At 49.6% G+C, this 267,061-nt stretch overlaps 6 protein-coding genes across 19 annotated transcripts; 3 read left to right on the forward strand and 3 right to left on the reverse strand.

Annotated features, from left to right (window-relative positions):
• The first annotated feature begins 5,328 nt into the window (after window positions 1–5,328).
• On the forward strand, window positions 5,329–9,442 carry LOC105494722 (LSM10, U7 small nuclear RNA associated). Its single transcript, XM_011763450.3, has 2 exons — window positions 5,329–5,486; window positions 8,717–9,442. The coding sequence occupies exon 2, from the start codon at window positions 8,741–8,743 to the stop codon at window positions 9,110–9,112; it is 372 nt and encodes a 123-aa protein (XP_011761752.1). The 5' UTR covers window positions 5,329–5,486; window positions 8,717–8,740; the 3' UTR covers window positions 9,113–9,442.
• A 7,452-nt stretch (window positions 9,443–16,894) lies between these two features.
• Window positions 16,895–65,688, forward strand: LOC105494721 (serine/threonine kinase 40). Of its 2 annotated transcripts, XM_011763448.2 has the most exons (12): window positions 16,920–17,094; window positions 36,502–36,651; window positions 43,166–43,285; window positions 45,937–46,022; window positions 46,377–46,520; window positions 50,045–50,272; window positions 51,045–51,097; window positions 56,573–56,688; window positions 61,018–61,162; window positions 61,301–61,420; window positions 61,832–61,916; window positions 63,340–65,688. In XM_011763448.2, exons 3-12 carry the CDS (start codon window positions 43,174–43,176, stop codon window positions 63,556–63,558), a joined length of 1,308 nt encoding a protein of 435 aa, XP_011761750.1. In that variant the 5' UTR covers window positions 16,920–17,094; window positions 36,502–36,651; window positions 43,166–43,173; the 3' UTR covers window positions 63,559–65,688. The 2 variants fall into 2 exon arrangements, with proteins under 2 accessions (XP_011761749.1, XP_011761750.1); XM_011763447.2 differs by lacking the exon at window positions 36,502–36,651 and having other exon boundaries at window positions 16,895–17,094.
• A 2,516-nt stretch (window positions 65,689–68,204) lies between these two features.
• On the reverse strand, window positions 68,205–96,946 carry LOC105494719 (SH3 domain containing 21). Of its 5 annotated transcripts, XM_071096065.1 has the most exons (19): window positions 96,837–96,946; window positions 96,505–96,662; window positions 96,355–96,418; window positions 95,975–96,093; window positions 95,657–95,747; window positions 95,447–95,502; window positions 95,309–95,354; window positions 95,065–95,165; window positions 94,799–94,885; window positions 93,662–93,704; window positions 83,743–83,836; window positions 83,596–83,648; window positions 83,377–83,471; window positions 82,374–83,240; window positions 81,961–82,337; window positions 81,810–81,873; window positions 81,015–81,732; window positions 71,236–71,398; window positions 68,205–68,499 (listed from the first exon to the last, which is right to left on the reverse strand). In XM_071096065.1, the coding sequence occupies exons 1-17, from the start codon at window positions 96,838–96,840 to the stop codon at window positions 81,661–81,663; spliced, it is 2,391 nt and encodes a 796-aa protein (XP_070952166.1). In that variant the 5' UTR covers window positions 96,841–96,946; the 3' UTR covers window positions 68,205–68,499; window positions 71,236–71,398; window positions 81,015–81,660. The 5 variants fall into 5 exon arrangements, with proteins under 5 accessions (XP_070952166.1, XP_011761743.2, XP_070952167.1 ...); XM_011763441.3 differs by having other exon boundaries at window positions 81,961–83,240; window positions 96,837–96,943; XM_071096066.1 differs by lacking the exons at window positions 95,447–95,502; window positions 95,657–95,747 and having other exon boundaries at window positions 81,961–83,240; window positions 96,837–96,944.
• On the forward strand, window positions 79,170–80,768 carry LOC105494718 (eva-1 homolog B). Its single transcript, XM_011763440.3, has 3 exons — window positions 79,170–79,333; window positions 79,725–79,821; window positions 80,067–80,768. The coding sequence occupies exons 2-3, from the start codon at window positions 79,755–79,757 to the stop codon at window positions 80,501–80,503; spliced, it is 504 nt and encodes a 167-aa protein (XP_011761742.1). The 5' UTR covers window positions 79,170–79,333; window positions 79,725–79,754; the 3' UTR covers window positions 80,504–80,768.
• A 959-nt stretch (window positions 96,947–97,905) lies between the features above and the next one.
• LOC105495218 (thyroid hormone receptor associated protein 3) lies at window positions 97,906–204,204 on the reverse strand. Of its 4 annotated transcripts, none has more exons than XM_071096062.1 (12): window positions 203,735–204,204; window positions 147,915–148,017; window positions 120,375–120,542; window positions 115,783–116,685; window positions 113,295–113,999; window positions 111,494–111,666; window positions 110,697–110,808; window positions 109,495–109,579; window positions 106,706–106,893; window positions 102,159–102,357; window positions 101,547–101,690; window positions 97,906–99,459 (listed from the first exon to the last, which is right to left on the reverse strand). In XM_071096062.1, the coding sequence occupies exons 3-12, from the start codon at window positions 120,509–120,511 to the stop codon at window positions 99,238–99,240; spliced, it is 2,868 nt and encodes a 955-aa protein (XP_070952163.1). In that variant the 5' UTR covers window positions 120,512–120,542; window positions 147,915–148,017; window positions 203,735–204,204; the 3' UTR covers window positions 97,906–99,237. The 4 variants fall into 4 exon arrangements, with proteins under 4 accessions (XP_070952163.1, XP_070952165.1, XP_070952162.1 ...); XM_071096064.1 differs by lacking the exon at window positions 203,735–204,204 and adding an exon at window positions 186,543–186,689 and having other exon boundaries at window positions 101,547–101,687; XM_071096061.1 differs by lacking the exon at window positions 203,735–204,204 and adding an exon at window positions 186,543–186,689.
• A 29,685-nt stretch (window positions 204,205–233,889) lies between these two features.
• Window positions 233,890–261,149, reverse strand: LOC105494715 (MAP7 domain containing 1). 6 transcript variants are annotated; one of them, XM_011763436.3, is made up of 18 exons: window positions 260,855–261,149; window positions 243,756–244,100; window positions 243,490–243,558; window positions 242,476–242,639; window positions 241,274–241,388; window positions 239,745–239,855; window positions 238,433–238,555; window positions 238,173–238,336; window positions 237,913–238,058; window positions 236,555–236,883; window positions 236,140–236,317; window positions 235,913–236,051; window positions 235,711–235,815; window positions 235,425–235,478; window positions 235,183–235,225; window positions 234,987–235,077; window positions 234,676–234,869; window positions 233,890–234,495 (listed from the first exon to the last, which is right to left on the reverse strand). In XM_011763436.3, the coding sequence occupies exons 1-18, from the start codon at window positions 260,898–260,900 to the stop codon at window positions 234,485–234,487; spliced, it is 2,427 nt and encodes an 808-aa protein (XP_011761738.2). In that variant the 5' UTR covers window positions 260,901–261,149; the 3' UTR covers window positions 233,890–234,484. The 6 variants fall into 6 exon arrangements, with proteins under 6 accessions (XP_011761738.2, XP_070952176.1, XP_070952178.1 ...); XM_071096075.1 differs by having other exon boundaries at window positions 235,183–235,228; window positions 236,140–236,290; window positions 260,855–261,115; XM_071096077.1 differs by having other exon boundaries at window positions 236,140–236,290; window positions 260,855–261,112.
• Window positions 261,150–267,061: the final 5,912 nt, after the last annotated feature.

The following is a 267,061-nucleotide window of genomic DNA, read 5'->3' on the forward strand; positions in this document are numbered from 1 at the left end:
CAGTAACATACATTATATATATAAAATATAGGCCAGGTACAGTGGCTCATGCCTGTAATCCTAGCACTTTGGGAGGCCAAGGCAGGTGGATCACCTGAAGTCAAGAGTTCGACACCAGCCTGGCCAACATGGTAAAACCCTGTCTCTACTAAAAATACAAAAATTAGCCAGGCATAGTGGTACGCATCTGCAATCCCTGCTACTTAGGGAGCTGAGGCAGAAGAATCGCTTGAACCTGTGAGATGGAGGTTGTAGTGAGCCAAGATCGCACCACTGCACTAGCCTGGGCGACAGAGCAAGACTGTCTCAAAAAAAAAAAATTATATATATAATATAAATTTATGTTAGTTTATATATATTATATATATATATAAAAACATAAACTCACTAACGTAAGTTTAAGACTTACGTAAGTAGCAGTATTATCACCAACGAGGTTTATCTGAGGCACAGTTCTCACTCACTGAAACATCCCAATACCCAGCCATGAAAACTCTCAATATAGTCGGCACTGGCAACTTTTGACAGTCTCTATGGAGACTGAATATTTAAAAGAAGAGAAGCAAATCCAGTCTCAGCTGGAAAAGTGATCCTACTTGAGGAAAGGCTGGCATAAGGGCCTTTTGAGAAGTTTGACTGTGGAAAGTAAGAAAACAGGAGATTGCATGGAGGAGAAAGACAATTTTATTTTTAGAATAAGAGTAGCCCAACAGTGATTGCTGATAAAAAGGGAAGCCTCCTAGGGGAGATGGAAATCAATCAATGAGAGAGCGAAGGAATGAAAGAAGCCTTTTTTTTTTTTTTTTTTTTTGAGACAGGGTATTTGTCACCCAGGCTGGAGTGCAGTGTGCAGTGGCACAATCATAGCTCACTGCAGCCTCAACCTCCTGGGCTCAAGAGATCCTCCAGCCACAGCCTCCCAAGTAGCTGTGATGGCAGCAGCAGAGGCCCATCTGGAGCAGCCAGCTTGAACCACTTCATGCCAGCTGCAGCAGTGGAGGTGCAGCCGGGGCTGCGTGCTCTGTGGAGTCAGCAGGGGCCAGAAACAGGTGATACCAGCAGGAGCCCCACACCCTACCAAGTTGGCAAGGCATGGAGCCCTCACTCCTGGGCACAGCTGCAGCCGCCCAGCCATGGTTCCAGAGTCGGGCATCCCTGTGCTCTTGAGGGCCCAGAAAGCCCCTGCCCCTGCAGGCTCAGAAGTGCCTGCTCCCACTCCCGGGCCTCTCCCCACTCCTGGCGCCCACTCCAGTGCAGAGCAAAGTTGTGGCTAAGCCCCACCACTGTTGTGACCCAGCTTGGTGTGCGTGCACTTGGGGTGACACTGACACACCAATCCCTGCTGCCTCAGCACCCCCCCGCCAGGCTTTGGGCACCAATAAGCTTGGGATGGAGGCCAAGGGACTGAGGGTGGCTTGGTGCAGGCCTGCAGGCACCTCAGCCCAGGAAACCTGGGCACCAGCAGACGGCATGTTAATAGTGCCAGGAGGCAGTCAGGTTCCTAGGCAGAAGGGGCAGATCCCCATTGAAACCCCACCTTCAAGCCAGGGGTGGCCTGAAGCCTGAAGGTGGGGCTGTTCCAGGTGGAGTCCAGGACAGGAGTAAGAACTTCATTGATGCCTTCCAGCCAATTGGATGGTACTTTTTCCAGGCCCACCCATGGCCACCCATGGGCCAACCAGCATGCACTTCCTCCATTCTGAGCACATGAAAACCCCAGACTCAGCCAGCCTCAGACACTCCACAGGACCTGCCTGCAGAAAGGAGCTACCCACTTCAGGCCTCCCTAGAGCTGTTCTGTCACTCAGTAAAGCTCTCTCCCGCTTGCTTACCCTCCAGTTATCCACATAATCTCATTCTTCCTGGATGCGAAACAAGAACTTGGGACCCGCCAAACAGCGGGAGTGAAAGGAGCTGTAACATATTCCTGGCCAGCTCAGCTGAGCTGCGGGTGGTAACACACTCCCAGACTGCAGGAGTGAAGAGTGGGGACCCTTCTGGGGAACCACCCTCCACCAGCGGGTAGCTGTGCCACATGACAGGAAGCAGTGGCGGGGCCCAGCCAGCCCAGGAGCCACGGGCCAGAGCCGGGCCGCACAGGGCGGTAGGACTGAAAAAGCTGTAACACACATGGACTGAAACACGCCCCCGCCCCCAACATGCCCCGCCCCTGCTCCTCGGGAGGTGAAAAGCAGCAGCCCTTTTTGGGACCCAGACTTCGGGGTTCCCCAAACCAGGGCTGTGACACACTGTAACACCCTCTCTGGGGCTCTGTGGTTCCTGGTGTCTCTGAGCTTTCGGCCACCACTGTGTTCCCTTTGTCCAGATGCTGGTGCCCAGAGCAGAAGCCACTTGCGGTATGTCTGGTCCAGCTGCAGCCTTGCACAGAGCCAAAGCCTGTGCCGGCGCCTGGAGCTGCCCGTGCCGGGGCTTGGAGCTGCCCACCCGCTGCAGCAGCCAGCATATCTGGCTGTGTGTAGCGGTCGGACCCTGTGCTCACTCACACACCCCTCACTGCTCCACACCTGGCACGCCTTTGGCAGGCGTGGTATCCGGGCCCGTAGTGCGAGCTGAGCTCAGCCTCCAGACTGAGCGGGCAGAACGAGCCCAGCAGGCACAAGCAAAAGTCAAGCACAGGCGCTGCTAGCCACAGAGGTTTCCGCATGGCAAAGTGACACCCTAAGGTTCTTGTGACAGCTGGGACTATAGGCGCACCCACTACACCCAGCTAATTTCTTAAAACATTTTTGGCCAGGCTCGGTGGCTCATGCCTGTAACCCCAGCACTTTGGGAGGCTGAGGAGGGCAGATCACCTGAGGTCGGGAGTTCAAGACCAGCCTGATCAACATGGAGAAACCCGGTCTCTACTAAAAATACAAAAATCAGCCAGGTGTGGTGGCACATACCTGTAATCCCAGCTACTTGGGAGGCTGAGGCAGAAGAATCACTTGAACCCGGGAGATGGAGGTTGTGGTGAGCTGAGATCGGGCCATTGCACTCCAGCCTGGGCAACAAAAGTGAAACTCCGTCTCAAAAAAAAAAAAAATTTAGAGATGGGGTCTCACTATGTTGCCAAGGCTGGTCTCAAACTCCTGAGCTTGAACAGTCCTCTTGCCTTGGTCTCCCAAAGTGTTGGGATTACAGATGTGAGCCACCCTGCCCAGTCAAGAAGCCTAACTTACTGAGCTGCTTCTCTGTGCCAGGTGCTTTCACACATTAATGAAAGTCACTCAAATCTCCCAGTTCTCTGAGAAAAACCTTATTTTTTGTTTTCATAATAAGGAAATTGAGGCTGAGGAAGAAAGTGATTTTTCCAAGGCTATACAGAATGACTTTTCAAAAATGTAAATCAGGGGCTGAGAGTGGTGGCTCAAGCCTGTAATCCCAGCACTTTGGGAGGCTGAGACGGGCGGATCACGAGGTCAGGAGATCGAGACCATCCCGGCTAACACGGTGAAACCCCGTCTCTACTAAAAAATACAAAAAAACTAGCCGGGCGAGGTGGCGGGCACCTGTAGTCCCAGCTACTTGGGAGGCTGAGGCAGGAGAATGGCGTAAACCCGGGAGGCGGAGCTTGCAGTGAGCTGAGATCCGGCCACTGCACTCCAGCCTGGGCGACAGAGCGAGACTCTGTCTCCAAAAAAAAAAAAAAAATGTAAATCAGGTAGGGCACAGTGGCTTGTGCCTGTAGTCCCAGCTATTCTTGAGGCTTGGGCAGGAGGATCACTTGAGCCCAGGAAGTTGAGGCTGCAGTGAGCTATGATCACATCACTGCACTCCAGCCTGGGTGACACGGTGAGACCCTGTCTCTACAAGTAAATCAAATCACGTTGCTCCCTTTCAATAGCCTATCATAGCACTTCTACTACTAGTTGAGAAGACGGAAGCACAGAGAAGATAGCTAACTTGCCCAGTCACAGCCAGGAGCAGATTTGAACCTAGGCACTGTATCCGGAGGCTGCACTCCTAACCATGAAATCTAAACTCCTTACCTTGGCTCACAAAGTCCTATATGCTCTGGCTCCTGCTTCCTCTCTGGTCTCTTGTTATACCACTCTCCCCAGCTTCCCTGGCCTTTCCTGTGTTCCTAAATTGTCAAGGTCATTTCCCCCAGGTTCTTTGCATGAATTGTGAAAAGAAAAAAATTGACTTTTAATTGGTGATTTGGCTTTTATTTGCTAAATTTGTTAAATTTGGGTTCATTTGCAACTCTAGAATTGGGCAACACCTCATTCTATAAAACGGAATGAGTGTTCAAATAAGCTGAGCAGAGGAGATTAGTTTTACAGACAGAAAAGGGCTGAGGAAAGCAGAAACAGAAAACAAAAAGCAGATTGGTTGTTTCAAAGTTACTTTCCTTGTAACTTTGAAGGCTAAAGCAGAGGGGACTTCCTTATCCTGCCAGCTAAAACTGGATGGTTTGGAGATTTAAGTATCTCTCACTCTTCTGATTTATCTGAATATCAGATAAGCAACTTAGTTTCCACTTGGTGATGTGGAACTTTAGCATGAGTGACTCCATTTTGGTTTTGTCTGTTGGGCTTGGTGCAGGAGCCCTGTCCAAACCAATGGCTGCCTTTTTTTTTTTTTTTTTTCTTTGAGACGGAGTCTTGCTCTGTTGCCCAGGCTAGAATGAAGTGGTACAATCTGAGCTCACTGCAGCCTCCACTTCCTGGGTTCAGGCAATTCTTCTGCCTCAGCCTCCCGAGTAGGTGGGACCAGAGGTGTACACTACCACAGTGGGCTAATTTTTTCTATTTTTTGTAGAGACAGGGTCTCCCTATGTTGCCCAGACCAGTCTCGAACTCCTGGGCTCCAATGATCCTCCCGCTTTGTCCTTCCAAAGCGCTGGGATTACAGGTGTGGGCCTCCGCGCCCAGCCCTGCCTCCTATAAATTTTATTTAACAAACTGTTCCCTCTAATTGCAATGCTCCGCCCATAGTTTTCACAAGCTTGGCGTCATGTCACTAATCCCAACTCAAATGTCACCTTCTCAGGACACCCCTGACAATCCAATAAAAGACCACCTAGTCACTACCACGTCACACTTTCAATCTTCTAAAGAACTTTTTCCCTATTTTTCTTGTTTGTTTTCCTAAGACTCTCTCCCCTGCAGCGCCATCAGCTCGGGGAGCCACTTGATCTTGGTCACTGCTCTATGCCGGAGCCTAGGAAGGAGCTTGGCCCAGGGTGCCCGTTCAAGAACGCGTGCGGAGTGAATGAACGACTAGTGAAGGAGACTTCAATGACGCAGGCCGGCATTTGCTGAGCGCGAGCCCCGCGCCGCGAAGCATTCTGGGAATCGTAGTTTCTCCGTGCCGCGATGACTCGCAGAGCACAGACGCACTCTGCGCCCGGAGGACAGAGCGGCCCGGTCGCCGGCGTGGTTTCTCCGTCCTGCTGCAGCCGGCGGGAGGCAGCCCGTCCAGGCGCCCGCTAGCTTCGGCGGCGACCCAGACGGGGAAAGCGGAAGGAATGTCGCGTGGTGGGTCCGGGTCGGCGGTGCAGGGAGCCGCGGGGCGGAATGCGGGGTATGCCAGGACCTCCGGAAGGAGGTGCCGGAGCCCAGGAAGCGTTTTCTTCCCCATTTACCGAGTATAGCTCATTTCCCCAGACCCGCTCCCGCTGCTCTGAGTAAGGGGTGCTCATCCCGTTTTACCGGTAGCTTAGCTAGCTTGGAGAAGCTAAGTGGTTTGCTAAGTGGTCTCCCTCCTAGAAGGTGGCAGAGCCTGTCCTAGAACCCGGGCCTGACTCGAGGTCTAGTGATTGCTCTTTGCAGTCGCAGCAGCAACCCCATACCTTTGCTTGATCGCAGATTCGTCAGGCTGCAGCCGGGTGGCTGGTCGTTAGGCCCTGCCCAAGGACTTAGCTCCCAGCCCCGCTCATCACTGGCCTAGTCTAGCTTGCCACGCTCAGTGCCACACTGCACAGCCCTGGACGGGATGCTGAGTGAGGTCGTAAAGAGAGAGCGTTGCACCCCCGTTAACTCAGGGTCTGAAAATAAGGGATAGGTAAGACCTAGTGCACTAATACAATATCGGGGTACGTTGAAATCAAAGGAGAGTACCTTCAGTGGAGTGTGATTCTGGTAGCTTTGTTTCGCCTGTAGTTTAATAAATGTGGAAACAGGTTCAGAGACATTAACTTTTCTAGGTTTACATAATTAGGGGTGGAGTGGGGATTCCAGCCTGGGTTTCTCTACCTTCAAAACCTATGTACCTTATATACTACCGGTTGGGTTTTCCCCCCCCCCAATTCATTATCTAGATTTATTTTCTTTCTTTTTTTTTCTGAGAGTCTCGCTCTGTCACCCAGGCTGGAGTGCAGTGGCACAATCTTGGCTCACTGTAACCTCTGCCTCCTGGGTTCAAGCGATTCTCCTGCTTCAGCCTCCCAAGTAACAGATTACAGGTGCTCCCATGCCCAGGTAATTTTTGTATTTTTAGTGGATACTGGGTTTCACCATGTTGGCCAGGTGGGTCTTGAACTCCTGACCTCAGGTGATCTACTCCCCTTGGCCTCCCAAAATCCTGGGATTACAGGCGTCAGCCCCTGCGCCCAGCCTCATTACCTAAATTTCTACTTACCTAACAGCTGCATGGTATAGACCAATAGTTCCCAGAGTGTGGGCCCCTGACCAGCAGCATCAGCATCACCTGGGAATATGTTCGAAATGACTCTTTCTGGCCTCACCTCAGACCTCCTGAGTCAAACTGGGAGTGGGGCCCAGCAAGCTGAGATAACAAGCCCCTCAGATGATTCTGATACACACTGTATGTATCAGATGATTCTGATAATGTATGAGAACTACTGGTGTCAAGCACTGAGTCTCAAACCTTCACGTGTATCTAATTCACATACGGGGTCATGTTGAAATGCAGAGTCTGTTTCCAGTCAGTGTGGAAGAATGGCAGTGAGCCACTCAGTGAAGGAGTGGATTATCTCAGAACAGGCCTGGGGAGAGACCTGAGATTATGCATTTCTAACCAGTACCCCTCAGCACTTTGGAGTTACCTGGGGAGCTTTTTTTCTTCTTTCTTTTTTTTCTTTTTTTTTTTTTGAGATGGAGTCACTCCGTCGCCCAGGCTGGAGTGCAGTGACGTGATCTCGGCTCACTGCAAGCTCTGCCTCCCAGGTCCACGCCATTCTCCTGCCTTAGTCTCCCCAGTAGCTGGGACTACAGGTGCCGCCACCATGCCCGGCTAATTTTTTTGTATTTTTAGTAGAGATAGGGTTTCACCATGTTAGCCAGGATGGTCTCCATCTGACCTCATGATCCGCCCACCTCAGCCTCCCAAAGTGCTGGGATTACAGGCGTGAGCCACTGCGCCCGGCTGGAAACTTTTACAAAATAGGAAATCTGGGCCCACCCCTCTAACCAAATGAATCAGAATCTGGGGTGGGGAAGGTCGAGTTAAAAACTCGCCAGATGATTCTAATGTACACCTGGTGTGAGGTTTGGAGCCAGGCAGCTATGGATTTTTTTTTTTTTTTTTTTTTGAGACAGAGTCTCTCTCATGCAGGCTGGAGTGCGGTGGCATGATCTTGGCTCACTGCAGCCTCCACCTCCCGGATTCAAGCGATTCTCCTGCCTCAGCCTCCGGAGCAGCTGGCATTATAGGTGCACACTACCATGCCCGGCTGATTTTTGTATTTTTAGTAGAGACAGGGTTTTACCATGTTGGCCAGGCTGGTCTTGAATTCCTGGCCTCGGGCGATCCACCCGATTCAGCCTCACAAAATGCTGGGATTACAGGTGGGAGCTACCATGCCTGGCCTACGGCTACGGATTTGAATTCCAGCAATTCCACTTATTTACTGTGACCTTGGTCAAGTTACCTCTCCTAGCCGTATTTTTTGTTTTTAAAAGTTATTGATTTATTTAAATTAATGTATTATTAGGAATGATACTGACTTTTGTTGTTGGTCCTAATAATTTATCTTGAATTCTCAATGTAGATAATCATATAATTGACAAACAAGGACAGTGATCTTCCTTTATAATTATTGTTTCTCTAAATTCTTTCCCTTCCCTTCTTTCTGTAATCGTTTTTTTGAACGTTGCATTGCCATTACCTACGTTTTACTGTTGATTAGAAGCCATAAAAGGCATCCTTTTCTTGTCCCTGGCTCAATAGAAATGCTCATCATTTTCTTTATTTTTTGAGACAGAGTCTTGCTCTTGTTGTCCAGGCTGGAGTGCAATGGCGCGATCTTGGCTCATTGCAATCTGCCTCCCGGCTTCAAGCAATTCTCCTGCCTCAGCCTCCTGAGTAACTGAGATTACAGGCGTGTGCCACCACGCCCAGCTAATTTTTTGTATTTTTAGTAGAAATGGTGTTTCACCGTATTAGCCAGGCTGGTCTCAAACTGAGTGGATCTCGCTATGTTGCCCAAGCAGGTCAGCAGAACTCTTGGGCTCAAGTGAAGCTCCTCCCTCAGTCTCCTGAGTAGCTGGTACTACAGGTGTATCCCAGTGTGCCTGGCCATCCTAGCCATATTTTTCTCATTCATAAAATAAGCATAAGTAATCCTTGGCTTGCAAGTTGGTGTGAGGATTCCATGAGACATGTGCGGGAAGTATCTGTGTCCACAGATACAAAAATTGCAGAGGTGGTCTGTGCTGGGAATTTTGTTTGAGAACCTGGTGGAGGTGAGTTGGCAACTGTACCCCCTACCCTGCTATAGCTGCCATCTGTGTGCTCCTGTCAACAGCAAGCAGGCAGCTGGTGTGGAAGAATGGCACTGAGCCATTCAGTGAAGGAGCGGACCATCTCTGAGAACAGCCTGATCATCCTACTGCAGGGCCTCCAGGGCCGGGTAACCACTGTGGACCTGCGGGATGAGAGCGTGGCCCATGGACGCATAGACAATGTCGACGCTTTCATGAACATCCGCCTGGCCAAAGTCACCTACACGGACCGTTGGGGGCATCAGGTCAAGCTGGATGACCTCTTTGTGACAGGCCGCAATGTCCGCTACGTCCACATCCCAGATGACGTGAACATCACCTCGACCATTGAGCAACAGCTACAGATTATCCATCGGGTGCGGAACTTTGGTGGCAAGGGCCAAGGCCGGTGGGAATTTCCCTCCAAAAACTATAAGTGAGGCCCTCAGCAAGCCCTGGCCCCAACTCGGCTTCCTCCAGTGTTCTCTGGAGCCAGCTCCCTGCCCTCACACCCTGTCTAGAACCCGAGAAGAGAGCAGGGCCAGGCCAGAAGCTGGTGTCCAACAGACACCATCTGTCAAAGCTGCGTTTCACAGGGTTCCACCTCCCAGACTCCCTCTGGGACCCAGAATCCTATCTGTCTGTGGCCTTGGGGTAGGTGACAATCCCCCTTTTTGATGATCTGAATCTCTGACTTATTGATCATGGAACCTGTCAAGTAGTTTTCAACTCTCCCAGTGAGGATAATTAAACATGCTCAGTCTAAGCCACCTCTAACTGTCTCCATTCCTCTTGCAGTTGTGTTCATTTTCTTGTGAAACCCAACTTGAATACAAACAGGTCCATGCCCCAGGCCTTCCCTTCTGTGTGCTGGGCTCCCAGACCGTCCTGTGTAGTCAGGGGCAGACTCAAGCTTGGCTGCACATTGGAATCACCTGTCCCACCCTCAGAGATTCATATTTCGTTGGTATGGGGTATGGTCTGAGGGCTGGGAGTTTTTTAATTTCCCAGGCAATTCTAATATGTAGCAATTTGAGAATGGTAGGAGAGTACTTCAGTCTGGGCAGGTGGAAAATGGCTTTTCTACTCAGTCCCTGTTGAAGAGGCTGTTAGTCTCATTGCTGTTTCTTGAAGCAGAGAGATTGGAGTAACCTGGGCCCTCCCCTGGGGTGTGAGAGCTCTGCTAATAGCAGGAATTCCATCTCTGATCTGAGAATTATTGGGTTCTCAGGGTTAGAACCCAAGTCCTTGTAGTAGCTGTCTTGTCATTCTAGGCCTGCCACAGGCAAACAACTGTCTTAGTGAAAGTGGCTCACTTGTGGTCAGGAGTTCGAGACCGGCCTGGCCAACATAGTGAAACCCCGTCTCTACTAAAAATAAAAAAATAAAAAAAAATTAGCCGGGCGTGGTGGTGCACACCTGTAATCCCAGCTCCTCAGGAGGCTGAGGTGGGAGAATCGCTCGAATTGAACCAGGAGGTGGAGGTTGCAGTGAGCCAAGATCACGCCACTGCACTCCAGCCTGGGCAACAGAGGGAGACTCTGTCTCAAAAAAAAAAAAAAGAAAAGAAAGAAAATGGCTTTGTCCTGTGGAACCAGAGAGTTTGAACTCATCAGATATCCACAGCACACCTGCCATGTGCCAAGGCCTTCTGCTAAGCACACATCATCTTTTTGTTTTGTTTTGTTTTCAATAGAGATGAGGTCTCACTATGTTGCCCATGCTGGTCTTGAATTCCTGGACTCAAGCCATCTCCTGCCTCAGCCTCCCTGAGTGGTAGGATTACAGGCGTGAGCCCCCAGGTCTGGCCAAGCACACATTGTCAAGTGAGATTTGAACCTTTTTATATAGGAGCTTATACCCTAGTGGGGGAGGTGGTCAAAGAAAACAAAGATGAGGCTGAACAGAGTGGTTCACACCTGTAATCCCAGCATTTTGGGAGGCTGAGGCTGATGGATCACTTGAGGCCAGGAGTTCCTGACCAGCCTGGCCAACATGGTGAAACCCCATCTCTACTAAAAATAGAAAAATTAGCCGGGCATGGTGGCGTGTGCCTGTAATCCCAGCTACCTGGGAGGCTGAGGCACGAGAATTGCTTGAACCCAAGAGGCAGAGGTTGCAGTGAGCCAAGATCATGCCATGTCACTCCAGCCTGGGCGACAGAGCAAGACTGTCTCAAAAAAAAAGAAAAAAAAAAAGAAAACAAAGATGAAATCCAGCTTGAGAACTGCTGTGGCAGAGTTTTGAATAAAGCAGGGCCCCTGACCTTAAGATGCTGTCATTCTTGAGAGAGATTTGAGAGGAATGTTCATGGGGACATTAGCAGCCCGAGGGCACTGCATTCACATTCTGGTTCCGTCTGTCAGGTGTTGTCTGCAGACCACCTCATCAGGACCAACTGGGATATGTGTAGGAAATGCACTTTCCTGGCTCCTCCTTACCCAGACTTGAACCGGAGTCTAGCACCCAGGAATCTGCATTCACATCCACCCATCCACCGTGATTCTTTTGCATACTGTATTTATTTTATTGCCTACAGGTCTAGAAGCCCCTTAAGTCTGCCCTTTGCCTTTAGGGAGAACTTCTGAGTTTTCCAGCCGCTCTGACAACTGGAGTTAAAAGGACTGACCCCACAAAGTGACTGCTGGAAAGAGAAACCAGAGGGCAGGTGTAGAGGGAAGGCCTTCACTGTGGGAACATCACCATACCCTCGCAAGTGGGGAGAGAGATGAGGAACTGGTGGGAGTCCCACAGCAGCTTCGCTTGCAGACCTCTCCCACACGTGTGCCTGTGTGTGAGAAAACGAAGAGGTCTTAGCTGGGGGTTCAGCTTAGGGATGCAGTAAAAGTCGAGCTCTGAGTCTGTGATGACACACCGGGGGCTTCTCCGTCCTCAGCAGAGCAGCAAGGGAAGCAGTAAGGCTAGTGTGGGTGCTGAGAAGAGAGGCCCAAGACATGTTCGTTAAGTGTCGTGTGTCAGACCCCAGTGGCCCTCTGTCATTTCTAGGCAAGGTCTTGGGAAGACATATGAGAATGAGGGGAACCAGGCCCTGCAGAGACACATTTTTGCCAAGCCCCTGGGTTAGAGCACAGCGGAGTCTTCAATCCCCAAAGATGGGTCTTTTGTAATCTGGTCTTGGCTTGCTGGAAAAGGCTGTTAGGGGCCCAGGAAGGGGCTCACCAGCCTGTGGGAAGCCAGGAACTCCCCAACTGCCACTGGTCAGCCATTCCACAGGTCATTCTTGAGCAGCAGCTATGTACCAGGCACAGTGGTAGCAACTGGTGAATATCGAAATGAACAAGGGTGTTGCCTCAGGAAGTGAACATTGTAGTGAAGGAAACAGATAAACTAAAAAAGTAAAAATATTTGCAGGTGCCCTGAAGGAAATAAACAGGGCCTTTTGAGAGACAATAACAGGTAGTTTTATTTTGGAAAATGTAGTCTGAGGAAGTGAAATCTTTTTTTTTAAGACATGGGGTCTTGCTCTGTTGCCCAGGCAAGAGAGCAGTGGTGCGGTCATGGCTCACTGCAGCTTTGAACTCCTGGGCTCAGGCCTCAGCCTTCCAGGTGGCTGGAACTGCAGGTACATGCCACCACACTGTCTTAATTTCATAACTTTGTTTTTCCCTAAGAGACGGTATCACTATGTTGTCCAGGCTGGTCTCAAACGTCTGGCTTCAAGCAATCCTCCTGCCTTGGCCCCAGTCACTGGAATTAAGGGCTTGAGCCACCCCATCCAGCAGGAAAGTAGTTAAACTGAGAAGGAGGCTGTCATTTAAAAAGCCAGGACAGGGCAGAGGAAACTGCCTGTGCAAAGGTCCTGGGGTGGGAAAGCTTGGGGATTTGGGACAATAATAATAACATTGTGGCTATTGAGGGAGAGAGAGGCAGATGAGAGTGGAGAAATGGGAGGGGGTGGGGCACATGACACAAGGCATGTGGACAGAGTGTAGTTGGTTCCAGTTTCTGGTGTGTACGAAACAGAACTTGAATTTTCTTTAACTCCCTTGAATTCCTGTATTTTGCCCCACTCAGTCAGAGTGGCAGAAAGTTAATTGCAGTCAATTCACTGTTCCCCCATTTTCCTTGGCATTATGTTGGAATTCTAGGCTCTTCCTTTCAAGGTGCCAAAGCATGGGAAGCGTAGTCTGATTTGGTCATCCAGTCACACTGGCATCCACTGAGATGTTCTCATTTGGTTGTGATCTTTTGTCATCAGCCCATGAAGGATGCTGTTCAGTTGCTCCCCACGCCCCCCATCAAAAGACCCCCTCCAAGTGTAACCCATACCCCTCTCAGGTGTGCAGAGTTTTGTTTTGTTTTTCTGCTTTCCCCAGGCCATGTTCGGCCGAGGACATTCTTGGGTCTTAGGTGAGTGAGGTCCTGTTTGTCCAAAATGCAGCACACAGCCATTTCTCCAGAGGGTTTTGTGACTTCCCTGGTGCCCCACCCCGGAAAAGGAGCACAGCTCCTCTCTGCTTCTCAAGCCCTTGGGCCCAGGTGATATTCCCAGTTAGAAGACTGAGAAGAAGCTTCTCTCTTCTCAGGGACCCCCCTCCTCAATCTCAGACTCCCAGATCCCCCTGGTATACAGTTTTCTAAATTTGTATCTGCACAACAATTCTGTCCATTCCTCCCTGAAAGCTAAGCTTTTGGAATTCAGAAGCTAAAAATGGGCTTAGCATTCTGTTGTATCCTTTGTTTCCTGAAGTAACGAATACAGAGTAACCTATCTGTGTGAGAGAAGGAGGGGAGAACACCAAGGAAAAGATGAAAAACAATGCAAAGTGTTACTCTCCCACCAGATTCTGGATAGTGTGGAGGCAGAGGGAAAAAGACTAAAAAAGCCTTTGAAGGTGGAAAGGTTGGGAACTGCTGCTACTGAACCAGTCCAACTCTGTCATTTTACAGCTGAGGAAACTGAGGCCCAGAGAGGGAAAGGGTCTCTCCCCAGATCCCATGGCTAAGTTAGAGGCAGAGTGCCAAGATAGGCACCATAATGGTCATGAAAAATAGCTACTGGCCAGGTGCAGTGGCTCACACCTATAATCCCAGCACTTTGGGAGGCTGATGGTGGGAGGATCACTTGAGCCCAGGAGTTCAAGACCAGCCCTGGCAACATAGTGAGACCCTGTCTCTATAAAAAAAATTTTAAAAATTAGCAAGACATGGTAGCCCACACCTGTAAGTCCCAGCTACTCGAGAGGCTGAGGTGGGAGGATCTTTTGAGCCTGGGAGTTTGAGGATGCAGTGAGCTGTGATTGTGCCACTGCACTCCAGCCTGGATGACAGAGCAAGACCCTGTCTCTAAAATAAAATATATAAAAAACAGCTACTCTTTGTCGAATTGTACTACTTGCCCCGTGCTGGGTGCTCTCATGCTCCACGAGGGCAGAGCTATTGTCTGGTTATGCCCAATCTCCAGCATCTAGCTCAGTGCTCTGCACATAGTGGGCACTCCATCAATCTTGTGGAATGAAAGTAATCCTTCTTTTTTTTTTTTTTGAGATGGGCTTTTGCTCTTGTTGCCCGGGCTGGAGTGCAAAGGTGTGATCTCAGCTCACTGCAACCTCTGCCTGCCAGGTTCAAGTGATTCTCCCCACTCAGCCTCTCAACTAGCTGGGATTACAGGCACCCACCACCACCACGCCCAGCTAATTTTTGTATTTTTAGTAGAGATGGGGTTTTGCCATGTTAGCCAGGCTGGTCTCAAACTTCTGACCTCAGACAATCTACCCACCTTGGCCTCCCAACGTGCTGGGATTACAGGCTTGAGCCACTGTGCCCGGCCCTGAAAGTAATCTTATTGTATCATTATAAAAAACCCATATATTAATAGCACCATTTTACAGATGAGCAAACAGGCTCAAAGAAGTTACGTGATCTGCTCAAGGTGAACAACAGAATGGGGATTTGAACTCAGGTCTGTATGATTCCAACTCCATGATCTTAACTACCGTGCTATTCCGTTTCCCAGCACTCTTGGCATCATACTGATGATAGAGTATGATAAGGGGTGCCTTTGTTCATCACAGTGGTGGTACCTAGCCACAGAGTGTAGGTCTGACACTCCAAATTTGCCAGACTTAGGCCTTGCGATTTGGTGACAAAGAGAAGCCAGAGCCAACCAGTAAGGGAGACTGGGGTTCAGAAGCCTGAGGAAGCCCCTAGGGGTTGAAGGCCTCTTTCCCTCTTTCTGTGATAGGCAGATCTGCCTATATCTCGTCAAGCAACGATCTCATGCTGTTGTGACAGGCGACACTTTGTTATGGCAGCACCGTCTGCCAGTAAGCCCAGAGTTGGAGAGCCAGCAAGAGTATGTCAGCGTGAGTGTGAGAGTGTGTGTGTGTGTGTGTCCCAGCGTTCTCCTCATGCTGGTGTCCTGATGACAGTTTCTCATTTCCTCTGGCTGACACCTTTGGTTTCTATTCATTACTTCTTCTCCTCCCAGCTTTCCGTTTCTCTTCCTCTCCTTTGTTAAAATCCTGTATTTTCAATCAGCTGAGAGTCTCCTGGGGGTAGGGATGGTGGTGTCAGCACAGAGTGATTCATCTAGCTGATAATTAGAGCTCTGGAAAACCCAAAACTCATTTTTGTCAGAGTCAGAGCTTCCGGAATCCCTAGGCTTTTTGTTTTGTCAGAGAGAGGAGCTTGGTGGGCTGGGGCCTTCTTTATGCCTGTCTTTTGGTCACCCACCTCATTGAAGCCCTTTAACTGAGATGAGTATGAGCATTCGCTGGGTCTTGCAAAAAGCTGTTTCCATAACTCCAAGTCCTCACAGTGATCCCCCAAGCGTTATCCCTATTTGGACAGAAGGGGAAGATTGGGCAACTTGCACATAGTCGCCCAGTTTGTAAGTGATGCAGCAGGGATTCAAAGCCAAGCTTTTTGGAATCCATCAGACTTGATTCAAATCCTAGCCCTGCCATTATTAGCTGTGTGTGTTTGGGCACATTAATTTCGTTTTCTGAGCACTGGCTTCCTCAGCTGTAAACAGCCACCTACCTGATACTAATGTCTCAAGTGCTCCATGCAGAGCGTGGCATAATGGTGGGAGCAGTCCTGATTACTCTTGTTATTCAGCCCCATCAGCAGCTCATTGGGCATCAGGCATTCAGAGACAAAGGACACAGATAGAGGCAGCCAGACTTCACTCATACCAGCTCTCGTGTCCTGGCACTGCCTAGGTGGAGATGACAAATGCACACACACACAAGTGGCCACACACCCTAGGAAAACCCAGCGATGCACACAAGCTTAGACACGTGTGCCCACACATGGATATAGAGTGACCCAGGGGACAAATGGAAAGACAGCCAAGAGTTACACATCATAAGCAGCAAACACCCTGACTCACACCTCTGGGACAAGGGAGTGGGGCTATGGCCGCTGGTACTGCTGACACTGAGCCCTTTTAGCTGCTTCTGCATGCCAAGGGAGGGAAGCCAGGCTCTTAGAGGGCCCCAGTGAGTCACTTGCCTGATGCAATCCCTTTAAAGGGCTCATCTGCTGGTGCAAGAAGCTGATTCATGGAGGGCGTGGTTGCTGGAGGAGGAGGAGAAAGGGACCGAAACTGCAGCAGGAGGAACTAAGGTTAGATAGCTGTAGTCGCTAATAGGAACGCTTCACTGTCAACCTCCTTGGTCAAAGCTTCAGGGATCTCCAGGTTGAAGCTGGCCATCCTCTGGGTTTCTACAAAGGCGAGAGACCTAGAGGGAAATGACTTATGAGCGCTGCGACAGGAATTTCTGTCTTTTATTGAGCCTAACTGCAGCGCTTTCCTCACAGTTCCACAAACCGGGAAATGGGGATCAAGGATGAGTCACTTTTCTGATAAATACACTACAATTGGCCCATCTTCCAACCGCCGGGGACTTTAACCTCCGCAGGGCGAGTGTAGGGCCCGCGAGGTTCTGTGGGGTCGGGCGGGGCGGTGCCTCCGTCCCAGCCTCGCTGCAGACGTAGATCAGCAGTAAGTACCGCCCCATTAGAGCCTCGGCCTCCAATCGTGTAACAGGTTTCGCCCAGACCCCATCCTGAACCAATCCTCAATCGGACTCTGGCCTGTTGCCTGAAGTCTTCCGCCCATCGTCAAGATGGCCCCCCAATCCGAAAGCCGCGGAGCTGGAGGCGCAGGCGGGGGGCGGGGCCCGAGACGCAGGGGGGGCGGGGCCCGGGGGGGCGGGGCCGCGGCTAAGGCTGGGGAAGAGGGGGCGGTGCGTCACTTCCGTTGTCAGGTGGCGGCGCCGCAGCCATGGAGGGAGGCGGCGGCGGCGGCGGCGGCTCGGGTGGCTTCGCTGGAAGGCGGCGGTGAGCGACTCGCACGCCCCCAGCCCGGCCCCGGCCCCCCGGGACGGAGAGCCGAGCAGCCCCGGCTCTGGGCTACGGACTATGGGCGAACAGCTCTGACCACCCGGCGAAGGTGAGGGCAGGGGTCCAGGAGCTGGGAGCCGGGTGGGGGTTGCGAGTAGGCGGGGCGGGCCCCGGCGGCCGCGGCGGTGACAGCCTGAAGCCATCGGGTGCAGCAGAAATGGCCCCGGCGAATGCCTCCTCCTCGACTGGGGGCTCTGCCCTTCCCCGGCGGCAGGGGCGAGGGCTGCCTCGCGCCGGGTACCGGGAGGCCGCGGGAGCTTCAGTCCCCGCCGCAGCCCTGGGAAGTGGGCACTGCCAGCTTTGCCCAGAGTCACCCAGCCAGTGAATGAAGCAACCGGTGTGTGAACCCAGCCAGATTTTCCCAAAAAGAACCTTCTGCCTCTCCGTGCTTCCCTCCTAATCCCAAGAGTGAGCTGATAGTTAGAACGAGTCCCAAGGGAGGGCCAGCCAGGGCTTCCTCCAAGAGCCCTCACTCTTTGGCACGGGCGCTACCGCTACTGGGGAATTTTTATATCCCGGGCGGCGTTCAGGTACGAGTCACAGCTACCTGCTTGCCAAGGCCACGTTTGGCCGGCCTTTTCCAAGGAGAGCTTGCTGTGGTCAGTGTTTCACCTGCCGAGCCGGTCAGGCCCGCCCATTCCCACGCCACTTGGCCCCGCCTTCCAGCCAGTAAGTAGGGACATTCGGATTCCCGATGCCGAGTTTTCTGCCCACCCCAGTCCCCAGGTTTGAAGCCCTTTTGTTAGCGGAAGGAAGAGATGACAGCCTCCCTCTGTGTGGCAGGATAGACTTTGCTCTGTTTTAAGTCACTGGAGGAAACCGGTTGGCTTTGCTTTGATTTTGAGAACCAGTGGGGAAGAGGGTAGGCATACTGGGCTGGGCGCCTTTCCTTCTGAGTAGTTTTGCGTGAGATAAGGAAGAGCAGAATGTGTAATTGTAGGGCCAAAAGAATCTTGTTTGTAAACAGTGCCTGTGAGCTCGTTTAGTGCTTCCTGATGGCTCTGCTGTGCAAGTTGTTGGTTGGGTTACTCTAGACAGTCCTCATTCATTCATTCATTCATTCATTTCTCACATGACCACAACAAGAGTCCTTGCTTACAGGCAAGTGCTAGACAGTATAGTGGTTAACAGTAGGCTTTGGAGCCAGACTTCGTGAGTTCAAATTCTGGCTCAGCAACTTTCCAGCTGTGTGTCCCTGGGCACATTGCTTAGCCTCCCTGTGCCTCAGTGTCTTCATCTATAAAACAGGGATGATAACATAGACATTATGAAGAGTAAAAAGTTAACACGTAAAACATACAACCGTGTTTGCCACGTAATAAGGATTCAATAAATGTTACCTATTTTTATTTCAAGGAGCATACAGTCTAGTTAAGGGAAATTGACCCATAAACAAATGGTTGAAATGTGGTCTAAAGAAGCTAGTAGTGGCCGGGCGCCGTGGCTCATGCCTGTAATCCTAACACTTTGGGAAGCCAAGGCGGGTGGATCACCTGAGGTCAGAAGTTTGAGACCAGCCTGGCTAACATGGTGAAACTCCATCTCTACTAAAAATAGAAAAATTAGCCAGGCGTGGTGGGACAGCCCTGTAATCCCAGCTACTTGGGAGGCTGGGGCAAGAGAATTGCTTGAACCCGGGAAGCAGAGGTTACAGTGAGCCGAGATTGAGCCACTGCACTCCAGCCTGGGTGACAGAGTGAGACTCTGTCTCAAAAGAAGCAGCAGCAGCAGCAGCTAATAGCAGCAGCAGCAGAGTGCTGTGGGAGCCCAGTGGAGAAAGGGAGAAAGGTGCGAGCTCAGCCTTGGGGGTGCGGTGGGGTCCGGAGTGTGCCATGGGAAGCTTGGCAGAAGTGATGCTGGAGCTGAGTCTAAAAGGAGAGGAGGAGAGGCTTAGCTAGTTGACAATGAATACTTAGAGAGCGAGACAGACAAATAAACTCATAGTTTATTCCAGAAATCTCAGCTTGTTCGATCTAGTGGTATGGAAGTTGATACGGTACAAGTGAAGCAGTATAGGTGGATGAAAGAATGCCATATTAACAATTTGAGATATCATGCCCAGGGCAGCCAGGAGCAAGTGAAAAAGTCTGAGGCAGGGGAATGACATGATTGGTTACATATTTTAGAAAGATTTCACTGGAGTCCCAGTAGAGGAGGGAAGGAGGAGGACAGGAGGGACTGAAGGGCTGGAGAACTCTTCAGAGACAAACCTAGGCTTCTGAGAGAGGAGAGTTGGTGCTGGGGCGATGGATCTTTGCTGAGGAAGCACCATGTGCAACCAGTGCCAGATGGCAAGCTCCCTGCATTGGCCTGGGCTTCTCTGCCTGGCGCAGAAGTGCCTGGCACATGTGCCCCTCTCTTCCTGGGATTGCAGGTTGCTTGAGCATCTGGGGAGATAAGACTGCCCTCTCAAAGGCCAGTTGTAAAGGGTGCTGTGTTTGCTAACTTGTGCTTTTAATTTGACCTTTGGGGAAGGCAGTAGATTGTAGTAGTTAAGAGCTTATTTGAGGCCGGGCTTAATGGCTCACACCTGTAATCCCAGCACTTTAGGAGGCCGAGGTGGGCAGGTCACGTGAGGTCAGGAGTTTGAGACCAGTCTAACGTGGAGAAACCCTTTGTCTACTAAAAATACAGAATTAGCCGGGCGTGGTGGCACATGCTTGTAATCCCAGCTACTTGGGAGGCTGAGACAGGAGAATCGCTTGAACCCAGGAGGCGGAGGTTGCGGTGAGCCAAAATTGCGCCATTGCACTCCAGCCTGGGCAACAAGAGCAAAACTCTTATCTCAAGAAAAAAAAAAAAGAAAAAGAAAAAGCTTATTTGTCTCTGCCATCAGACAGATCTGTGTTCTACTCCTATCCATGCTGGTCACTAGGGGTTACTTACTCTCTCCATCCCAGCTTTCTCATCTGTAAAATGGGGACAATAAGAGTACCTTCCTAATAGGGCAGTTGTGAGGAGTAAGATGTTACAGGATGAGTACTTAGCAGACACTGAGTAGTAAATGTTAGGTTTTATTACAGGCTACAGGAAAGAACTTTCATGAATTAGTTGCAGCAATTCATGGCAACTAGAACTGTGTCCCACTGAGCTGTCAGAAGTGTCCTGAGGGATCACAAGATCACAGAATTTTATTTTATTCTTTCTGAAAAGAAAATCTAAGGGGAGTTTACCCATTCTGTATGGGAGCCATGCAGATGATTCAGCTTGGCTCTTTAAAAGAACTATTTTTAAATATAGAAGTAGGACTGCTGAGAAAAAAATAGTACTTTAAAGTATACATGGGTTGGCCAGGCGTGGTGGCTAATGCTTGTAATCCCTGCACTTTGGGAGGCTGAGACAGGCAGATCACTTGAGCCTAGGAGTTCAAGACCAGCCTGGGCAACGTGGCGAAACCCCTCTCTACAAAAAATACAAAAATTAGCTGGGCATGGTCATACGCACCTGTAGTGCCAGCTACTAGGGAGGCTGAGGTGGAAGAATCTCTTGAGCACAGGAGATCGAGGCTGCAGTGAGCCGAGATTGCACCACTGCATTCCAGTTCAGGTGAACAGTGAGACCGTGTCTCAAAAAAAAAAAAGTATACATGGGAGAAAATGTATTTAGAATTTCTTCTCTGTGTGTCCCTGCTAGCAACCCGAGTCTGGTACCTGATTAAGCAACATCGAGAGGCATCACACACGCTCATGAGTGTGGTAACTCAAAATATAGAGCCCTGATTCCACATACATGAGCTCCCATGTGTGGCTGAGGCTGTGCTGGGTCCTGGGGGCAGGAGGAGGATGGAGAGGCTGGCCCTACCATGGAGGAGGTTGTGGTCTAGCAGGACGGGCAGGCTCCTAACCAATTAACATGTGCACAGTTTGGCAAGTCTCTCACAGAAGTCTGCAGCATGTGGGGGACCCCAGTGGAAGAAGTGATTGAGCTCTAGGATGAGGAGGAGACTGGGGAGAACTTCAGAGAGCCCTTAGAACTTGGACTGGGACTGGGCACAGCAGCTCACGCCTATAATCCCAACACTTTGGGAGGCCGAGGCAGGAGGATCTCTTGAGCCCAGGAATTGAAGACCAGCCTGGCCAACATAGTGGGACCCTATCTCTACAAAAATTAAAAAAGAAAAAATTAGTTAAGTGTGGTGGCATGTACCTGTAGTTCCAGCTACTTGGAAGGCTGAAGTGGGAGGATCATTTGAGCCTGGGAGTTCCCGACTCCCAGTAAGCTGTAATCACACCCCTGCACTCCAGCCTGGACAACAGAGTGAGACCCTGTCTCAAAAAAAGAACTTAAATTGGATCTTGAAGAATGAATAGAGTTTTCTGGGGGTCTATTAAGCCCTCCAGGCACGGGGAGCAGCCTGGCACAAGCATGGATATGTGGTAATTCATGTGTCAATTTAGGAACCACAGGAGTTCTAGCCCAGAGTGTGAAGGGACAGACTGCAGGATGTGCCTGAGAGGTAGGCAGACACTAGGGCTCAGATGCTTGAATTTTGTATTCTGTTGGTGATGGATGCCTTGCATTAAGTGGAGGAAACATACCATTAGACCTGCATCTGCTTTGGAGGATGGAGTGGGTCGAGGGGAGGTTGGAGTCCCCATAGGAGGCTGTTGCAGTAATCCCAGCAAGGACTGAGAGGGGCTTGGATCAGGGCAGAGGCAATGGGGTTGAGAAGAAGAGCAGAGATGAGCTGTTTGGGGGGAAATCAACTGGACTCTGGGAGTGTTTGGAAGTGATGCCAGAGGGAGGAGGAATGGTGACAGTGACCTTGAGGTCCTTGGTTTTGGTGACAGAGTGAATGATAGTGCAGAGATAGGGATGGCTCAAGGAGAAGATAATGGCCAGTGAAATCTGCCAGCTTCATTCTGTAAACCCTGGGCGCACCCTCTTGGGAGAGGATCAGTTGGAACGTCTTGTAGAACCCTGTCTGAACTTGGGCCAGGCTTCCCTTTGCTTTCACCTGAGTCACCACCAGGGAGAAGGGCAGCTTTCCGTCCTTCACCTTTCCTCTGCCCAGATTTAACCAGGGAGGTGAACCTCTTTACGTTCCACATCTGTAAAATGATAAATCTTCAGCTTTCCAATGGCCCTGCGAGCAACCCTTCCCTCTGGCAGTATCCACCTCAATTCAACATACCACGGGGTCCTGAACAGCAGAGACCCTCGGGGAGAGAGGCTTTCTCTGTGTCCCCTGGAGAGCTTATCTAGAGAGAGGTCTGGAAATTGAGGTTGCTGCCTGATGCTGGCTCAGCAGATTCAGCCCCTCAGGAAGGATTGGTATCTGCCAGAGGCCACCCAGGACTTGCTCAGAACCTTCAGGGAAGGGAGAGAAAGCTGCCCAGTGTCCTTGACCCTTGAAGTTCTAAGGGAGCCAGAAGCTGTCCCTCAGCTGGATTGGACTATAGCAAGGGGTGTGCTGGTGGGCGGGCCTTCAAACAGGCCCTTTGGAATTTGGGAGTTTTTTTTTACATGATTTGTCCTTGGGTTTGTTGTGTAAAGAAAGTAAATGAGAAAATGATCTGAAACAAGAGCATTTCTTTCTCCTCCACCTGCTCAGGTGAGACTCTGGCCTTGAAGGTAGCCAAGGGCCCACAGCACCCCCAGCGTATCCTCCCAGGCTCTGTAATCAAGATCCAAGAGGGGAAAGGATGGAATTGCTTGCTGTAATTTACTTACCGTCTTAGAGATAGTTCCACTTCGGCACATGCAGGTCTGGGTCGTTTGTGGCTATGATGTGTCCCACTGTGAGTGTAATTTATTCAACAAGCTCTCTGCTAACAAACACTTGGGTTGTTTTCTGTATTCTACTCTCTAAACACTTCTGCTGAAGTGACTTTCTTCATACATATGATTTTGCCCACCTTAGGTATCATCTGCAGGATAAATTTCTAGAAGTGAATTGCTGCCTCAAAGACTATCTTTATTATTATTATTTTTAAGTAATTTCTAGGCCTCCTTTTAATAAATTGGGGCAGCCTTATTTTTCCCCCAGCAAGTGAATCTATTCTTTTGGGATGAGGTCCTACTGCCTGAGGGGAACGCAGGTGTTCCCTCTCCCTAAAGAGGCTACAACCCAGGCCGGCCACGGTGGCTCACACCTGTAATCCCAGCACTTTGGGAAGCCAAGGCGGGCAGATCACAAGGTCAGGAGATTGAGACCATCCTGGCTAACACGGTGAAACCCTGTCTCTACTAAAAATACAAAAAATTAGCCGAGTGTGGTGGCAGGCATCCATAGTCCCAGCTACTCCGGAGGCTGAGGCAGGAGAATGGCATGAACCCGGGAGGTGAAGCTTGCAGTGAGCCAAGATCGCGCCACTGCACTCCAGCCTGGGCGACAGAGCAAGACTCCGTCTCAAAAAAAAAAAAAAAAAAGAGGCCACAACCCACCAATCGTGTTCATTCTGTCCTGGCCATGACAGTCAGTCTTGGGTGTGAGTTCAGGCTCCCCAAAACTTAGCAGTCTACAGGCCTGATGGTTTCAAAGGAACTCTAGTTGTTGGAAAGCAGCAAAGGTAGAAGAACTGAGAAGGGGTCTTGGCATGCAGAATAAAGCTGTCCCCTCTAAATATGTTTACACACTGCCACCTACTTGGCAAAAGACATAGAGGATCTTCAGCCTTTAGGAAGTCTGGATGCAAGGGTCCAGAAGGCAGAGAGAGTGGACTGGTCATTGTAGTGGGAATTGGCAAGAACAGGACTGATGTGCTTGTCATTTCTCTCTGGGGCAGAGCTGATGTGAGGTGTGTTGAGGGGACAACAGTGCCTCTAGGGAGAAGCTCAGTTCAGCGCCTTGGGGACCTTGGACCTGGTGTAGCCCAGCATTCCATGGGGCTTTTGGAATCCCGTTGCTGGCATCTGCCAACTCTGGGGAGCAAGAGTCCTGCTACTTTTTGCAATAAGTATGGCGCTCTCAGCATTACTGAGTTTGGGGTAAGTTTCATAGTGTGTGTTCTTTTCTGACTCCTGGAGTGGGCCCTTCTGAGAAAACAGGAAGGAAACCAGCAGAAAAACAAGGAGGCCCAGCCAGGTGCAGTGGCTCACGCCTGTAATCTCAACACTTTGGGAGGCTGAGGCAGGCAGATCACGAGGTCAGGAGATCAAGACCATCCTGGCCAACATGGTGAAACCCCATCTCTACTAAAATACAAAAAATTAGCTGGGCGTGGTGGTGTGTGGCTGTGGACCCAGCCACTCAGGAGGCTGAGGCAGGAGAATTGCTTGAACCCAGGAGGCGGAGGTTGCAGTGAGCCAAGATCACGCCACTGCACTCCAGCCTGCTGACAGAGCAAGATTCCGTCTCAAAAAAAAAAAAGAAAAAAAGGAGCCCCACCACCTCGCAGGTCCTTTGCAATACTGCAATACATTATTGAATCGAAGGAGGTAAGGGTTGTCTCTTATTTTACAGAGAACACCCAGGCTCAGAGAGGGGGTAAACAGCCTGTCCGCTATTACACAGCCAGTAAGGGCAGAGCTGGGATTTCCAGCTCAATTTGTGTGACTCTAGAGCCCATGTCCCCTTCCTCCATCCTGGCCGGGCTCTGGCCCCGGGGAGTCCAGCCTACATAGAATCTTGGACTCATAGAGCCAGCCCCAAAGTTGAACCAGTCCGTTTTTTGCCTGAAGAATGGAAACTGCCACTGCCTTGAGACAAGTCCCTCCCCGACCTGCCCTATGGGTAGTGGGCAAGGAGACTTACAACCATGTCACCCAGCAGTTAAGGGCCTAGGCTCAAATCAGATGTGGCTTCAGATATTGAAGTGAGTGACCTTGAACAAGACACTTCCTGTCTCCAACCCCAGCTTCCTCCTCTGTAAAATGGGCATAACAATTCTTGCACTTAAGGTAGTCATGAGACACAAGGCTTTATGGCCTGTAGCACGTTCAGCCTAGTGCATGATAGGCAGACAGGACCCAGGGGCCAGCTCTAGCAAGGCCCAGGTGAGTTCTTGGCAGTGAGCCTGTGAGTGTCCCAAAAGAGGCGTCCTGAGCCAGCTTTCAGCCCTTATGGATGCCAGGTCGCAAGCAGAAAGTTCCTTACAGGTATGTTTGCAGACTATCTGGAGAGCTGCAGGGGTGTTCGTTTTGTCCTTCTGCCTCTCACTCTTTTGCTGCACCATTGCATTGGCACACAAGCTCACACATCCAGGGCACTTATGCTTACACCTCTTCCCAGGCCATACTCTCTCAAGTCCGCCTTCTCTGAGGCCCAGCCTTGCCTGATTCCACTACTACTATTTTTTTTTTTTTTTTTTGAGACGGAGTCTCACTGTGTTGCCTAGGCTGGAGTGCAATGGCATAGTCTTGGCTCACTGCAACCTCCGCCTCCCAGGTTCAAACCATTCTCCTGCCTCAGCCTCCTGAGTAGCTGGGACTACAGGCGCGCGCCACCACACCCGGCTAATTTTTCTATTTTTAGTAAAGACGGGGCTTCAGGATGTTGGCCAGGCTGGTCTTGAACTCCTGACCTCATGATCTGCCACCTCGGCCTCCCAAAGTGCTGGGATTACAGGCGTGAGCCACCACACCTGGCTCCACTACTACTATTAATAATTCTAATGGGTTCAGAAAATCTTTAGATTTTAAAAAATTATTGTTGTTTTAGTAGTTTATGGTACAATAGTTAAACAATACGGGAGAATATATAATAAAGCTCTCCCTCCCCTCTTTGGGCCCTTAGTTCTATTGACTGGAGGTGTCCACTTAAATTTCTTCTAGGCTGAGCGCGGTGGCTCATGCCTGTAATCCCAGCATTTGGGAGGCCGAGGCTAGTGGATCATGAGGTCAGGAGTTCAAGACGAGCCTGGCCAAGATAGTGAAACCCTGTCTTTACTAAAAATACAAAAATTAGCTGGGTGTGGTGGCGAGCATCTATAATCCCAGCTACTCGAGAGTCTGAGGCAGAGAATTGAACCAGGGAGATGACGGTTTGCAGTGAGATTGTACCATTGCACTCCATCTAAAAAAAAAAATTTCTTCTAGAAGTTTCCTATGCATATTCAAAGGTGTGTATAATCTTTTTTAACCTAAGTAGGATTATGTTATACATATATTCCTGCAGTGTGCTTATTTTGGTAACATAGACATCTTTACGGGCAGGCGTGGAGCTAGTTGGAAAGGCTGTATAGTATTCCATTGTCTAGATGAACATAATTAACCAGTCCTCTCTGGATGGCCATTTAGATAGTTTCCTGCCTTGGGGGCATGTGTGTGTGTGTTGATTTTTATGGTTTTGGTTTTTGCTACTACACGTGTCTCTATAGGGACCCTTGTTGAGCACATTATCTTTGTGAACTTGTGTGAGTATATCTGCAGGATCCATCCCCAGAACTGGCATTGCTGGGCCCAAGACAGGTACATTTTCTTTTTCTTTGTTGGCTGTGGTTTCACACCTGTTTTCTGCATACCTTCTGGGCTTGTGCAGAGCCTGGGAGGCCTGAGGTGGACCAGACCCTTCTTGAGACCTACATATAAGCAGACACATAATGAACACGCCCTCAATGCATGGACATAGTCTTGCAGTGGTGGCTCCTGGCCCTCGTGATGTGCCGCGTCCAGCTCTTGGTGATTCAGAGCAGGTGAGGCAAACAGAGGGGCACTCTGAAGGGACCGCCTGCTGTTGGCCTTTCTAATCATAGCAGGCAGCCTGTTGTCCCTCTGAGCAGCCATAGCCCTCAGCATTCAGTCAGACTTCAGAAAGTGAACTTTATTGTTCGCTGTCAAAGTTGTGAATTTTTTTTTTTTTAAGACGGAGTATTGTTCTTGTTGCCCAGGCTGGAGTGCAATGGCACGATCTCGGCGCACTGCAACCTCCGCCTCCCAGGTTCAAATGATTCTCCTGCCTCAGCCTCCCTACTCGCTGGAATTATAGGCACCCGCCACCACGCCCAGCTAATTTTTGTTATTTTCAGTAGAGACAGGGTTTTGTCATGTTGGCCGGACTGGTCTCAAACTCCTGACCTCAGGTGATCCACCTGCCTTAGCCTCCCAAAGTGCTGGAATTACAGGCGTGAGCCACCGCGCTTGGCCTAAAGTTGTGAAATTTAATTTAATTTTTAACAGAGGCAGTTAAGGAAAGGCAATTTGCTGGCCCCAGTCCAGATTGCCTTTCTCACAGGATAATTGTGGTGATTTTTGCTGTTGAAAACAGTATGAAGAGAATCGCAGGCACCTAGGCCTGGCCTGGCTGGGCTTTCCTGTCTGTCACTCTGGAAATCTGGGATAGAAGGAAGGAAATGTAACATTTCTTTTTTCTTTTTTTTTTTGAGACAGAGTCTCACTCTTGTCACCCAGGCTGGAGTGCAGTGGCACGATCTTGGCTCACTGCAGCCTCTACCTCATGGGTTCAAGTGATTCTCAAGTGATTGTCCTGCCTCAGCCTCCTGAGTAGCTGGGATTACAGGCATCTACCACCACACCCAGCTGATTTTTGTATTTTTAGTAGAAATGGGGTTTCACTGTGTTGGCCAGGCTGGTCTCAAACTCCTGACCTCAGGTGATCAACCTGCCTCGGCCTCCCAAAGTGTTGGGATCACAGACGTGAGCCATCGCACCCGGCCAGGAAACGTAACCTTTCTAAGTTAAGCATCTCGTGCCTCCTATGTGCTGGGCTGTGGCAATCCTGAAGGGAACCGTTTTTGGGAGTAGCGCTGTCCCCGTCCTCTAGATGAGAAGACTGCAGAGCAGAGAAGCATGTGTCCAGGTCACACAGTGAACAGAATGGTGGCTTTTAGACTCAACCACTGGTTGTTTGCTGCTTTCTCCTTGCCTGATTTGGGCTATTGTGGGTGGTAAGAACTTGAACTCCACATGGGACCCCATGGCAGGCCTTATTCCAGGGCTGAGTCACTGCACAAAGCAATAACTGATAGTTGGAGCTGAGGGGCCTCTTAGTCGTATGCCCATGCCAGGATCTCCCTTGTTGCAATCTCCTCTTCTAGTCCAAGTGAGCCAGAGCAGGCCAGTATGACAGGGAAGACCTGCCAGTGACTCAGTCTGCCTTCACTGCGCATGGCAGAAGGCACCCTGCGGAGCCAAGGGGCCACCGCAAACATCCCCTAAGCCAGTGTGCTTGGCTGCTTTCCCAGGCTACTTCTCGGGATGGAGATGCCAGGCCAATACGGCCCAGAGAAAGAGCTTGTAAGTCTGTCCCTTCCTCCTCCGACACCCACACACAGTGACGGATTATTTGTTGTCACATCAGCTGCTTCCGGAGGCCCTTGGGAGGGGAGAGCCAGTGGCAGGTCTGGCAGTGCTGCCCCGGATTCTGCTCTGGTGGCTCTCATCATGACTGCTGGTGAAGCCCTTTGCTCCCAGGAGCAGCCGGCCTGGTTCAGGGCCATGGGGACGGGTCTCTAACTCCATTTATCTTTCCCCCAGGAGAGCCTGCAGAGAAAGCTTCTCTGTGTGCACAGTCCTGAGACTTTTCTTCCAGAATTTCTCTGGGATGCATCCCCTTGGCCAGGGGCCTTTAGCTTCTAGACTTCCTTTGCAGCCTCCAAAGGAGGTCACAGAAAAGCCCAGTGGGGACTTCCTTGGGGCAATGGGATGAGGAGGGATCTCACTGATTACGCAGTCTCCTTATATGGGGCTAACTCATGAACCTTGCCTCCTGGAGGAGACTAGAGCTAGGTCACCAAGCTGCAGACCCTGGACTTTCAGGCCCTGCCTGGCCGCCAGGCCTGCTGTGCTCTGCACATTGGACTCCTGCTGAGGAAAGGCAGCGGTGGCAGAGGATGTGCTGGGGGAGCAGGCTGGGCGCAGGGCCCTCTTGCTGACCGCCCCTCCCACTTCCCACTGGGCTGAGTCACTTCCTCTCTGGCTGCCGCAGGTACTCTCCCACAGGCTGGGAGCAGAGCAGGCCTCAGCGGGTGGGGTCACCCCATACAAAGAGAGCTCTGGTTAGAAGCAGCCAGTTCACTTATAACCCCCAAGGCAATAAAGTGCAGCATTTGGAGATGTGATATTGTGCATTAGATGATGGTATTATGTATTCTTGACAAATTGGAGCTATACATGTCCTGCGTTTTAAAAATGAACAAAATCATCGCTCTCTTTTGGAACAGTGAAGATGACAGCACATGCATGAATCTTTGTCATCAGGGAGTCCTGGCTGAAATCGAGGGATTACTAATCCTCCTCTCTATCCGCCTCCCCAGCCTGTCAGCATCTGTCCTGAGCACAAAGCAAATGGCTTCCAGTGGGTTCCTAAGGAGATTGTTCACAGCCACCAAGCTCCCAGGGAGAGGGTGCGTGCCTCCTTCGGGGCTGGCTGTCATTCAGACTCAGCGGAAAAGCCCTCACCAGAGCCTCGACCTGGGCCACAGTCTTTAGGCTTTGCTTTTTCAATAACGGAAGGGGAGAATCCACATCAGAAAGTGGTGCCAGTTAAAGAGAGAATCTGGGAAACACTGGGAATGGTTTCTGGCAAGCGGTGCCCATCAAATGATAATGAAAAAAAGACATACCTGCAGAGACTTGCCACAGGGAAGCGTCCTCAGCACGGAGCAGGGAGCACCTACCCTTCACCCAGCAAAGACCTGGTGATACCGCCAGCAACAGCATCATTCAGCTGTCCTGTGAAGGGGGGCGTACTACCATCTATGTTTTACAGATGAGGAAACTGAGGCCCCAAAAGGGTAGGCGACTAGTGTAGAGTCACAAGAGAAGTGAGTGTCAGAAGTTGAAATTTGAGCCCAGACCTCCATGACCCCCAAATCCATCTTGTTATCCCAATTGGCATTTGCGTCACTGGTCCATGGCTTGAAACCCTTGGTTCTCTGAGCTATGAATTCCTCTGGGTTTCCTGGACTGCCTTTGTGGATGGAGAGCAGGTCTGTAGGTGTCCCTGGTAGAAGCATCTAAACGTGAGTATTAAGTGCACCAGGGGTGGTGCCCAGAGTGCTTGTGTCAGGGAAGGGTGGGGGATGCTGCCTCTTGGCTCATGGAGGGATATCTCAGTAACCCAGCCTCTGACTCAGCCCTTTTCTCCAGAGAGGCCCCACTCAGCAGCCCCTGAAATGCTTCCTTCCGAGGGAAGCATGGCTTATCTCCCTCCCTGCTCACTGCAGCTTTCTGGCTTGATGGCACCTTGGTTGCAGGAGAATGATTGTTTAGAAGTAAGTCTAGAGAGTACTGTCCTCTCTATGTTTGGCATGCCTGGAACTATGCAGACATTGGGTGGAGAAGGAACAATTGAGGAATCAGTGTAGTCAGGGAAAAAGAATATGGGATACAGCATTGAAAAAGCTGTTTTTATATCCCAACTCTTCCAACAGCTAGCCAGGTGACTTCAGGCAGGTCTCAGAGTTCTGAGTGTCAACTTCTTTTTTCTTTTCTTTTCTTTTTTTTTTTTTTTTTTTTTTTTTTTTTGAGACGGAGTCTCGCTCTGCCGCCCAGGCTGGAGTGCAGTGGCCGGATCTCAGCTCACTGCAAGCTCCGCCTCCCGGGTTCACGCCATTCTCCTGCCTCAGCCTCCCGAGTAGCTGGGACTACAGGTGCCGCCACCTCGCCCGGCTAGTTTTTTGTATTTTTTTTAAAGTAGAGACGGGGTTTCACCTGTCAGCCAGGATGGTCTCGATCTCCTGACCTCGTGATCCGCCCGTCTTGGCCTCCCAAAGTGCTGGGATTACAGGCTTGAGCCACCGCGCCCGGCCTTCTTTTTTTTTTTTTTTTTTTTGAGACAAGGTCTCACTCTGTCCCCCAGGCTAGAGTGGTACTGTCATGGCTCGCTGCAGCCTTGAACTCCTGAGCTCAACAATCCTCCAAACTAAGCGACCTAAAACTCCCAAGTAGCCGGGACTACGAGCTGTGTCCGGCCTTGAACTCCTGGGCTCAAGTGATTCTCCCACCTCAGCCTCCCAGAATGCTGGGGTAACAGGCATGAGCCACCACGCCCGAGCTCAATTTCTTTTTCTAGAAAATGTTGTGTTTTGTGTGTGTGTTGTGGGGACATGATCAGTTATCATTATGTACCAGCCCTCCACATCCATGGGTTCTGCATCTGTGGGTTCAACCAACTGTAGATCGAAAATGTTCAGGAACAAAAATGGATGGTTGTGTCTGGACTAAACATGTACAGACATTTTCTTTCTTTCTTTCTTTCTATTTTTTGAGGTGGAGTCTTGCTCTGTCACCCAGGCTGGAGTGCAGTGGCACAATCTCGAGTCACTGCAACCTTGGCCTCCAGGTTCCAGCAATTCTCCTGCCTCAGCCTCCCAAATAGCTGGGATTACAGGCAAACAGTGCCACGCCCGGCTAATTTTTTTTGTATTTTTAGTAGAGATGGGGTTTCACCATGTTGGCCAGGCTGGTCTCAAACTCCTGACCTCAGGTGATTTGCCCGCCTTGGCCTCCTAAAGTGCTGGGATTACAGGTTTGTTTTTTTTTTTTGAGACGGAGTCTCGCTCTGTCGCCCAGGCTGGAGTGCAGTGGCCGGATCTCAGCTCACTGCAAGCTCCGCCTCCCGGATTTACACCATTCTCCTGCCTCAGCCTCCCAAGTAGCTGGGACTACAGGCGCCCGCCACCTCGCCCAGCTAGTTTTTTGTTTTTTTTAGTAGAGATGGGGTTTCACCGTGTTAGCCAGGATGGTCTCGATCTCCTGACCTCGTGATCCACCCATCTCGGCCTCCCAAAGTGCTGGGATTACAGGGATTACAGGTTTGAGCCACCGCACCCAGTCCTTTTTTTTTGGTGACAGGGTCTTGCTCTGTCACCTAGGCCAGAGTACAATGGCATGATCACATGATCTGTGATTACACAGGCATGACCCATGGCACCCAGCCAGACTGTTTTTTTCTTGTCATTATTTCTTTTTTTTTGTTTTTTTAGATGGAATCTCGCTCTGTTGCCCAGGCTGGAGTGCAGTGGTGCGATCTCAACTCACTGCAAGCTCCGCCTCCCAGGTTCATGCCATTCTCCTGCCTCAGCCTCCCGTGTAGCTGGGACTATAGGCGCCCGCCACCATGCCTGGCTAATTTTTTGTATTTTTAGTAGAAATGGGATTTCACCGTGTTAGCCAGGATGGTCTCAATCTCCTGACCTCATGATCCACCTGCCTTGGTCTCCCAAAGTGCTGGGATTACAGGCGTAAGCCACCACACCTGGCCCTTCTTGTCATTATTTCTTAATACAGTATAATAACTACACAGCATTTCCATTGCATTAAGTATTATAAATCTAGAGATTATTTAAAGTATATGGGCCTGGGCGTGGTGGCTCTCGCCTGTAATCCCAGCATTTTGGGAGGCCGAGGTGGACAGATCACTTGAGGTCCAGGAGTTTGAGACCAGCCTGGTCAATATGGTGAAACCCCATCTCTACTAAAAATACAAAAATTAACTGGGCATGGTGGCATGCACCTGTAATCCCTGCTACTCAGGAGCCTGGGGCATGAGAATCACTTGAACCGAGGAAGCGGAGGTTGCAGTGAGCCAACATCGTGCCACTGCACTCCAGCCTGGGTGACAGAGCGAGACTCCATCAAAAAAAAAAAAAAAAGTGGCCGGGCGCGGTGGCTCAAGCCTGTAATCCCAGCACTTTGGGAGGCCGAGACGGGCGGATCACGAGGTCAGGAGTTCGAGACCATCCTGGCTAACACGGTGAAACCCCGTCTCTACTAAAAAATACAAAAAACTAGCCGGGCGAGGTGGCGGGCGCTTGTAGTCCCAGCTACTCGGGAGGCTGAGGCAGGAGAATGGCGTAAAAACCCGGGAGGCAGAGCTTGCAGTGAGCTGAGATCCGGCCACTGCACTCCAGCCTGGGCGACACAGCGAGACTCCATCTCAAAAAAAAAAAAAAAAAAAAGTGTAGCATGGGAGTATATGCACAGGTTATATGCAAATACAACGTTATATTAGGGACTTAAGCATCCTTGGATTTTGGTATCTGTCAGAGGTCCTGGAACCAATCCCCCATGGATACTGAGGGATGATTATATTCGCAAGTGCTTTGGAAACTATAAAACCATGTGTAAAAATTAGTTATGTTGGTTAATCTGAGAGTGTGAGCTGCCCTTGCAGGTTCTAAGTCTGAAATTCACCACCCAGAGAGGCGCACAGTAATCTACAAGAGACCTGGCAGCCACCTAGTGTGGACAGGTGGTCTGTAGAGCATGGGTGGTGACCTCAGTTGGATCACACATTCAGATTTCACATCACTCACCTCGAGTGTCATCATTTCACCCCAGGTGTAGTCAGATAAATGCATAGTTAGGCCAGAAGTTCTCTTCAGAGAAGCGAAAGTGGTTGAAATTTTTCTGACCAACAGAAGGACCTTCACACCACAAACCTGGAGGGGCATGGAGGACCTGTCACCAGTGTGAAGGGACAGGCCAGGCTGTCACTCACACACTCCCCACATCTTGTCACAGGAAAGCAGATCGTTTGGCTGGATTTGGGGGATTCTCCCACACAGGGCCTGGTCCATCCCTTCATCAGTGAGGGCTTCTGCACAGCCGCAGGCATGTTGTGAATAGGTTTGATTCTTCAGTAGGGGTTGCTCTCCAGCAGCAAATGCTGTCTAAGCGTAACCCCTGGTGACCAGCCAGCTTAGACCCCATTCTGCCTCATGCGTTTCTGACGTGGCACTTTTCCCGGACAGACTATCGAGTGCAGCCCCAGTTACCTACAGCTGCGGCACCCTGTCTCCAGCTGTGAGTTGGCAGATACTGGCTAGTATGACCATCTGTACTTTCTTCAGCGTCCCATTCCAGCCACTGACCTCTCCTTGGACATAGTTTTCCTGTGAATCACACTTTGTACCTCTTTATTCAACTGCTTCTGTCTCCTGCCCCAACAGGGACCATGGTGCCTTATAGATGCCCAGCAAACAGCCCCACACTGTGTTCTCTTCCAGCTTTGCCCGGGCAGTGGGCTGGGTGCAGGGAGGCAGCGGTGGATGGGAGTTGCTCCCTCGGGGGAGCCCACAGCCTGAGATGGGGGAGTCAGACAGATATACCAATGTGCAGCGTAGTGGGAGGGGATGGAGGTGTGCTCAGGTGCTCTGGGGGTTGGAGGAGAAGCAGCCAGCTTTGGCAGGAGGCCTTCTGTGAAGACTTTGTGCAGCAGGTGACATTTCAGTGAGGACCGAGGGACAAGGATGTGCCAATCAGGGAGAGCGGGGCGGGGCAGGGGTGTTCATGGCATACTCGGGATTGTGTCATTTGGTGTGGCTGGATTTAGGGTGCATGTAAGGGCAGTGAGGCTGGAGAGGTAGTCTAGGTCTGGTTAGGCTCACTGAGGAATTGGGGTTCTTCCTGAAGAGCATGGAGCCTTTGGAGGACCTCCACAGTGGGCAGAGAGACAGCAGCCTCCTGCGATCTGATTGCCCAGCCCCACTCACACAGGTGGCTGAGGTGGGCTCTTCCCATGGAGTTCATCCTTCCTGATCAGCCTGCAGAGAGCAGGGCCCCACCATCCTGTACTTGGTGCGGAGAAACCCTGTAAAGATGCACTGCAGAAAGACACCACCAGGTGGCAGGCCCGGAGATTGCATGGAGGCCCTCCCCCCACCCACCATTTCCTTCATATAGCACAGTATTGAAGAGAGGGGGCCGTACAAGACTGAATTCCTGTTCATGCCAGGCTGGCTCTGCCCAACATATATGAGACTGCACGTTCTGCCACTGTTGGCTGTGTACCCACAAGCCACAGGTCCCTCTGAACCTGTGAATCAGGTCTTGGGAGCTATTTGAGCAGGTTGGACTTTCTCCTCTGCATCCGGGGACCTGAGAGTAAGTTACAGACTTCATGACCGTTCACCCCGAAACACCTGAGTATGTATCACCTAAGAACAAGGACATTCTGGCCGGGCGCGGTGGCTCACGCCTGTAATCCCAGCACTTTGGGAGGCCGAGATCACAAGGTCAGGAGATCGAGACCATCCTGGCTAACACGGTGAAACCCCATCTCTACTAAAAAATACAAAAAACTAGCCGGGCGTGGTGGCGGGTGCCTGTAGTCCCAGCTACTCGGGAGGCTGAGGCAGGAGAATGGCGTGAACCCGAGAGGAGGAGTTTGCAGTGAGCTGAGATCCAGCCACTGCACTCCAGCCTGGGTGACAGAGCAAGACTCCGTCTCAAAAAAAAAAAAAAAAAAAAAAACAACAAGGACATTCTCCCGTAGAACCACAATGCAATTTGCAAGTTCCGGAAATTTAGCTGATACAATACTATTATCTAGTAAACAGTGTATATTCAGATTTTACCAGTTGCCCAGTCATGTCCTTTATACCTTTTTTCTCCAGGATCACCCATTGTATTTCTTTGTTGTATGTCTTTAGTCTCCTTTAATCTAGAATCATTCTTCAGCTTTTCTTTTTTTTTTTTTTTTTTTTTTTTTTTTTTTAGTAGAGACGGGGTTTCACCGTGTTAGCCAGGATGGTCTCGATCTCCTGACCTCGTGATCCACCCGTCTCGGCCTCCCAAAGTGCTGGGATTACAGGCTTGAGCCACCGCGCCTGGCCCCTTCAGCTTTTCTTTAACTATCTGACGTGGATGTTTTTGAAACATACAGGCCTATTGTGAATGTCCTTCAGTTTGGGTTTGTTTCATGATTAGATTCAAATTATACATTTTTGGAAAAAAAAAAAAAAAACAGCATGAGTAGATTGGGGGCGGTGGCTCACGTCTGTAATCCGAGCACTTTGGGAGGCCAAGGTGGGAGGATCACTTTAGTCCAGGAGTTTAAGACCAGCCTATGCAACATAGCAAGACCTCCTCTCTACAAAAAATTTAAAAAATTAGCCAGGTATGGTGACGTGTGCCTGTAGTCTCAGCTACCCAGGAGGCTGAGGTGAGAGAATCACTTGGGCCTGGGAGGTGGAAGCTGCACTCCGGTCTGGGTGACAGAGCAAGACCCTGTCTTCGAAAAAAAAAAAAATAGCATGAGTAGGACATGTTGATTAAGGGCATCATGTCAGGAGGCATGTGATGCCAGTTTGTTCTGTTATTGGTGATAGTGACTTTGACCACTTGATTAAGATTGCAGCTTGCCTTTTAAAAAACGTAGGTATTGGCCGGGCGCGGTGGCTCACGCCTGTAATCCCAGCACTTTGGGAGGCCGAGACGGGCGGATCACAAGGTCAGGAGATCGAGACCATCCTGGCTAACACGGCGAAACCCCGTCTCTACTAAAAACACAAAAAATTAGCCGGGCGAGGTGGCGGCGCCTGTGGTCCCAGCTACTCAGGAGGCTGAGGCAGGAGAATGGCGGGAACCCGGGAGGCGGAGCTTGCAGTGAGCTGAGATCGCGCCACTGCACTCCAGCCTGGGCGACAGAGCGAGACTCCGTCTCAAAAAAAAATAAAAAAAAGTAGGTATATTTACACACAGTGATTTCACGTCTTTTAACTGTACTGTTCAATTGTTTTGACCAATGCACACACTCAGAAGCTATGTCCTTCGGCAGTAAAAGTTTTACAGCGCAATATATGTGCTCTGCCCTTCTCCTGCAATCCAGCTCCAGGAGATCTTAAGCTGGAGGCACCAGGTCTGAATTCCAGACTCCTCTCCACCACCCACACTTCACCTCCAACTGGAGCATGACCACAGACCCCTTCAGGGAGGCTGGCGGCCTCTTCATCCTGGACAGTCCCTTACTGTGTGCCAAGTAGGTAATTGCCAACATGTGTGCACTCCTATGTGGCCGCCTGTGGGGATGCTTCTCTGTGTGTCGGGGGGGACCCTCCATGCCTTGGCCAGGCTTCAGCTGCTTTGTAGTCGGGTAGACATGAGGACAGACTGAGCTGGGGAGATCAGTGGTGACGTTTCATCCACTCAGTGCCATCTTTGTTTGTATCCCACATCCCTTTGGAGATTGGTGTGTCCACCAGGTTGAACCATGGGGTAGAGCTACCCCTGCCAGCTCTCCTGGACCTGGTCACACTATACCACTGGACTCTGGGCATCTTCAGCCTTGGAACCTTTATGTAGTTCTGATGGCCTGACTTTCACTGCCTTGCTGGGAGACCTGGGCTCACATAGCCCAGTAGCTTTAGGGTGAGATGACTTTAGCCCCAAATTGACAGAGTAAGATCAGGTACCCCCTACTCAGGCCATGCGGTGGGAGCTGTCCCACAGGTGAGGCATTCTCACCCTGAGGCCCATGCTTGCTCCCCAGGCTTGGCAAAGCAATGGAACCCCTTGCTTTCAGAATCGGGCACAGCTACAGCCTGCGGACGGTGGGGTGCCAGCTGGGCTCTCTTGCTCTATCCTGGCCTCCTCCCCTCACGCTCATTGTTGCCTCACTGAGCTTCTTGTTGAGTTCAGGTTCTAAGGGGACTGGTGCTGACTTGTGAGGATAGAATGTAGAAGAGTTGGCCAGGCATGGTGGCTCATGTCTGTAATCCCAGCACTTTGGGAGGCCAAAGCAGGCAGATTACCTAAGGTCAGGAGTTCGAGACCAGCCTGGCCAACATGGTGAAACCCTGTCTCTACTAAAAATAAAAAATAAATTAGCTGGGTGTGGTGGTAGGTGCCTGTAATCCCAGGTACTTGGGAGGCTGAAGCAGAAGAATCACTTGAGCCCGGGAGGCAGAGGTTGCAGTGAGCAGAGATGGCACCATTGCACTCCAGCCTGGGCGACAGAGCAAGACTCTGTCTCAAAAAAGAAAAAAAAGAAGAATGTAGAAGAGTTAACAGATCCAAAGCTCCAGAGACTGCTAAGCAAGGACGGTTGAGTTCCTGGGACACTGAGTAGTGGGCCCTGCACCCCAGCCTGTGAACCAGGTGTCTGGGGGGACCTGGGCTCCCAGTCTTCCTGAGACCAGAGTAGCCAGGGCATCATCATCACAGATCTCACCGTGAAGCCAGGGTCCCTCTGAGCAGGCCCCCTAGAAGAGTGTTTGTGGACTACTTGCAGGCGTGTCTCTGGAGGGACGCACAGCTGTATGATTGGAGGATGGGGCAGGGAAAGGAGGGTCTGTCCCTGGGAGCTGTGTCTTTGCTCACCCTACTAGTAAGCCTGCAGCAGCTTCCGGTTTTCTGGGCCTGCCTCTTCATGACGCTTCCTTTGCTTCAGTCAACTGTGGGTAGCATGAAGGGGTGGCAGGAAGGGAGGCAGCCTTGCTCCCTCTTCCCCCGCGAGCGTCTTTTTCGTCTCCCTGCCCGTCTGCTGCCATCCTTCTGTCAGCCTGTGTCTTGGAGCAGTTCCCGTGCCGTTTGCTTGAGTCGAATCCTGATGGGGGGAGGGATGGGTCAGGCTGAGCCCACTCATTGTCTGTGCTGCAGCTGCTCCCTACAAACTGTTGTCTAGACCATGCCTGTGCGTAGGCGCGTAGGCAGCGTCTACACAGATGTGACACGCCTCCATGATGCTCTCCAGAGACCTGGGAAAGAAAGAGGAGGCTTACTGTTCCCAGGAAGACAGGGAACAGGGTCAGAAGGGTGGTGATGCCAACTTACTACTGGAGGCAGTGGGGAGCGCAGGACAGGCCCAGGGCCACTGACCCTGCCAATGACTGTCACCAACTGGAGGGAGGGTATCCATTCACTCATGGAGTATCTGCTAGGCCGGGCAGTGGGCTGCAGTGGTTTTATATATATGTTTATTCATTTGTTTTTCCTTGTGAAATTTTTAGTTGTGGTGGAATTTTTCTGGTGGAGGGGGGCAGACATTAAGCATATAAACACAAATAACTACATAATTACAAAATTTGGAAAGTACTATGGAGGAAAATTACAGACCACCGTGAGTGAGACTAACTGGGACCCACTGGTCATGAGGCTATCAAGGAAGACTTCTCTGAGGAAGTGATACTTACATTGAGAAGGATGCGTGGGAGTTAGCCAAGCAAAGAGCAGGAACAGCGCCAGACACATTACTGCCCAGCTTTTAAAGATGTCTCTAGAAGCAGTGTTACCCTTTTCTGCTTTTGTATGAACGACATTGCATCTGCTTCCAGCATGAGCCTCTTTGGCAGAAGGCCCAGCCAAGCCTAACTGTGGCTTCTGCTCCATCTGGGGACTGTTGGGGCTCAGTGAGTTACACAATCCTAGTTATTCTCAAAATTAAGTCATGGCTGTGCTCCCCAGTGGCACAGCTCTGAAAACAAATTGGGATGATGGGAGGTGAGCCTGGTAGATTAGACCTGCAGTGCATTGGATCATCCCTCCTACTTTCCGGTTCACCACATAGAGTCAGTCTCCTAGAGTTTAGAATAAGGGCCAAAACAGGCCGGGTACAGTGCTCACACCTGTAATCCCAACACTTTGGGAGGCGGAGGTGGGTGTATCACCTGAGATTGGGAGTTGGAGACCAGCCCGACCAACATGGAGAAACCCCGTCTCTACTAAAAATACAAAATTAGCCGGGTGTGGTGGCACATGCCTGTAATCCCAGCTACTCAGGAGGCTGAGGCAGGAGAATCGCTTGAACCTGGGAGGCGGAGGTTGTGGTGAGCCAAGATCACGCCATTGCACTCTGGCCTGGGCAACAAGAGCAAGACTCCGTCTCAAAAAAAAAAAAAAGGGCCAAAACAATAGCATGTGAGGATTCCGTGTTATTGGTGAAGACACACCTGTTCTTAGAGTAGGAGACGGCTTCCAGGAGTATCAGCAAAAACAAACTAAAGGAAAAGACTGAAATATTTAACTACATAAAAAATCAACCTTATTTTTAATTTTAATTAAAAAAAATTTTTAAATGTTATACTAATTTTATTGAGACGGGTCTTGCAACATTGCCCAGGCTGGTCTCGAACTCCTGGGCTCAAGCAATCCTCCCGCCTCGGCCTCCCAAAGTGCTGGGATTACAGACATGAGCCACTGCACCCAGCCCTTAACCTTTTCTCTTTTTTTTAATTAAAAAAAAAGGTTAAAGATGAAAAAGCTATATATTAGTTACATCCTTACATAGAAAGAGCTTCTAAAAATCAGTAACACTAATACACACATAGCAGTAAAAAATAGAAAAAGAATATAAAGGAAATTCATAAAAGAAATAATAAACACAGCCAGTAAGCATATGAAACAAATTCAATCTCAGAAATAATGAAAGAATTACGGATTTTAAAATGCTATGCTTTTTGTTGCCCACCAAATGGGCTATTTATAAGAGTAAGGAAATAACTGAGTCCTGGTACAAGTTCTGGAACTCACTCTCCCACACTGCTGATGGGACTGTAAATTGGCAGAGCCATCCTGGAAGCCTGGCAACATATGTCAAATACTGTTAAAAACATGCCCCCCTTGTATTAGCCTAATGGGGATTTTTTAAAAATGTGCCCCACTTGACTCTGCAGTTCTGCTTCTTGGAATTTATCCAGAGGGAGACAGATAAGTATGACAAGATGTATACTTGTTTTTTTTTTTTTTTGAAATGGAGTCTTGCTCTGTTTTCCAAGCTGGAGTACAGTGGCGCAATCTCAGCTCACTGCAAGCTCTGCCTCCCGGGTTCATGCTGTTCTCCTGCCTCAGCCTCACGAGTACCTGGGACTACAGGCACATGCCACCACACCCGGCAAATTTTTTGTATTTTTGGCAGAGACGGGGTTTCACCGTGTTAACCAGGTTGGTCTTGATCTCCTAACCTCATGATCTGCCCTTGGCCTCCCAAAGTGCTGGGATTACAGGCATGAGCCACTGCGCCCGGCCAACAAGATGTATACTTGTATGTGCGTGACTATTCTTTTTTTTTTTTTTTTTGAAACGGAGTCTCACTATCGCCCAGGCTGGAGTGCAGTGGTATGATCTGGGCCCACTGCAAGCTCCGCCTCCCAGATTCACACCGTTCTCCTGCCTCAGCCTCCTGAGTAGCTGGGACTACAGGTGCCCGCCACCACACTCAGCTAATTTTTTTTTTTGGATTTTTGTAGAGACAGGGTTTCACCGTGTTAGCCAGGATGGTCTTGATCTCCTGACCTTGTGATCCGCCCGCCTCGGCCTCCCAAAGTGCCGGGATTACAGGTGCGAGCCACCGCGCCTGGCTAATTCTTTTTAAGTGGAAAGAACCTAGATGTCCATAAATAGGGAATGGTCAGAGAAATCACTGTATATTGTACCAAGGAGCCTGTGTAGCTGTCTCAAGTGATGTTGCAAAAGAATATTGTGATGCAGGGATGTTAATGGGTTTTTTTTTGTTTTTTACAGCTTTACTGAGATGTATTTCACATACTATGAAATTTATCCTTAATGGTTTTTGTTTGTTTGTTTTGAGATGGAGTCTTGCTGTGTCCCCTAGGCTGGAGTGCAATGGCGCCATCTCAGCTCATGCAACCTCTGCCTCCCTGGTTCCAGCGATTCTCCTGCCTCAGACTCCCGAGACAGGCGCCCACCACCATGCCCAGCTAATTTTTTTTTTTTGAGACAGAGTCTCGCTCTGTTGCCCAGGCTGGAGTGCAGTGGCGTGATCTCAGCTCACTGCAACCTCCGCCTCCCGGGTTCAAGCGATTCTCATGCCTCAGCCACCAAGTAGCTGGGATTACAGGTGTGCACCACCAGGACCAGCTAATTTATGTATTTTTAGTAGAGACGGGGTTTCACCATGTTGGCCAGGCTGGCCTTGAACCCCTGACTTCAAGTGATCCACCCACCTTGGCCTCCCTAAGTGCTGGGATTACAAGCATGGAGTCACTGCGCCTGGCCTCCCTTAATGTATTTTAGGTGGGAAAAAAGGAAACTTATAAAATAGCATCACAGTGTGGTCCACGTGTTTGTGATGATAAAACTTTCTGTAAGTACACACACAGTCACACACAGGAAAAACATGCTTCAATGTCAACACAGCAGTTACATCTGGGAGGTGAGGTCATGGGTACCCTATTTTCTTATTTTTGCGTATGTGTATTTTCTAACGTTTCTACAGAGAACATCAGTTACTTTTATATGAAGAAAAAGACAGGAACAGGCTGGGATTCTGTGTTTTTGAGTCCATTATGGAAGGGTAAAGGCTACACTCCTAAGGTGGATGTCAGGCCTCTATCCTAGGCCACCTCTCACCACTCCCTGCCTCACGTTGGATGTTCAGCAGCGCAAACTACCTGGATTTGGTTGCTTGCGTGCCATTTCTTACCTGGGCATGTTTGCTCACTGAGGCCCTCCTACCACAAATGTCCTGGCCCACTCCTGTATCCTTAGGGAAGTTTTTCTGGAGCCCCCCGCCCACGCTGGGCATCCTGTGACCCCTGACCTTCCCCACGTGGAACTCGTCTGTACACATCTGTTTCCTTGTCCCCCTCGGACGCTGCTTTGCCAAGGTGTTTGACTTTGGAGAGCTGGAAGAAACAACTCTTCTTTTGTGTTTTCATCTGTTTTTTTTTTTTTTTTAATCTGTGTCCAGAGGTGTCTTTTAGTCTCTGGCCCCAATGTCCGCCTTTCATTTTTACACAGGAGGATCTCGGGATTATCAAGCAAATCAGAGTGCTCAGTGATCTTCAGTAGTGTTCTCTAACTGACTCTTAAATACACAATGAATTGTCTTTTCCTGAAAAGTAATTCAGGAAAAGTTTGAGTTTATGAGGGAAGAGAAAGTAAACCCTGCCACTGACAGCTTTGGGGAGTTCTTTCATCTGAGAGGACCAGAGAGTCAAGGAAAGATGGGAAGAGGGGTTCTCAGGGCCGTAGTCATCAAACTCCATGGGCATAAGAAGCCCCCAGGCCTCATGTGTAATAAACATCCCATTCCTGGGGCCTACTGTCCAGATATGGGCCAGGAATGGGCACCTCGGGTCATTAGGCTGTAGGTATTTGGAGGGCACATCTCACTTTGGGAATAGTTGCTCAGGGTTGGTGTTCAGCTGGATGGGACTGGCTCTCCTCTGTGTCTCTGTGGTGGTCTCTTGGGGCTCTGTTTGGCATTAGCATCTGCACAAAGCACAGTTTTCTCCTCTCTGAATTTAACTGGACACTTGGTGCTGGTGTGTTGGCTCCCCACCTCTGTACCCTGTATATGCTACCTTAAAGGATGTCCACCTTTAGCATCTAATCAATCCAAGTAAAGGAGCTGTGGTTCTTTGTCACTGGGAGCCTTGGATGCTCCTCTGGGAGCGGGAGGAGGTGGCGGCTGCAGCGGAACAGCAGCAGCGGCAACTGTGTGACGCATCCCAAGTCAAAGACCTGCAGGCTGGGTTAGCATAAGGAAACTCGCTGACTTACTCAGTGAGAAGGGGTCTTTCTCTCTTGTCTAGAGCTGAGAATGAAGCGGAGAGCATCAGACAGAGGAGCTGGGGAAACGTCGGCCAGGGCCAAGGCTCTAGGAAGTGGGATTTCTGGAAATAATGCAAAGAGAGCTGGACCATTCATCCTTGGTAAGCCTCTGACCTTTGGGAAAAATGGGTGGGCTGGGAGGCAGGGGCAGGGTACATTGGCTCACATGATCTGACCTGCAGACATCAGAGTGGGGTGGCCCACCCTCAGCAGTGTGTGGTCCTGCCCTGCCCCAGGCCTGGTCCCTAGACTCACTACTTGAAGTGGAGTATATTTATATCAGTGGAAGACCCAAGCCTTAGGTCACTCTATACTAGGGGCTGTCAGTGTTTTAGCCACACCAGCCTTACATCAGTCTTAGCTAATAGCTAGGCTCCGTGTCTTCCCCCAGAGAATCCTATGTGTGCCCCTAGAATGTTGATGTGCCCACAGGAAGCACACCCATTAGAAGTCATTAGCTGCATTAGAACCCAAGCTCTGGCCAGGTGGCAAGAGCTCACTATGTAATCCCAGCATTTTGGGAGGCCGAGGTGAGAGGATAACTTGTGGCCAAGAGTTCAAGACTCCGCAAGTTTGGGCTTGGGCAACATAGTGAGATCCCGTCTCTACAAGAAAAATATAAAAATTAATTGGGCATGGTGGCACATGCCTGTAGTCCTAGCTACTTGGGAGGCTGAGGCAGGAGGATTACTTGAGCCCAGGAGTTTGAGGTTACAGTGAGCCGTGATCACACCACTGCATTCCAGCCTAGGAAACAGTGTGAGACTCTGTCTCTAAAAAATAAAATAAAATGAAAACCCAAGATCATCCGAGGCACTGCTTTATGCCATTCTTGGATGGCATAATTTCACAAAGCATTTTGTATAGCCCCCCAAATTTCTTTAAATTGGCACAGAAATCCTGGCACAGGTGTTGGCAGTTGGCCAGAGGAGCAGCAGAGCATTTCTGCATGATGCATAAGGACCAGCAGTCCAAATTGCTTATAGTCAGAGTTGTGGCCAGAGACTGGGAGTGAGTTTTACTTTGGGAGAGCAGTTTGGACTTACAGGCACAGGATAGTTCCAGCTCCCGTCATTCAGTACATACTTAATGGTGCATGCCTGCTACGTGCCAGGCCTGTGCTGTTTGCCAGGCATGCAGCAGTGAATAAGACAGACAAGTTCCTTCCCTCACAGAGAAACAAACAACTCACCAGTCATCACCGGTGGTGCAAGTGCCTTGAAGAAGTTCCACGATGATGTGAGATGAGAAGGGCCTGTGGGTAGGGCAGGCAAGAGAGTCCTGTCTATGTGGAAGCTCCATGTGAGCTGACACCTGAGGAGGACGAGCAGCATCTGTGAGAAGAACATTGCAGGCAGAAGAAACAGCACTGCAGAGGCCCAGCAGCAGGAAAGGGCTTACCACGTTGGGAACTAGGAACCCAACATTAGGAGCTGGAGTATGGCATGGGACAGGGAATCCTCGCTTAGAAAGGTGGGAAGGAACCGAATCATGCAAGGCCTTGGAGGCCAAAGAGTTTGGGTGGTATGTTAAGAGCAGTGGGTCTATGAACATGTCACTGGTAAAAAGGAAAACAAAGAGCAGCAGACTTTGTTAAGAGTTTTTCACGCAGCAGTGGCACTGTGACATCAGATTTCCACTCTGAAAGCTCAGGCAAGGCGCTGTCAAGGGACAATAAGCACTGTGCATCTCCAGAAGTACAGAAGGTCCCCAAAGCTGGCACTTGAACAGGGGCCAGATGGCTGTATCAGAATCACCAGGGAACCTGTTGCAGCTATAGTTTCCTGGATCGTCACCCTGCAGTTGCTCTTCAGAGGATCCAGGATCTCTTGGGTTTGTTGGTTTTTTTGAGACAGGGCTTTGTTCTGTTGCCCTGACTGGAGTGCAGTGGCACAAACATAGTTCACTGCAGCCTCAACCTCCTGGGCTCAAGCGATCCTCCTACCTCAGCCTTCCAAGTAGCTGGGTCTACAGGTATGCTCCACTGTGCTCAGCCAATATTTTATTTTTTGTTGAGAAGAAGTCTCACTATGTTGCCCAGGCTGGTCTCGAACTCCTGGGCTCAAGCAGTCCTCCCACCTCAGCCTCCCAAAGTGTTGAGATTACAGGTGTGAGCCACCGCACCCAACCTGGATCTCTTGTTTTTTTTTCTTTTTTTTTTTTGAGACGAATTCTTGCTCTGTCGCCCAGGCTGGAGTGCAGTGGCGCGATCTCCGCTCACTGCAAGCTCCGCCACCTCCTGGGTTCACGCCATTCTCCTGCCTCAGCCTCCCAAGAAGCTGGGACTACAGGCGCCCGCCACCACGCCCGGCTAATTTATTGTGTTTTTAGTAGAGACAGGGTTTCACCGTGTTCGCCAGGATGGTCTCGATCTCCTGACTTCGTGATCCACCCGCCTCGGCTTCCCAAAGTGCTGGGATTACAGGCTTGAGCCACTGCACCTGGCCGGATCTCTTGTTTTTCATAGATGCTCCCAGAGACTCCAGCATGCACCCAGGGTTGAAAACCTCTCTTTGGGAAATGTGCCTGCAAACGCTGGATGTGCTCCAGGCAGAGCACACATACCCCTCTATTTTTGGAGGGGAGACCTTGAAAACTCTACCAGGAGACCTTGGGGGGGGGGATCAGTTCAGTGCACGTGAGGTATGGTGCCCTCCTGAATAGAAGGTCTAGTAAGAAAGACCACATGGTGACCTGGCATTGTGACAGCCAGGGCTTCTGAAAAGGAGACCAGCAGCTCTCTGTGCCGTAGGTCCTCGTCTGGGCAACTCACCAGTGCCAAGCATTGTGCAGTGTTTGGCAAGGAAAGATGGCACGGATGACTTCTATCAGCTGAAGGTAAGTGAGACATGAGGGTGAGGGTGCCTCAGAACCAGGGCCTGTCATGCCAACCCACTCCTCCCTCCTCCACCTTCACACCTGCGTCATTGTGAACAAGAGTAGTGCCATTTCTTCCCGAGAAGCAGTCAAGTTCACAGTCTCCCTCGGAACAACTTCTGATTTAAAGAGTTTTGTCTGTGCATAAATTACATCGCCATCATATTAAGAAAAACTATTTCACTTGGTGTGTCTGTGTGTGCGCTGTGCGCAAATGTCATGTGGTAGAAAGCCCCCTGCTTCCCCCATTCTGGTTGTTCTGCTGTGTCAAGTGAGGTGTTCTGGTTTTGGTTTTATTTTTGTGCTTTCCTAAAGATCCTGACCCTGGAGGAGAGGGGGGACCAAGGCATAGAGAGCCAGGAGGAGCGGCAGGGCAAGATGCTGCTGCACACCGAGTACTCGCTGCTCTCTCTCCTGCACACGCAGGACGGCGTGGTGCACCACCACGGCCTCTTCCAGGTGAGCGGCCTGCCCCCCCCACCCTTCGCACCCACCTCTGGCCGGCTCCAGGGGCTGCCACTTGCTTGGGCCACAGCCATACGAGCAGCTCACATGACCCTCGGGTGTCCCTGCCATGCTGCGTACATCAGGACTTCCAGGGTGGGGGGCTGGGCTGGGCTGGGCTGGGCTGGAAGTCAGGCTGGACCACACTGGCTGTGCTCCTGTGGGGATGGTTACAGCCTAGCCAGGAATGCATACAGTTTGCATCTTACAGCAGCCAGGCTCTCTTTGAAGAGCCGCTTTTCTGAGAAAAGGGGAAAGCAGGAAGTCACTTAAAGACACTCGGGCCCAGGCCGGGTGCGGTGGCTCACGCCTGTAATCCCAGCACTTTGGGAGGCCAAGGTGGGTGGATCACAAGGTCAGGAGATCAAGACCATGCTGACCAACAAGATGAAATCCCATCTCGGCCGGGCGCGGTGGCTCAAGCCTGTAATCCCAGCACTCTGGGAGGCCGAGGCGGGCGGATCACGAGGTCAGGAGATCGAGACCATCCTGGCTAACACGGTGAAACCCCGTCTCTACTAAAAAATACAAAAAACTAGCCGGGCGTGGTGGCGGGTGCCTGTAGTCCCAGCTACTTGGGAGGCTGAGGCAGGAGAATGGCGTGAACCTGGGAGGCGGAGCTTGCAGTGAGCTGAGATCCGGCCATTGCACTCCAGCCTGGGCGGCAGAGCGAGACTCCGTCTCAAAAAAAAAAAAAAAAGAAATCCCATCTCTACTAAAAATAGAAAAATTAGCTGGGCGTGGTGGCATGTGCCTGTAGTCCCAGCTACTAGGGAGGCTGAGGCAGGAGAATCGCTTGAGCCCGGGAGGTGGAGGTTGCAGTGAGCTGAGATTGCACCACTGAGCTCCAGCCTGGGCAACTGAGTGAGACTCCATCTCAGAAGGGCCCTCTTGTCCTTTTTTTTTTTTTTTTTTTTTTTAAATGGAGTCTCGCTCTGTTGCCAGGCTGGAGTTCAGTGGGGCGATCTTGACCCACTGCTACCTCCGCCTCCCAGGCTCAAGCGATTCTCTTGCCTCAGCCTCCCAAATAGCTGGGACTACAGGCATATGCCCAGCTAACTTTTGTATTTTTAGTAGAGAAGGGGTTTCACCATGTTGTCCAGGCTGGTCTCAAACTCCTGACCTCAGGTGATCCACCCACCTCGGCCTCCCAAAGTGCTGGGATTACAGGCGTGAGCCACCGTGCCCAGCTCTGGGCCCTTTTTAGCTGCATCGTCAGAAATTGGCCAGGCTAGGGTGGGAGGGAAGACGACAAGTAGGAACCAGCATTTGGGGCCGTCTGTAGATCTCCACAGTTGTTTTGGAGCCACCTGTTCTTCCGCCTGCTCAGGCATTTCAGTTTGTCCAGCAAACGTGCCTGTGCTCCTGTGCTCAGATGTTCCAGGTCCCTTAGGAAAGGTGTTGATTAACAGTGTGTACCTGACAGGAACCATTCTTGGGGCAGCACTGAAGTTGTGTCTCCAGAAATGAAGAGTTGGGTTCAGAATGACCCGAAGCCTCCTTACAGGCCTGGGAACAGCCTCGTTCCTCAGCTGAGCGTCCACTGAGCCCTCAGCCATTTGCTGGCCAGGACCAGCTCTTGCTAAGACAGACCTGCTGTTCCAGAGGCAGCACAGGGCCAGAGACAGCACTCAGGCTTTGATGCTGACAGTCCTGGATTCAGCTAGTATGACCTTGGGCAAGTCACTTCAGGTCTCTAGGCCTGAGATTCCTCATCTGTAAAATGGGGATAGTGATAACAGTACCTACCTCCAGTGGTGGTTGGGACGATGAATGAGAGTGTGTCAAGCACCGAGCTGCTGCTGGAACTCTGTCATCATCATTGCTGTTCAGGCAATAAAAACTCCTTGTCAGCTTGAGTTCCTGAAATAGAACAAATGGAACGCACTTCCCACCCCGCATGTATACACCCCACCAAGGTCTTTGTTCTTAGATTTGCAATTAGAGGTGACTCAGAGTATTATTAGGCAACTCCAGAAATTAAGAGTATCCCCGTAAACATGAAATCAAATTGAGAGTGATTGTGGTTTCTTGGTATTTTGTCTCTGATATCTTCAGAAGCTTGGCCTTAGTTCATGTCATTTTGGATGAGAGAACCTGGCTGATCAAAAGTGTTTCTAGTATACCGTCTGTGTGCCAGACACTGTGCTAGGGCCTCTGAGAAAAGCAAATATGAGGTGTGGTCCTGCTCTTAAGAAGAAATGTGGAGACTGGGCGCAGTGGCTCACACCTGTAATCCCAGCACTTTGGGAGGCTGAGGCAGGCGGATCACAAGGTCAGGAGATCGAGACCATCCTGGCTAACATGGTGAAACCCCGTCTCTACTGAAAATACAAAAAAATTAGCCAGGCATGGTGGCGGGCCCCTGTAGTCCCAGCTACTTGGGAGGCTGAGGCAGGAGAATGGCGTGAACCCGGGAGGCAGAGCTTGCGGTAAGCTGAGATTATGTCACTGCACTCCAGCCTGGGTGACAGAGTTAGACGTTGTCTCACAAAAAAAAAAAAAAAGAAAAAAAAGAAAAAGAAGAAGAAATGTAGATATTTAGTCCTCCAGGAGTTCCCCAGAGGGGACAGGTCAGTCTACCCCGCATGACACCAAGGACTTCCTCAAGATGGTCAGATGAAGTCCGCAAGTTGTACCTGTTTTTTGTCTTACTCGAAATACCTTTCAGCAAGGAAAATGGGTCTAGAGCTTGCTAGCATTGTGTCCATCTCGCAGCCACAACATTGGTGGCAGTACCCACTTACTGAGCCCTGGCAGTGCAGGACCTAAGCACAGGACATGGATTGTCTTATTTACTTCTCTCGGGCTGTGAGGGAGGGATTACCAGCTCCCTTTTACCGATTAGGAACTAGAGACCTGGAGAGGGTAAGCAAACTGCCCAGGTCCCACAGGTAAAACAAGGTGGCTGGGGCCTGAACCCAGCAGTCTGAGGTCAGAGTCACTTAGCCACCACTATGTGACTGTCAGGAGCACTGCATCCATGAGGAAAACAGGTGTCCTGGACACACAGAACCTGTGTGGCCTCTGGAGCCTGCCAAGATTGACCTCTTTCTAACTTCTACCATCTTAGACATCGAGAGGGGTTCTGTTGGTAATTACTGGAACCTGGGTGCCGTGGAGGGAGGATGCCCATTTTTTTTTTTTTGCTTAAGCACTGGGCCGAGAGGGCCCTTGGGCTTTAAATGCCCAGACCTGATCTGAATCCTTTGCATTATGATCAAAGCATTAAGCTTTCACCTGAGATGTTTTAGCTTCAGCCTCTTGCTGGTCCTGGCATTTGGCACACAAGAGGCTTCACAGTGCTGAGCCACCCCATGGTCTGGGCTGCCCAGGCCTCAGTCCTCTATGGCCTGCACATGCAGGCTAATTCCAGGCTCCCTCACTGGTTTGAGTGTCCAACTCCAGAGAGTCCCAAGCCCTGGCCTTGGCCCTGTCGAGTTCACAGCCAACCCCTGTGCTGCCCCCTTGCCTCCCAGGACCGCACCTGTGAAATCGTTGAGGACACAGAATCCAGCCGGATGGTTAAGAAGATGAAGAAGCGCATCTGCCTCGTCCTGGACTGCCTCTGTGCTCACGACTTCAGCGACAAGACCGCTGACCTCATCAACCTGCAGCACTACGTCATCAAGGAGAAGAGGCTCAGCGAGCGGGAGACTGTGGTCATCTTCTACGACGTGGTCCGCGTGGTGGAGGCCCTGCACCAGGTGAGGCCACACTCTGCTGCCACACCTTCTGGCCACAGAAAGCCACCTTTCTTGCTGCTGCTGAGCAGAAGGCAGCTCTGTCCTGGACACCCGGGTGTGCTTTGCAGCTGGGAGTGTCCAAAAGAAGAGTGGCCGAATGGCAGGTGCACAGGGGGAGGCACAGTGCCACCCTGCAGGCCACCTTCCTGGTGAGGGCTGACCTGCAGCCCAGCAGAGCCCGTGTGGTAATTCCCCATCAGTTAAGAGGCCTGGTGTCCCCCATGTAGTGATGACAGTGAGATACCCACCCAAGCAACTACAGCACGTCTGAGCTTTTTGTAGGATTAGAGGTGTCAGACATGCCGGGACAAAGGGTAGGAGAGCCTGAGCCTCTTCCCGGTGCACCGCTAATGTGGGCCGAGCCTGTGGTACTTAGTCACAAAACGATGACAGCTCCTCCCCGACCCCCAGATCCATCCTGTCTATGGAATATCTAATGGAGGTGAAAAGATGAGTGACTTTCCCCACCAGCCGCTGCCCAGAGGGGAGAAAGAGCTGAAGAAGCCGCCGCAGATGGGGAGACACTGACTAGGTGCACACTCGTTCCCCATTCAGATGCATGGGTCATGTGAACTTAGAACTGTCCTGATCTGCCTGTGGTTGGAGCCTAAAGAGACACATCGTAGAATTTTTCCCACCTTCTCTAACACCGGGAGAGCCCCCATCTTACAGGATGGGCCCTGACCCCACCTCTCACATTGATAATATAAACCATACGCCTGTTGTTTTGCAGAAGAACATCGTGCACAGAGACCTGAAGCTGGGGAACATGGTGCTCAACAAGAGGTAAGATCCCTGTCTCTTCGTCCACGCTGTTACCCTAGGCCTGGGGCAGGCTACACATTGCAACTCTCTGGTGCCCTGCAGTGTCCTCATGGAGATTCCGACTCAAAACAACCCACTTCCTCCAGGAATCCCAGGAGTCTGGGGTGGGATGAACATGGGAATTGGGGGCTTGCTGAGACTGGGAGTTTTGAGCCACAGAAAGGGAGCTCTGGGAAGAACTTTAGATCTCCTCCCTGGTCCATTTATTTGTCATGCCTGGCTCCTAGTGGATACTCAGAAAATTACTATAAAAATGGACTAAATGGTCAGGCACAGTGGTTCCTGCCTGTAATCCCAGCATTTTGGGAGACTGAGGCAGGAGGATCACTTGAACCCAGGAGTTTGAGACCAGCCTGGGCAACATAGTGAAGACCCCCATCTCTACAAAAATATATCCTTTTTGAATGGACAAATGGGGTGAAGGAATGAGCAAAATGAGGCCTTGCTGTAGGTCAGTTTCCTCAGGAAACAGACTCTGAGGTTTACGTGCAGGAGGTTTACTGTGGAGTGCTCTCAGGGTGACGGGGTGGAATTAGGCAGAGGGAGAAGCTGAACCTCAGTGAAGTCCCAGCAGGGCCTCAGCCTGAAAAACTCGAGAGTGGGATGGCCCTGCAGATGGCCCGCGCATGGCCTTTGTGCCCCGCCAGCAGTCACTGAATGTCTGCTGTCCATAGGGAGGGGCACTCCCTTAGGCAAGGCAGCTGCTTTTGGCTAAGAGAGCCTCCCGGAGAGGGATGCAGCTGTGAGTAGTTACCTGTAAAATGTGACCAACTCTCTCAGCAGCAGGAAGAGCATGCCTTAGACTTGGAGGGGATCAGGCGGCCCACCCCAACATTGTTGGTGAACCAGCAGCAGAGGGAGACCAATTTGGCCCTGGTTTCAGGTTGTCATCCCACCTCAGCAGAGGGTCCTGGGCCTCTTTGGAGTGATCTGGGACAGTGCTACCACTGTCTCACCATGTTGGAGGGACCACCAACCATGTAGGGACCCAGGACCGGCAGGAAGTGGGCCCACCCTGTGGACTACCACCATCCTGGAAATGTGGGGCTGAGAAGGGCGCATCTCCCCCACCCCGCCCCGCCCCCACCCATTCTTCCTGAGCCTCCCTCCCTCACCTCTCAATTCGGCGTTGAGCAGGTTGGAGGGCTTACAAAGGCAGCCCGAATCTCACAGCAGAATTGTTGTGGGTGATTCATTCCATGATGTGGCTGTACCAGCCCAGCCCAGGAGGGGCCCGAGGCCCACTGTCCTCTAAAGGGGCCAAAGCCACAGTGGTCAGAGGAAAAGAAGCTGCCTGAAAGCTGGCCTCTGGGGAGGGGGCATTACCTTGTGCCCCATCTCAGCTGATGGCGAGTTACTGCTGGGGACTCCAGACCCACAGCTCCAGCCTGAGAGGCCATCGGGACGTTGCTGTGCATCTCAGCAGCTAAGCCTTCTCCATGCTTCGACTAGCACCACCTGGTGCTGGGGCTGCAGACAGAAACTCTCAGTGCCACCACTACCCTCTGGAGCCCACCATCTGATGGGGTACTGACCAGAAGATGGTATCATGTGTGGAGGAGCAGCATGCAGAGGGCAAGGGGCATGTGGAGGGACAGTGGCTGCTGCCTGAGTCGATTCGCGAAGGATGAGTTGGGATTTGCCAGACTGAGAAAGTGAAGGGATGAGAACCTTGCCCTGCTATGCTCTGCAGGGGGAAGGGAGGGAAACAGGAAATTCCAGGGCTGCTTAAACCCTGGACTGGCTGAGTGAGTGAGTTGGGGAGGACGGAAGCAGCACGGACATGGGGGTCAGACCTGGCTCACTTCCCAGTGCCAGCTCTTCGTCATCTTGGAGACCGTGAGAGTGTGTTCGTTTGGTTACTTATTGATTGAATTCATTTATTGAGGTACCAAGCACTTCTCTGAGCTTCCATTTCCTCATCTGTGAAAGTGAAGGTCATCCTGGCTTCCTGGGAAGATTGGCCTGAGATGCAAATAAGTGGATGTGAGGCTACCTAATATGATGGGCTTTGGCGCATCACAAGCACACCCCAGTGCTAATCCAGCCAGGACTGGAGAGCCTGTGGCTGAGAGACAGGAGAACAGGACCCGTGGGCTCACGTCTCTGGAAATGAGGCCTGCTGCATGTTGAGCGGCCAACGAGGACACCCCTGGTGAGGGCCCAGCGGTCCCCCAGCCATAGCTCTGCACCATGAAAGGAGGTGGTAGGGAGTTCCGACTAAACCAGCCCTGGACTGTGGAGAGCCAGTTGTCGTACAGTTGGGAAATTGGGTCCTGCCCCTTCCCCTGGCCCTCTCTGGGGCGTTGGGCCAGTCCCATCTTGCTGTGGACTACAGGCTCACTGTTCACAAAGAGGGCATAATTTTTGGGCACCTAAATCCATCTGGCCACAGAGCCCATGTCCCCTCCAGCTGGACTAGAGAGCTCCCAGGCCTTCCACAGCAGCCATTCATTGGCTCTAAATGAGCATCGTGGAGTTGTCATGGGAACGTGCCGGGCTCATGCCTGCTAACCACATCAGCACTCCTGGCCCCTCTGTGTCGCTGGGGGATTTACTTCCAACTCTCACTTCTGCAGGCCCCCTTGGTCCTGGGAGTGTAGTCAAGGGGTCGCACCACCCTGCAGACACCGGCGTGGCTGTAGCAGCTCTGCTGTGAGTGTGCGTGCGTGCTCCTCAGGGTGCAGAATGCCGATGCCTCACTCACACCCAGAACCAGACAGAGGTTCTGGCTGCCTTGCACTTGAGTCATGGGCGCTCCAGAGCGGCAGGGTGGTGTGGTGCAGAGAGACCCACTGCTCTGTGTGTATCCTCTGCCACATCCTCTGCTCTGGGGCCCCACACTCACCTCGTTCCGTTGAGAGTTGACCTGAAGGAGCTCCAGCCCACTCCAGCCCCTTCCCGCCCGTCATGCCAGGCTCTGCCTCCACTGGAGCAGCAGGCGGGCCAGCTGGAGGCCTTCTCAGCAGAGCAGAGAGCTCCCAAGGAGCAGACAGGGGAGGTGCTGGCAAGGCAGCTGCAAGGACAAGTTCATCCCGCTTTGGATTTTAAAAGGATCGAAATCCAAAATCCTCTTCTAGGGTTATGCGAGGTGCTGTGGGGTCTTTCTGCTTCCTCCTTTCTTTTTGGTAGGCAGGCAACACCAAGTTCCTAGAAAAGGAGAACACTGTGGCAGCCCAAAGGGCCATAGCTAAAGCGTGACTCACTCAGAGCCAATCCTACTGACACACGTCCCCTCCCTCTGTCCCACTCTGCCCTTGCCCCCTCCTGTCAGGACCAGACTAGGACGTGTGGGACTCCCAGGGAGCTGTGCACCTCCTGCTTGGGTGGTGGCGGCGGGGCAGGGGAGCATTGCCAAACCTCAGGAGGCCTTGGAGCTGCCCGTGCCGCTTCCTGTGGAGAGACTCCAGTGCTTCTGCCACTCAGCCCTGCAGAGCGCCAGCTGTGCCTGCTCGTGCCCGGGCAGAGGGCGGGAAAGTCCCACCAGCAGTGTTGAGTTGAAGGCTCAGCCACACTGGCACGTGCTGTCCCAGGCCTGTTGTCACACCATGGCACCTCTCCCCTGCCGCCTCCAAGACAGAATCTTTCCCACCAGGTGTGCCAACCACCAGCTGCTACTATTTGCCAGGCACTGGACTAAGTGCTGTCTGTGAGATTGTCTTATCTTGCTGAATCCTAACCCAGTTCTGGAGTTTGGTGCTAGGATTTCACTGTTGTACACATGAGGAAATGGAGGTTTAGCAAGAGATTCACACAGCAAGGATGTGGCAGAGCCAGGACTAGGAACCTGACTCCCAAACCCACCGTACTGTCTCCTGAGCTGTCCTCCTCCCAGCGTCTTGAGCCTCAGAGACCCACAGGATACATTTGCAGCTTCCGCAGCCATCTCTGACCAGGAGTGCCTCTGCTCTGTGGGAACCTTCTGGACAAGAGGCCTGAGCAGTCCTATATTCAGGGCAGCGGCACTGGAGCTTCAGAGCTAGAGCAGTCCACTCCTTGACGTGCACGTGACCCTGCACAGTGACCCTTCACCTGTGCACTCAGGCTCTAGCCGCCCGTGGGTCACCAGTCAGATTCCTATGGCAGCTGACAGGGCAGGCCTGTGTAGGCGCTGGAGTCAGCGTTTCCATGAGGAATCCAGAGGACAGACTGGCCTTTGTTTTGCATCAAGGCCTTTGCCAGCAGAATTCCCCAAGATTGCTGAGGGCTCTCAGAACCTCCTGGACGCAGCTCCTGGGGAAATCCACCGGCAGCCACGCATGCGCTGTGCCTCTGAGAGCTCTGAGAGTTGATGGTAGTGAGAGGCAGCGCAAGGCCCCCATGGAGCTTTCCTTCCTCCTGTCCTCCCAGCTTTTCCCCCTAGCTTTTCCACCCAGCCAGCCGACACAGCAGCAGGGCAGTTGGGCAGAGAGGCACCCTTCCTCGTTGCCTGCCCTGGGCCAGGAAGCCTTTCCCAGGCCTCTTAGACAGGGCCTGCCCCCGCTCCCAGCCTACGGTGTGGTGCAAGGTCCTCTCAGGGCACTTCCTTTTGTCCACATGTGAGTTTTCTCCAAAGGATCAGAGCCCAAAGCTGCTCTGCCCCATGCCTTTCAGAGGGAGAGTCTGTGATCTAGCCAGGGCAGAATCACAATCACAAGCACAAGGTAAGGGATGAGTCAGTTTTGATGGAACAGAAGGAAAAGTCATTCAGGGCCTGGGGCCCTGCCCAGGGACACATCTGGGCATGAGGAAGCTGTCAGTTGTGTGCGCAGCTCTGGGACCTCGCAGACCTGGGCTTGGATCCTGCTGTTCTGCTCACCAGCTGCATGACCTTGGCCAAGTCCTTTCACTTCCCTGTGCCTCTGTTGTATCATCTGAAACCGGACAGTGAGAAAATCCCCCTCACTGGCCACTGTCAGTTTCTTCCTCTGCCGTGGTTGTGGGGCCAAGTGAGACAGTGACCTGACAGACTCCGTGGTGTGGGGGCGGCTGGGGCCACCCTGGGGTCACCTCCCAAGGTGGAGTCACTCATCTCTGCCGGCCTTCCTTTTCCTCATGTGTGAATGAGGAAATTGAACTAAATCTCTGGTCACTCCCAGTCTAGAATATGACACGAGGCTGTTTTTGGGAAATCTCTGAAAGTTGTTCTAAGCCCTATTTTGTACCCCGAGATTCATCCAGGGCAGTAGGTCCGGGGATGGCCTGTGCAACACTCAGGACCTGGGAGAGAAGCCAATCCCTGCTGGGACAGCTCGGCTGGTGGGCAGAAAAGTCTGGGGCCTGATTCCTCTGCTCCCTGGAGAGGGGGTTGGGGCAGCTGTTTCGCCCTCTGGCGAGAAGCCCACCTCCTGCTGTTCAGGATCAGGGACTGGCCCAGTGAGGTGTGCCCTGCCTATGTGTCTTGTGCCCGTTGCTATAGACACTGAGGTTTGTTCACTCTCTGTCTCCCATTCCTAGGACACATCGGATAACCATCACCAACTTCTGCCTCGGGAAGCATCTGGTGAGCGAGGGGGACCTTCTGAAGGACCAGAGGGGCAGCCCTGCCTACATCAGTCCTGACGTGCTCAGTGGTATGTGTGTGTGCCAGGCAGTGGGCCTCCAAGCTCAGTACAGCCAGGCTCTGTGACAATCCACTCAGCAAATCTGTGGGCAGGCCCTGGGCAAGGTGCTGGCGCTTCACTGGGGGCCCAGACCAGTACTGTCGCTCCCCATACAAAATGTTTGGTCTGTTGGAGGTGGAAGACGTAACGATAACACGAATGCATGTTTAATTCCTCTGAGATTAGTGCTAGGGAGGAACGGGATTGCTGTGAGCGTGGATGAAGGGTGCTTGGAGGACTTTCCCCACAAGGTGACAGTTGAGCTATGATCTTAAGGGGAACTAGGAATTCCCTGGGTGTGTGTGACTGGGCTGAGGCGGAGGGTCCCAGAGGCAGCACGGCACATTGGAGCAATTTCAAGCTGCTCAGAAGTGAGCCTGGTTCAAGGGGAAGCCAGAGAGGTGCGCGGGGGCCAGATCAGGCAAGGTCTGGCGTAGGCCTCGTTAAGAGACGTCATCCCTTACTTCAAGTGCGAGTGGAAGCCATTGAACAGTTCTCAACTGCGCGTGCCACTGTGAGTTTGCGTTTCAGAGCCCTCACTCCCTGTCTTTGTTCACTCATTCTGTTACTATTTGCTGAGGGCCACCCAGGCCCAAAGCTCTGTTCTAGACACTTTGGAGACCACAGTGAACAAAGTAGACAAACATCGCTGCCTTCATGGAGCTGACTTTCTAGTGGGGTTGAGACAGATAATACACAAAACAAATAAATAACTCACGGGCCGGGCGCAGTGGCTCATGCCTGTAATCCCAACACTTGGGGAGGCTGTGGCGGGTGGATCACAAGGTCAGGAGTTCGAGACGAGCCTGGCCGATATGGTAAAACCCTGTCTCTACTAAAAATACAGAAATTAGCTGGGCGTGGTGGCAGTTGCCTGTAATCCAAGCTACTTAGGAGGCCAAGGCAGGAGAATCGCTTGAACCCGGGAGGCAGAGCTTGCAGTGAGCTGAGATTGCACCACTGCACTCCAGCCTGGGCAACAGAGCGAGACTCTCATCTCAAAAAATTAAAAAAACTCCCAAAGTTACTGCCCACTGATCTGATTTCCAAGTTCCAGACACAGTGCTGAGCGTGACTCACATGATCTGTTTAAACCACACAGCTATCCTGTGAGGTCAATATCTTAAGTCCTTTTCTCACAGATGAGGAAATTGAGGCTTAGAGATGACATCTCTTGTCCAAAGTCATAGCTAATAAATAGTAAACTGGAAAATGGAGGCAGAGCCCCAGGGCTGCCTCCCACTAAAGCCCACGCTCCCAACTCTTTCACCATAGACTCTGTTGCTTTCCCTTTCCCCCTTGTCCTTGGCCCAAATCCTTTAGGGAACCGGGGCTTACACCAGCTCCCATCCCTCCAACATGGAGAACTTGGGGTTGTCTCCAGGATCCTTCATCCCCACCCCACACGTGAGTGCGCCCTTTCTGTGCAGTGGCAGAGCCAGCCTCATCCCAGGTCTTCACACACGTCCTGGTGAGCAGGCTGCTGTAATACAAGCACTTACAACTCCCTCGGAGGCTCCCCCGACTGCTGCTTCTGCTGGAGAGCCAGGCCTGTCCCCAGGGCTGCCCGTGTGCAAAGCCAGTAGCACCTTTCCCCAGACCTGGGGGTTTGGTTGGAGTCACCACAGCCTCTGCTAGAGGGATCTGGGTGCCAGGGGTATACCCTAACTCCCTGGGCACCACCCCCATGGCCCAGCACAGCCTGACACCCTCCACAGTAATCCCCAAAGCATTCCTATAGGAGATAGAGCCAGGCTCCTCCCTCTACCCAGCCTGTGAGTGGGGCTGTGGCTGTTTGCAGGGCTCGGGCGGGGGGCTGGCCCTGGTTGGGACTCCTGTCTCACAGCACCAGGCTAGAGTGGCCTTCATGTGCAATCAGAAGCTCTGTGGGCCTCCCTGCTGTTGCCAGCAGCCTATCCTTCTGGCTCTTCCAGACTCGTGCCAGTCTTGGAGGGTGAAACAAAGGGATCTGACTGAATCAGAAAGAGTCTTCGACTGGGAGACCAGAGACATGGGTTCTCAATTCTGGCCTTGCTGTTGAACAAGCCGTGTGACCACGGCCTCCAATCTCCTTCTGACTTCAGCTTCCTCCCTCCTGGGTTAGAAGCTGAAGTACCAGCCCTACCATGTGGGTTTCGGGCCCAGGTCTGCCCTTTCATTTGTTCCCCATGTGCCCAGCATGAGCATGGGGCATGGGGCTGTGAAAAGGCAGACCTGGTCTGGCCCTCATGGAGGTGATAGTCTGGCTAATAACCGTGTGAATTTGGGGAAGTTACAGACCTTTCTGGGCCTCCGTTTTTTCATCTATAAAATAGGGATGGCAGTAGTAGTACCTGAGGGATTAACTAATGCCCTTAATCAGCCGGGCACCGTGCCTTACTCCTGTAATCCCAACATTTTGGGAGGCCAAGTTGGGCGGATCACAAGGTCAGGAGATCGAGACCATCCTGGTTAACGTGGTGAAAACCTGTCTCTACTAAAAATACAAAATATTAGCCAGGCATGGTGGCAGGCACCTGTAGTCCCAGCTACTCGAGAGGCTGAGGCAAGAGAATGGCGCGAACCTGGGAGGCGGAGCTTGCAGTGAGCCGTCTGGCATGATGATTTGCTGAAAGGGAAGCTTGCAGGTGCAGTGTCCCCTCAGAAGCCAAAGCCCAGGGAAGGTTGCCTGCCCAGGTCAGGCTCCCAGCGAGTTTGTCTGGGGAGGGGCCAGTCATACGTCCAGGTCAGGGCAGAGGCTCAGGCTGAGGGAACCCTCCGCAGGTCCTGGAAGCAGATCCTTCCTGCCTAAGCCAGCAGGACAGCTCAGCAGGAAGCATCTTCCAGACACGGGAAGAGAGGCAGCACCTTTTTTGGAGCCATACAGAGCTAAGAATGGTGGCACAAGTAATCGGTTCTGTACTGGCGACCCCACTTGGTGGAGCAAGTTCTAGGAAGAGGGGGCTGTCCTCGAGTCAGCCATGGGGTCAGCCACACAGTCACCGCAGCTGCTCTTTGGCACCGGGGGCTGGAAAGAGCCAAGGATGACACAGCCTGGAAAGAGCTTGGGAGAAGCTCGTCTTCCACAGAACTACCTGCTGTACCAGCCAGGGCAGGTGCTTACTCCCCACAACAGCCCTCTGTGGTAGGCAGCAGCACTATCCTGAAGGTGCCGTGGTACCTTCTGAAGATACAGGCTGAGGCCTGTAATGGCACTGTCATGCACACATGGCACACCCTCTCCCGGTTAAACTGCTTGCCCTTCACTGGGCCCTGGGCGCCCAGGGAGATGACACTAGGGTGCCTAGCAGCATCCCTTCCACGCCCACGGAGAACAAAGTTGTGTTCTGGTGTCCAGGCTGCCACAGCCTGCTGGTGTACCGGAGGGTGCATCGCAGGGAGTGGGCAGGGCCAAGGGCTTTCGAACGCTCCAGTAGTCCTCATATTTCGCATTTGGGGGAGTGGGTCAGAAAATGGCTGGCACATGGGAGGTGCCGTATTGCTGCTGGGTGGGTGGACAGGTTGCCCTGAAAGCAGGCAAGCAGCAGGGCCTGACGGTCAGATGTGGGCCCACTGAACAGCCATGTGGCCTTGGACAGGGCCGATCACTGGACCTCAGTGTCCTCAAGCCGTGGAGTGCAGTTAGTGAAATAAAAGTATTTCTTCCAGTGCTGTCCTAAAGCGGGTGCTCGGTTAGATGTCTGCTCCTTTTTGCTTTACAGATGAGGAAACTGTCACAGCGATGTTAATTAAGTGGACATCCTTCATTTGGCAAATACTTGGGTCCATGCTAGGCACTGGGGCTCAGCAGTGAACACCGCAGGGAGGCACCTGCACCTGAGAACTTCCCTTCTAGAGGGCAGACGGGGAGTCACAAGTAGACAAAGGAGGGGACTCTGCAAGTGGTCGTCCGGGTCGTGAAGGAGGCAGCAGGGTGTGGGGACGGTGACAGGCGGAGTGGCTGGCTCATCTGGAGCCAGCTAGTTACCTGCTTTGCCAACGTTCTTGACCCCCTGCTTGTGAGCTGCTGTGCTGGGTGCTGGGGCTGCAGACCCAGGCCTGGTTCCCAGGGCCTTGCCGTCTGGCCGGGCAGGGCAGGTGCTGTGAGCAGGTGCAGAGTGAGCCCTCTCCTCGGGGGTCAGGAGAGGTGCATCCTGAGGAACAGGGGATGGGGGAGCACAGGCAGGAGCTCAGAGGATGGCTCTGGGGGCACCGGAAGTGAGGGTGGCAGGTGGAGGGAGGGCCCCGGGTGGGATTCCAGGCTGGTGAGCCGTGGTGGTGCTGCAGCCTGAAGGCTGAGTGTGGTGTGTGTGCCCGCAGGCCGGCCGTACCGTGGCAAGCCCAGTGACATGTGGGCCCTGGGTGTGGTGCTCTTCACCATGCTGTATGGCCAGTTTCCCTTCTACGACAGCATCCCGCAGGAGCTCTTCCGCAAGATCAAGGCTGCCGAGTACACCATCCCTGAGTGAGTCCTGCCGCCCGGGGGGCGGGGGGCGGCCAGCCTGATGGGCTCAAGGCAGGGAAATGGCACAGTGAACCTGGGCATCCTGGCCACAGACCCAGCACCACCTACTGAGCCCTCCTTCCCAACTCCCTGCCTCAGGGATGGACGGGTTTCTGAGAACACCGTATGTCTCATCCGGAAGCTGCTGGTCCTTGACCCCCAGCAGCGCCTGGCTGCTGCCGATGTCCTGGAGGCCCTCAGTGCCATCATTGCATCATGGTAAGTGGACGGGCACTGCACTGGGCACCAGGCCGCGTCCTCGGGGCCTCTGCCCATCCTACCCAGAAAAAGCAGCCTGCAGTCAGCCTGCTTCTCTGCCAGTTAGAGTCCGATTTCCAGATTCTCTGCATGGGCAAGATCAGGAAGGCGTAGGCAGAGCTGACGGTTAAGCGACTATGGGCTGCCATAGCTGCCCAGGCCATGCCAGTGGGGGATGGGCATTGCCTCACTGAATTCTCACCACCACCTGTAAAAGAGAAATTGTCCCCCTTTATGGATAAGAAAACTGAGGCTCAGAAAAGCAGAGTCTCGTGGCAGGAACACAACCCAGGTGTGTCTGACTCCAGCTAAGTCTGGGATCAATGGACCTGGTCTCTCTGGGGCCAGCCTGACCTGTCTGCCTCCCTGCAGGCAGTCCCTGTCATCTCTGAGTGGGCCTTTGCAAGTAGTTCCTGACATCGATGACCAAATGAGCAATGTGGATAGCTCCCAGGAGGTGAGTTGGGGAGGGCAGATGGGCCGTTACCCAGCCCCAAGGGACGGGCTTCTGGGGGCAGGCAGGGCAAGGGCAGAGGTGGCAGCTCCCCGCCGTCCACAGGGTTTCCCTGGTCTTCTTGCCCAGCCTTGGGGTGGGAAAGGGAGACTTCAGTCCTCAGCCTGAGCTGCCTGGGGCCTGCCTTGGGCTTGGTGTAGCTGGAGATCTTTGGCCAGAGAGGCCTGTGGGGCAGCCAAGCTGGAGCCAGTGCCTGAGTGGCCCAGGCCAGCCCTCTCAGCCTCCTCCTGCTGCCCACATCACATTTCTCTGCCCCTGTGAGTCAGAGTTCTCTCTCACCCTTCCTGCTTTTCATTTTTCAGATGATTCATTTCTCCCTGTTTCTTTCCTCCCCATTCCCTGCACTGGAGAAAGTGTTGGGCCTAGGGTGGGGGCAGAGACTTGGCACCAGGCAGCAGCGGGCAGGTGATCTTAGGGTGCCCCCTGGAGGGCAGGATTTGGCCGAGCAACAGCATTGCTGGGCCCTGGATATTGGAAGGACCTTCCCTCCCTGGCCCACCTTGGAGCTCCACAGTGAGCAGTGTGTAGGTACGACCAGGAGGGGCCGTGCCTGGGAGAGCCTCCCAGAGCCTCCTGGCCCCCGAGGACGGAGAGTTCCAAGCCCTGCCCACCTCCAGCTTCCGCCCTTTAGCTGTTTGGCTAGCCCGCAGTGAGCGCCTACCCCGAGGGCACGTCGTTCAGCCCTCAGTGTGGGCCTGCGCGGCCTGTGTCCTTAGCCCCATGTTACAGAAAGGAAGCTGAGGGTGAGAGAGGTAAGGACTTTCCCAAAGCCACACAGCTTAGAAGTAGTGGAGCTGAGCCTTGAACCTAAGTCTGATCCCGAAGCCCTGCTGTCCTCTGTGGTGACTGGCACGGGGACACCACTTCAGCTTCTGTTACCATCTGCCTGGACCACCCCAGGGACTCAGCATGGGGCCCCGTGTATGTGGCTCCCCCAGGTGCTGAGCCCCTAGCCCAGGGCTTGCTCGTACCTCTTGACATGCACTGGCCGCCTCAGGGCTCAGAGAACCTTTGTGAGAGGCCAGACAGCTAAGGCTTCTGAGGTAAAGTGACCTCTCACGCAGCCAGTGAGTTAGGAAGCGTGAGTCTGCATCAGTCCCAGATCCGAAGGGTGGCCTGCAAGGCGAGTGCTGGTTGGCTGGAGGGTGTCAGGGACCTGCCCTCAGCGCTACTCCCACCGTCTGCCTTGAGGCCTGAGGCTGTGGTGCCTGGAAGGGTGACTGCAGCAGCCAGGCTGCCAGCATTCATGCCTGCCCTCTGCCACACTGCCTTCATCTGGGTTTATCTTTGTCTTGCTCCTTCCCTCACGCTGCCTTCATCTGGGTTTATCTTTGTCTTGCTCCCTCCCTCTCTCCCGGCCTCAAAGGTGAAGGTGACGGAGGAGTGCTCCCAGTATGAGTTTGAGAACTACATGCGGCAGCAGCTGCTGCTGGCCGAGGAGAAGAGCTCCATCCACGACGCCCGGAGCTGGGTGCCCAAGCGGCAGTTCGGCAGTGCGCCTCCGGTGCGACGGCTGGGCCACGACGCACAGCCCATGACCTCCTTGGACACGGCCATCCTGGCGCAGCGCTACCTTCGGAAGTAACAGCCTCAGCCAGGGCCACCAGCACTGCTGCCACCTCTTCCAGCCCCAGCCAAAGGCATGGCTGTCAGGGCTGGGCCCTGTAGTGCTGGACTCTCCCGGGCCGCAACAGGGACAGGGCAGGGACAGGGACAGCCCAGGTCACATGTGGGGTCAGCAGAGGTACCACGAAGCTACCTTTTGGGATGATTGCTCGATTGTTTGGTTTTTAAATCTGAGAAGCCTAGATAACTAATCTGCTTTTAATCATGATGTTTTAATCTACCTCTGTCTCTTTAACCATGCTGTCTCTGGACTGAGCGAGAGGGAGGAGGAGGGAGCCCACTCACCCCGCCCCAGGGCCTTCCCCAGCGGCCACCACCTGACCTGGGGCGCTGCTCCCCACAGTCCAAATAAGCTGAAAGTGCAGCTCGCTGCGTGCCCCAGAGCGAGTGTCCCCTTCTCCCTGCTCTCCCAGGCCCCTGCCACAGCCTCTTTCCATCCTCCTCCTTCTGACCCAGGCCCCTCAGTCCAAGCTTTGGAAAACCTTCACCTCATCTTAAGCCGAACTCAAATATATTTATTTTTTTACCGTACCAACTTCTCTCCCATCTCTAGGTGGCTCAGACCATGGCCACTCCCTGCCCCTAGCCTGGCTGGACAGCAAGGAGTCCACAGCCCACACGTGGGCTCCCTCCTCACCCCCAGGCAGGGAAGCCCCTCCTGCTGGCCCCTGTCCCCTTTCAGCCCACCAGTCCCTCTCTGCTCCCGGTGATGGGAGGCCTTTCTAGACCTGGCTCTTTCTCTCCCATCGCAGTGGCTTCTCTGAGGTGCTGTGCACGCGCGTTAACCTGTTCCCTTCTCCATCCTTCCTTGTGGTACCAAGCTCACGTGGACTCCCGATGCAGAGGGGCCCCGGGGTTGGGCTGCAGGCCTGGCTGTGAGTTGGGGGGCCTGCCAGTATGCTCTTCTACCCTACTCTTGGGTTTAGAGGATGGTGGGGACATCTCCTGTGCCCTTGCCTCATAATAGATGTGGTGTCTCTCCCAGTGGACCCTAGCAAGGGTCCTCCATGGGCGGTGGGGACTCAGGAGAACCGTAGGGACCGGGGGAGCCTGCCTGCCTGGCTTGAGAACAGCCCTGCTGCCCTTTTGAGCCGAGATTTTGAAGTGGATGCCCGTCTTGCCAGAAATGCTGTTCTCACCAGAATGCCCCCCTCCCCTTGCCCTCACTGGACTTGGCCCTGCCTGATGCCAAGCAAAGACCCTTCCCCAGAGGCCTACCCCCCGTATGTCCTCAGAGAGGCTGAGGGTTCCCTCCAGCAGTCATGGGCCCTGCGGCGCCTCCTGCCTGGCCCTGCTCCCCAGTGGGGAGGTGACTGTGTTTCCCAGAGTGTGAGCTGCTCTCCTCCCCCGAAAAAGCTGACTCACTGTGAGTGACCTTGGGCAAGTTCCCAAACCTCCTTGTGCCTCAGTTTCCCCATCTGGAAAAAATGGGGCCACCTCTTGCCAGCAGTAGCAGGGCTGCCCATGCCCCTTTCTCCCCATGCCCCATCCAGCACTTGGGCGCCTCATGCCTCTGCCTCAGTGGGCCTGTGGGAGCCCACTGGAGCCCAGCACTTACTCCCCCTGAGCAGCAAGCCTGCGTCTGTCTCAGCTGTGCAGCACTGAGGGCCAGGGTCTTGTGCTGCGGGGCTGGCGGATGCCCTCTTTTCTATATTTATTTCATAAAAGTCTCCTGCGGGAGCGGAAATGCAGTCCGGCCTAGGGCTCCCAGCCCTGACTGTCCTCCTGTGAGGGCCTGAAGCTGGGCCAGGGCCCGTTGCGGCGGAACCCCCGCTCAGCAGCCCACCCGGCCCCTCCAGGCTGCTGCCCGTGCGTGGTCTTTCTCCTCCTTTCCAAAGCAATAGCCGCCGGGTCTGCAAAGCCCTGTCAGACAGACTGGGCCCTTCCAAGGTCAAGCCATGTGTCTGATTACATTTCTGGTGAAGCAAAGGAGAGGAGGATGGGCCAGCCCTCACTGGGTGTCACACACTGAGAGAAGTCCTATTGTAAAGAAACGGAAAAAGTCACAAAAAAGTTTGTATAAAGACATATTTTTGTACTACATGGGGACTCTTCCTGCATGTCAGCAATAAAACTTCCTGATCTGGAACCACTGTGGCCTGTGTCTCCTGCGTTCTGGCCCTCCCTGCCTGCGTCTCGGCCTCTCCAGCCCCAACCCAGCCCCATCTCCCTCCATCGCAGCCGAGTGATGCAGGATTCCCAACTGGCTTCCTGCAGCTCTGAGTGCGCCCCTCCCTGCTCTCTGCAGCCAGCAGGTGGCACCTGGCACCACTGTCTTGGCGGGGGTAGGGGAACCTGAAGCGCCCAGCAGTCTCTTGAGACCTATGCATCCGCCCACTGCCCATGTGGGAGCTCCCTGCTTGGCTTGGCCCACCCCCTGACCTTGCATGCAGGAGGTAGCGGGGCATCCCAGGCAGGGTATTGATCATACCTCTGCCAAACTCCATCTGGGGTGTGGGAGCCTGTTGCCCCAGACTGCCCATATGCCCATGTCCCCATCCAGGGCAGCCAGGGAAGGAGAAGGCCCAGCCAGGCCTCTTCCTGCTCCACCCTCCCCCTCCCTCTCCTCAATAGGAAGCCAAAGGCTTCCTTCCTTCCTTTCTTTCCTTCCTTCCTTTGCTTAAATTTAGACTTTGGGCTGGGCACAGTGGTTCATGCCTGTAATCCCAGCACTTTGGGAGGCTGAGGCGGGTGGATCACGAGGTCAGGAGTTCAAGACCATCCTGGCTAACACAGTGAAACCCCGTCTCTACTAAAAATACAAAAAAGTAGCCGGGCGTGGTGGCGGGCGCCTGTAGTCCCAGCTACTCAGGAGGCTGAGGCAGGAGAATGGCATGAACCCGGGAGGCGGAGCTTGCAGTGAGCCGAGATCGCACCACTGCACTCCAGCCTGGGTGACAGAGCGAGACTCCATCTTAAAAAAAAAAAAAAAAAAAAAAATTAGCCAGGCGTGGTGGCGGGTGCCTGTAATCCCAGCTACTCAGGAGGCTGAGGCAGAGAACTGCTTGAATTTTCTCAAAAAATAAAAGAAAAAAATTTAGACTTTGCAGATTGCACTTCATTCTAGCAATGAAGCTAGAGGCAGGCTGGCCCCTCCCCGGCACACCACAGCACCCACGCGGACCCACTTCGGTGTCCAGCCTTCCCCGGCACACCACAGCACCCACGCGGACCCACTTCGGTGTCCAGCCTTCCCCGGCACACCACAGCACCCACGCGGACCCACTTCGGTGTCCAGGAGCCTACACCCAGGCCACCCAAGGAACAAGATCTGTGCAGGCAGAGCCCCTTCCCAGTCAGGGGTCCACAGAGCAAGAGGGGCGCCTCTCCAAGACATGAGAACGCGCTAATCCCCTGCAGTGCTTCCGAGCATAGCCCCAGGCCCCTCACTCCTCCCTTCACCTCACAGTTCCACACCTGCCCCAGCAGCCAGCTGTCCAAATATTTTGCCCATTACATTTGGCCCATGCCTTTCCCATCCTGGATGCTCTGCTGGGAGGTGCCCCACTTCCAATCCACCAGTGCCTCTCTCAGCTCTGGACCTTGTCTCTGTTCAGCCTCACTCTTGTCCCGCCACCCGTTAAGCCTCTGTTCAGGGCACAGATACCTCCTGGGCACCTACACGTGTCACTCTTACATTCAGCAAAGCACAAGACAGGAAGCTCCCTGCAGGCAGGGGCTTTGTTTTGCTCACCCTTACCTCCTCAGCACCTGGGTCTGGGCCTGGTACACCTTGGCACTCCTGAACAGTTTGACGTATTGATCTAAACTTCTTGGCTGTGAGTTGGTCAATTTAAAGCAAAAAAAGTGCACTTCCTGGATTGCTGTTCCTTCACAGGTTTTTACTGTGAGCCCTGTGGCAGCAAAGGAAGGGGAAAGTACCAGAAGGATGGGTGGGACTAGTGCAGTCACACTGACCACTCGTGTGCCCCTGAAAGGTCAGACCAAATGACAGCTGAGAAGCTGGCATCCCCTTTAGCCACCCTGTCTCCAGTGTCCCTGGGAAGAGTCAAACCGGACCTGTCAAACTAGCGGAAGTGGGAAAGGAAGTGAGGAACAGTCTTGGTGGCTGGATTGTTCAGGCTCTGAAGCCAAGTTGGCCTTGACTTTCTCTGTCCCTCCGTCCCTCTTTCCCTCCCTCCCTCTCGTCCTTCTCTCTCACACCCCATGTCCAAGCCACTGCTACTCCTGTCGGCTGGCCCTACCTTCAGAACACAGGCAGAATCTAATCACTTGTCACAGCTCCACTGCAGCCACCCTAAGCCTCCATCTCCGGCCTCCTGGTCTCCCACTCTTCCCCTGCCACAGTCCAGGCAGCATATGGTAGCCAGAGTGAGCCTTCAAAAACCCTGATTGTGTCCCTCTTCTGTTTACAACCACTCCACGCAGTGGTTCCACTCCACGCAGGAGAAAATCCAAAGGTCTGTGTGGCTTATAAAGCTCTGCACCGTGAGTCTGCACACCTGGGTACCTCCCCACCTTCCCAGCCCTTCACCCCTCACTCTATTCCTGCTGCTCGGGCCTCCTGCTCCTGAGCAAGCCGAGCGCGCTTCCACCGCACGGCCTGTGTACAGTTAGCCGAGAGAAAGGACGAGTAGGCCCAAAGTCAGGCAAGCCATTTTTATTTGTCCTGCCAGGCTGCTCCTTGACAGGCAGAGGAGGCAGCCCCACTTACAGACTGCAGCAGGGCTTCACAGGGCGAGGAACTGGGTCGAGGTGTGTGAACCGAGTTGGGCTGCAGGTGTCTTGATTGCCTCCTGGAGATGGTTTTGCCAGCTTTAGTTAGCAGGTGTTCTGACCGCATCTTGGAACCGTTTGCCGGTTCAGCTGAAGTGTTCTGGACAAACAGGTACTCGAAGGGTCAGTTGTGGCGGGGAGTTTGCCGATAGCCTTCGGGGAGCTGTGCGGAGGTCACAAAGGACTGTATTGTAAGACCCATGGGAAAGGAGAGGAACAGTCTGGTCGGGGTGACCCTAACATTCCAGCCTTTTAATAGATGATAGAAAAGGGGGTGTTGTTCTCATCAGGCTGCTTCTGGCTGAGAGGGAGTGGTGGTTAGGGGGAGAGGCTGGAAGGTAGGGGTTAGTTTTGGTTCTGGCTTTGAAATTGTTGGTATTCTTGGAGTAGCATCATGTCTTGTATGGTTCCGTGGATGAAGGCTCAGATGCGGTTCTGTAAAAACTTGGGTAAAGAGGCCGGGCGCAGCCGGGCGCGGTGGCTCACACCTGTAATCCCTGCACTTTGGGAGGCCGAGGCGGGTGTATCACGAGGTCAGGAGATCAAGACCATCCTGGCTAACACGGTGAAGCCCTGTCTCTACTAAATATACAAAAAATTAGCCGGGCGCAGTGGCGGGCGTCTGTAGTCCCAGCTACCCAGGAGGCTGAGGCAGGAGAATGGCGTGAACCCGGGAGGCAGAGCTTGCAGCGAGCAGAGATCGCGCCACTGCACTCCAGCCTGGGCGCCAGAGTGAGACTCTGTCTCACAAAAATAAAAATAAAATAAAAATAAAAACACTGGATAAAGAGATGTAAGAGGCTGGACCCAAAGATTAGGAAAAGGAGAATGATTATGACGGGTATGGGAGTGGGAGTAGCCAGGAGGCCCAGGAGCTGAACGGCCATAGGGGCCAGGAGGGGCCACGTGGAAGAGCTGTTTTCCCGGATTTTTTGAGCCCAATCCTTTAATTTTTTTTTTTCTTTTTTTGAGACGGAGTCTCGCTCTGTCACCCAGGCTGGAGTGCAGTGGTGCTATCTCGGCTCACTGCAAGCTCCGCCTCCCGGGTTCACGCCATTCTCCTGCCTCAGCCTCCTGAGTAGCTGGGACTACAGGCGCCCGCCACCACGCCCAGCTAATGTTTTGTATTTTTAGTAGAGACTGGGTTAGATAGGATGGTCTTGATCTCCTGACCTCCTGATCTGCCCACCTTGGCCTCCCAAAGTGCTGGGATTACAGGCGTGAGCTACCATGCCGGGCCAGTCCTTTCATTTTTTAACTGCATCTTGAACCAGGCCTGCCTGATTGAAATAGAAGCATCATTCTTCATCTAGGCAGAGGCAGAGACCTCCTTTTTCTGCGGTAAGTAAATCGAGGCCCCTGAGGTTTTGAAGGCCTACTTGCGGCTAGGGAGTCTAGTTGGGCCTGCAGGGTTGATACGGTGGATGCTGGGTCATCAGTGTTATCGGAGGGGTCCTTGGATAGGGATTTGTAGTAATAGGTAGAGGCTGCAATTCCTGCAACTCGAGTTCTTGCAGCTGCTGTAATGCCTAACCCTATTAGCAGGGGTATGAGCTGTATGGCTCGGTGTCTGCGGGATAGTGTTTGAATGTGGAAGGGTAGGGGTCTATCCGCAGGGGCTATGTCTATTTTTGGACTAAAGAAGACTAGTGTGCAGGTTCCTATCCAGTTAGTGGGTAAGCAGAGATAGGTGGAAGTGCCGCAGAGAAAGAATATGCCCTGGCTAGGAAGGCAAAATTGGAGGTCTGTGGCAAAGAGGGGCTTTAGGATTTTGTTTTCTGACCACCAGCCAGAGAGAGAGGAAGACAGGGCCGCCCGGGTGAGTGGTTGGAAGGGGCGGGTTGAGGTTAGTTGGCTAGCCCTACTGTTTCGTTTTCCCAGTGTAGGAGGAAACATTGTGTGTCCACTAAAAGTTGTTCCCCAGTGGGGGCTCTGGCTACCTGAGCTTGTAGACAATTGGAGGTTGGGTGCGGGCTAGGGCACGCAGTCCATCCTGCAATTGTCATACCGGGTTTGTGTCGATCAATGCAGAAACCTGAGTTTATTGTGTTGAGATTAGTGGTTTGGATTTTTGGGGGACCAGAAAATTTGAGTACTTGAGTGGGATTGTATATTGTTAGCACCTGGATACCAGCAGGTGGGGTGAGCTGTAGTTGCATGAGCCTGTGGGGAGACTGCCTAAAGGGGTTCCTGAGGGAAGGTCACGCAGTATACAAAGGGGTGCCTGTTGGTCTAACTTGGTATCAGATGTAAATGCCCCTAAGATAACTTTGTTCCTGGAGGTGGAGGGGGTGAGGTCAGTTTTGTAACTTTTAAGTGCATTTACCCCTCCGGAGCGTTGATAGCGAGGAAGGAGTGTCGTGCTGGTGAGGGTCCAATCTTGAAGTGGGACCGAGAAGGCATTTTTTGATATGGTTTCTGAGGGGCGGACACAAAACCAGCAGTTTTGTGCGAGGTCAGGATTGGTTTGGTTAAGTATTGTGTGTGCCTGTTGGATGGTTCGTTGTAGATGGAGTGGTAGTGAGGAGGAGAAGGGAAGGAAGACTAAGCAGGCAAAGGATAAGAGTGAAGGTGAAGAAATCGATTTCATCTGGGCTAAACTCACACAGGGCCCTTTGGAAGGTGAAATCAGTCGCCCAGTTACGGAGTGCTGTGCGAGTGGGTTGTTCTGGGTAAGAAAGAGAGTGAAGTGGCAAGACAGGCAAAAGCAGGACATTTAGGAGGGGCAGTCACTTATTAGTGGCCTTTATTCTGCTATGAGGAGGCTTATGAGACTAAAGTTCCACCCTGGGGGTGTTACAGTATATATTCCTATGGCAAAGAGCAGAGTAAGTGAGGCAACTATAAGGACAGCGCAGTAAAGGGTTTCGATATTTCACAGTAAGGGGTGGTAACTTACCTGTTACGTTTCATGGGGGGTTGGGGGTGGGGTCTTCTGGGATGGGTGTAAGGCTGAATCAGGTCGGTCCAAGGAGGGTGCTGGAGTATTTACAGGGAACAGCTGGTTACAGTATTTACAGGGAATAGTCGGTGGCAGGTCAGCTGCAGGCGTCCTTTTTAACCTGGAAAGATGGTACCAAGAGTTACGTCCTGACAGCCTGGCTGCAGTGGGGATAGTGAGAAGAACTTGGAAAGGGCCTTCCACTTTGGTTTAAGGTTTGTTGGAGTGAGGGTTTTTAGGAAGACATATTCTCCTGGGAGGAGAGTTTGGTCGGTGGGGCCTCGGTGGGGTTTTGGAAGGGCCTGGTCAGCTTGCTGGCGGAAGAGATGACGGATGAGGGAGAGTGCTGGGAGGTATTCTAATTGAGAGTTAGTGGGGATATGTTTTGTAAGAGGAAAGGGCGTCCATACATGAATGCAAATGGACTGAGGAAGGAGGGGGCTTTTGGACTGGCTGTGATGCGGGCCAGTGCTATGGGTAAAAGGGAGGTCCATGGTTTTTTGACTTCAAGAGCGAGTTATTTTGGTTAACGGAGTCTTGAGAATTCCATTTGCCCTTGCGACTTTTCTGGATGACTGGGGTCGGTATGGGATATGGAGGCGCCACTGGACACCAAGGGACTGAGAGACTTGTTGGGTGATTTGAGAGAGAAAGCTAGGGCCATTGTCTGATTGTATGGACCGAGACAGAACAAGTCTGGGGACGATTTCTGTTATAAGAATTTGAGAGACTTCTGCAGCTTTTGCCAACGGGGTAGGAAATGCTTCTACCCAACCTGAGAAGGTATCTATGACGCTAAGAAGATACTTGGTTTTTTTGATGGGAGGCATATGTGGGTGGAGTCTGCTTGCCGGCCCTCCCCTGGAAGTGTTCCTCTGAGCTGATGCGTAGGGATGGAGGGAGAGTCGAAGGCCCCTTGGGAGCAAGTAACAGAACATATACGACAGTTTGAGGTTACGTCTCTTAGTGAGGTGAATAGATGGGGGGAAGAGAAATAAGGGCGAAGGAGCAGGTACAGGGGGTGCGCACCGATACGGAAGGATTGGTGAAGAGATATCAGAATTAGGCCGGGCGCGGTGGCTCAAGCCTGTAATCCCAGCACTTTGGGAGGCCGAGGCAGGCGGATCACGAGGTCAGGAGATCAAGACTATCCTGGCTAACATGGTGAAACCCCGTCTCTACTAAAAATACAAAAAATTAGCCGGGTGTGGTGGTGGGCGCCTGTATTCCCAGATGTTTTTGCCAGCTTTGGTTAGCAGGTGTTCGGACTGCATCCTGGAACTGTCTGCCAGTTCAGCTGAAGTCGTCTGGACAGTTACTGGAAGGGTCAGTGCAGGGCGGCAGGGGGGTTGCCTTTAGCCCTGGGGGAGCTGTGTGGAGGTCACAGAGGACTGTATTGTAAGACCCATGGGAAAGGAGGGGAACGGTCTGGTCAGGGTGACCCTAACACTCTGCACCAGTGATTCTTTCTTGAAGGCTCTTCTTCCAGGTATTTCCGTGACTTCCTCCCTCACTGAGGTGACTGCTCAAAATACCACCTCCTCAGTGAGGCCTTCCATCACCTGTCCACCTGGTCTTCTCTAACCCCTTATTCGTTTTTTGTTTTCATTGTGTTCATCACAACCTGACATATATCCAATTATCGATCATGCCCGTCTCCCCCGTTCAAACGCTGAGCTCCATAAATGAGGGCGGGAATCTTTCCTGTTGTGGCCACTGTAGGGGAAGGGGATGAGGCGACTGGTCACCACAATGACTGGCAGTTACAACGGTGGCGCCAGGGACTCCAGACAGCCCTGGAAGGAAGGCAGATTCTACATCCTGCACGACGTAAGTGAAAGGCTTGTTTTGAATGACCAGAGCTGAGGCTCTAACTCCATTTTGCATATAAACACAAAGTGTATGCATTCTAGTATACACTGAATTTTCCAGGAATGCAACTCCTGTGTAAAGAGGAGGAAACGTGCACTTCATTGTGTTCAGAAGTTTACCAAGAGTTCATCGTTTCAGACGCTGACACCACCACACTCCAGTGTCAGTCTGTGCACAGAGCTTCCCCAGCAATTGGGCACTTCACAAACACACTATCATTACCTTGTATTTCTTATATACTAATAAGGACCAAAAAACCATTGGATGAATTTTAATTAGATATAAAGGTTGGTATATTAGCCGTAAATTTCATTTCAGAAGCATAAAGGGAGCAACAGCAAGCATTATGAAAAGGCAGCTTTGGGTCTGAGGGGTGGAGAATCATGGGCTAGAGTTGCCCCGTGGAAAGTGGTGGGGAGCATGGACTCTGCAGTCCAGTCCAGGCCACTACTTGCAGCCATGTGACTCCACAGGCACTGCTTAACCTCGTGGAGCCTCACTTCTCTCTTGGCAAACGGGAGCCATGCTATAAAATGCACAGGATTACTGGGAAGACTGAAGGCTCGGAGCGTGCCCAGCATTTGGCAGAGTGCCAGGTGCCAGAAAGGGTACTCAATGTCCCTATTATTGTTTTCTTGTTGTTGCTGTTTTGTTTTGAGACAGGGTCTTCCTCTGTCATCCAGGCTGGAGTAGAGTGGCACAATCACGGCTCACCGTAGCCTTGATCTCCTGGGCTCAAGCGACCCTCCGACCTTAGCCTCCTGAGTAGCAGGAACTATAGGTGTGTGCCACCGTGTCCAGCTAATTTTTGTCGTTTTCTATAGAAGCGGGGTTTCGCCATGTTGCCCAGGCTGGCTGGTCTCAAACTCCTGGACTTAAGTGATCTGCCCACCTCGGCCTCCCAAAGTGCTGGGATTATAGACATGAGCCACCACACCGGGCCTATTATTGTTCATTTAGCAAATTTTTGCCAGTATCCTCTTTCCAGCAGCTGTCCCGGTGCTGGGGTCATGGAGACACTCAAAGGACTCAGGAGGCCCCTGGTGAGTCCCCATCTTCCCTCCATCCAAGACCTATCCCCATGGTTGGGTGAGGCCCATGTCAATGGCAGAAAAGACACGGCCAGGCTTCAGTTTGGCCACTGGGGCCGGGAGCAGAGCTGTGCTTGGGTTTGCACCGGGTCCTGAATATGCCAGCACTCCCAAGGCCCCTCCCATAGGCTCTGGATCTCTCAGCCCCCCGACCTTCCATCAAGGCCTGTCCTTCCCGTGTTTCATCTTAGGAGCACTCTCCGTGCTTTCCAAGGTGACAAATCTCTAGTCTCACAGGCAGATAGCAGTCAACAAGCAGGTGGGTGAGCAGACAGCAGGTAAGTCCTAGGCAGACAGGCAGCGAGGAGGTAGGGAGGAGATGGGCAGGTGGATAGTAGGGATGAGGGCCAGAACAGCAGGTGACAAACCTGCAGAGAGATCCGAAGCAGGTGGCTGGGCTGACCCACGGACAGGCTGGTGGGCTGGGGAGCAGCAGGCAGTCAAGCAGCTAGGCAGGGGGTGGGGAGGGCATGTGGACCGTGGGGACAACCACATTGGCCAAAGGTTTCAGGCACCTTCCCCAGGTCCTCCAGGAGCAGCGCTTCTCAAAACCCTCCAGGGCAAGGCTGCTGCTTCTCCCACCTGGCCTGGCTTGGCCACAGCAAGCCCTTGGGGAAGACAGCACTCTGGTTAATGTGCGTCCCTCTCTTTGAAGCAGCCAGCAACCATCTCAACCCTCATCCTGCTCCACTAGGGCTGAGTCATACCTGACGCACTCCAAACACATATGTCACATACCAACCCAGACACAAACACAATTTTGCCTGCAGGCAGAGATACAGAGAGCTGCATAGCACAGAGGTGCATGCAAACAGCTTGACAGAAACAGATCCAAAATTTTAGACTGCACATAGAGGAGCACACACGTGGACTCTCACAGACACAGGTATGTGCCACACGAACTGAGGCACACAACACATGTGGTCATACAAGCACCCTATAGCACACACCGATATTTCCGTGGATGGCAGGCATTAAACATGCTCATGCACTCCCAGCAATGCTGCACATAAATAAGCTACCTGTGCAAACAGTCAGTGACATACATCTCTTGAAGAAATAGGAATACAACCCACAGAAACTCAATATTGCTGACGGTCTTCAAATCTCGGCCAAAGCAGTGGGCAAATTCTGGCCTCATCTTCACCTCTCAGCCCGATCACACTTGGCTAATCATGTCCCTGTTCTGGCCTGTTTCTCCTCCTACTTCACTGGTCTTTCCTTGCTGACTTCACCTCCAGGAGACCCCTCAATGGGCTTGAGCTTCAGACCCTTCTCTCTCTGCCCCCTTAGCCCAGGTGGGTCTCATCCACTTCTGGGGTGGTAAATCCATGTTATGTGGTAAGGACTCTCAAATATCATTTCCAGCCAGATTCCTGGGGGTTCTACTTGCCTTGCCAACACCTGCACCTGGATATCTAATGGGCATCTCAAGTCTAACCTATCTACAGTGAGACTGACTTCCCCCAAACCTGCTTCCCACATGGGCTTTCCTCAGGTGCCCCAGCCCAGTATGAAAGTGTTCTAAACTCCACTCTCCCTCACATCCAAGTCCAGTGCAGGAACTCCCTTCAGAACACCACCTGAGTCTGAGCCCTCTTGCCTCTCCACTGGCCCCGTGAGGGCTTGGACAGCTGCCAGCCTGCTCACTACCCTCCCTGCTCCCCTTCTTGCCCACAGTGGCCCACCCTACACTGAACCACCACAGGGATCTTTCCAAAATGTGTCACAGGACCATGACACTCCCCTGCTCAATGCTCCAGGGGCTCCCCACCACACTTACACTAAAAACCAAGCACCCGGGCACGGTGGCTCACACTTGTAATCCCAGCACTTTGGACACCAAGGTGGGCAGATCACCAGAGGTCGGAAGTTCGAAACCAGCCTGACCAACATGGAGAAACCCTATCTTTACTAAAAATATAAAATTAGCAGGGTGTGGTTGTGCATGCCTGTAATCCCAGCTACTCGGGAGGCTGAGGCAGGAGAATCGCTTGAATCCGGGAGGCAGAAGTTGCAGTGAGATCGAGCCTTTGTACTCCAGCCTGGGCAAAGTTCATCAGCAAGGCCAGCGAGTCCCTGCATGGGCAGCCCCTGCCACTCTCCCCTGCACCCACACACCATCTACATGGCTTTCTGCTCTTGGAGGGAGGTATCCCAAGCACGCTCTTACTCCTGCCCAGACACTATCCCCAGATCCTGGCACAACTGCCCCCTCCTTAGGATTCAGGTCTCACTGTGGATGTCCCTGTGAGAGCCACCCCCAGGTGTTTTCCATCACATTATCCTATCCTGTCACCCCCCCAGCACTTAGAAGCATCTGAGATGATCTTCTGTTGTTTCTCCAATTTAGTGTCAGCTTCATGGGGGCAAGGATTTGTGTCTGTTCTGTTTATTGTTAAATCCCCATTAAAACTGTCCCTCAGGGCCGGGTGTAGTGGCTCACGCCTGTAATCCCTGCACTTTGGGAGGCTGAGGCCGGCGGATCATGAGGTCAGGAGATGGAGACCATCCTGGCTAACACAGTGAAACCCTGTCTCTACTAAAAATACAAAAAATTAGCCAGGCGTGGTGGCAATTGCCTGTAATCCAAGCTACTCGGGAGGCCGAGGCAGGAGAATGGCCTGGACCCGGGAGGCGGAGCTTGCAGTGAGCTGAGATCGTGCCACTGCACTCCAGCCTGGGCCACAGAGGGAGACTCCGTCTCAAAAACAAAACAAAACAAAAAACAAAAAAAACCCTGTCCCTTGGTATTCTCAAGGGATTGGCTCCCTCCCATAGACACCAAAATCCGAGGATCCTCAAGTCCTTGATGTAAAATAAATTGGTTCAGTATTTGCATTTAACCTACACACATCCTCCTGTATACTTTAAATCATCTCTTGATTACTTATAATATCTAATATAATGTAACCACTATGAAAATATACTATTGGCTGGCACGATGGCTCACACTTGTAATCCCAGCACTTTGGGAGGCTGAGGTGGGTGGATCACTTGAGCCCAGGAGTTCAAGACCAGCCTGGGCAACATGGCAAAACCCCATCTCTACAAAAATTAGCCAGGTATGGTGGTGCGTGCCTGTGATCCCTCCCAGCTACTTGGGACAATGAGATGGGAGGCTCACTTGAGCCCAGGAGGCAGAGGCTGTGATGAGCTGAGATAGCACCTCTGTACTTCAGCCTGGGTGACAGAGTGAGACCCTGTCTCAAAGAAAAATAAAATAAAATATATCTATTGTTTAGGAAATAATGACAAGAAAAAAATTCTGTACATGTTCAGTACAGATGCAATTTTGGTTTTGAATTTTTTTTTTTTTTTTTTTTTTTTGAGACGGAGTCTCGCTCTGTCGCCCAGGCTGGAGTGCAGTGGCCGCATCTCAGCTCACTGCAAGCTCCGCCTCCCGGGTTTACGCCATTCTCCCGCGTCAGCCTCCCGAATAGCTGGGACTACAGGCGCCCGCCACCTCGCCCGGCTAGTTTTTTGTATTTTTTTAGTAGAGACGGGGTTTCACTGTGTTAGCCAGGATGGTCTTGATCTCCTGACCTCTTGATCCGCCCGTCTCGGCCTCCCAAAGTGCTGGGATTACAGGCGTGAGCCACCGCGCCCGGCCGGTTTTGAATATTTTTGATGCAAAGTTGGTTAAATCCACAGATGCTGTGAACTAGACTAGGAAGTGCTAGGCATACACAATATTTGTTGACTAGTGGCTGCACAGATGTATATGCAGACATACTCGCCCCCACAACAATATTCAAATACATCACATTAATAGACAAATATACAGATGTGGGCAAAAATACCTCCCCACACATTCACAGAACAGACTCAACAGTCACAAAAACACCCAGGAGTCCCTTTTCCATCCCCATAGGAGTCAGTCCTGGTCCTCCCCCATCTAGATATGCCCTCCACTTGAACCCAGTCTCGGGACTGGGGGAGTAGGGGTCTGCAGCCCGAACAGAGAAAGGGTCGCTGGCCCACAGGCCTCAGGCAGCGCCTTCAGCTATGTCTGCAATTTCCTCTCCCCCTTCCCTCCTCCTCTCTAAGGCTCCCGCCAAGACGGCCTCCCCCTCATCCTAGCTCCAACAAGGGAGGGGAGGCCCATGATGGGGGGCCCCGGGGAGACAGGGCAGAAAGAAGCCCCCAGCCACACACACTGATCACACACCACATTGCATGCACAAGCCCAGGTGGGAAATGCGTGTGTGAGCACAGGTAGGTTTAGCCTTGGGGTGGGGGGCGGGATGGGGTGGGATCTGCCACAAGCCGCCACAAGCTGCTTGGTGCACAAGAGCGCAGGAGCTTGCAGGCACAGAGGCCCCACGCTGGGGACTGCGAGGCTGCTGGACGGTGCCTGGCTCAAAGCTGGAGTCTAACAATCATTAACCCTGCGTGACCAGACCAGAGCTCGGCCAGGGGGCACATTCAAGCCTGGGCCCAGGGAGGAGGGGTGGACAGTCCCCTCCCTTCCAGACCGGCATGGGTCTGGGGAAGAGAAGCAGCCTTCCCTGGATGGGGCCTCCTAGGAGGGGGAGCGGTGGTTTTGAGCTCAGGCTTTAGGGTCAGAGAACAGCAGGTTCAAATCCCGACAGTTTTTGTAAAGTCAATTCAATCTCTCCAAGACTCTGTTTATATTATCTGCGAAGTGGGGATAATGGTACCACGTCGTAGGGTTGTCAGCCGGAGTAAGTCAAAGAACCTGTCCAGGGTTCAGCCCTCGGCCCGCACGCAGGCAGAGCTCCAGCCTCGCTGTTGTTGTTGTTAGTGGCCTGGGGGCGGGTCCCTGCCGCGGCCTCCCCGGCGGTTTCCTGTGGGGGACGGACGGCCCGCGGGCCGGGATCTCCCTCCTCCCGGCTGCCCGCTCCTCTCCCCTTCCTCTCCCAGCCCTTTTCCTCCCCGCCTCCCCGCCCGCCCCGCCCCGTCCCTCCTCTTTCCTCGGAGGAAACTTTCCGCCGGCTCGTCCCTCGGCCCGTGTCCCGCCCGCGCTGCCGCGGTCTGGGAGCCCAGCGGGGCCGGAGGGGCGGCCGGGCCCAGTGTATGCGGCCGCTGGACGCGCCGGGGCCGGGCAGCCGGGAAGCGGGGCGCTGACGGTGAGTGGGCCCGGCCCCGGGCCGGTGGGTCCCCGCAGGGCGGCCGGGCGAGGAGGGAGGCGGTTTCCCTTCCCGGAGCCCGCCTGGGGCGTGGAGGCTCAGTGTTCCTATCCTCCATCCCGTCCGGGGACAGCGGAACCGGGCCTCAGCTGGGGACCTCACCAGGGGGCGGGGCCTCCCGCGGTCCCCGGCGCTGCTCCCTGGGCTGGAGGGGCGTCCGCGCCCGGGAGAGGGGTTCCCCCCGGCAGGGCCCAGGGCCGCCACGAAGTTAGGGAAGCGCTCTTTCCAGGGTGGAACCTGGGGCCGCGGCTCCCGGGAGAGGAGCTGCCCGCGGAAGGGGTCGGGGTGGGCTCCAGGCTGGGAGGAGGATCTGACTTTGCTGACCTCGCAGGCTGGCAGGGGAGCTGCCCCCCAGAGCAGCATGGATGCCCCGCGAAGGGACATGGAGTTGCTCAGCAACAGCCTGGCTGCCTACGCGCACATCCGCGGTGAGGGCGGGCGCCGGAAGACTGGGGGCCTGAACCCTTCCCTGCCCACCATCCCCTTCCCTCCCCAGCGCCTTGCCCGTCCCCTCCGCCCCGCTCCCCGCCCCCTTGCCCGCTGGCGGTTCCCTAATGCCCTTCGAGTAGGGGTTACGGGCCTCGTCCCCACACCTTGAACCTGGGGTCTGTTGGAAGTGGGACGACCCTCACCCGCCCGGCCCTCTCCGTGACCCCCGCCCTGTGCCCCGCAGCCAACCCCGAGAGCTTCGGCCTCTACTTCGTGCTGGGCGTCTGCTTCGGCCTGCTGCTCACCCTCTGCCTGCTCGTCATCAGCATCTCGTGGGCGCCCCGCCCGCGGCCCCGGGGCCCGGCTCAGCGCCGGGACCCCCGCAGCAGCACCCTGGAGCCCGAGGACGACGACGAGGACGAGGAGGACACGGTGACGCGGCTGGGACCCGACGACACGCTGCCGGGCCCCGAGCTGTCCGCGGAGCCCGACGGGCCCCTCAGTGTCAACGTCTTCACATCGGCGGAGGAGCTGGAGCGGGCGCAGCGGCTGGAGGAGCGTGAGAGGATCCTGCGGGAGATCTGGCGCACCGGGCAGCCGGACCTGCTGGGCACAGGCACGCTGGGGCCCAGCCCCACGGCCACGGGCGCGGGCACCCTGGGCCGCATGCACTATTACTGATGGGCCCCGGCTCCCGCTGCAAGGCGCTTGGGGTACCGGACCTGCACATGAGCCCAGACCTGCTCCGGACCTTCGGACTGCCTTGGCCCCCACGGCCCCCAGGTGCTACTGGGCGTGGACCGCCAGCCCCCGCGAGTCTCTCTTCCCCAGTCCTGCCAGAAGACCCCAGGGGCGGGGAGGGGGCACGATGCAGGGTCCCCACTCCCTCTCTGGGGGTGATGAAGAGGTGAAGTGACCAAATGAAAGAAAGCTGCATTCTCAGTGACTCAGTCTCTCCCTCTGTTACTCCTGCCCCCAGCGGCCCCCAGGCTCCTGCCACGCAGGGGTCCTAGGGCTGAGGCCCCCCCTTGACTCCCTTACCCTAGCTGCACCACCCCCACCCACCAACCCCACGACACAGCACACCTGCCCGCGTTCACTTCACAGCCAGCGGAAAGGCAGAAGGCCACAGGCCTGCACCCAGCCTCACACAGAGCAAGTGCACGCGCATTCCTCAAAACGCATTCCTTACCGGCAAACGCCTGGGCACACGTAGCCCTGTCCCCACAGTGCCTTGGGTTCATACATTGCAATGACACACACACACCAGGCCTCGGGACCCTGACCTAGAGGCTAAGGTCCTACTAGCCCCGGTGTAAGCATGCGTGCTGGGCTGGGCCGTTCACGTCTTCACCGAGGTGCGTTCAAACGAGAGGGCAGGGGTCCCTCTGAGCGGACAGGGAGGCCAGCTGGGAGGGGTCCGAGCTCGCGAGAAGGCCCGCTCGGCTCCTCCCCGGCGCACAGCTGGATTCCGGAATCTAGGCCGGGCGTCAGAGCCCGACCCCGCCTGGGCCCCTCCTGCCCGCCATTTCTCCAGCGCGCTGCTGGCGTCGGAAGGAGACACCATCCCCCGCCCCTCACCATCCGGTGGATAAAAATAGCCGCGCGCAGGCCTTGGGAACGGTAATGGGAGCCACATGTTGGACAGATGTGCCCGGGAGGGACCGTCAGGAATGCGGAGGCCCAGGCCCTGCCCCCGCGCAGACCCCGCCCATAGCGACCAGACCGGCGTGGCCCCTTGCGAGGCAGAGTTTACTTTCTCGAGTTTCCCAAAGTCGTGTGCAAGGACGTGGGTGGCCCCAGCCAGGACGGGCCGCGGTCCCTTCCCAGGCCCGCCCTCAGTAGGTCTGCGTCTGCGCGTGGATGATGCGCGGGTTCTGGGACTTCTGGGTCCCCTGCATCACCTGGACCTGGCCGGGAGTGAGGTGGAGACTGTGTCAGGGGGCCACCCGCCACCAGCCCGCTCCCGCCAGGACCCGCGCCTCACCTCCAGCCGCTGGCGCTGCTCCTTCTCGCTCTTCAGCTCCTCCCAGATGTCGGTCAGCTTCCTCCTGCGGGCCAAGGCGGAGGTGAGGCGCTGGGCAGGTGAGGGCTAGGGGGGACCCTACCTTCCACAACCCCCGCCGCTACCCACTCACTCCAGCTGCACCCCCATCAGCTCCAGCGCCCTCCTTAGAGACTCCACCTCGCCCCTCAGCGACGTTACATCGACTCCCTCATTCTTGTTTTCCGTGTAGTTTTGCGGAAGCAAGGAGGGGAGCGTGAGTGTCTCTTGGGAGTCTGGAGACGGCTTGATAGGATGTGTTTTTTGGGCAAAGGCTGTTTCTATAGGGGGCACCTCCTCTTTTGGAGCCACTTCCTCTTTCGGGGTCACCTCCTCTTTGGAAGCCACTCCCTCTTTGGGGAGCACCTCCTCTTTGGAAGCCACTCCCTCTTTGGGGAGCACCTCCTCCTTGGAAGCCACTCCCCCTTTGGGGAGCACCTCTTTGGAAGCCACTCCCTCTTTGGGGAGCACCTCCCCTTTGGAAGCCACTCCCTCTTTGGGGAGCACCTCCCCTTTGGAAGCCACTCCCTCTTTCGGGAGCACCTCCTCTCTCAGAGGCCTTTCCTCATTGGGGGATGCCTCCTCTTCAGGGGTCCTCTCCTCTTTGGAAGGTGCCTCCTCTAGAAGCGTTGTAGCCTCTGCCTGGGGGTGGGGCTTCTCAAGAGCAGGCCTGGACGCTGGCCCAGACTTCAACTCAGCCTGGTGTGGGGAGCTGTCCCCTCTAACAAGGGGGCATTTCATCTCTCCCAGGCACCTCTCTGAGGAAGGAGGCTGGAGTGGGGGTGCCTCTGGTGTGTGGGCCTTCTCCTGGGATGATGGAGCCTCTTTGGCTACAAAGGACTTGACCTTCTGCAGGGCTTCCTCCGAAGAGAAGTGATGGAATTGAGTGTCATCTCTGGTGGACACCTCTTCTTCAGAAAGCTCTGGAGTCAAGACCTTTTCTCGGGTGGGGGCCTCATCCCCCAGAGGGGCCATCTTTGGATCAGGGACTTTATCCATTGGTGGGACTTCTGGGCCACTGGCCTCTTCCACTGAAAAGAGCCTCTCTGGAGTGGAGGGTTTGTCCACAGTCAGGGCCTCCTCTGGGATGGAGTTCTCTGGGATAGAGGCCTTGTCCTCTGGAGTCACCATCCTCTCTGGGGTGGGGACTATGTCAGGAGCTGGGATCTTCCCCGAGGTGGAGTTCCCTGGGATAGAGGCCTTGTCGCCTAGAGTGAGGGTCTTCTCTGGGGAGGGGACCTTGTCAGGAACCGGGATCTTCTTGGAGCCGGGGGCATTCTCTGGAGCTGGGGGCCTCTCTGGAGTTGTGGTCTTGTCCAGCATGGGGGTTCTCTTCACAGAGGGGGCCTTTGCTGGGCTGCTGTGCTCTTCCTCCTGCCATGATGGGAGGTGAAGTCTCAGCTGAGGTTGAGTCTGGTTCCCCTTGGCCTGGGAGACTTCACCTGTGCACACCACAGCTGGGAACCAGCCTCTGCCCAGCATCCCCTCTCCCATGTCTCCTGCCCCTCACCTGACTGGACACAGAGCGTTGCTGGGGAGTCTGGGTTTTGGATCGCTTTCGGCCAGGGTGACACGAACCCCCGCTTTGGAAGCCACCATTGGGGCCTAAGAGAGCAGAACTTCAGGGACCCAAGCCTACTCTGACCCTCAGTCTCTTCCCCTCTGTCCATCCGCACAGCCACCCCATCCCTGGCCTCCCGTCCTCCCTGCACTGGAGGGCAGCCCTTACCTGAGTCTCGGGAAGTGAGCTTCTGACTGTCCCTGCTGGGTGTCCGAGATGTCCTGGAACATATCTTCATCAGGCCCTCAGGGTGGGGCACAGGGAGGGGTGTTCCTTCTACCCTCCTCCTTCCCCCAACCCCATCCTGCTCCTTACTTGGCTTTGCTGGGCCCAGTGGCGGCTGTCGCTAGTTTCTTGACTGTGGGGAGGGATGTTTTGGGCATCAACTTTTTTGGTTCCTTAATAGGAGCTGGGAAGAGAGAGGAGTGGAGCATTCATCCATCTGACAGTCACTGGCCCTGTCTTGTGCTCTATGCAGGGGACTGTGGGCAGGAGGCTAATCTTGTCTGAGTATGCGCCACCACACCCGGCTAATTTTTCTATTACTATTATTATTATTATTATTTTGAGACGGAGTCTCGCTCTGTGCCCAGGCTGGAGTGCAGTGGCGCGATCTTGGCTCACTGCAAGCTCTGCCTCCCGGGTTCATTCTCCTGCCTCAGCCTCCCTAGTAGCTGGGACTACAGGCGCCCGCCACCATGCCCGGCTAATTTCTTTTTGTATTTTTAGTAGAGATGGGGCTTCACCGTGTTAGCCAGGATGGTTTTGATCTCCTGACCTCGTGATCCGCCTGCCTCGGTCTCCCAAAGTGCAGGGATTACAGGCGTGATTACACTGCGCCTGGCCAATTTTTGTGGGTTTTTTTTTTTTTTTTGAGATGGAGTCTCGCTGTCGTCCAGGCTGGAGTGCAGTGGCGTGATCTTGGCTCAGTGCAAGCTCTGCCTCCTGGGTTCACCCCATTCTCCTGCCTCAGCCTCCTGAGTAGCTGGGACTACAGGTGACCGCCACCACACCCAACTAATATTTTGTATATTTAGTAGAGACAGGGTTTCACCGTGTTGGCCAGGATGGTTTCGATCTCCTGACCTTGTGATCCGTCCACCTCGGCCTCCCAAAGTGCTGGGATTACAGGCGTGAGCCATCGCGCCCAGCCCACCCTCAGAATTCTTTATCTTCTCTCTCATTTACTCTCTAGAGATACCACCCAGTCTTATCGATTTAATTATCAATAAGTCAATGATTCCCAAATTTTCATCTCTAGCTCCTTCCTCTCTGACTCCAGACTCATATCTGACTTCCCTCTCAATACTTACACTTGGAGAGCTGATGGGCATCACACTGTTAGCATATCCCAAACCAATCTCTTGCTTCCCAAACCCATGACCCTTGAATCTACCCCTCTCCCCACGGTCCCCATCTGGCCCATTTACCCACTTGTTTGGATGACAGATGACTCCTTTTATTTCCTTGTGAGGCACATCCAAACCATCAGTAAATCCTGTCCACACTACTGTCCAGGTATTTCCTGAATTCCATCACTTGTCACCACCTCCACCACTAAGTGCTCTAGATCAAGTCACCGTCACCTTCACCTGGACATTCCAACAGCCTCCAACCTGGGTTTTGGCTGTACCCACCCCACCTAGAGTGTGTTCTTCCCACAGCAGCCAGACTGAGCTCGTGTTCTATTGGGGAAGCAGACATAAATACAAGGAGTAAAATACATAATGTGTTAAAGAGTTATTAAGTGTGACTGACAAGACTAGGCAGAGGGGCTGGGCACGGTGGCCCACACCTGTAATCCTGGCACTTTGAGAGGCCAAGGTGGGCAGATCACTTGAGGTCAGGAGTTCAAGACCAGCCTGGTCAACATGGTGAAACCCCGTCTCTACTAAAAACACAAAAATTAGCCAGGCATGGTGTCGTGCACCTGTAATCTCAGCTACTCCGGCTGAGGCAGGAAAATCGCTTGAACCCAGGAGGGCAGAGGTTGTAGTGAGCCAAGATCGCGCCACTGTACTCCAGCCTGGGCGACAAGAGTAAAACTCTGTCTCAAAGAAACAAAACAAAACAAAAAAACACTAGGCAGAGGAAGGAACCATTTTAAATGGGGTGGCCAGAGAAGGGCACACTAAGGTGACATGAGCATCGCCTGAAGGCAGTTACACACAGTGACATTCAGATCCTTAGAAAAACAGCCACTCTGGCTTGTGCACAAGTGCTGATGTTAACTCCTATATATCACACGCAGATACGTATACAAATCCACAAATCTGACGGTGGGGGCATGGATCCCACAGCCAGACACCAGGCTCTGAATTTCAGCTCCACTCCTTGCTAGTTGTGTGGGAACTTGCCAAGTGATCTATGCCTCAGTGTCCTCATTTATAAAACATGGACAACTAACACACACCTTTGTAGGGTGGTTGTGAGGTCTGAGTGACTTTTAATACATGCGAGGTGCCCAGAAGACTGTTTGGCAGCCAGATGGTCAAAGCTCAGTAAATGTTAACTTTGACTTCTGCTTCTTTTTTTTCTTTTTTTCTTTTTTTTTTGAGACGGAGTCTCGCTGTGTCGCCCAGGCTGGAGTGCAGTGGCGCGATCTCGGCTCACTGCAAGCTCCGCCTCCCGGGTTCACGCCATTCTCCTGCCTCAGCCTCCCGAGTAGCTGGGACTACAGGCACCCGCCACCACGCCCGGCTAGTTTTTTGTATTTTTAGTAGAGACGGGGTTTCACCATGTTAGCCAGGATGGTCTCGATCTCCTGACCTCGTGATCCGCCCGCCTCGGCCTCCCAAAGTGCTGGGATTACCGGCGTGAGCCACCGCGCCCGGCCGACTTCTGCTTCTTACACGGTTATGGCTGATTAGATGCTCTGAAGGGTGCTCCCATCAGAAAGCAATTATATCCTGCTGAGGACACAATTTTGAGACACTGTTGGAGTTAAAAGGTAAAGGAGGTCTACAGAAGAGAGGACTGGGCCAGGTGCAGTGGCTCACACCAGCACTCCCAGTGGCTCACGCCTATAATCCCAGCACTTTGGGAGGCTGAGATGGGAGGATCAACTTGAGGTCAGGAGTTCAAGATCAGCCTGACCAACATGGTGAAACCCCATCTCTACTAAAAAATACAAAAATTAGCCAGGTGTGGTGGCGGGCGCCTGCAGTTCCAGCTATTTGGGGGGCTGAGGCAGGAGAATCGCTTGAACCTGGGAGGTGGAGGTTGCAGTGAGCCAAATCATGCCATTGCACTCCAGCCTGGGTAACAAGAGCAAAACTTAGTCTCAAAAAAAAAAAAAAAAAAGATAAAGATAAAGAAAAAAAGAGAGAGAACTGAAGCCAGAAAGGCAGAGGGAGGGCAGCTCTGCTCTGTGGCTACTGAGCCTGGGCCCTGTGGTGTGAAGCCAGGGCCCTGGGCTCTGCTTCCTCAGCTCACCACAGGCCCCGAGCTCAGTACCACACAGCAGTGCCACCTTTCTTCAGGAGGACCGAAGCGGCTTCTGGTGGGTGGTGTTCTCTGGCCACTGGCAGAAGTAAAAGCAAATTCTCGGCCGGGTACGGTGGCTCATGCCTGTAATCCCAACACTTTGTGGGGCCAAGGCAGGTGGATCACCTGAGGTCAGGAGTTCAAGACCAACCTGGCCAAAATGGTGAAACCTCATCTCTGCTAAAACTACAAAAATTAGCCGGGCATGGTGGCACATGCCTGTAATCCCAGCTACTAGGGAGGCTGAAGCACGAGAATCGCTTGAACCCGGAAGGAGGAGGTTGCAGTGACTGAGATCACATCACTGCACTCTAGCCCAGGTGACAGAGCAAGACTTCATCTCAAAAAAACAAAACAAAAAATAAAAGCAAATTCTCGCTGGAAGAAGTCTTCTTCTACTAAGACCTGCAAGAGTCCCACAGATTAAAATCCAGCTATCAGCTCATAAACAAAGGTCACAAAACACGCCAGAGGGCAGGTCACCAAGAATGGAGTCAGCAGACACAACATACAACAGATACTGGAAGTGTCAGGTAGAGAATACTGAATAGCTATGTATAACATATTTGAAGAAATTCAGGATGTGCATGGAACAAAGGACAATCAGGAATAACCACACAGGTTTGGAAAATTACCACATAGAAAACGGAAATACTAGAGATGAAAAATAGCATTCTTGAAAAAAAAAATGCAACATAAATCCACTTACTTATATGCATATTGCTTATGTTGCCGGTACAGGTTACAGAGCAAACAGAGCCAAAAGGCTAGAGAGAGAATTTATAAACTAGAGGTGCAGTGAGACAAGGAATGCACAGAATGAGAGCAATGTTAGGAGGGAGGAATGACAGAAGCAGGGCTTGACTCTGGCTGAATGAGGTGGTGGACAAATCCTCTCCTCACAAGGCAACTATGAAGCTGGACAAAAATGATCCAACAGGCCGGGCACAGTGGTTCACACCTGTAATCCCAGCACTTTGGGAGGCCGAAGTGGGCGGGTCACCTGAGGTCAGGAGTTCGAGACCAGTTTGGCCAACATGGTGAAACCCCCTCTCTGCAAAAATACAGAAATTAGCCGGGCATGATGGTGGGTGCCTGTAATCCCAGCTACTCAGGAGGCTCACAGGGGAGAATCACTTGAACCCAGGAGGTGGAGGTTGCAGTGAGCCGAGATTGTGCCATTGCACTCCAGTCTGGGAGACAGAGCGAGACTCCTTCCCTACCCCCAAAAAAAGAAAAAAAAAAAAAATCCAACAACCATTTCAATGCTCTGCAAATTATCCAAAGGTATGAGATAATTTGCGAAGGATTTTTTTTTTTTTTTTTTTTTTTGAGACAGTCTCGCTCTGTCACCCAGGCTGGAGGGCAGTGGCGCGATCTCGGCTCACTACAACCTCCACCTCACAGGTTCAAGCGATTCTCATGCCTTAGCCTCCCAGATAGTTGGGATGACAGGCGCCTGCCACCACGCCCTGCTAATTTTTGTATTTTTTGGTAGAGACAGGGTTTCACCACGTCGGCCAGGCTGTTCTCAAACTCGTGACCTCAAGCAATGTGCCCGCCTCAGCCTCTCAAAGTGCTGGGGTAATTTGCAGAGCATTTTGTATGCTTGATAATGTTCTTGCCTAGGGCTGCTTTCATCCCCGGCCCCTCAGCTTGGTCCACATGGATGTTCTGCGGGGTAGGGCAAATTGAGGATCAGCAGCTTCACTGGCTAAGTTGAAGGCATCTCAATTTGGAGTGTAATCTTGGGATCTGACATTGGTTCAAAAGCACAGCCAACCAAAAAATTAGATAAATGGGACTTCATCAAAATGTAAAACTTTTGTACATCAAGGGACACCATCAAGAAGTGAAAAGACAACCTGAAGAAAGAGAGAAACTTTGGGAGGATGAGGTGGATGGATTACAAGGTCAGGAGTTCAAGACCACTTGGGCAACATGGTGAAACCCCGTCTCTACTAAAAATACAAAAATTAGCCAGGTGTGGTGGTGCACACCTGTCATCCCAGCTACTTGGGAGGCTGACCCAGGAAAATCGCTTGAACCCGGGAGGGGGAGGTTGCAGTGAGCTGAGATTATGCCACTGTATTCCAGCTTGGGCAATAGAGCAAGACTTAAAAAAAAGGGAGAATGGGAGAAAATATTGCAAACCATATATGCATATATGTGATTAGGGACTTCTATCTAGAATATATAGAGAACTCTTCTAACTCAATAGCAAAAAAAGACAAATAATCCAATTTTTTAAATAGGCAAAGGATCCAAACAGACATTTCTCCAAAAGAAATAAGCACATGAAAATATGCTCAGCATTATTAGCCATCAGAGAAATGCAAATCAAACCCATAATGAGATACCACTTCATACCCACCAGGACAGTTTTCATTAAAAAGATAACACAAAGAGCTGAGTGAAGTGCCTCACAACTGTAATCCCAGTATTTTGGGAGGCCAAAGCAGGAGGATCACTTGAGCATAGGAATTCCAGATCAGCCTGGGCAACACAGCAAGACCTTTTCTCTACGATGAACTTAAAAACTAGCCAGGTGTGGTGGTGCACACCTATAGTCCTAGCTACTCGGGAGGCTGCAGTGGGAGGATCACTTGAGGTCTGAGGCTGCTGCGAGCTCCAATTGTGCCACCACACTCCAGCCTAGGCAACAGAGCAAGACCCTATCTCTCCAAAATAAAAGAGTATACTATGAACAACTTTATGCAAATAATTAGAAAACTTACATAAAATATACAATTAAAAACATGTAACTCCACAACTGATTGAAGAATTTTACCCTGACTTTTGTTTAACTATTAAAGAAATTGAAGAAGTTGTTTAAAATAATCCCATAATGAAAAAAATATGGCAAGATGAATTTACAGACAAGTTTTACCAGCTTGCAAGGAAAGATGATTCCCATCTTATTTATTTATTTAGAGACAGAGCCTCGCTCTGTCACCCAGGCTGGAGTGCAGTGGCGCGATCTCGGCTCACTGCAACCTCTGCCTCCTGGGTTCAAGCGATTCTCCTGTCTCAGCCTCCTGAGTAGCTGGGACTACAGGCATGTGCCACCACACCTGGCTATTTTTTTGTATTTTGAGTACAGACGGGGTTTCACTGTGTTAGCCAAGATGGCCTCGATCTCCCGACCTCATGATCTGCCCGCCTCAGCCTCCCAAAGTGCTGGGATTACAGGTATGAGCCACCATGCCCAGCCGATTCCCATCTTACATAAGATCCACCAGATAGACCAGGCATAGTGGCTCACACCTGTAATCCCAGCATTCTGGGAGGCCGAGCCAGGCAGACCACAAGGTCAGGAGTTTGAGACCAGCTTTGCCAACGTGGTGAAACCCTATCTCTACTAAAAATACAAAAAAATTTAGCCAGATGTGGTGGTGCACACCCGTAGTCCCAGCTATTTGGGAGGCTGTGACAGAATCAAGTGATTCTCCTGTCTTAGCCTCCCAAGTAGTGTGCACCACCATGCCCAGCTAATTTTATATTTTTATTAGAGATGGAGTTTCACTATGTTAGCCAGTCTGGTCTTCGAGACCAGGGCGCAGTGGCTCACGCCGGTAATCCCAGCACTTTGGGAGGCTGAGGCAGGCGGATCATGAGGTCAGGAGTTCGAGACCAGCCTGACCAACATAGTGAAACCCCGTCTCTACTAAAAATACAAAAACTAGCCAGGTATGGTGGTGCACACCTGTAATCTCAGCTTCTTGGGAGGCTGAGGCAGGAGAATTGCTTGAACCCGGGAGGTGGAGGTTGCAGTGAGCTGAGATTGCACCACTGCACTCCAGCCTGGGCAACAGAACAAGACGCTGTCTCAAAAGAAAGAAAAAAGAAGAAAAACGAAAACTAGATTCAAAATCAGGAACATGACGATGATGTTCACCATCACTATTTCTATTTAACATCATATGAGAGATCCTAATTGCTATAATAAATTAATAAAATGAAATTAAAAGGCAGGAATGAAGAGAATGAAACAAAAATTATTCACAAATGACATGTCTGTCTTCATAGGAAACTTATAAGAATCTACAAATGAATTACTAGAAATAATCAGAGTTTAGCACCATGGCTGGCTATAAAAACAATATACAAAAATCAATGCATTTCTGTATTCCTGCAATAAACAGAAGAATGTCTGTTTTTTTAAAGACACATTAAAAACTCTGAGATACCTAAGAATATCTGGGAATAAACCTCATGAAAAATTCTAGTTTTATGGCCGGGTGCAGTGGCTCACGCCTGTAATCCCAGCACTTTGGGAGGCCGAGGCAGACAGATCATGAGGTCAGAAGATCAAGACCATCCTGGCTAACATGGTGAAACCCCATCTCTACTAAAAATACAAAAAATTAGCCAGGCGTGGTAGTGGGCGCCTGTAGTCCCAGCAAGTCGGGAGGCTGAGGCAGGAGAATGGCATGAACCTGGGAGGCGGAAGTTGCAGTGAGCCGAGATCGCGCCACTGCACTCCAACCTGGGCGACAGAGCGAGACTCTGCCTCAAAAAAAAAAAAAAAAAAAAGGCCGGGCGCGGTGGCTCAAGCCTGTAATCCCAGCACTTTGGGAGGCCGAGACGGGCGGATCACAAGGTCAGGAGATCGAGACCATCCTGGCTAACACAATGAAACCCCGTCTCCACTAAAAATACAAAAAAATTAGCCGGGCGTGGTGGCGGCGCCTGTAGTCCCAGCTACTCGGGAGGCTGAGGCAGGAGAATGGCGGGAACCCGGGAGGCGGAGCTTGCAGTGAGCCGAGATCGCGCCACTGCACTCCAGCCTGGGCGAAAGAGCGAGACTCCGCCTCAAAAAAAAAAAAAAAAAAAAAAAATTATAGATTATAGTTTTATGTATAAAACTAAGCCAGGCACTGTGGCTCACGCCTCTAATCCCAGCACTTTGGGAGGCCAAAACAGGAGAATTGCTTGAGCCCAGGAGTTCAAGACCAGCCTGGGCAACACAGTGAGACCCTGTCTCTACAAAAAGATTAAAAGATTAGCTGCACATGGTAGCTTGTGCCTGTAGTCCCAGCTACAAGAGAGACTGAGGTGGAAGAATCGCTTAAGCCCAGGAGGTGGAAGCTGCAATGAGCTACAATTGCCACTGCACTCCAACCAGGGTAACAAAGACCCGATGACCCTTTCTCGAAAAGAAAAAAGAAACCCCCAAAATTGTATAAAACTCACATGTAGAAAATAATAAATGATGCTGGAACAACTCATTGTCCATAGGGAAAAAGGTATAATTGTATCACTCATTAAAATTATTACTACATGAATAAAAGCACTAATATGAATAGCAACATTTTAAAAGTTTTAATATAGATGATTATCCTTCTAAACTTGGAGCAGGAAATGATTTCTTTTTCTTTTTTTTTTTTTTTTGAGACAGAGTCTCACTCTGTTTCCCAGGCTGAAGTGCAGTGGTGCCATCTAGGCTCACTGCAACCTCCATCTCCTGGGTTCAAGCGATTCTCACGCCTCAGCCTCCCAAGAAGCTGGGATTACAGGTGCCCGCCACCATACCTGGCTAATTTTTGTATTTTTAGTAGAGATGGGGTTTCACCATGTTATTCAGGCTGGTCTCAAACTCCCGACCTGGTGATCCACCTCACTCAGCCTCTCCAAGTGCTGGGATTACAGGCATGAGCCACTGTGCCCTGGTCTCGAAGACCAGACTGGCTAACATAGTGAAATCCCATCTCTACTAAAAATACAAAATTAGCTGGGCATGGTGGTGCACACTACTCAGGAGGCTAAGACAGGAGAATCACTTGAACCTGGGAGGCAGAGGGCAGTGAGCTGGGATTACACCACTGCACTCCAGCCTGGGATTACAGGGATGCCCACCACGCCTGGCTAATTTTTATATTTTTAGTAGAGACAAGGTTTTGCCATGTTGGCCAGGCTGGTCTTGAACTCCTAACCTCAGGTGATCCACTTGCCTTGGCCTCCCAAAGTGCTGGGATTACAGGCGTGAACCACTGTGCCTTGCCAGTGGGTGTTAAATTTTATAACATATGTGTTACATATACTTTTGACATGTGTCAAATATTACATTAAAAGATAAGTAAGGCTGGGTGCGGTGGCTCACGCCTGTAGTCCCAGCACTTTGGGAGGCTGAGGCGGGTGGATCACGAGGTCAGGAGATCGAGACCATCCTGGCTAACATGGTGAAATCTCGTTTCTATTAAAAATACAAAAAATTAGCTGGGTGTGGTGGCAGGCGCCTGTAGTCCCAGCTACTTGGAAGGCTGAGGCAGGAGAATGGTGTGAACCCAGGAGGCAGAGCTTGCAGTGAGCTGAGATCACACCACTGCACTCCAGCCTGGGCAACAGAGCGAGACTCCGTCTCAAAAAAATAAATAAAAAAAGATAAATAAAAAGACATTCTACAGACTCACGGACAGAGCTATTCACTGACAGATAAGACATGTGAACATATACAGTCTTATATATGAAGAGACAGATTCATATGTTTCCTTACAAAATGAAACAAATCTATACCCACCAAGAGCCACATTCTCAAGACACACAGAGAAACACTAACATATTAACACACACACAAACTGACCCACACATTGATTCACATGCATTCCTACCCAGCTCTTGGCCCACAGGTGAGGGGACTCCTATAGGGGCATACTGGACCACTGGGGTGCTGTGGGTGTTTATAAGCAACTGGACCAGTGGGTCTCCCAGAGAACACCCCCCAATCCTGGGTTCCCTGGGCACTCACCTGATTGCCGAGATACCACTTTCCGTGGGACCAGCTTCTTGATCTATGCAGAAAAGAAGTAAAGGGTGAGCATCCCTAATCTAAAAATCAGAAATCCAAAATGCAGGCCAGGCACAGTGGCTCACACCTATAATCCCAGCATTTTGGGAGGCCAAGGTGGGTGGATCACTTGAGGACAGAAGTTCAAGACCAGTCTGGTCAACATGGCAAAATCCCGTCTCTACTAAAAATACAAAAATTAGCCAGATGTGGTGGCATGCACGTGTAATCCCAGCTACTCTGAGGCTGAGGCAGGAGAGTCGCTTCAACCTGGGAGGTTGCAGTGAGCGTCGATCCTGCTGCTGCACTCCAGTCTGGGCAACAGAGCGAGACTCTGTCTCAAAAAAAAAAAAAAAAAAAATTCGAAAATGCTCCAAAATCTGAAACTTTTTGAGTGCCAATATAACGCCTTAAGTGGAAAATTCCATACCCGACCTAACTCATGTTACAGGTCTCGTCAAAATTTTGTTTCATGCACAAAATTATTAAAAATATTGCATAAAATCACCTTCAGGCTATGGTTTAAGGTGTATATGCAACAGAAATGAATTTCGTGTTTAGGTCGTGTACAGGTCCCATTCCCAAGTTTTGTTTTTTTTTTTTTTTTTTTTTTTTTTTTTTTTGTTGAGATGGAGTCTTGCTCTTGTTGCCTAGGCTGGAGTGCAATGGCACAATCTGGGCTCACTGCAACCTCCGCCTCCTGAGTAGCTGGGATTACATGAGTGCCACCACGCCCAGCTGATTTTTGTATTTTTAGTAGAGATGGGGTTTCACCATGTTGGCCAGGCTAGTCTTGAACTCCTGACCTCATGATCCACCTGCCTCGGCCTCCCAGAAGTGCTGGGATTACAGGTGTGAGCCACCGCGCCGGCAACTATCTCATGTATATGCAAAAATTCCCAAATCCGAAACACTTCTGGTCCCGAACCTTTTGGATAAGGGATACTCAACTGGTATTATATTCCAAAAGGAGCTGCCACATGTCTAGGTCCACCCTCATTTAGTGACCCTTCAGTTAGGTCCGGAGAGTGCCATGATCCCCACCTTTGTCCAAAATAGCCTGCCCCCACCACCTGAGTGTCTTGGCTCTGTACTCACTGGCGGTGGTGGGAGTACGAAGTTGTCTGGAAAAACTCCTCTTCGTCCTTGACATTCTCCTTCCCACCAGCCCTTATCCTCTGTGGTCTGGGAAAGAAACACACCGGTGGGGAGGTGAGCCAGGTCCCCCAAGGTCCTTTCCGGGGTCCCACTCCTTCTTATAGATGTAATTTCAACATTTATTTTAGATTCAGGGGGTACATGTGCAGGTCTACCCTTTCTCAACACCCACTTCCTTGGGCCCCCCCACCCTGTTCCTCTCACACCTTGCTGAGTACTTTCACCACGTCCCCCCTCCGCAGCGTCAACTCGTCTGGGGCCTCAGGCTGGTAGTCAAACAGGACCCTGTAGGCCTCAGGGTGGGAGACTGGGAAGAGGTCAGTCCACTGTCCTCTGAAGCCAAGCCTCCCCCATTCATCAGCAGCCCCCGCCTCCATCAGCCCAGCTGGCCCCAAGTCACAACCTTGGGAGTGGCTGAGGGGGTGGGGGACCCTTTGGATGGGTGCTCACCTGTCTGCAGGTAGTCTGGAGGGCTGTCATAGGCCAGGCTGCTCAGCTAGTGGGGGAAGGGGCAGGGAGGAACCAGATGAGCCTCCAACCACCCCAAGAGTAACTCACCACCTCTGTGCCCACTCTGAGCCAAGTTACCTTGGGAGGCCGCTGGGGACCAGGGCTGACTGAAGGCATGTCTGGGTTACCAAAGCCTGGTGAGGGACAGTGAGGTTAGGGAGGGTGCTAATTCACAGGTTAGGTCATGGGAGAGGGTCAAAGGGGTCACAGGGTCAGGATATGTGAATCACAGGCTCATGCCACTGGGAGGGTCATTGGAGATTGCGAGTCACAGGGTCGAGGTCTCACTTGGGGGCCCACTGTCCAGCAATTCCACAAAGTTGGATGGGAAGGCTCCCAGCTGCCCGTTCTTCTTCCCCAGCCACCAGCCGTCCTCAATCTGGGGAGGGGGTAGGACGCAGGGGCATCTGGTTCTGCCCCAAGGATCCCTAGGATAATCTTCCACCCTTGGTTCTGCCCAAGCGCCCCTTCCTCCCTCTATCCCGTGCTTCCCCATATCTGCGCCGTTGCCATTCCCACTGTCCACACCCTCACTTCCCACCCCGCTCACTTGGGAGGCGTGTTCCATCATCTTTCCCCTAACGGTCCCATCACCTCACCCCTCACCTCCTTTATCATTTCCACGATCTCCCCAGCTTGCAGCTTCAGCTCGTCCGCCTGCTCTGGGCTGTAGTTGAAGTTCACTTTGCACCATCTTTGGGGCCCCGGGTATTTGGCAGGATGACCTAGCACCGGACAAGCGCACCGCAGCTCGAGCCGGACGCCCCAGTACGAGGAGCTGGGGGTAGCGCGAGGCGCGAACGTAGCCTTTGGTACCTCCAGCCCCGCCCCAGGGCGGAGCATTGTACTCGAGAACCAATCACAGGCCGCAGAGCGGACCCGGGGCCCCGCCCAGAGCCGTGCCCGTCACCAAGAGCTAGAGGCGCCGGGGTCGCACTGACTCTGCGCGCCCGCCCACCGGACCCCGTCCCGGACCTTGCGCTCACCTCGGCGGCGCGCACAGCGCGGTCTCCGCGCCTCTCTGGAACCCCGCAGGGTCTCTGGGATCTCCTGGAAATCAGGGCACGGGGAAGGCGCTTTCAGCTCCCGCGGGGCGCGCGCTGAGACTCCACAGCCCGCCCCTGGCTCGGCCTCACCTGCACCAGGCGCTCTGGGAAGAGGCCATAGCGGCCCCCCAGTTCTCCGCGAAGCCAGCCCCGCGCGGGCACCCAGCGCACCTGCCGGACCACGTCCCCGGGCGCCAGACTCAGCTCGTCCTCCTTCTGCGCGCGGTATCCGGCCAGGACGAGGACCTCTGCGGGCGGAAGACGGGGCCGGCGCGCGGCTCAGAAAGACCCAGGCGGGGCAGCCTGGCCAGGGCGGGCGTGTCCCCAGACACCGTAGAGGGCAGCGGGGGCCGGGGTGTGGTGTGGGCTCTTGCCATGTCCACGGTTGCAGAGAGAGGCCACCTCAAAGTCTCCGCACTTACCCATGGTTTCCGGGGCGCCCTCCAGAGCCTGGCAGCTCCCGCTGACGGCCGAGTACTGGGCCCGCGCAGGGCGCGACCGGAGGCGAGACAGTATGGTAAAGGAGGCGTAGCCGCCAGCCGATAGGTCGGGCCAGGTGCTGGGAGTGGGTGTGGAGAGGGGGCGGCCCGGCTCAGCAGGTTCAGCCCCCAACCCCGGGGTGAGGAGGACTCTAGGGTCTCTGGCCTGTGCAGCGGTTACAGCTCTGTCACAGGCTTTTCCCGCCTACCTAAATTTTAGGCCAGCCGCCTCTCCCTTTCGCTCAGCTTTTGCCCGGAGGCTCCCAGCTACAATTTGCACAGAGCCTTCCCAGGCCCACCCTCCCCCACCTCACAAGCTTTTGGCTCCAGGGGAAAAGGTGGGGAGAGGCACATACCAGGGTGGGGTCCCCCAGCAGGTAGCAACAGCTCTAAACCGGCCTTGAGTGAACGAAGTGGCTGCCCTTGTACCAGCAATAACTTTTGAGTGGACACTTCCAGTCTTTCTTGCAAGGCGTACTCCTCTCTGGCCGCGTACCCACCCTCTACCCCCATATAGGAAGGAGACAGCAAAGACCCCTGCTTTGGGGCCAGAGGTCTGGTTTGGTTTGGTTTCAGAAAACACCTCCAGGTTCTCCCTGGGAGTTAGGCAGGGAGAATGAACTTTACGAGCTTCCAAGGTTTCTGCTCACAGTTGAGCCCCCAGCCGGCAGGAGTCTGAATGTTAGGGCCCACCTATGGCCAGTCCATGTGGGATAGGCTCTTTCAGGTAGAAGGCTGAGCCTACTAACCACATCCCTTGACCCCTGCCCCACCACCACGGAGGAAGCCAAAGTCCTTGCCTATGACACTAGCGGAAAAAATCTGTTTCTCCTGGGGTGTCCAAGGTACACAATGCTCCTCCCAGGAACGACTGTGTCTGTCTGGGACTTCAGCAGCCTGCGCAAGGCCCCACAGGCCCTTTGTCTTTCAGGTTTTCTGAAACTGTTGTGAGAAGTTATCTACCACCCTCAACACACACACACACACTCAGGGTGACAATGAACAAAGCAAGTTTACATCTGCCACTTCATTTATTTTATTTGCAGGAGGAGTTGAAACAAATTTTAAGGGAGATTTTCATTTTCCCCCTAAACATGAATCATTCAAGTAAAACCAACTTAACTATAGAAATGTAGCAAAGTAAGGGGAAAGCAGCACAACAACCCAAGAGGCAAAGGCTGGGGGGAGAGGTGGGTGCAGTCCGCATATAACATATGCATAAATGCCTTATGATTCACCTGCTCAGGACCGCCTCCCCAGAAGGCAAGCACAAGGACCCATTTTAAGAGGATGTTTCCCCCCAAACATCTGAGAATGCTTCAACTTAAACAGCTTAAGGTTAAAGACAAGAAAAAAAAAACCAAAAAAACCCCATGAACCACCCAGCCATAACCACCTTCCTTAATCGATCACAGGAGTTTCTTTTCATTTTATAAAAAGATTAATAAAAAATATTGAAAAAATTTTCTCATCTTATATTTGTAAAGATAATAGAATTCATAAGTTTCTTAGAAAACAGACCAGACACTGCCCTCCAGTTTCCACCCCGTTGCTGGGAGGATCAGCAGGACTAGAAAGTTTGGGATACTGGAGCTGCTGGTGGAGAATAGGGAAGTCCAGCCCAGAAGAAATCAGGAAATAGGGCTCAGGGGCACGTGAGGTGTGGTTAGGAGCAACTCCACGTGATACATGGCTGCGCAGAAAAGGGGAACACAAGGTGGTCGGAAAGGCCTTAAACTCCTCCTTGACATACAAAACCGGTTTTTACAAAGATCCAAGCAGTTTGGTCCCAAACTGAGGTGAACACTTCAAAGTTTATTCACATGCTTTGTTTTCTCTTTCAAGAATCAAAGTTTCCCAAATTAAATGTTTCTAATATTACTACATATGCCTAAAAAAAGAAAAAAGAAAAAAAAAAAAGAAGGGCTTTTAAAATCAGGACAGGGGAGAAGAGATTGAAAATCATCGAATTAGTCCTCTTAGCTCCAAATGAAAAGAAATTAGAACAAAACTGTTGGTTTCTAATAGGAAACAAAAATCCAAGCATCGCTCTCCCACCCTACCCCTGCCCCCACCCCCACACACCAACAACAAATGAGAAAAACAGCGAAAGCCCAATGCGTTGTGTTCTGCTCAAGAACTGGGCCTGACCCCCGGGCTCCATGGCCAGCCTCCTCTGTCCAGTGGGAGACAGTGCCAGGGATGCCTTTTGTGGTAGTACAATCTGCACGGCTGGTGGGGGGTGGGGGTAGGATTTACGCAATCTTCTTGAGGTTCCTCTGTTAAGCCAGCCATCTTCCCAGTGCCTCTCTCCCCTGGGCAGGAATCCCGTCAATAGTGGCCCCTACTCGGCTGTGGGCTGTATATTGTCCTTCTCTTCTCGGTTCTCTGTCCCACTCTCGTCGTCTTCAATCTCCCCTTCCTCCCCACTGAACTTGTCATGGGCCCACTTGGGGCTGGTACTTGATTTCCGGAACATGAACCGGCCCCGACCCCGAGGAAAGGCTCCTCGGCCCCGGCCCCGGCTCACCCACTTATCACTGCCTTCTCCTTCACGGTCATCATGCTGAGGGGAAAGAAAATTGCCATCAGTGCCAGAGTGAGTAAGATGTGGCCAGAGCTCTCTCCTCTGCACCCACCCAAATGTGCCTTTCCCAAAAGAACCTGTGCCCTAAACCCAGCCTTTTGCTCCTTTTCTGCACTTCTCCCTGTCCCCTGCTCCAAAAATGCCAGTGGTTCAGATCCACAAGAATATCAGTTGAGTGATTTAGAAATTTTAAGGTAACAGCTTGAGCATTGTAATAATGATGAGGACGATGATGATGATGATTCACTGAGCATGAACCCTTCATAGTTTAAGGAAAATAAAAAAGTCACTGAGCACTGAAGTAAGACATTTATATACTATCTCATTTAATCCTCATATCTATCCTATCACCTCCCACTCTGCAAACGAGGAAAAAGCTTAGGAACTTTAAGCAACTCCATATGATTTAGTATATCCTCTCTCAAAGGATGGGTCTGAGAAAGCCAATCACACCAAAACGTGAAACTCCATGTGAACTGGGTTGCTAAGCAGTTAAGAAAGGAGGCAATGCGGCTGGGTGCAGTGGCTCATGCCTATAATCCTAGCACTCTGGGAGGCCGAGGCGAGTGGATTGCCTGAGCTCAGGAGTTCGAGACCAGTCTGGGCAACACGGTGAAACCCCTGTCTCTATTAAAATATTAAAAAAAAAAAAAAAAAAAAAAAAAGCCAGGCATGGGGGTGTGTGCCTGTAGTTCCAGCTATTCGGGAGGCTTGAGGCAGGAGAACCGCTTGAACCCAGGAGGCAGAGGCTGCAGTGAGCCGAGATAGTGTCACTGCACTCCAAATGCTCAGAATCCAATGCTGGGGCTGGGGCTCTTCCTGACCCTCCGACTCCACTCTCATTTTGTATCTCCCCTGTTTTATGCAAGGAGGCAGTGTGACAAAGTAGGAAGAACACTTAACCTACATTTCATTTTTTTTTCTTTTTCACTTAGTTCAAGGAAAGGATTAACCTACATTTCAAACAATCCTTGCTCTGACAATCTCATGAGACAGAAGGAGGGATCCAATCAAACAATGAATGAGAAAACATTTTGAAAACCAGCAGTCATTACCTTATCAGCCCCAAGACTTCAGAACCTAAACCACCCCCCACACAAGCTTGGGTCTTAGGCTCTTGGAGCTCAGCTCAGCAGAAGTGTCAGCTTCTTCTGACCACGGCTGCTTGTTCACACTAAATGAATCAGGCTGGCAATACTCTCTCAGGTGGCAGATGGGGCAAGGGAGATGGCCTTTAATCCTTCCCCTACAGCAGTCCCACTCCAGCACCCAACCTGGGCCCATCCAACTACAATTCCCTAGAGATAAGTTCAAAGGTCCTCTAGTAGCCTCAAAGCAGCTACCAGCAGCAGCAACCCTAGAAAAGGGATGGTGGCCATGCACAGGAAACACAATACCTGTTTCCTAGCTGTCCAACTGACAATATAGATTCATTCCAGCCATTCTAGCAGGTGATGGAGATTCAGCTGCTCCTTTACCTTAGTTATAACACTCACACCGGCCTGGATCTTCGCCTGCTGTTACATACCAAGGCCAAGAGTGCTCACTCAAGGCCAAGGTACTTCAGCCTATAAAAGTTCTAATCTGAAGGAGGCCCAGAGTGCAGGGGAATGATTAACAGCTTAGATGAGAGAAGCCCCAGTGGCATTTCATTTTGGAGAGACATCCCTTTCCTCAAAGAGATCCTGAGCTGTCTTTCTTGTCATTCTTGCATGAAGGAGTGGCAGTGAGGAACAGCAGCATTGGGGAAGGGTTATGGCTCTATCCACAGGAATGAGGGAGACTGAGGGTGGGGTGGTGGTTGAGCAGTAAAACAAGTTCACAGACTAAAAAGACAAGACCAATGCTTCTTGCTTATCTTGGAAACCATAAACATCTTCAATGATAAACCCTTTGAAGACCAGGACTGCCTCTCTAGAGGACACCCATCCAGTTAGCACACCCCAGTGCAATATTCCTGCACATAAATTTAATCGCAGTTTTGAACAAACTAATTAAGGCCTGGTATCAGCTACTGTGGGTGTCAAAGGCCCTCTGACCCTTCCTGGTTATCCCCAGACACATACCAAGTAATACTTCTTGCTTTTGGGTGTGTACTCTGGGTCCCACTCCTCTTCCCGGTTTCTTTTTTGAAAATCGTTGTTGCTGTTGTTGTTATTGTTCCCAGAGTAGTTGCCTCTGCCCCAGCCTCTTCCTCTGGCTCGAAACTGCTATTGCAATAAATGAGGGAAAAAGGAACAAAGGATCATGCCAGGAATGGGGAACAAACCCCCCTGCTTTCTGTTCAAACACTTTTCTGGTGTGGAATAGACAGCTGTCTTCCAGTCATATGCTGGTCAGCTGGTTTCCAGCCATTCCCTTTCTGCTCATTTCAAGTCTGTAGCCTACACAGAGGACAAACCTGCCCCAAGGGCCTCCCTATAAACAGCAGTAGTCGAAGTAAGTGGGGGAAGTTCTGAGACCAGAAGCTGTAATAGGCTTTCTAGCTAAGTGATTATGAACAGAAAAGCAACAAAAAACGGAAAGGCCAGGAAATGTGGGAAGGAGAACCAAAGATTCCAGGGTCTTTGGATTGGATTACTTATGTCAAAGGCAACAAAACTGGTATTCTGATGAAACATAATCAGAGTTGGTAGGAGCAAGGAGCTTACAGAAAGGGGGAGAGGGGAGGGTCTTACAAAGGTTCCTCGAGCTCTGCCACCTCCTCTTTCACTTGGACCCACAAAGTCTTTGGTCCCCAGTCTTGATTTGTCAAAGCCCGTGGTGCTCTCCTCTCTTTCCTCTGTCTCTTCAGTGTACTCTTCTGCTTTGTAGGAGTGAGATGACTGGGAGGAAGAGGAGGAGGATCTGGACCTGTCTCTTGCTCTCCGATGCTTCCTGTGAAAAGAGAAGAGCCATCAATCATCTTCTAGGGGACACTGCTTGGCTGGGGCCTCATGGATAAGCACAGGACAATCAAAAGTGTGCCTGTGATGAAGAAACTAATGATGAGTAACCTTATAAAACCAGCTCACCCCCAACCTACCAACCCAAGATACTTCCCCTCAATTCTGTCAGTCATGTTCAGTGACACATCTATATCTGAGTCTGTGATAAACATATGACATACACAGAAGCAGGAACAAAACACAGTCCATGGCCTCCAGTAGCTCAGTCTAAGATACAGGCATGAATTGGTAAGGAAATTAACACTATATTGAGAGCTCCGAAGTATCTGGTACTGGGCCAGATAAATAGCTCTGTATATTATCATCGGTTAGTGCTTTCTATTACTTTTCTTACAGGAATGCTACCTGTCTTATAGGGTTCTCTAAATAAACAATGTGTTTAAACACTTTATACCAACATAGCTGGCATGCAGTAAAGGGCAATATGACTCAGTATTATTTCCCTCATTTTATAGGTAGGAGGCTCAGGTGAGAGAGCCAAGCAGAGCCCGGATTCTAACCTAGCTCTAATTATACGACGACTCCACATATTACCTCCCACTGAGCTCAAACAGGTTGTGTCACTAAGCCTAGGATCTGGCGTAACTCTCCCAGAGTTATGTCCCTTCCCTTTCCTTCATCTGGGGGAAATTACAGACTAGGGCAAATTATCTTAGTACCATGAGTCACTGTCTATGTACTAAGGTCAGTACCAGCCCTGCCATGTGATAGTGGAGGTTACTGAATACCTCTAGGGGGCAGCAAGGCCAGGATCCCAGGAGTAGAGGAGTAGCAGGGCCAGCCAAATGTCAGTAACCTATCATTGTCTTTCCCTCCCTCAGTCTTCCATTATGAAAGGTATCATGCTCCCTGCTCCTCACCTACACATACTTACTCATACAAAGGGGAAATCTAAGTTACTGTCATAGGATTCACATAACTTCAACTGTGACCCCACTAAACATCCGTGCTATTTCAAGAGGTTTTCAAAAATAAGACTCTCTGGCCGGGCATAGTGGCTCTCTCCTGTAATCCCAGCACTTTGGGAAGCCAAGGCGGCTGGATCACTTAATGTCAGGAGTTCAAGACCAGCCTGGCCAACATGGCGAAACCCCATCTCTACTAAAAATACAAAAATTAGCTGGATGTGGTGACAAGCATCTGTAATCCCAGCTACTCGGGAGGCTGAGACAGGAGAATCACTTGAACCCAGGAGGCAGAAGTTTGCAGTGAGCCGAGATCATACTGCACTCCAGCCTGAGCGACAGAGTGAGACTCTACCTTAAGGGGGAAAAAAAACAAAAAAAAAACAAAAAAAAAAAACTCTCAAAAGGCCTCAAATTTGAGTCTTAGCATTGTCTTTCTTTTTTTTTGTTGTTGAGACAGAGTCTCCCTCTATCTCCAGGCTGGAGTGCAGTGCTGCGATCTTGGCTCACTGCAACTTCCACCTCCTGGGTTTAAGCGATTCTCCTGCCTCAGCCTCCTGAGTAGCGGGAATTACAGGCGCCCACCACCATGCCCGGCTACTTTTTGTATTTCTAGTAGAGACAGGGTTTCACCATGTTGGCCAGGATGGTCTCAATCTTCTGACCTCATGCTCTGTTCACCTCGGCCTCCCAAAGTGCTGGGATTATAGGCGTAAGCCACCACACCTGGCCAGCATTGTCTCTTATTAGCTGTGTGACCTGGGTAAGTCATTCTTCAGTTATATAAAAAAAAGTTCTGGCTGGGCATAGTGGCTCATGCCTGTAATCCCAGCACTTTGGGAGGCCAAGGTAGGCAGACTGCTTGAGTCCAGGAGTTCTAGACCATCCTGGGCAACATGGCAAAACCTCAATTCTGTAAGAAATACACAATTAGCCAGGCATGATGGTGTACACCTGTAGTCCCAGCTGATTGGAAGGTTGAGGTGGGAGGATCACTTGAGCCCAGAAGGTCAAAGCTGCAGTAGGTCAGTGATATCATCGCCGCACTCCAGCCTGGGTGACAGAGCAAAACCCTGTCTCAAAACGGGCCAGGTGTGGCAGCTCATGCCTGTAATCCCAATGCTTCAAGAGGCCAAGGAGGTGGGTGGGAATCACTTGAGGCCAAGAGTTCAAGACCAGCATGGGAAACATAGCCAGCCCTTGTCTTTAAAAAAAATTTAAAAAATTAGCCGGGCATCATGGTGCATATCTGTACTCCTAGCTCAGCCTACTTGGAAGGCTGAGGCAGGAGGATCACTTGAGCCCAGCAGTTCAAGGATGCCATGAGCTACAATTGTGCCACTGCACTCCAGCGACTCTGCCTGGGCGACAGAGCAAGATTCCATCTCAAAATGGGCCAGGTGTGGTAGCTCATGCCTGTAATCCCACCACTTTGGGAGGCCAAGACAGGCGGATCACGAGGTCAGGAGATGGAGACCATCCCGACTCACACAGTGAAACTCCGTCTCTACTAAAAATGCAAAAAAAATTATCCGGGCGTGGTGGCGGGCGCCAGTAGTTCCAGCTACTCGGGAGGCTGAGGCAGGAGAATGGTGTGAACCCAGGAGGCAGAGCTTGCAGTGAGCCGAGATCACGCCACTGCACTACAGCTTGGGCGACAGAGTGAGACTCTGTCTCGGAGAAAAAAAAAAAAAAATCACAGAATACCGGGGTTTGCAGGGGACTCGTTCAAAGTCACATAGCAAGTCAGAGGTAGGCATGTGTTCCAGGGAGAGGAAATCAAGAGTTAGTTATCCAGACTCAACTCTGAAACGCTTGAGGGGTTCATGTTCCACTTCTAAGTGGCGGCCCAGGCACTACTGTACTACTACTTCCATTCCCTGCTGAGGATTCGCAGGTTCTTTATCTATGGGCAGCCCTGAAAGCTGCCAAGGCTCCTAATGCATAAGTAACACACTGGAATGAGAGACAAAGTAGAACAAAAAGATCTGTGTTTGCGGTCAGCTGATAATTGTGATTTTTTTTTTTTTGGTGAGATGAAGTCTCCTCTGTCACCCAGGCTGGAGTGCAGTGGTGAGATCTCGGCTCACTGCAACCTCCGCCTCCCAGGTTCAAGCGATTCTCCTGCCTCAGCCTCTGGAGTAGCTGGGACTACAGGTGCACAACACCATGCCCAGCTAATTTTTTTTTTTAAGTAGAAACAGGGTTTCATGATACTGGCCAGGCTGGTCTTGAACTCCCGACCAGATGATCTGCCTGCCTCGGCCTCCCAAAGTGCTGGGATTACAGGCAAGAGCCACTGGGCCCACGCCCAATACTTGTAATCGTAAGGCACATCATTCTAAGCTTGGCTTATCTTTCAAATGGGCAAAATGGGCATCACACCAACTGTTCAACTTATCTCAAGGGGTTATCAGAAAATTGATACAAAAACACAGCCGGGCACAGTGGCTCACACCTGTAATCCCAGCACTTTGTGAGGCCAAGGTGGGTGAATAGTGAGGTCATGAGTTCAAGACCAGCCTGGCCAACATGGTGAAACTCCATCTCTAAATACAAAAAATTAGCTGGGTGTGGTGGTGGGCGCCTGTAATCCCAGCTACTCAGGAGGCTGAGGCAGGAGAATCACTTGAACCAGGGAGGCGGAAGTTGCACTCTAGCCCAGGCAACAGAGTGAGTCTCCGTCTCAAAAAAATAAAAGCTTGCCAGCTGAAGTTCAGAATCAGCAGAAGTGTTGCTTCTTACCAGAAGGTATGGGGCTTCAAGTGTGCTACTTTTTGTGACACATGATTAAAAGTCATGGAACATTCAAAAACATAAACAGAAACATCAGGACATAGGCATGAATGTTGCCCCACAAAGTTCAACAATGCCATCTTTGTTTAAGGAGTACCTGGAACACCTCTCCTGGAACTGTCTGTAAAACTAGTTTAAAAGGCACTTAAGATCAACAATCATGTCCTATCTAGTTCCACCCTGTTTCTTTGACTAAACAGTGTTATTACTTGACAATGACTTTGGGCCATTTCTATAATACAACCTCCCCATGAAAATGTGTGATGAAAAAAGGCACATCTAAAACTGCAAAAGGAATTCCCAAATGATTCTAATGATTCTCCACACCATCCCTGTGGTCAATTTAACAGATTAACTTCTGTCATGAAGCCTTCTTTGGACAAAGATCACACTATTTTGATGCAGAAATTGTTTTCAAACTAGGGACCCTATTGACATTTACATGGATTAAAAGAAGAAACAGGTTGCTGTAATTACTAACCCTAAACTCCTCTGATTTGAAAGTTCTGGTGTACAGCCCAAAGGGGGCAGACAAGAAACTTAAGAGTCTAAAAGGGGTGACAGGGGCTTACGTACTTCTGTTTCTTTGATCCTTTATGAGTTTTCTCTGTTTTCTCAGCTGACCTTTCCCTCGAGTGGCTGGAGTCTCGGGAATCCACTGATTCTCTCGATTTACCTCGTTTAAGATCTCTCTCCTTATGTTTTTTACGACGTTCAATATCAAGGCGGAGATCAACAGGATCATCTTTGTATTTTCCCTCAGCCTATCAAAAGATAAGTCAAAATTAAGGTTTCTGGGATTGAGAGCCATCAACTCAACCATCCCACAAACTGTGGTTTTTACTCCAATGGAGGGGTGCAGAGGAAGCACTGGGAAATGTGAGGCATCTCACCCAACCTTGGAAGGGATGCAGGATGTCCCACAGAAGTTACTCCATAAGGATCCCTCACAGAACCCAAGCCAGTTCTCCAAAACAATGATGCTGGCCTTCTGAAAATGCTATGCATTGATCTCACTTTGTTTCTTTTCTGGCCCAGTAATGACTCTGGCTAGTTTAGAAGTTGAGAAGGCTGGCCGGGGGCAGTGGCTCACGCCTGTAACTCCAGAACTTTGGGAGGCTGAGGCAGGCAGATCACTTCAGGAGTTCGAGACCAGCAAGGGCAACAACCAAAACCCTGTTCTCTACTAAAAATACAAAAATCAGCCAAGCAAGGTGGCATGTGCCTGTAATCCCAGCTACTAGGGAGGCTAAAGCAGAAGAATCGCTTAAACCCAGGAGGTGGAGGTTGCAGTGAGCCGGAGATCGCACCACTGCACTCCATCCTGGCCAGTAGAGCGAGACTCTCTCTCTCTCAAATAAATAAATAAATAAAATAAAATAAAATAAAATAAAATAAAATAAAATAAAAATGTTGAGAAGGCTAAAATTAGCTCTGGAAAAGTAGGTGGTTGGGCTGGCTCAGGCTTAGCCACCACTGAGAGTAGAAATGCTCACCTTCCCCTACCTATACTGTAGTATCCATGCATGGCTTATCCTCCAGTTGGAATTATCTCTGAGTACTGAGTCCAAAGAGGGACAATGGAAGACTTAAGTAGCCTTCAAAGCCCTGAGTTATGCTGAGAAATTTCTCTAGAAAGGGAATATTAAAAACTATAGGGAATTCATAAATTGGTATTACCAGGTGAAAGGGAAGGAAAGGGGAAGGGGAAGGGGAAGTGGGAAAGAAAGAAAGAAAAAGGAAGGGAGGGAGGAAGGGAAGAAAGGAGGAGGGAAGGAAGGAAAAAACTTCTCTGCTAGCTTCCTAAGCAGTACAGCTACGAAGGTATGTTTTGCAGCAGCAACAGCACACCTGCCCAGACCACTGTAGCAAAGGCTTTCAACAATTCTTGAGAAACTCAGTGGGGGCAAAGATGCATGGTAGTTCCAGGACATCCCACACTAGATTTGTCTCATGGAGGTAACTCAGGGAGGAAGAAATGAGCAGTTCACTCTGCATTAACAATTTATATACATGAACTACTAAACTTAAAAAAATTAAGTTTAACAGCAGGAGTGGCAGAAAGTAGGTTTATTGTTTTTTTTTTGTTGTTTTTTTTTTTTGAGACAAAGTTTCGCTATTGTTGCCCTGGCTGGAGTGCAGTGGCGCAATCTCGGCTCATTGCAACCTCCACCTTCTGGGTTCAAGTGATTCTCCTGCCTCAGCCTCCCAGGTAGCTGGGATTACAGGTATGCACCACCACACCCGGCTAATTTTGTATTTTTAGTAGAGACGGGGTTTCACCATGTAGGTCAGGCTGGTCTCAAACTCCTGACCTCAGGTGATCCGCCCACCTCAGCCTCCCTAAGCGCTGGGATTACAGGTTTGAGCCACCTTGCCCGGCCGTTTATTGTTTTATCACTTAATTTGTTTCCTAACAGAGGGAACTGGGCCTCTGCATCCTCCAATGAGCAAAAAAAGACAAAAAGACAAATGCAACACTGCTCCCAGGGGTTGGCTTTTTAGGGCATGGAGGATAAGATATCTTCTGATCTTTTAAAGAAAACCTTGGGTTTTACATGGCTAGTGCCAAGCTGGAGAAGGGGTACTCGGAGGAGGAAAGAGGGGTGGGAGAGAAGAGAGACTGCCCAAGAGCGCCTCTCATCACATTCAACCAACAAGACAAATTTTTTTTTAGAAAAGGTTTCAGCAGCATTGGAATAACCATCTGTAATTTTAAATGTCAACTGTATATGTGAATGAAGATCAATAAATACTAAGATTTTTTAAAGCCCAATTTAGTTATTTCACAGTAAAAAATTGTATACAAGCTTTAACTTCTTAATAACAGTGTTTACGTGCACATCACTGCAAATGTAGCTGGGCCATCAAAGTAATGTTTAACAGTAATTGACAGATGATAGATATGGTACAATGTTAGGAAAAAAAACTGGACCAGCTGTTTAAAAACAGTCTACTTAAGTTAAGACATGAATATTTCACTCTTCTCTGACATGCATGTCTTTCTGAAATCATGGTTGGAAATAGTGCATGTATACAGTTGATTTGATAATACTTACAAGCAGAAAAATATCACAAAAAGTTTCTTCTCTCATCATGGGCACTTGTTCCAAAACTCCTCTCTTTTTTTTCTCAAGCTCACCTCAATAGACTTTGGGGTCATTTACCATATTCTAACCACTTCACAAAGGTTGTTGATACATTTAATAAAAATTAACCCTTTGTAGTTCATTTTTAGAATTATGCCCATCCTTAAAAGAAAAACACAAACTTAAGTAGAGAGTAATTTAAACAAACACATTTCTGTCAAGTTCATGCCCAACGCACTCATTTTGTTGGAATTACTGATCAAATCAACAGTTCACCTTGTAGCCAGGTTCCCGGGGACTTTTCATTTCATCATGAGCCAAACCATGTTTTCTGAATGTACTGGGGGAAATGTCTATTCTCCTAAAATTGAAAATACAAAACAATATAGTATTCCATTGTGTGAACATGATACTGGTAATATTCTAGCTCCTAAGTTGGGTAACAGATTCACAGGCATTATTTTTCCTTATGTTTCATGACTTATATATGTATTACTTTTACTCTTTACTTACATACTTATACTGTCCCGTAGGCATACACACACACACACACAGAGTCCCAGGTTCCCAAAGTGTGACACAAGTTAGAGGTTTTTGTTCTCTCCCGGTTTTGCTACACACAGAAAGATGGACTCACCCACAGCCTTAAAGGTAAGGCCAACTTTATTTCTAGTCCCTATCCACTGAACTGACTCCCACAACCAAATGGAATATCTTTAAACCTGCTGGGCTTTAAAATTCTTTGAGACAATCCTACAAGCTACCGCCTCTAGCCCCCAGGCAAATTCTTCCAAAGGAATCCAACTACCATGATTTAATCCATGACTAAACTACCATGAAATATTAATATATGGGTTTGCCTAAACAAATTAGCATTAGGCCGGGCACAGTGGCTCATGCCTGTAATCCCAGCACTTTGGGAGGCTGAGGCAGGCAGGTCACCTGAGGTTGGGAATTCGAGACCAGACTGGCCAACATGGTGAAACCCTGTCTCTATTAAAAATATAAAAATTAGCTGGGCATGGTGGCGCACGTCTGTAATCCCAGGTACTTGGGAGGCTGAGGCATGAGAATTGCTTGAACCTGGGAGGCAGAGGTTGCAGGGAGCCTGGTTGTACTCCAGCCTCGGTGGCAGAGCAAGACTCTACCTCAAAAAAAAGTAAAGAAAAGAAAAGAAACTAGCATTTACTCTACCTACGCACAGTAATTTCAGGCTAACATTTGCCAGCTCCCAGTAATACAGGAGTTAATCTATGTCAAGAGAGCTGTTTTCCTCAGGCCCAATGTGAGAGACTGTTGTCCCAAAGCATGTCCTGTACACTCTAAAATATAAATGCCTACAGCTCTCTTAGAGTCTGAAGGATGTTACCGTAAATTTTGTATTAAAGGTGCATTAGCAGCAGAATTTAAAACGGTGAGTTTAATGTCTGGTACAAAGTCTTTTATTACAACCTCCAGTATAAGGCCAAGGTCCTTACCTGTGTATCTCTGGGCTTTTCTTGTTTTTGGCTGCCTCCTGCTCAGTTCCTCTCTTTAGGTATTTAGTAAAGCGTTCATGTAATGTCATTCCTGAGGACCCAAAGTGATGCTCTGTTGGGATTAAAAGAAACACAGTATGTTACCAAAGGCAGACACAATGTTTTAACTCTTTTGCAGGAACCGGTAACCACAGAGATGCAACTAAAGTAGTTAGATCCACACAACAAATACACTGAGAAGAGGAAGGAAAAATGGCTGGTTCAAACACAGTCCCATATTGGGCATTAGATTTCCACTGTAGCTCCCATGTCTTAGGACAGAGAAGCTTGAAGCTTATTCTCCTCAGAAACACAGCACCAACTCTTGCTTGAGTTTATATTCAGATGGAACCTGCCAACTGGCCCAACCCAGCTTCTCCATCACTTCTCTTAGCCATTCCCTAACCTGCCCAACTCCATTTGCCCAGGGGGATGACAGAATACTTTGGGGGAAGAAATTCACACCACAAGGTCCGTAAGAGATCACTTAGAGGAGAGAAGACAGAGATGCTAGAAAAGTCATTTTGCTATTGGCTTTAATCTGTTCTCTTGGTCACAGGTTACCAGCATTTCAAAATGCTAAGCTCTGCAATTAAAACATGGAAACTGCTTCCTGAACAGAATTTCCTTCAAGCCAGCCCCTAGCTTCAAAGGCCCTTTAGATGAGATAGAGGGCCCCCCAAAACTCCTTATCCACCCACTCATCCTTCTTCTAAGTGTGGAACACCAGCCTGAAGCAGGCCAGGGTCTGGACTCACCTTTAACATGGTGAACAATGGTCACTATATGTTGGGCAAACAGTTCTGAGGGGCTACGCTGAGACTGAGCTGATTGTATGTGTTGGAAAATGGAACGAAACTCCTGTTCCTTTTTGTTGCTATGGACTAGATCTCGGCAAAGCTTGCGTTCCTGAGCCAATAAGCCACTGGGTCTGAAAAAGAAATACGGGGAGGCCCAATTAGAACATGATATACAGAAAGAACATTAAAACCATAAAAATATTTTTTTGAAGAGTTTTAAATCTATCCATAAACTTCTTTTCTTCCTACCGAAGTTGAAAGTAACCTCAATGCACTGTAACTATGGAAAAGGATATCCAAACTCTCTCTCTTCTTTTTTACTGGAATCTTCAAGTGGAGTGAAGTGTTAAACCTTAGTCACTGCTGGTTTTAACACACCCAACAAATGAGAAAGTATTTTAAAAGATCAACTACAGCTGGGTGCAGTGGTTCACACCTGTCATCTCAACACTTCGGGAGGCAGAGACAGGAGCATCACTTGAGCCCACGAGTTTGAGACTCCATCTCAATCAATCAATAAAAAGATCAGCTAGCATGACCAGCCAAGGCCTGATTCAGGGAGGTGATGTCATGAAGCGGCAGTGGGGTGTGGCTGGAATGCTGTTCCCATAGACTTCCAGCTGGCTGAGTAGTTTACACCAAGTAAAAAACCAGTTAGCCTTGGCCTCCCAACTCTTTCCTAAAGTTTAGGGGACAGGCGGTAGATGTATTGCCTTCCTTAACTCTAAAATTGTGGCCAGGCACAGTGGCTCATGCCTGTAATCCCAGCACTTTGGGAGGCTAAGGCACACAGATCACCTGGCTTCAGGGGTTCAAGACCAGCCTGGCCAACATGGTGTAACCCAGCCTCTACTAAAAATACAAAAATTAGCCAGGTGTGGTGGCAGGCGCGTGTAATCCCAGCTACTTGGGAGGCTGAGGCAGGAGAATTGCTTGAACCCGATAGGCAGAGGTTGCAGTGAGTTGACAGTGTACCGCTGCACTCCAGCCTGGGTGAGAGAGAGAGGTTCTGGGCCAGGTACGGTGGCTCACGCCTGTAATCCCAGCACTTTGGGAGGCCAAGGTGGGCGGATCACGAGGTCAGGAGATCGAGACCATCCTGGCTAACACGGTGAAACCCTGTCTCTACAAAAATACAAAAAATTAGCCAGGCGTAGAGGCAGACGCCTGTGGTCCCAGCTACTTGGGAGGCTGCGGCAGGAGAATGGCACGAACCTGGGAGGTGGAGCTTGTGGTAAGCGGAGATCGCACCACTGCACTCCAGCCTGGGTGACAGAGCGAGACCTCCATCTCAAAAAAAAAAAAAAAAGAAAAAGAAAAGGAGAGAAAGAGAGAGAGACTGTCTCAAAAATAAAATAAAATACAAATAAAACTGCTACGTTATCTGATGGGGAAGGGCTATACTATAGACTTCGGTGACCCAGCTAGGAACGAAGAAGTGGATCCAGGATGGCTTCACAGGCAAAGCTATGTTAAACACAAGAAACAGTATTGGACTTGGGGGTGTAGTGATGAACAGAGAGTGAGCCAGTCACTAAGGACTGAAGAGATACTTCATCACCCCAGGGATACTGTCCCCCTCAAAGCACACAATCACTCCGTGACACATACTCTCTAGTGAACACAGGTGGACATGAAAGTATCATCACTGAAGCTTAAGACAGCAGGGGGAACACAACAGAATGTCCCCAGGGAGAAGGGCTAGGAGACACCACTTAGGCCACTAAAGCACTGAGGATTAAGAAGAAGCACATCTCACCGTGCAAGGTCCTCATCAAAAGAGTCCATCCGGACATTGACCTGTGCCTCTCGAGTAATGGAAAAGGAAGACTTCCCCGTGGGAAAATCTCCTTTCACTCCCAGCTTGTCTCGGCTCTCAGAGGTCTTTCTTGGGGGAGGTGATGAGCTTTTCTCCTGGACTGCTTTGTAAGCAGTCACTCGGAAATTCTTCTCAGGCACAAAGCCCCTGTGCCCACCTTCGGTTCTCTTGCCCCGATCCTCCTTTTTGGATCTCTCTGGGAAAGACTCCTCCTCCAGCTCCTCTGTTTTCCTCTGCTTTTCCTTCCCTGGAGGTGCATATACCAGGCCCTCCCATTTGCCTGACTTCTCCTCCTCCTGGTTTTTGTTTGCACCTATGACTTTTGACATATATTTGGGTTCATCATCAAACTCAGATTCCTTCCTTCCCTTAGCTTTGTCCTTATCTTGATCATCCATCTCCTCCTTGTGGAAGTCAGCCATCTTCTTCTCAAAGTCATCTCGGAGCTTATACCTTTTGGGAGACTGACTGCCCCGAAAAGGCTTCTCGGAATCAGTTTTGGGAGCAAAAGAATCAGATTTCATTTTTCCATCACCCAAGCCTGTGTCAGAGAAGCTCCCTTTCTCTTTTATTTTTTCTTTATCGGTATTTGTTTGTTTCTGTTCCTTATCTTTTCCATTCTCTGTCTTCTGCTCTTCTAGATACCTAGTTATAAAAACACAAGAGAGACACACAAGAGGCTTCTTAAGCAACTTGCTCTAAAATAGTGCCTTACTGTTTTTGGTTTTGATTCTCTGAAAAAATATGTCTTATGGATTTCAGTATTAACAAAGGACTTTCTACGTGGTTACTTCCTAGTAATTTCTGAAAAACTACCATTCACAGTTCTATGAACTTGGCAATTAAGAGAAAAATACATGATCCATGGAGTTGTGTCTTACAAAAGCAACCAAAGAGAACAGCAAAAGTTATTTTTAGAATACTAAAAAACAAAAACAAAAACCTACTTACCTGTAATGTGATCTAGGGCAAAAAATAACTAAGGTCTTACCCAACCTTCACTCAGTCACTTAAAATCTGCTTTCAGCAAAGTTAACATAGAACACCTTGGACTGTTTTGCTTTTATACAACTCACATTTGGAAATACAAGTCTAAAAAGAGACTTCAAATTTGCTTCAAGTCACCTAGAAGATCTAAATATGAAATATACTGTGAACACAAATAAAAACAAAATACATGTTAATGGGGGAGAGGGTGACAGCAGCAAAAATCATCATTCTCTTTCTTATGGAAAAACAGAGCTCATGCTGAATTCTTCTAAAGATTCACAGTCCTGGCATGGAACAAAACTTATGCTTTAAAATAGACTTACTTGGGAGCTAGACTATGAGGACCCAAAGGCATAAGAATGATACAATGAACTTTGGGAACTCAGGGAGAAGGATGGGAGAGGGCAAGAGATTAAAAAACTACACACTGGGTACAGTGTACACTGCTCGGGTGATGGGTGCACCAAAACCTCAGAAATCACCACTAACAAACTTATCCATGTAACCAAACACCACTTATTCCCCCAAAAACCTACTGAAATAAAAATGTAAATAAATAAAACAGATTTACTGAAGCCAAGTACAGATTCAAAATGTCTCATCTGTACCATTAATGCAGAAAGCCTAATAATCAAGTCAAAGTTGTATTAATACAGCCAAGAAGAATCAAGGGATCAAAAAATATGCTAAATACGATAAAAGAAAAAAAAAAAAGGGAAACCACTTGCTGGGTTAGTCCCTCTTGACCACAACCTGGTCCCAATGCAACTTCCCTGTAACTTCTCTGCCATCCCAATCCATCCAACCATACAAACAAAGATTCATGTTCCAACTCACCGTGTCCCCCAGGGGAGAAAGACGGAAGCACTGTCATGTCCTCTCCTAACACGCAGCCGTGTTGGCTTCTACTGGGACATACACCCACCTTGTGGTTTTAAAACAAGGCCTTCCTGGACTAAGCCTTGGCCTTTCCCATTCTGCCCAGTCTCCTCAACTGGAGGATATTGAGGGTGCAGCTCTTCACCATGATAGGCTGATGCAGATCGAACATAGTAGATGGTGGGTGCTACAGGGTCTAAGAGCTCCAATGGCCATTCATTTTGGCAAAGACCATACTTTTTTTTGATAGCTGACCCACAAATCTCTACTGTTCTTTGGCTTACATTGGTAGAATCCAAGGCAAATTTTAAATGTGAAAACATCATTGCAGAGTAGTCTAAAGAAAGTTTATGCTGCAATACAAATTCAGGAAGGTAGGAAAGCTAGAGTTAACCTAAAGGTTTCCTTGGGTGATGCTTTTAATGTTTACTAATGAAAAGTCTAGGAAATAGGGATTACCTTTTACCATTAATCAGAGCTCTAACTTAGATCACATTACAATTAAACTGCCAGCTAGTGAGATAAAAACACAACCAGGCAGGGGAAATGAGATACTTGCCTCTTTGTATAGGCTGCTCCTCCTGAAGCAGCACTCTCCTCCTTCTGAGATGAGCCATATGTGGAGCCAGTGGATGGTGGACTTTTACCCACAGGGCTCTTTTTGGATGGACTCAGGGACCCAGAACCATGGTCGAACTGACCTTGGTGTGTCCCAGACTGATACCCAGCACCACTTGGCAGAGCTGAGCCCATCTGGGATGTGCTGGAAAGTGGAGGACTAGGTTTTGGCACGGGGCTAGGACGGGGTGACCGCCGCCTCACCACCACAGACTGGAGGGGGCTTTTGAGAGCTGGGCTTCGCTCCCGAGGACTCAGCTCAGAAACTGCTGAGGCCCGTGATGCAGAACCAGTGCCGTAGGTGGCATCTGGCCATGGCTTCGAGCTCTCAGATGCTTTTGTATCTTGAGAGGTGCCTCCAGAGAATGTCTGATCCTTGGCCTCATCTCCCTGGTTATCTCCGGCAGCCTGAGATGGCCGGCTATCCTTGGAAGAGGACTTTTTCTCCTTTGCAGACTTGCGCTTAGAAGATTCAACTCGGCTATGGTTGGAGGAAGAACGGGAGGATGAGGAGCGCCTTGACCGGTCAGAAGACGACTTATCAGAGTTTCTAGAATGGCTCCTGGACCTTGGTGAAGGGGACCTTCTCTTTGGGGACCGGGATCTTGAACGGCCTCGACGAGGACTGTATGCTTGCCGGTAATTCTGCCAATTTGAGCGGTAGTTTCCATAGCCTCCTCGGTTATACTGGCCCCATGGATAAAAGCCTCTGTTGCGCCCACGGAAATAATAGGGCCTTCTATAGCCTCTGTTGTGACCTCGGAAATCCCGATTCTGATATACTCTTGGGTGGTTTCTTTCTCTGTTATGAGCTGGAGAATATGATCTGGAACGAGACCTAGAACTGGAATGGAAAGGAAAGAGACAAATGTTTGAATTTTTGACACAAGTGTTTTTATTCAAGAAAAATCTGTTCTGAAATCCCTGCCCTTATGTGTCACTCACTTTCAGTTTTGTTTTCAAAGCAAGGGCACAAGTATTTAATCCCACTACGTATGGCCCTTACTAAGTACAAAAACATGGGTAAGAATCATTTGAACAACTGAAACACAGGTCACTTCATATTGCAGCACATTTAAAATGGAGGAGTACTTCTACAGTGACTGAGAAACTATCAACATTTTCTTAAGGTAGTCAACTACACAAAGACCATTTTAATATACCATAATAATAGCTTACAGTTTCACAGGCACAGGGATTTTAACAGGGCTGCAGGTCATTGGAAATGAGAGAAAAACTGCAAGCTGCGGTACCTAGACAGGTACTCTGACCCCTACCCACACTGTGGCAACACTTCACACCCTGTCCTAGTCAGCTCTCCGTTTTGTGCGTGACGAATTTCTTAAGATACCACTAAGGCTTGGGATCGTAAAAGTGTAGTTACAACACGTATACACCAAAGAAAACTTGGAGAATGCATCTGCTCAAAGCTTAAAAGAACTTACTAAAATCACATAAACAAAACATACAATATTGTTTTTTTAAATTGGGGACCTGGAAATGGTCTCACTACTTAGGCCATATTTCTGTGGCTGAGTACATGATCTTACATAGGTGCCACAAGAGGGCACTATCTGACCATAAGGTACCCAAGGACACATGAAGTTAGCAAAGAGGAACTAAAAAACCCCCCACCACCCCGGTGTGCACAGAAGGCTAGTGTTGTGTTCTTCTCCAGTTAACAATATAGAACTCTGGTAGAGCAAGGTGAATTTCCAGAACCACAGGCACTTGATAATAACCTAACTTGGTAAAAAAAAAAAAAAAAACTGTTCATTCCTGAGCATCAGGCTTATCAACGATGAGGAACTTTGTTTCCATCAAAAAGCCAAAAATTACGTATGTTGGTGTAAAAATCCACTGGGGTTCTTGGATCCACTTTTTCCATCTACTATGATATAGATCATTAACATTAAAAAATTACTCCTAAGCAGCTGGCTAGAAATAAGTAAAATTTACTAGAAAACTATTTCAAATAGTATTTTCTTTACATATAGAATAAAAACTCTTCAGTTAATCAGCAAGCCTTCTCATATCTGACTGGTAACAGATGCGTTTTTGTTTTTCCAAATAACTCTATTTAACAAATATACCAGTTTTTTTCAGGATTTAACAACTAAACAAAACAGTATTTTTAAGAAGAAAGTACATTCAATTTAACCTAAAGATAAAGTGGGATTGGTTTTCCACTATTTATTGCCCGCTGTCCTCAGGATTTTTTATCTACACCATGAATAAGAGCAACTGGCAAAGATATATCTTACTGCTGGCTGTTATTGTAATTAAGTACAATTAAAAAAAAAAAAAACTTACCTTCCACACTTTTCATTTGAAAACAGTAACAATATAAGAAAAGAAGGGAGAGGCAGATGCAGATTACGAAAGTGAATATGACCCGATTAAAGGGCTATGCTTGAGGTAGGTGATCCACCACCAGCACTAAGGAGGGTTTAATTCATGTTCCCATCCTCATAGGCTACTGCTGCTTCTGTTACCAATTACTAGTGAGGGCCCTGGGCATACTGCATCCAAAACTCGCAGTCATTGCACAGATGCAGGAAAATGAGTCTCTGCAGATTGCAAATGAAGTTATTTAAGAGATGTCACTTAAAAGGATACAGTCTGTGAAATACAAGGAAATAATCAATTTTCTCCAATTCTGTAGAACTCAGCAGTTAGTTAATTTAAAGGCATGGTTTCTCAAACTCTCTGGATAGATACTTTCCTTGCAGGAGAGGGAAAACAAAAGAAAAAACCATGAAACAGATAGGCCAGAAATAAAAACTGAACATCCAGTGGCATATTTATCTGTTTCTAAAAAACAGAGATGTCAGACTACAATCAAGTATAAAAGCATACTTTCTAGTGGAGAAATTCCTCCAGAACAAGTCTCTTCTAGGTATATGATAGCATGTTAAAGTATCTCTAGACCTACCCCAGCACATAGTGCCTTCCTAAACTAAAATATTTTTTCCTCATTTGCCAAGTCAGTGAGCAACTGCCAAATGATTTGCAGAACAAGGAGAAAAGAACTGCCCAGAATTCCAGCTGTCATAAATACTTCAGAGTTAGTTAACATTTTTCAATTCAATTCAATTTTGTCTCTCAGTTTTGGTTGCATAGAGGCTATGCAACCAAAACTGAATAACTGGTAAATAAGTGGTAAATAATTGAACCAATTATTTAGTTTCTTCTAGTTACCAGATTAAATTTTAAAAAGGTATCTTTCATAACCAAATGAGCTAAAACTGAGGTTTAAACTCCCTAAATCAAGATTCTGGGTACAGGGTAGGAGTTACTAAGAGTCTTGCTTGTCCCATGGCTTTAAAAGCAATTTCCTGAGGTAGATAAATTTAGGGTTTCCCTTTTCAATATCTATGCATACCTACTTTTTCAGGATGGCTTCTCACAGACTTCATTTAACATCTACCTTGTTTTTGTTAAATGGTAAAAAACAAAACCACCAATCCTTTGTTTAATAGACCCCTTAGAAGTACTATAGGGCTCTGGAAATCATCAAGAGTAAAAGTTTAATCACTGACTTCTGAGGTTTATTTTAAATTTCATAATCAATTCATCTAAGACAAAAATTCTAGATACTCATCTGAAATAAACAGCAGGGGTTCCAAGTGTCAAACATGACAAATCATCTCCTTGCTAATATACTTCTGAGAAAAAGAATGAAAATGTTCAAAGATTCCCCTTTATTAAGTATTTAAATACACCAATATTTCCCAAACTCACATAAAGAAACTTGTATCTACTGAAAGCTTCTTATCTATCCACAAAAGAAAGTTAAAACACTTTTAAAGAATGAAAAAACCAACTCACAACACACACCAAGAGAGGAAAGACGCTGGAGGTTTGGCATCCTATTCCAAGACATAATTAAAATAGGAAAATCCACCTGAAGGTGTGAAAACTGACTGAATTAGGAAATATTGGCAATAAATTCAAAAGAAGTGTTCTTATGTTTAGTGAGATAAAATGATGTTTTCAACAGTGATTTTTAAGAAGTTTTAAGATACATTTACTAAATAGATGCAGCTTGTTAGTAATTGGCACACTGTATACAAATGACTCCTGGTTAAGTTTCTAAAAGTTTATTTTAGTGAGTTGAAGCTTCTTTTCCTTGCCATGTTGTTCATATTATTAATCCTCTTAGCTATCCTTTATTTGCGGTGATGCAAATAAACTTTGGTTCAGGCCTTCAAAAATACTTTGGTGAAAAATAATCAGCTATAGAGATTTGAAGCAAGCAGCTCAAATAAAAATAAAACGTTCTTTCTTCCAAAGTGGGTGGGAAATACTATGTGCTGGCAGAGGAAAGGAATCAGGCAATCAGCATGGCCATCAAAGCTGATCTGGATTTGTCGTTTAAAGAGACCTGGAATATCTTATAGCCCAACCCTGCACCTAAAGCCAACCCCCAGTCCATTTGACACTCACAGAGAAAGTCTAACAAAAGATCTTCAAACATCCACATCAACTGATGCAATGATTACCTCAATATACAAAGTCACACCCCCTTACCTCAGCCTGCGCTTCCTTGAACGAGAGAGAGATCGGCTTCGGGACCGAGACTTCGAAAATGAACGAGAACGAGATCTTGATGCAGATCTTGAGCGAGAAGAGCGAGATCCAGACTTGGATTTGTTTGTTTTTGACATCTCTGAAGAGAGGATCACTTTTCAATTATACCTTATGTAAGAAAACGCATTAGAACAAATGAGTGAGTTCCTTTGCAAATGTGAACCTCTGGACATTTTAAAAACACCTTTCTTTTAATCTGGGCAACATAAGACCCCGCATCTATAAAAAAAATTTTTTTTTTAAATTAGACAGTCATGGTGGTGTGTACCTGTAGTCCTAGCTATTTGAGAGGCTAAGACAGGAGGGAGTGCAAAGTTACAGCGAGCTGTGATCACGCCACTGTACGGCAGCTCTGGAGGAAAGAGCAATACCCTAGCTCCCCCCACCGCCAAAAAAAAAGAGAAAGTGGCTGAGCATGGTGGTTCACGCCTATAATCCCAGGGCATTGGGAGGCCAAGGTAGGAGGACTGTTTGAGTCCAGGTGTTCAAGACTAGCCTGGGCAACATAGCAATATCCTGTGTCTACAAAGTAAAAAAAAAAAAAAAAATTTTTTTCTGAGATGGAGTTTTGCTTTTGTTGTCCAGGCTGGAGTGTAATGGCTCGATCTCAGCTCACTGCAATCTCCGCCTCTCGGGTTCAAGCAATTCTCCTGCCCCAGCCTCCCAAGTAGCTGGGATTACAAGCATGTGCCACCATGCCCAGCTAATCTTTTTGTATTTTTAGTAGAGACAGGGTTTCACCATGTTGGCCAGGCTGGTCTTGAACTACCGACCTCAGGTGATCCGCCCGGCTCAGCCTCCCAAAGTGCTGGGATTACAGGCGTGAGCCACCGCACCTGGCCTACAAAGTAAAAAATTTTTTAATTAGCTGGATGTGGTGGTAAGGGCCTGTAGTCTTAGCTACTCTAGAGGCTATGGTGGGAATGGCCTGAGGCCAGGATTTTGAGACCAGCTTAAGCAACATAGGAAGATTCCCCCACATCTACAAAAAAACACCTTGTTTAAATAAACTTTAAAAACAGAAAGTAACATTAAAAAAAAAGATGAAATGACTCATTTTTAAAGAACCTTCAATTTGTTCCAGCTCTTTATTAGACAAGAGTCAGCAGGGCGCAATGGCTCACGCCTGTAATCCCAGCACTTTGGGAGGCTGAGGTAGGCTGATCACCTGAGGTCAGGAGTTCGAGACCAGCATGGCCAACATGGTGAAACCCCATCTCTACTAAAAATACCACAAATCAGCAGGGCGTACTGGCGGGCGGCTGTAATCCCAGCTACTCAGGAGGCTGAGACAGGAGAATCGCTTGAACCCGGGAGGCGGACATTGCAGTGAGCCGAGATCACACCACTGCACTCCAGCCTGGGTGACAAGAGCGAAACTACATCTCAAAAAAAAAAAAAAAAGAAAAGAAAAGAGTTAGCTTTCAGGGTCATTTTCCCACCAAGAAACAAATTCTCTTTTTCCTTTTCTCCCCGTCCAGAAAAGAAGAGCACCTCTAAGTTGCCCTGAGAAGTTAACGCCTGGTCTACAAGGTACAATTCTCCTTTATACTCCATTAGTGCCTTGGACATCTTCCCAGCAGTAAAAACTCTAAGTGCTAAAGTACATGTCCACCAAAGACAGTAAGAGTAAGGAATCTGTCAAAGATCACAAAGCTAGTTAATAGCCAAACCAGGCCAAAACTCCAGGGCCTATTCTATCACACTTCACTGCCTAGCAAGATTCTGCCAAGCAATGCCACCTCTTGTCTATGAAGGGAAAATAATAATCAAATATTTCTCCCTTCCTACCTCTCAGAATTTGAAGATCTCAGCTCAAAAGCTATCTCCTCAGAGGTTCACCCTGACCACCCAATCAAAAATAGCCACCCAGTCATTCTCTATGTCCAGTACATATCTTATTTGTTTCTTCAGAGCAAAACTCAGTATGTGAAACTATCTTGTTTACTTGTTATTCTGTCTTTAATTAGAATGTAAGCTCTAGGCCGGGCGCGGTGGCTCACGCCTGTAATCCCAGCACTTTGGGAGGCCGAGACGGGCGGATCACGAGGTCAGGAGATCGAGACCATCCTGGCTAACACGGTGAAACCCCGTCTCTACTAAAAAATACAAAAAACTAGCCGGGCGAGGTGGCGGGCGCCTATAGTCCCAGCTACTCGGGAGGCTGAGGCAGGAGAATGGCGTGAACCCGGGAGGCGGAGCTTGCAGTGAGCTGAGATCCGGCCACCGCACTCCAGCCTGGGTGACAGAGCGAGACTCCGTCTCAATAAAAAAAAAAAAAAAAAAAAAAAAAAAAAAAAAAAAAAGAATGTAAGATGTAAGCTCTATACCAACAGAAACCTCATCTTTCTTATTTAGTGCTGTATACCCAACACCCAGAATAGCAAATGTTTAACCAGTGTTTTTATTAATTCAATTTATCCTTGAGGAAGGCATTTTTAATCCCGTTTTACAGATAAGAATTTTGAGGCATAGAGAAGGTAATTAACTTGCCCAAGGTCATATTGCCAAAATCCAAACCACAACTGGCTCGCTCATTCATTCATTCATTCAGACGGAGTCTCCCTATGTTGCCCAGGCTGGTCTCAAACTTCTAAGCTCAATGGATCCTCCTGCTCCAACCTCCCAAAGTGCCTGGATTACATGCATGAGCCACCCCACCGAGCCTCACTGTTGGCACGTTTAACTGCTACGTTATATTGCCTGTCTACTAGAGCAGTGTCTGGCATACAAGGGGTACTAACGAACTTGTGGAACCAATGAATGCCAAGTGTCCACCCTTACCAAGTTTACAATCTGGTAAAGGTGACAAGATATAGATAAACTGAAAGGTGGTATTTATTTCTGTTATATTCGAATAAAATACTTGAATGTCAAGAACTGTCCGAAAGACAAAAAAAATGCCTAGGAAGCTGCTATAGCTCCAGCTCACTGGGGAAACAACCAAAATCTTAGAGACATAATTTAGAGGAGGACTGAGAAACCAACAGGAAGTCAGAGACAAAAGGTGATGAATAAGAGACTCCTAGATGAGGATGCCAAGAACCCACAGTTTAAATCCGGCCAAAAAGATTACACTGTTGCAAACTTTAGCAAGGTCAAAGATATTTCAATTTGGAGCTATTTTTGGCAGTAGTGTCACTATATGAAGTCAGAATGAAGGAGTAAGTTACTCAGGAGTGGGAGGTGGAGGTATAAACAAACAATTTACAATGAGAATATTAAAAATAAAAATACATTTTTTCAGTTGGTCTTAAGCATTATTTTGGGGTTCTCTGGGTTCACTCTTGCCAAATGGAGACCTTTATTTCTGTCACAAGTTCAGGGATATCTATCTATGTCTGCCTAGTAAGAGACTGTCTAACATTCTATTTTAACTTGGGTCAGAAATAAAAATCCATCTAGATGACTTACACAACAGGTGGATATTATCAGACTTTAAAAGAATAAAAAAGGGCAACAAGTTAGTGGAAAAGGAAACACTCAATTCAACACTCAGAAACCAGAAAACTTAAGAAGCTAATTTTCATTAAGATGAAGAAGAGCTGCCATATAAACACAGAGACAAACTTAACAATTCTGCACATATTAAGCTTACTAGAATTGACAAGTGCACTCAAGAGCTGCAATATCGTAATGCCCCCCGACCCCCATTCTGGAGTTTCCTCTTTAATGTGAACTGCAACTAATTATTTTATTTACATATTTATTTTTATTTTTATTTTTTTTTTGAGACGGAGTTTTGCTCTTATTGCCCAGGCTAGAGTACAATGGCACATCTCAGCTTACTGCAACCTCTGCCACCTGGGTTCAAGTGATTCTCCTGCCTCGGCCTCCCAAGTAGCTGGAATTACAGGTGCCCGCCACCACGCCTGGCTAATGTTTTGTATTTTTAGTAGAGATGGGGTTTCACTGTGTTAGCCAGAATGATTTCAATCTCCTGACCTCGTGATCCGCCCGCCTCGGCCTCCCAAAGTGCTGGGATTACAGGCATGAGCCACTGCGCACGGCGCAAGGACAGAATTTCAAATAGCCTTTTGAAATGATTTCAGCTATAATTCTGTCACTAGGAGAAAGAATTTATTTTCAAACCATTCTGCAGAGCCACTTGAGAGGGTAACACAAACCCATCATCCTTTTCAGAAGCCCAAGTCTTCTTGACTCAAACTGCCTGTCTAATTATCAAGCAGATCAATGGTCCTTGAAAACAGATGCGTTTTACTTAAAACACAACTGTGTTTCAAAAAATTTATCCTTACATTTATGGTCAAAACACGATTGATGCCTGGTGGAATGACTCTGTAATCTTAGTCCTTTGGGAGGTCGAGGCAGGAACATCACCTGGGGTCAGGAGTTTGAGACCAGCCTGGCAAACGTGGCAGAACCCCGTCTCTACTAAAAATACAAAAATTAGCCAAGCGTGGTGGCAGGCACCTGTAATCCCAGCTACTCGGGAAGCTGAGGCAGGGAGAATTACTTGAATCCAGGAGGGGGAAGTTGCAGTGAGCCAAGATCATGCCAGTGCACTCCAGCCTGGGCGACAGGGCAGGACTCCATCTCCAAAAAAAAAAAAAAAAGGTGGGGGGGGGGTGCTGGGCACGGTGGTTCATGACTGTAATCCCATTCAGCACTTGGAGAGGCCGAGGCAGGTGGATCACCTGAGGTCAGGAGGTCAAGACCAGCGTAGCCAACATGGTGAAACCCCCTCTCTACAAAAAAAAAAAAAAAATTAGCTGGGCGTGGTGGCGGGAACCTGTAATCCCAGCTACTTGGGAGGCTGAGGCAGGAGAATCACTTGAACCTGGAGGGCGGAGGTGGCAGTGAGCCTAGATTGCGCCACTGCACTCCAGCTTGGGCAACAAAAGCTAAACTCCATCTCAAAAAATAATAATAATAATTTAAAAACCCAATTGATCATAAATACAAAAACTCATTTGGTTTTTCACTGTTATCAAAAACCAACTGACCATAAATTTAAAGCCAGGCATGGTGGTGCATGCCCACAGTCCCAGCTACTTGGGAGACTGAGGCAGGAGGATTGCTTGAGACCCAGGAGGTTGAAGATGCAGTGAGCCATGTTTGTGCCACTGCACTCCAGCCTGGGAGACAAAGCACGTTATCTGTCTCCAAAATAAAACATAAATAAATAAATGTGAGCCAGGCGTGGTGGCTCACACTTGTAATCCCAGCACTTTGGGAGGCTGAAGCGAGTGGGTGGATCACTTGAGGTCAGGAGTTCGAGACCAGCCTAACCAACATGGTGAAACCCTATTTCACACCTGACTGCAAAAAGCAGCCAGGTGTGGTGGCAGCCGCCTGTACACCACTGCACTCCAGCCTGGGTGACAGAGCGGACTCCATCTCAAAAAAAATAAATAAAATAAATATGAGGCTGGGTGCGGTGGCTCACGCCTGTAATCCCAGCACTTCCTGGGAGGCCGAGGTGGATACAAGTCCCTTGTTGGATGTATGACTTGCAAATATTTTCTCCCATTTTGTAGGTTTTCTTTTCACTTTATTTTTTTTTAATGTTTTTTGAGACGGAGTCTCCCTCTATTTGGAGTGCAGTAGCGTGATCTGGGCTCACTGCAACCTCCACCTCCCGGGTTCAAGTGATTCTCCTGCCTCAGCCTCCTGAGTAGCTGGGATTACAGAGGTGCAACACCACACCCAGCTCATTTTTGTATTTTTAATAGAGACAGGGTTTCACCATGTTGATCAGGCTGGTCTCGAACTCCTGACCTCAGGTGATCTGCCTGTCTCAGCCTCCCAAAGTGCTGGGATTACAGGCGTGAGCCACCATGCCCAGCTTTACACTTTCTTGATGCTGTCCTTTGAAACACATTTTGTTTTTTACTCTGATGAACTCTATTTTTCTTTTGTTGCTTGTACTTTGTGTGTCATGTCTAAGCAGGTTTTGTCTAACCCAAGGTCACAGATTTACTCCTAGGTTTTCTTGTAAGAGTTTTCTAGTTTTAGCTCTATGTAGGTCTATGATCCATTATGATTTAATTTTTATGAATGGTGTGAAGTAAGGGTCTAACTTTATTTATTTATTTAGAGACAGGGTTTCACTCTGTCATTCAGGCTGGAGTGCAGTAGTGCAATCTCAACTCACTGCAGCCTCAATCTCCTAGGCTCAAGTGATCCGCCCAACCCAGTCTCCTGAGTAGCAGGGACTACAGGCATGTGCCACCATGCCTGGCTAATACTTGTATTTTGTAGAGACGGGGTCTCCCCATGTTATCCAGACTGATCTCAAACTATTGGGCTCAAGCAATCCACCCATCTCAGCCTCCCAAAGTGTTGGGATTTCAGGCGTGAGCCACCACACCTAGTCCAACTTTATTGTTGTGCATGTGGCTATCTAGATGTCCTAGCACCACTTGTTGAAAAGACTATTCTTATGCCGTTGCATTCCAGCCTGGGCAATGAGAGTGAAACTCCATCTCAAAGGAAAAAAAAAAAAGACTAGTCTTTCCCCACTGAACTGTCCTGGCACCCTTGTCAAAAACCAATTAATTGGCCCTGCACAATGGCTCAAGCCTGTAATCTCAGCACTTTGGGAGGCCGAGGTGGGTGGATCACGAGGTCAAGAAATTGATACCAGCCTGGCCAACATGGTGAAACCTCGTCTCTACTAAGAATACAAAAATTAGTTGGGCGTGGTGGCACATGCCTGTAATCCCAGCTACTCAGGAGGCTGAGGTAGGAGAATCACTTGAACCCGGGAGGTGGAGGTTGCAGTGAGCCGAGATCACACCATTGCACTCCAGCCTGGGTGACAAGAGCGAAACTCCATCTCAAAAAAAAAAAAGCCCAATTAATTATAAACGTAAGGATTCATTTCCGAACTCTTAATTTTACTCTACTGACCTGTCTCTCCTTATGTCAATACCACAGTCTTAATTACTGTAGCTACATTTTAATATCAAAAAATGTGAATCCTCCAACTTTTCTCTTTTTCAAAATAGTTTTGGCTATTCTGGGTACATGTCCATATGAATTTAGAATCAGCATGCCAATTTCTGCAAAAAGACCATCTGGGATTTTGACAGAGTGTGTGCTGAATCTGTAGATCAATTTGGAGAATACTGCCATCTTAACAATAGTAAATCTTCCAATTCCATGAACATGAAATGTGCTTTCCACAATGTTTCACGGTTTTCTGAATATAAGTTTTACACTGGCCTTTGTTAAATTTATTCCTATATTATTTTGATGCTACTGGAAATGAAATTACAATTCATTTTCACTTAACAGCTTCATTTTCTTATTGTTCATTGCTACTGTATAGAAATACAGCTCATTTTGTGTGTATATATATATATACACACACATACACTGTCTTTTTACTTGTTTTGAGGTGGAGTCTTGCTCTGTTGCCCAGGCTGGAGTGCAGTGGCCTGATCTTGACTCACTGCAGCCTCTACCTCCCGGGTTCAAGCACTTCTCCTGCCTCAGCCTCCCCAGTAGCTGGGATCACAGGTGCACACCACCACACCCAGCTAATTTTTTGTATTTTTAATAGTGATGGGGTTTTGCTATGTTGGCCAGGCTGGTCTCAAACTCCTGACCTCAAATGATCTGCCACTTCGGCCTCCCAAAGTGCTGGGATTACAAGTGTGAGCCACCATGCCTGGCCTCATTTTTGTATATTGATCTTGTACCTGCAACCTTGCTAAATTCATTTATTAGCTCTAATTGGTTTTTAGTAGAATCCTTAGGTTTTTCTGTTTAATATTATACCATCTGCAAAAAGAGATGATTTTACTACTTCTTTACCAATTTAAATGCCTCGTGTTTCATCTTCTTGCCTTATTGCTCTGGCTGGAATGTCTACTACACAATGGTAAATAAAATGGTGACAGTGGACAGCCTTGTCTTGGTCTTGTTCCTCATCTTAAGGAGAAAGAGTTCAGTCTTGCACCTTTAAGTATGATGTTAGCTGTAAATTTTTCATAGATGCCCTTTATCATATTGACGAAATTCCCTTCTACTTTGTTGACTATTTTTATAATGAGAAGGTGTTGGACTTTATTGAGATGTGTCTACTGAGATTTTCTCATCTTAAAAGAAGGGAAAAGTTTCTGAGAACTGACCCCATGTGAGCCTGCACTCCTTACTCCTCAACCAGACCTCAGGACGAAATCTCTGCTGAGAAGAGAGCATGCTTTTCCAGATTCGATAATGCTACATTTGATGACTGTTAGGTAACACAAAAGAGTTAACTAACTAAGTTTAACAATTCAGGATACCAAACCCAGGAGGCTACAAAATGAACCAAAGACCACATCTGATTTGTTCTCCATTTCATCTTCAGTGCTTTGCATTTAGCCATAGAGTGGACACTTTGTATTTGCTAAATGAGTAAACACACTCTTTCACACTTCAATCTCCATTCTCTTCACCACATAAGAAGGAACAATAGGCCGGGCGCGGTGGCTCAAGCCTGTAATCCCAGCACTTTGGGAGGCCGAGACGGGCGGATCACGAGGTCAGGAGATCGAGACCATCCTGGCTAACACGGTGAAACCCCGTCTCCAGCCCGGGCTACAGAGCAAGACTCCGTCTCAAAAAAAAAAAAAAGAAGGAACAATAATTTTAAAAATCAGTTTATCAAATATTAACAATACAGCCAAGGAATAAAGTTATGCATGTATCACAGCTCTGCTAACCTAGAAATTGAGATCATTCTCATCCCTTCTACACCCTATTCAAAGGCACAGAACGTCAAACTGATCTTGTTAGGGAGACACACTTCATTTACTAGTGTCATGTTTCAACAAAACTTCACTGCCACCAACATCCAGTCAAGAGAGCCACGCTTTCAACAGGCATTAAAGGGAAGAAGTAGGACATTCTTAGTGAACAAGCCATAAACTTATAAAGACAGACAAAAATACCAAGAAAGAAATACCACTACCCATAAAGCGTTTTAGACAAAGCAGTGGGCCTGACTTGTGTTCTGAATGCCTCTGGATAGTTATGGGAGGAAAGCTGAGCTCAAGTGAAATATGAAACGTGTTTACTATTTTACTCTTTTCCCTGGAGATCATCCTCTCCTGAGTAAAACATACCCGGAAACAGAATAGAGGGCAGCTGTGGTATCTCTAGAGTAACGCTCTGCCAAGGCTTCATGCTCCACCCCACCCCTGAAGAAATAAAATCAGAGACCCCTTTACGACATGTACTCTGCTATTAAATGGCTCTCAAGTTATTAAGTAAGGTAAATCAGTAAATACTAATTTCAATTCTAAGGTCTTAAATTTATAGAAAAGAATATCCACATGTGCACTGGGTACTCTCCTAAAAAGTGGGGGTGATGTCCCTCTGGGGAGAATAGTTATTTTACTATTTAAAAATTTGAAAGATATAGGCTGGGTGTGGTGACTCAAACCTGAAATCCCAGCACTTTGGGAGGCTGAGGAAGGAGGCTTGCTTTTCAGTCCAGAAGTTCAAGGCTAGCCTGGACAACATGGCAAGACCCTGTCTCTACAAAAACATTAAAAATAAAAAAATTATCCAGGGCCAGGTGCAGTGGCTCACGCCTGTAACCCCAGCACTTTGGGAGGCCAAAGGGGGTGAACTACTTGAGGTCAGGAGTTCCAGAACAGCCTGGCCAACATGGTAAAACCCTGTCTCTATTAAAAATACAAAAACGAGGCCAGGCACAGTGGCTCATGCCTGTAATCCCAGCACTTTGGGAAGCCGAGGCAGGCGGATCACCTGAGGTCGGGAGTTCGAGATCAGCCTGACCAACATGGAGAAACCCTGTCACTACTAAAAATACAAAAATTAGCCGGGTGCGGTGGTATGCATCTGTGATCCCAACTACTAGGGAGGCTGAGGCAGGAGAATTGCTTCAGCTCGGGAGGTGGAGGTTGCAGTGAGCCGAGACCACACTACACTCCAGCCTGTGCGACAGAAAGAGACTCCATCTCAAAAAAAAAAGACAAGAAAAAGCCCAGGCACGGTGGCTCATGCCTGTAATCCCAGCACTCTGGGAGGCCAGGGCAGGCAGATCACAAGGTCAGGAGTTCAAGACTAGCCTAACCAACATGGTGAAACCCCGTCTCCACGAAAAATACAAAAATTAGCCAGGTGTGTTGGCGTGCGCCTGTAATCCCAGCTACTCAGGAGGCTGAGGCAGGAGAATCGCTTGAACTCGGGAGGAGGAGGTTGTAGTGAGCCAAGATTACACCACTGCACTCCAGCCTAAGCAACAAAATGAGACTATATCTTGCGGGAGTTCGGCGGGGGAGTTTGCTTGTGTTATAAAAACAAAATTATTCTGGAATTTGGTACTCAAATTCTTAAAACTTTAAATACTGAATTCTGTGGAATTTGGTAGAACTTACTTTAAAAATACAGGCCAGAGGCCGGGCGCGGTGGCTCAAGCCTGTAATCCCAGCACTTTGGGAGGCCGAGACGGGCGGATCACGAGGTCAGGAGATCGAGACCATCCTGGCTAACACAGTGAAACCCCGTCTCTACTAAAAATACAAAAAACTAGCCGGGCGAGGTGGCGGGCGCCTGTAGTCCCAGCTACTCCGGAGGCTGAGGCAGGAGAATGGCCTAAACCCGGGAGGCGGAGCTTGCAGTGAGCTGAGATCCGGCCACTGCACTCCAGCCTGGGTGACTCCGTCTCAAAAAAAAAGAAAAAAAAAAAAAAAAAAAAAATACAGGCCAGGCGCAGTGGCTCAAGCCTGTAATCCCAGCACTTTGGGAGGCCAAGACGGGAGGATCAGGAGGCCGAGACGGGAGGTCAGGAGATCGAGACCATCCTGGCTAACATGGTGAAACCCTGTCTCTACTAAAAAATACAAAAAAACTAGCCGGGCAAGGTGGCGGGCGCCTGTAGTCCCAGCTACTCGGGAGGCTGAGGCAGGAGAATGGCGTAAACCCGGGAGGCGGAGCTTGCAGTGAGCTGAGATCCGGCCACTGCACTCCAGCCTGGGTGACAGAACGAGACTCCGCCTCAAAAAAAAAAAAAAAAAAAATGAAATCTGTAGGTACAGATGTACGTATAAGACATATCTATATAAGGACATACAGCAAACTCTTATCAGTGGTTATCTCTGCAGAGCAGAAAGAAGCTAACAGGAAAGGAACAGGAGAAGGAGGAGGAGGAACAGGAGAGGAACAGGAACAGGAGAAGGAGGGAGATGAGACGGGAAGAAAGGACAAGAGCACTTGCTTCTTAAATTTTTTTAGGCAGAGATTTATCCCCCATTATTCTAAAAAAAAAAAAGTTAACATTCCATGAGTTGTGTAGATTTTATTTTTAATATGAAATCAAACATCTACCTGCTTTTTTCTGATATTAAAAAAACCTGGCCGGGCACAGTGGCTCACACCTGTAATCTCAGCACTTTGGGAGGTCGAGGTGGGTGATCACCTGAGGTCGCGAGTTCGAGACCAGCTTGAACAACATGGAGAAAGCCCATCTCTACTAAAAATAAAAAATTTGCTAGGCATGGTGGCGATGCCCGTAATCCCAGCTACTGGGAGGCTGAGGCAAGAGAATCGCTTGAACCCAGGAGACAGAGGTTGTGGTGAGCCGAGATCGCACCATTGCACTCCAGCCTGGGCAACAAGAGCAAAACTCTGTCTCAAACAACAAAAACAAAAACAAACAAACAAAAAACTAAATAAATAGGACTGTATTTAAAGTCCATGCCCATTTTGGAAATCTTCTCATAGTAAAACTACTTTGTCTTTTTTTTTTTTTTTTTTTTTTGAGACGGAGTCTCGCTGTGTCTCCCAGGCTGGAGTGCAGTGGCGTGATCTCGGCTCACTGCAAGCTCCGCCTCCCGGGTTCATGCCATTCTCCCGCCTCAGCCTCCCGAGTAGCTGAGACTACAGGCGCCCACCACCACGCCCGGCTAGTTTTTTGTATTTTTAGTAGAGACGGGGTTTCACCGTGTTAGCCAGGATGGTCTCGATCTCCTGACCTCGTGATCCACCCGCCTCGGCCTCCCAAAGTGCTGGGATTACAGGCTTGAGCCACCGCGCCCGGTCAACTACTTTGTCTTTTCATGACGTTAAAGAAGGTTTAAAAGGGCCTGTCTTATAGCTGTGCAAGCACGCGTGCGCGTCAGGGTCTCACTCTGTTGTTCAGACTGGAGTGCAGTGGCTCGATTATAGCTCACTGCAGCCTCAACCTCCCTGGCTGGCTCAACCGATCCTCCCACCTCAGCCTCCTGAGTAGCTGGGACTACCGGCACGTGCTACTACAGCTGGTTAACTTTTTGTATTTTTGTAGAGACAGGGTCTCACCACATTGCCCAAGCTGGTTTCAAACTCCTGGACTCAAGCAATCCTCCCTCCTCAACCTTCCAAAGTGCTGGGATTACAGGCATGAGCCAACGTGCCCAGCCTGATGTTTGTTTTATTATTATAGAAGTATTGATTCAAACACACACAAAAGTAGAAAGAACACTATAGGGAACCCAAGTGTTTCCATTATCCAGCTTCAAACATTATCAATACTCTACAGGCAAACTGTATTCTTGGTCAAAATCCTAACAAGTGTGGATAGATACAGCCAGTTTCTGCAGCTCCTTTCCTGTATTTTCCTCCTTAAAAAAGACGTTCTTTATTTAAAAAAAGAGACATGCAGCCTTGCATAGTGGCTCACACTTGTAATCCCAGCACTTTGGGAGGCTGAGGGGGTAGGACTGCTTGAGCCCAGGATTTCGAACCAGCCTGGGCAACACAGTGAGACCCTGTCTCTACAAAAGATTTAAAATAAATAAATAAATTAGCTGGGCATGATGGTGAGCTCCTGTAGTCCCAGCTACCTGGGAGTCTGAGGTAGGAGGATGGCTTGGGCCCAGGTCCAGGTTGCAGTGAGCAATGATTGCTCCACTGCACAAGAGCCTGGGTTATGTGCTTTTCCATGTGCGTGCTCTGCAAATACATCTAAAAAGAGAATCATTTACAGCAAATAACATTCTGATTCAAACTCAAACACATCTAAAGCTAGCTCCAAAGTACAACCTTAAACTCTCTCCCAATTGCAGGACTTGAAGTAGTCCAAAATGTCATTCCCAGTGGAGGCTGTTCCATCAACTTGTTTTTTAACATGAGAATACTTCATAACCACTGAGAAAATTATCATGAGAGGGGAGAAAATACATAATAAATTACTCTTTTTCATTAGCAACCCCAAAAGGCTACAGCTTCTAACTCTATGGTGTCCAAAATCAACTGTAAAAAATGTCAGCTCACTTCAACTGTTTGTTTGGCATCTACGTAACCAGTGGAACCAGCTTGGCAAATGTCACCCAAAAAAAAAAAATCAGCAAAAAGACTCCTGTGTGTTCAGAAACCAGAGCGTTAAGGGATGCCAGTGAAGTCCATGCCCTCAGGAGAAACAATACTTGGTCGTTAGTTCTTGTCAAGATAACTGCCAAGACAAAACACCCAATTCTGTGTATTGTTTTCTCCAGATTAAAAAACTAACTTGGCTGGGCATAGTGGCTCACACCTGTAATCCCAGCACTTTCGGAGTCCGAGGCAGGTGGATCACCTAAGGCCAGGAGTTTGAGGCCACCCTGGCCAACATGGTGAAACCACATCTCTACTAAAAGTACAAAAATTAGCCAGGCGTGGTGGCGGGCACCTGTAGTCCCAGCTACTTGGGAGGCTGAGGCAGGAGAATTGCCTGAACCTGGGAGGTGGAGCTTGCAGTGAGCTGAGAATGCACCACTGCACTCCCGCCTGGGTGACAGATAAAGGGAGACTCCATCTCAAAAAAAATTAACTCATGTTGGACACACGAATTACTTTTTTTTTTTTTTTTGAGACGGAATCTCGCTCTGTTACCTAGGCTGGAGTGCAGTGGCATGATCTCAGCTCACTGCAACCTCCGCCTTCCAGGTTCACGCCATTCTCCTGGCTCAGCCTCCCGAGTAGGTGGGACTACAGGCGCCCGCCACTGCATCTGGCTAATTTTTTGTATTTTTAATAGAAACATGTTAGCCAGTATGGTCTCGATCTCCTGACCCCATGATCTGCCCGCCTCGGCCTCCCAAAGTGCTGGGATTACAGGGGTGGCTCCCGGCCACGGATTCTTTTCTAAGTAGCCATTAAGAAGTTTCCTGGGCACAGTGGTTTGTGTCTATGGTCCCACATACTGTGAGGCTGAGACCAGGAGTATCGCTTGAGCCCAGGAGTTCAAGGCGGCAGTGAGCTACCATTGTGTCATTGCACTCCAGCCTGGGCAACAAAGCAAGACAGATCTATCCTTAAAAACAAAACAGTTTCCCCAAAAATAACCTCTGAAGTACTTTAAAGTACAGCAATTAAGGAATGGCAAGCCTGGCACAACACTGCCAATGTAACAAATACTGGACCAGCTCTTATCCATAGAGGTTCAATTCCAAGCCCTCCAAAATGTCAATCTCTGTTCTTCCTTTTCTAGTCTAGTATTTCTTTGGATGATAAAAAAGTACACTGAGTCATCTGTTTCTCAGAAAATTCATACTAAACTGTACAGAAAAAAAAATGATGCTGACCTTTTTTCTGTCACCTTCAATGCAAGAAAAAGGGTAAGAAAAGGGTAATTCCTTTCTTTTGAGACAGTCTCGCACTGTTGCTCAGGCTGGAGTACAGTGGCACACAATCTCGGCTCACTACAACCTTCACCTCTTGGGTTCAAGTGATTATCCTGCCTCAGCCTCCTGAGTAGCTGGGATTACAGCTGCGTACTACCACACACAGCTAATTCTTGTATTTTCAGTAGAGATGGGGTTTCACCATATTGGCCAGGCTGGTCTTGAACTCCTGGCCTCAAGTGATCCACCCGCCTTGGCCCCCCAAAGTGCTGGGATTACAGGCGTGAGTCACCATGCCTGGCCTAGGGTAATTCCTTTCTAACAGTACTGCTATTCACTTTGGATGTTTTAGATTCCCAGTTGTAAAACAGACCTGTTCTAAGAGAGCTCAGTCTCCGAAAGCCCCCAGATGCCCGGTATTCTGTGAGTGGGTGCAGGGAATATGGGCTCCCATCTATCCAGCAGGGAGCCCATCCTACCTCTTCTTGACTTACCTCCTTTCAAGCCCTAGTATCAGTTAACAAATAACAAAAGAAGTTGCTCTGGCCTCCTGTTTGACTATTACTAATTGCTTTCTTTCCTTTTTCTTCTCCCTGCAAAGTATCAATACCCCTGGAATTGGGTAGAACTGATCCTTCTCGATGCCACTAGTAGGTAAGAAGCTGAAAAACATAACCGCTGCCAAACAAGTGTTCAGGCTCCCTAAATGAGAGAAATTTACCAAAACTAAGGCTCCTACTGAATAAACCACAAATTTTTATTTGGGGCATGTGTTTTTACCTCTGTTTTTTCATCAGTAAAATGATGATTTGGAACAGCTGTATTGCCGACAAAAAACCTTAAAAATTATACATGAATAGAGCAGGACATTCCTTTTTTACTACTTCAGCCATGTCCTAAAAAATGGAATTAGGTGGTAAAGAAACTTTGCTTTTAAAGGAGAATCACCCCCACCACACATACACATACACTGTCATTCCACTGACTCTGAAATTAACTGTAGAAGAAATTATTTAAGATTCATATTATAGGCTGGGCACAGTGGCTCACGCCTGTAATCCTAGCACTTTGGGAGGCCAAGGTGGGTGGATCACCTGAGGTCAGGAGTTCAAGACCAGCCTGGCCAATATGATGAAACCCCGTCTCTACTAAAAATACAAAAAAATTTAGCCAGGTGTGGTGGCATGCGCCTATAATCTCAGCTAGTTGGGAAGTTGAGGCAGAACTGCCTGAACCCGGGAGGCAGAGGTTGTAGTGAGCCCAGATCACGCCACTGCACTCCAGCCTGGGCAACAGGAGTAAAACTCCATCAAATAAATAAGTAAATAAATAAATATTCATATCATAATCTATTCCTTTTTTAAAACAAGCTACAAAAGTGAAACTCCGTCAATTACATAAATAAATAAATATTCATATTATAATCTACTCCTTTTTAAAAATAAGCTAATCTTCCTGAAAATAGGTATCAACTGTCCAGGGACTTGGCCACTTACCTTCTGACTGTACTTAAACTTATCACTTGCATCTGAGACAATCCACATTCAGGTAGTACCAACCTCACTCGGAAACGAGAGGTTCCAGAGCAAGTTAGAGTTTGGCTACAGAATCCTACTGGGGTGAGGGACACTGTGCTGATGGCTTCTTTCCATCAGAACCAGCAAGAGATCACATTTCCTTCCCCCTTTTCAGCAAGTGAATTAGTTTCTGCTCCTATCATATGGCAAATTCCACTTCTTACTTTTTAAAGGAACAGGACCACATTACTTCTCAGTAACTTAGAGAGGTGGAGAAAATTCAATGAGAAATGTATTTTCCATGGGTTACAAAATACAGCAGGCAGAGGGGCACTGCTTATCTCAAGATGATTTCCACACAGGAATTGGAATTTTTCTTCTTCTTTGTTGTTGTTGTCGTATTTTGAGACAGAGTCTGGCTCTGTTGCCCAGGCTGGAGTGCAGTGCAGTAGCTCAATCTCACTGCAGAGGTGACTGCAACCTCTGCCTCTGGCTCAAGCAATCCTCCCACTTCAGCCTCCTGAGTAGCTGGGACTACAGGTACGCCACCATGCTTGGCTTTTCTTTTTTTTTTTTTTTTTGAGAAGGAGTCTTACTGTGTACCCCAGGCTAGAGTGCAGTGGTGCTATCTCAGTTCACGGCAACCTCGGTCTCCTAGGTTCAAGCAATTCTCCTACCTCAGCCTCCCAAGTAGCTGGGATTACAGGTGCATGTCACTACACCTGGCTGATCTTTGTATTTTTAGTAGACATGGGGTCTCACCATGTTGGCCAAGCTGGTCTCGAACTCCTGACCTCAAATGATCTGCCCACCTCAGCCTCCTAAAGTGTTGGGATTACAGGCGTCGAGCCACCACATCCGGACCATTTCACAATTTTAAAAATAATTTTTTGGGGGTGGGGGGCAAGGGAAGGGAGAGCATTAGGACAAACAGCTAATGCGTCCAGGTCTTAAAACCTAAATGACACGTTGATAGGTGCAGCAAACCACCATGGCACACATATACCTATGTAACAAACCTGCACTTTCTGCACATGTGTCCTAGAACTTAAAGTAAAATTTAAAAAATAAATAATTTTTGCTTTCCCATTAAAGCAGATTTCACAATTGCTATACTTCACAGTTATTTGGTAAGACTGGAGTTTATGCTTCAAAAATATGGCCCAACAAGTACCAAGAGCATTCTTCTGTTCATCTTATCAGGATTTACTGAACACTTACTGTGCCATGCATGCCATGTGCACTAGATGCAGCAAAAAAAAAAAAAAAAAAAAGGTAAGTTTCCTGTCTTGTACCTAACTGTAAGTAGAAAATTATTTTTTAATATTTTCAGGCTCATAATGTGACTTTGGAGGTTTTTGTTTGTATTAGTTAACAGTGTAAAAAGCACCAGAGTAAAATAAAAAAGATCACTACTAGGAAGCTCTTTTCCAAGTTCCTTCTCTTTGAACTAAAGTTTTCTTATATGTTCATAACAAGGATGACACTTTAGTTAATAATATTCATACTGGTTCATTAATTGTGACAAATATACCATACTAATATGTTATTTACAGTGGAAACTGGGCATGGGGTACATAGGAACTGTTATGGGTCCAGTTGTGACCCATCTACCCATCCAAATCATATATGGGAAGTCCTAACCCCTAGTACCTCAGAATGTAACCTCATTTGGAGTTAAGGGTCTTTACTGAGGTTTGTGATGCTTATAAAAAGGAGAAATTTGGAACCTGATATGCAGAGACACAGGGAAGCCGAGGAAAGGGGACTGGAACAGATCATTCTGTAACGGCTCTCTAGCAGAACCAATCCTGCCGACACCTTGATTCTGAATTTCTAGCCTCCAGAGCTGTGAGACAATAAAACTGCTGTTGTTGAAGCCTCCCATTTGTGGTACTTTATTATAACAGCCCTAGCAAATATAAGCTCTGTATATCTTCACAATTTTCAATACATCTTCAACTATTCTCAAATAGATACTTAAAAAAAAAAAAAAGATAAGGGTAATGTTACTCATATTTCACAGTTAAGACCAAAAAAGATAGATAACTAGCAAATCTCTGCATAATCTCAACACACAGTAAGGTACTGAGACTAGAATCCACATTCCATTCTGAGCTATCTGTATGTTCGTAATACAATGTTACTTCAAGAGGGCACTAAGGTGGGTGTCGGGTGAGGAAATACACTAAAGCAAATTACCAACCTAAAATGCCTAGTCCTAAATGGACAAGTCACTTCGTAATACTGGGCCAGGTTTGGCAGTAAGTAGAGGCTTTGGCAGCAAAAACGAACTGGATTCAATCTTGGCTCTGCTACCCATTCTTGGACAAAATACTTAACTCTCTCCATCTTCCAAATGTGACCTACACCTTACAGGACTGCCCTGAAAATTAAGGAAGTACATACAAAGTGCCTGACACACAAGTTAGTAAACACCTTAAGCTATGTTTAGCCACAAAACCAGAGTGGTTGGAAGGAGATAGTTACGAACTTCCCCGGAAGTAAACAGATTTCATAACTGATTCTATTTTCTTGCTATTTATTAAAACCTGCTTACAAGAAGGAGAATGGCATGAACCCAGGAGGTGGAACCTGCAGTGAGCTGAGATTGCGCCTCTGCACTCCAGCCTGGGCCACAGAGTGAGACTCCACCTCAAATACAAAAACAAAAACAACAAAAAAACAAACAACCTGCCTGCAAATAATAAATGAGCAAGTATCTTCCTACACAGCAATAAAGCATTTTTGTATCTTTACTGGGCTAAATAAGCACATGTCACACTGAAGAGATGTGCTAGAAGGAAAGGTCATATTATCAAGAAAGACATTAAGTCAAAAGGTCACATTCACCTTTGGAAGACAAATCTCTTCGATGCTGGATGTTAGCAGGGAAAATCAACAGTAAGCTAAAAGTTCATTTAGAACTTTTTCATCGCCGGGCGCGGTGGCTCAAGCCTGTAATCCCAGCACTTTGGGAGGCCGAGACGGGCGGATCACGAGGTCAGGAGATCAAGACCATCCTGGCTAACACGGTGAAACCCCGTCTCTACTAAAAAATACAAAAAACTAGCCGGGCGAGGTGGCGGGCGCCTGTAGTCCCAGCTACTCGGGAGGCTGAGGCAGGAGAATGGCGTAAACTCGGGCGGCGGAGCTTGCAGTGAGCTGAGATCCAGCCACTGCACTCCAGCTTGGGCGACAGAGCGAGACTCCGTCTCAAAAAAAAAAAAAAAAAAAAAAAGAACTTTTTCATCACAGTATCTCCAGTGTAGGCAACTTGAGATACTCCTCTGAGAATTCAGTCAATGGGTGTCTATTAAGCTGAGGATCATCTATGCAATTAATCACAGGGGAAACAGAATGAATAGTACAGCTGGTGGCTTAAAAAAGTCTTCAATTCACCCCAGAGGCTCCTCTCCTATGTCTCTCAGGGACGGTAACAGTAATTTTAGTCCCCATTTTAAATGAGTATTTTACCATTGGGGAATATTTTCTTCTCAATTCTTAAGAGAAATTCTCAGCTTTCCTTACTTAATAAAGACACTATATTGGCCGGGCGCGTGGCTCAAGCCTGTAATCCCAGCACTTTGGGAGGCCGAGACGGGCGGATCACGAGGTCAGGAGATCGAGACCATCCTGGCTGACACAGCGAAACCCCGTCTCTACTAAAAAATACAAAAAAACTAGCCGGGCGAGGTGGCGGGCGCCTGTAGTCCCAGCTACTCGGGACGCTGAGGCAGGAGAATGGCGTGAACCCGGGAGGCGGAGCCTGCAGTGAGCCAAGATCACGCCACTGCACTCCAGCCTGGGCAGCAGAGCGAGACTCTGTCTCAAAAAAAAAAAAATAATTAAAAAAAAAAAAAATAAAGACACTATAATCTGTATTAAATAATGACTTGTGGTTTCCTTCCAACTCTCATTACGATAAATCTTTTCTAAGCTAAATTAAGCAGCCAATCATGACACTTAACTATTTTTAAAAATGGAATTATTGGCCAGGTACAGTAGCTCATCCCCTGTAATTCTAGCACTTTGAGAGTCCAAGGCCGGTAGATCACTTGAGCCCAGGAGTTTGAGACCAGCCTGGGAAACACAGTGAGACCTCATCTCTACAAGAAGTACAAAAATTAACTGGGCACGGTGGCTTGTGCCTATGGTCTCAGCTACTCAGGAGGCTGAAGCAGGAGGATCTTTTGAGCCTGGGAGGTCAAGGTTGCAGTGAGCCATGATCTAGCCACTGCACTCCAGTCTTGGCAACAGAGCCTCCAAAAAATAAATAAAACAGACCGGGCACGGTGGCTCACGCCTGTAATCCCAACACTCTGGGAGGCCAAGGCGGATAGATCACGAGGTCAGGAGATAGAGAACATCCTGGCTAACACAGTGAAACCCCATCTCTACTAAAAATACAAAAAAAAAAAAAAAAAAAAAATTAGCCAGGCGTGCTGGCGGGCACCTGTGGTCCCAGCTACTCCAGAGGTTGAGGCAGGAGAATGGCGTGAACCTGGGAGGTAGAGCTTGCAGTGAGTCAAGATCACGCCACTGCACTCCAGCCTGGGAGACAGAGCAAGACTCCATCTCAAAAAAATAAAATAAAATAAAATAATAAAATAAAATAAAGTAAAATAAAATAAAATAAATAAAATAAAATAAAAGTATTACTATAAAGCCTTGGGCTAAACACTAATAAATACTGTAATCACCTACAGAACTTTATTTTTTTTTTTTTTTTTTTTTTTTGAGACGGAGTCTCACTCTGTCACCCAGGCTGGAGTGCAGTGGCCGGATCTCAGCTCACTGCAAGCTCCGCCTCCCGGGTTCACGCCATTCTCCTGCCTCAGCCTCCCGAGTAGCTGGGACTACAGGCGCCCGCCACCTCGCCCGGCTAGTTTTTTGTATTTTTTAGTAGAGACGGGGTTTCACCGTGTTAACCAGGATGGTCTCGATCTCCCGACCTCGTGATCCGCCCGTCTCGGCCTCCCTAGAACTTTAAAAAAATGTCCAACCATCAAGATTCTAACTGAAGAAACTGAGAATGGGATTCAGAGCCAGTGGGCCATGGACGTTCTTTGCAGATCACCCCTGTACTGATATACAGACATTCACTGTTTACAAAGAGTTCCACATAAAGCCTGTATAGAACTGTAGTAGGAGAAATAAGCTGTTTGACAGTTTTTACAGACAATGGTCTTTTTAAGATCAAATCATCTTCCCAAAGATGATCACATGGAGGTTTAGAGGAGGAAAAAAACGTGTGTGTTAGATTTATTTTGTTTTATATTACTATATCACTGTTTTGTATTATGTTTGGAATGTGGCAGGCCATTATTCAATAACTTAATCATACTAGTTTATCTGTTCCTTCAGAAGTATGAACTCTTAGAACTGTACTATCTAATATACATGTACACTGAACACGTGAAATGTGGCTGATCTGAACTGGGATGAACTGCAAGTATAAAATAAACATGGGATTTCTAAGGCTTGGTATAAACAGAAAGTAAAATAACTCACTATTCTTTATATCAGCTATATGTTGAAATGAGAATGTATTGGATATATTGAATTATATAAAACATATCGTTCAAAATTATTTCATCTGTTTTTTTTTTAATGTGACTATTAAAAAATATTAAAAGGGCCGGGCGCGGTGGCTCACGCCTGTAATCCCTGCACTTTGGGAGGCCGAGGCGGGCGGATCACGAGGTCAGGAGATCGAGACCATCCTGGCTAACACGGTGAAACCCCATCTCTACTAAAATACAAAAAATTAGCCGGGCGCGGTGGCAGGCGCCTGTAGTCCCAGCTACTCGGGAGGCTGAGGCAGGAGAATGGCGCGAACCTGGGAGGCGGAGCTTGCAGTGAGCTGAGATGGTGCCACTGCACTCCAGCCTGGGCGACAGAGTGAAGACTCCGCCTCAAAAAAAAAAAAAAAAATATTAAAAGACATGTGGCTCACATTCTTCTTTTGGGCAGCACTGTCCTTGAGAACAACAATGATTGTATCTTTTCAAATTGAGAACCCAATCTAGTACCGTCCAGTCACTTTTAGATTTGTCATTTATTTTTGCCATTTCTAGTCTCTACCCGCTAAGCCTTTCCTGTTGCAGTAACTATCTGGTATCTCTCCACATGAGTTTGGGGGAGCAGGCAGAGATGTCTTAAATACAAACACAACTCTACGTAAAAGACCAAAAACGATTTAAAGATCTACTACCATTTTGGATCATACTAATCATCTAAGTCTACAAAAGAAATCAAGGAGAACCCAACCTGTTGCTTCCACTTAAAATTATTTAAAATACTCCTCAAAGCTATCTAAAAATAGAGACGCCAATGCCACCTCAGGTAGATCCACACACTCAACCAGAACTTAGTCCAGATACATGTGATCAGTGAAGCTCCTCTCTCTAGGATTTCCTTCCAGAACAGCATATGAACTAACTGCCTACAGAAATGACTCTTTTTTTTTTTTGGAGACAGTGTCTCGCTCTGTTGCCCAGGCTGGAGTGCAGTGGTGTGATCTCAGCTTAGTGTAAGCTCCGCCTCCCGGGTTCACGCCATTCTCCTACCTCAGCCTCCCAAGCAGCTGAGACTACAGGCGCCCGCCACCACACTCAACTAATTTTTTTGTATTTTTAGTAGAGACGGGGTTTCAAAGTGTTAGTCAGGATGGTCTCAATCTCCTGACCTCATGATCCACCCACCTCGGCCTCCCAAAGTGCTGGGATTACAGGCGTGAGCCACCGCGCCCGGCCAGAAATGGCTCTCATTTCTTCCCAGAACACGTTGTATTTGGTTTTTTAAAACAAACATGACTGAATTTATCAGATTTATATATGAAAGTTCTAGACAGACATACTCTAAGGATTCTAAATTCTTTGGCCCCTGCCTACTTCTCTAGCATCATCTCAAACCACTCTCTCCCTCATTCAGTCTATCACAGCCAAAACAGTCTGTTTTCTGTTCCTTGAACAAGCCAGATGTTAAACTAAACACCTTTAGACTCACGGCTCCTTCCACATGAACATTCTTCCTCGGCCTCACTGTATGGCTGATCCCTTTCTCATCCTTCAGATCTCAGCTAATCGCCTACTTGAAAGGAAGAGTCTTCCTTTAACATACATCTATGAAACCTCCCTAAGTTATCTTATAGTCCTATTCCTTTCCCAACACTTAGAAAAATCTGAAATAATCTTGTCTGCATCCCCCAACTAAAATGTTAAGCGCCCCAAGAGCTGGGATCCTGTCTTACTCACTACTGGTATCCCTATTACAAAAAAAGCACAAAAACAAGCACTCAAGCATCTACTTTACGAGAGAATTAAAAAATCAAAAGCAAGCCAGGCACCATGGCTCACTCCTGTAATCCCAGTACTTTGGGAGGCCAAGGCAGGTAGATCACCTGAGGTCAGGAGTTCGAGATCAGCCTGGCCAACATGGTGAAACCTTGTCTTTACCAAAAATACAAAAAGTAGTCCGGCATGGTGGTGCCTGCCTGTAGTCCCCAGCTACTTGAGAGGCTGAGGCAGGAGAATTGCTTGAACGTGGGAGGTGGAGGCTGCAATGAGCCAAGATCACGCCACTGCACTCCAGCCTGGGCAATAGAGGAAGACTCCATCTCCAAAAAAAGCAAAAACAAAAACAAAGACAGGCCGGGTGCTGCTATTTGATCATGTCTGTAATCCCAGCACTTTGGGAGGCCGAGGCGGGCAGATCACTTGAGGTTAGGAGTTTGAGACCAGCCTAGCCAACATGGTGAAACCCCATCTCTAATAAAAATACAAAATTAGCTGGGTGTGGTGGTGAGCACCTGTAACTGCAGCTACTCGGGAGGCTGAGGCAGGAGAATCACTTGAACCCAGGAGGCGAAGGTTGCAGTGAGACAAGATCACGTCATTTCACTGCAGCCTGGGCAACAAGAGTGAGACTCCTTCTCAAAAACAAAACAAAACCAAAAACAAATCCAGAAGCATAGTGTTTAAGTGGGAATAGTTAACAGTTACTAAAGAATTTTTTTTTTTTTTTTTTTTTTTTGAGACGGAGTCTCGCTGTGTCTCCCAGGCTGGAGTGCAGTGGCGTGATCTCGGCTCACTGCAAGCTCCGCCTCCCGGGTTCACGCCATTCTCCCGCCTCAGCCTCCCGAGTAGCTGGGACTACAGGCGCCCGCCACCACGCCCGGCTAGTTTTTTGTATTTTTAGTAGAGACGGGGTTTCACCATGTTAGCCAGGATAGTCTCGATCTCCTGACCTCGTGATCCACCCGCCTCGGCCTCCCAAAGTGCTGGGATTACAGGCTTGAGCCACCGCGCCCGGCCAAGAATTTTTTTTTTTTTACTGAAGTTTCAGTCCACTGAGTGGCCAGCAAACTGTATGGAAACAGCCACACCAGGAACATCATTATGAAATTTCAGAATACTTTTGGACAAAGAGGTCTAAAAGTTTGAGAGGTTACATGCAAGTAATATGCAAAGGCAACTGACATCTCACCAACAGTGGAAGCCAAAGACAATATAGCAGTATTTTCAAATTCTGAAGGAAAACTGTTTCCAGACTAGAATTCTATACCTGGTCAAACCAGCGATCAGCATGAGGGCAGAGAATAAAATGCATTTTGAGTCCGGGCGCGGTGGCTCAAGCCTGTAATCCCAGCACTTTGGGAGGCCGAGATGGGCGGATCATGAGGTCAGGAAATCGAGACCATCCTGGCTAACCCGGTGAAACTCCGTCTCTACTAAAAAAAACTAGCCAGGCGAGGTGGCGGGCGCCTGTAGTCCCAGCTACTCGGGAGGCTGAGGCAGGAGAATGGCGTGAACCCGGGAGGCGGAGCTTGCAGTGAGCTGAGATCCGGCCACTGCACTCCAGCCTGGGCGACAGAGCGAGACTCCGTCTCAAAAAAAAATAAATAAATAAATAAAAAATAAATAAATAAAATGCATTTTGAAACATGTAATGTCTAAAAAATTTACCTTTTCAGTACTCTTTCCTCAGGAAGCTAACTGAAATACCTTCTTCTCTAAAACAAGGGACTGAATCAAGAAAGAGAAAGAAATGGGAAAAGATAATAGGATGTAGGTAAAATCACCATAATGGCCCAGGCACGACAGCCTAGAGCACACAGCCAGAATGAAGCAGATCAGACGGTATCTCCAAGATAAAATGTATTTCTTTAATTTTTATTTATTTTTATATATATATATATATATATATTTTTTTTTTTGAGACAGAGTCTCGCTTAGTTGCCCAGGCTGGAGTGCAACGGCCGATCTCGGCTCACTGCAAGCTCCGCCTCCCGGGTTCACGCCATTCTCCTGCCTCAGCCTCCCGAGTAGCTGGGACTACAGGCGCCCGCCGCCTCGCCTGGCTAATTTTTTGCATTTTTAGTAGAGACGGGGTTTCACCGTGTTAGCCAGGATGGTCTCGATCTCCTGACCTCGTGATCCGCCCGCCTCGGCCTCCCAAAGTGCTGGGATTACAGGCGTGAGCCACCGCGCCCGGCCTATTTATTTATATTTTTGAGATGGAGTCTTGCTCTGTCATCCAGACTGGAGTGCAGTGGCATGATCTCGGCTCATTGCAGCCTCTGCCTCCTGGGTTCAAGTGATTCTCCTGCCTATGCCTCCCGAGTAGCTGGGAGGCACATGCCACCACATCCAGTTAATTTTTGTATTTTTAGTAGAGATGGGGTTTTACCATGTTGGCCAGCTGGCCTCGAACTCCTGGCCTCAAGTGATCTGTCCTCCTTGGCCTCCCGAAGTGCTTGGCTTACAGGTGTGAGCTACTGCGCTTAGCCCAAGATAGAATTTATAATATAGCCAAAATGCTTAAATGTACTGTGGAAGATTTACACTTCTGGTTAGAGTTTAGGGAGAAATTACTGATAAAGACATAGAAACTAAGCAAAATAGAGAAAAAGATAATTAAAAACAGAAAACAAATAGTTGTGCAAAAAAGGAAAAGTAAACACAACATGTAAAATGACTGGGCTGTGAATAAGCTTTATGTAATCATAATATTGTAAACCATGATACTGCCATGACTAAAACTACATTATAAACAGAGTGACTTTTTTTTTTTTTTTGAGACAGAGTCTCACTCTGTCGCCCAGGCTGGAGTGCAGTGGCACAATCTCCGCTCACTGCAAGCTCCACCTCCTGGGTTCATGCCATTCTCCTGCCTCAGCCTCCCGAGTAGCTGGGACCACAGGTGCCCGCCATCACGCCCGGGTAATTTTTTCTATTTTAGTAGAGACGGGGTTTCACCGTGTTAGCCAGGATGGTCTCAATCTCCTGACCCTGTGATCCGCCTGCCACAGCCTCCCAAAGTGCTGAGATTACAGGCGTGAGCCACCGCGCCCGGCCTCAGAGTGAAAATTAATGTTGGCATATGAGGTGGTCAGGTAAGCCTGCCAAAAACTACCACAATATAAGTGAAGTTAATAAATAATAACAAACACTATAAAGCAAAAGAGGCTTATTATTTACAGAGATATACCAAAAGGAACTGGAGAGTTGAAAATGACTGCTTCTAAGGGGCTGGGAAGGGGAATGTGGAAGAACTGCTGTTTTTCATAAAAAGCCCTAGAGAGCTGATGGTCTGATATATCTACTTTAGTGTTTTTGCACATGTAAAAAGCTTTTGTTTGTTTTTGTTTTTCTGAGACAAGGTCTTGCTCTGTTGCCCAGGCTGGAGGGTAGTGGCAAGATCTCGGCTCACTGCAACCTCTACCTTCTGTGTTGAAGTGATTCTCCTGCCTCAGCCTCCCAAGTAGCTGGGATTACAGGTGTCCGCCACCACACCTGGCTAATTTTTGTATTTTTAGTAGAGACGGGGTTTCACTATGTTGGCCAGGCTGGTCTCGAACTCCCGACCTCAAGTGATCACCTGCCTTGGCTTCCCAAAGTGCTGGGATTACAGGTGTGAGCCACCACGCCTGGCCCCCGATTTTAATTAAACACGTAACATAAGCATGAAAAGGGACTGCTTCCCAAAATATTAACAATGATTATAGATGTCAAGTTTATAGACAACCTTTTTCAAACAAATACTGTTTCACAAGAATCCAGAACTTCCATTAAGGAATCGTCTGGATAATCAATTCTTTTTTCTTTTTTTTTTTTTGAGACAGGGTCTTACTGTCACCCAGGCTGGAATGCAGGGGCATGAACATGGTTCACTGCAGTCTCCAACTACTGAGCTCAAGCTATCCTCCTGCCTCAGCCTCCCAAGCAGCTGGGACCACAGGTGTGCGCCACCATGCCTGGTTAATTTTTTTATTTTTTGTAGAGATAGGACTTCACCATGTTGCACAGGCTGGTCTCGAAATAATCAATTTTTAACATATTATGGGTTTTACAAATTAGTGAAGTTATTAGTTTCTTTTACCACCATGCTTTTACCTTATTTGAACAATGATTTGACTTGCACTGGATTCCAGACACTACTCCAAAAGAACACCCGCAGCGCTACCGGCTTCTTCAATTTACAAGTCAGGATACACTTCTGAAATGAGAGAAAATAAGTAGTGATAAAATGGCCACCCAAATGCAGATTCTGTTACTGATGCTTGAAATCTATAAACACAAACCCTACTTTAGCCCTCATCTTTACTCCAAAAGGACCCAAGCTTTTCTCTCAAAGTACGAGATAGTCTGCCTCTGTCTGACATGTTTTCATCCATCTAACCTCCTATAGTATGGAAAGCAAAAACCTTCCTTCCTGTAACCTGATACTTTCACTGGCAATATTTCAGGTGCTAAAGTTTTCATTACGCAAGACTAATTCACAAGCTCCATAAAACTCAACCTGGTGAACCTGACAAGAATCAGATGTTTAAAATAAGACAGAAATGAACAGAGGTATACCAAAATGAATTTAACAAACGCATTTCAAGGTAAAATCACTCCCCATACCCACCCATAAAAGCACAAAAATTCCCTTCTGCTCCAGTTGTTCATTCCCAGATCTATGAACATAGTCATACATCAAAGCTCTGTACAGCGTTTTCCAAAACAAATAGGAAAATCGAGTTCCAAGACCAGGAAGCTCATGTAAGTAATCAGATGTCCTCACTCCTGGCTTATCAAAGCTTTGTTGTTGTTCATATTACTATAACAAAAGGCCGGGGCAGTGGCTCACGCCTGTAATCCCAGCACTTTGGGAGGCCAAGGCAGGCTGATCATGAGGTCAGGAGATCGGGACCATCCTGGCTAACACAGTGAAACCTCGTCTCTACTAAAAACACAAAAACAAAATTAGCCGGGCACAGTGGCAGGCGCCTGTAGTCCCAGCTACTCAGGAGGCTGAGGTGGGAAAGTGGCGTGAACCCAGGAGGTGGAGGCTTGCAGTGGGCTGGAGACTGCATCACTGCACTCCAGCCTGGGGGACAGAGTGAGACTCCGCCTCAAAAAAAAAAAAAAAAAAAAAAATAGTACTAACAGGATACGACTGTCTTAGCTAGATGAGGCTTAGTATTCAGATCCTTTACCAAATAACAATGTCAAAATGTATTTACTTAGTTGATACAAGTACAAATACAGCACTTTCAAAAACTCATTCAAAATACTTTTGCATGTCTTCTTGCCATTTATTCTTCTAATTCAGCCTAAGTTACATCAGTCAAAACTTCTTTCCCCCGATTCCTCACTCCAGAGGCACAAGGGGCTCACATCAGTCAGCTCTGCCTAGCTAGTGAGGGAAAACCCATGTCTGCCACAGGACTGCAAACTGCTCTTACGCTGTAACATGCTGAATTTAAAAAACAACCTCGGCCGGGCGCGGTGGCTCAAGCCTGTAATCCCAGCACTTTGGGAGGCCGAGACGGGCGGATCACGAGGTCAGGAGATCGAGACCATCCTGGCTAATATGGTGAAACCCCGTCTCTACTAAAAATACAAAAAACTAGCCGGGCGAGGTGGTGGGCGCCTGTAGTCCCAGCTACTCGGGAGGCTGAGGCAGGAGAATGGCGTAAACCCGGGAGGCGGAGCTTGCAGTGAGCAGAGATCCGGCCACTGCACTCCAGCCTGGGCGACAAAGCGAGACTCCGTCTCAAAAAAAAAAAAAAAACAACCTATTCCAGGCCGGGCGCGGTGGCTCACGCCTGTAATCCCGGTACTTTGGGAGGCCAGGGCAGGTGGATCACGAGGTCAGGAGTTCGAGACCAGCCTGGACAACATAGTGAAACCATGCCTCTACTAAAAATACAAAAATTAGCCGGGCATGCTGCCACACGACTGTAATCCCAGCAACTTGGGAGGCTGAGGCAGGAGAATCCCTTGAACTCGGCAAGCAGAGGTTGCAGTGAGCCGAGATCATGCCATTGCATTCCAGCCTGGGTGACAGAACAAGACTCTGTCTCAAAACAACAAAAAAACACAATCGTTTCCAATACATCCATCTTTCCCTCTAATTCTAACCAGATGGCAAAAGTACACACACAAATATCCCACTTTATTACCCCATCATATTTCCTTTCTATTAATTAACCTCTTCTTGGATATCAGCAAGAATTTTAATCATTTCAACAAGTCTTCAATTCCCCATTGTTGCAATGAGTGGAGAAGCAAATCTGAGGCTCTGGCCTTTAGTTACTCTGTGACAGCAAAGAGACACCTGAAACCCTGAGTCACCCCTGACACCACAGTTGCCCTCCTCCCACTGAGCCTGTCCTGAATGTCATCTGGCCAGCCACAGGCATACTTGTCAGCTTCTATCTCCTGAACCTCCTTTGGCCAAACAGCAGTGTATTAGCAAGAAGACTCCACAATAGACCCTCTTCCCTTCTACACATTACTAATTGTCCACTTATTCAACAAATAATTTATTAAGTACTGACTACATGCCAGGCACTATTCTAGACACTGGAGGTTGAATGATTTAAAAGTCCCTTCATGCCTGGAACTGACATTCTAGAAAGCAGATGGGGGCACATGGAGGAGTAAGAGTTACACAATTTTATATCAAGTATTGATATAAAATTTTATATCTAATGAGACAGCTCAGCAGAGACTGGAAGAGAGAGTATACTGGGCTTTATCTGAGGAAACAGCAAATGCAAAGACCCTAGGGAGGAAACATACTTGGCTGTCTGATGAAGAGACAAAAATAAGAATGTCTGCAAAGGTCGCCGGGCGCATCACCTGAGGTCGGGAGTTCAAGATAAGCCTGACCAATGTGGAGAAACCCCGTCTTTACTATAATACAAAATTAGCCAGGCATGGTGGCTGGTGCCTGCAATCCCAGCTACTCAGGAGGCTAAGGCAGGAGAATCACTTGAACCTGGGAGACAGAGGTTGCAGTGAGCCAAGATCATACCACTGCACTCCAGCCTGGGCAACAATAGCGAAACTCCAACTCAAAGAAAAAAAAAAAAAGGAAAAAAAGAATGTCTGCAATGCAAAAAGTTACCAACGATCTGTTGGTAGATCAGGTCAGAAACATGGCTGAATGGACAGGGCCTTGCAATCATCGTAAGGACTTTGGTTTTCCTCTGAGTAATGAGGGCAGCCACTGGAGTGTTTAGAGCATAAAACAGAAGCATAATTATGTTTCAAAATACCACAAACTGCAATGATACATGCTGGTTGCTGAGTGGAGAACAGATTTTAATGGGCCACGAATAGAAGAAATTAGTAGACAATGCCCAAAATAATCCAGGCAGGCAGATGTGGCAGCTCACACCTATAATCCCAAAATTATGGGAGGCTGAGGCAGGAGAATTGCTTGAGCCCAGGAGATAGAGGCTGCAGTGAGCCACGTTCACACTACTGCACTCCAGGCTAGGTGACAGAGCAAGACTTTGTCTCAAAAAAGAATAAAATAATAATAATAACCCAGATAAACGACAACAGTGCCTTAGACCACAACATCACTCAGAATGCTCCCATGTTCCACACATTATTAGACCTTAAATAACGATATGGTTTCCAAATCCAAACAAAAGGTAAACACTAACATTCTAGGACCATACCATTTTTATCTCCTATGGCAAACAAGATTGATTTTTTTTTTTTCCTTATCTCACCTCATGTACCCCTGGTAATTTTTTTTTTTTGAGAGACGGAGTCTCACTCCCTTGCCCAGGCTGGAGTGCAATGGTGCGATCTCAGTTCACTGCAACCTTCATATCCCGGGATCAAGTAATTCTCCTTCCTCAGCCTCCCTAGTAGCTGGGATTACAGGCGTGCACAACCACACCCAGCTTTTTTTTTGTTTTTTGTATTTTTAGTAGAGACAGCGTTTCACCACGTTAGCCAGGCTGGTCTCAAGCTCCTGACCTCAAATGATCTGCCCGCCTCAGCCTCCCAAAGTGCTGGGATTACAGGCATGAGCCACTGCACCCGGCCTGGCAATCTTTTTTTTAATTAAATAGAGACAAGTTCTCACTATGTTGCGCAGGCTGGTTTCGAACACCTGACCTCAAATGATCCACCAGCCTCAGACTCCCAAAGTGCTGGGATTACAGTGTGAGCCACAGCACCTGGCCCCTGGCAATCTTTTATTGAGAACTACAGAACATAAGGAAACACCTTGCCACTCTTGTGAACCTGAGGTCAAAGCTAGTCCTTTAAACCACCAGGCGTAACAAGTTTATGTAATACTTGAGGACTAATGTGTTCTTGTTTCAAAAGCATGATGATAGTAATTAAAAAGTGAAAAAAAGAAGACAGTGTCTTCTATTTAAGTTAACCCAAAGAATCCAATGAATAACAAAATGTAATCTCAGCCATTCCCTGCTGGAAAAAAAAATACTAAGAATAAGATAATGACAACTGAGCAAATAAGCCCTTAGGTTTTACCACAGAAAACTGCAATGTCTGCTCCAGGTAGTTTTCATGGTATCAGTGGAAATCAAGATTGATCCAAGACTGATAAAATTACTACAGATGGGTTTGGAAAGAAAACAGATCACTTCCAAATGAGTCATGTATTCAGAGCCTTCTGTAATAGGGGATAGCAATTATGGCACACAGACCAAATCTAGCCCAATGTCTGGTTTTGTACCATCCATGAGCTAAGAATGGTTTCTGTTTTAAAATTTTTTTTTAATCAAAAGAATACTTGAGGCTGAGCGCGCTGGCTCATGCCTGTAATCCCAGCACTTTGGGAGGCCAAGGAGGGCAGATCACAAGGTCAGGAGATGGAGACCATCCTGGCTAACACGGTGAAACCCTGCCTCTACTAAAAATACAAAAAATTAGCCGGGCGTGGTGGCGGGCGCCTGTAGTCCCAGCTACTCGGGAGGCTGAGGCAGGAGAATGGTGTGAACCCGGGAGGTGGAGCTTGCAGTGAGCCAAGATCACGCCACTGCACTCCAGCCTGGGTGACAGAGCAAGACTCCATCTCAAAAAAAAAAAAAAAAAAAAAAGGAATACTTCATTACAAGTAAAAATTATGCAATATTCCAACTTCTTTTTTTCCCCCATATCAGCTGCTGGGCTAGAGAAATTCCAATTTACACACCCATAAACAATTTTACAGGAACAGTCACATTCATTTACATATGGCTACCTGCACACTAAGACAGGAGATCTGAGTAGCTGCAACAGGGACTGCCTTCAGTGGTCTCACTGCTTTGCTGCTACAAATTGCAGTGACACAGTTATAACTCAACAGCATAGGCAGTATCACATTTTATTATTTTTAATTACCAGTGCATATCCATATCAAAACAAGAAAAGCAGACGTTGATTTTACCCTTTTAAAGCACAGTGTGAAGTGTGGATCATTTTGTTATTGAATTTGATGGCAAATCATTGTGTTTATTATGAAATGACACCACAGATATGCCAAAAATACAACATACATTGATATTAAAAAACTAAGCACTCATCACAATATTCTCAACTTACAGGAAAGCAAATGACGGTAAAAAATATGTGTAGAGAAGAAAAGGACTTAGTTGGAAAAATTGACAAACGTTGTAAAAATGTAAGGTTATTTATCAGCAGTTTCTCTGCAGATTTTTTTTTTCTTGAGACATGGTCTCCATCACCTAGGCTGGAGTGTAGTGCTGAGAAAAAGAAGGTGAATGTCCTGACTTGCCCTACCACACGGCAGTTTGATAAATCAGAAGCAGTAAAATTTTATCTTTCTCGAAAAGCTCAGGGCTGAGTATGAAATTTTTCAACAAGAACCATCCTTAACCACTATTATTGTTGTGGATACCAAACAGCTTTGGAAGTTAGCTTTTGTTGCAGACTTAATGAATTCAATTTAAAATTACACGGACCTGGCACAGTAGCCCACATCTGTAATCCCAACACTTTGGGAGGCCAAGGTGGGAGGACAGCTTGAGGTCAGAAGTTGGAGACCTGCCTAGTGAACACAGCAAGATCCAACTCCACAAAAAAAAAAAAAAAAAAAAAAAAAAATTTAGCTTCACTCAATGACGTACACCTGTGGTCCCAGCTATTCAGGAGGCTGGGACAGGCTTGCTTGAGCCTAGGAATTTGAAGTTGCAGTGAGCTATGATCTCACCACTGTACTCCAGACTAGGTGACAGAGGGAGACTCTGTCTCAAAGAAATAAAATACAATTAGAAGTCAAAATAGCACTTCTATGGGAAATACATACTGTGATAAAATAATACTAATGACAAGAAATGTTTCGATTTTAAGAAATGTCAAATTACTTTATTCACTTCTCATACTGTCAAAAGTTGAACAAGAAGTGGTATCTCCATCCCCACACAAATTTGAAGCAGATTTTCTGAGCTCAAACTACAGTTCCAGCATATTTCCAGTCTCAATGTATGTGTAAAGTAAATCTCCATATTTCAAAATCTGTCTAACTGTGCAGCTAAGGAGCTTCCATCTAATCTTCAATTGGAAGTGATTTATCTGCAATGTTGTGGTATGCTAAAAGACAAATATCAAGAATCTAACATATTTCTGCGCCTTTCAAAAGATAAATCTGCTCAATTAAAATCACATGTTCACAGATTAATATAAGTATTTGGCAGTACCCATCTGCGTGAAGACATTTTCAAAGATGACACATATAAAATTTCATGACAAATCAGCATTAACAAAAATGTTTGCCCTCAATTTTGAAAGGCAATGCTAACTTGGAGCCCCAATTAAGTGAAATTGTATTCCTCAAAAGCAGAATTCCATTCTTATAGACCTGTTATTACAAAAATTATACTCATTATTTACATTTACAGATACATATATGCGTATCTATAGATATAGTCTCACTCTGTTACCCAGGCTGGCGTGCAGTGGCGTGGTCTTGGCTCAGTGCAACATCTGTCCTCCAGGTTCAAGAGATTCGTGTGCCTCAGCCTCCCGAGTAGTTGGGATTACAGGCGTGCGCCACCACGCCTGGCTGATTTTTTTGTATTTTTAGTAGAGACGGGGTTTCGTCATGTTGGCCAAGCTGGTCTTGAACTGACCTCAGGTGATCTGCCTGCCTTAGCCTCCCAAAGTGCTGGGATTGCAGGTGTGAGGCACTGTGCCCAGCCTGATTATTGTATTTTGAAATAAAGACTTTGTGCAAATTTGTTTTCTCTCTTGTCATGTAAGTACCCACATAGTAGTCTCAACTTTGCCTCTTGGCCAGCAAAGCCTAAAGTACCTGACCCTTTGGAGAGAAAGACTGTCAACCCATTTTCTTCATCATTTGTCTAACAAATGCATTTAGTACAGATGGCCAATAAGAATAAACCCTGGCCAGGCATGGTGGCTCATGCCTATACTTTGGGAGGCCAAGGCAAGTGGATCATTTGAGGTCAGAAGTTCCAGGTCAGCCTGACCAACATGCTGAAACCCTGTCTCTACCAAAGCACACAATTAGCATGGCATGGTGGCACATGCCTATAATTCTAGTTACTTGGGAGGCTGAGTCAGGAGAATTGCTTCAATCCGGGAAGCGGAGGTTGCGTGAGCCAAGATCGTGCCACTGCACTCCAGCCTGGGCAACAAGAGCAAAACTCCATCTCAAAAATAATAATAATAATAAACCCTAATGAATAGCAATTCTCAAAACTGTAAGGCTCCCAAATGGCAGGAACTGATATTTTTTAATATTTATGCCCAGCAACTCAGAGTAAAGCAAGTAAAAGTCAGTAATTAGTCATCCCAAAGCAATTTCCAAAGCAGCTGATCAATAAATAATAAGAGCACATCTGGCTCTGAAGCCTATGTTTGATTCCCAACTCCACCAACTACTAGTTGTGAGACCCTGGATAAGTTATTTAAATTAAATCTCACTATCTGTGGTCCCTTATCTATAAAACTGTTCCCACTTCACAGTGTTGTTGAACAGTGAATAAATTAATATATGTAAAATGTTCTCAAAAAAGTGCTTGGCACAAAGGAGTACTCAATAAATATTGTTAATTGGGCCAGTATCAAAATGACTGTGAAAATACATGGCTTCAACGAGCTGGTTTGGGTAGTCACGTGGTCATTAAACAACTACATTGTCATGAGAATTCAGAATTTAGCTTTATGGCAAACTCAGAATGTAAGACACTAATTCGATCTTCAAAACCTGTAAAAAGAGCAGTATGCTCTGTCAACAACAAACCCAAGCCTATGCCTAATTCCAGGTTGAATGAGTCTGCTCCTTAAATAACCCTATAATTCTGTGCCTCAAGTTCTCAACGTACAACACAGAGAAGAATCAAACATGCCAACTGATGCACCTGAACGTTTCTATCTAGACCAGTGGTTTTTAAACTCATGTTCTCAGGCTGTGCAGAGAGGTTGGGGCAAAGTAACTTTCCCATCTGAGTTATCCCAGCCCAGTAGATCAGACTGATTTGTCAAGAACTCATAATGACTACTTTCCCAGAACTTATCTTTTTATCACATTACAAAACTTTTATGAGCTAACAGCATTTCCTTACCACTTTAGCCTCTATTTCCTTGACAACCAGTGGTCATGCACTTTATAAGTAAACTACTCCTTGAGGGCAGGTATCAGATCAAATTCCTTTTTATATCTCCAGTGCCATTAACATACAACTGACCATTTTAACCATTTTTATATGTACAGTTCAGTGACATTAAGAACATTCAGGCCAGGTGCAGTGGCTCATGCCTGTAATCTCAGCACTTTGGAAGGCCAAGGTGGGCAGATTACTTGAGCTTAGAAGTTCAAGACCAGCCTGACCAACATGGTGAAACCCCGTCTCTACTGAAAATACAAAAGTTAACTGGGCAAGGTGGTGCGTGCCTGTAGTCTCAGCTACTCAGGAGGCTGAGGCACAAGAATCACTTGAGTCCAGGAGGCGGAGGTTGCAGTGAGCCAAGATTGCGCCAATAGCTGGGATTACAGGCGCATGCCACCACGCCCAGCTAATTTTCTGTATTTTTAGTACAGATGGGGTTTCGCCATATTGGCCAGGCTGGTCTCAAACTCCTGTCCTCTAGTGATTCGCCCACGTCAGCCTCCCAAAGTGCTGGGATTACAGGCGTGAGCCACTGTGCCCAGCCTCTAAGGTATATTTTTTTAATGTGTCTTATAAAGTCAGTCTTAGAAAACATTCCTAAACTCACTATTACGTGGCTAAATTGTACTCTACTAGAGAATACAAAGGATGCTAAATCTCTGATTAAAAGAATATACCGCCTGTAATCCCAGCACTCTGGGAGGTCAAGGCAGGCGGATCACAAGGTCAGGAGATCCAGACCATCCTGGCCAACATGGTGAAACCCGGTCTCTACTAAAAATACAAAAGTTAGGCCGGGCGCGGTGGCTCAAGCCTGTAATCCCAGCACTTTGGGAGGCCGAGACGGGCGGATCACGAGGCCAGGAGATGGAGACCATCCTGGCTAACCCGGTGAAACCCCATCTCTACTAAAAAATACAAAAAACTAGCCGGGCGAGGCGGCGGGCGCCTGTAGTCCCAGCTACTCGGGAGGCTGAGACAGGAGAATGGCATGAACCCGGGAGGCGGAGCTTGCAGTGAGCTGAGATCCGGCCACTGCACTCCAGCCTGGGCGACAGAGTGAGACTCCGTCTCAAAAAAAAAAAAATACAAAAGTTAGCTGGGTGTGGTGGCAGGCGCCCATAGTCCCAGCTACTTGGGAGGCTGAGGCAGGAGAATCGCTTGAATCCGGGAGGCGGAGGTTGCAGAGAGCCAAGATCACGCCACTGCACTCCAGCCTGGGCAACAAAGCAAGTCTCTGTCCCAAAAAAAAAAACAAAAAAAATCAATATACCTAATTCACTAAGGGCCTATTTGGAAGGAAATTTCAGTCAATAAAAAATAACTAATTTTAGAGTTGGAAATGTAGATGATATACTCAGAGTCTACCTTCTGTAACTGCTGAATTTTGTAAACATTTTCATCCAAACTTGATTAATAACCCATTTAGGCCGGGCGCGGTGGCTCAAGCCTGTAATCCCAGCACTTTGGGAGGCCGAGACGGGTGGATCACGAGGTCAGGAGATCGAGACCATCCTGGCTAACACAGTGAAACCCCGTTTCTACTAAAATACAAAAAAAATTAGCCGGGCAAGGTGGTGGGTGCCTGTACTCCCAGCTACTTGGGAGGCTGAGGCAGGAGAATGGCGTGAACCCGGGAGGCGGGGCTTGCAGTGAGCTGAGATCCGGCCACTGCACTCTAGCCTGGGCAACAGAGCCAGACTCCGTCTCAAAAAAACAAAAAAATAAAAAAATAACCCATTTAACCCAAGGCATTAAACCAGGATAACCAACTTCTCTAGATTGCTTTTATCTATAAACAAGAAGAGACCAAATCTGATGCCAGAATAACTTGTCACAAATATGATCTTGTCATTCCTTCAATTAAAGGTCCTTCCTGCTTACTGAATAAAATACAAGCACATTGCAATCCTGCTCTACTCACTCCATCTTCTACCACTGACTCCTATGCTTCTACCCTTAATCAAACAACATTTTTTTAATGAACTTTCCTGTTCCATACCACTAGACACACTCGTCTCACTGCCTTGAATAGCCTCCTCTCACCAAACAACCACTTCTGTCTCAACCTCCACCGTGCGCGCGCGCGCACACACGCGCGCGCGCACACACACACACACACACACACACACAAAAACTCACCACCTGCTTGGCTTATTCCAAACCTTCCAGAAACAGCTAAATGTAAATTCCTGTAAAACCTTCCCTTAACTTAAAAAACAAAACAAAACAAAACAAAAAAAACACCTTCCCCTAACTCTCCAGAAGGAGTTAGTGAGCATCTCATTCCAGGTTCTACTATTGCCCTTATCATCCTGTATTGTAATTAACTGTCTCTCCCACTAAACATGAAGGTCCCTTAAGAATAGAGACTGTGGGACACGGTGTGGTGGCTCACGCCTGTATCCCAGCACTTTGGGAGGCCAAGGTGGGTGGCCTGAGGTCAGGAGTTTGAGACCAGCCTGGCTAACATGGTGAAACCCTATCTCTACTAAAAATACAAAAATTAGCTGGGCGTGGTGGCGTACTCCTGTAGCCCCAGCTACTCAGGAGAATCATTTGAACCTAGGAGAAAGAGGTTGCACTGAGCTGAGGATCACGCCACTGCACTCTAGCCTGGGCGACAGAACAAGACTCTGCCGCCACAAAAAAAAAAAGAATAGGGACTGTGCCTTATATTTATCTTGTATCTCCTCCAACACCTAACGCAAAGCCTGGTACATGGTAGATTTCACCATGTTTGCTAAATAGGTAAGTTTGAGCCCCAAGATAATAAACATTTGAGCAAGCATGGCAACAGTGAAAACACAAGTATAAATCTAGTGAGGCCTGGCATACATAATAATTTACTGAAACTAGCACTACTACAGAGGATACAAAGAAATATAAAATGCTAGAAGCCAGTTCGACACCAGCCTGGGCCAGAAAATGAGACCGTCTCTACAAAAAAATAAAGCAGGCCTGTAGTCCTAGCTACTAGGGAGGCTGAGAATCACTTGGGCCAAGGAGGTCAAGGCTGCAGTGAGTCATGATTACACCATCCAGTCTAGGTGACAAAGCAAAACTGCTGTCTGGAGAGAAAAAAAAAAAAAAGAGGCTGAGGCTAGCTGTGATGGTTCAGGCCTGCAATCCAACACTTAGGGAAGCCAAGGGAGAAGGATCACTTGAGGCCAGGAGTTCGAGACTAGCCTGGACAACAAAGCAAGACCTCCGTCTCTACAATAAAATTTGACGCTGCAGTGAGCTATGATTGCACCACTGTTCTCCAGGCTGAGCAATGGAGCAAGACCCTGTCTCAAAAAAAAAAAAAAAAAAAGTCTTCAAAACTCAGTCAAAGCCACCAACAAATAAAGATATGGCAGGGTCAGACCAGTTAACAACTGAGGAGATTAACAAAAATGAAGGCCTGAAAGAAAAGAATAATTTTTTAAAATATTAAAAGAGGAAAGAGGCTGGGCACTGTGGCTCATGCCTGTAATCCCAGCACTTTGGCAGGCCAAGGTGGGTGGATCACCTGAGGTCTGGAGTTCGAGACCAGCCTGGCCAACATGGTGAAATCCTGTCTCTACTAAAAATGCCATTAGGCGTGCATGGTGGTGTGTGCCTGTAATCCCAGCTACTCAGGGGACTGAGGTTGCAGTGAGCCAAGATCGTGCTACTGCACTCCAGCCTGGACGACAGAGCAAGACTCCGTCTTCCAAAAAAAAAAAAAAAAAAAAAAGGTGAAGATGAGAGATGTGGTCAAAAGATACAAAATTTCAGTTAAGAAGAATAAGTTGGGCAACATGGTAACTGCAGTTAATAATAATGTACTGTATATCTGAAGATCGCCAAGGGAGATTTTAAGTGTTCTCACCACAAAAAAAAAAATGAGGCTGGCCGGGCGCGGTGGCTCAAGCCTGTAATCCTAGCACTTTGGGAGGCCGAGACGGGCGGATCACGAGGTCAGGAGATCGAGACCATCCTGGCTAACACGGTGAAACCCCGTCTCTACTAAAAATACAAGAAAATTAGCCGGGCGAGGTGGCGGGCGCCTGTAGTCCCAGCTACTCGGGAGGCTGAGGCAGGAGAATGGCGTGAACCCGGGGGGGCGGAGCTTGCAGTGAGCTGAGATCGCGCCACTGCACTCCAGCCTGGGGCACAGAGCAAGACTCCGTCTCAAAAAAAAAAAAAAAAATGAGGTAATACACATATCGATTACCTAGATTTAATCATTCCATAATGTACACATATTTCAAAACATCATGTTGTTTATCATAAACATATACCATTTTATTTGACGATTAAAAGTCAATTTTTAAGACTGGGTGTGGTGACTCACACCTGTATACAATCCCAACACTTTGGGAGGCTGAGTCAGGTGGATCACTTGAAGTCAGGAGTTCAAAACCAGCCTGGCTAACATGGTGAAACCCCGTATCTACTAAAAATACAAAAAATTAGTGGAGTATGGTGGCACACGCCTGTAATCCCAGTCACTGAGGAGGCTGAGGTGGGAGAATAGCTTGAACCCGGGAGGCACAGGTTGCAGTGAGCTGAGATGGAGTCAGTGCACTCCAGCCTGGGCGACAGAGCTAGACTTCAACTCAAAAAAAAAAAAAAAAAAAAAAGTTAATTTGTTTTTTTGAGATGGAGTCTCGCTCTGTCGCCCAGCCTGGAGTGCACTGACTCCATCTCAGCTCACTGCAACCTGTGCCTCCCGGGTTCAAGAGCTTCTTCTGCCTCAGTCTCCCGAGTAGCTGGGATGACAGGTGCCTGCCACCACGCACAGCTGATTTTTGTATCTTTAGTAGAAAAGGGGTTTCACCATGTTGGCCAGGCTGGTCTGGAACTCCTGACCTCGTCATCCGCCTGCCTCAGCCTCCCCAAGTGCTGGGATTACAGGGGTGAGCCACTACACCCGGCCAAAAGTTAATTAAAAAAAAAAAAAAAAGACTAAGAAAGGCCCTTGAGAAAACTGAAGCCCTCAATGTTTTTGCAAAAGTTATGTGAACAATGTATGTTATCAATTTTTTTCAGAAAATTAGAAAAAGAACCATTGATACAATTTTGATAAATATGCAGTGATGCCTGTAATGTTATTAATTAATTTATTTATTTATTTGAGACAGAGTCTCGCTCTGTCACCCAGGCTGGAGTGCAGTGGCGGGATCTCGGCTCACTGCAAGCTTCACCTCCCGGGTTAACGCCATTCTCCTGCCTCAGTCTCCCCAGTAGCTGGGACTAGAGGTGCCCACCACCACGCCCGACTAATTTTTTTTGTATTTTTAGTAGAGACGGGGTTTCACTGCGTTAACCAAGATGGTCTCGATCTCCTGACCTCATGATCCACCCGCTTCAGTCTCCCAAAGTGCTGGATTACAGGTGTGAGCCACCGCGCCCAGCCCATATTATTTTTAAAAAAGAAAAAGGCTGGGCACGGTGGCTCACACCTATAATCCCAGCACTTTGGGATGACAAGGCGGAGAAATAACTCGAGATCAGGAGTTCGGGACCAGTCTGGCCAACATGGTGAAACCCCATCTCTATAAAAATACAAAAATGTGCAGGCATGGTGGCGTGCACCCATAGTTCCAGCTACTCAGGAAGCTGAGGCAGGAGAATTGCTTGAACCCAAGAGGCAGAGGTTGCAGTGAGCTAAGATTGCTCCACTTTTCTCCAACGACAAGACCTCACTCTACATATTCCTATATACTGTGCTTGAGATTCTCACAGATACAATACTGTTTATACTCTCACGCACCAGTCTGCCTGCCCCAGTTGTGTTGGAGTTCCATGAAAAAATGGACAAAGATTTACATGCTCTAGGACCAGACTCTGGGATTGAATTCAGCTCTACCCCCTTAATAGCTGTGCGATCCTGGATCTGTTTCATCTTTCCTTGCCTCACTTCCATCTGTAAAATGCAGATTATAATCATACCTCCCCCTAGGATTGTAGGGAATAAAGGGCATGAACCTGGGAGGCGGTGCTTGCAGTGAGCCAAGATTGCACTACTGCACTCCAGCCTGGGTGACAGAGCAAGACTCTACCTCAAAAAAAGAAAGTACTTAGAAGAACTATAAGCACAGATATGCATTCAGGTTACCTCTTATTATCAGATGTACTATAATCTTAAATTTATTCAAAATTGCTACTGACGGAAAGATACGTGATTTTGGTGGGTGGGGGGAGGAGGTAGCGAAATATAAAAAGTCCCAGCTGGAAAAGCAAATATAACTGTTCAAGGGCTATTAAAATGCAATGATCAAGAGCCAAAGAATGAGAGAGACATTTACCCAAGGGAAGAACCAAAACACAACTACCCTCAAATGCCAAGTAAAAAGAAAAGTGAACTTTATCTCTGCAAATGGGAAGCCATTGCATGTTTCTAAGCAGGCAAACTGTTGGGATAAGGGGATGGATCAGGATGGGCAAGATAAAGTTGGGAAGCTATCAGGTTTGAGGTGAACAGACCCTGGAACAGAATCATTCAGTCAGCAAGACACGTACCTACCATATTTAAGGTCTTTAAGGAGTTTGTTTACCTGTAAGATTGGGGGAGGGAGCCAGACGTGGTGGCTAATGTCTGTAATGCCAGCACTTTGGGAGGTTGAGGTGGGGAGATCACCTGTGGTCAGGAGTTTGAGACCAGCCTGGCCAACATGTGAAACCCAATCTCTACTAAAAATACAAAAAAATTAGCTGGGCATGACGACACGGGCCTGTAATCCCAGTTACTCAAGAGGCTGAGGCAGGAGAATCACTTGAACCTGGGATGTGGAGGATGCAGTGAGCCAAGATTGTGCCAGTGCACTCCAGCCCGGGCAACAGAGTGAGATTCCGTCTCAAAAAAAAACAAAAACAAAAACAAAAAGATTGGGAGAGGTGGTGTCACACACAGAGATCTATATAATACATGTCAGAATTCAGCACTACCAGAGTGGTACACACTTACAACTAGAGGAACAAAGTAAAGTTTTCAGGAGGAAGACTTAGTAGTTAACCTGGCTCTGGCCAGGCACACTGGCTCACACCTGTAATCCCAGCACTTTGGGAGGCCGAGGCGGGTGGATCACGAGGTCAGAAGATCAAGACCATCCTGGCCAACATGGTGAAACCCCGTCTCTACTAAAAATACAAAAAAAAAAAGGCTGAGGCAGGAGAATGGCGTGAACCCAAGAGGCAGAGCTTGCAGTGAGCAGAGATCAGGCCACTGCACTCCAGCTGGGGCAACAGAGCGAGACTCCATCTCAAAAAAAAAAAAATACAAAAAAAAAATTAGCTGGGCATGGTGGCGCGTACCTGTAGTCCCAGCTACTCAGGAGGCTGAGGCAGGAAAATCGCTTGAACCAGGGAGTCGGAGGTTGCAGTGAGCTGAGATCATGCCACCGCACTCCAGCCTGGCGACAGAGCAAGACTCCATCTCAAAAAAAAAAAAAGTAAAATTGAACAGGTAGATATGAGAAAAGGAGCTTTCCTCACCAGGCATCCAATAGCAATGGAAATGAGAACTCACAGGAGTGAAATCTGAAACTGTTTTACATATACATGGCATTCAACAAGTAACTGACGAGACTTAGAAGCAACAAAGAGGAGGTTTCAAAACTAAGTGACTAAGAAATCAGTTTGACACTGAGTATAGTAAAGCTAAGAAGGTATAATTTAGATGAAATTTTGAATTCGGTTTTAGATATATTAGTTTGCTCATGCTGGAGAATCCATGAAGGCACATTCAACCTTTGAAGACTTTTTCTTTTTTTAAATACAAATTGGAAGTAGCTACTAGATTTGACACAGAGTTCAAAAACTTATTTTCAACCAAACTTCCTAATTAGAAATAATCTTACCAATGTTGGAAATCTTTAGAAAATTAAAAAGATGCCTATCCAAAATGTCCATATTATCTGATTCTCCTAGTTCTAGAAAATAAATTAGTAGCTGCTTTGCAGCTTATAGTAATCCAATAGCAATTTATGAACACCATTAACAAATGGCAACCCTCTTCCTTCCCACAAAAGATCAATCCCAAGGCCACTTGGTTATTCTTAAGTATAAAGTTCCTCACAAAATGCATCTTATTTCCAAAGCATTTATAAGCAATGTTAGCAACTTACCACAATCAGCTTTCTATTTTTGTTTTAAGAGATGGGGTCTTACTCTCACCCAGGCTGGAATGCAGTGGCATGATCATAGTAATCCTCCTGCCTCAGCTTCCCAAAGTGGTGGGATTACATGTGAAAGCCACCACACCCAGTCTGTCTCAAAATAAAATGAAATAAGCAATTTAAAAAAAACACTAACTGTGAAAAGCTTTAAAATTTTTAGAACAGAAGAGAATATCTGTATGAATTCAGGGTGAGGAAGGATTTCAAACAAAATTCTATGAGTATAAACCATAAAGGTAAAGCCTGACAAATCTATCTACATGCCTTAGAAAATCAAAATCAAGACCGGGCACAGCGGCTTATGCCTGTAATCCCAGCACTTTGGGAGGCCGAGGCAGGCGGATCACGAGGTCAGGAGATCGAGACCATCTTGGCTGACATGGTGAAACCTCATGTCTACTAAAAATACAAAATATTAGCTGGGCGTGGTGGCGGGTCCCTGTAGTCCCAGCTACTCGGGAGGCCAAGGCAGGAGAATGACATGAACCCAGCAGGCGGAGCTTGCAGTGAGCACTCCAGCCTGGGCGACAGAGCGAGACTCCGTCTCAAAAAAAAAAAAAAAAAAAAAAAAAAAAAAAAAAAATCAAAACAGATGGCTCGCACCTGTAATCCCAGCACTTCGAGAGGCTAAGGTGGGAAGATCACTTCAGCCCAGGAGTTCAAGATCAACCTGGCAACATGGCAAGACCTGCTCTCTACAAAATATAGAGGCCGGGCACGGTGGCTCAAGCCTGTAATCCCAGCACTTTGGGAGGCCGAGACGGGCAGATCATGAGGTCAGGCGATCGAGACCATCCTGGCTAACACAGTAAAACCCCGTCTCTACTTAAAAAAAAAAAAAAAAACTAGCCAGGCGAGGTAGCGGGTGCCCAGCTACTCGGGAGGCTGAGGCAGGAGAATGGCGTAAACTCGGGAGGCAGAACTTGCAGTGAGACAAGATTCGTCCACTGCACTCCAGCCTGGGTGACAGAGCGAGACTCCGTCTCAACAACAACAACAAAAAAAAAGACATAAAAAAAAAATATATAAAGAAAATTAGCCAGGCATCGTGGCGTACACCTGTAGTCACAGCTACTCCACAGGTTGAGGCAGGAGGATCATTTGGGCCCAGGAGTTCGTATGTTTGTGCCACTGTACTGCGGGAGAGTGAGACCTTGTCTCAAAAAACAAATAAATGGGCCGGGCGCGGTGGCTCAAGCCTGTAATCCCAGCACTTTGGGAGGCCGAGACGGGTGGATCACGAGGTCAGGAGATCGAGACCATCCTGGCTAACATGGTGAAACCCCGACTCTACTAAAATAGAAAAAAGTACCCGGGCGTGATGGCGGGCACCTGTGGTCCCAGCTACTCGGGAGGCTGAGGCAGGAGAATGGCATGAACCCGGGAGGTGGAGCTTGCAGTGAGCTGAGATCTGGCCACTGCACTCCAGCCTGGGCGACAGAGCGAGACTCTGTCTCAAAAAAAAAAAAAAAAAAAAAAATTTTTAAAAAACAAATAGGCCGGGCATGGTGGCTCAAGCCTGTAATCCCAGCACTTTGGGAGGCCGAGGCGGGTGGATCACGAGGTCAGGAGATCGAGACTATCCTGGCTAACACGGTGAAACCCCGTCTCTACTAAAAATACAAAAAACTAGCCGGGCGTGGTGGCGGGCGCCTGTAGTCTCAGCTACTCGGGAGGCTGAGGCGGGAGAATGGCATGAACCCGGGAGGCGGAGCTTGCAGTGAGCCGAGATCACGCCACTGCACTCCAGCCTGGGCGACACAGAGAGACTCCGTCTCAAAAAAAAAAAAAAACAAATAAATGAAAGCAGAATATATAACCTGAAAGTAGAATGTAGACCTAAATACCCGGAAGCTTCATCAGTTAGGTTTATACCAAAAATTATTATGAATGGAATAAATAATTCCAGTGGGATAGTGGATGCATGGAGCATACCACTGTAAGCAAAATGGCAAAATCCATATAGCATTAAAGTTGTACTTCAAGAGCTAAGACATCTAATGACATCCAAAGAAAATAAGTAGCTTCCACAGCCACCAGAAGTAAAATCATGACAATTAATTTTAGCAGATCTTAGCCAGGCACAGTGGCTCACACCTGTAATCCCAGCACTGTGGGAGGCCAAGGTAGGTGGATCACCTGAGGTCAGGAATTCGAGGCCAGCCTAACTAACATGGCAAAACCCCATCTCTACTAAAAATACAAAAATTAGCCAGGGATGGTAGTGGGTGCCTGTAGTTCTAGCTACTCTGGAGGCTGAGGCAGGAGAATTGCTTGAACCCAGGAGTTGGAGATTGCAGTGAGCCAAGATCACGCCACTGCATTCCAGCCTGGGCAAAAGAGCGAGACTCCGTCTCAAAAAAAAAAGAAAAAAGAAAATTTTAGCGGATCTTAAATTTAAGTCAACCTTCTACTCAAGTCTTAATTAAGTATCACAATGCGGCCGGGTGCGGTGGCTCAAGCCTGTAATCCCAGCACTTTGGGAGGCCGAGACGGGCGGATCACGAGGTCAGGAGATCGAGACCATCCTGGCGAACACAGTGAAACCCCGTCTCTACTAAAAAAATACAAAAAACTAGCCGGGCGAGGTGGCGGGCGCCTGTAGTCCCAGCTACACAGGAGGCTGAGGCAGGAGAATGGCGTAAACCCGGGAGGCGGAGCTTGCAGTGAGCTGAGATCCGGCCACTGCGCTCCAGCCCCGGCGACAGAGCGAGACTCCGTCTCAAAAAAAAAAAAAAAAAAAAAAAGTATCACAATGCAAAATACCCACACATTAAGTAAAAGAATTTCTGTTGGTAAACATGACCTGGGCATTTGTAAGAACATGTTTTATTTATATATGTGTGTGTACATGTATACATACACACACACACACACACACACACACACACACACACACCCCCATTATGCTTTCAGGTAATGGGAAGAAAAATACAGCACAGTTTTTTTTTCTCTTGTTAGGGCACTGTCATTTAAACATAAACCTGGAGTACTCTAAAGAGAATTCAGGTTTATAAGACAAAAGCGTGGCGAGAAGTGTCAGGTGGCAGCGGCACGTATTTCTGAAAAGTAAAAATTTTAAGAAGGAAAAACAGAAATGGCATGCTTTATCCATTTTGCTTAGCGACAAGCTGCAGCCAAAATTTTTTAAAGTAGCAGGTAAAATAAATATTATCACAAATTATGTTAATTTTTGAAGTGGTGCAGGTGCTGACTTCTAGTAGTATCCAAAATATGCACAAGAAAAAAAAATCCAAAATATTGAATAAAAAAACCCAGGACTATTTTGATACCTGTATTTATACCAAAAAAATGGTAAGGGCTGTGATGGTTAATATTAGGTGTCAACTTGACTGGACAGAGGATTGGCTATATGGCTGACGAGGCAATGTTCCTGGGTATGTCTGTGAGGGTATTGCCAGAAGACTGACATGTGAGTGAGTGGACTGTGAGAGGAACCAGCTGGAATCTCAATGTGGGTGGGGCACCATTCAATCAGCATTGAGCACAGCTAAACAAAGCAGGCAGAAGAAGGGGGGATAAGTAGATTGCGTGCTGAGTCTGCTCACTCTCTCAAGCTGTGACAGATGCTTGGCATCCTCTCCTCCTGCCCTTAGACATAAGACTTCAGGTTCTGGCCGGGCGCAGTGGCTCAAGCCTGTAATCCCAGCACTTTGGGAGGCCGAGACGGGCGGATCACTAGGTCAGGAGATCGAGACCATCCTGGCTAACACGGTGAAACCCCGTCTCTACTAAAAAATACAAAAAACTAGCCGGGCGAGGTGGCGGGCGCCTGTAGTCCCAGCTACTCAGGAGGCTGAGACAGGAGAATGGCCCGAACCCGGGAGGCGGAGCTTGCAGTGAGCTGAGATCCGGCCACTGCACTCCAGCCTGGGCGACAGAGCGAGACTCTGTCTCAAAAAAAAAAAAAAGACTTCAGGTTCTTCAGCCTTTGGACTCTGGGACTTGCACTAGAGGCCTCCCAGGGGCTCACGGGCCTTTCACCTCGAACTAAGGGCTGCACTGTTGGCTTCCCTGGTTTTGAGGCTTTTGGACTTGGACTGAGTCACGTGATCAGTTTTTCTCTTTCCCCAGCTTGCAGATAGCCTATCATGGAACTTCACCTTGTAACTGTGAGAGCCAATTTTTCCTAATAAACTCCCTTTTATTTATACATATATCCTTGGGTTCTGTCCCTCTGGAGAACCTTAATATAGGGGGGTTGATGAATTTCTGTCACAAGCTGTTCTTATGTGTTACGTGTAACAGACATGGTAAATATTTATATTCTTTGTGTAACAAGCCATGCATTTACGTGAAGTCAACAACAACAAAAAACACATATAGGGATATGTGATTTTGAGATCAAGGTTAGTCTTAAAATGTAAATAAACTGTGAAATGTATCCACAAAAACAAATGATTAAGATGATAAAATTTTGTTATACATATTTTACCACAAAAAAAAGTAAAATGAGTTATTAGTGGAAAGAAGTGACAAAGTAGCCGGGCGCGGTGGCTCACGCCTGTAATCCCAGCACTTTGGGAGGCCGAGATGGGCGGATCACAAGGTCAGGAGATCGAGGCCATCCTGGCTAACACGGTGAAACCCCGTCTCTACTAAAAGTACAAAAAACTAGCCGGGCGAGGTGGCGGACGCCTGTAGTCCCAGCTACTCGGAAGGCTGAGGCAGGAGAATGGCGTAAACCCAGGAGGCGGAGCTTGTAGTGAGCCGAGTTCGCGCCACTGCACTCCAGCCTGGGTGACAGAGCAAAGACTCCGTCTCAAAAAAAAAAAAAAGAAGTGACAAAGTAATTAAGTAATGCTAACAAATATAAAATCTAGGTGATGGACATGTAGGTCTCACTGTACTGTACAATTGTTTCAACTTTTTTGTATGCTTGAAATCTTTCATAATAAAATGTTGGAGGAAAACAGAAATCAAAGATATTGCCATCCCTGCTAGAATACACTTGATACAGGGTGATTAACTTACCCAGAACCAGGGAAACAAAGGCCTTACAGAGATGTCGAAATGTAAAAGCCAGTTTGGCCAGGTAAGGTGGCTCATGCCTGAAACCTCAGCACTTTGGGAGGCCGAGGTGGGAGGATCACTTGAGCACAAGCATTCAAGACCAGTCTGGACAACATGGTAAAACCTCGTCTCTACTAAAAACACAAAAATTAGCTGGCCGTGGTGGCACAAACATGTAATCCCAGCTACTTGGGAAGCTGAGGCAGGATAATCCCTTAAACCCGGTACGGGGGCAGCGGAGGTTATAGTGAGCTGACATCGCCCCACTGCACTCCAGCCTGGGTGATAAAGCAAGACACTGTCTCAAACCAAAAAAAAAAAAAAAAAAAAAAAAAAGACCAGCCTGGGCAACACAGGGAGACCCCATCTCTACAAAAAATAAAAAACAGCCGGGCATGGTGGCAAGAACCTACAGTCCCAGCTACTTGTGAAGCTGAGGTAGAAGGATCACTCAATCCTCTCAAGATCAGAAGTCACCTTTCCAGCCCAGGAGTTTGAGGGGCTGCAGTAAGCTGTGATTGCACCACTGCACTCCAGCCTGGGCAATGAAATGAGAATGAAGTGAGACCTTGTCTACAAAAAAAAAAGCCAGCTCATTACACTAAATCTTCTAAAACTGTTGCTAACTGAAAGTCCAATTTAGCTACATTCAGTGAGATCATCACAACAGCTGTAATAACACTAACCAGAGGGAAGAGATCTGCCTACCATAGCCCCAAAATAGACACTAAACAAGCTTTAGCTCACTCATCATAAAAATCCAGTATCCTGAAGACAACACTTGAAGCCCCAATCTAAGCAATAAATTAGTCTACCCCTAAAAAAATAATCTGGATAGGAATTAAACCTGAAAATGACACCAATCAAAAAAGATTTTTCATACCATGTATTTCCACTCCAATAAATGCCTAGCACTGAGGCAAGTACTTAATGTCTAATTTCCAAATTTCCCACAAATAAAAAAAAAATCAAGGAACATCAAATGTGGTACTTACATCAATCTAAATTCTAATGCAGCCTGAGCACGATGTTTCACCCATACAAACCTAGCACTCTCTTTGGGGGGCCAAGACGGGCGGATCACGAGGTCAGGAGATCGAGACCACCCTGGCTAACACGGCGAAACCCCGTCTCTACTAAAAAAAAAAAAAATACAAAAAAACTAGCCGGGCAAGGTGGCGGGCGTCTGTAGTCCCAGCTACTCGGGAGGCTGAGGCAGGAGAATGGCGTGACCCGGGAGGCGGAGCTTGCAGTGAGCTGAGATCCAGCCACTGCACTCCAGCCGGGGCGACAGAGCGAAATTCTGTCTCAAAAAAAAAAAACAACCTAGCACTCTGAGGAAGCTGAGGTGGGCAGATGGCTGCAGGCCAGGAGTTTAAGACTATCCTGGGCAACAAAATGAGACTCTGTCTCTACAAAAAATTTGCTAAATCACCAGGTATGGTGGTACACACCTGCAGTCCCAGTTACTCAGGAGTCTGATGCAGGAAGATCACTTGAGCTCAGGAGTTTGAGGCTACAGTCAGCTATGTTCATGCCACTGCACTGAGGCCTGGGCAACAAAGCAAGGCTGTCTCCAAAAAAACAAAAACAAAAAAAGAATCTAGTTCCTACCTAGTTGTTGTTTTTTCAGATAGTCTCACTTTGTCACCCAGACTGAAGTACAGTGGTATGATCTTGGCTCACTGCAACCTCTGCCTCCCAGGTTCAAGCAATTCTCCTGCCTCAGCCTCCCGAGTAGCTGGGATTACCAGCACCCGCCACCACCCCTAACTTTTGTATTTTTAGTAGAGAGAGGGTTTCACCATCTTGGCCAGGCTGATCTCGAACTCCTGACCTCAAGTGATCTGCCCGCCTCAGCCTCCCAACATGCCGAGATTACAGGCATAAGCCATCGTGCTCAGCCTGTTTTTTTGTTGTTGTTGCTTTTGAGATGGAGTTTCACTCCTGCTGCCCAGCCTGGAGTGCAGTGGAGCAATTCCGGCCAACTGCAACCTCTGCCTCCTGGGTTCAAGCAATTCTCCTGCCTCAGCCTTCTGAGTAGCTGCGATTACAGGTGCTTACCACCACACCCAGCTAATTTTTGTATTTTTTGTGGAGGCAGTGTTTCACCATGTTGGCTAGGATGGTCTTGAACTCCTGACCTCAGATGATCCACCTGCCTCAGCCTCCTAAAGTGTTGGAATTACAGGCATGAGCCACCACGGCTGGCCCCTACCTAGCTGCTTTTTGTTTGTTTTGAGACGGAGTTTCACTCTTGTTCCCCAGGCTGGAGTGCAGTGATGTGATCTCGGCTCACCACAACCTCCACCTCCCAGGTTCAAGCGATTCTCTCTCTCCTGCCTCAGCCTCCCAAGTAGCTGGGATTACAGGGATGCGCCACCACGCCTGGCTGATTTTGTATTTTTTGTTTTGTTTTGTTTTTTGTTTTTGAGACGGAGTCTCGCTTTGTCGCCCAGGCTGGAGTGCAGTGGCCAGATCTCAGCTCACTGCAAGCTCCGCCTCCCAGGTTTACGCCATTCTCCTGCCTCAGCCTCCCGAGTAGCTGGGACTACAGGCGCCTGCCACCTCACCCGGCTAGTTTTTTTGTATTTTTTAGTAGAGATGGGGTTTCACCGTGTCAGTCAGGATGGTCTCGATCTCCTGACCTCGTGATCCGCCCGCCTCGGCCTCCCAAAGTGCTGGGATTACAGGCTTGAGCCACCGCGCCCGGCAGATTTTGTATTTTTTGTAGAGACAGGGTTTCTCCATGTTGGTCAGGCTGATCTCAGTCTCCTGACCTCAGGTGATTTGCCCACCTCGGCCTCCCAAAGTGCTGGGATTACAGGCGTGAGCCACCACACCCGGCATTGTTTTTGAAGAACAGAAACTCTAATAAAAGTTAAATATATCCATACTCCAGAGCTAAGAGGTTCAGTAAAACTGTCCCCAAATTGTTTACTTTCAGCACAGAGATAACAGCATTCTCTGTGCATTCTGAACATGTCCATTGTGGGCTAAGAAGTAGAGTTTAATTAGTTAATATGAAAATAGTGATACAGGCCTGGCGTGGTGGCTCAAGCCTGTAATCCCAGCACTTTGGGAGGCCGAGACGGGCGGATCACGAGGTCAGGAGATCGAGACCATCCTGGCTAACATGGTGAAACCCTGTCTCTACTAAAAAATACAAAAAAAAAAAAAAAAAAAACTAGCCGGGTGAGGTGGCGGGCATCTGTAGTCCCAGCTACTCGGGAGGCTGAGGCAGGAGAATGGCGTGACCCGGGAGGCGGAGCTTGCAGTGAGCTGAGATCCGGCCACTGCACTCCAGCCTGTGTGACAGAGCAAGACTCTGTCTCAAAAAAAAAAAAAGAAAAGAAAATAGTGATACATAAATGACAAAGGAAATTCAGAAACTCTTCTGTGAAATCTAAGGATGGAAAACTGCATGTACTAGGAGACCCCGGCAGAAGATGCTGACAAAGATATGAAGAGGCAAGGTAGGCTGGCGCATTGGTGGCTCAAGCCTGTAATCCCAACACTTTGGGAGGGGGAAATGGGAGGATCAGTTAAGCTCAGGGGAAGGGAGGTGAAGGAAGACTGGAGTGGGGAGAAGGAAGGAGGAAAAGGAAAGGGGGAAGAAGGAAGGGAAAAAAGGAAGAAAGGGCAGTGTATACCAGCACTGTCTGTCTACTAGAACTTCCTGAAAATGAAACGTCCTATATCCATATAGTTCTATATAGCTAGTATGACTGAAGAACTGAATTTTTAGAGTTTAATATATACTTAATAGACACTGATCAAGGAAGAAATGGAGAGAAGGAAGGTTTGGTTTTTGCGCCCAGTCTGTCATAAAGGTTTTTTTTTTTTTCTTTTAAGACAGTTTTGCTGTGTCACCCAGGCTGGAGTGCAGGGGCGTAATCTCAGCTCAATGCAACCTCTGCCCCGCTGGTTCAAGCAATTCTCCTGCCTCAGCCTCCCAAATAACTGGGACTACAGGCGCCCGCCACCACGCCCAGCTACTTTTTTTTGTATTTTTAGTAGAGACGGGGTTTCACTATGTTGGCCAGCTGGTCTTAAACTCCTGACCTCGTGATCCACCCACCCCGGCCTCCCAAACTGCTGGGATTACAGGTGTGGGCCACCACGCCCAGTCCGACATAAAGGTTTTTAAACGAAACAAAAGTATTAGTTCTGGACTTTTTTTAAACTCACTGTATTATGTCAATAAACATGACTTTCCAGTCTACATCTCTTTTCTACCTAGCATTCCACTATAAAAATGTACCATAAGCAGTCCCATGGTAACGTATATTTAGGTTGCTATCAATTTTTCACTTACATAAATAATATTGTGATGATTATTCTTATCTTTAAGGACCTGTTCAATAGGAAATCCTTAAGGTGCGTTCATCGAAGTACATACTGTTGTCCTCTAGAAAAGGCTACAGCAATTTATACTGCTATCACCAGTGTCTGAGAATTTCTCCAAACCTTCACCGACAATAATCATCATTTTTTTTTGTCATAGTGGAAATCTCAGGAAGAAAATGGTATCTCAATTTCATCTGTATCTCTCTGGTTTTCATGTAAGACTTATTTTGTCAGTATTAATTATCTAATTTTCAAAACGGTCAACCAATTGTTCTAGAACCATTTATTGAAAAATTACACCATCCTTCCTTCACTATCTTAAAATATTGCCTTTTTGGTATCCTTTGTTCTTTCCAACTGCTGTGGGTTAAGGGTTCTGAGTGTTTCTCATTGTCTTTTCAGGTTTAACTTCTTATGACTACTTTCCTTTTCCAAATAGCTATCAAACAACCTATCTTCTTGTTTCCATATACAATAATATTAGTATCTATGGTGTCAAAATCTTCATAGAAATAAGAAAGTAATAATGATATTCATGTGTTGAATACCTACCACATGCCTGGTATTGGGTTAATCATCTAACCATCACAATAACCCCACTGGAGCCAGAGATTTCTACATCCATTTAAAATTGAATAGGCTGGTCACAGTGCCTCACACCTGTAATCCCAGCACTTTGGGAGATCAAGGTGGGCAGATCACCTGAGGTCGAGTTCGAAACCAGCCTGGCCAACACGGCGAAACCCCCAATCTACTAAAAATACAAAAATTAGCCAGACGCAGTAGTGGGCGCCTGTAATCCCAGCTACTCGGGAGGCTGAGGCAGGAGAATTGATTGAACTGGGAGGCAGAGGTTGCAGTAAGCCAAGATCGTGCCATTGCACTCCAACCTAGGTGACAAAGTGACACTCCATCTCAAAAAAACAAAAAAAAGACAAACAGAAATAAAGGAATAGAAGAGGCAAGGTTCTACACTATGAATAAGACAAAGCATTCACCATTAACCCAAGAATTAATGCCACCTTCTAAATTTTCAAGGAAAAGAGGAATCATCAGAATGGGCTTTTACAATTTAAGTTCTTCTGAAGCAAGATGCTAAATATTAAGCTTTCATAATAAACAAATTCAAGAAGTATATCCCTATTTCTCCTCCACGGTTCCTATTTATCTTTACTATTCAGACATACCTTCATCTAGTACCAAAGGAAAAGATATATATACATACAACACGACAAAACAGTAAAAATCTCTTCTACATATCCAAACACTGGCCTGAAGAATGACATTACGAGAAACTTTTACTTTCAACATTACCTATTTTTCTATAATGTCTGAATTTTTTCAACCGGCATCTGTCTGTGAGCAGGGGGGAGAAAATGAAGACACCTCCCTGCCCCACCAGGGCTTTCATAAAATGTGTGCTCTGCTTGAAGAAACCCTGGGGTAGGGTAGAAGAGTATTAGGGGACTTACCAGTTTTACCTTTTTAAAAATAACATGTTGGCAGGGTGTGATGGCTCACACCTGTAATCCCAGCACTTTGGGAGGCTGAGGAAGGAGTTCAAGACCAGCCTGGGCAACATGGTGAAACCCTGTCTCTATAAAACTACAAAAATTAGCCAGGCATGGTGGTGAATACCTGTAGTCCCAGCTACTCAGGAGGCTGAGGTGGGAGGACTCCCTGGGCCCAAGAGGTCCAGGCTGTGGTGAGCCGTGATCACGCCACCACACTCCAGCCTGGGTGACAAAACAAGACCCTATCTCAAAATAAAAATAAAAACAAAAAATGAAATGTTAAGCAGAGCCTCAAAGTATAAAATATAAATGCACAACTGTTCTGATTGAAGGAGAAGGACAACTCAGAAAACTATCATTATTACAACCTATTTATTATAGTTACCTACAGTTCTACAGAAAAGTCTTGATAGAATGGGTTTTGAACAAATTTTTATAAACTTTTTTTTTTTTTTGAGACAGGGTCTCACTTTGTCACCCAGGCTAGAGTGCAGTGGTGCAATCTTGGCTCACCATAGCCTCAACCTCCTGGGTTCAAGCAATCCTCCTGCCTCAGCCCCCTAAGTAGCTGGGACTACAGGCTCACACCACCACACCGGCTGATTTTTTATTTTAATTTATTTTATTTTGTAGAGGTGGGGGGGTTTCATCATGTTGCTTGGGCTATGAGTCACTGCGCCCTGCCTTAAATCAACATTTTTTTTTTTTTTTTTGAGATGGAGTCTCACTCTGTCGCCCAGGCTGGAGTGCAGTGGCTCAATCTCGGCTCACTACAAGCTCCACCTTCCGGGTTCACACCAGTCTCCTGCCTTGGCCTCCCAAGTAGCTGGGACTACAGGCGCCCGCCACCACACCCGGCTAATTTTTTTGCATTTTTAGTAGAGACAAGGTTTCACCATGTTAGACAGGATGGTCTCGATCTCCTGACCTCGTGATCCGCCCACCTCCGCCTCCCAAAGTGCTGGGATTACAGGTGTGAGCCACTGCGCCCTGCCAAATCAACTTTTTAATTCACACACAATGTATGTACACACTTTAACAATACAGTTCAATGGCCAGGCGCAGTGGCTCACACCTGTAATCCCAGCACTTTGGGAGGCTGACGCGGGCGGATCACCTGAGGTCAGGAGCTCAAGACCATCCTGGCCAACATGGTGAAACCCTGTCTCTACTAAAAACATAAAAATTAGCTGGGAGTGGTGGTGTGTGCCTGTAATCCCAGCTTCTCAGGAGGCTGAAGCAGGAGAATCACATTAACCTGGGAGGCAGAGGTTGCAGCGAGCCAAGACGGCGCCCCGGCCATCCAACCTGGGCAACAGAGCGAGACTCTGCCTCAAAAAACAGTTTGATGAGTTTTGACAAAACATACTGTGTAACCACCACCACAACCAAAACAGAGAATATTTCCATCACTCCAGAAAGTACCCTCTTGGCCGGGCGCGGTGGCTCAAGCCTGTAATCCCAGCACTTTGGGAGGCCGAGACGGGTGGATCACGAGGTCAGGAGATCGAGACCATCCTGGCTAACACAGTGAAACCCCGTCTCTACTAAAAAATACAAAAAACTAGCCGGGCGAGGTGGCGGGCGCCTGTAGTCCCAGCTACTCGGGAGGCTGAGGCAGGAGAATGGCCTGAACCCGGGAGGCGGAGCTTGCAGTGAGCTGAGATCCGGCCACTGCACTCCAGCAAGGGGGACAGAGTGAGACTCCGTCTCAAAAAAAAAAAAAAAAAAAAAAAGAAAGCACCCTCTTGCCCCTTGGCAATTTACTCACCTACCACTGTACAAATTATTTTCAACTAACTTAACAGAATCTGAGTGAACTAGGACTTGACAATGGGAGCACTTCCAGAGACTGCCACCAAGTCACTTATTTACTTATTCCCATATTAACTCACCCTTTTATCAATATTTACTATGCCTCTTCTACATGACTCAATGTCCTAGGTAGGGACTGCATTCAACATTGAATAAAACAAATCCCTTCTTACTCTCTAAAGAGGTGAAGGATGAAACACAATAGATTAAAAATAAATACTATGTTATATAGCAATAATGTAGGGTTGGGGAGGGAAACAGTAACAGTTTTTGAAGAGGAGTACTATTATAGAGGAGTCAACAAAGGTCTCTTTCAGGACATTTCCCAGTATAATAGATATACATATATAAAGATACATCAAAACTGCCAAGGTGACACAGCAACTCCTTAATACTTACGTAGTAAGAACTTTGAGTATATAAAGCAAGGCTATGTAAAGGGTCATCTTATGCCTGAAACAAGAATTTCTTATATTTAAAAATTTAACCTTTTTCTTTTTTTTTTTTTTTGAGACGGGGTCTCCTGTGTTGCCCAGGCTGGAGTATAGTGGTACAATCTCAGCTCACTGCAACCTCTGCCTCCCTAATTCAAGTGATTCTCTCGCCTCAGCCTCCCAAGTAGCTGGGATTACAGGCGCACACCACCACGCCTGCCTAATTTTTCTATTTTTAGTAGAAATGGGTTTCACCATGTTGGCCAGGCTAGTCTCAAACTCCTGACCTCAAGTGATTCACCCACTTCAGCCTCCTAAAGTGCTGGGATTACAGGCGTGAGCCACCACACCCAGCCACTAATTCTCTTTTTCTATTCGGCAACCCAACACTGGAATCTGACCAATTCCTCAATCACATTCATGTGAAAAGTTTTTTTCTGATAGCCGATAGTCTTGCAAGCCAAACGAATTAGTCAAGACTCTAGGACATAGTCTTTAGATAAACTGGGACCATCTTCTGTGAAGTCCTGATATAATGGAAAGCCCTTGAGTAAAGAAACTTCCTCGTTAACTTTACAATACAGTCTCACCTCTACGCATTCATCAATCCTTTATTCATGCCATCCTTTTTACCAAAATCGAGAAAAAGGAAATTGAGTTGTTAACCTCACAAACACACACAAAAATCACATGGCATTACTGAAAACAATGCAATGGACTTCATAGTTTATTATTTTAAAAAATAATAGAATAACCTTAGTTGTTACGCCTCAAGACAAGAGTCAAAAGTCTTACAAGCAGACATTCAACAAATCTGCTTGGCCTTCTATCTTCTGAGACAGGCCAAGCTACGCAGTGACAACATTCCAGATGCTATAAAGCAAATCAAGCAGAACGAAAGTGAGGACACTGAACACGTACCATCTAAAGAAGGCACAGGCAACAGGCAGGGGTCAGACCAATGCCTCTATGCTTTGAAAGTCTGGGTTTCTTCAGTTTGGAAACAAAGTAATTCAGTGTTTTGGGGGTTCCCCTCCATTGTTTCAACTCCATCTTTCTTTTTTTTTTTTTTTTTGAGACAGAGTCTCGCTCTGTTGCCCAGGCTGGAGTGCAGTGGCACGATCCCAGCTCACTGCAAGCTCCGCCTCCCCAGTTCATGCCATTCTCCTGCCTCAGCCTCCCGAGTAGCTGGGACAACAGGCGCCCGCCACCACACCCGGCTAATTTTTTGTATTTTTAGTAGAGACGGGGTTTCACAGTGTTAGCCAGAATGGTCTCGATCTCCTGACCTCGTGATCCGCCTGCCTCGGCATCCCAAAGCGCTGGGATTATCAACTCCATCTTTCAAAGCTGCCTAAAATCTTTTTTTCTTTTTTTTTAAGAAACAAAGGAAGGATATAAGGTGCCAAGACGGAAAAAAAGATAAATGAAGATGTAAGACAGCAAAGTGACTTTGAATGGGGGTATCAGAGACCTCTATGATATAACCAGAACAGGTAAAAAAAAAAAAAAAAAGATGTAAAATAGGTAATATAAAGGTATAAAATAGTAAACACTGACACTCTGTCCATGTCAGGGCTACATGTCAGACTGTTGGCAGGGTCTAGGGCAAACTGGAGATGACATGCCCCAACTATAAAAGACCGTTGCTGCAAAGCAGAAAAGCAGGTCCGTGGCTGCCAGATCTGCTTTTTCAAAAGCAGCCTGAATCCACATTTTTATACAAAATCTCCTTTTTAAATGTGGACAACTAATTCAAATTTACAACACTGTATGAGCCAAAGAAAACACATCAGCAGATTGGATTTAGTCCATAAAACTTTTTAGGCAGAGGTTGAAAACATCTGCCTAAATACATGCTTTTTTCAGTGGTAATACTCAACTGTGTGGCAGAAAGTACATCCTGCGCTTCCAAAAAAACACTATTTTTTGAGTATATATCTGACACAATCACTGAAGGAAAGCACACTTAAAATACCCCATTTCTAGGCCGGGCGCGGTGGCTCAAGCCTGTAATCCCAGCACTCTGGGAGACCGAAGCAGGTGGATCACCTGAGGTCAGGAGTTCAAGACCAACCTGGCCAACTTGGCGAATCCCCATCTCTACTAAAAATACAAAAAAAAATTAGCCGGGGCTGGGTGCCGTGGCTCATGCCTGTAATCCCAGCACTTTGGGAGGCCGAGGCAGGCAGATCACCCAGGGTCGGGAGTTTGAGACCAGCCTGGCCAACATGGAGAAACCCCATCTCTACTAAAATTACAAAATTAGCTGGGCATGGTGGCCTATGCCTCTAATCCCAGCTACTCGGGAGGCTGAGGCAGGAGAATCACTTGAACCTGGGAGGTGGAGGTTGCGGTGAGCTGAGATCGAGCCATTGCACTCTAGCCTGGGCAACAGACAGACTCTGTCTCAAAAAAAAAAAAGGGGGGGCTGGGCGCAGTGGCTCACGCCCGTAATCCCAATACTTTGGGAGGCCAAGGCAGGAGGATCAGTTGAGGTCGGAAACCCAGGAGGTGGAGGTTGCAGTAAGCTGAGATTGCACCATTGCACTCCAGCCTGGGCAACAAAAGCGAAACTCCATCTCAAAACAAAAAAACAAACAAACAAAAAGCTCCATTTCTGGAACGCCTAAAATATGTACTGTAAACAAAATTCAATGAAGGAAAACATTAGCAAATGAATTTTTGTCAAATTGGGCTCACCAAATTTTAGCTTTCTCACTATGGGCAAAACCAGCCCCTATCTTCTAGACAAAAGAAACCTGAGATTTTTTTTTTTTTTTTTTTTTGAGACGGAGTCTTGCTCTGTCGCCTGGGCTGGAGTGTGATGGCCGGATCTCAGCTCACTGCAACCTCTGCCTCCCGGGTTTACGTCATTCTCCTGCCTCAGCCTCCTAAGTGACTGGGACTACAGGCACCTGCCACCACGCCCGGCTAATTTTTTGTATTTTTTAGTAGAGACAGGGTTTCACCGTGTTAGCCAGGTTGGTCTCGATCTCCTGACCTCGTGATCCGCCCGTCTCGGCCTCCCAAAGTGCTGGGATTACAGGCTTGAGCCACCGCGCCCGGCCAAAACCTAAGATTTCTACAGCACGTCATTAAAACATACTACTTACCCTCAAAAACAAAAAACTGTAGGCCAGGCGCGGTGGCTCACCGCTATAATCCCAGCACTTTGCGGGGCTGAGGCAGGCAGATCACGAGGTCAGGAGATAGAGATCTTGACTAACACAGTGAAACCATGTCTCTACAAAAATACAAAAATTAGCCAGGTGTGGTGGCACGCGCCTGTAGTCCCAGCTACTCAGGAGGCAGAGGCAGGAGAATCACTTGAACCTGGGAGGCTGAGGATGCAGTGAGCCAAGATCACACCACTGCACTCCAACCTGGGCAACAGAGCGAGGCTCCATCTCAAAAAAAAAAAAAAAAAATAGTTCCCTTGAAAAATTAATAAAGTCAATCTTTTAGAAAGGGTACCTGTGGCCTCTTACTGCCTTGGGAAGCCTTGAGCAATTACCTTTCTTTTTCCTTAGCGACAGGGTCTGGCTCTATTGCCCAGGCTGGAGTGCAGTGGTGCAATCATAGCTCTCTGATACCTTGAACTCCTGGGCTCAAGGGATCCTCCCACCTTACCCTCCCAAAGTGCTGGGATTATAAGCATGAGCCACCATGCCCAGCCTACATTTTTATGGATTATAAAGCTGCATTATAGGGTCTAGAACAGTAGTTCTTAACTTTTTTGAAACTCTAATGAATATGGTAGGAGAACACATTTTCCTTGAGAAAATGCATCCCTACTCAAAAACATTTTACAGAGTTCTCGGGCTCCCTGGAGTCCATAGGCCATAGATTAAGAATGCAATGTCGCCGGGCACGGTGGCTCACGCCTGTAATCCCAGCACTTTGGGAGGCCAAGGCAGGTGGATCACGAGGTCAGGCGTTCAAGACCAGCCTGGCCAAAATGGTGAAACCCCGTCTCTACTAAAAATACAAAAAAATTAGCTGGGTGTGGTGGCAGGCGCCTGTAATCCCAGCTACTCTGGAGGCTGAGGCAGAGAACTGCTTAAAACCTGGAGGGGCGGAGGTTGCAGTGAGCCGAGACCGCGCCACTGCACTCCAGCCTGGGCAACACAGCGAGACTGTCTCAAAAAAAAAAAAAGAATGCAATGTCCTGCCGCAGGCTAGGCGCGGTGGCTCACGCCTGTAATCCCAGCACTAGGCCGAGCCGGGCGGATCACCTGAGGTCAGGAGTTCAAGACCAGCCTGGCCAACATGGCAAAACCCCGTCTCCACTAAAAATACAAAAATTAGCTGGACATAGTGGTGGATGCCTGTAATTCCAGCTATTCGGGACACTAAGACTGGAGAATCACTTGAACCCTGGAGGCAGAGGTTGCAGTGAGCCGAGACCATGCCACTGCACTGTCCGGCCTGGGTGACAAGAGAGAAACTCCATCTCAAGAAAAAAAAACAAAAAATACAAAAATCAGCCAGGCACGGTGGCAGGCGCCTGTAATCCCAGCTACTCAGAAGGCTAAGGCAGGGAGAATTGCTTGAAACCAGGAGGCAGAGGTTGCAGTGAGCCAAGACAGTGCCACTGCATTCCAGCCTGGGCAATAGAGCAAGACTGCCTCCAGAAGAAAAAAAAAAAGAGGCCAGCTGTGGCGGCGGGTGCCTGTAATCCCAGCTACTCGGGAGGCTAAGGCAGGAGAATCGCTTGAACTCAGGAGGTGGAGGTCGCAGTGAGCCAAGATTCCACCACCACACTCCAGCCTGGGCAACAGAGCGAGACTCCCATCTCAAAAAAAAAAAAAAAAAAAAAAAAAAGAAACACAATGTCCTACCATGGAGAATAAGTTTACTTATTTTGAATCCAGGTATCACTCTGTTGCCCAGGCTGGCATGCAGTGGCATGATCATGGCTCACTGTGCAGCCTACAGAGACTATTAAACCTACTTAACTCTCCAATTTCTGCTGCTTCTTACTCTTCCATCTCTATCTTCTTGCTCTGTCAGGTAACTACCATCTTCAGTCTCTTAATTAACGTACCTCACAATCCATTTTCCATACTTCCTTGAAATGATTTTAAAACATAAATCACCCCTTTAACCCCTTCCTGGCCGGGCGCGGTGGCTCAAGCCTGTAATCCCAGCACTTTGGGAGGCCGAGACGGGCGGATCACAAGCTCAGGAGATCGAGACCAGCCTGGCTAATACGGTGAAACCCCGTCTCTACTAAAAAATACAAAAAACTAGCCGGGTGAGGTGGCGGGCGCCTGTAGTCCCAGCTACTCGGGAGGCTGAGGCAGGAGAATGGCGTAGACCCGGGAGGCGGAGCTTGCAGTGAGCTGAGATGCGGCCACTGCACTCCAGCCTGGGCGACAGAGCGAGACTCCGTCTCAAAAAAAAAAAAAAAAAAAAAAAAACCCCTTCCTTCCTCCCTCCATCTGTACTACTGAACGTGTTGTAGGCTGCACGCAGTGGCTCATGCCTGTAATCTCAGCACTTTCAGGAGGCCAAGGCAGGGGGATCACCTAAGGGCAGGAGTATGAGACCAGCCTGACCAACATGGAGAAACCCCGTCTCTACTAAAAATACAAAATTAGCCAGGCGTGGTGGCACATGCCTGTAATCCCAGTTACTTGGGAGGCTGAGGCAGGAGAATTGCTTGAACCGGGAGGAGGAACTTGCAGTGAGCCGAGATCGCGCCATGGCACTCCAGCCCGGGCAACAAGAGCGAAACTCTATCTCAAAAAAAAAAAAAAAAAAAAAAGGTGTAAATAATTTATGTGTCTACCCATATTAGAGAAAGAAAGAGATGGCAATCCTTCCTACCATCAGAAGGCTTCAATGGCTTCCCTAATAACCTTACCTCTCCAACTCATCTGTAATCACTCTCCAAAGTGTCAAACACAATTGGCCTCCTTTCAGTTCTGAAAGCACACTAAATTCTTCCCATCTTCCAGTTTGGGCACTTACTGTTTCCTCTACCTGGATACCCTCTCCTTGACATTCTACAAAATTGGTTCCTCACTCTCCCCAAAAAGAACTTCAGGGGTCGGGCGCAGTGGCTCAAGCCTGTAATCCCAGCACTTTGGGAGGCCGAGACGGGTGGATCACAAGGTCAGGAGATCAAGACCATCCTGGCTAACACGGTGAAACCCCGTCTCTACTAAGAAATACAAAAAACTAGCCGGGCGAGGTGGCAGGTGCCTATAGTCCCAGCTACTCGGGAGGCTGAGGCAGGAGAATGGTGTGAACCCGGGAGGCGGAGCTTGTAGTGAGCTGAGATCCAGCCACTGCAGTCCAGCCTGGACGACAGACCGAGACTCCGTCTCAAAAAAAAAAAAAAAAAAAGAAATTCATTCCCCCTTTTCAGTGTCTATCTGAGTCCTGAACTGGACACCTCTGTTACTTTTCTCAATTTGTAATTTATTTGCTTACCTTTTGTGTCCCCCGCCCCCAACAATTGTGTTAAGTTTCCAAAAGACAAGACCTCATCTGTCATTGTACCCCAATATATTCACAGGCCGACAACAGGAGCTGGTAAATGATAGGCTCTCAAGTACTATTTGTTGAATAAATTACCCAATCAGAGTCAAATAGTGAACAGATCTTAGATGTTTATAGAATATGTGTGAAAAAAATCCACCAAAACCCTGCATTTGAGAGAATAGCATTAACCAAACTTCCTTCCATTTAGGATGTCACTATGCCCTACAGAAACAGGGTGGCGCCCTGAAATGCTTAGTGGTTAGGACTATCCATTCTAAAAATAATAAATCGTGGCCGGGCACGGTGGCTCATGCCTGTAATCCCAACACTTAGGGAGGCCGAGGCGGGTGATCCCCTGAGGTCAGGAGTTCAAGACTAGCCTGGTCAACATGGTGAAACCCCATCTCTACTAAAAATAAAAAAATGAGCCAGGCGTGGTGACACACACCTGTAATCCCAGCTACTCAGGAGGCAGAAGCAGGAGAATCGCTTGAACCCAGGAGGCAGAGGTTGCAGTGAGCAGAGATTGTGCCACTGCACTCCAGGCTGGGTGACAGAGCGAGACTTTGTCTCAAAAAATAATAATAATAATAAATCGTAGGTCTGTGTGCCCTCCCAGTAATCATCATTCCCCATCTCTGTGTTCATCTCAGAAATATTCCAAGCTTCCTCCCTCCAATTCCTCGGAACAAAACAGATCACACTTTTTGTAATCCATATTTTACAGGCTAAACCAAATTCAAAAGTACCTACATACTTGGTATTACATAAATACACTAAGGTGGTACTACTACTACCACCACCACTGCTAAAACTGAACTGTACCTAGGCTACAAAACTAAAAACATCAACCTCCAAAACTGGAGAGCTTTCTCTGGTGCTAAAAGGTTTAAAAAACAAAGACATGGAATTACACTGGATATAGAGCTTTTTAATCAAATCACTTATTAAAGAAACCTCAATACAACTCTCTTACAAAATGCAATTAAGCCCAAATGGTGGCAGTAAAACTTATCATTTACGTATGAACACTAGTTCACAAAATACATGTCCCGGCAAAGAACAAACTGAGCCCGATTTGCTCCACAAGTTGTTCATGGCAGCCACCGGTTTTGGCTATTTAACAAGCTTCTAAATCCTAATACACACGTCAGGCTGTCTAGAATAACAGGACAGACTACATCAGTACTTCCACAAACGAAAAAAGTCAGGGTCATCTGAAAGACAAGAAAAACAATGGTGTGATATATGCCTTACCTCTCTGGGCGCACACTCTAAAAGAAAACATATAAATGATGATAGTTGTAACAGTGGCTAAGTGACTTTTATTTTGTCTCATTTAGTTTCCACAATAACCCTGTAAAGGGGTCACTGCTACTCCCTGCTGTTTTAGTGATAAGAAAACTGAGGCACCTGGAAATGAAGACTCTTGACCTCAGATCAAAAGATAGCAGGGCCAAGATTTGAACCCAGGCTGACTAGTTCAGAACACTTCCGTTATGCTCCCCACAGAAGCTTCACTGCCTCTCTCCTGCCAGGTCCTTCTACACTCTCAAAGGCTTTCCCTTCAATCCAATTAACAAATTCCCCATAAACCCTGTACTGCCACTGATGGCTTCCAACTTCTGTGCACCACTGCTGCTCCCCAGCTTCTGCTGCCATGCTCCACCCCTAAGATTTGGAAAGTCAAAAACAAAAGTTGATAAGTTTCTTAGGCGCTAAGAGAAGCAAAATAAGTCACCTCATATAAGCAGAACTCACGCCGACTGCCACTGGAACGCAAGCCGGCCTCAGCTCCAGCCCAAGAAAAAAAGTGAGAACTCTAATATTCCCGTAGGAGACAAATTTGGACTATCCCCTTTTTGGCCACCAGGCTGGAAAGAACGGAAGCGATACTAACATTTACTGAGGAGCAGCCACATGCGCCCTAGGAGAAGACAGAACCAGGCCAATGGGGACTGGATGGGGGGAAGGGCACACAGGAGTTCCGGGAAAATAAATCCAAATAATGGGGTTCATACGACCAAAAGGCAAAGAGTAGGGAGTGGCCGCCCCCAGGCCGACTGCAAGAAAAAGTGGCGCTAAGAGCTGCTCTGGAGAGAAGGCGACCCAGAGCCTCGGGAGCTAGGCCAGGGCCAGGGGAAGCCCTGAAGGGCGGGGAGGGGGAGGAGCCGGAGAGAGTGGAGCCCGCTCAGAAGAGGCCAGGGTGTAAGCGCGGGGGAGCGACTCCGCGCCAGGCCTTCCCCGAGCCCTTGACCCAGCTGGGGAAAAAAGATAAGAGATGAAACCACTGGAGCCGGTTAAGCTGCCCTAACTTCCATCAGAGGCGCTCACTCACCTGGGCCTACCACAGCGATCGCAGCTGCAGCTCGCAACGGCACAACCAGCCCGAACCTCGCCCCCGCCCCACAGCGCGCCCAGCGTCTCCGCTCTCCGACGACGGCGACGGCGTAGACCCGCTGCGTCCTGGGAAATGTAGTCCTACGCCCGCCTCTCCTGGCCGACTTGGCTGCGACCGGAACTACCTTTCCCAAAAGACAAGGCGAGCGTTGGGCCCGCCGCTTTGCGTCACGCGCTCGGTTGTCGGCAGTCACGTGGATTGCTCGGGTCCATTCCCCTCCCCCCGCCTGGGTGGCCCGGAGATGGAGGAGGGCGGTGAACGGAAGGGGCGGGGGCGTTGCTGACGCCACTGCCCCCACCATTTTGGAACCGGCCTGCAGGGAGAGTCTGAGCCCCACCTACTCCGGGCCAGCTTACCTGGTCGAAAAGCTTCCGAGTTGGGAGTCTGCCGATTTTCGGTCTCTGCTGTACCCCCTTCCGCTTTGTGACCTTGAGCAAATTCATGCCTCCTCTCTAAACCTGTTTCCTCCCCTTTGAAATGAGACTCCTAATTTCCACCCCACAGCATTTTTGCGAGGCTCCGACAAAGTAAGGCACAGGAAAGCCTCAAGCACCCTGAAGGCGCAACGCAAATGGAGGGGTTGGTTTGGTTTCGTTTTTTTAAATTTTCATTGTGTGCCCTCATTCGGAGACCCAGAAGCCGCCGCTCCCCAGCCCTCCTTCTGTAACTATGATTTTCTGACTAGCCTCCTGGGAAGCTTGTTAAAATGGATGCTACTTGGGTATTGAACCCGAAGTTTACTGGGGAGTGTATCCCTGCAATCTACATTTTAAACCAACCTGTCGGGTGATTCTTACCCACCTACAAGTTTGAGAATCCCAGCGTTTATCAGTTTTGCACAGGCTGGTTTCCTCCGGAATTTCTGCGCTAATGCCTTTGAACATTTAAGACCCATCTCATATGTCACCTGTGATGCTTTCAAAGTTGACTAGCTCCTCCCTGTGCTTGTGTTCCCACTGTAAGTTTGCCTCTTACTCTATAAGTATCAGGGCCTTCCCCGACCAGACTGTGAGCTCTCTGAGAGCCGAGATCAGTTTTGATGGATTTCTGCACCTCCAGAGAAAAGTAGACAAAGTACACATCAATGAATAAAGAAATCCAATGCTCTTCCTAAGAGAAAAGCTGCAAGGCTCAACTCAAGTCGCAGACCACAGCACATCAGCCCTTGCCCTCAGTGGTTTCGGCAGCATTCTTTCCACACGGCTTACTCTTTCTCCTTTGAGCACTTCCTGTGGTCCACGTACTGAGTAGTGCTTCTTAAAACGTTCTAATTTAATTGTTTTTTGTTTTTTGTTTTTTTGAGATTCCCCCTATGTGGCCCCGGGTTGAGCGCAGTGGTGCGATCTCGGCTCACTGCAACCTCTGCCTCCCAGGTTCAAGCGATTCTCCTGCCTCAGCCTCATGAGTAGCTGATTTTAGGGCCATATGCGACCACCCGGCTAATTGTTGTACTTTTTGTGGAAACGGGGTTTCGCCATGTTGGCCAAGCTGATCTCCGACTCCTGACCTCAAGTGATCCACCTGCCTCGGCCTCCCAAAGTGCTGGGATTTCAGGCTGGAGCCACGGGGCTGAGTCAATTTAATTTTAAATTAAAAGACTTGGCCGGGCGCGGTGGCTCAAGCCTGTAATCCCAGCACTTTGGGAGGCCGAGACAGGCAGATCACGAGGTCAGGAGATCGAGACCATCCTGGCTAACACGGTGAAACCCCGTCTCTACTAAAAATACATTTTAAAAAATGAGCCGGGCGTGGTGGCGGGCGGCTGTAGTCCCAGCTACACGGGAGGCTGAAGCAGGAGAATGGTGTGAACCCGGGAAGCAGAGCTTGCAGTGAGTGGAGATCGCGCCACTGCACTCCAAGCCTGGGCGACAGAGCAAGACTCCATCTCAAAAAAAAAAAAAAGAAAAGAAATACAGGCATGTGCTAGGAACGGTGGATCACCGCTTAGGAGAATGCTGTGACTGATCTGATCCTCTTTCTAGGCCACAAAAAACTTTCTCCATATCAGCAATAAGGCGGTTTTGCCTTCTTATGATTCATTTATTTCCTGGAGTTGCACTTTTTCTTTCTTTCTTTTTCTTTTTTTTTTTTTTTTGAGACAGAGCCTTGCTCTGTTGCCCAGGCTAGAGTGCAGTTGCGCGATTTCAGCTCACTGCCACCTCCGCCTCCCAAGTTCAAGCAGTTCTCCTGCTTCAGCCTTCCAAGTAGCTGGGATTACAGGCGCCCGCCACTGTGCTTGGCTAATTTTAGTATTTTTAGTAGAGACAGGGTTTCACCATCTTGGCCACGCTGGTCTCAAACTCCTGACCTCGTGATCCACCCGCCCCTGCCTCCCAAAATGCTGGGATTACAGGCGTGAGCTACCACGCCCGGGCTGGAGTTGCACTTTTAATTTCTTTTTTTTGTTTTTGTTTTTGTTTTTGTTTCTTTGAGATGGAGTCCCGCTCTGTCTCCCAGACTGGAGTGCAGTGGAGAGATCTCAGCTCACTGCAACCTCTGCTTCCCGGGTTCACACCATTCTCCTGCCTCAGCTTCCCGAGTAGCTGGGATTACAGGCGTGTGCCCCCAAGCCCAGCTAATTTTTTTTGCATTTTTAGTAGAGATGGGGTTTCACCGTGTTAGCCAGGATGGTCTCGATCTCCTGACCTCGTGATCTGCCTGTCTCGGCCTCCCAAAGTGCTGGGATTACAGGCGTGAGCCACCATGCCTGGCATTTTTTTTTTTCTGTTTTTGAGACGGAGTCTGGCTCTGTCGCCCAGGCTGGAGTGCAGTGGCACAATCTGGGCTCACTGCAAGCTCCGCCTCCTGGGTTCATGCCATTCTCCTGCCTCAGCCTCCGGAGTAGCTGGGACTACAGGCGCCCACCACCACGCCCCGCTAATTTTTTTTTTTTTTTTTTTGTATTTTTTAGTAGAGACGCGGTTTCACCATGTTAGCCAGGATAGTCTCAATCTCCTCATCTCGTGATCTGCCCACCTCAGCTCCCAAAGTGCTGGGATTACAGGCGTGAGCCACCATACAGGCCTTTTTTTTTTTTTTTTTTTTTTTTTTTTTTGAGACAGAGTTTTGCTGTGTTGCCCAGGTTGGAGTGCAATGACGCAGTATCTGCTCACTGCAGGCTCTGCCTCCTGATTTCAAGCGATTCTCCTGCCTCAGCCTCCCAAGTAGCTGGGACTGCAGGCGCCTGCCACCACACCTGGCTAATTTTTGTATTTTTTTTTTAGTAGAGACAGGGTTTCACCATGTTAGCCAGGCTGGTCTCGAACTCCTGACCTGAAGTGATCCACCCACTTCAGCCTCCCAAAGTGCTGGGATTACAGGTGTGAGCCACTGTGCCTGTCCTAATTTCCTTCAAGAACTTTTTCTTTGCATTTGCAAGTTGGCTAATTGACACAAGAGGCCTAGCTTTCTGCCTGTCTAGGCTTTTGACATCCCTTCCTCACTAAGCTTAATCATTTCTAGCTTTTGATTTAAAGTGAGAGACATGAACAGTTAGAGGCCATTGTAGGATTTTATAGGGTTATTAATTGACCTATTGTCAATATTGTTGTGTCTCAGGCAACAGGGAACAGGGAGACTGGAGGAGAAGGAGAGAAACGGAATGGCCAGTTGGTGGAGCAGTCAGTACGCACACAACACTTACTAAGTTCACACAACACTTATTAAATTCACTTACTAAGTTCATAGGTGCAGTATGTGGCACTGCCAAACAATTACAATAGTAACATAACTGATGTTAATTGATAGGAATATCACTGATCACTATAACAGGTATAATAATAATGAAAAAGTTTGAAATATTGCAAGAATTACCAAAATGTGACAGGGACACAAAGTGAGCACATGCCTTTGGAAAAATGGTGCCAATAGAGTTGCTTGACACGGGTTGCCACAAACTCGCAGTTTATAAGAAACAATGCCATATCTACAAATCACAGTAAAACAAGATCTATCTTGGATCTGTTCTAACATCTCTACCAATCTCTGCCCCTTCCCTGGCCCAGAAATTTACCCCAATGTTCCAGTCTCTGTCCTCTCCTCTCCTCATTCAGCCTCTCTCCCTGAGTGACCTCTCCTCTTGAGTGATGTGGCATCCTCAGGTAGCTTTAACATCTCTTATTTTTAATTTTTAATTTTTTATTGTATTTATTGTATTTATTTATTTATTTATTTGTTTATTTTTGAGATGGAATCTCGCTCTGTCGCCCAGGCTGGAGTGTAGTGGCCGGATCTCAGCTCACTGCAAGCTCCGCCACCCGGGTTCCGCCATTTTCCTGCCTCAGCCTCCCAAGTAGCTGGGACTACAGGCGCCCGCCACCACGCCCGGCTAGTTTTTTGTATTTTTAGTAGAGACGGGGTTTCACCATGTTAGCCAGGATGGTCTCGATCTCCTGACCTCGTGATCCACCCGCCTCGGCCTCCCAAAGTGCTGGGATTACAGGCTTGAGCCACCGCGCCCGGCCTGCCGGGCTGGTCTTGAACTCTTGACCTCAGGTGATCCACCCGCCTCAGCCTTTCAAAATGTTGGGATTACAGGCGCGAGCCACCGCGCCCAGCCAGTGTTTTCTTTTTAATTTTTTGTAGAGACAGGGTCTCACTGTATTGCCCAGGCTGGTCTCAAACTCTTGGGCTAAAGCAGTCCTCCTGCTTAGGCCTTCCAAAGTGCTAGGATTTCAGGTATGAGTCACCATGCCCAGCCTATTTTTACATTTTTTAATGGTTAGGGAAAAAAAAAAAAGAAAATTTTATTGGCTGGGCGTGGTGGTTTATGCCTGTAATCCCAGCATTTTGGGAGGCCGAGGCAGGTGGATCACCTGAGGTCGGGAGTTTGTGACCAGTCTGACCAACATGGAGAAACCCCATCTCTACTGAAAAGAAAAATTGGCCTGGCGTGGTGGTTCATGCCTGTAATCCCAGCTACTCAGGAGGCTGAGACAGAAGAATTGCTTGAATCCCGGGAGGCGGAGGTTGCAGTGAGCCAAGATCGTGCCACTGCACTCCAGCCTGGGCAACAAGAGCAAAACTCTGTCTCAAAAAAAAAAAAGAAAGAAAGCAAATTTTCCTTTTGTGACATGCAGAAAGTGTATGAAATTCAAAGTTCAGTTCCATAAATGCATTCTTGTTACTGTCTATGGCTGCTCTAACTGCAGAGTAGAGTGGTTGCAACAGAGACTCTGTGGTCTGCAAAGCCTACAATATGAATGATTCACCCCTTACAGAAAAGGCTTGCTGGCTTGGTGTAGAATCTGGAGGTCCCATTCTAGGCTAGAAGTTTAAGGGATGCTTCCCTAAGGGAATGACCCGTAAACAATATAGTTAGCCAGGCCAAGAATTGGGGAAGAGCATTCCAGACAGAAGGAACAACACATGGAAAAGCGCTGTGGCCTGAAGGAACATGGCACATCCTAAGTGTTGTTAGGCCTGCCATTGACTCTGGAGTGTAATAGGAGGAGAAGCACAATAAGGTCGGCCAGGTCCTAAGCAGCCAGATCCTACTGGGTCTGACAGTCCAAATTGAGGATATTGGATTTTATTCTGAGAACAATGGGAAACCATTGAACGGTTTATAAGCAAGGGAGGGACGTGATTGTCATTTCCTTTTTTATTTTTATTTTACTTTTTTTTTTTTTTTTTTTTGAGACGGAGTTTTGTGCTTGTTACCCAGGCTGGAGTGCAATGGTGCGATCTTGGCTCATTGCAATCTCCACCTCCCAGGTTCAAGCAATTCTCCTGCCTCAGCCTCCTGAGTAGCTGGGGTTACAGACATGTGCCACCATACCCGGCTAATTTTTTTGTATTTTTAGTAGAGATGGAGTATCAGCATGTTGGTCAGTCTGTTCTTGAACTCTTGACCTCAGGTGATCCACCCACCTCAGCCTCCCAAAGTACTGGGATTACAGGCATAAGCCACTGAGCCTGGCTCGCATTTCCTTTTCTAAAGGATTACTGTGGTATAATGTGAGAAAGGATTAGGGCAAACTAGAGTGAAAGTGGGGAGACCAGTAAGGAAGTTATATCATAGTATTCCAGATGAGATGGGACAATGGCATGGTCTAGTGTATTCTCAGTGGGGATGAAGAAAAGTGGGAAGATTCAAAAGAGAGAGGACGTTTAGGAGATCATATCTACTGGTCTTGGTGATCAGCTGGCTGAGAAAGGGCAGAAGGAGTCAACTCCCTAGCCCACGCTGCTTATACAGGTTTTACCACACTCATCACAATGTGTTGAAATCGCCCATCTGTGCCACCTACAGAGAGCCAACTCCTGAAGGGCAACAACTAGTTCGTTCTTTGTCTTCCTAGAATCCAGCAGTTGGCTAAGCATGGAATTGACAGCAGTAGGTACGTGTATGTATGGACTTTCCTTAGCTCTTTCCTGTTTCTGTTAGGAGCCCTTCCCTGCCCTGCCCTGCCCTGCCCTGCCCTGCCCTCCCTTCCCCTCCCCGCCTCCCCTCCCCTTCCTACCTCCCCTCCCCTTCCCACCTCCTCTCCCTCTCTACCTCCCCTCCCCTCCCTACCTCCCCTCCCCACCTCCCCTCCCCTCCCCACCTCCCCTCCCCTCCCCACCTCCCCTCCCCTCCCCACCTCCCCTCCCCTCCCCACCTCCCTTCCCCTCCCTACCTCCCCTCCTCTCCCTACCTCCCCTCCCCTCCCCTCCCCTCCCCTCCCCTTCCCTGACAGAGTTTGGCTCTTGTTGCCCAGGCTGGAGTGCAAAGGTGCGATCTCGGCTCACTGCAACCTTCGCCTCCTGGGTTCAAGCGATTCTCCTGCCTCAGCCTCCCGAGCAGCTGGGATTACAGGCGCCCACCACACGCCCAGCTAATTTTTTATGTTTTTAGTAGAGACGGGGTTTCACCATGTTAGCCAAGATGGTCTCGATCTCCTGACCTCGTGATCCGCCCACCTCGGCCTCCCAGAGTGCTGGGATTACAAGCGTGAGCCACCGCGCCCGGCCTTTTTTGTATTTTTAGTAGAGATAGGGTTTCACTATGTTGGCCACGCTGGGCTCAATCTCCTGACCTCAGGCGATCCACCTGCCTCGGCCTCCCAAAGTGCTGGGATTACAGATGTGAGCCACCGCGCCCGGTCAGGAGTTCTTCTGTCTTTCTGATCGCCCAACTTCAAAATCTCAGAGGAATCTTAGCTTCCTCCTTCTATCTTATCCACCATATTGCATCAGCCACAACATCCACTGTATTCTGCCCCCAGAACATCTACTGAGTCTTCTACCACCCTGTTTTAGGCCTTTACATGTCTCAAAGAACAGAGTATGTCTTAGAACAGTGCTTGGGCCAAAGTAAGGAATATGAAGTGTTGGCTATGATAAGGTCTCCCAAGGTTCCTTGTTTTCTGCCTCTCTCCATCCAAGCGGAGAGGTATCCTACAAAAGGTAGTCAGAGGGTTGTTCCTCAAGTACAACTCTGATCCTGTCAACCCCTGTCTCCAGTGCCCTCAGGATCAAACCCTAAACCCTTAGTGTAGTCTACAAGGCCCTGCAAGGTATAAACTCTGATGATCTCGCCAGCTTCACCATCACCTTCCAAGGCCCTCCATTGCCATCAGAATGAGGGACAAGCTTTAAACCTCTAGTATCTGGCCTCCATGTCATACCAGCCTTGGCTTCTTCATACACAATATTCCAGTCATGTGTTCTCATCTTGACCATACTCTGGACTTCCTGCTTCCTCATGCCTGCTCATGCCCTTCCTCCCCAGCAGCCCCACCTATCAAAGGCCTATCTCATCAGTTCAGAATCTGCATCTTTTAGGAGTACCCCAACACTGACTGCATTTGTCAGACTCTGTCTTGCATCGTTGTGATTTCTGCACATGGCATCCCTCTGCTGACCTAGGAGCAAACAGAGTGGCATCTGTTGTTCTGCCTGTTCAGCACCTTCCACTCCTTCCTCTGGTAGCAGCACTCTGATAATCCTTTGTAAAGTTATCCCTGCTGGGTGTGGTGGCTCACGCTTGTAATCCCAGCACTTTGGAAGGCCGAGGTGGGTGGATCACTTGAGGCCAGGAGTTTGAGACCAGCATGGCCAACATGGTGAACCCCATCTCTACCAAAAATACAAAAATTAGCCGAGCATGGTGGCACACACCTGTAATCCCAGCTACCTTGGGAGGCTGAGGCAGGAGAATCACTTGAACTCAGGAGGCGGAGGTTGCACTGAGCCGAGATCGCGCCACTGCACTTCAGCCTGGGCAACAGAGCGAGACTCAGTCTCAAAAAAAAAAAAAGAAAGAAAGAAAGAAAGAGGCCGGGCGCGGTGGCTCAAGCCTGTAATCCCAGCACTTTGGGAGGCCGAGATGGGCGGATCAAGAGGTCAGGAGTTCGAGACCATCCTGGCTAACACGGTGAAACCCCGTCTCTACTAAAAAAATACAAAAAACTAGCCGGGCGAGGTGGCGGGCGCCTGTAGTCCCGGCTACTCGGGAGGCTGAGGCAGGAGAACGGCGTAAAAACCCGGGAGGCAGAGCTTGCAGTGAGCTGAGATCCGGCCACTGCACTCCAGCCTGGGCGACACAGCGAGACTCCGTCTCAAAAAAATAAAATAAAATAAAATAAAATAAAATAAAATAAAATAAAATAAAAAATACAAAAAAAAAAAAAAAACCTACCCGGGCACGGTGGCGGGCGCCTATAGTCCCAGCTACTCGGGAGGCTGAGGCAGGAGAATGGCGTAAACCTGGGAGGCGGAGCTTGCAGTGAGCTGAGATCCGGCCACTGCACTCCAGCCTGGGCGACAGAGCGAGACTCCTTCTCAAAAAAAAAAAAAAAAAAGATAAGAAAGAAAGAGAAAGAAAAGAAAGGAAAAGAAAAAGAAAAGCTATCCGTCCCCCACTCTCACTTCAAGGTGAGCAGGTGACTGACTGATCAGTACATTTCATTTCCTTGGCCCCAGTGATTGGCAGATGGCTTAAACTGGGATAGCAGATGGAATGAGCATCAGCCTGAGACCTTGACTGAACCACTGAGGAAAGGACCCTCTCTTTCCCCTGGCATTGCTAAACTGGAAAAGCACCAACCTGGACTCGTTAATGGTCATCTCTGCCACCATTGAGAGGGAGCCATCCTGAGAATGAAGTCAACACAGCTGGAGAGCAGAGCATGAGTTGAGAAAGACATCTTCCCAGATATACCAGTTAAGCTCTTGGATTCAGCCATGCCTGACATTAGCAGCACCTATGGACTTTTCCATGCCATGAGCCAATAAATGAGTTGGTTTGGGTTGGGTTTCTTCTACACTGAAGTCATGACTAAGAGAGGAGCTGTTAGAGCTATCTCTTGTGTACAAGAGGCTCTCAGGACAGAAAGGAAGCTGGAAAGGGAAATTAGTAGAGACGAACCAGCAGAACTATCTGACCTTCTACGCTTGAAGGGCCACCTAAGGAAGAGAGGAGCAATTACCTTTGCTATTGCTTAGACTGACCAAGGGGGCGTCACCTCCATCTCTGCTTTCCAGAAGCAAACCAAACACTCTAGTCAGGGGAACAGTGGCTTGTTTGCTGTTGATCATTGGAAAGAGGCGGCCCCTCATTGCTGAGCTTGAGCAGAAAATGATTACTCCCTCACCAGTCAGTGAGTATCTACCCTCAGGAATACTCTAGTCTAGTGGTTCCCAAGCTTGTTTGGATATTGGAGTAATCTCGGGATGTCTGCTTTTTTGTTGTTTGTTTTGAGACAGGGTCTGGCTCTGTTGCCCCAGCTTTAATGAAGTGGTACAAACATGGCTAACTGCAGCCTCCACTTCCTGGGCCAAAGTGATCCCCCCACCTTAGCATCCCAAGTAGCTAGGACTACAGGCATGCACCACCAAGCTCTGCTAACTTTTTCATTTTTTTTTCTTTTTGAGACATGATCTCACTGTGTCTCCCAGGCTGGAGTACAGTGGTGTGATCACAACTCACTGCAGCCACGACCTCTTAGGTTCAAGCAATCTTCCCACCTCAGCCTCCCTAGTAGCTGGGAACACAGGCACATGCCGCTAGGTCCAGTTAATTTTTTTTTTTCTTTTTTGGTAGAGACAGGGTCTCTCTGTGCTTCCCAGGCAGGTCTTAAACTCCTGGGCTCAATCCTGGGCTCAAGTGATCCTCCTGCCTTGGCCTCCCAACGTGTTGGGATTACAGGAGCGTACCACTATGCAGAGACAGGGTCTCACTTTGTTGCCCAGGCTGGTTTTGAATTCCTAGGCTCAAGCAATCCTCCCTCCTCAGCCCCCGAGAGTGCCGGGATTACATCATGAACCACCGCACCTGGCCTATCTCAAGATGTTTTTAAAATTCCAACACTTGGCCGGGCGCGGTGGCTCAAGCCTGTAATCCCAGCACTTTGGGAGGCCGAGACGGGCGGATCACAAGGTCAGGAGATCGAGACCATCCTGGCTAACACGGCGAAACCCCGTCTCTACTAAAAACACAAAAAATTAGCCGGGCGAGGTGGCGGCGCCTGTGGTCTCAGCTACTCGGGAGGCTGAGGCAGGAGAATGGCGGGAACCCGGGAGGCGGAGCTTGCAGTGAGCTGAGATCTGGCCACTGCACTCCAGCCTGGGCGACAGAGCGAGACTCCGTCTCAAAAAAAAAAAAAAATAAATAAATAAATAAATAAATTCCAACACTTGGCCGGGCGCGGTGGCTCAAGCCTGTAATCCCAGCACTTTGGGAGGCCGAGACGGGAGGATCACGAGGTCAGGAGATCGAGACCATCCTGGCTAACACAGTGAAACCCCGTCTCTACTAAAAAATACAAAAAACTAGCTGGGCGAGGTGGCGGGCGCCTGTAGTCCCAGCTACTTGGGAGGCTGAGGCAGGAGAATGGCGGGAACCCGGGAGGCGGAGCTTGCAGTGAGCTGAGATCCGGCCACTGTACTCCAGCCTGGGCGACAGAGCGAGACTCCACCTCAAAAAAAAAAAAAAAAAAAAAAAAAAATCAGAAGAAATTCCAACACTTAGACCACATGTCAAACCAAGCAAATCACAGTCTCTGGATGGATCACAGGCATCATTTTTTTTTTAAGTTGATTCAGGTGATTCCAATGCACAGATACATTTGGGAACCACTGCCAAAAGCTCCCATCTTTTTGCTTCCAAAACTGACACTTTAAAATTATATTATATTTTATATATATATATATATAAATTTTTTTTTTTTTTTTTTTTTTTGAGACGGAGTCTTGCTCTGTCATCAAGGCTGGAGCACAGTGGCACAATCTCAACTCACTGCAACCACCAGCTCCTTGGTCCAAGCAATTCCCCTGCCTCAGCTCCTGAGTAGCTGGGATTAGAGGCGAACGACACCACATCCAGCTAATTATTTTGTATTTTTAGTAGAGACAGGGTTTCACCATGTTCGCCAGGCTGGTCTCAAACTTCTGACCTCAGGCAATCCGCCTGCCTCAGCCTCCCAAAGTGCTGGGATTACAGGCGTGAGCCACCGTGCCCAGCCTATAATTTTAAAATAATTTTATATAGAGATGAAGTCTCACTATGTTGCCCAGGCTGGTCTCGAACTACTGAGTTCAAGTGATCCTCCTGCCTTAGCCTCCCAAAGTGCTGAGATTAAAGGCATAAGCTACCACACCCAGCCTCCAAGGCTGACACTTCTATAAAGCAGAGATTCTCCCTCTAGCTGCCCATTAATCCCCCTGGGAATCGATTTTACCAAAAATCCCCATGTCCATGTTCGTGCCCCACCTCCCAGATTCTGATCTATTTGGTATGAGCTGGGGCCCCAGTAATGGCATTTTTATTTGTTTGTTCATTTTTTTGAGATGGAGTTTTGCTCTGCTGCCCAGGCCAGAGTGCAATGACACAATCTCATCTCACCACAACCTCTGCCCCCGGGTTCAATCAATTCTCCTGCCTCAGCCTCCTGAGTAGCTGGGACTACAGATGCGTGCCACCATGCCCGGCTAATTTTTGTATTTTTAGTAAAGTTGGGGTTTCACTACATTGGCTAGCCTGGTCTTGAACTCCTGACCTTGTGATCCACCCGCCTCAGACTCCCAAAGCCCTGGGACTACAGGCGCGTGCCACCATGCCCGGCTAATTTTTGTATTTTTAGTAAAGTCGGGGTTTCACTATATTGGCCAGCCTAGTCTTGAACTCCTGACCTTGTGATCCACCCGCCTCAGATTCCCAAAGTACTGGGATTACAGGCGTGAGCCACCGTGCCTGGCCCAGTAATAGCATTTTTAAAATGCTGACCTAGGCCGGGCACGGTGGCTCACACCTGTAATCCCAACACATAGGGAGGCCAAGGCAGGAGGATCACCTGAGCCCAGGAGTTCAAGACCAGCCTGAACAATGTAGTGAGCCTCTATTGCCTACAAAAAAAAAATTTTTTTTTTTTGAGACGGAGTCTCGCTCTGTCACCCAGGCTGGAGTGCAGTGGCGCCATCTCGGTTCACTGACAGCTCCGCCTCCTGTGTTGATGTCATTCTCCTGCCTCTGCCTCTGGAGTAGCTGGGACTACAGGTGCCTGCCACCACACCTGGCTAATTTTTTTAAATTTTTTTTCAAATTTTTTAACTTTTAAAATTTTTTTGTGATGGAGTTTCGCTCTGTGGCCCAGGCTGGAGTGCAGTAGTGCAATCTTGGCTCACTGCAAGCTCCGCCTCCCAAGTTCACACCATTCTCCTACCTCAGCCTCCCGAGTAGCTGGGGACTACCATCACGCCCGGCTAATTTTTTTTGTAATTTTAGTGGAGACGGGGGTTTCACCGTGTTAGCCAGGATGGTCTCAATCTCCTGACCTCGTGATCCACCCGCCTCGGCCTCCCAAAGTGCTGGGATTACAGGCGTGAGCCACCGCGCCCTGCCCAAAAAATTTTTTAAAAGGCTGGGCTCGGTGGCTCACACTTGTAATCCCAGCACATTGGGAAGCCAAGCCGGGCAGATCATGAGGTCAGGAAGACCATCCTGGTTAACACGGTGAAACCCCGTCTCCACTAAAAATACAAAAAATTCTCTGGGCGTGGTGGCAGGAGCCTGTAGTCCCAGCTACACTGGAGGCTGAGGCAGGAGAAAGGCATGAGCCCGGGAGGCGGAGCTTGCAGTGAGCCGACATCATGCCACCACACTCCAGCCTGGGTGACAGAGTGAGACTCCGTCTCAAAAAAAAAAAAAAAAAATCAGCCTGGCCAACATGGTGAAACCCCATCTCTACTAAAAATACAAAAATTAGCCAGGTGTGGTAGCTCGTGCCTGTAATCCCAGCTACTTAGAAAGCAGAAGAATTGTTTGAACCTGGGAGGAGATTGCAGCGAGCCAAGACCGTGCCACTGTACTCCACTCTGGGCAACACAATGAGACTCTATCTCAAAAAAACAAAAGACTTACTAGAACTTACTAGAAAAATAAAGTTTAAAAAGACATACAAAATACATTTTTTTGTTATTACACACAACAGACATAAATTTCCTCAGTCTGATTGCTATTAAGCACCAGATGTGGTGGCTCACGCCTGTAATCCCAGCACTTTGGGAGGCTGGGGCAGGTGGATCACCTGAGGTCAGGAGTTCGAGATCAGCCTGGCCAACATGATGAAACCCCGTCTCTACTAAAAATTAGCTGGGCGTGGTGGTGGGTGCCTGTAATTCCAACTACTTGGGAGGCTGAGGCAGGAGAATCACTTGAACCCAGGAGGTGGAGGTTGCAGTGAGTGGAGATCGTGTGACTGCACTCCAGTTTGGGTAACAGAGCTAGACTCTATCTCAAAAAAAAAAAAGGGCCGGGCGCAGTGGCTCATGCCTGTAATCCCAGCACTTTGGGAGGCCGAGACAGGCGGATCACGAGGTCATGAAATCGACACCATCCTGGCTAACACAGTGAAACCCCGTCTCTACTAAAAAAATACAAAAAACTGGCCGGGCGCGGTGGCTCAAGCCTGTAATCCCAGCACTTTGGGAGGCCGAGACGGGCGGATCACGAGGTCAGGAGTTCGAGACCATCCTGGCTAACACGGTGAAACCCCGTCTCTATTAAGAAATACAAAAAAGTAGCCGGGCGAGGTGGCGGGCGCCTGTAGTCCCAGCTACTCGGGAGGCTGAGGCCGGAGAATGGCGTGAACCCGGGAGGCGGAGCTTGCAGTGAGCTGAGATCCGGCCACTGCACTCCAGCCTGGGTGACAGCGAGACTCCGTCTCAAAAAAAAAAAAAAAAAAAAAAAAGAAAAATACAAAAAACCGGCTGGGCGAGGTGGCGGGCGCCTGTAGTCCCAGCTGCTCGGGAGGCTGAGGCAGGAGATTGGCGTGAACCCGGGAGGCGGAGCTTGCAGTGAGCTGAGATCCAGCCACTGCACTCCAGCTTGGATGACAGAGGGAGACTCCGTCTCAAAAAAAAAAAAAGAAGTTTTTAAACACTCTCAATTCATTGGGGACCAGACAAAAACCAGCGTATGGACCATACTTTGCGTAGCACTGTTCTAGAAGATACTTGCAGCCCCTCCCACGTCCCTCTCCACCACCACCTGTGCAAAAGCAGGATGTGGCACCCACTAACTGTTGCCACTCTTTTTCCACACTTGACCCCAAACAAGTTCCTCTTGCAGTTGGGGTGTCCCCTTTCGGGTGGCAGTGAATGTAACACCACTGACTCCTCTCAGAATTAGATTGGATAGTGGTGGGCTCCTGCAAAGACAGTTATTCCCAGGAAAGTCAAAGGTCAGTCCTCAGGGGATCCATCCAGGCCCTGCTGCAGATTAGGATTCAGATTTTAGAAGCTGCTTCCCCAGCCCCTCTTGCATCAGAAGCAAGAGCCTGAACCTCACTGATCTGTCTCCTCCAAGCTACTTGCTGGTGCATTTTATTTAGTCCTAAGACCTGCCTCATTGAAACGGGCACTTTATTATCTGGTGTAATTCAGTGTTTCCCAACCAGGGACAATTCAATCCCCCAGAGGATATTTGGCAATGTCTGGAGACATTTGTGGTTGTCACAACCCCGAGCATGGGGCAGTACTGCTGACATCTATTGGGTATTGAGGCCAGGGATGCTACTAGACATCCTACAATGCACAAGACAAATCCCTCACAACAACGAATAATCCTGCTCAAAATAGCAGTAGTGCCAAGGTTGAAAAACTCTTGGCTGAGCGCGGTGGCTCAAGCCTGTAATCCCAGCACTTTGGGAGGCCGAGACGGGAGGATCACGAGGTCAGGAGATCGAGACTATCCTGGCTAACACGGTGAAACCCCATCTCTACTAAAAAAAAATACAAAAAAAAAACTAGCCGGGCGAGGTGGCGGGCGCCTGTAGTCCCAGCTACTCAGGAGGCTGAGGCAGGAGAATGGTGGGAACCCGGGAGGCAGAGCTTTCAGTGAGCTGAGATCCGGCCACTGCACTCCAGCCTAAGCGACAGAGCGAGACTCCATCTCAAAAATTAAAAAAAAAAAAAAACTCTTTATCTTGCTTAGAGAGGAAAAGTTCAGTAACGCTAAGCTTTAAAATATGATTGTGTTGGGCCAGATGCAGTGGCTCCCTCCTGTAATTCCAGTGCTTTGGCAGGTCAAGGTGGGAGGATCATTGAGACCAGGAGTTTGAGACCAACCTGGGCAATATAGTAAGATCCCATCTCTACAAAAAATTTTAAAATAAGCCAGGCATGGTATCAGCCTACCTGTAGTTCCAGCTACTTGAGAGGCTAAGGTGGCAGGATCACTTGAGCCCAGGAGTTCGAGGCTGCAGTGAGCCATGATTCCATCACTGCACTCCAGCCTGGGCAACAGAGCAAGACTGTCTCTAAAAAAAAAAAAAAAAAAAAAAAAAAAAAAGGCCGGGCGCGGTGGCTCAAGCCCTAATCCCAGCACTTTGGGAGGCCGAGACGGGTGGATCACGAGGTCAGGAGATCGAGACCATCCTGGCTAACACGGTGAAACCCCGTCTCTACTAAAAATACAAAACACTAGGGCCGGGCGCGGTGGCTCAAGCCTGTAATCCCAGCACTTTGGGAGGCCGAGGCGGGCGGATCACAAGGTCAGGAGATCGAGACCACAGTGAAACCCCGTCTCTACTAAAAATACAAAAAATTAGCCGGGCGCGGTGGCGGGCGCCTGTAGTCCCAGCTACTCAGGAGGCTGAGGCAGGAGAATGGCGGGAACCCGGGAGGCGGAGCTTGCAGTGAGCCGAGATCGCGCCACTGCACTCCAGCCTGGGCAACAGCGTGAGACTCCGTCTCAAAAAAAAAAAAAAAAAAAAAAAAAAAATACAAAACACTAGCCGGGCGAGGTGGCAGGCGCCTGTAGTCCCAGCTACTCGGGAGGCTGAGGCAGGAGAATGGCGGGAACCTGGGAGGCGGAGCTTGCAGTGAGCTGAGATCCGGCCACTGTACTCCAGCATGGGCGGCAGAGTGAGACTCCGTCTCAAAAAAAAAAAAAAAAAAAAAAAAGTTTGAGACCAGCCTGGCCAAACATGGCGAAACCTCATCTCTACAAAAAATACAAAAATTGGCTGGGCATGGTGGTATATGCCTGTAGTCCCAGCTACTCAGGAGGCTGAGGTGGGAGAATTGCTTGAAACCGGGAGGTGGAGGTTTCAGTGAGGCAAGATCATGCCACTGTACTCCAGCCTGAGGTGACAGAGCGAAACACCATCTCAAAAAAAAAAAAAAAAATTATGTTGATTACATGGACATGCCAAAAAGAAAACTACAAAAGAAAAAGAGAATATTACTATGGTTTATTCAGTAATAACTAACATAATTTTCTTGTTGTGAAGTTCATCAATAAATTCATGCTTTCCTTCTCCCACCTCCTTTACACTGGAGGGCAGAGGGGTGGTGGAGGTTGTGGTGGGGGAGGCTGCAAAAGGTAGATTGGGGTGAGATGGAGATGAGAGGTGAGGTCAAACAGCCAGAAGAGCACACAGATTTTGATGCCAGATCTGACTTCACATTCCCACCCTTGACTACTGCTTTAGCTGTGTGCCTTCAGGCAAGTGACCTATCCTCTCTGAGCCTCAGTTTTCTCATCCATATGACGACTCCTATCTTACAGGGAAGGTCCAGGCACTCGGCCATTAACAGGACTTCATCCTGAGGCAGTGGGAACTATGAAAGGAAGCTCAGTGAGCGTGGGGGAGGCTGCCAGCTTTGAGTGCTCACGTGGGCAGCCTGGAGGGGAGCTGACTTACCCTCACAGTGCCTGTGTTTAGTCTTCCTCCAGGTAGGCTAAGAAGTCTTTCTTGGCTGGCTGCGGTGGCTCATGCCTATAATCCTGGCACTTTGGTAGGCTGACGCGGGTGGCTCACCTGAGGTCAGGAGTTCAAGACTAGCCTGGCCAACAGGGCAAAACCCCGTCTGTATTAAAGTTACAAAAATTAGCTGGGCATGGTAGTGGGTGCCTGTAATCCCAGCTACTCAGGAGGCTAAGGCAGGAGAATCGCTCGAACCCGGGAGGCTGAGGTTGCAGTGAGCCAAGATTCTGCCACGGCACTCCAACTTGGGCGAAAGAGCCAGACTGTTTCAAAAAAAAAAAAGTCTTCAGTCTTTCTTGAAGTCTAGCCAGAATCTCTCCTTTCCAAGCCTGGACTCTTCTTTTTGTTTAGTTCAGAGCCTTAGGTGTTTGTTGCTATCACCCCGGTCTGTCAATGCAGCAGGGAAACGTCTTAAGGTTGTAATTTGTATTTTGCTCTGCTTGCTGCGGGTGTTTACTCCTTCCGGCCTAGGGGTGGGGACTGCAGTTGTTACAGGCTTTGGGATTGCCAAGCCAAAAGCGGAGGTTGCCAGGCACCAAAAGACATCCCCCAGCCAGGGCTCTTGTTTACCAAGGCCCAGCTCCAGGAGCCAGTTACTATGCTGGGTTACTCCACAGCACAGGGCTCCCAGCTTGGGAGGGGCGGAAGTGGGACCCATCAGAGAAGTCTTGACGAGTTTTCCCAAGCCAGAGAAAGCAAACAGGGGTCTGGGTGTTTTTGCTGCTGCTGTTGTCTTTTCTTGAATAATAGCAACTTTGCATCACTCCCATTCAGATCTCCCGGGACCTCTGCTAGGTGCAAAGTTGCTGTTTGTGGGGAGGGGACGGATGTGGGAGCACAAAGTGGTCTTAGGAGTCACAGCAATAGACCTCTATGGCTAAGCCAAGCCGATCCAAGAAGATAGAATTGACTGAAGACCAGAGAGTCTTCCTCTAAACATTCCAGACTGGATAACCCCCCAGGAATTATACCCAGGGCTTCAAAGTGGTGGGGGCAATATAAAAAATTTAATTATGGCCGGGCACAGTGGCTCATGCCTGTAATCCCAGCACTTTGGGAGGCCGAGGCAGGCAGATCACTTAAGGTCAGGAGTTCGAGACCAGCCTGGCCAACAAGGTGAAACCCCATCTCTACTAAAAATACAAAAAAAATCAGTTGGGCATAGTGGCAGACACCTCTAATCACAGCTACTCGGGAAGTTGAGGCAGGAAATTTGGGAGGCAGGGATTGCAGTGAGCCCAAATCGCACTGTTACCAGTTGAAGGTGTCCAGGTTCTTGGCGTCTTGAACAAAGAATTGGACAAAACACACAAACAAAGCAAGGAAAGGATGAAGCAACAAAAACACTCCACAGTGTGGGAGCGGGCCGACATAAGGGCTCAAGAGCCCTATTACAGAATTTTCTGGGGTTTAAATACCCTCTAGAGGTTTCCATTGGTTACTTGGTGTACACCCTATTTAAATGGAGAGGATATTTCCTGTCATAGCTGAAGTGTTTCCATTTGATTTAGCTCTAGGAAGTCAGTGTGAATCAGCCTTAGGTTTCCTGCCTCTAGACCTTATTTTCCTGCCTCAGCATCACTGCACTCCAGCCTGGGAGACAGAACAAGACTCCATCTAAAAAAAAAATTAATTATAAACTTAAAATTTAATATAGTATATTCAAGGCCACTAACACTTAAAGTGCATCTGTCAAGCGTGTCCGTGTGAAGAGACCACCAAACAGGCTTTGTGTGAGCAACATGGCTGTTTATTTCACCTGGGTCAGGCGGGCTGAGTCTGAAAAGAGAGTCAGCGAAGGGAGATAGGGGTGGGGCCGTTTTATAGGATTTGGGTAGGTAAAGGAAAATTACAGTCAAAGGGGGTTGTTCTCTGGCGGGCAGGAGTGGGGGTCACAAGGTGCTCAGTGGGGGAGACTTTTGAGCCAGGATGAGCCAGGAAAAGGAATTTCACAAGATAATGTCATCGCTTAAGGCAAGGACTGGCCGTTTTCACTTCTTTTGTGGTGGAATGTCATCAGTTAAGGCGGGGCAGGGCATTTGCACTTCTTTTGTGATTCTTCAGTTACTTCAGGCCATCTGGGCGTATACGTGCAAGTCACAGGGGATGCGATGGCTTGGCTTGGGCTCAGAGGCCTGACAGCATCATGTCCTAATTACTTTCCTACATTTCACTGTTTTTTTTAGACAGAGTCTTGCTCTGTCACCAGGCTGGAGTACAGTGGCACCATCTCAGCTCACTGCAACTTCTGCCTCCCGGGTTCAAGCGATTCTCCTGCCTCAGCCTCCCGAGTAGCTGGGACTACCGGTGCATGCCACCACACCCAGATAATTTTTGTATTTTCAGTAGAGATGGGGTTTCACCATGTTGCCCAGGATGGTGTCGATCTCTTGACCTCGTGATCCACCCTCTTCTGCCTCCCAAAGTGCTGGGATTACAGGTGTGAGCCACCAAGCCCGGCTTTTTTTTTTTTTTTTTTTTTGAGACGGAGTCTCGCTGTGTCGCCCAGGCTGGAGTGCAGTGGCCAGATCTCAGCTCACTGCAAGCTCTGCCTCCCGGGTTTTTACGCCATTCTCCTGCCTCAGCCTCCCGAGTAGCCGGGACTACAGGCGCCTGCCACCTCGCCCGGCTAGTTTTTTGTATTTTTTAGTAGAGACGGGGTTTCACCGTGTTAGCCAGGATGGTCTCGAACTCCTGACCTCGTGATCCGCCCGTCTCGGCCTCCCAAAGTGCTGGGATTACAGGCTTGAGCCACCGCGCCCGGCCTATTTTTTTTTTTTTTAAGACAGAGTCTTGCTCTGTTGCTCAGACTGGAGTGCAATGGCACCATCTCAGCCCACTGCAACCTCTGCCTCCCGGGTTCAAGCAATTCTCCTGCCTCAGCCTCTCGAGTAAGTGGGATTACAGGCATGTGCCACCACGTCTGGCTAATTTTTCTTTTTTTTTTGAGACAGAATCTTACTCTGTCGCCCAGGATGGAGTGCAGTGGCATGATCTCGGCTCACTGCAACCTCCGTCTCCCAGGTTCAAGCAATTCTCCTGCCTCAGCCTTCTGAGTAGCTGGGATTACAGGCGTGTGCCACCACATCCAGCTAATTTTTGTATTTTTAGTAGAGACGGGGTTTCGCCATGTTGGCCAGGCTGGTCTTGAACTCTTGACCTCAGATGACCTACCCATCTCAGCCTCCCAGTGCTGGGAGGCATGGAGCCACTGCACCTGACCTAATTTTGTATTTTTAGTAGAGACAGGGTTTCACCATGTTAGCCAGGCTGGTCTCAAACTCCTGACCCCAAGTGATCCGCCCTCAGCCTCCCAAAGTGCGGGATTACAGGCGTGAGCCACCACACCTGGCCCAGTTTACTATTATGAATGCTTTTAAAGTAGTTGGCATCTGCTGGGTGAATACCTGCATGACAGTGCGCCACTGCTCACTCCTCCCTGCTCCACTGCTCACTCCTCCCTGTTCCACCTTTACTGACATCATGTTGGCAGCTTGAAATTGGCCATGGGGAGTGTTTACATCATGGAAATTGGCAAGTGTGACAAATCAAGTCCCTCCCTAATGCACCCCAAGCCATTTGTAAACATTCACCAGCACACCACTGGGTAGAGATTCCCAAAACATGACTGTGATTGAATTTCTCACCAGCCAGCCTGGCAGGGGGTTTTGGAGCAGATCACCTGGTTTAGAGAATGAAATAAATGGGACATTTCTTTTTTTTTTTTTTTTCTGAGACAGAGTCTCGCTCTGTAGCCCAGGCTGGAGTGCAGTGACGCTATCTCGGCTCACTGCAAGCTCTGCCTCCCAGGTTCACGCCATTCTCCTGTCTCAGCCTCCCGAGTAGCTGGGACTACAGGTGCTCACCACCACGCCCGGCTAATTTTTTTTGTATTTTTAGTAGAGACAGGATTTCACTACGTTGGCCAGGATGGTCTCAATCTCCTGACCTCGTGATCCGCCCGCTTCGGCCTCCCAAAGTGCTGGGATTACAGGCGTGAGCCACCGCGCCCGGATAAATGGGACATTTCTTACATCTAAGCGTCATACAATAAAATGCATACTTGTTACCTGTATCTTGTCCAGACACATTTGGGGGCCCATCTCTTCCTCCTCCCTTAGAGACGAGAGTGCACACCCACTCATGAAACACCCCTCGCACATCCCAAAATACACCTGGGATGCCTTTTGGGTGGAATAAGAACAGAAGCTCCATGAGGGCAGGGACTTCGTTACTGCTGTACCTAGACTGCTTCTCAGTCTCAGCGGCTCTCCTAGTTTCCCTGACTTCTGACTTAGGGCAATTTAAGCCATGTTAGGGCCAGGGGGCCCTGTGCACACGGGCCGAAGGAAGAACCAGCCAGACACCCTGGGGTAGCCTCTTCTCAAGAACAAGAACCTACTGGAGGGATGGTTCTCAGTCAGGAGCAATCCCTTCCCAGGAAACATCCGGCAATGTCTGGAGGCAATTTGGATTGTCACAAGAGCAGAGGAGTTGGGGGAGTGCCAATATCTGTTGGGTAAGGGCCAAGGAGGCTGTTAAGCATCCTACAGGGCACAGAATGCCCCCCATGCCCCCACCCCCACCATCCAAGATTATCCTGCCCCAAATGTCAATAGTGCTGAGGTTGGGAAAGCCTGGGACAGGGACACAGCGGGGAGGAACTCAGAGAGGATGGGGTCAGAGAAGAGACAGGAAAAGGTCAGCCTGCCCTGTAGCTACTGATCCCTCTCTCCCCACAACCCCCTTGCTCTGTGTGGGTCTTTGGTCTCTTCTTTTGTCTCCCGCCCTGCTTCTGTCCTCTGTCTCTTTGGTGTTGTCCCTGTTTATTTCTGTTTATCTCTCGGTCTCCATTTCTCACTCAGTCATGCCGTCCACTCTGGCTGGATCCTTGTGTTCTGAGACATGAGACAAGCCTTTGGCATTTGTACTCCTTCACCCACACTAATCACTCCAGCTGCCTCGGCCTGGGAGCAGAGCCAGGAGGTTGACAAAGGGGGAGGGTACAAAGAGGGGGGTTGGGGGTAGGGGGTAGCACACACTCCCTGCTATCCTCACCACTCTTCTTCCTCTTGTTCTTGGGGCCCCACTGTCTGCCACTGAGAGCCCTAGAGATCCAACCACTGTTTTTCTCTCACCCTCCAGGGCCTGGGACCAAGCCAGCATGCCTGAGTAGCCTTGCCCTGCCCACTGACCTCTTCCTCTTTACCTCACCCCCTGGCTCCTTAAATTTCCCCTTCAGCCCAGTCCAGCAGCTGTTACAAAACAACTGGGGGCTGGGCAGCTCCTTACCCTCGGCCTTGCCCTGGGCAGCAAGTCATGACTGCCACTCAGCCCAGCACCGTCCGCCCAGAGATCAGGGACCCGTGGTCTCTGCCCTGGTCCTAGTTTTTAGGACCCAGAGACCACTGCCTTGAGCCAGGAAATGGTTTCTTGTGTTAGGACCCAGTGCTCAGTGTCCGGATTCAATTGCCAGTGCCTGTCCCCAGGACCTAGGACTCAGCCCTTTGTGCCTGAGGCCAGAGTTGCCTGCCCTGTTCCTACCACACACCTCGCCTGACACACCGTGGTGGCCTAGGCTGCTGTGTTTTAGGGGTGGCCACTGTTTGAGGCCAGGAACCCTGCAACTGACATTGCAGACAAGTGTGGCGGCAATTTTTAAAACAGAAAGTTGAGGGACTTTTGGCCAGGCTTGGTGGCTTATACCTGTAATCCCAGCAGTTTGGGAGGCTCAGTCAGGAGGATCACTTGAGGCCAGGAGTTCAAGACCAGCCTGGGCAACATAGTGAGATCCTGTTCCCATCACTTTTTTTTTTTTTTTTTTTTTGAGACAGAGTCTCGGCCGGGCGCGTTGGCTCAAGCCTGTAATCCCAGCACTTTGGGAGGCCGAGACGGGTGGATCACGAGGTCAGGAGATCGAGACCATCCTGGTGAACACAGTGAAACCCCATCTCTACTAAAACTACAAAAAACTAGCCGGGCGAGGTGGCGGGCGCCTGTAGTCCCAGCTACTCGGGAGGCTGAGGCAGGAGAATGGCGTGAACCCGGGAGGCGGAGCTTGCAGTGAGCCGAGATCAGGCCACTGCACTCCAGCCTGGGCGACAGAGCGAGACTCCGTCTCAAAAAAAAAAAAAAAAAAAAAAAAAAAAAAGAGACAGAGTCTCGCTCTGCCACCCAGGCTGGAGTGCAGTGGCCAGATCTCGGCTCACTGCAAGCTCCGCCTCCCGGGTTCACGCCATTCTCCTGCCTCAGCCTCCCGAGTAGCTGGGACTACAGGCGCCCGCCACCTCGCCCGGCTAGTTTTTTGTATTTTTTAGTAGAGACGGGGTTTCACCGTGTTAGCCAGGATGGTCTCGATCTCCTGACCTCGTGATCCGCCCGTCTCGGCCTCCCAAAGTGCTGGGATTACAGGCTTGAGCCACCGCGCCCGGCCTTTTTTTTTTTTTTTTAGATTCCATTCCTTTTGGGAGGCTGAGGCGGGCGGATCACTTGAGGTCAGGAGTTCAATATCAGCCTGACCAACCATGTTGGTTTTAGTCGCTATCAAAAATACAAAAATTAGCACACATGGTGGCAGGCGCCTGTAATGCCAGCTACCTGGGAAGCTGAAGCAGTAGAATCGCTTGAACCCGGGAGGCGCACTCTAGCCTAGGCGACAGAGTGAGACTCCGTCTCACCAAAAAAAAAAAAAAAAAAAAAGTGTAATCTCAGCACTTTGGGAGGCCGAGGCAGGCAGATCACCAGGGGTCAGGAGTTCGAGACCAGCCTGGCTAGCATGATGAAAACCCGTCTCTACTAAAAAATACAAAAATTAGCTGGGCATGCCCAGGGGCAATGGCTTACACCTGGAATCCCAGCACTCTGGGAGGCCGAGACTGGTGGATCACGAGGTCAGGAGATTGAGACCATCCTGGCCAACATAGTGAAACCCCTTCTCTACTAAAAATACAAAAATTAGCTGGGCATGGTGGCACGTGCCTGTAATCCCAGTTACTCTGGAGGCTGAGGCAGAAGAATCGCTTGAACCAGGGAGCCAGAGGTTGCACTGAGCCGAGATGGTGCCACTGTACTCCAGCCTGGAGACAGAGTGAGACTCTTGTCTCAAAAAAAAAAAAAAAAAAAAAAAAAAAAAAAAATTAAATTGAAGGCCTTTTTTTTTTGGGCATGAGTCTTGCTCTTGTCCCCCAGGCTGGAGTGCAGTGGCGCGATCTCAGCTCACTGCCTCCCACCTTCAAGCAATTCTCCTGCCTCAGCCTCCCGAGTAGCTGGGACTACAGGCACCTGCCACCATGCCTGGCTAATTTTTGTATTTTTAGTAGAGACAGCATTTCATCATGTTGGCCAGGCTGGTCTTGAACTCCTGATCCCAGGTGATCTGCCTGCCTTGGCTTCCCAAAGTGCTGGGATTACAGGCATGAGCCACCGTGCCCGGCCTTTTCTTTTCTTTTTTTTTTTTTAAACAGAGTCTCGCTCCATCACCCAGGCTGAAGTGCAATGGTATGATCTTGGCTCACTAAAACCTCCGTCTCCTAGGTTCAGGTGATTCTCCTGCCTCAGCCTCCCGAGTAGCTGGGATTAAAGGCGTGTGCCACCAGGCCTGGCTAATTTTTGTATTTCTACTAGAGATGGGGTTTCACCTTATTGGCCAGGCTAGTCTTGAACTGGAACTACTGACCTCAAGTGATCTGCCTGCCTTGGCCTCCCAAAGTGGAGAGATTTTTAAAGTAATATAAACCATTCTCCAGCCTTGCCAACATGGTGAATCCCCATCTCCACTAAAAATACAAAAATCAGCCAGGTGTGGTGGCATACGCCTGTAATCTCAGCTACTCAAGAGGCTGAGGCAGTAGAATCACTTGAACCTGAGAGGTGGAGGGTGCAGTGACCCGAGATCGTGCCATTGCTCTCCAGCCTGGGTGACAGAGTGATACTCCATCTCAAAAAAAAAGAAAAGAAAAGAAAAAAAAAAGGCATGGTGGTGCACACCTGTAATCCCAGCTGCTCCAGAGGCTGAGCCAGGAGAATTGCTTAAATTTGGGAGGCGGAGGTTGCAGTGAGTCGAGATCATGCTACTGCACTCCAGCCTGGCGACAAAGCGAGATTCTGTCTCAAAAAAAAAAGGAAAGAAAAAGAAAAGAAATCATTTAAATGAGCATTTAAGATAAAATTTGGGGAAGGGACTAGCAGTACAGGCAGAAGAAGGAGAGAAAAGTCAGTAGGTATAGTTGCCAGATAAAATACAGAATGCCCAATGCAAGGTGAATTTCAGGTAAACAATAAATAATTATTTAATGTAAGTATGCCCAATGCCATATTTGGGACATACTAAAAAATTATTCATTGGTTTTCTGAAATCCTCCTTTCTAACAGGGACCTGTGTTTTGATGTGTGAAATCCAGCAGCATTGTCCAGAGATATCTTCCAGGTTATTTTCCGGTAGCTTTAAGTGGGGAAGTGGAGTGTTTCTCTTTTTTTTCCCCCTTTTTCTGTTGAGACAGGGTCTTGCTCTGTCCCCCAGGCTGGAGTGCAGTGGCAAGATCTTGGCTCACTGCAGCCTCAACCTCCTGGGTTCAAGTGATCCTCCCACTTCAGCCTCCCAAGTAGTTGGGACTACAGGTGCGTGCCACAATGCCTGGCTAATTTCCTTATTTTTTTTGCAGAGACGGGGACTAGCTATGTTGCCCAGGCTAGTCTTTTTTTTTTTTTTTTTTTTTTTTTTTTTTTGAGACGGAGTCTCGCTCTGCCGCCCAGGCTGGAGTGCAGTGGCCGGATCTCAGCTCACTGCAAGCTCCGCCCCCCGGGTTCCCGCCATTCTCCTGCCTCAGCCTCCCCAGTAGCTGGGACTACAGGCGCCCGCCACCTCGCCCGGCTAGTTTTTTTTTGTATTTTTTAGTAGAGACGGGGTTTCACCGTGTTAGCCAGGATGGTCTCCATCTCCCGACCTCGTGATCCGCCCGTCTCGGCCTCCCAAAGTGCTGGGATTACAGGCTTGAGCCACCGCGCCTGGCCCAACCCAGGCTAGTCTTGAACTCCTGGGCTCAAGTGATGCTCTCGCCTCAACCTCCCAAAGTGCTGGGATTACAGGTGTGAGCCACTGCACTCAGCCCCCAGTTCTCAGTGTTTCCTTCCAGGCACTTTTTACTGCTATGGCTTCTTAACTGGCTCCTTGTCTCCAATCTTGCCCATCTGCTACCACACCCTGACTGGCTGGTGCTTCACCTGCAGTCATGTTACCTCCCGACTGAAAACGCTTCTCTGGTTTTCCATGCCACATGAGGAAGAACAAAATCCCAGCCTAGCAGGATATAAGGCCCTCAGTGCCTGATTCCTGCCCAGCTTCCAGGACATTTGGCAACATCCCCACCTGCCTCACACTGCACCAGTAAAATGCTTCTTCGCTGTTAGTCTCCCCAACTCCTGCGATGATTCTGGCTCCCGTGTCTTACGTTTCTCTCCATCAGCTATGTATTGCACACAGACAGCACCCACTGCACACCAGGCACCAGGCTAAGAAGGACACAGTGGAGAACACGACAAATGTTCCTGCTCTTGTGACTTACATTTTGGCAGAGGCGCATTTAATAGATAAACAGTTACAATGAGGTGTTTGTTGTGGTAGGGTAGGTAAAGAACACTGGGGTGTGGCCGGGCGTGGTGGCTCAAGCCTGTAATCCCAGCACTTTGGGAGGCCGAGACGGGTGGATCACGAGGTCAGGAGATCGAGACCATCCTGGCTAACACGGTGAAACCCCGTCTCTACTAAAAAATACAAAAAAAACTAGCCGGGTGAGTTGGCGGGCGCCTGTAATCCCAGCTACTCAGGAGGCTGAGGCAGGAGAATGGCGTAAACCTGGGAGGCGGAGCTTGCAGTGAACTGAGATCTGGCCACTGCACTCCAGCCCGGGCGACAGAGCAAGACTCCGTCTCAAAAAAAAAAAAAAAAAAGATTTGAACAATCATCAGCCCACTAAAGTGGGACAGCAGGAGAGAGCGTTCCAGGCAGAGGGAACAGCTTGTGCAATGGCCCTGAGGCTCGGAGAGGAGGTGCAAGTCCAGGATGGTGGGAATACAGAGAAGAGAGGAAGACAGCAACAGGGTGAGGAGGCCCCAGGAAGCCGCCGGACAGAATGTGCCTTTGATTCTGAGAGCTATGAAAAGGCCCGGGAGGAATTTAAGCGGGGGGGGGGACTATCCTGAACAGGCTTGTGGCTACTGTGCAGAGACTAGATTGAAGACCTTGTTTCTCTTTCCAGGATGGCAGAAATGACAGCAGCCTGGGTTAGGGTGAGGGCACTGGAGACGGAGTCACAGATATGTCAGAGGTGTCAGTTTCGGACTTGTTGAGTTGGTGATGCTAGCAAGACATCCAGTCGATATGCTGTCAACCTCAGGAAAAAAGTCTGGACCTGAGAGATTCTGGTTTTTTGTGTTTGTTTGTTTTTTGAGACAGAGTTTTGCTCTTGTCGCCCAGGCTGGAGTGCATTGGCGTGATCTCGGCTCACTGCAAGCTCTGCCTCCCGGGTTCATGCCATTCTCCTGCCTCAGCCTCCTAAGTAGCTGGGACTACAGGCACCTGCCATAGCGCCTGGCTTATTTTTTGTATTTTTAGTAGAGACGGGGTTTCACCGTGGTCTCGATCTCTTGACCTTGTGATCCACCCGCCCCGGCCTCCCAAAGTGCTGGGATTACAGGCGTGAGCCACCATGCCCGGCCTGTTGGATCTTTATATACATTTACTTATTGATTCCTCACAACAACCCTATGAGGTATGTGCCTTCACTCTTGCCATTTTACAGATGAGGGAACAAAAGGTTGTATGCAGGTGGGGTGCAGTGGCTAATGCCTGTAATCCCAGGCAGTGTCTTGGACAACATAAGACCAAAAAACAGTTGTGTGAGGTAATCAAAGCTACACAATTACTAAGTGCCAGAGCCAAGGTTCCAACTCCAGTAATCCAGCTCTGGATCTATGCTCTTAAATACACCACACAGCCTCTCACCAAGGCAGTAATTTAAGTCCTCAGAATTGATGTGATTAATTTCAGAATTGTGAGTCAGAAGGGCAAATGATCATCCTTAGGAATACCAGCATCTAGCCAGGTGCAGTGGCTCGCACCTGTAATCCCAACACTTTGGGTGGCTGAGGTGGGTGAATCACTTGAGGTCAGGAGTTTGTGACCAGCCTGGTCAACATGGTGGAAACCCAGTCTCTACTAAAAATACAAAAATTAGCTGGGCGTCGTGGCGTGAACCTATAATCCCAGCTACTTGGGAGGCTGAGGCAGGAAAATTGCTTGAACCCAGGAGGCAGAAGCTGCAGTGAGCCGAGATTGTCCCACTGCACTCCAGCCTGGGGGACAGAGTGAGATCTGTCTCAGAAAAAAAAAAAAAAGGCATCTAAAGCCAAGGTGGCAAACAGGTGGCTCAGGGGTTGAATTCTGCTCTCTTTCTTTTTTGAGATGGAGTCTCAGTCTTTCATGCAGTCTGGAGCACAGTGGCGTGATCTCAGCTCACTGCAACCTCCACTTTCTGGGTTCAAATGATTCTCCTGCCTCAGCCTCCGGAGTAGCTGAGATTATAGGCATGTGCCACCACGCATGGTTAATTTTTGTATTTTTCAGTAGAGACGGGGGTCTCACCATCTTGGCCAGGCTGGTCTCGAACTCCTGACCTCAAGTGATCTGCCCACCTTGGCCTCCCAAAGTGCTAGGATGAATCCTGCTCTTGAACAAGTTTTCGCAGAAGTGAATTTTTTTTTTTTTTTTTTTTTTGAGACTGAGTCTGGCTCTGTCGCCCAGGCTGGAGTGCAGTGGCCGGATCTCAGCTCACTGCAAGCTCCGCCTCCCGGGTTTACGCCATTCTCCTGCCTCAGCCTCCGGAGTAGCTGGGACCACAGGCGCCCGCCACCTCGCCCGGCTAGTTTTTTTTTGTATTTTTTTTTTTAGTAGAGACGGGGTTTCACCGTGTTAGCCAGGATGGTCTCGATCTCCTGACCTTGTGATCCGCCCGTCTCAGCCTCCCAAAGTGCTGGGATTACAGGCTTGAGCCACCGTGCCCGGCTTAGAAGTGAATTTTTAAAAATTAACTGCCATACAAAAATGAACCCAAAATGATCAAAGACCTAAACATAAGAGTTAAAAAAATAAAACTCTTAGAAGAAAACGGGAAGGCCGGGCATGGTTGGTGGTGACTCATGCCTGTAATTCTAACACTTTGGGAGGCTGAGGCGTGAGGATCACTTGAGCCCAGGATTTAGAGACCAGCCACGGTAACATGGTGAAACCCCATCTGTACAAAAAATACAAAAATTAGCCAGGCATGGTGGTGCATGCCTGTAGTCCCAGCTACTCGGGAGGCTGAGGCAGGAGGATCACTTAAGCCTGAGAGGTTGAGGCTACAGTGAGTTGTGATCACACCACTGTACTCCAGCCTGGGCAACAGAGTAAGACTCCATCTCCAGGGGAAAAAAAAAAAGAAAGAAAGAAAGAAAGAAAGGACTGGCCGGGTGCGGTGGCTCAAGCCTATAATCCCAGCACTTTGGGAGGCTGAGATGGGCGGATCACGAGGTCAGGAGACCAAGACCATCCTGGCTAACACGGTGAAACAGGTGTTTCTGTTTCTACTAAAAAAATACAAAAAAAAAAAACTAGCTGAGCGAGGTGGCGGGCACCTGTAGTCCCAGCTACTCGGGCGGCTGAGGCAGGAGAATGGCGTGAACCTGGGAGGCAGAGCTTGCAGTGAGCTGAGATCCAGCCACTGCACTCCAGCCTGGGCAACAGAGCGAGACTCCGTCTCAAAAAAAAAAGAAAAAGAAAGAAAAGACTATAAAGAGAGTGAAAAGATAACACACAGTGTAGGAGAAAATATTTGTAAATCATATCTGATAAGCAATTAATATCCACATTATATAAAGAACTCCTGAAACTCAACAACACAAAAACAACCCAATTAAAAAACAGGCAAATGACAACTTAAATAGGCATTTCTCCAAAAAAGATATACAAATAGCCCATAAACACAGGAAAAGATGCTCAGTATCACTAATCATTAGAGAAATGTAAATCACAGGCCGGGGACAGTGGCTCATACCTGTAATCCTAGCACTTTGGGAGGCCACAGCAGACAGATCTTGAGGTCAGGAGTTCAAGACCAGCCTAGCCAACATAGTGAAACACTGTCTATTAAAAATAGAGGCCGGGCGCGGTGGCTCAAGCCTGTAATCCCAGCACTTTGGGAGGCCGAGACGGGCGGATCACAAGGTCAGGAGATCGAGACCATCCTGGCTAACATGGTGAAACCCCGTCTCTACTAAAAATACAAAAAAACTAGCCGGGTGGCCGGGCGTGGTGGCTCACGCCTGTAATCCCAGCACTTTGGGAGGCCGAGGTGGGCGGATCACAAGGTCAGGAGATCGAGACCATGGTGAAACCCCGTCTCTACTAAAAATAGAAAAAATTAGCCGGGCGCAGGGGCGGGCGCCTGTAGTCCCAGCTACTCGGGAGGCTGAGGCAGGAGAATGGCGTGAACCCGGGAGGCGGAGCTTGCAGTGAGCCGAGATTGCGCCACTGCACTCCAGCCTGGGCGACAGAGCGAGACTCCGTCTCAAAAAAAAAAAAAAAAAAAAAAAAAAAAAAAAAAACTAGCCGGGCGAGGTGGCGGGCGCCTGTAGTCCCAGCTACTCGGGAGGCTGAGGCAGGAGAATGGCGTGAACCCGGGAGGCGGAGCTTGCAGTGAGCTGAGATCCGGCCACTGCACTCCAGCCTGGGCGACAGAGCGAGACTCCGTCTCAAAAAAAATAAAAAATAAAAAAATAAAAATAAAAAAAATAAAATAAAAATAGAAAAAAATTAGCCAGGCATGGTGGCAGGCACCTGTAATCCCAGCTACTTGGGAGGCTGAGGCAGGAGAATTGCTTGAACCCGGAGGCGGAGGTTGCAGTGAGCCGAGATCGTGCCACTGCACTCCAGCATGGGCGACAGTGTGAGATTGTGACAGTGTGAGACTCCCTCTGGAAAAAAAAAAAAGAAAGAAAAAGAGAAATGCAAATCATCCAAAGGAAACAAAAATCAGTGTTTTTGAGGATGTGAGGAAATTGGAATCTTTGTGCATTGCTGGTGGGAATGTGAAATGATACAGCCATTATGGAAAACAGTACGGCAATTTCTCAAAAATTGAAAATAGAGTTACCATATAATCCAGTAATTCTATTTCTGGGTGGATGCCCAAAAGAATTGAAAATAGGGACTTGGACAGATATTTGCACATGCATATTCATTGCAGCATTATTCACAGTAGCCCAAAGGTGGATACAACCCAAGTACCCACAGACAGAAGAATGGAAAAACACAATGTGATATACACGTACAATGGAATGTTATTCAAACTTAAAAAGGAATGAAATTCTGACACATGCTACAACACCGGTAAACCTTGAGGACATTATGCGGAGTGAAATAAGCCAGTCACAAAAAGACAAATATTGTATGATTCCACTTTCATGAGTTACCAAATTAGTAGTCAAAGTCATAGAGACCGGAGGCTGAGGTGGGCAGATCACTTGAGGTCAGGAGTTTGAGATCAGCCTGGCCAACATGGTGAAGCCCTGTCTCTACTAAAAATACAAAAATTAGCCAGGTGTGGCAGCAGGCACCTGTAATCCCAGCTACTCAGGAGGCTGAGGCAGGAAAATAACTTGAACTCGAGAGGCAGAGGTTGCAGTGAGCCGAGATCGCGCCACCGCACTCCGGCATGGGCGACAGATCGTGACTCCATCTCAAAAAAACAAATAAATAAAAATAAATAAGTGAAAAAATGAAAAGGATAACTTTAACTTTTACCTTTTTTTTTTCTCCAGACGAAGTTTCGCTCTTGTCGCCCAAGCTGGAGTGCAGTGGCGCGATCCAGACTCATTGCAGCCTCTGCCTCCCGGGTTCAAGTGATTCTCCTACTTCATCCTCACGAGTAGCTGGGATTACAGGTGTCTTCTTCCACCATGCCCGGCTGATTAACTTTAACTTTTAAATTTGGTAAAACACTTCATGTTTGAATTAAAATTTGTTCTTTTTTTTTTTTTTGAGACTGAGTTTTACTCTTGTTGCTCAGGCTGGGGTGCAGTGGCACAGTCTTGGCTCACTGCAACCTCCACCTCCCAGGTTCAAGCAATTCTGCCTCAGCCTCCCTGGTAGCTGGGATTATAGGCATGTGCCACCATACCCAGCTCATTTTTTGTATTTTAGTAGAGACAGGGTTTCACCCTGTTGGCCAGGCTGGTCTCAAACTCCTGACCTCAGGTAATTCACCTGCCTCAGCCTTCCAAAGTGCTGGGATTACTAAAATTTGCTCTTAGAAAGCAAAAATATTATCCCAGCACTTTGGGAGGCCGAGGCGGGCAGATCACGAGGTCAGGAGATCGAGACCATCCTGGCTGACACGGTGAAACCCCGTCTCTACTAAAAAATACAAAAAACTAGCCGGGCGAGGTGGCGGGCGCCTGTAGTCCCAGCTACTGGGGAGGCTGAGGCAGGAGAATTGCGTGAACCCGGGAGGCGGAGCCTGCAGTGAGCTGAGATCCGGCCACTGCACTCCAGCCTGGGCGACAGAGCGAGACTCCGTCTCAAAAAAAAAAAGAAAAAAAAAAGAAAAAAAAATATTACATTTTTCAGTTCTCATTGTTTTTAATTTTAAACACAAACTTCTGGTCATCATTGGGTTTTTTTTGTTTTTTTGTTTTGTTTTTATCTTTTTTTTTTTTTTTTTTTTTTTGAGATGGAGTCTCCCTCTGTTGCCCAGGCTGGAGTGCAGTGGCAGGATCTTGGCTCACTGCAACCTCCTCCTCCGAGATTCAAGTGATTCTCCTGCCTCAGCCTCCCGAGTAACTGGGATTACAGATGTGCGACACCACGACACCATGCTCCGCTAATTTTTGTATTTTTAGTGGAGACGGGGTTTCACCATCTTGACCAGGCTGGTCACAGACTCCTGACCTCAAGCGATCTGCCTGCCTCGGCCTCCCAAAGTGCTGGGATTACAGGCATGAGCGACCTCGCCTGGCCCATGATTGAGTTTTAATAATACTTGTAAATTTTAAATTAGCACAAGAGCCAGGCATGGTGGCTCACACCGGTAATCCTAGCATTTTCAGAGGCAGAGGCAGGAGGATCGCTCGAGCGCAGGAGTTCAGACCAGCTTGGGTAACATAGTGGACCCTGTCTTTACAAAAACTTTAAAAATTAGCCAAGTGTGGTGGCATGTGCCTATAGTCCCAGCTACCTGAGAGGCTGAGATGGGAGGATCGCTTGAGCCTGGGAGGTTGAGGCTGCAGTGAACTATGATCACACCACTGCACTCCAGCCTAGATGACAGAGTGAGGCCCTGTCTCGAAAAACAAACAAATAAATAAATTAGCACAGGTGGTCACATAGAATTAAAGTAACTTAAGTTTTGTTTCTTCACCTTTAAAATCACTGTGTCATCATTGCTTATTCTGCAGTAACTGTTTAATCTCAGGAATATGTTGCTTCTTGGAGCTGGAGACACCAACAGAGCTCAAAGGAAGCTTGAATGATTCCAAACTATTAAGAAATTACTTTCAAAATGAATGTGTTTAGCTGAGTCTGCGTGTGTCAAGAGGCAAGTTATACAAGTGGGATTTCTCCCAATTGACTTTGGCACACAGGTTTATTAAAAGCTAAATACGAGGCCGGGCGCGGTGGCTCAGGCCTGTAATCCCAGCACTTTGGGAGGCCGAGACGGGCGGATCACGAGGTCAGAGATCGAGACCATCCTGGCTAACACGGTGAAACCCCGTCTCTACTAAAAAATACAAAAAACTAGCCGGGCGAGGTGGTGGGCGCCTGTAGTCCCAGCTACACGGGAGGCTGAGGCAGGAGAATGGCGTAAACCCGGGAGGCAGAGCTTGCAGTGAGCCGAGATCCGGCCACTGCACTCCAGCCCGGGCAACAGAGCGAGACTCCGTCTCAAAAAAAAAAAAAAAAAAAAAAAAAAAAAAAAAAAAGCTAAATACGGGCGGGGCGCGGTGGCTCACGTCTGTAATCCCAGCACTTTGGGAGGCCGAGACGGGTGGATCACGAGGTTAGGAGATCAAGACCATCCTGGCTAACACGGTGAAACCCCGTCTCTACTAAAATACAAAAAAAAAAAAAAAAAAAAAAAAAATTAGCCCGGCGTGGTGGCGGGTGCCGGTAGTTCCAGCTACTCGGGAGGCTGAGGCAGGAGAATGGCGTGAACCCGGGAGGCAGAGCTTGCAGTGAGCCGAGATCGCGCCACTGCACTCCAGCCTGGGTGACAGAGCAAGACTCGGTCTCAAAAACAACAACAACAACAAACTAGCGGGGCGAGGTGGCGGGCGCCTAAAGTCCCAGCTACTCGGGAGGCTGAGGCAGGAGAATGGCGTAAACCCGGAAAGCAGAGCTTGCAGTGAGCTGAGATCCGGCCACTGCACTCCAGCCTGCGTGACAGAGCAAGACTCCGTCTCAAAAAAAAAAAAAAAAAAAAAGGCTAAATACGGGCTGGGCGTGGTGGCTCATGCCTGTAATCCCAGCACTTTAGGAGGCCAAGGTGGGCGGGTCACCTGAGGTCAGGAGTTCGAGACCAGCCTAACACAGTGAAACCCCATCTCTACTAAAACTACAAAAAATTAGCTGGGCATGGTGGCCTGCGCCTATAGTACCAGCTACTCAGGAGGCTGAGGCAGGAGAATCGCTTGAACCCGGGAGGTGGAGGTTGCAGTGAGTGGAGATAGCACCACTGCACTCCAGCCTGGGAGACAGAGCGACACTCCATCTTAAAAAAAAAAACCCAAAAAACTAAATACAATTGGCCCTGTGTATTCGGGAGTTTTGCATTGGTGGATGCCACGAACTGCGGATAAAAAATATTTGGGGCCAGGCATAGTGGCTCACGCCTGTAATCCCAGCCAAGAGATTGGATTGGGAGGCCGAGGCAGGTGGATCCCAAGGTAAGGAGTTCAAGACCAGCCTGGCCAAGATGGTGGAACCTCGGTCTCTACTAAAAATATAAAAATTAGCCCGGCATGGTGGCAGGCGCCTGTAATCACAGCTACTCGAGAGGCTGAGGAAGAGAATCGCTTGAACCTGGGAGGTAGAGGGTGCAGTGAGCCTAGATCGCGCCACTGCACTCCAGGCTGGGTGACAGAGCAAGAATTTGTCTCAAAACAAACAAACAAACAAACAAACAAACAAACAAAATAGCTGGGCGTGGTGACATGTGTCTATAGTCCCAGATACTCCAGAGGCTGAGTCAGAAAAATTGCTTGAACCAGGAGGCGGAGGTTGCATGGAGCCGAGATGGTGCCACTGCACTGCAGTCTGGGCAACAGAGGGAGACTCCTTCTCCTTTTCTGTCTTTTTTTTTTTTTTTTTTTGAGACGAAGTCTCACTCTGTCACCAGGCTGGAGTGCAGTGGTGTGATCTCGGCTCACTGCAACGTCTGCCTCCTGGGTTCAAGCGATTTTCTTGCCTTGGCCTCCCAAGTAGCTGGGATTACAGGTGTGTGCCACCATGGACAGCTAATTTTTCTATTTTTACTAGAGACAGAGTTTCACCATGTTGGCCAGGGTGGACTCCTCAAAAAAAAAAAAAAAAAAAAAAAACTGGGGAAGGCTGGGCATGATGGCTAACACCTGTAATCTCAGCACTTTGGGAGGCCACAGTGGGCAGATCACTTGAGGTCAAGAGTTTGAGAACAGCCTGGTCAACATGGTGAAACCCCACCTCTCCTAAAAATACAAAAATTAGCTGGGTGTGGTGGCACGCACCCGTAGTCCCAGCTGGAGGCTGAGGCAGGAGAAACACTTGAACCCTGGAGACAGAGGTTGCAGTGAACCGAGAACATGCCACTGCACTCCAGCCTGGGCAACAGAGTGAGACTCCACCTCAAAAAAAAAAAAATGGGGGGAAAAAATGAATAAAATATAACAATACACCAATTAAAATAATACAAATTTTAAAAACAATACACTATTTACATGGCATTTACATTGTATTAGGTATTATAAGTAATCTAGAGATGACAAAATATATGGGAGGATGTACATAGATTATATGTAAATATGAAGCAATGTTTTTTTTTTTTTTTGAAACAGAGCCTCGCTCTGTCGCCCAGGCCGAAGAGCAGTGGCGCGATCTTGGCTCACTGCAATCTCCACCTCTTAGGTTCAAGAGATTCTCCTGCCTCAGCCTTCTGCATAGCTGGGATTACAGGCACCTGCCACCACGCCCAGCTAATTTTTGTATTTTTACTAGAGATGGGGTTTCACCGTGTTGGTCAGGCTGGTCTGGAACTCCTGACCTCAGGTGATCCGCCTGCCTTGGCCTCCCAAAGTGCTGGGATTACAGGCGTGAGCCACCGCACCTGGCATATTAAGCAATTTTCTATCAGAGACTTGAGCATCCAAGGATTTTGATATCCCTAGGGTCCTGGGACCAATCCCCTGAGAATACAGTGGGACAACAATAATAAATCTGTGCAATTTTTTTTTTTTTTTTTGAGACGGAGTCTCGCTCTATCTCCCAGGCTGGAGTGCAGTGGCGCTATCTCAGCTCACTGCAACCTCTGCTTCTCAGGTCCAAGAAATTATCCTGCCTCAGCCTCCCGAGTAGCTGGGATTACAGGCCTGCACCACCATGCCTGGCTAACTTTTTGATTTTTTAGTAGAGATGGGGTTTTGCCATGTTGGCCAGGCTGGTCTTGAACTCCTGGCCTCCAGTAATCTGCCTGCCTGGGCCTCCCAAAGTGTTGGGATTACAGGCGTCAGCCACTGCGCCTGGCCAATCTGCTAATTTGAAGCTTAAATATATAGTGTTAAAGCTCAGCTGTTGCCCGGTGTGGTGGTTCACGCACATAATCCCAGCACTTTGGGAGGTCGAGGTGGGCAGATCACTTGAGGTCAGTAGTTCCAAACCAGCCTGACCAACATGGCAAAAATCCCGTCTCTACTAAAAATACAAAAATTAGCCAGGTATGATGGTGGGCACCTGTAATCCTAACTATTCGGGAGACTGCCTTTGGACTGGAGAAAGAGATTGGGAGCCGTAAATACATAGGTGGTAATTAAAACCATTCAAATATGTGCCCAGAAATATCACGCAGGCCAAGAAGAGATGAAAAACTTAGAGTCCTGGGGGACACAAATATTTAAAGGGTAGACAGAGGAAGAGAGATGTCCAAGGGAAATAAAACATGAATGGCCCTGCACAGTGGCTCACGCCTGTAATCCCAGCACTTTGGGAGGCCGAGGTGGGCGGATCACGAGGTCAGGAGTTCAAGATCAGCCTGGCCAGCATGGTGAGAACCCATCTCTACTACAAATACAAAAATTAGCTGGGCGTGGTGGCAGGCGCCTATAATCCCAGCTACTCAGGAGGCTGAGGTGGGAGAATCACTTGAACCGGGGAGGCGGAGGTTGCAGTGAGCTGAGATCATGCCATTGCACTCCAGCCTGGGCGATGTCATGAAAGTCTGCCTAAAAAATAAATAAATAAAAAAGCTCAGCTGGGCACAGTATCTCATGCTTGTAATCCTAGCACTTTGGGAGGCCGAGGTAGGCAGACCACTTGAGTCCAGGAGTTCGAGACCCGCCTGGGCAACAGGGTGAAACCCCATCTCTACAAAAATATACAAATATTAGCCGGGTATGGTGGCATATGCCTGTAGGCCCAGCTACTGGGGGGGTGAGATGGGAGATCATTTGAGCCTGGGAAGTCCAGGCTGCAGTGACCCATGATTGTGCCACTGCACACCAAGCCTGGGCAACAGAGCAAGACACTGTCTCAAAAAAAAAAAAAAATCAAAACACAAAAAACAGAAGATTCAACAACAAATAGAGCCATTATTTAGAACTCAGATGGTGAAATTTTTTTTCAAGAAGTATTTTTTTAATGTTGTTTAGAATGCCAATGCAAGGTAATAATAAAAAGCAAACTGAGTTTTAGTCATTTTTATTTTGGTTCTTAAATTCTCTACACATGATGCACTTTTATTTCCCACACCTGCGGTAGACCCTGCCCATCATCCTACCCTTGATAGGCCACTGCAAGCCATACTGGAACCCGATTCGACCTGGCAACTGTGGACAGGAGGGGAGTGACAGGGGCTGCCCCTTGGGAGTCATTCAAGTTTTTAACGCTTAATTCAGAGGATATTCTCAGGTGTTACCTCCTATAGGAGGCCTCCCTTTGACAGTCTCTCCCTGCTTGAACCCAGGTCAAATATTTTTCCTTGTCAGGTATGGTGGTGTACACTTGAAGTCCCAGCTACTAGGAAGGCTGGAGCAGGTGGGTCCCTTGAGCCCAGGAGTTTGAGTCTAGCCTGGGCAACATAATAAGACCCTCATCTCTAAAGAGTTTTTTTTTTTTTTAATTACGTTTTATATTCCCAAAGCACCGTGTGCTTAATTCTGTCATTGACCTCACACTGTATTCTATTTTTACGTATTCTTCTACTTCTAGGCCAAATGCATTGAAGCCAAAGACCATGTCCTTACCAGCCAAGTGCAGTGGCTCACACCTGTAATCCTAGCACTTTGGGAGGCGGAGGCAGGAGGATCATTTAAGGCCAGGAGTTCAAGACCAACCTGGACAACAAGCGAGCTCCGTTTCCACAAAAAATTTAAAAATTAGCCAGGCATGATGGTGTGCACCTGTGGTCCCAGCTACTTAGGAAGCTGAGGTGGGAGAATCACTCAAGCCCGAGAGGTCCAGGCTGCAGTGAGCCATGATCACGCCACTGCATTCCATGCCCTGTTGGTCAATTAGGGCTCAATGTTCTGGCCACATTGGGACATGTCTAATACGGCTGTCCCAAAGTGGAGTGATTTGGGGAAGGGACTGGCAGTACACAGGAGGTGATGTTAAGCTACCTCAGGATATCATGGCCCCTCATGGTGGGAAGGGCACCTTGCAACTAAGACTCTTACTCTGTGTGTCAGTTCAAGGAATACCTTACCCATACCACTAGCCCTAATTTCCAGATAAGGAAATTGAAGCTCACAGACGTAAGGAGGGTTGCCCAGTTATAGAGTGAGTCACTGGCCAAGCCTAGAGCAGAGCACACATTTCCTACAACCAGGACATCGGGCCATAGGCCTGTGGTCTGGTCCACGGTGGGCCCGGCAGTTCCAACCTCAGCTGCCTTGCCAATGTGCGCATGTAACCACCAGGGGGAGTGAGATAGCCGTTCATGGGGAAGCAGGGCACAGGCTTGGGGTTGGACTGAATGTTCTTTGAGAGGGCCCACGGGCACACACAGTGGAGCTGGGGAGTCCTGTTAAAGAAAGATTGTGTGTGTGTTGAGGGGCGGGGGTGTTGTAACAGAGCTGGAGTTCAGGAGTGTTGGCGACTGGGATGAAGAGAGGAGGAGGGAAGGGCATTTTGCTGCCTCCCTCTGGCCCTGCCTGCTCTGGCCCTATTGGGAAAAGGGCACAGCTGGGGAAAGGGAGGGATCTCCAGAGGGGATGGCTCTGCCTCCACCTCCGTTCTCTTCAGGCTCAGTCAGGGCCTAGACTGGACCGGACATTCCTCAATCTCCAGCTGAAAACCAGGAAATCAGACCTGGAGGCTACCTCCCTGCAGCCTGGGCCAGCTCTTCCAAAGCCCTCCCTACCCCCAGGGCCCTGCTGCCTCAGAGGAGCCACACTCCAGGCTCCTGAAGGCTGAGTCTCTCCTAGAACCTCTGTGTTCTTCCCTCCTTCCCTCCTGGCTCCTCTTTCCTGGGCTAGGGGATCAGACCCTTCTGTGAGCACCACATCTGCATAAGAAATTGCTATCCCGGCGTGGTGGCTCACACCTGTAATCCCGACACTTTGGGAGGCTGAGGCAGGATGATCACTTGAGTCCAGGAGTTCAAGACCATTGTGAGTAATATAGGGAGACCCTGTCTCTACAGGAAAAAATATAAAAATAATTAACCAGGCCGGGCGCGGTGGCTCAAGCCTGTAATCCCAGCACTTTGGGAGGCCGAGACGGGTGGATCACGAGGTCAGGAGATCGAGACCATCGTGGCTAACACGTGAAACCCCGTCTCTACTAAAAAAATACAAAAATTAGCCGGGAGCGGTGGTGGGCGCCTGTAGTCCCAGCTACTCGGGAGGCTGAGGCAGGAGAATGGCGTGAACCCGGGAGGCGGAGCTTGCAGTGAGCTGAGATCCGGCCACTGCACTCCAGCCTGGGGGACAGAGCGAGACTCCGTCTCAAAAAAAAAAAAAAAATAATAATAATTAACCAGGCATGGTGGTGTGTGCCTGTATTCCCAGCTATTCAGGAGGCTGAGACAGGAGGATCCCTTGCGCCCAGAAGGTTGAGGCTGCAGTGAGCCATGATGGTGCCACTGCACTCCAACTTGGGTGACAGTCTCAAAGAGAAAAAAAAAAAGAAGAGGCCTGGTGCAGTGGCTCATGCCTGTAATTAATCCTAGCACTTTGGGAGGCTGAGGCGGGAGGATTACTTGAGGCCAGGAGTTCAAGACCACTCTGGGCAAGATGGTGAAACCCTGTCTCTACCAAAAATACAAAACTTAGCCAGGCATGGTGGCATGTGCCTGTAGTCTCAGCTACTTGGGAGGCTGGGGTTGGGGGATGGTTTGAGCCGGGGAGATGGAGGTTGCAGTAAGCCAAGATCTCATCACTGCATTCCAGCCTGGGAAACAGAGCAAAACTCCATCTCCCCCACCCCCGAAAAAAAGAAAAAAGAAAAAAAGGGAAATCTCTATCCACAGAGTACCAAGTCAAGTCAAACTCATGGTCTGTCCCCATCTCTCACCAGGATTGGTGCTCCTGTCTGGACTTCTCACTATCACTCTTCTCCCCGTCTTTCCTTAGTCCCTTCTCCAGGTGGTAGTGCTGATCATCTTTTCAGATTGTTAATCTGACCATGTTGTCCATCTGCTGAAACCTTTCAGGCGCTTTCCCAGCACTCTTGTGATAAACTCTTTTTTTTTTTTTTTTTTTGAGACGGAGTCTCGCTCTATCGCCCAGGCTGGAGTGCAGTGGCCGGATCTCAGCTCACTGCAACCTCCGCCTCCTGGGTTTATGCCATTCTCCTGCCTCAGCCTCCCGAGTAGCTGGGACTACAGGCGCCCGCCACCTCGCCCGGCTAGTTTTTTTTGTTATTGTATTTTTTAGTAGAGACGGGGTTTCACCGTATTAGCCAGGATGGTCTCGATCTCCTGACCTCGTGATCCGCCCGTCTCAGCCTCCTAAAGTGCTGGGATTACAGGCTTGAGCCACCGCGCCCGGCTTAAACTCTTACTTAGTATGGCGCATAGGTCCTTCATGGTCTGGTCCTTCCCACCTCTCTGACACCATGCTCCCTCTCAATCTCTAGGTTCTGGCTACACTGCCCATGCTCATCACGGGGCCTTCACGTGTGCTGTTTCCTCTGCCTGGAACCTCACACCTCTTTAAAAAAAAATTTTTTTTTGAGACAGAATCTTGCTCTGTTGCCCAGGCTGGAGTGCAGTGGCGCGATCTCAGCTCACTGCAAGCTCCGCCTCCCGGGTTCACGCCATTCTCCTGCCTCAGCCTCCCGAGTGGCTGGGACTACAGGTGCCCGCCACCATACCCGGCTAATTTTTTTTTCTTTTTTTGTAATTTTAGTAGAGACGGGGCTTCACTGTGTTAGTCAGGATGGTCTCGATCTCCTGACGTGGTGATCTGCCTGCCTCGGCCTCCCAAAGTGCTGGGATTACAGGCGTGAGCCACTTCACCCAGCCTAATTTTGTATTTTTAGTAGAGACGGGATTTCACCATGTTGGTCAGGCTGGTCTTGAACCTGGTCAGGTGATCTGCCCGCCTTGGCTTCCCAGAGTGCTGGGATTACAGGCGTGAGCCACTGCGTCCAGCTTATTCACTGTCTTTTAAAATTTTAGTTTGGTTTGGGTTTTTTATTGTTTGAGACAGGATCTCACTCTGTTGCCCAGGCTGGAGTGCAGTGGCACAATCACGGCTCACTGCAGCCTCAACCTCCAGGGCTCAAGTAATCCTCCCACTCAGCCTCTTGAGTATCTGAGACTACAGGTGTGCACCACCACACCTGACTATTTTTTTGGTATTTTTTATAGAGACAGGGTTTTGCCATGTTGCTCAGGCTGGTCTCAAGCTCCTGTACTCAAACGATCCTCCCTCTTCGGCCTCCCAAAGTGCCCGGATTGTAGGAGTGAGCCACTGTTTGTCATAATTGTAATTGTAATTGTGCATTTGTTTGTAATATTATTTAATTAATTATTATTAAAGCTCTATGAGGTAAGAATCATGTCAATTCTTGCTCATCTAAAAATCTGCAGCACCTCTGAACCTGGCACATAATAGATGCTCAATAGATGTTTGTTGTTTGTTGTTTTTGTTTTTTGGTTTTGTTGAGATAGGGTCTCACTCTGTCACCCAGGATTGAGTGCAGTGGTGTGATCTCAGCTCACTGCAACCTCAGCCTCCTGGGCTCAAGCGATCCTCCCATCTCAGTCTCCCAAGTAGCAGGGACTACAGGCATGCACCACCACACTGGACCAAATTTTGCATATATGTGTGTGTGTGTGTGTGTGTGTGTGTGTTTGTGTATGCAAGGTGCCCACCACCACACTTGGGTAATTTTTTGTATTTTTAGTAGAGATGGGGTTTCACCATGTTAGCCAGGATGGTCTCAATTTCCTGACTTCGTGATCCGCCCACCTCGGCCTCCTAAAGTGCTGGGATTACAGGCGTGAGCCACCACGCCCGGCCCTGCATATATATATATTTTATCAAGGCAGGCTTCCACCTGGTTTCCCGGGCTGGTCTCAAACTCCTGAGCTCAGGCAATCCACTCGTCTCAGCCTCCCAAAGTGCTGGAATTACAGGTGTGAGCTACTGTGCCCAGCAAGATGCTCAATAAATGTTTTTTGAATGAATAAGTACATTTATATTACACACTCCTCTCCATCTCTATCTCCCAAGCATGAGCCTCTATCATCTCTTATCTGAACCTCAGCAATCACTTTTTGATTTGTCTTCCAGTTTATAATCAAGTTTCTGTCAATCAGTTTCCCACCCAAAAGCCAGAGTGGTCTAATAAAATAGCCTATCTGGCTGGGCACGGTGGCTCACGCCTGTAATCCTAGCACTTTGGGAGGCCGAGGTGGGCGGATCACGAGGTCAGGAGATCGAGACCATCTTGACTAACGCAGTGAAACCCCATCTCTACTAAAAATACAAACAATTAGCCAAGTGTGGTGGCGGGCGCCTGTAGTCCCAGCTATCGGGAGGCTGAGACAGAAGAATGGCATGAATCCAGGAGGCGGAGCTTGCAGTGAGTCGAGATCACACCACTGCACTCCAGCCTGGGAGACAGAGTGAGACTCCGTCTCAAAAAAAAAAAAAAAATTCGCCGGAGGTGGTGGTGTGCGACTGAAGTCCCAGCTACTTGGGAGGCTGGGACAGGAGAATTGCTGGAACCCAGGAGGCAGAGGTTATAGTGAGCAGAGATCACACCACTGCACTCTAGCCTGGGCCACAAAGCAAGACTCCATCTCAAAAAAAACCAAACCCAAAAGCTGCCTATCTGATCATGCCACCCTTCCACCCCCTGTTGAATAGCCTTCAGTGGCTTCCCATGGCCCTTGGAATAAAATCCAAGCTCCTGACGACAGCCTTACAAGGCCTTGCATGGTCTGGCTCACCTCATGCCAAGCTCCACCTCCTCAACTGACATTTCTTAATTCAACAAATACTGAGCGCCTGTTCCACTAGGCACTGGGGTGAGCAAAAACAGACTCCTTCAGCTCTGCTTAGTCCTCTAGATACTTGAACATACCTCCTTCCCATTCACAGCCTGTGCATGTTGTTTCTCTTGTTCTGGAATCCAGTCCTTTCCCTCTCCTTCTTTCTCTACCTTCCTGACTTTGCTCGGTCAACACCTACTCACCCATCCATCAGATCTGATTACATACCATTCATTCAGGGATATCTTATCCGAACTGAAGCTAGCTTAGGTCCCCCTGTATACACTCTTAACTGCTCCTTATATTTGACTTCACAGCACTCACCACACGTTCTATTTTTACACTTGTTCCTGTGGTGATTTGGTGACTTGGTTTATACCCACCTTCCCCACCAGGAAGCGCCAGGAGCTTCTGTGTCTGGTTTTTGCTTACCATGGTTTCCCTCCGGTGCTCAGCTGGTGCTCCACAGGCAATTTACTGATTGACTAAATGAATGAGTAAACGATTCCCCCACAAGAGCATTCAGAGTTCTGCCCTTCAGGGAAATGTTGGCACCTCTGCCTCACTGTGCATAGGAGCTGGTGGGTGATGGCTGAGGAGGGGAGGCCTGGAGGGGCGTACATAGGAGCTCTCACCAAGGAGAGAGCTGAATGAGTGTATTAGTCCCTTCCTGCCCCTTCTTGTCCCTAGAGCGCTGTGACTTAGCCCTGCCCACCTCTCCAACCCCACCTAGCTCCTGTCCCCTTTGATGCTTCAGCAAGAGGAGCTCCTGCTCTTTGTCCCTAGAATTCCCAGCCTCCTGCATACTGACCCCTCCACCTGCAACTTGCCTCCTGCTTCCTTTCACAAGGCTGGCTCCTCCCTATCCTTCTTCAGGTCCAGTTTAAATGCTTTTTTTTTTTTTTCTTTTTGAGATGGAGTCTCACACTGTCACCTGGGCTAGAGTGCAGTAGCGAGATCTCGACTCACTGCAACCTCCGCCTCCCAGGTTCAAGCGATTCTCCTGCCTCAGCCTATTGAGTAGCTGGGACTACAGGTGCACGCCACCACACCCAGCTAATTTTTTGTATTTTTAGTAGAGATGAGGTTTCACCAAGTTGGCCAGACTGGTCTTGAACTCTTGACCTCACAATCCATCCGCCTCAGCCTCCCAAAGTGCTGGGATTACAGGCATGAGCCACTGTCAAAGTGCTGGGATTACAGGCATGAGCCATCGTGCCTGGCCTAAATGCTGCCTTTTTTTTGAGACGGAGTCTCGCTCTGTCGCCCAGGCTGGAGTGCAGTGGCCAGATCTCGGCTCACTGCAAGCTCCGCCTCCCGGGTTCACGCCATTCTCCTGCCTCCGCCTCCCGAGTAGCTGGGACTACAGGCGCCCGCCACCTCGCCTGGCTAGTTTTTTTTTTGTATTTTTTAGTAGAGACGGGGTTTGACCGTGGTAGCCAGGATGGTCTCGATCTCCTGAACTCGTGATCTGCCCACCTTGGCCTCCCAAAGTGCTGGGATTACAGGCTTGAGCCACCGCGCCCCGCCGAGAAAGAGTGTTGCTCTGTCGCCCAGGCTGGAGTGCAGTGGCATGATCTCAGCTCACCACAACCTCTGCCTCCCGGGTTCACGCCATTTTCCTGCCTCAGCCTCCCGAGAAGCTGGGACTACAGCCAGGATGGTCTCAATCTCCTAACCTTGTGATCCATCTGCCTCGGCCTCCCAAAGTGCTGGGATTACAGGCATGAGCCACCACGCCCGTCCTGCTTTTGTTTTTTAAGATAGGGTCTCACTGTTGCCCAGGATGGAGTGCAGTGGCACAATCACGGCTCACTGCAAGCTTGACTTCCCAGGCTCAGATGGTTCTCCCACTTCAGCCTCCTGAGTAGCTGGAATTACAGGCATGTGCCACCAACCTGGCTAATTTTTGTGTTTTTGTTAGAGATGGGGTTTCACCACGTTGCTTAGGCTGGTCTTGGAACTCTTGGGCTGAAGCAATCCACTGGCCTTGGCCTCCCAAAGTGCTGGCATTACAGGCATGAGTGCAGTGGTTTTTTTTTTTTTTTTTTTTTTGAGATGGAGTCTCACTCTGTCGCCCAGGCTGGAGTGCAGTGGCCGGATCTCAGCTCACTGCAAGCTCCGCCTCCCGGGTTTATGCCATTCTCCTGCCTCAGCCTCCCAAGTAGCTGGGACTACAGGCACCCGCCACCACGCCTGGCTAATTTTTTAGTATTTTTAGTAGAGACGGGGTTTCACCATGTCAGCCAGAATGGTCTCGATCTCCTGACCTCATGATCCACCTGCCTCGGCCTCCCAAAGTGCTGGGATTACAGGCGTGAGCCACCACGCGCCGGCGAGTGCAGTGTTTTTTATACCTAATCTCAGACGTGACACACCGTCACTTCTGCCGTGTTCTATTGGCCACTCAACCCATCTGTGATACAACATAGGAAGGAACTACACAAGGGTGTGAGTACTAGGAGGTAGGGGACATCATCAAGAGGTCATCACCGAGGCTGATGACCACATTGTCAAAAATGAGAATGCCGGTGGCTCACACCTGTAATCCCAGTGCTTTGGGAGGGCAAGGCAAACAGATCATGAGGTCAGGAGATAGAAACCATCCTGGTTAACACGGTGAAACCACATCTCTACTAAAAATACAAAAATTAGCCAGGTGTGGTGGCGGGCACCTGTAGTCCCAGCTACTCAGGAGGCTGAGGCAGGAGAATCGCTTGAACCCAGGAGGCAAAGCTTGCAGTGAGCTGCGATCGCGCCACTGCACTCCAGCCTGGGCGACAGAGACTCCGTCTCAAAAAAAAATAAATGAGGACGCCTTTCCTGAAGCCCCCAGGAGGCTTCCCTTCATGTCTACTGGCGGAAACTGTCACATGTCCATGCCTACACCAGTCAATGATGAGGGATTTGGGACCATTGTTTTTGGTCTCAATCACAATCATGATTCACCCCGCGGCTAAGATCCACCTCTGCTGAAGCACAGGGCGCCGTCTAAGAGAAAGATGGCTACCTGAATAGAAATTCTGTTTGGAATGAGGAAGGGGCAATGGGAAAAGTTGTTGAGTGGGCAGCCCACAGTGTCCATGACACTCACCCACTAGACTATAAACTGCACAAGGAGTAGTGTATGTAACAGAGGTTACATCTTTTCTGACTATTGCATCCCCAGTGCATAGCCCACTGCCTGATACAGAGTAGATGCAACAGTATTTGTTGAATGAATAAATGAATGAATTCATGACTAAACTGGAAGACCATAGGGCAGGGGTTCAGGACTAGTATCACTAGCCCGAGGCTTCTTCAGTTCTTAGAACTCAGGAGGCCACCTGCTCCCACCACCACCACCAGCTCCAAGAACAGGCAGGATTGGCAGAATTATTCTCACTTTATTTCTGGAGACATTTAATCAGATGCAGTAACACTGATTCCAGGCAAGGGCAGGGGGCATGGGTACCCCTGAAGCAACCAGTATCCTGTGGCCCAAGGTGTCCCCCATCCCCAGACCTGGGATCCCCCTCAGTTATAGTTAAATAGAGAGAGGAAGATCGCCCCAGGGGGCTTTGCGGGGAGGGTCTGCCTCCTGCACCCACCCTCTCCACGCAGAGGAGTCTGAGCACAAGCTATTTACAGTATTCACATCCACTGTACCCCACCAAACCAAGGCAAATACTACAGGTGGCCCCTCCCCAAGGGAAGAGGCCAGAGAGGCTGTGAGTGTATGTGTGTGTATGGGGGAGAGGGGATGTCTGCGCGTGCGAGCACACAAATGCACTGAGGGGCAGATCTGGCTCCAGCCAAAAAGACATCAGTCTATAAGGTGCAGATTAAAAACAACAGAGAGGACCCACCCCCAGGGGCCCAAGCCACTTCCAACTTTGCTCTGTCTTTTTCTCCTCCAGACATCCTGGTAGGTGATGCAGAGGAGCCCTTACAGCTGTGCCCGGATCCAAGGCAAATCCTCTTAAAGGACTTCTGGGGAAAAAGGGGAAAGGAAACAGTCAGGGCAAACAGCACTCAAACCCAGATAGCTGGGGGTCTTCAAGGCGGAGCAGGAGAGGGGGCCTGGCAGAGCCAGAAGAGAAGGCAGGGCTAGGGAGTACAGGGAAGGCTGCTGGGAGGAATAGAGCTAGGTCCAGGAATCAGGAGACCTACCTGTGACCTGCGGAGACTGCACCACAGCTTTCTTGAGGAAGGCTTCTGCCTCTGCAAAGGGCAGGAGTGCCTCTGGTGTTCGGCTCAGACTCTTGTCCCCAGAGGGTCCCTTGGGGGAGAAGCCATTCTCCTGGTGTGCTGGGAGAGGCTGCAGGCCATTCACCAGGGACCCTGGCAACTCCTTGCTTGGGAGACTGTGGATGCAGAGGCCAAGGCTCAGCAGCTCACCTCCCGGGAAAGCCCAGGCTACCCCGCAGCTCCAGCTGCAGTCTGCCTCCCTGCTCAGGGACCCTGGGATTGGAAGCTGGTACCTCCACTGAGGCTCCTGTGGGGTGGGCTCCTCTTTCTGCACAGCCTCCTTCTGCAGCCCTGGGGGCCGAGCCTCCACAGCTTTCACAGGTTCTGTCACAGGGAAAGAGGCGCCATCAGCCAAGGGCTGGCAAGAGAGGTGAGGATGGAGGAGGAGGGTGGCAAAGGGAAGGGAGGTGAGGGGAACGGGGGCTTTACCTGGGCTGGAACCGTTGGCGTTGGCCTCCTTGCTGTCCTGCTTCTGCTTTGAAGAGGAAGAGCAGTCAGGCTCAAGGGACAGCCGGTCCCATCCACTTAGGACTGAGTTCTGCCCTCCCCTTGCCCGGGCCGCAGCGGCCTCCCCGACAGCCCCGCTCTCCTTGGCCATAGATGCCTTTCCGCAGCCTCCTTTTCCCACCCCGGCCCCCACACCCAGCACTGCCCTTCGGGGAAATTCTGACCTTGGTTTCAGAAACTTCTGACTTCCGAGTCCTCTTCATGATCTCCTCCAGACGCTGTTTGGAGGCCGCATATCAGTTAGTCTCGAGCTCCGCCCCCAATCCTAAACCTCCCACCAGTCAGCCCCGGCCTTGTGTTCTTAGGGCCTCCCAGTTCATAGCAGCCCTCTCCAGGACAGGGGCTGGAATCTGCCCCAGCGCTTTTCCGTCCCACCCGCTCTAAGCCCAGGCCCCGCCCACCTGGCCGCCCTGCCCAGGCCCGCCCACCAATCCCAGCCCACGTCCGCACCTTTCTGCGCTCTTGCCGCTCCTGCTCCTGCTGCTGGAAGTGCTTTTCCCGCTCCAGACGCTGCCGCTCCGCCTCTTCCCGCGACCGAGCTTCGGCCTCCTCTTTCTGCCAAAGACCCCCATGAGCGTGGGGCACCTGACTCCAGCCTTCCCGGCCCGCGGCGCCCGCGCCCAGCCGCCTCCCACCCGCCCGCCGGGGGCACCTGCTTCTGCAGCCGCTCCTGCTCCTCCTGCTCGGCCTGCGCCTTCTCTCGTGCCTCCTGCTCCTCCCGCCTCCGGGCCTCCGCCTCCCGCTCCGCCCGGGCCTCGGCCTCCCGCGCCAGCTGCTCCTCTCGCATTCGCCTGGGGGACGGAGCAAACGGCTCAGGCTCGGACTCTGCTTCTTCTCCAGCGCCCACCAGGGCCCCCTCAGTCCCCGAGGCGTACTCACTTGTCTCTTTCTGCCTGCAGCCTCCGCTCCTGCTCCTCGCGCTCCCGCTGCTCCCGGGCCTGGCGCCGCTTCTCAGCCAGGAGCCGAGTGGCTTCTTCTCTGTCTGTGGTGCCGGCCATTGGTTTGCTAGGGGTCACCGGGGGAGCAGGGGCTGGGGGTGAGGTCAAGACAGCAGCGTCTGGAGGGGGACCCGGGACCAGGCGTCAGTCAGCACACCCACGCAGGCACCGCCAGCATCCCTTCCTGCCGTCAGCTCCCAGCGGCCTGTGTTGTGGGCCTGGGACTGCTGAGGGCAGGAGTCTCCTCCTTCCATGTCCCACTCCCAGTCCTCAGGCATCTCTGGCGGCCCACATCCCCACGCAGGAGAAGCTGGCTTCTCTCGCTAGGCTCACCCCTCCCCTCTCTTCATGCCTACCTGCAGGGGTCTCCGCGGGGGGCTGCTCCTTCTGGGGCGGGGATGGGGTGGGCGAGGGCGCCGGAGAAGGTGCCGGTGAGGCTGGGGCTGCTGGCTCCTTCTCGTCACTGGCCCTGAACTTGCTCTGGCTCTTGTCCTCGGGCCCTGCGGCGCTGGGGCTCTCCTTTGCCTCCTCCTTCCTCCGAACCCGCCCTTTGGGGGATGCAGTGGTGCCTCGCGGGGACGGTGGCTTTGGAGGCAGAGTGTGGCCTGGCCCTGGGCTGGGGCAGGGGGAGGCAGGCCTGTGCCAGGATGTGGAGGGAGAGGATGGCCGGGCCTTGGATTTGGGGCTAAGAGAAAAGGGAAAAGGGAAGAGTTAGGAGACACACACACCCACATGCTGAGAACTTGTCCCTTCCTCTGGGAGGTGCCCCCTCCTCCAGCCTACATCAGCACCGCTCCCCCTTGCTCTCACAGAAACGCACCATTCCCTTTTAGATTATATACCCCAGTTTGTAATGACATATGTTTCTGTGGGATTGACTATTGTCTGTGCCCCACCAATAGCCTGTAAGTTTAATAAGAGAAAAAAACCACGCCTGGGTTAGCTCAGCAACGTGTCCTCAGCACCATGAGTGCTACCTGGAAGGTCCATTCATTCAGCAGGTTTTGTTGTTTTTAAGACAGAATCTGGCTGTCCCCCAGGCTGGAGTGCAGTGGCATGATCATACCTAGCTCACTGCAGCCTCGACCTCCTGGGCTCAAACAATCCTCCCCTTGGCCTCCCAAAGTGCTGGGATTACAGGCGTGAGGCACTACTCTTGCCTTCAGTAGGCATTCACGGAGTGGTTACCAGGTGCCAGGCACTGTTTTAGATGATGCGGTACTTCAGTAACCAAAATACTTAAAAAAAAGAAAAAGAAAAAGGAAAAAAAGAAAACAATTTAAAAAAATGGAGGCTGGGCGAGGTGGCTCACACTCACACGTGTAATCCCAGCACTTTGGGAGGCCGAGACAGGTGGATCACCTGAGCTCAGGAGTTCGAGATAAGCCTGCACAACGTGGTGAAACCTCCCTCTACCAAAAAACACAAAAAATTAGCTGGGTGTGGTGGCGCGCCTGTAGTCCCAGCCACTTGGAAGGCTGAGATGGGAGGATAGCTTGAGCCCGGGAGGTCGAGGCTGCAGTGAGCCGAGACTGTGCCGCTGCACTCCAGCCTGGGTGACAGAGGGAGACCCTGTCTCAAACAAACAAAAAAACAGAGAGAACTTTGCCCTCAAGGAAATTGCATTCTAGAGGTGGGATGCCCAATAAATATTTGTGAGTGATGAATAAATGACCCGGTGAGGGGCAGGGTCCCTCGCACCGCCCGCGCCCACCTGAGCTCTGAGGCGGCGCTGGCGGAGAGGCGGGTGCGCGGTGAGGCGGGCAGCGACTGGCGCTTCTTGAGGCTGCGCTCCCGGGCTAGTGCACTCTTCTCCTTCTCGTTTTCCCGCTCCTTGTCCTTCTTCTCCTTTTTCTGCACCTGGCAGGGAAGAAGGAACGGAAGAGGAGAGTAGAGGTCAGCAGCGCCTGCGTTCCCCAGTTCCAGGCTGCCTGTCCCACCTGCGCGGCCGCTCGAACCAGTCGAGCCACTCACCGGCGAGGCCTCCGGCCGGCGGCGCACCGGAGCGGGGCTGCCCCCGGCGCTGGGCTTGCGGCGCTCCCCGCGCTCACCGGCGGGGGCGCAGCGGTGCACGCTTCGGGGGGCGCTGCACGGCGTCAGAGGGCTGGCGGAGGCCGAGCGCGGGCACACCGGCACGGCTGCAGAGGGATGAGTGCGGTCGGGTTGCGGCCCGCGCGCCAGGATGGCCCCTGCCCGGCCCCACGTAGGGCCTCTCCCAGGGTCGCAGCCCCTACCCTGGTCCCGGCCGTTGCGGGGCAGTGTGACCGCGCTGCGACTCCGAGCAAGGAAGGAGAGGGTGGGCGTCATCAGACGATCCACGATGCTGCTCTCCCATGCGCTCAGCTGCAGGCTGCGATCTGGGGGTAGAAGGCCAGGCGAAGCCGGTCACTGTGGAGGCCGCAGGAGGCAGGGAGAGGCATGGGGGCAGACCAGGCACCATCCCCATGCCAAGGCCAAGGCTGCTCACCCGGGAGGCCTCTCCCCACAATCACACCGGGGCCACACTTGTCCTCCCTACGATCTGGACTTCCACTGCAGACCCAGGCAACCAGACACTTCCCAGGGCAACATCCTGCATCAGATGAGGGTCCCTGCCTACAACGGTCCCCAGGTGAAAGGGCCCTGAACCGTGCATATAGGAAGGAGCCATCCAGGATTGGAAGAAGACCCAATTGCCCTCTGCCATGTCCCAGTGTAAGGTCTTGCCCCTCCTGCTCTCAGAGGGCTGACCCAGCTGAAGCTGTCCCATGGATTTGGGACAGTGAGGGTCGTTGTGCTCCTGTGACCCAGCTTTTAGCAGTCCTGTGCCAAGGAGAGGCTGCTAGGGTGCCTGCCTGCCCTAGGCCACCCTGCTCTGTCCCCTCAGCTGCTGGGCTATTTTTAAGCCTCAGTCAGGTGGGGTTGGTACAGCAGCTGATTTGGTTGCTAGGCAACAAAGCAACCAAACAAATGCAAGAGAAACTTATAAATAACTTCCACCATGGCTCCTTCACATATGAGCACCAGGGCATGGTGGGAATGCAGGGGCTATGCCACCTTGGTTGCCTCAACTCTGGAACCAGCCAAGCCCATGGCTGGGGCTCTGAAGGCAGAGAGGGCAGGATTGCATGGGCCCTTTAGGGTAGAGCCAGAATGAGGGACCCCTCCACCCCACAGCACTCAGGCCAGTCTGACACATGGGGACAATGCCACCTGGCTAAGGTTGGCCAGGCCAGCTGGCTGTGGTTGCAGAAAAGGCTGCCTGCCTGTCCCCACCCCCAGCCACCACCTCCAACTTGCTCTTGAGGCCCCTGCCAGACTTCCTGCCCTCTGAGGCATTGTGCTTTGTCTCCCTTCTCCTCTCCTACAGGGCAACCTCTGTCCTCAGGGTCCAGACCCATATGCCGGCTCCCCCGAGGGGCACAGAGCCCTGGGTAAGGTAGAGTGGGGATGGGGACCTGGAGTATGTGAGGGCTCCAGGGACCTGGTGTTCTTGCTGAGCTCTGGAGGAAACTTGGTGGGAGCTACAAGGGGCTCTGGAGGGGGAAGGGCTGGGCCTTCTCTTACTTCTACTGGGGGAGTTCCAGAGCGTGGCAGAGGACTTTGAGAGCCGCTTGTTGATTATAGAGTCCACGTGTTTGGGCAGGTTAACTGCCGACACGGAGCACCTGCTCCCACCTGGAGGGGAAAAGACACGGCATTAGGGCCGGGCCAGGCAGGAGCCAGTGGGGGGCACCGAGGCCTTCCATGCAGGATGCTCCAAGGGCAGGGTGGGAGAGGGAGGAGTGGGCAGGCTAGGATGAGGAGCAGGAGGCAGCCTTGGCCCTGGGAGAGGGAGGGTGGCAGGTAGGTGACCAGAGACAACCTGGCTTGGGGGAGCCGACGGAGAAGAAACAAAGGGGGGGAGATGAGTAAAACTAGAGAAACTACAGCTTTCCTGGCCAGACCAAGGAAGCCATTCCTTATGGCTGGGTACTGCAACCTCCCCATAACCCCCCAGCACTGGCACTTGCTGACACTGCCCAGCCAACGCGTTACGGATACAACACCCATGTACTGGGATAAATGCAAAAACGCTCCTAAACAGGACCTACACAGTCACAGTCACTTGCACAAATCCACGTATTCATCCAGAATCACAAAAAGACATGCAGATACAGGCATATAGAGTGGCAGATACTTTGGCATGCACACATGTGTGCAGACATGCACAGGGACAGAGACACAAACACTAACAGATAGTGTGTCAGACCCAGATGCACACAAGCCACAAACACATCGAAGCAACCTCATCATGACATTTGTAGCAGCTCACATTTGTTGATGCTTACCATGTGCCAGGTACTGTGTGGGGCACCACACACATGTGACCTCATTTGATCCTTCAAACATCTATCTACCACCTCAGGGGCAAGTAGTAGCATTATCCCCAGTTTATAGATGAAGAAAGTGAGACTTCAAGAAGTTAAAGGTCGCGCTGCAAGTGCCAGAGCTGGAACCCAAGTCTGTCTTGACTTAGGAGCCCTCACTGAGGTACACAAGGCCACAAACACGCCAAGGCAAACATATATTAAGACACACAATGCACGGGTCCAGGAGCACATACACCGAAGATACACAGCTAGAAATACTGAAACTTGCCATTGCATAAAGACATCCAAGCACAGTGGTACATACATGCCAGCAAAGAATCAGACCAAAATCCATGGTGGCCCTACGTGGAGAAAACTCAGAGACAAAAATCTACCTTCTGAGACAAGGAGTGACAGTTTCTTTAAGATCCAGTGTCTGTAGGGCATTAAAGTCTTTTATGTATCAACAACTAATAATAATTGACAGGCGCAAAGAAGGCTAATCCTAAAATGACAGAGGTTTGAAGAGCAAACCAAATGGAGAGAATCCTTCTCTGATTTGATAGTGGAAGTCCTTGGAAAGGGACAGTTTGGCTTACGGACCATTCTAGAAGACACAAGTCACATAAAGCAAGGCACACCTGCTGCAGGGAGCCACCAGCTCTTTGTAGGGAAGCTGTTCCCTTCCTTTACTTGCCATCCCAGCCTTGCCTACCCACTCCCCAGCCCCTCCAGCCTACTCACTGGTCTTATGTCCTGGAGAGCTGTGGTGCAGGGCTCCTGCCCAGGACCAGCGCTGCTGCCGGATTTCGGCCCATGTCTTCTTCACTGACCGTTGGATGGCTGCTTCATAGCGCTCCTGGGGGAAGGTGGGGAGAAGAGAGATGTGGACTGAAAACATTCACTGAATTTGGGATAGAGGCCCTTATTCCTCCTGTGTCAATGCCTCCCCCACTCCCTTCCCTCCGAGTCTTTTCCTGACTCATTGCAGGTATCCAAGGTTACTAAATCCTTGCTATGATTAAGGACCAAGATCCCTTTCGACTTGTTCTTGGGGAGCTTTTCACTGTTCTTGAGTCATTTCCTGAGTGTATGAGTTGCTTCTCTGATGATTTGGTGGGACTCTCCCTACCTGGGGCTCCCAGGCAAGGCCGTATCTCAGGCACTAAGGGTCCTGACCTTGGGGCTATGTGTTCCCTCTAGCCTGAGGCCCCCCCAGGTAGGGCCAGGTGGCCATTTCCTTCATTTCCTCACCAGCACTCAAGCTAGGGCTTTACCCACATGACAGAGCTAGGCACGCTCACACAGACGCATACCTGCAGATACATACACAGACACATACCTGCAGACACACAAACAGACGCATGGGGCACACGGACGAACACAGGTACTGACAGTAAACAGTTACAGGGGCCTACAGTGGCACATTCAGAAGCAAATGTACCTGCAGTTGCATAGGTCCCCAGATATTCTTTTTTTTTTTTTTTTTTTTTTTTTAAGACGGAGTCTCGCGCTATGTCACCCAGGCTGGAGTGCAGTGGCGCGATCTCGGCTCACTGCAAGCTCCGCCTCCCAGGTTCACGCCATTCTCCTGCCTCAGCCTCCGAGTAGCTGGGACTACAGGCGCCCGCCACCACGCCCGGCTAGTTTTTTGTATTTTTAGTAGAGACGGGGTTTCACCATGTTAGCCAGGATGGTCTCGATCTCCTGACCTCGTGATCCACCCGCCTCGGCCTCCCAAAGTGCTGGGATTACAGGCTTGAGCCACCGCGCCCGGCCGGTCCCCAGATATTCTAACACAGGGACACAACTGTAGATGTGAACACAAATAGGACCACGTAGACACAGATAATGCAGAGCCGTGAACATGGATATGCATACACACTGCACCAGTATGCAGAGAGTGAGCACACGTGTACACGGATTCATGGAGACCCATGCCGCACCTTGTTTTTCTCGAGCTTCTGCCGCTGCCGTTCCTCCAGGGCTGCACGACGTTGCTCGGCTTTAAGACGTTGCTCCTCCAGCCGGCGCCGGCGCTCCTGGAGCTGCTTCTCCCGCAGCGCCTTGGCCTTCTCCTCCTTCTCCAGCCACACTGCCTTCTTGGCCGCTGTGGACAAAGGAGCCCAGTGGCATGTGAAGGGTTCTGCAGCAGGCCTGGGCCAAGGACATTTCCTCCAAGTGGCCAGCCCTGCTACCCACATCCTGGGTGGGTTTTTCTCCTGCCTGCTTAGGTGGAGCTTTCAGTCTGAGACAACCCCCTCAAACTGAGAGGCTTACTGAAGACAGGACTCAGGAGAGGCCTATTTCTCCTCCATTGGCCTTATGGGCTCTCAGGATTGAAGGAGAAATGAATGCTTTAGTGCAAGATCCCCATCTGACTTGGGGGGCTACCAGACAGAGGTCCACATACTGTGATTAAGAGCATGCATGAGATCTGGGGTGACAGGAGGCTTCTGGGTCTGAATCTCAGCTACTGTACTAGCTGTGTGGCTTAAGCAAATGATTTCATCTCTCTGAGCCTCTGTTTCCTCCTCAAAATGGGTTGAGGATTAAATTAGATAATGCGTGTCCTGCTCTTAGCACAGTGCACATAATTAAGTGTTGCAGAAGTGTTGGTATTATTATTATTATTTTTTTGAGACGGAGTTTCGCTCTTGTTGCCCAGGCTGGAGTGCATTGGCGCAATCTCGGCTCACCACAACCTCCGCCTCCCAGGTTCAAGTGATTCTTCTATCTCAGCCTACTGAGTAGCTGGGATTACAGGGATGTGCCACCATGCCCGGCTAATTTTTTATATTTTTAGTAGAGACGGGGTTTCTTCATGCTTGGTTCGCCCGCCTCGGCCTCCCAAAGTGCTGGGATTACAGGCGTGAGCCACTGCACCCAGCCTGTTGGTGTTATTATTAGGATGCTGATCATGATGATGAAGAAGATGATGAGACTTCCTGCGCACTCACCCAGGTACTTGGCCCGCTCTTCTCGCCGCTCCTTTGCCAGCTTGTGTCTCTCTCCTGCCTTCTTCACCTCTGAGCAGAGAGAACAAGAACAGACAGGTCAAAAGGCTGTCCCCAAAGAGGAGTCAGCCTCAGATCCCTCCCTCCGGGCCTCACCCCATCCTTTCCTAATCTCCTCTAGGGCAAACAGGACTCTTTCAGTTGGCATGATCCAGGGCCAGGACCCTGAGCCAAGGGGTTTAGGCCCAGGCCGGGATCATTACACACACCTTGCTTGGTGGGAGGGCTGTCAGAGGCTGGCACTGCTGTTGGAGATGGCTGGCTGCTCCTTCGAGGAGGTCTGGCATCCCGTGGGCCCGTGGCTGGTGGGGTGGGTCCTCTGCTCTTTGCTTCAGAGGAAGGGGACTCTTCCTGCACGGGGGCTGGCCTAGGCCCGACCTGCCCTGAGAGGCTCTCTGGTTCCAGTGGAAGCTGCTTAGAGCTAGTGGCATTCTTCATGGCAGGTGGGGTGTCCGGGGGAGTGTCAGGGACCACGGCTGACATCGGTGGTGGTGGGGGGGAAGGGTCACCTTCTGGAGAAGGTCTTGGCTCTGGGGGGGTCCTGGCGACCACAACTGAAAGACCAACACAAGAGAGGAGAGAGGTCAGATTGCACATCTGTGCCATCAGCTCAATATGTGGCCCTCTCCCTTGTTCAACTGACTTCTTCATTCACGTGTGTTTGAGTTATTTCTATGTGCCAGGCCCTGTTCCAGATACTCATGATATAATAGTGAGAAAATAGCCATGATCCCTGCCTCTGTGGCGCTTACCCTCTAGCAGGGCAGACAGACAAATAGCTAGGCAACTACAGTAGAGAATAAATACTATGTCTGGGGCAGCACAGCAGAGATGGTTAACCTACATGGGGAGGGCTTGCTGAAGAAGTAACAACCAAGTTGAGATCCGAAGGATAAGCTGGAGTCAGCAAAGCGAGGAGGAGAGATCTTGGCAGAGAAGAGTATATGCGAAGGGGCAGAATGGAGCAGGGTGTGTTGGAAAAGCTAAGAACAAGCTTGCAGCACTTATTGAGACACCAAACGCACCGATTTGTTTCCATGTCTGCCTCCCTCTCCTTTCTGCTTTATCTCTGGGTGACTGTGCCCAACCCAAGGTCTGTTCACAGAGGGTGCCAGTGCTGGGCACATGGGACTGACCAAGAGGAAGGACGTAAGTATGGGCTGTAGTGGGATGCTTTGTTGTGAAGATTCCCACTGGCAACAAGCTACCCCAAATTTGTGCTTTTAACATATGACTATTGTAGGAACCCTGTAAAAGACATCGAAGTGAAGGAAGGGAGCCACACAATTTGACATATACACATGTGGGGCCATTGAGAGACAGGCCTGAGAGTCAGTCAGATGAGGATGGGAAGGGAGGGCTTGCTTCCCCAGCAGACAACCATGGACAAGCCAGCCAACCTCTCTCAGCCTCAGGTTTTTTTGTTTTGTTTTGTTTCCCCCCAAGTCCGCTTGCTGCTAGGGAATTTTTAAGGGTCTAGTTAGTTCCTTTAAGTCCCTTTTTCTTAATTTTTATTTATTTTTATTGCTGGAGTGCAGTGGTACGATCTCGGCTCACTGCAAGCTCCGCCTCCCAGGTTCACGCCATTCTCCTGCCTCAGCCTCCCGAGTAACTGGGACTACAGGCTCCCGCCACAATGCCCAGCTAATTTTTTGTATTTTTAGTAGAGATGGGGTTTCACCGTGTTAGCCAGGATGGTCTCGATCTCCTGACTTCGTGATCCGCCCGCCTCAGGCTCCCAAAGTGCTGGGATTACAGGCGTGAGTCACTGTGCCTGGCCAATTTTTACTTTTTAAGAGATAGGGTCTTGCGGCCGGGCTTGGTGGCTCAAGCCTGTAATCCCAGCACTTTGGGAGGCCGAGACGGGCGGATCACGAGGTCAGGAGATCGAGACCATCCTGGCTAACACGGTGAAACCCCGTCTCTACTAAAAATACAAAAGACTAGCCGGGCGAGGTGGCGGGCGCCTGTAGTCCCAGCTACTCGGGAGACTGAGGCAGGAGAATGGCGTAAACCTGGGAGGCGGAGCTTGCAGTGAGTTGAGATCCGGCCACTGTACTCCAACCTGGGCGGCAGAGCAAGACTCCGTCTCAAAAAAAAAAAAAAAAAGAAAGAGATAGGGTCTTGCTATGTTGCCCAGGCTGGATTCAAACTCCTGAGTTCAAGACATCCTTTTGCCTCAGTCTCCCAAGTAGCTGGGATTACAGGTACCTACCACTATGCCTGGCTCAGCCTCAGTTTTGATATCTGTAAAACAGGGATAATAAGCCAAGCTAGTAGGGAATGTCAGCAAAGTGCCTGGCACTATCCACATGCCAGCAAACAGCACTCCCTGTTGGTCTGATGAAGCCTCCTGGTCTCCCAAACAGAAGTTTCTGAATATTGAGTCCTGGTGCCATCTGCTGCTACCATCCAGGCACTGAGGAGATCAATGGGAACACAGCTACCAACTTGGGCTTAGGAAGCAGGGCCAGCATCTGTGGGAAGCTTCATCTAAGGAAACGTTTTTCATTCTTTTCTTTTTTTTTTTCGAGATGGAGTCTCACTCTGTCGCCCAGGCTAGAGTGCAGTGGCGCAATCTTGGCTCACTGCAAGCTCCACCTCCTGGGTTCATGCCATTTTCCTGCCTCAGCCTCCCGAGTAGGTGGGACTACAGGCGCCCGCCACCACGCCTGGCTAATTTTTTGTATTTTTAGTAGAGATAGCATTTCACCTGGTTGGCCAGGATGGTCTTGATCTCCTGGCCTCATGATCCACCCGACTCAGCCTCCCAAAGTTCTGGGATTACAGGCGTGAGCCACCGCGCCCGGCTTTTTTTTTTTTTCAAGACAGAACCCCGCTCTGTTGCTCAGGCTGGAGTGCAGTGGCATGATCTTGGCTCACTGCAACCTCTGCCTTCCAAGTTCAAGTGATTATCCTGCCTCAGCCTCCCGAGTAGCTGGGATTACAAGTGCCTGCCACCACGCCCAGCTAATTTTTGTATTTTTAGTGGAGATGGGGCTTCACCATGTTGGCCAGGCTGGTCTCGAACCCCCGACCTCAGGTGATCTGCCCGCCTCGACCTCCCAAAGTGCTGGGATTACAGGCGTGAGCCACCGTGGCCAGCCTCATAATTTTTATACGCATTAGTTCTTTTTTTTTTGAGTCAAATTCTCACTCTGTTGCCCAGGTTGGAGTGCAATGGTGTGATCTCGGCCCACTGCAACTTCTGCCTCCCAGGCTCAAGTAATTCTTGTGCCTCAGCCTCCTGAGTAGCTGGGATTACAGGCATGAACCACCATACCTGGCCAATTTTTGTATTTTTAGTAGAGATGGGTTTGTGCCATGTTGGCCAGGCTGGTCTCGAACTCCTGGCCTCAAATGATCTGCCCACCTCAGCCTCCCAAAGTGCTGGGATTACAGGTGTGAGTCACTGCGCCTGGCCTTATATGTTATTAGTTGTTTTTTTTTTTTTTTTGAGACGGAGTCTCGCTTTGTCACCCAGGCTGGAGTGCAGTGGCACCATCTCGGCTCACTGCAAGCTCCGCCTCCTGGGTTCACGCCATTCTCCTGCCTCAGCCTCCGAGTAGCTGGGACTACAGGCACGCACCACCATGCCCGGCTACTTTTTTGGATTTTTAGTAGAGACGGGGTTTCACCGTGTTAGCCAGGATGGTCTCAATCTCCTGACCTCGTGATCCACCCGCCTCGGCCTCCCAAAGTGCTGGGATTACAGGCGTGAGCCACCGCGCCTGGCTTACGTTATTAGTTTTAATCCTCACTGACAGTATGAGGGAATAGGTGTTATGCAATAAATTATCTGAGGCTCACACTGTTTTTCCCTCATTCCTTCCCACCCAGCTTTCTGGGCTCCAGGCAAGAGCCCCAGCTGAGGCCCTGTCTCCCCCATTACCCCTCCAACTCCACCAACTCTGAGGCACCATGACAAGATACCCATCTCTTCCCATACCAGCAGGAGACGGCTGCCTGGTCACTGCTAATCTATTTCCCAGCCAGCTGCAAACTCCTTTACCAATTCCAATAGTCAACAAAACCAGTTACTCACTCTAGTGAGTGCTTACTATTCACTAACAGTGATGCATCCTGTGTCCTCACAACTCTGAGAGGCAGAGACTTTTAATCCCCATTATACAAGTGAGGCAACCAAGGCCCAACCTGCTAATTGATCCGCACAGAGTCATACAACTAGTATGTGGCAGAGTTGGCATTTTTTTTTTTTTTTAGATGGAGTCTCACTCTGTTGCCAGGTTGAAGTGCAGTGGCGCGCTCTCAGCTCACTACAACCTCCGCCTCCCAGGTTCAAGCGATTCTCTTGCCTCAGCCTCCAGAGTAGCTGGGACAACAGGCATGCACCACCACACCCAGCTAATTTTTGTATTTTTAGTAGAGATGGGGTTTCACCATGTTGGCCAGTCTGGTCTCCCTCTCTTGACCTCGTGATCCGCCCATCTCAGCCTCACAAAGTGCTGGGATTGCAGGCGTGAGCCACCGCGCCCGGCCCAGAATTGGGATTTGAACTCAGGACTGTTTGAAGCCAAAGCCTGGGTGAGTAAGTATGAAGCTTGAAGGTTGAGGGTGAGGCCTGTTTATTGCATTCTCCAGTCACCTGTGCGTGCTGCAGGTGTTGCAAGGAAAACTGGTAGGCAGGTGTTTGTCTACACCTAGGCAAATCACACCCACCAGGCAAGACAGTCAGTGAGTCCCCAGCTAGGTCCTGACTCGCCATGTGAAGGGAGGCTGGGAGGAGGTAGAGGAGTGAGGTTTGGAAGAACCTGCACCCAGCCATCAGATGCAGTGGAGCAGAAAGGTCATAGGCTTCAGAGTCGGACAGGCCTGACTGAGGACCTTGTCTCCAGGTGAACCTTGGGCAAGCCCTGAGCCTGTGTAACCACAGTTCTCTCATGGAGTTGTTGGTACACATAGGGAGTTGGTACAGATGGGTATATCATTGGTGGCACCTGGCAGGGGCTTGGTAAGCAGCACCTGCCCTGAAGAATATATCCACGTCTCCCCATCTCTGCCAGGAGGAAATGCTTCGGCCAGGCCTTACCCCCACTGCTGTGCAACACTGCACTTCTCAAGGACCTCCAGCTGCTAAATCCAACAGGCAGTTTTCCAGCCCTCATCTTCCTTGGCCACTATGCAGCTGCATCTGCCACCGTTGATTTCTGACTGCTCCTTGAAACACTGTCTTTGCCTGGCTTTGAAGACAGCACATTCTCTTCGTTTTCCTTCTACCTTGCTGACTGTCACTTCTTAGTCATCTGTGCTGATCCTGCCTGAACTTCCCAACCTCTCAGCACTGGAGTGCCCTAGGGCTGAGTGGAGGACCTCATTTCTTTTCTGTCGACACACACTCCCTTGGTGACCTCATCCAGACTAACAGATTTAAATACCATCACTGCTGACGACAACCAAATTTGTGTCTCTAGCCCAGGCCTCTCCCTTGAGGTCTAGTTTCACTCCTGCAACTCCCTGCTTGATACCCCTGGGTGTCTCACAGATGCCCCCAATTTAACACATCCCAAACGGAGCTCCTGCTCTTCCCCCAAAAGCCTACTTCTCCCCATTTCCCCCATCTCAGTTAATGGCAACTACATCACACCCTGTGTGTCATCTCTCAGGAAATCCTTCTGCCTTTATCTTCAAAACAGATCTCAAATCTAATCACTTCTCACTGTCTCCACTTCTATCACTTGTGTCAGAGCTACTACCAGCTCTGATAAAAGATTCCCTGCTCCAGTCTTTGTTTCCCCTGGGTCTTTTCTCAACACAGTAGCCAGAGTGATTCTGTTTAAAAATAAGTCAGATTAGCCGGGCGCGGTGGCTCATGCCTGTAATCCCCGCACTTTGGGAGGCTGAGGCAGGCGGATCATGAGGTCAGGAGATAGAGACCATCCTGGCCAACACGGTGAAACCCCAACTCTACTAAATATACAAAAAATTAGCCGGGCGTGGTGGCGGGCGCCTGTAGTCCCAGCTACTTGGGAGGCTGAGGCAGGAGAACTGCTTGAACCCAAGAGGTGGAGCTTGCGGTGAGCAGAGATCGTGCCACTGCACTCCAGCCTGGGCGACACAGCAAGACTTTGTGTCAAAAAAAAAAAAAAAAAAAAAAAAGATCACATTACTCCTCTGACAAAATCCTGCAAAGACTCCTGGTCTGAGCGGAAGAAAAAGCCAAAGTCATCACATTAGCCTATCAAGGACTCCCCAGGATCCTGACCTCTTTTTTTTTTATTTTTGAGACGGAGTCTCGCTCTGTCGCCCAGGCTGGAGTGCAGTGGCCAGATCTCAGCTCACTGCAAGCTCCGCCTCCCGGATTTACACCATTCTCCTGCCTCAGCCTCCCAAGTAGCTGGGACTACAGGCGCCTGCCACCTCGCCCGGCTAGTTTTTTATATTTTTTAGTAGAGATGGGGTTTCACTGTGTTAGCCAGGATGGTCTCGATCTCCTGACCTCGTGATCCGCCCGTCTCGGCCTCCCAAAGTGCTGGGATTACAGGCTTGAGCCACCGCGCCCAGCAGATCCTGACCTCTTTGACCTTCTCTCCTTTTCTCCCCCTGCTCAAGTTTTCAGTCACTGTCCCTTAAGGGTGTTGGGGAGGTTTCCGCCTCAGGGCTTTGCACTGAGGAAACAGTATTTCCTCAGTGGCTGTTTCTCTGCCTTGAATTATCTGCCCCCAGATTCTGCGTGCCTCATTCCCTCCCCTCCTTCAGGTCTTTACTTTGATGTCACTTTTGAATGGAGTATTCCCTTAGCCCCTATTTAAAACTACAAACTGGGCTGGGTGTGGTGGCTCATGTCTGTAATCCCAGCACCTCAGGAGGCCAAGACAGGTGGATCACCTGAGGTCAGGAGTTCGAAACCAGCCTGGTAAACATGGCAAAACCCTATCTCTACTAAAAAATACAAAAATTAGCTGGATGTGGTAGCATGTACCTGTAATCCTAGCTACTTGGGAGGCTGACGCTGGTGAATCACTTGAACCCAAGAGGCGGAGGTTGCAGTGAGCCGAGATCCTGCCACTACACTCCAGCCTGAGCGACAAAGTGAGACTCTGTCTCAAAAAAAAAAAAAAAGCTACGAACTGCAGGCCTGGTGTGGTGGCTTATGCCTGTAATCCCAACACTTTGGGAGACCGAGACAGGAGGATCCCTTAAGGCCAGGAGTTTGACATCAGCCTGGACAACACAGTGAGATTCCATCTCTAAAAAAATGTTTTTAATTACCCAGGCGTCATGACGTGTTGAAATAGAGATTGAGGTTACAGTGAACTATGATCATGGTGCTGTACTCCAGCCTGGGTGACAAAGCAAAACCCTGTCTCTAAAAAAAAAGAAAAAAGAAAAATTTTAAATAAAATTAAATAAAGGTCAGGCAAGGTGGCTCACACCTGTAATCCCAGCAATTTGGGAGGCCAAGGTGAGAGGATCACTTAAGGCCAGGAGCTTGAGAACAGCCTAGGCAACACAGCGAGACCCTATCTCAACGAAAAAGTAAAAAACAGCTGGGCATGGTGGTGCACACCTGTAGTCTCAGCTACTCGGGAGGCTAAGGCAGGAGGATACCTTGAGCCCAGGAGTTTGAGGCTACAGTAAGCGATGATTGTACCACTGTACTCCAGCTTGGGCAACAGAGTAAGATGCTGTCTCAGAAAAAGAAAAAAAAATAAAACTACAAACTGCAGTTGAAGTCTCCCTCCCAGCTCCAACTGTAGATTTTTCTTTCCAAGGCTTCTTTTTCTCCATAGGCATTAACACCATTTTGTTTTGTTTTTTGTTTTTTGAGACGGAGTCTCGCTCTGTCACCCGGGCTGGAGTGCAGTGGCCGGATCTCAGCTCACTGCAAGCTCCGCCTCCTGGGTTTATGCCATTCTCCTGCCTCAGCCTCCCAAGTAGCTGGGACTACAGGCGCCCGCCACCTCGCCCGGCTAGTTTTTTTGTATTTTTTAGTAGAGACGGGGTTTCACCATGTTAGCCAGGATGGTCTCGATCTCCTGACCTTGTGATCCGCCTGTCTTGGCCTCCCAAAGTGCTGGGATTACAGGCTTGAGCCACCGCGCCCGGCCGGCATTAACACCATTTTAACAGTCTCCCACTGCTACAATATAATCTCTATGAGGGCACAAATTTTTGCCTATTTTGTTAGCTGGTCTATCTCTAGGGCCAAAAGAGCCTGGCATATAGGTGCTCCATAACCATCTGCTGAAGGAAGAAATGAATGAACTCCACCCAGGCTGATACCGTCACCACCATCATCGCTCTCACCTGGATGACTACAAAGTCCTCTCACTGCTCGCCTGTACCCATTCCCACTGTCTGCTCCACTGAGCAGCCACAGCAAATACAAATCTGATCATGGTACTCTTTGCCACTTGAAACTTGCCAGTGGCTTCCTCTTCTTGAACTCACCCTACTAGTCCAGTATAGTCTGAAGTCCCTGACTCCCTCCCTTTACTTCTTGGATCTCCTACCCTGCTCCCTGCTTGCTCTCTGAACTCCATCCACACTGACCTTCCTTTAATGCTGATGACCATCCACACTCCCTCCTGCCACAGGGCCTTTGCACATACTCTCCCTATTTTCTTAGCTAACTCCTATTTGCCCTTCATATGTTAGTTCAGTCATCACTTACTCATGGAAGCTTTCCTTGGCTTCTCTGATTAGGATAAATTCCCTTGTTTTATATAGCCATGGCCTCATGTACCTCTGCAACACTGTCACTGTTATGATTTTAAACTTCCTTGCATGGTTTTTTCCTTATTGTCAGCCTCCTCCTAGAAGGTGAGGGAGACCCACAAGAGCTGGCCATCTCTACTTTGCTCACTGCCTCATCGCCAGCAGCTACCACAGTGCCAAGTACATGGAGACAGTCATAAAATAGTTGAATAAACAGTACAGCACAAATAAAGTGCTATACTATGAGGCTGCCCTAGCCTAAAGCAAGTGCATATAGAAGATTTTTACTCTAATAAAGAGTAGATCCAGGCTGGGTGCAGTGGCTCATGCCTGTAATCCCAGCACTTTGGGAGGCCAAGGCGAGCAGATTGTTTGAGCCCAGGAGTTCAGAGGCAGTCTGGGCAAATGGCAAAACCCCATGTCTGCTAAAAATACAAAAATTAGCTGGGCGTGGTTGTGCACACGTGTGGTCCCAGCTACTTGGGAGGCTGAGAGAAGGATCCCTTGAACCCAGAGGTGGAGGCCGCAGTGATCTGAGATTGCACCACTGCACTCCAGCCTGGGTGACAGAATCAGACCCTGTCTCAAAAAAAAAAAAAAAAAAAAAAAAAAGTATAGATCTATGTGGCAACTTATTGCAAAAAGATAAACATTTGAAGAGAAGCAAAACAACTCCATCTCAATAGTGTTTGGACAGCTTCCTGGACTAAGCCACACAGGTAGAAGTTAATAAAAATAATAATGAGTGTTTACTCCAGCAGCTCAACAAGAAAAACCTCTCAAGAGGCAAACAAGAAGTTTGGAACTCCTCTTGTGACCTGGCACACTGTTGACCCTGAATACAAATATTTTCTTCACAATTATGCCAACCCTGATGAAATGTCATTGGGACAGTGTTATGTGGAGCAAATCACATTAAGCCAATTAACTCCTTGGTTAGTTATCTATACAGTACGGTTAATCTATATATGATCATTCTCGTTTTTAACCATCAAATATGATCCTTCGGCTACTTAATTTTATCTTATTTTTGGTCTATGCCAGATTGTGAGGTTTTGCCACTGTCGGTTTTATTTTGCTACACTAATATCTACCAGAAGTATTTGTTAAGAACGAGATAAGAGACAAATAATTTGTATTTATTTCTTGGAGCAAAGAGCATTAGTGGGGCAAAGGTGCAGTAGTGGGTTGCACTGTAGGGTCAAAAAGTCCTGTCTTCCTAAGAGCCCCAAGAAGGGCTGTGCCTGGGGTCTGCAGAAAGATCAGGGCCAGGCCGAGCGCGGTGGCTCAAGCCTGTAATCCCAGCACTTTGGGAGGCCGAGACGGGCGGATCACGAGGTCAGGAGATCGAGACCATCCTGGCTGACACGGTGAAACCCTGTCTCTACTAAAAAATACAAAAAACTAGCCGGGCGAGGTGGCGGGCGCCTGTAGTCCCAGCTACTCGGGAGGCTGAGGCAGGAGAATGGCGTGAACCCGGGAGGCGGAGCTTGCAGTGAGCTGAGATCCGGCCACTGCACTCCAGCCTGGGTGGCAGAGCGAGACTCCGTCTCAAAAAAAAAAAAAAAAAAAAAAAAAAAAAAGAAAGAAAGATCAGGGCCAAGTCCCTCAGAGAGACTCTCACATGTCTCAGAATACTAACACCCCATCTCCATCCTCTGGGAGCTGGCAGTCCTTTCCTTTTGTCTCTCCCTCCTCCCACCCCAACAACTCTTGCTGGGCCAAATATTCCTCTCACAACACTGATAACTCAGTCTAGCTATTCTGTTTGCCTGCCACCCCCTGCCCCATCAGTGTGAGAGCTTATCAAGAGAAGAAACTCAGTCTTAGTCCTTTTTGCAGCCCCAGAGTCTTATACAGGACCTGTCTGGCACAGAGTGGGAGTTCTGTGTCTGTTTAATGAATGTCCGATGGGTGGGTGGGTGGCTGGGCATGTAGATGTGTGCGTGGGGGTACTGTAGAAAGCTACCTAGCTAGTGTGTATTTAGACCCTCAAGCTGCTCCAAAGTTTAGTCTCTCTAAACACTAAATGTCATGTTCATCTCAGAGCCTGCATGTCCCCAGCCAGTTTCCAGGCCCAAACTAATTTACTGAAGCTCTAACATGAACCAAGCACTTTCTCTTATCTCATGTGATTCTGATGACAATCCTAAAAGGATAGTTCTATGATGGCCCCCATTTCACAGGTGAGATAACTCACTTAGACAGATTAAGTGGATTGTGCATGTCAGTGTCAGAGGTAGGATTTGAATCCAGAGTTGTCTGATGACAAAACCCTCAAAACCCTTATGTCATGCTATTTCTGGTGGGCGGGTCACATCACCCCGCCCTGAAGCTCCTGCGTGTTCTCTGAAGAAGGAAGTGATTCCGTGGTTCCCCCAGGGAGACTTCCCCTACAAAAGTCAAGGGTGCAGGTGGGGCAAGCAGGCACTGAGCTCAGAGCACAGGAATGTAGGGAAGGCAGGCTCCTGCCCAGGCTGGCTCCCAGGAGGCTGGAAGTGAGGTGGGGGAGAGCAGCCCACCTCCAAGGGCAGCGCAAGGGAGTGCCTGGGTGAGGGCTGGTTGTGGGGTGGGGGGTGCACAGACAGCACCTCAGGCAGGAAGCATGGGAGAGGCATGAGGCCGAGAGAAGACAGAACAGAGATCAGCACCTCTAGCAAGAGCCCTCCTGGCCCTCACACAGATTCCTAGGTGACAACACTAGAGCAGGTGAAGACAGAGAGGCAGGCAGAGGGCAGAGACACACGGGGAGACAGACATGCGCACACAACAGAGACAGACACCAGACAATGTAAACAGGGTCTGTACAATGGCAAGAGACAAGACACATTCTTCTCTCTCTCTCTCTCTCACACACACACACTCTCTCACACACACACTCACACACACATACATACACACACACATGCAGAGGAAACAGACTTACTGGGATTCAAAACTCTACACAGGTCAGGCCGGGTGCGGTGGCTCATGCCTGTAATCCCAGCACTTTGGGAGGCTGAGGTGGACGGATCACGAGGTCAGGAGATCAAGACCATCCTGGCTAACACGGTGAAACCCCGTCTCTACTAAAAAATACAAAAAATTAGCCGGGTGTGGTGGTGGGCGCCTGTAGTCCCAGCTACTCGGGAGGCTGAGGCAGGAGAATGGCGTGAACCCGGGAGGCGGAGCTTGCAGTAAGCGGAGATCACGCCACTGCACCCCAGCCTGGGCGACAGAGCGAGACTCCATCTCAAAAACAAGAAAAACCAAAAAACCAAAAAACCAAACAACAACAACAAACAAAAAACTCTACACATATCTGAGACACACAGACATACCCACACAAGTACAGGGCCAGGTACCTCCTCTAAGGCACAGACAAAGCCTCAGAGACACATACAGCACACAGAGACACAGAGTCCCCGGAATATGTATACCACATCTCCAGGTCACTTCTGCTCCTTCTGAGCAAATTATTTCCCTGGGCCCAGAGAAAGTCCAATTAACAAGAGTAACAGCTAATGCTTTTGTCAGGCACAGCTAAATACGTTAAACTCATTAGTTCATTTAATCTTTGCCACAATCCTATGAGGTAGATATTATTACCCCATTTTACAAACGAGGAAACAGACTCAGAGATTAAGACACTTGCTTAAGCTCCACAGCTAGTGAGTAGCAAAGCTGGGGTTTGCACCCGATCAGCGTGACTGTCTTTACTCTGCCTGCATCCCAGTGGGGACAGCCTCCTGGGTTTCCTCTCCTGGAGAGATCTGGGCGGGGAGAATAGGAGGTCGGTAGAAAGGACAACTCTGGGGAATGCCGAATTGTGGGACCGGGAAAGGAGGTACCCTTAGGGGCAGCATTATCCCTGGCCTGGACAGAGCTAAGCCGGTTCCGAGAGGGAGTGCCCTGGCGGGGGGCAGCCTGCTCCAGCAGTTGGGCAGTGGGGCACTGGGACCAGGCCACCGGCTTCTGGGGGTGATAAAGCCGGGAACCCAACTGAGACTACAGATCTGAAGGAGCTCTCTGGCCCGGCTGGCGGCCATTGTTCCCAGCCTCCAATCAGGAGCACCCACTTCCTGTTATTTTAGGCGGCAGGAAATGACCCCATCCCGCAGCCTGGGCCCCACCACATCCCTCCCTCAGCCCCAGCAGGACTGCCGAGGCGCTGAAGACAGAGGCCCAACCTCAGGCCAAGGCCTGGAGATGCCCCTCAGCTGGACTATTACCACTACCTGGGTCCAGGGCCTTCCTTCTGGTTCAACTGCTTAGGCTTCAACCTAGCAGGCTTCCCAGAGGACCCAGGGCTCTGCTGGGGCTACCTCTGCCTGCCAGAGAAAAGATTATGGGGTCCCCAAGATCAAGATGCCCACACAGGCCAGTCATGGGAGGGAAGCAGGCCAGACCTTGTCACTGGCTGGCTTAGCCATAATTCAGCTTAGAGGTTTGGGGCACAGACTTCAGAGTCAGACGGATTTGAGTTCAAATCCTGCCTCTGCCAGTTGCTAGCTGTGTGAATTTAGGCAAGTGACTTCAGGCAAGTGACTTCATCTTCCTGAGTCTCATCTGTAAAATGGGGATAATGCTAGTCCCTACTCATGGGACTGTGGTGAGGAACAAATGAGACAATGCCCGTGACATGCTGAGCATTGTGCCTGGCACAGAGAAGGCCCTTAATGAGTAGGAGATAATAAGTCAGAGATAATTAATGGGAAATAACTTGGTTCACCGGGGAGTCTCTAGCTGGCTCACATCATCTCTTACAACTGCTGAGGAGCGCTAGTAAGGGCAGCAATACCATGTTCCCTAGGCCCTACCAGGCTCTCTGCTCCCCTCAGGGCAGAGCTGCAGCTGAGAAGTGGTGGAGGAAACACTGAAGGCTGTGCCCCTGGGTGCCAGGCAGAGCTACCACCAGCCAACAAAGCTGCATTATCTGGGCCTGGCTAGTTGGCTCCCTTACTAGCCCCAAGGCCCAGCAGGGACCTAAGGACGTGGGTCCTAGCTGCCTGTGGCCTAACTTCCAGCCTGGGTCAGACGTGAGACCTGACCTGATGGCCCTCAAGTATGGCCATTCTAGTCTGGACTCGGCTTTCAGTCCCTTCCCTCAGCCCTTGCCCACTAGCCTGTTGGGAAAGGGGACCTGCGTTGGCCTAGTGTCCCTTCTACCTCATTTGCATACGCATGACTGCACATTAGGGGCCCATTAGAGGCCTCATTATTGGGCCCACCAGCCCAAGAAGGGACTAGGAAGCTGTCATTGGGAGGTGCCAGCCAGCTGGCTGCTGGATGTATGGCCAAAGCCCCCTGTGCCAGTCTTACCAATGTCTATTTGTCCTTTCAGATCCACCTCAAATGCTGCCTCCTCCGTGAAGCCTTCCATAAGCACAGCCCACTGCACACTATCACCGTTATACCTGGTTCCCTGCAGTGAACACATCTGCCTCCCTGGCCAGGTTAAGACCTCCCCAAGGGTCAAAACTCCATCTGATTCACTTCTCTGCCATCCACATAGACTGCACTGAGCTGGCATACGGTGGAGCATCAGCATGGGTGTGCTAGATAGCCGACTGCACCTGTTTCTTGGGTCTTCTCTCCTATTCCCAGTGTCCCACTTCAGGTATGGGGCCCCTCTGATCCCTGGATACACCCTAGCTCATGTCTGCCTAGAACTCCCCTCTCCCCTGCCTTCTTGTCCTATACTTACCTCCTATAATTCTAATCAGTCACATCTCAGGCTTCTGACGGAATTAAAAATAACAACAAAAAACAAATAGCTAGGCCAGGCATGGTGGCTCATGCCTGTAATCCCCACACTTTGGGAGGTCAAGGCGGGAAGATCACGAGGTCAGGAGTTAGAGACCAGCCTGGCCAACATGGCGAAACCCCATCTCTAGTAAAAATACAAAAATTAGCCGGGCGCGGAGGCAGGCGCCTGTAATCCCAGCTACTCGGGAGGCTGAGGCAGGAGAATCGCTTGAACCCGGGAGGCTGAGGTTGCAAAGAGCCGAGATCGTGCCACTGCACTCCAGCCTGGGTGACAAGAGCAAGACTCTGTCTCAAAATAAATAAATCAATAAATAACAAATAGCTAGCACTTACTGAGCACTAACTATGTGCCAGGACCTAGCCTAAGTTTTTCTGTGTTCATCTAATTTAATGATGCCAATGTCTCTATGAGATAATTTCTAGCATTATTCTCATTTTACAGATGGGCAGACTTAAGACTTAGGTTAAGCAACTTACTGAGATCACACAGAGGTAAGTTACAAAGTGGAGACTTAAACTGTTTGATTCCAGAATCTACGCTCTTAAACAAATTGACTCCCAATTCCTGCTCCCACCCTCCTCTATATTTCATACCTCCCTGCTGGCACCGGTTGCCGGAGCATAACCACAATAATGGTAATAACACTTTATTGCAGGTGTCTGGTGTCTGCGTGCCAGATTCCTTGAGTTACATCATCTCTAACCCTCACATTAACCCCACAAGATTGACAATACTGCCCCTATTTTCCAGGGGCAGAAACCGTGGCTCCAGGAGGTAAGTCACTTGCTCCAATCCAGTAGCCGGTACATGGCTAACTGGGATTTCCATCCAGGTTTTCTGACCTGAAAGTGGGCCCCACACTTGTCCTCTACCCCATGCCACCCTCTGTTACTGCTCAGTGTCCAAGTGTAAAAAGGAACTCAAAGGGAGCAGGGATCGTGTCACATGCTCTCGGAGTGTCAGGCCCATGCCTCAGACTATCACAGGGCACATGCTGTGAGCACATTTACTCCCACAAAGCCCCATAGAGGACTCCTGTCACCTTTGACTATTCTGTGTGGGGAACCGCCACTATCCTGATCCAGGTTCTCATGTGACTCCATCTAGATCCCTGTGTATAGAAGAGTCCTCCCAATGCAGGAAGCCTATATGCAGTCCCCCCACCGGCCCCTGACCCAGCCCTCCCCCTCAACCCAGCCTCCCCACTGCCCCGGGAGAGCCAAGCATCTCACCCATGCTCTCATATTCAGTCTAGGCATCCTACCCAAGTATCCTAATTATAAAGTAGCCACAGCTCAGGCTCTCTGTATCCCAGTCACCACCCCCATTCAGGCCCCCAACTATACACCAACTATATACCAGAGGCCCTCAGGTGCAGAGGGCCAGTAAGCTGAGGTTGGATTCAGGCTGGGCCTCCCTGGGTGTCCCCTCTCAGGCTCAGCCAAACCGGGACAGACCCAGCCACCCTTGTTTCCAGCCCAGCCTACAAGCCTCCTGAAACCCACCAGTCTGATGGTAGCCTCCCCTCCGCATTCTCCCAGATTCCATACCCAGACAGTCCCCTAGAAGCATCCTTGCTGGCATGGGGAGGAGCCCATCCACAGCCCATCAGCCCTACCTTATCCTGGGCTTTCTCCGCACCCACACACTGTTTCATCCTGGGCCCACACCCCAAGGGACAGGGAGGTGACAGGATTAGGCTCAGGACTCCATGGGGGTGTGGGGATGGAGCCACCTCCCCCCTGAGTCAATGGGAACAGAACTTGGGTCCTCAGTAATCATGTTCTTCCCTCCCCTTCCAGGAAGAAAGAGAAATCGCCTCCTTCCAAAACCAAGCCCAACCAGAAACCTGTCCCCACCCCCTCATCAGCTGCTCCCAGATCCGAATGGGATTTGCAGAAGTCCTGAGCACTGGTGGTTGGTGGGGTGAGCGGTGCGGGGGGAGCTTTGGTGGTCTGAGGTGTGGGCAGAAAGAGAAAAAGAGTAAGCGGGGAGGTCTCAAAGCCTCAGGTTGGGGAATGATGTGGCAGGTCCAGGGAGTGCCGGCTTGGAGCCTTTACCTCATTCTCTAGTGAGAGATTCCGGCCCAGAGAGGCTGGGAAGGAGGGCAGGCAGGAGAAGCAGATTTACTTCTGTCCCCCTCCTCCCCGAATCGGGCTGGGTGGGCTCCAGAGTGGGCCTGGCTGCAGGGGAGGCGGCCCACTCCCCAGCTCCCGCCCTCGCCCCAAACAATGCCGCCTCCCCCTCCCCCTCGCCTTTATCCGGCGGGTTACTTGGCAGCCGCGGCTAGAGACCTCCCTCTCCCCTCCCCTCCCTGCTTTCCCTTCCCCGCCGGCCCGCAGCAGCAACAGGCCCTTTGCGCGGCAGCTGGACGGATGGGGTGGGGGCGAGGTCTGGGCCAGGGTGTGAGAGTACGGGCACTAAGGCCGAGGCGTCGGTATGCAGGGCCCAGGCCTGAGAATCTGGACCCCCGACACACTCAGGCTGGGGTCACATGTGCCACGGGGGATGGGGAAGGGGACGGAAGCCCTAGCTCGGTAGAAGAGGATCTTCAGGGCCCGGGGTGGATCGGGAAGGGATGTGGGGGCGGGGAAGCTGAGATGGCACTAAGCTGGGGCAGAAGGGTCACCCCAGCAACTCCCGCGCGGGGTCCCCGCGGTTCCCGACGCCCGATGCGTCCGGCACCCGGGGTGGGGGCGGGGGCAGCTGTCAGAGGATGCATCGGGAGCCGCCGCCGCCGCAGCCTTTATTTTTAAACTACCAAGTGGTCAGAGGGCGCGGCGGCAGAGGGGTCCCCGCCCAGCCGGCCGGCCTCATCCTCGGCCGCCCCGCAGCCCCTCCATCTACCCCCATCTCGCCTCCGCGTGGCTCCCGGCATACCTGGGGGTGCGCCCGCCCCCAGCTCCGCACGCGGGCCGCTCTCCATGGCTGCGGCGTCACTGGGGGTCTCGGGGTCTCAGCGGCGGCGGCGGCGGCGGCCAGCGGCCAGGACAGGGGTCCCGCGGCGCATCACGCCCGGCCCGGCAAGCAACAACTCGGAGGCGGGGGCGCTCCGGGGAAGGTCGAGGCAGGTGGCCCGCGAGGCTCGGAGGTGCCGGTTGCCCAGGGTCTCTCGGCTGCGGCCGCGATCCCGTTCCCTGCCCGGCGCCGGCCCAGTCCCGGCCTCGGTCCAACCCTATTGTACCGCCGGGGCTGGGCCTGGCCTCTCGCTGGCGCGTACCAAGTTCGACGCGGGGGAGTCCGCCCCAGCAGCGCCCCGGGACCCAGCCCCGCGCGCCCGCGCCGTCCGCGCCGCCCCCGCCCCGGAGCCCCGCGCCCGCAGCCTTCCGGCGCCTCTTCCACGGCCACGGCCGAGCGGGCGCCACGGCTCCAGGAGTTCGCCGCGCCAGATGCCTCCCCCTGCGTCCGCGCCTTGGTACGCGCCGCAGCGCCAGAGGACTATGTAGGGAGCGCTCGGGTGACTCACCCGCCGCGGGGACTGGGGGAGAGGGGGAGCAGGGCTGGGACTCCCTTTTCCCACCCTGGAGTTTGGGGGCTCTGGCGCTGGGGCTGAGAGGGCAGCTTCGAGTCCAAATTCTTTCTCAAACCCACCTAAACCAAAGCGGCCCGGGGGACGTCGGGAGGCATGAAGCAGAGTCACAAGGAGGCCCCTGAAAGGGCTTCGCTTTCTCTCCCCTGCTGATGGCTGGGCTGGGGAGAGGTCCTGGAGCCTTGCTGCCGCCCTTGCTCCGGCATCCTGGGCTTGTGTCTTCCCTGCTCCTCTAGGGTAATTACAGCCCTGCGCAGCTGCCTTACCCAGGTCTCTAATCTGCTGGGTCCCTCCCGGCTCCAAACTGGGTGGTCCTAGCCCTGAACCTCCCCCACCCCCACCAGACGACCCCGCCAATCACCCCAGAAGGATTTTCTCCCCGTGGTCTGTCGATGAGGGGGTGGCGACCCCCTCCAGAATCCACTCCCTAAAGTAGCCCTTCTTCCCAGCCCTCCAGAGTGGACTCCCAGCCCCCTTGTTGGTGCCAGCTGAGGTGAGGGCTTCAAGCCAAGCCAGGCCCAGCCCGGGGCAGAGTGGGGAGCTTGCTGGGAAGGTGGATGATGGTGCTGCTGCAGGGACTTGGGTTGGTGGGGAGGAGGAGGGGCAGCTGGGCCCTGCGCACCCTGGCCCTGCCCTTTGTCCTGACTTCTAGAAGGTCAGTTCTCTAGTTCTTCATTGTCCAGAGATTAGGCCCAGTGAGATACTGTCCCCCTTGCCCCCCTTCCCGCCAGTGCCTCCTTCCTTTTAGCAGCTCCAGAAAGCGGCCATTTGGAGGGATAGAGTGGGAAACAAAAGCGTCACCAGCTCAGGCAACCTGGGAGCAGCCTGTCCTGGGATGTGTGCATACCCGGGGGCTTGGACACTCTTGGGAAGGCCTGGGAAGGGAATAGTGTCCCTTCTGGCCCAAAAACATTAGGAAAGGATGATGGTAGAAGGGCGGCAACTGGAGCCGGCAACCTTGAGCTAGTGACTTAACTTTTCTAAAATCTAATTCGCTTTCCTACAAAATCAGAAAAATAATAGTGCCATGAGGTATCTTGGGGTCTTTGTAAAGATTAAATAAGGCAATGGAAATGAAGTGCTGAGCACAGAACCTGGCATCTAGGAAGTGCTCAGTAAATAAGTATAATGGTGATGAAGGCATTGATGAGTAAAAGTGGAAGGACGAGAAGCAGATCCCGCATCTTTGTGTCAGTCATCTTATCTGCAGGGTGGGGGGACTGCGGGGATGTTGGAGTTCATGACAGTCCTTTGTGAGGTCAGAGGCCTCACAGCCTGCCTCTTCCAAAGCTGGACAGGCCAGACCTGACCCAGACAGCAGAATTCAGGAACACGTATGGGGAGAGCCCTCTGGGATGGTTCTTCTCCCACCTCCCACCCCTTGTCTTGAGATTACTGCAGGGATGAAGATAGATGGATGGATGGATGGATGGGAGTAGTGAGATACCCACCATTGGCTACGGTTCAAGAATAGTGTCTGGCTGTGGTGGCTCACACTGTAATCCCAGCAATTTGGGAGGCCAAGGTGAGAGGATTGCTTGAAGTCAGGAGTTCGAGATCAGCCTGGCCAACATGGTGAAACCCTGTCTCTACCTAAAATACAAAAGTTAGCCAGGTGTGGTGGTGTGCGCCTGTAATCCCAGCTACTCCAGAGGCTGAGGCAGGAGAATCGCTTGAACCTCGGAGGCCTCCGAGGTTGCAGTGAGCCAAGATCGTGCCACTGCACTCCAGCCTGGGCAACAGAATGAGACCCTGCCACAACAAAACAAACAAACAGCCAAACAAACAAAAAGAATAGTGGAGGCGGAAATGGCAGCTAAAAATGAACAGATAGGTCAGGGACAGCCCACACAGGAGGACTTGAATGCCAAATGGCTTGGAAATGAGCATGGGGAGCTATTGAAGATCATGAGGGTTTTCAGTAGAGGAAGGGAGAGCAGACTTTAGAACTGGAAATCTATTGTCTTCGGGATTGACTGTGGGGAGCTCACTAAAAAGAGATAGCGTGTGGTATTAGCCTACGTCAGGGGTTCTCAACCAAGGGTAATTTTGCCCCCCAGGAGACATTTAGCCATGTTTAGAGACACATGGCGGTGTGGGGGGGGTGTGTCTGTAAACATGGCAGCTACTGCGTAGAAGCCAGGGATACTGCTTACCATCCTACATTGCGTAGGACCATCCTCACAATAAGGAATTCTCAGGTGCAAAATGTCAGTAGTGCTAAGGTTGAGGAACCCTTCCCTAGCCTGAGGGTGAGGCACTCATAATATGTTGATTCTGGAGACCAGCAGAGCATCTGGGAGTTTGGCAGCTTAAATGACAGTTCTCCTGGCCAGACCCGAAGGCTTCCTGCACTGCTGACAAGTCCACAGGGAGTGCGGGAAGGATGGCTGAGGGGGTGTCTGGAGAGCACCCATTTTCCGTGATTGAGACAGTCGGTGGACAGAGAAAGTGGACTCCTCTCCATTCTCCTCCTCACTGGCCAGGATCCCTGGTGGATCCCAGGCCCCAGCAACCAAGAGGGTTAAGAGTGGACGTCTCTCTGAGTTTGGGGCTAGGTGACGCTGCATGGGGCACCACAAATATTAGACATCCCAGAGAAGGAGCAAGTTGGGTACTTGTTGAAACCCTAACATAAGAGGCTGAAGTCCCAACAGCATTCTCTGCAGGCTTTGCTCGAGGGATGGGGACCTCTGGACCAGGGCAGTCTCCTCAGGGCAGGAGGAGATTGTGGCCCAGGGCAGTCTCCTCCTTCTGCATGGAAACAGGCATGAGTGAGCTGTTCCTTTCCCTTTGGAAGGCCGACGCAGGCGGATTGCTTGAGCTCAGGAGTTCGAGACCAGCCTGGGCAACATGGTGAAATCCATCAAAAATATAAAAAGGTCTCCATCAAAAATACAAAAAATTAACCAGGCATGGTGGTGCGTGCCTGTAGTCTGAACTACTCAGGAGGCTGAGGTGGGAGGATCACTTGAGCCCAGGAGATCAAGGCTGCAGTGAGCCATGTTTGTACCACTGCACTCCAGCCTGGATGACAGAGACCTTGTCTGAAAAAAGAGAGAGAGAAAAAAATATTTAAAAAAAGAGTATAATAGAAAAATTTTTGGCCAGGCGGGGTGGCTCATGCCTGTAATCCCAGCACCTTAGGAGGTGAAGGTGGGCAGATGACCTGAGGTCAGGAGTTCATGACCAACCTGGCCAACGTGTCGAAACCCAGTCTCTACCAAAAATACAAAAACATTAGCCAAGCGTGGTGGCACATGCCTGTAGTCCCAGCTGCTCAGGAGGCTGAGGCAGGAGAATCACTTGAACTTGGGAGGCGGAGGTTGCAGTGAGCCAAGATCACACCACTACCACTGCACTCCAGCCTGGGCAACAGAGCAAGACTCTCTCAAAAAAAAAAAAAAAAAAAAAAGGCCGGGCGCGGTGGCTCAAGCCTGTAATCCCAGCACTTTGGGAGGCCGAGATGGGTGGATCACGAGGTCAGGAGATCGAGACCATCCTGGCTAACATGGTGAAACCCCGTCTCTACTAAAAAATACAAAAAACTAGCCGGGCGAGGTGGCGGGCGCCTGTAGTCCCAGCTACTCGGGAGGCTGAGGCAGGAGAATGGCGTGAACCCGGGAGGCAGAGCTTGCAGTGAGCTTAGATCTGGCCACTGCACTCCAGCCTGGGCGACAGAGCGAGACTCCGTCTCAAAAAAAAAAAAAAAAAAAAGGAGAAAAAAAAAAAAGAAAAAGAAATATGTTTCCATCCTGTTTCCCCTAGGGGAAGAAAGGCAAGGGCATTTTCAGCCTCCTAGGTTTGGTGGGGCAGGATCCAGGATGAACCTGATGGAGAGGTGAAGGAAATCACAGGGGGAGTTAACAAAGTTACAAATCTCATGACTGAGGCCCTGGATGCTGCTCCCACACCCACAGAGTACTGCAGGAAGTGGGAGGGGCCTCACAGTGGGGGCAGAGAGAATAGGCATCACATTCTCACTCCCACCCCAGCCTCAAGGCACTGCCCCAGCCTCAAGGGACTGCAGCAACAAGGGGTCTCTAACCAGCACCGGCCTTCCTGGGGGGCCACAGCCTCCGGGGCCCACTCCCTGGGGCTGGTGATGCCAACTGCCCCTCTCCCTCCAGCTCTTGGGGAGGCGGGGAACTCAGATACAGGACTAAATAGGTTCAACCCTTTGGGTTCCTAGGAGAGAGTCTTTGTCTAGAGCCCCTGATAGGAACAGAAAGCTATCCCTTGTGTTGTTTTCTAGGGAGAAGGAGAAGAGGGTGGCGAGGGGACATCTGGTGTTCCTCAATGTCCTGGACCCTAGAGGTTGTAGGGAGGGTTTGGGATTTGGGAATGATGGAAACCGTAGGGAGAATCCTTGGAACAGCTGTCTAAGGAGTTTTGTTTTATTTTTTTTAAAGACAAGGTTTCAGTTCTGTCACCCAGGCTGGAGTGCAGTAGTGCAAACATGGCTCACTGCAGCCTCCACCTCCTGGGTTCAAGCAGTCTTCCCACCTTAGCCTTCCTAGTAGCTGGGGACCACAGGTGCACGCCACAATGCTCAGCTCGTTTTTTTTTTTTTTGTTTTGTTTTTTGTTTTATAATTTTTATTTATTTTTGTTAGTAAAGAAACAAAAGAAGCCGGGCGCGGTGGCTCAAGCCTGTAATCCCAGCACTTTGGGAGGCCGAGACAGGCGGATCACAAGGTCAGGAGATCGAGACCATCCTGGCTAACACGGTGAAACCCCGTCTCTACTAAAAAATACAAAAAAACTAGCCGGGCGCGGTGGCGGGCGCCTATAGTCCCAGCTACTCGGGAGGCTGAGGCAGGAGAATGGCGTGAACCCGGGAGGCGGAGCTTGCAGTGAGCTGAGATCCGGCCACTGCACTCCAGCCTGGGCGGCAGAGCGAGACTCCGTCTCAAAAAAAAAAAAAAAAAAAAAGAAACAAAAGAGTGACTATTTCATAACAGAACAGCCTTTTTAAAAATTATTTTTTATGGAGATGGGGGTCTCACTATGTTGCCCAGGCTGGTCTCAAACTCCTGGGCTACAGTGTTCCTCCTGCCTTTGCCTCCCAGTATGCTGGGGTTACTGGCATGAGCCACTGTGCTCAGCCTAAGAAGCCTTTAAGAACCCATCTGAGTGAGGAGGGGATCATATAGATCAACCTGAGATGGCCCCCACCCCCACTGTTAATTCAGGACTAATGACATTGCAAGTCCCAAAGAGGAAGAGACGCCAAGTGGAGGAATCCCAGGCAGAGAGAGGCAAAATCTCAGAGGCTGTTGGACAGGCAGGGAAAGGCTCCACCTCCAGTCTCTCTAGAACCGCCCTGCTTGACAGCAGGCAGGGTGGGGTCGGGTGGCTGGCCGTGAGTATGACTCAGGTTTCTGTGGGCAGCCAAGGGCAGCCGGCAGGGAGGAGCCCAGACCGACAGGCTGGCCAACTGCAGCTTTCACCTCAGCTGTCCTCTCTCCTGGGAATGCAGAGGCCTCTTCTCAAGATGAGCTGGCCCTTGGGGGCTAGTTGACCCCTGCTTTCCTCCCCCAACCCCAACCAACCCTC

Source organism: Macaca nemestrina, chromosome 1 (genome assembly GCF_043159975.1).
Source record: "Macaca nemestrina isolate mMacNem1 chromosome 1, mMacNem.hap1, whole genome shotgun sequence".
Lineage (NCBI taxonomy): Eukaryota > Metazoa > Chordata > Mammalia > Primates > Cercopithecidae > Macaca > Macaca nemestrina.

Excerpts from the sequence above, each read along its gene's own strand:
- LOC105494722 (XM_011763450.3), top strand. The coding sequence starts at position 8,741 with ATGGCACTGAGCCATTCAGTGAAGGAGCGGACCATCTCTGAGAACAGC.
- LOC105494721 (XM_011763447.2), top strand. The coding sequence starts at position 43,174 with ATGAAGCGGAGAGCATCAGACAGAGGAGCTGGGGAAACGTCGGCCAGG. Across the intron at positions 61,421-61,831 it reads AGTGCCATCATTGCATCATG|GCAGTCCCTGTCATCTCTGA; the intron begins GTAAGTGGACGG and ends GCCTCCCTGCAG. Across the intron at positions 61,917-63,339 it reads ATGTGGATAGCTCCCAGGAG|GTGAAGGTGACGGAGGAGTG; the intron begins GTGAGTTGGGGA and ends CCGGCCTCAAAG.
- LOC105494718 (XM_011763440.3), top strand. The coding sequence starts at position 79,755 with ATGGATGCCCCGCGAAGGGACATGGAGTTGCTCAGCAACAGCCTGGCT. Across the intron at positions 79,822-80,066 it reads TGCCTACGCGCACATCCGCG|CCAACCCCGAGAGCTTCGGC; the intron begins GTGAGGGCGGGC and ends TGTGCCCCGCAG.
- LOC105494719 (XM_011763441.3), bottom strand. Across the intron at positions 95,355-95,446 it reads GTCCCCAGCGGCCTCCCAAG|CTGAGCAGCCTGGCCTATGA; the intron begins GTAACTTGGCTC and ends TTCCCCCACTAG. Across the intron at positions 81,733-81,809 it reads AGCAGCGCCAGCGGCTGGAG|GTCCAGGTGATGCAGGGGAC; the intron begins GTGAGGCGCGGG and ends ACTCCCGGCCAG.
- LOC105495218 (XM_071096062.1), bottom strand. The coding sequence starts at position 120,511 with ATGTCAAAAACAAACAAATCCAAGTCTGGATCTCGCTCTTCTCGCTCA. Across the intron at positions 114,000-115,782 it reads GGAGCAGCCTATACAAAGAG|GTATCTAGAAGAGCAGAAGA; the intron begins GCAAGTATCTCA and ends TTTTATAACTAG. Across the intron at positions 101,691-102,158 it reads GCAGAGCTCGAGGAACCTTT|CAGTTTCGAGCCAGAGGAAG; the intron begins GTAAGACCCTCC and ends TTATTGCAATAG.
- LOC105494715 (XM_011763430.3), bottom strand. The coding sequence starts at position 260,900 with ATGGAGAGCGGCCCGCGTGCGGAGCTGGGGGCGGGCGCACCCCCAG. Across the intron at positions 236,052-236,139 it reads CTGCAGGCAGAAAGAGACAA|GCGAATGCGAGAGGAGCAGC; the intron begins GTGAGTACGCCT and ends TCCGTCCCCCAG. Across the intron at positions 235,816-235,912 it reads AGGAGCGGCTGCAGAAGCAG|AAAGAGGAGGCCGAAGCTCG; the intron begins GTGCCCCCGGCG and ends GGTCTTTGGCAG.